The sequence below is a fragment of the Xiphophorus maculatus genome, chromosome 4 (assembly GCF_002775205.1).
Source record: "Xiphophorus maculatus strain JP 163 A chromosome 4, X_maculatus-5.0-male, whole genome shotgun sequence".
Lineage (NCBI taxonomy): Eukaryota > Metazoa > Chordata > Actinopteri > Cyprinodontiformes > Poeciliidae > Xiphophorus > Xiphophorus maculatus.
In genome coordinates this window covers 35,076,922-35,293,739 of record NC_036446.1, presented here as the reverse complement: position 1 = coordinate 35,293,739, position 216,818 = coordinate 35,076,922, and the positions used below count along the sequence as shown (strand labels likewise).

The 216,818-nt window shown below is 40.6% G+C and overlaps 4 protein-coding genes and 1 long non-coding RNA gene across 11 annotated transcripts in view; all 5 read left to right on the top strand.

Moving 5' to 3' along the window:
- Positions 1–648: 648 nt before the first annotated feature.
- Positions 649–47,061, top strand: efl1 (elongation factor like GTPase 1). 2 transcript variants are annotated; one of them, XM_023332442.1, is made up of 23 exons: positions 649–726; positions 1,047–1,146; positions 3,476–3,543; positions 3,636–3,720; positions 8,846–8,979; positions 9,060–9,197; positions 9,277–9,491; positions 11,213–11,336; positions 11,576–11,655; positions 13,457–13,593; positions 13,720–13,842; positions 23,125–23,224; positions 27,250–27,368; positions 27,995–28,149; positions 30,014–30,149; positions 30,921–31,052; positions 31,516–31,663; positions 35,102–35,231; positions 35,434–35,560; positions 36,202–36,406; positions 36,555–37,051; positions 39,238–39,422; positions 43,885–47,061. In XM_023332442.1, the coding sequence occupies exons 2-23, from the start codon at positions 1,056–1,058 to the stop codon at positions 44,071–44,073; spliced, it is 3,318 nt and encodes a 1,105-aa protein (XP_023188210.1). In that variant the 5' UTR covers positions 649–726; positions 1,047–1,055; the 3' UTR covers positions 44,074–47,061. The 2 variants fall into 2 exon arrangements, with proteins under 2 accessions (XP_023188210.1, XP_023188211.1); XM_023332443.1 differs by lacking the exon at positions 649–726 and adding an exon at positions 768–964.
- Positions 47,062–73,748: 26,687 nt separating this feature from the next.
- On the top strand, positions 73,749–156,400 carry tmc3 (transmembrane channel like 3). Of its 6 annotated transcripts, XM_023332877.1 has the most exons (23): positions 73,751–73,977; positions 74,368–74,514; positions 76,541–76,616; positions 80,546–80,627; positions 80,827–80,933; positions 84,760–84,858; positions 85,178–85,320; positions 85,426–85,573; positions 85,704–85,747; positions 87,031–87,178; positions 87,513–87,622; positions 92,566–92,644; positions 101,933–102,169; positions 117,336–117,464; positions 125,411–125,478; positions 125,747–125,875; positions 133,217–133,327; positions 136,345–136,470; positions 136,716–136,794; positions 139,794–139,836; positions 139,938–140,211; positions 155,182–155,933; positions 156,037–156,400. In XM_023332877.1, exons 1-23 carry the CDS (start codon positions 73,856–73,858, stop codon positions 156,111–156,113), a joined length of 3,330 nt encoding a protein of 1,109 aa, XP_023188645.1. In that variant the 5' UTR covers positions 73,751–73,855; the 3' UTR covers positions 156,114–156,400. The 6 variants fall into 6 exon arrangements, with proteins under 6 accessions (XP_023188646.1, XP_023188645.1, XP_023188643.1 ...); XM_023332878.1 differs by lacking the exons at positions 155,182–155,933; positions 156,037–156,400 and adding an exon at positions 151,915–152,013 and having other exon boundaries at positions 73,749–73,977; XM_023332875.1 differs by having other exon boundaries at positions 133,301–133,327; positions 155,182–156,400.
- A 6,163-nt stretch (positions 156,401–162,563) lies between these two features.
- On the top strand, positions 162,564–163,700 carry LOC111608456. Its single transcript, XR_002752677.1, has 3 exons — positions 162,564–162,592; positions 162,959–163,112; positions 163,191–163,700. It is a non-coding gene; the product is annotated as an uncharacterized LOC111608456 (long non-coding RNA).
- Positions 163,701–174,730: 11,030 nt separating this feature from the next.
- Positions 174,731–192,259, top strand: stard5 (StAR related lipid transfer domain containing 5). The gene is made up of 6 exons (XM_005813606.2): positions 174,731–175,035; positions 184,145–184,194; positions 185,141–185,273; positions 186,321–186,438; positions 186,751–186,844; positions 187,806–192,259. The coding sequence occupies exons 1-6, from the start codon at positions 174,946–174,948 to the stop codon at positions 187,954–187,956; spliced, it is 636 nt and encodes a 211-aa protein (XP_005813663.1). The 5' UTR covers positions 174,731–174,945; the 3' UTR covers positions 187,957–192,259.
- Positions 192,260–212,617: 20,358 nt separating this feature from the next.
- The window catches only part of il16 (interleukin 16), a 15,659-nt gene continuing 11,458 nt past the window's right edge, over positions 212,618–216,818 (top strand). The window contains exons 1-3 of the mRNA XM_023332932.1: positions 212,618–212,636; positions 212,712–212,790; positions 215,792–216,818. The exon at positions 215,792–216,818 is cut by the window's right edge and continues 66 nt beyond it. Of these exons, the coding sequence (XP_023188700.1) occupies positions 215,958–216,818 (861 nt within the window). The 5' untranslated portion in view covers positions 212,618–212,636; positions 212,712–212,790; positions 215,792–215,957. The remainder of the gene's footprint in view (positions 212,637–212,711; positions 212,791–215,791) is intronic.

Here is a 216,818-nt window from a genome sequence, read left to right as displayed (position 1 = left end):
TTTATAGCCTCTATCAATTCTACACAAAAGCTATATCAAAGAAACTTATGATTTTGTTGAAAAAATTTAATTAATTTCTCTACCTCAGGTCTCTATTTTATTTACAATTGACATCAACAGTTTGTACACTAATATTGATATAGATGAAGGAATTATATCATCCATTCCATCTCATTTCCACTATTAACTCCTGATGTAGAAGCCATGTTGCTACAGTCAATGTACAGTTTATGCGATCCACCAAAATCAAATCCTTCCGCCTTCGTTTGTTTGATACGTTCACTCGATTCTCCTTCCGCTCCTCGAGCTTCCACCTCTGGCTTGTGCCTAAAAATGCACCCTTTCTAGTTTTTCGTTGTATTTATAAATAAAGATCTTGTCTAATAAAACAAAAAAAGGTCCTTCCCCGCCCCTTACTGCTTGCTGCAGCGAGGTGTAACTTCTCGTATTCGCCAATGCATTCCAGGCAGATTGTTCGTTCTTGACTCTGTGTTTTTGTATTATTCCTGAAACTGAATAAATCTGACAATATGTCAATATGTTTTACACAAACTAATAAATTCGGCAACAACGTATTGCAGCAGCTTTATTTAGCTACACTGTATTTTGATCAGGCAATACGTTAACCACCTTGACGTTTAGCACCATGGAAACATCGACTTCAGGCATACATTTTCACCAGTCAATCTAAAATCCAGTGGATCACGAACACCGCATGCTTCTTCCGTGAGTTTCTAATGTTTTTATAGTGTCTCTCTTACTATTGTTTAAGCGAATCTAGTACCCCAGGAGACGATGACCGTTTCACGTGAGAACTTCAAATTTAAATTATTTAGATTTGTTATTTCTTTCTATAAGAAGTTTGCAATATGCTAAACCAGTGTTAGCAAGTCCCAGACCAGTCGTCTTCACATCTGCAGTCATTCATTGCACTAACAGGGCCTGAGCAGGAGCAACACTCTAGGTGTTAACTGTTCTATTCACCTAAAGGAGATCTGACTCAATCTGTTAGTGCTGCTCAGTGACAACCGTTGTGCTTTATCCAGGAGATCGCGATGGGAGTCACCGGCCTGGATAAGATCAAAACCCTGCAGCGAAACCCGGCTAACATCAGAAATCTGTGCATCCTGGCACATGTTGATCACGGTAAGTTCACAGCATGTTTTCTAGACTGCGCTGTCACTGAGAATGATCCTAACTTTACATTTCACTTAGGGGTTCGAGATGACAGATAGTAGTTGGTTTTCCACAGCAGTAACAGTATCAGCGGTTTTGAAAAGAATGTTGGTAGATTGTCACACAATACTTGGATAAATGAAATCGATCCTCCATCTCATTGAATACAATGTTCACATAAACAGCATGAAGATGGGCCGAGCTTCACTCTGAACAGAATAATAGGTTAAATTTATAATAATATTTTTGAGTCACCATTATGTTAAATCCTTACCTGACATTAAAATCCCAACATTTAATTTCTAGATGCAGTGTACTGATTGACTAACAATTAAGTAATTGATTTTCTAGCATTTATTTCATGACAAACACTTTAAAAAGCTAGAGTTTTTCTTTTTGAAGACAAGCTTTCTATTTAGTTGAATTCTGTTCTATTACTATTAAATCCCTGAGGCACCCACAGAAGAGGAACCCTAGTTGTTAATGATAAATAAAATATGGAAATTAATACAACAGTGAAACAAAAACAACAATAGAACAGGGAAAACATGGATCAACAGTTCAAATTAAAAATACTGGTGATCTATAATGGTCAACTTAGAATAGAAACAGCAGAATTGCTACAGAGAGAAAATTCTGCTGTAACAGCAGCATCAACACATGAAGGTTGACACAAAATATATTGAAACAAGATTAACAATAACAACAATACTTGTAATAACACACTGTACAAGATTATGACATTAAGAAAATATACTCATGATCCAAGGGATGTGCAAATTTGTTGGCTTTTTTGTGACATGTTTGGGACATGCAGAGAGCTATGATTACAAGTTATTATGATGGTCACTAATAATCAAGGAAAGCTGACCTGATAAATAAATTTTGTAAAATAGTTTTATAAATGTATAGTTTATTTTTACTAGCCCCCTTATGAAATCTTAAGTTCTTTTCAAAAGATTTCTGAAGCGCTATTAAACAGATCAATGATTTTTCAATACAGCTTTTTTGAATATGCTAGCTTTTATTTTGGATGCTTACATTAAGCATCCAAACAACTAAATTCTCCCTCAAAACTCTCAGGATGAAAACAGATAAGAGCTAACCTTTTTATTTAGCAAAACCACCATTGTGAAATCATATTCTTTCACTTTGTAATGCTCACAGCTTGTCATCAATCAATCAAGGTAAAACTAAGGGTTGTACTATACACAGTATAAACTCATCATTAAGGGTTTGAGCTGTCACTAGAGAAAGCATCATGTCAAAAACAAAACAATTAAGTTTAGAAAGAAAACTAAGGTGAACATTATTGACTGGCCTAAACAAAGTCCTTACGTGAATCCCATTAAAAATTTGTAGGGTACATGAAGACCAGAATTCATCCAAGAAGACTGGAGGAACTTGAAAGATTGACCAAAGAAAAATGAGCTGGGATTCCTCAGCTAGAGAAAGCGTCATGTCAGGGCTTCTCAGTGCTCACTACCCAACATGTTTTAAGTGTTTCCTGCTGCTCCTTGTCGAGGTTCATTCAGAGACTTGATTTTTGTTACTGGTACAAATATACAATTCTTTCAGAGCATCCAAGATGTTTGAAGTCCAGAGTGAAATTTCCAGTCAGTGATAGTTTGCTGGTTCAATCCCCACTCCACGTGCCTCGGTCATTGAGCCCTTGGGCAAGACACTTCACCCACCTTGCCTGCTGGTGGCAGTCAGAGGGCCATAGAGATGCTGATTTTATTTTCCAGTAGATCTTGGTACAGACCCACTCTGCCAAAGGTAGCATATGCTGCTTCAATGATCATAGTGCGCAAGCTAGCCTGACATAAATTCCAGAATGTATGGAATATTGTCCAGAGGAAAATCAGACACCCGACCCAACAAGGCAGTTGAACTGGAGGCAGTTAGTAAAGCAACCAGAACACATCAGTAGAGCATGGAGCAGATCGCCTCCTTGCCATGCTTCATTGATGCAGCAAATCAATCAAAAGGAGCCCCAACCAAGCATTCAGTTCAAAGAAATGAGCATATTTTTCAGAATGCTGACATGTTTGTTTAAAATTTGTTTTATTGATCTTATGCAATATTGAAATTTTCAAAATGATATCAAATAAAAGCTTGAAATATTTCACTCTGTAATAAATCTACCGTATATATTACAAGCTGTACTTTCTGAAATTAGTCAGTCATCTAGAATTTTTTTACAGATATTCTAATTTATTTTTGCTGTACCTGTACAGCTTACATTGGTTAACAAACTGAATTGAAAAACTATAAAATCCTTTGTTTATCTTGTCAGGTAAAACCACTCTGGCTGACTGTCTGGTGGCGAATAATGGGATCATATCAAGTCGACTGGCTGGGAAGGTAAGCTGGAGCAGTAGGAACCTGCTCCATTACATCAGTAATTGTTGCTTTCAGTGCCACTGAGCTCTGTGGTTTTTGTGCTGGATTTTCAGCTGAGATATCTGGACAGTAGGGAGGATGAACAGGTTAGAGGAATCACCATGAAGTCCAGCGCCATCTCTCTGCACTACAGCACAGGTACTGCAGCACTTCACAGCACAATTTCCTCAGTGGTGAAGTGTTTGCCTTAAATGCCTTAGTAAGTCCCACCTGAGTAATTTGAGGATACTCTGTGTTTTCTTATGAATTACTTTGTCTATTTTAGTGAGTTACCCGCACTGTCTATGTATGTTTTACCCTTTTTATTGCTTTTACAAATCAGTCATGACCAACATTTGTTTTTGACAAAAACATTACAAAAATCCATTTAATGTGGAACTGATTTTAACCAAATCATACCAATTAAATAAAATATGTAACTTAAAATAAATGATTGCATTGATTCATCATTATTCCTTGACTACCATTACAGCATGAAGACTGAAGAACACTCTAACCAATCTGAGAAAAGGTTATTGAAAAGTATAAGTCAGGAGATGGATGCAAAAAAAATCTCTAAGGCCCTGAACATCCCCTGGAGTTCAGTTAACTTCATCATCAAGACATGGAAGTAATGTGATCCATATATCTGCCTAGGTCTGACCGTCAACACTGGTGTTGGTCAAGTTACTTGTAAATAGTAATTAGTTACTAATTACTGATTACTTCCCCAAGTAATCTAGCTTACTGATTACTTATTTTTAAAATTATTTACTTTGCTAATTATTTTACTTTGTTACTTTTGTTTTGCAATTGTAATTCCATGCTTGTTACCTGAAAAAAGGAATTGAATTGCAGTAATGCGTTACTGCCCATCACTGGCTCTCACAACCTGAATGACTATAAAGAAGGAGACTAGTCAGAAAAGACACCAGGTCACCATGACAACACTGAATGAGTTACAAGCTTCCACAGCTGAAATGGAGAGACTCTGCAGTGTTGTTCAGGTTCTTCACCAGTTGAAGCTTTATGGGAGCGAGGCAATGAGAAAAAACTCAGATCTGGACTCAACTAGAGCTTACCAAAAGGCACGAGGAAAGAGACTGTATGGTCAAGAGGAAGAAAGATCTGTGGTCCTTTTGGGCATCAGGCCAAGATGCCACAAACAATGCAAATCATCTAAAACAGTGGTCCCCAACCTTTTTAGTCGCGCGGACCATGGGGTGGGGGGGTACGCGTCGTAAGTATCGAGTCGGGGGTGCGGGGGGGTTAGGGCTAACCCCCTCGTTTTTTGCGGGGGTTACATTCCAAAAAGAACCCGCAATAGGCGAAATCCGCGAAGTAGGAACCTTTATTTTTTTACAATTATTATACAATGAAATATTCCATAATACATTGAAACCAAAGAACAAAACCTTTTTACAGGCCCAAACAATTGATTAACAAATAAAAAGTACTGTATGAACAATTTTTTTGTTTTACAAATAACTACTGTACTGTAAAATAATAGTTTTAATATGAACTGAAGGCGGATTCCCGTGCCCGAATTGTGGAGATCAGCGCGGCCCCACCGCGACCTGAGTTATTGGATTAGAACGGGAGAAAATAAAAAATGATTATGAAAAAAAACAAAGTACAGTAGCACAAATAGTGACTCACGTGTATTTCACTGCTCTTCTGACTGAGCCGCTGCAGCCTGACTCCGCTCTGTAGCGGTTTTTTGTTTTCTTCTAAAGTTCCCGGTGCTGGTGTGTTTTTTCGAGAGAAGAACATTGTTATCGGTAGCTGTTGTCACTCTTTTTTCTTCTGAGCAAAAAAGATTCTTTTAAACCGACATGCCACCATCGATTATGTTAAATTTGGCAAGCTGTTTTATGTATGTGTACATATTATATCGCAACGTTGTTGACACACAGGTAGAGAAGAAGCAGAGAGACTGTTTAGCCAATAAGAATGCAGAACACAATGCACGATGCAAATCCGCGAAGCAGTGAGACCGTGAAAGGTGAACCGCGAAATAGCGAGGGTTCACTCTACTCCGATGTTGTTTTGCTACTCATTCTGCTGCAAGTTGGCTCAATTTTGACGCGCAAGATGTAACCGGTAAAATCTGGTTTAGGATTTTCTAAATAAAAGATCTGGAAGTAGTTCATTATTTCTTGCGCGGCCCAGTACCAATTGGCCCGGTGGTTGGTGACCACTGATCTAAAACACACCATCCCCGTTATGAAACATGGTGGTGGGAGCATCATGCTGTGTGGATGCCTCTTCGCAGCAGGTCCTGGAAGGCTTTTAAAGGTAGGAGGTCAAATGAAAGCAGCGAAATCCTGGAGGACAGTTTGTTTCTATCTGCCCGAGAACTACAGTTTCAGAGACGATGACTCAAAGTATCCAGCTAAGACTGCACACAGATGGCTGAAGACAACAAGGTGGAGGCTGTGGAGTGACCCAGTCAAAGTCCACACCTGTTTGCAGGAGATCTTCCCCTCCCCAAACCTAACAGAGGAAGAGCAGTTAGCAGAAAGAATGGAGGAAAAGTGCAGCGTCTGTCCAGATGAGCCTGACTGAGGCTTGCTGGGATGGCAGCTAGAGGAGCGGATACTAGATACTGACTGGAATTAAATTCAATTCAAAAATCAAATCCTTTATTTTTCCTAAGGGAAGTTAACCAGGGCTATAACTCATGTCATCCAGGTATCTTCAAAGTGTCATTGTAGATTTTGATGCTGTGGACAAGAAAGATGTCCAGTAGCAGTCAGTCAAAGAGATGTTGAAGTCAGGGATATGGTCTTTGATCATCATGATTGTCTGAACTTCCTCCTCTGTCTCTGCTTCCATGAAGCTCTTTTTCCATTTTTCTGGGATTTGGGGTCAAATTTCAGGTTTTATATAAGGTTTTGAGATGCTAATCAGCTGCTCCAGATTTGTTGTGGTGGAACGGGAGGTTCGTTGGTACTTTCATGTCAATACGGATCAGTCTCTTTGAGGAATGTTTCAATCAATCAATCAGCTTTTATTGTCAATTCCTCTTACATGTCCAGACATACAAGGGAATCGAAATGACGTTTCTCACTATCCCACAGTGATACAAGACAGGGCGTTACTAACATTGAGTAACAATAAAAGACACAGTCTAACTAAAATTATCCTAAGTAATTAATAAATAGATGTACAATAACTAGACATATAGCGTAAAAAGTTTTACAACTGAGAATGTATATGTATATATATAAGTATATAGAGATGTACAGATAAAAAAGTGGTTGCAGTTGTGCAAGGTTCTGGGTTTCTTCTTCTTCATCTTCTTGGCCGCTTTGATGCTGAGGGGAGGGATGTCAGCATCCTCACAGCCTGGTGGATGAAACTGTTGGAGAGTCTGGTGGTGCGGGAGCAGAGGCTTCTATATCTTTTCCCGGAGGGCAGGACACTGAACAGTTTGTGGGCAGGATGATTTACATCTCCCACAATCGTGACCGCTTTCTGGGTGAGTCGGGTGGTGTACAGGTCTTGCAGGGCGGGGAGTGGGGCACCAATGATCTTGGAGGCTGTTTTCACAATGTGCTGCAGGGCTTTTCTGTTCTGTTCTGTGCAGCTTTCGCCCCACACTGTGATGCAGCTAGTCAGGGTGCTTTGTATGGTGCCTCTGTAGAAAGTGCTCAAGATGGGTGGTGAAGCACTTGCCTTCTTGAGCTTGCGCAGGAAGTAGAGGCGTTGTTGGGCCTTCTTCACAAGTGATGTGGTGTTGGTGGTCCAGGAGAGGTCTTCACAGATGTGCACCCCAAGGAATTTTGTGCTGCCTACTCTCTCTACTGCAGCGCCATCTATGGTCAGTGGTGGGTGTTCGATACGGCCCTTCCTGAAGTCCATAACAATCTCCTTGGTTTTGCTGACATTTAGCAAGAGGTTGTTGTTGCTGCACCACTTGGTCAAAAGATGGACCTCCTCCCTGTAGTGGGTTTCATTGCCCTTGGTGATAAGGCCCACAAGAGTTGTGTCGTCTGCAAACTTCACTATATGGTTGGAGGTGTGGGTTGTTGTGCAGTCATGTGTCAGCAGGGTGAAGAGCAGAAGACTGAGCACACAGCCCTGGGGGGCGCCTGTGTTCAGGGTAATACTGCTCGAGGTTAAGTTGCCAACCCGTACTGCTTGAGGCCTCTGAGTGAGGAAATCTAGCAGCCAGTTGCAGAGGAAGGTGCTAATCCCCAACTTGTCCAGTTTGCAGATAAGTTGTTGTGGTATTATGGTATTGAATGCTGAACTGAAGTCAATGAACAGCATTCTCACATAAGAGTCCTTTTTGTCCAGGTGGGTGAGGGCAGTGTGGAGGGCAGAGCAGATTGCATCCTCTGTGGATCGTTTTGCTCTGTATGCAAACTGAAAAGGGTCCAGGGTAATGGAAAGGTTGCACTTGACGTGGGCCATGACTAGCCGTTCAAAGCACTTCATGATAATGGATGTCAGTGCCACTGGACGGTAGTCATTGAAGCAGGATGGAGAGGATTTCTTTGGCACTGGTATAATGGTTGCGGTTTTGAAAAGTGATGGAACAATGGCTTGTTCCAGGTAGATGTTAAAGACATTGGTGAAGACATCTTTTAGCTCCTCTGCACAGTCTTTCAACACACGACCTGGGATGTTGTCTGGTCCCGCTGCTTTCCGGGGGTTGATTCTGGCCAGTGTCCTCTTCACCATGTCGGCTGAGAGGCGAAGGATCTGGTCATGAGGGGGGGGGGTTCTTCTCTGGGCATGTGTTGTTTTGTGCTTCAAAGCGTGCGAAGAAGCTGTTCAGATTGTTCAGCAGTACCTTCCAGTTAAATGTCAGATTCCAGTACCTTGTTGAATCTAGGCCACGAATAATTAAGGCAGTTCTGAAAGCAAAAGGGAGTCCAACCAGGTACTAGCAAGGTGTACCTAATAAAGTGGCCGGTGAGTGTATGTTGGAAGTTCAAAGGTCATACTTTAAAGAATTTATAGCAACTTTAATGGAGATGATAAAGAGATCCAGAACTTTTTACTTCACTGACCAAACAAAAATAGCTGAAAGGTGTTAATGTCACACACCAAATAAAGACTGTTTCATGTTTGTTTTCAAAATCTAGCCTTGACAATATTCTGACATTCTTTTAGAATAAAATGAACAATAAATGTTCACCACACATTTACTGCTCTTTCGGTGTCATCAGTTGTGGCAAGCAGCACCAATGTGTCATGTTTAATCATTTTCTGATGAACATGGACAATATTTAAAGTTTCTAAATGGGTTTGGTATTCCATGTGTACCCAGGCAACCAGGAGTACCTTCTAAATCTGATCGACTCTCCTGGTCATGTCGACTTCTCCTCTGAGGTTTCCACAGCGGTGCGGCTGTGTGATGGAGCCATTGTGGTTGTAGATGCTGTTGAGGGTGTGTGCCCACAGGTAAACCTGTTCACACTCTTCGTGCACTAAACATTCCTGACTGAAGAGAATATTGCAGTTACAACATGTGTTGTGTTTAGACCCAGGTTGTCCTCCGACAGGCCTGGCTTGAGAACATCAGGCCTGTTCTGGTCATTAATAAGATGGACAGGCTCATTATGGAGCTGAAGCTCACCGCTCTGGAAGCATACACGCACCTGCAGAAGATCCTGGAGCAGGTCAGAAGCTTAACTCTTTAAGACCAGCTTTGTTCATTCTGTGGATGAAGACTATGTATTATCATCTTGTTCTCTGTAGGTCAATGCTGTCACAGGGACTCTGTTCACGTCTAAAGTGCTCGAAGAGCGAGCGGAAAAGGTGAAGGAGGAGGTGAACAGGGACAAGGACCCAAGTGGAGATCAGGTTTATGACTGGAGTGCTGGACTGGAGGATGCTGACGACTCTCACCTCTACTTTTCTCCTGACCAAGGAAATGTGGTGTTTGCCAGCGCCATAGATGGATGGGGTTTCAGGTCAGGTCATTCTGAGGAATAAAAATATTCAGTTCATATTGTTTCACTCAGTGTCCTGGGTACCCTGGTTAGAGATTTGCAAAGATCCTGCAAATAAATATATATTTTATTGTAGCATAATTTTTTACCAAAATTCTTTATTTTCATGAAATTACATATAGCACAAGTATTTATCCAACACGGGCTGCACAGTGGCGCAGTTGGTAGCACTGTTGCCTTGCAGCAAGAAGGTCCTGGGTTCGATTCCCGGCCGGGGTCTTTCTGCATGGAGTTTGCATGTTCTCCCTGTGCATGCGTGGGTTCTCTCCGGGTACTCCGGCTTCCTCCCACAGTCCAAAAACATGACTGTCAGGTCAATTGGTTTCTCTAAATTCTCCCTAGGTGTGAGTGTGTGTGTGCATGGTTGTTTGTCCTGTATGTCTCTGTGTTGCCCTGCGACAGACTGGCGACCTGTCCAGGGTGAACCCCGCCTCTCGCCTGGAACGTAGCTGGAGATGGGCACCAGCAACCCTCCCGACCCCATTAGGGACAAGGGTGAACAGAAAATGGATGGATGGATGGATTTATCCAACACTTCTTAACAGCTAGAACTGGGAGGCAGAGTTCTCCTTGCATATAGTATCTGTAGATCACATGAAGCAGGAGAGTCAAACTTATTCAGGGTCTCACCCAGAAAACTGGCTCAGCCCGGTGGTAGGGCAGAAATCCAGCCATTTTTTTTTACTTACATTTTTTTTAAAGCTGACAGTAAATTTTTAAAATATAATTAAATAATCATGTTATTGGAAGGGGGGCAAGTAAAGCCTTGTGGCCAAACAAGCTTATAATACACTGGGGGAAACCCTGATCAATTTCAATTTGGGTAACATCTAGTTAATGCGTTCCCAACGTTTTCTTCTGAGCCCCCCTATGGATTACAATGAAAATCCCCCCAAAAAAGACAAAAAAATCAACTGGGCACACACAGCATTCAACCAGACATAAACCTATACACATATTTTGTTTTCAAACTCCTCTGAAGTTTATTTCACGCTTCAGGTTGCAACAAAACACATAACAAATCATCTTTGCAGTGAAACGCTTTTGTGTAACTGTTTTTTTTAGTTCTATACTGTAGAAGAGTATTATTTGCTGTCAGTGCTATTTCAAACATATTTCTTTTTTTTATTTGTAACAATATTCAACTTTGCTATCATCAATACATTTAAAAAAAGCCTCTGTGCAAAATGGGGTTAAAACATGAACAGCTCCCTGAGAGGTTTTTTTTTTTTTTCTTAATTCCTGCAATGGCGCGCCCCACACTTTGGGAACCACTGAGTTAATGATTGTCCTCAAGGACAGTTATACAATGTATTGATAAAACTTGTTAGCAAAATTACAGTCACATAACTTTCTGCATTTGATGAGTATTTATGAAACTTAAGGAAACATGTAAAGTTTCTCTGTCTTGATGACCAACAGGCCACAGTTCCAGCAGATCCTAATCTCGGATCAGGATCCGAGATTAGGACTCTGTTGTGCTGACTAACTCTTAATGTTTGACATGTTTAAGGAAATGTAAAAAATCCAAAGTGCTGCTGGAATGTTCTATATGAAAATCTTGTTCTAGTTTAATGGTCAAACATTGTTTCACTTTATTCTTTCTTTATCTTAATGAAATAAGGTAAAATGTTGATCAGATATCAGTAATCTTGATGATGTCTATTGTTTGTGTTTTGCAGCATTCAGCATTTTGCCCACATATACAGTCAGAAGATGGGGATCAGGACTGAGGTGCTGCTGAAAACCTTGTGGGGAGACTTCTATCTCAACACAAAAATTCAGAGAATCATGAAAGGCGCTCAGGTAATGTAAATTCTTCAGTATTGTTTTTTATGTTCTTGTTACACTGTTAATGCGTTTTATTGTCAACATGGTTTTAAAATGAGTCAGAACGTACCTGGATAATGAGCATTAGAAAATTCCAACTGGAAGTCCTATTGATAAGTCAATGTTGTCCTAGATCCTCAGTGAAGCTCTGCAATCTTTCCTCTAGTCAGTCAGACCTATCCTCCAGTCAGACTTGCTCTCGTGTTTTTCTGCAGACCAAAGGAAAGAAGCCGCTGTTTGTGCAACTTGTGCTGGATAACATTTGGAGTTTGTATGATGCAGTCATTACTAGAAGGTGAGTTAAATGTCAGATTCCAGCTGTTAGTAATGACACCATAGGAATTTTACCCAAAGAAATACAGTTAGGAAAATAAGTATTTGAACAACCTATGACTTTTCAAGTTCTCCCACTTCAAAATCATGGAGGGGTCAGAAATTCTCATCTTTGGTGCATGCCCACTGTGAGAGACATGAACTAAAAAAATCCTGAAATCATAATGTGTGATTTTTTAATAATTTATTTGTGTTACTGCTGCAAATAAGCATTTGAACACCTGCCAATCAGCAAAATTCTGGCCCTCAAAGACCTGTTAGTCCTCCTCTAAAAGATTCACCTCCACTCCACTTATTAACTAGAAGCACCGGTTTGAGGTTGTAACTGAATAAAGACTCCTGTCCACCCCACACAATCAGTAAGACTCCAACTACTAAACATGGGTAAGACCAAAGAGCTGTTGAAAGTCACCAGAGACTAAATTGTAGAGCTTCACAAGGCTGGAAAGGGTTAGAGGGCAATTGCCAAACAGCTTGGTGAAAAAAGATCAACTGTTGGAGCAATTATTAGAAAATGGAAGAAGATAAACAAAAACATATCAATGAACCTAAGAAAGGAGAGGATGACCGGGGCCATTTATAGCAAGATTTTGGGGAACAACCTCTTTCCCTCATTTAGAGCATTGAAGATGGGTCGTGGCTGAATCTTCCAACATGACAATGACCTGAAGCTCACAGCCAGCATACCCAAGGAGTGGCTCCATAAGAAGCTTATCAAGGTTCTGGAGTGGCCTAGTCCATCTCCAGACCTACACCCTATAGAAAATCTTTGGAGGAGCTCAAACTCCGTGTTTCTCAGCGACAGGACAGAAACCTGGCTGATCTAGAAAATATCTGTGTGGAGGAATGAGCCAATATCCCTGTTGCAGTGTGTGCAAACCTGGTGAAAAACTACAGGAAACAATCGACCTCTGTAATTGCAAACAAAGACTACTATACCAAATATTAACATTGATTTTCACAGGTGTTCAAATACTTATTTGAAGCAGTAACACACAAATAAATTATTTTTAAAATTATACATTGTGATTTTCAGATTTTTTTAGGGGAGGCCATGTACCTAAAATGAAAATTTTAGACCCCTCCATGATTTCTAAGTGGGAAAATTTGCAAAGTCACAGTCTGTTCAAATACTTATTTTCCTCACTGTAGGAAAATACAATGAGGTCAGGTCTGTTTTAGAAAGCATGAGGCCAGAGACATGTCCACAGTGGACATGATCGTTCCCCCCCTTTGCAGAAGTGTAATTCAGGTAAAGCGAACCTCCAACCTTATTAGTCAACATTAAGGCAAAGAAGATGAGAAAAAATATTTTGAATGAGTCATACATCTGGCTTCAAAGTTCTTGTACTTGCGTATTGAGGTTTAAATGGCCAGGCTCTTGATTGTCTTTGTCAGCTTTTAACTAAATTCTGAGATGCTCGCAGCCTTCGTCCCCAAACTCTGAATCTCTTGGTTGTTCCACGTGTACTGCTGAGAACTAAAGGGGGCAGGGCTTTTCAGTCAGTTTGCCCCAAGCTGTGGTACTTACACACTAGGTCCATGAAGTTATTTGCGGGTAACCACAGACAAGTTGATGATAAAGCCCAAGGGTTTGAGGAGCACTAAATTGCTTTATTCCTATACTTTGGGACAGATTGCCATTTTTAATCTACCTGTTTTATTGAAATAGAAGAGTAGTCAAATAGGACAGCTGAACCTTTTTGCCTCCAACGCTCCTGGATGGTATCATGTGAAAATGTCTGTTATGTTTGTGTGAGCAGAGACAAGCAGAAAGTGGAAAAGGTGATGACCTCACTTGGGATAAAGGTGATGACAAGGGACCTGCGTCACTCTGACCCAAAAGTTCTCCTCTTTGCTATCTGTAACCAATGGTTACCAGTTTCCAAGGCTGTCCTCTGTATCCTCCTCTTTTGATCTCTGATCCTACCTCAACTGTTCCCTATTTATGTTAGTCTGCCTCATTGGAGCATTTCCAAAGTTGGCTGAACATTTTGATTTCAGTTTGCTTTAACAAAGACTCCAGCAATGGTGTGTGAGAAGCTTCCCAGTCCTTTAGAGATGACAGCAGAGAAAGTGGAGAAGCTGATGAGTGTTGGAACCCGTCGATTTGATTCACTGCCTGAAAGGACGCAAGAACTGAAGACAGGTGAACCCACGCACGCACACCCCCCCCCCGCCCCCCCCCCCCCCCCCCCCACACACACACAATTTAAAGTAGTGAAGCTTCTGCATTATATTCATCTCATACTATAATGGCCTTCTGATATTTTTTGTGTGTGAAAATTTAATAGAAAAAGAATACAAGAATTTATTTTTTTTTACATTAAAAATGGCAAGGTTACATTTATTAATAAGTGGTCTCTAGAATGAATACAGCATATTAAAACAGCATTTACAGATAACCTGGCTTTTATAGAGAAAAAAATGCTTTTAAAGACATGAGAAGAGGTGGGATTAATAGGAACATTACTTAAAGCAATACCATTCAAGAAAAGTAAAAAAGTAGTCATCCAAAAATTAGGCCGGGTATTATGTTCCTTCCACTTCTAACTCGAACATTTAGAAATCCTTTTGTAACTAATGCTATCAGATTGTTTTGCAACAATATGTTTGCAAAGCTTCTTTGCTTTAACCCATCATGAGATGTTCCTTTTGTGACACCTTGATAACAACTAAGTCCTTTACACATCATCAGTTTTGACTGAACTAGTTGAAATTCATGTACACTGTCAAAGGCCAGAATGATTTTCTGATGACCTATAGATTTCAGCTGCTGTATTGACCAGGGTTTCTGCGTGGTAGTGAAAGGTAATAAAAGGTAGTAAATTAAATTAGCTCAAATTAAGGCCAGCAAAAGGTAGTAAAGGGTAACAAATAGAATTTGACTTGGTAGTAAATTGTTAAAAAAAATAATTTCATGACCCCTTCAATATATTTAGAATTTCACATTGATGCTGACTTTTTGTTTTAAGTTCATTTACCTATAAAATCTGTATTAAAAATTATAACTAGAAAATTTCGGAAGAAATTTAGCCGGGGCCTGCCAAGGCGCGCCCGTCGGGCTTGGGCCCGGCGTCGTCACGCCACAAATCGGCGTCGACGCCAAAGAACGCCGCAACGTAATCAGTGGCACGCGGAGAACCGCAAGAACATTAAGCGAGGCGGACGTGCACCATTCGGTACGATTTAAAATGTTGTCAAGGCTTTTATTTTGGAAGTTTTGTTAAACTTCATTTCAAAGGGCCAAACTAATCCCATGCGTAATAGTCCTTGGGTTAAAATAGTTATATAATGCTCAAAACACAAGTAGCTGATGTAAAAATATTCAATGCTTTTATTTTGAAATTTTCAGTATGCTTCATTACGTCATGTAAAAATATTCAAGGCTTTTATTTTGAAATTTTCAGTATGCTTCATTATAAAGTTCTGAACTAATACCATGTGTAACAGTGCTTTGGATGAAAAAGTCAAATAAAGCCAAAAAGAGCAATTACATCATGTAAAAATATTCAAGGCTTTTATTTTGAAATTTTCAGTATGCTTCATTTTAAAGTTCTGAACTAATACCACGTGTAAGAGTGCTTTGGATGAAAAAGCCAAATAAAGCCAAAAAGAGCAATTACGTCATGTAAAAATATTCAAGGCTTTTATTTTGAAATTTTCAGTATGCTTCATTTCAAAGGGCCAAACTAATACCATGTGTAACAGTGCTTTGGATGAAAAAGTCAAATAAAGCCAAAAAGAGCAATTACATGATGTAAAAATATTCAAGGCTTTTATTTTGAAATTATTATTATGCTCCATTTTAAAGTTCCAAACTAATCCCATGTGTAACAGTGCTTTGGATGAAAAAGTCAAATAAAGCCAAAAAGAGCAATTACGTCATGTAAAAATATTCAGGGCTTTTATTTTGAAATTTTCAGTATGCTTAATTTTAAAGTTTAAAACTAATCCCATGTGTAACAGTTACTGAGTTAAATCAGTTATATACAGCCCATAGCAGCGGGTAGTTCTAAAGGCCAGTTCTCAGTCCTGATCTGTTTCAACTGAGGATAGATAGAACTACAGCGATGCGTATTTGTAGTCCAAATCAGCAGCCAATAGCCTCTTGAGTTCCGTTGCTATGGTAAATAATGGTCTCAGCAGGTGTGAGCTGTGAGCTCTGAGCTCTCAAACACACTTTGTGTGTTTGAGCAAACACGTTTTACTGAAAAAAAGCATTGGAAACAAATCCTTCTTGTTCGGGAACCGTAATACATATTCGAAAAGCGTTTCGAGCGTATGAGAGGGCAATGTGTCTTCTGCGATAGTCCCGAGATTCATATCTGTACCTCACTCAGAGCATTTACAGTGATGAGAGAAAGAAATGTTGTGCCCAGATCTGAAATTCTATTCAAATACATGGGAGAGAGCCTCAGACAGCCTCAGAAAATCCTGTCGCATGACTTTGCTCTGAAGCACCGTGACAGAAAACCGTACGGTCTAGATAAATTTCGAAAACATTTTACCGGAGCAGACAGGCGTATCAATGTCAGGACCGATTTTGATACTAATCGTGCGATATTTGTGGGCGTGATGGCGATTTCAAAAATGATTTGGGCTAAAAAAGTTGTCTTCATCTCTCACTCTAAGCAGCCAGAGACGCACTCTAACTTTAGGAAAAATGAGAAACTTTGGGTCGCTTAGAGGCAAATTGTGGACAAACCGTAACTGGTATCGACGAGCCGTCTTCACTTTCGAAGAGATCACAGACGTATCTACAAAATGAAATTTGAATGGCATTTCTAGGTGAATTTGTGACGACACAGCAAATCCTCAAAAATAGGGTATTTCTAGGATTTTTCCCATTGACTTATAATGGGGTTTTTTTTGTAGTTTTTTGCGAATTATGTCGCCACGTTAAGCCCAAATCCCACCAAAAATAATAGCTCCAATTTCTGCACGTTTTGATACCTCATTTGTAGGTGTGCACCCAGCGGTACGAGCCGCATTAACGGTTACGGAAGAAAAATAAAGAATAATACTTAAAGAGACGGAAGAAAAATAAAGAATAATACTTAAAGAGACGCTTCTCTCCGACAATAGTAATAGGTTCCTGCCATTGCTTTGCATGGCAGGCCCCAACTACTCCCAGGACCTGATCTGACGTTGATAGACTCGATTGGTTCGGCTGTCCGATCTGCTGTGCGCATGCGTAGTGTTGGAAGCGCTTAACGTGTTGGGACTAGCGAGTCATTTTGCGCCTCACCATGAGAAAATGTAAGTTTTCATGACTTTGGCTCGATAACCAGGTGACAGAGAAGCGCTTTGTAAAATATGCAGGAAAAATATATAAACATGACCTTGTGACTGTGATCAAATCAACCTGAGCGGAGCATCTACCATTCATTAGCTGCGGATTCCTGCGCAAGGGAGCAGATCCCCATTTCGTTTTTTGATGCGACACGAAGAGATGCAACTTCAAGCTCAGCTATAAGCACAAGTACTACCGTCACAAGTCAACAGTAAGCATCATCACCAGCAACGCGATTGGTAGCGCTGACAGGCAGCAGACCTTACTGACACTATTAACCTCAGAGCTGTGCTTCTCTGGCGCCTGAAGACCGCTGCTACTAACATAAGTTAAATAACATCACCAGCTGCAACACAAACAGATGGCAGAGAGAACATGGGCAAAAATAAAAATTCTACTGCAATTTTAGGAAAAGCAGTAAAACCTTTACCCGTACAGCATTCATCAGCTGATAACATACAAGGATTAGAACTTGGAGCCCAGAAAAACTACCTTAGCAACTACTTTTTAGACTCCTATACAAACCAGAAAAGGAATTAGACAAGAGGATACTTACTTATACTTATCTACCAACCCTGAATAGGAGTATCTAGTTTATTTACTTTGGATCAACATTATTAGCTTTTTCTTCTTTTGTTCTTTCCTTTAGTATGTTATTGTGTTTGTATTTCCTTCTAATTCCTGTAAAGCACTTCCTGTATTGCCTTGTTGCTGAAAACGTGGTACATAAATAAAAATTACCTTATCTTATTGTTTACAAGCAGAAATTTCACAAATGTGCTGATGAGAAAAGCTGATTTGTTTACTTGCCATCCGTAGCCACGTTGCCACGGTAGAACTATCCGGTTAACATAATGAAACCTAGAGATGTAGATGTTGTTAATTCAGCGCTATGCGCAATAAAATAACGCAGAAAAACCGTTAAAGAACAACTCAAAACCACTTTTTTCTCGCTTTCTGTGTCAGCTATGCTACACGTAGACTCGTTGCCATAGCAACTGACAGCAGTGAAACTTTACCTATCTGGATTCCACACCAACAGTGTTAAGTTTTTAACACAGCAGTTTTTCATAGTAAACATATTTCTAAAGGTGCTATTGACAAGACCTTTTCACCCAATGTTGGTAACCCTATTCTATATATGAACCTAAGTAATCCATATATAGGAAGAAACCAAAGCAAAATGTGTGTAATATTGTGAAATGACATGGAAAAAGTATTGAACACACACAGAAAGGGAGGTGCAAAAAGGCATGGAACGTTAATCAGGGTTTATACAGAAATTCCAGAGTTGAATTTAGTACCTTTTACTACCTCTACAATATTTTTACTAAGATGCCTTAGCGGCGCCCAAAATGGCTGCGGCTGCATGGGCTCTCGACAACTTGCCAGTATTTGAGCAAAATACGCCGCCTAAAACGCTACAAACTTTGCATCCACTCAGTAAGTTAGCATATGATCGCCAGCGTCTGCTGGAATTACGATCATCAAGTGATTTCGGACTCATAAATACGACTACTCTGGAGTGTTTACGTGATCTCGGAGTGCTACGGAGGCAAGACCCAGCGGCCCACGGCGCAGCGGACTCGCCTAGCAGCACTAGCCGGAGGAGGAGAAAGCGAAGGCGGTGCAACCGGCAGCGGAAGCGCGGCTGTCGAAGTGGACTAACAGCTAAGCTAAACGCTAACCCCCACAGATCGCCGCTTCCGTCCATCTTCCTCTCCAACGTCCGCTTTCTGGACAACAAAATAGACCATCTGCAACTAGAACTGTCTTCAAAGAGAGAGCTGAGGAACTGCTGCGCTCTCATTCTGACGGAGACATGGCTCAACTCGACCATACCGGATAACATTGTTAGTCTGGGGGGGCTCGCTACATTCCGCGCAGACAGGAGCAGCGCTCTCAGCGGTAAAACCCGAGGAGGGGGGCTGTGTATTTACATCAATAACAACTGGTGTAAAAATGCCATGACTGTCGCCAGTTACTGCTCCCCGGACATCGAGCTTCTGACTGTTAACTGCAGACCATTCTACCTGCCCAGGGAGTTTACTGTGGTTAGCATCACTGCTGTGTATGTGCCCCCCAGTGCTAACACTAAAGAGGCTATGAGTGTTCTCTACCGGACCATCAGTGATTTGCAATCCTCACACACAGAGGGCGTTTTCATCATTGCTGGGGATTTTAACCAGGCCAACATGAAGACTGTTCTCCCTCACTTCAACCAATATGTGGATTTTCCAACCAGGGGAGTGAATACTCTAGACTTGGCCTACACCAACATCAAAGAAGCATTCAGAGCAGCCCCCAGTCCCCACCTTGGCTCTTCAGACCACCTATCTGTTATGCTAATTCCTGCATACAAGCCCCTGCTGATCAGAACAAAACCTACAGTGAAGCAGGTGAGAAAGTGGACTGAGGGGCCATGGAGGCACTTCAGGACTGTTTTGAGTGCTCTGACTGGGAGATGTTCAAGGCAGCAGCCACTTACAACGACCAGATCAACATCGATGAGTATGCCATGACTGTGTCAGCCTACATCAACAAGTGCACAGAGGACGTCAGCATCACTAAGAACATTATCACCGGGGCCAACCAAAAACCCTGGATGACTAAGGAGGTGCGTGAAATGCTAAAAGCACGGAACTCAGCCTTCAAGTCTGGCGACAAGGAGGCACTGAGGACAGCGAGAGCCAACTTGAATCGTGCTATCAGGTTAGCAAAGCGAACCCACAGTCGAAAAATACAGGAGTTCTTCCACGACACCAGCAACACCAGAAGTATGTGGCAAGGCATAAAGGCGATCACAGACTACAATCCATCCTCCCCCCCAGTGGGTGAAATTGATGCTGACTTTCTAAATGGACTCAATAACTTCTTTGGGAGGTTCGAGGCACTGAACAGTACTCCGGCAAAGAAAACTGTTCCCCACCAGGAAGAGGAGGCACTCTGCCTGGACACAGCCGATGTGTTGAAGACTTTGAAAAGAGTCAACCCACGGAAGGCCCCAGGCCCCGACAACATACCTGGGCGGGTGTTCAGGGAATACGCAGGTCAGCTGGCTGGTGTCCTAACAGACATTTTTAACACCTCACTGGACCAAGCCACAGTGCCAGCCTGTCTCAAAACTGCCTCCATCATTCCAGTGCCAAAGAAACCTCAAGTCACCTCTTTCAACGATTACCGGCCTGTGGCACTGACTCCCATCATGATGAAGTGCTTTGAAAGGCTGGTAAAAGAACACATCGTCTCCAGACTCCCCTCCACATTCGACCCATTCCAGTTTGCCTACCGCCGAAACCGCTCCACTGAGGACGCTATCTCCTCCGCCCTACACCTGAGCCTGGCTCACCTGGAGGAGAAGAACACTCGTGCGGATGTTGTTCCTGGACTTCAGCTCAGCGTTCAACACAATCATCCCACAGCATCTGGCAGAAAAACTGGGACACCTGGGCTTCAGCACCCCCCTGCGCAACTGGCTGCTAGACTTCCTCACCGACAGACCTCAGTCAGTCCGGATCGGACAACACACCTCCGATGTCATCACCCTCAGCACAGGCTCCCCTCAGGGCTGCGTCCTGAGCCCTCTGCTGTTCACTCTGATGACACACGACTGTGTCACCAGGTTCGCCACCAACCACATCGTGAAGTTCGCGGACGACACAACGGTGGTGGGCCTCATCAGAGACGACAACGACCTGGACTACAGAGAGGAGGTGGAGCAGCTGGTGGACTGGTGCAGAGACAACAGCCTGATCCTGAACGTTGACAAGACGAAGGAGATGATCGTCGACTTCAGGAAGAACCGGCCCAGCCACGCTCCACTGCTCATCGACAGCTCGGCTGTGGAGGTGGTCAGCAGCACCAAATTCCTGGGGGTGCACATCACTAACGACCTCACCTGGACTGTGAACACCACGTCTCTGGTCAAGAGGGCACAGAAACGTTTGTATTTCCTGCGGAGGATGAGAAGAGCACACCTGCCCCCGCCCATCCTCAAGAGGTTCTACAGAAGCACCATAGAGAGCATTCTGACCAGCTGCCTCTCTCTGTGGTGTGGAGGCTGCAGCGCCTCCGACTGGAAGAACGTGAGGAGAGTGGTGCGGACAGCAGAGAGGATCATCGGGGCCCCCCTTCCCTCCATTCAGGACATTTCATCCCAGCGCTGCGTGTCCCGAGGCCGAAACATCATCAGTGACCCCTCACACCCCCACCATGGACTGTTCTCCCTGCTGCCCTCTGGAAAGAGGTTCCGCAGCATCCGGTGCAGGTCCACCAGGTTCCGAAACAGCTTTTTCCCACTTGCCATCAGACTGCTCAACTCTTAACTGGACTGCACTCAAAAACTGGTCTCCACTTTATACCTTGCACATGTACAGAGCTAAATAACTTATATTTTACTGTCATTCCTGCACTTTATATTTTATATTTAGATTTATATTCATATTTTATACTATATTTTATTTTATTCTGGAGTAACCTCACAACATTGGAAGCTCAAAACATTGTCCTGAGCCGTATGCAACGAAATTTCGTTCTGTATACAACCTGTGCATGCAAAATGACAATAAAGTCAGTCTAAGTCTAAGAACACAAAATCAAGCAGCAAGCTCTTTTGGGGGAGTGGTGAATTTATCGGCCAGTTGATTTATCAGCACAGATTTTCTTTATTTTGGGAGATCTGTGATTGGCCGAAACTTGCATGTGAAGCCAATCTTATCTACCTCAGCAAAGGTCTGAAAGTCAGCCACTGTCCTCTTCTGCTCTGCTGTGAGAGAGGTCTGACTGATGCCAAATTGAGACTGGCCCACCAGGTCATGTCTGCATGGTTGCAGTTAACAATAGTCACCCCACTGTTGCCAAAACCAATTTTCAGTGACATTTCAGACCAAAAATGTTATAGAGCAAAATCGGAATCGGCGGGTCAGGGTTCCTAACGATTGATAATCAGCAATTGGCCAGAAAACTGCGATCGGCTGATGGCTGATCCAGAACGCTGCTGCTCGTGTTCTCACTAAAACCAGGAAGATAGAGCACATAACACCAGTTTTAAAGTCCCTCCACTGGCTCCCTGTAGCTCAAAGAATATACTTTAAAATACTGTTGTTAGTTTATAAATCACTGAACGGCTTAGCACCACAATACATTAAAGATCTGCTGTTGTTGTATCAACCTTCCAGACCTCTCAGGTCTTCTGGTTCTGGTCTGCTCTGCATCCCCAGAACCAGAACAAAACGAGGAGAAGCAGCTTTCAGCATCTATTCACCACAAATTTGGAACAAACTTCCAGAAAACTGTAAAACAGCTGAAACACTGACTTCTTTTAAATCTCATCTGAAAACCCACTTGTTTAGAATTGTATTTGAAATGTAATCAATTACAAATTTATTGATGGAACTTGACTTAATGATTGATTCTATATTGCATTGTGATTCTGTGTTTGATATGATGTAAAGCACTTTGAAATGTCTTGCTGCTGAAATGTGCTATACAAATAAAATTTGATTGATTGATTGATTGATTGATTGGTGTAACAATGCCACCCTGGTCTCCAGTCATTGCTCTGTGGACATTGAGTTCATGATTGTGAGATGCAGATCTTTCTACCTATCCCAGGAATTCACCACCGTTATCATTTTTGCTGTCTACATCCCACCCAGTACTAACACTAAGCAAGCACTGAGTATTCTTCACCATGCCATCACTGACAGACAATCCATATACCCAGAGGGTGTTTTTATTGTTACTGGAGATTGTAACCAGGCTAACATAAAGACTAACATGAAGACAGTGGACTACCTGAGTCCACTGTCTTCATGTTAGACAGTGAACTCCACTCAACAGTGGAGTGTTGAGTCCCACTGGGATTCAACACTCCACTGCCGGATTTTGTCACTGACAAAACTCGGTCGGTTCTGTATGGGTAATAACACAATATTATTTATTTATTATTTTTTCACATATTTTTCATCTCATACCACACTGTCACGGCATGGTTACAGTTTCAACAAATATGTAAAAAAAACATTTACATATTGTTAAAGCTATAAACTGCAGCTTTAACAATGTTAACAGTGACCTTCTTTCTGCCTGTAGAGATTTTGGATGTAATGTTTTCCCATTTGGGTTGTTTTTCAGCTTTCCTCCAGTGTTCCAGTGAGATAAATGCCCCAGTCATCATTTTTGTGTCCAAAATGTTTGCTGTGGACACCAAAGCTTTGCCTCAGAAGAGACAGAGGTAAATGTGATCAATAACCTGGGTAGTGTTGATGTACAGTACAGACCAAAAGTTTGGACACAACTGTGTGTCCAAACTTTTGGTCTGTACTGTATGTCATCCAGCTCTGCCCATAAAAAAACGTGTAACTGTTAGTATTTAATATGGTATTTGGTTGGGTGAGGTTTTATTGACGCGACAATATACATTTATAGATTGAAAGGAAGCTTAGGTAGGGGTGTGACAGTCATTGTAGAGTCAGGGTGTAAAATAGAAATCAAATCCATAAAATTCTGGAACAAACAGAGTCTGAGTGTTCAGTCCTGCGTCCTGAGCAGGACAAGTTGAAAGTAATTTCTAGCAGAATCAGACTCAGAAGTAAGGAGGGGGTTTTTTTGTTGTTAGTTTATTTTTTTTCACTATTCTCAGTCATTCTGTGATTTGCTCACCCTGAGCCTTATGTATCAAAATCTTAGCTGACACATATTTGTTTTTTATGGAACAATGTCTAGAACAAAGCTTGTGTTTGGCTGATCTCCTTCCTGAGCAGCAGATCTCTGCAGCTCCTCCAGAGTTACCACCGGCCTCTTGGCGGCTTCTCTGGTTAATGTTGACCTTACCTAGTCTGGCCTGTCAGCTAAGCTAGTGGTTCCCAAAGATTTTCTGGGCCCCCCCTATAGATTACAATAAAATCCCCCCAAAAGAGAAAAACAAAATCAACTGGGCACACGCATCGTTCAATCATACATAAACCTATACACACATTTTGTTTTCAAACTCCTCTGAAGTTTATTTCACACTTCAGATTGCAACGAAACAAACTACAAACCATCTTTACAGTGAAACACTTTTGTGTAACTTTTTTTTTTTTTTCATCCATACCGCTTGCAGTGCCCTCCCTGCAATGGGACTGTGCTGCCCCTAGTGGGTGTGCCCCACACTTTGGGAACCACTGAGCTAAGGCAAGGTAAACTGTAGTTATATAGCCAGTGATTCTTGAGAAGAGGGACAAAACAGGTCCTATGGATAAACCACAAAATTTGAATAAAATATACACAAAATATATATGTCTTCAAATATCTGACTAAACTAACTGGGGCCATGTGAGCACAACAATATATGTTTTCATGGTGTTTGCTGAATATTTTTTATTTTAACCTATGTAGTAGGTGGATGGTGTCTGTAGAAGCCCTTGTCCAGGAGCAGAACTCAAAACATTGTAATAGTTTAAAACAATTAAAGGAATACTAAAATAATATATTATGACAATAAAGTACAAATATTAAGATAAATAATTCTAAAGTATCAATAAATTGAATTAAAAATTATTTTTATATATTTTCCAACTACATTGAAATTTGTCCCAAGTTTTTGTCAACACCGTCAGACATAAAGAGAATGTAAAAAAAATCAGGCGTTATTGGGCGGCATCAGAACTTCTGAGGACCCCATGACCTCTTCCTTTCTCTTCCTTAGCTTCCTTAGTTAGCTTATGTTATTCTTTAGGGTTTTCTTCTGTTTTATTCCTAAGTTGCTCGTCACAACCATAATGTGTCAACACAGTAAATGACAATTTACAAAACTTTGATGAAATTTCGTGAACTAAATGCTCAATTTTAGTGTACTGTAAAGATTTCATGGACCTGATGAGTTACAATATGGCCTCCTTCAGAATAACAAAATATAAATTGAGGTATTTTGGCATTTTGTCAACTCTATCAGATGTCAACACTATGAGAATTTCTAACTGACTGTGTGACTCTTTCAATGATAGTGTTGTCAAATCGCACTTGTGTGCAGTTAAATCATTTTAATGTATTTTACATAAATGACATTGCTTCACATGTATCAAGTATTTCATCTTACTCACTAGTTTGTCACCATCTTCAGTTCTGCGTCAACTCCGTCATGCATTGTCAACTCTGTCAGATGGACTTTATGTTGTTTTTTTGTTTTATTTCTTTTGTTTCTTGAGAAGTATTTGTCTGTAAAACTGAGTAAAAATATCACTAATAGGATCATTAAAAAATAATTTTATATTTATTTTTGTCAGATGGTGATGACAAAGTTCTGGGTCAGGTCCATTAAAAATTTTATTTTCAAATAAAATGTTGCAACTGGGAGCCTGCACCTTAGCATCTTTACATTTCCAAAACATTATTTGTCATATTTGTATACATAAGCGTGAGGAATATTTAAAAAATAATTAAAAAATCAAGAATCACTGACAGCACATTTTCAGCAATAAGGCAATTCAAAGTGCTTGAGCTGCCAGTTGTATTTACTTACTCTTGGGTTTTTGTATTTGCAGCAGAATTTGGAGTTGAAGCTTGGGTTTTAAATGCAAGCTTGTGTTTAAATACGGTGTTGTGGGGTATAAGTTGTTGTTTTATTTGCTTTGAGATTTATGCGTTTGTATTTTGAAATGCAACATTTAAATTTAGCCCATCATACTCTCTTTATCTGGAGGTGCACTAGGGTACAGTACCAGAGTACTAACCCTAACCCTAACCCTGGCTTGGAGCAAAGTTCAGAATAAAAGAAGAGAAAAGCTGACAAACTTGCTGAAAGTGCAGGAAGTCAGAGCAAGACAAGTTTTTCCTCTGTTTATTTTACAGCAGTTATCTGTAAAAACCTGGAAGAGATTTTGAGTTTATACAGCTGAGATACACTTCCTGTCTAGGTTACATTTGTACATGATGTTATTGTTTACATACTCTAGCATTACATTCAGACTTTGTGACACATCCGACATAAGAAGCCACATCCGACATAAGAAGCCAGAAATGAAAAATTTAAAAAAAGTGGTTGTTTGATTTTCTGTTTTAAAACACAATTTAACAATGAAATTGAGCTGTTTCTTTTTTGTGATTGAAAACCAATGCTGGATGAAGTGACTTTCTAGGAATGTGAAAAAATTAGTCAGTTTTTTTGTTGCCTGAATCATTTTATGTTTCTGATATTCAATCTATGTTAAATTCTCCTCATCTGATTTTGACTACAGAAACATTTGTTTTTAATGAATATTTTCTACCTTAATATAAAAATCTAATAACCACTTGTTTTTATCTTTAATCTCTGGATTCTTGTCACAAGATCATTCACAGACCAGAAAACTGTGACGTGGCAGATGGCAGCAAACAAGTCCAGCAATCGTTCCAAATCTTTCTTTAAATAGAAAATATGAAAAAACAAACACAGCAACAAAGACAATAAAAATGTTGCAATTTATAAAGAAAACTACAATCTGAGATCTGAAATGTGAATTTGAGTTAATAGAATTTTTCCATATTTTTATTTTTTTAAGAAAAAGTTCTGTTTTATTATATTTTAATATATGTTGACTAGTTAGGGCATTGAATAATTCTAACTATATACTAAATATTTTTTATTTTATTATATTTTGCTACCGTATTCTATCGGATTTTTGACATATTGGTACAATAATCCCATGTTTCTGAACACTCAAGTAGCATGTCACTTTAATTAAAATCTGCTGGGTTTCATTTGATAGAAAACTTGTGAAATTACTCTAAATAATAAACTGAACTTGATGCTTTGTTTAATAATTAGGATCAACTGGAATATATTTATGATTGGATTGACTTTTTTGACATTTGTTGCCCTATTTAAATAAATGAAACTGGAATTGAAATTAATGTGAGTGCTCCACCTGTACTCACTCCACCTCAATATTTAGGGGTGGAGTCATCAGCATGACTCCACCCCTAAATATTCAAAGATCAGTGGTGCTTGTTGTGTGTCTAAACATTTGGCATCTCTGAACAGATGCCTGTTACTGAGTAGAAACATTCTAAGTGGCCATTCTCCCCTGTGCTAAAATACTTTTTTAGTGTATTTACAGTGTAGATTTCCAAGGAATGAGATGAAATAATTTAACACTCAGTTAACTGTGAAGCCGTATACTCGATAGTCATAGTACTATTTTAGAAATGCAGTGTGAAGAGACATTCTTATATCTAATATATTGGATTTATCACTCGCTGTTAGGCTCCTGTATTTACTCTTCACCTATTTGTTTTCAGGCCTTTAAACCAGGAGGAGATTACTCAGCGTAGGGAAGTGGCAAGACAAAGGCATGCTGAGAAACTGGCTGCAGAGAGCCTTGAGAGGGCCACCCGGTCATGTAGTGCTCCAGGAGAAGGTCGGTTGGCACAGTTATAACTGGGGAGGCATAACATGATTTTTTTTTTGCTCCATTTTTTGCCCGATTCCCAGTCGGGAAAAATCTGAATTAGTCTGCAATAGTTGTGGTCAGTCTTCAGGACAATTCAGCCTAAATATCTGTCTATGTGACAGAGGATGAAGAAATGGTTGGGTTATGTGAGCTGATAACTAGCTGACAACCAATGAAAACAAGGCCGGGATAAGCACATGAGTGAACTGATTTTATTTTATTTTTTTTACTTTTAACAGAAATTAAAAACAACTGTGCAACTCAGGCAGAAGCTAAATAATAGGTTGTTCAGGTTTAAGATTATACGATATGTTGTAAATATCAGTGAAAAATAAAGAAAAGCATTGAACATAAAAGTAGAAATATTCTTTAACTAAAAGTTTTAGTAATTCATAACAGGAAGTTATTAATCACATCTTAATGTGAAGCATTGGTCTTCCTGAAGAAAATATTTTCCCAGTCTATCATAAATTGGACATGTTTTATTGTGCAATCCAGTCCAAACAGTCTAATGTTTTATTAAGCAAAAATATTAATATTTTTAGAATAAAATATATAATATATATATTGTGTGATTTTTTATTTTCTGTCAGCTACTATGACACGTCTGCCTCTAAAACCAGAGGAGGAAGAGGAGCAGAAGGAGGTCTTCATAGCATTCGCAAGAATCTACAGTGGGACAGTCAAGAAAGGTCAAAGGGTTTTTGTTCTGGGACCAAAGTATGATCCTGCTCAGGGCCTGAGTCTGGTAAACTTTACACTCCCTGTTTTACATCTCCATTATTTGTCTAAAGTATGTAGAGCAATAAAAAAATATGGTAAAACGATTTGATGTAAGGGATATGTGAGTTGTGTGGTTTTTCATGCTGTCAGGTCTTTACCCCACATAGAACTGTGTAGAACTGTACAGAACTGCTGCTGTTGGCAGCTTCATAAGCTGTCATGTATTTTAATGTTGTTAGGTGATCTGAAAGGATATGCATCACTTCAGTATGCTCTGCTGTTCATATATGCTTCTCAGAAATGTACTCAGGGGCTTAACCGGTTAAAAACAGTTTTGGAAGTAGTTCTAAGGCATGTGTACTTGGGCAAAAAGACATGCTGCAGTCTATTTTGAGCCAACAGAGCAAAGATCAAGCATTTAGTAGAGATGTAATGGAGATTTGCTTACAGATGGCTCTCTGGGTGTGGAAAACCAAACTGTCTCTTCCTGGTGTTTTAAAACAGCCAGTTTGGGACCAGCTCTACGCCTAGTTTTAGCTTTTTGCTGGAACCACTGTGGTAAGGTTGACATTTGTAATACCTCAGTGTAAATTGATACTGAACTTCTGAAATGCCGGTAAAGATAGTTTTCTGTAGTTGACAGAAATTTTCATCCAAGGCGACGTAGTGTGCTTTCACACCAGCCGTGTTTAGTCTGCTTTACTCAAACTCTAGTTAATTTGCCCAGAAAGCCCGGTTCACTTGGGGAAATGTGAATGCACAATCAAACTGTGATGCGGATAAAACAACAGTGGCATACTCTGGTTTGCCACTTTCACGCTAGTCCATTTTTCTTTACATTTTGTGAAGGTTATGTTATGGAAGTTTCATTTAACAAAGAATGAGAGTCTGTTTCAATAATAAGAGAAAGATTCATCTGTGTCTTTAAGTGTCTTTATTCGAAGGCAAAAGCGTTCAAAGACCCGTCTCACTGAACGCAGTCAGGAGAAGAGCCCTTAACGACACTCATTACATGGTTATATAGCCAGAGCAGAAAAAAGCCCCAGCCAAAGTCTGATCTTATCTCTATTGCCAAATGGACCACAGATACAATCTTTACCCCCTCCTCATGAACTGTCCCTCACCTCTTTGGAGGGGACGGTTTTATGGCAAGAAAGAGAGCCAATAAGGATTTCAGGAGAAACTTCTAATTCCTCTTTGTCAGTTACTCATGAGTGCAGGGTAAAACAGGGGTACTAACTACATTCCACACACGTCAGGTTTTTAAGACAACTGCCAGGTCAGGCGTTCAGCATTTACATCAAAGAGGAAATAAGGTTAAAAATGAATTTTTCTATTACAATTCCTTCCCCACCACAGGCGAGGTGGGGACAGGTTTGATACAGTGCAGTGTGAAAGTGAACCACACCAGCTAAAAATGTAACACATGTTGCAACTTTGGTCTCCATTTGCACCAAGGGATGGGGACCAAGAAACAAGGATCATTTCAAATCTGAAAATAAGCTACAAGGAAATACAACTACTTGAAAATGACACAAATAGCATCGGATTAGTTCTGAAACTAAATGATGCAAATACCATGAGATGGTATCCAAAATGAGAAAAGCTGATTTCACTCAGGTGCATTTGTGTTTAATTATACCCCATCGCTTCTTCTTGATTATACTTTATTATTATTATTATTATACTTTATTATTATTATTATTATTATTATTAGCCATGTTCTCAACCTTTTCTAAGCCAAAATGGAGGTAGATGCCTTCTATGCTGCTGGATTTTACCTGGATTTTATTCCTGCTCATTAACAGATTTTCCTTTTCAGTCATGACAAAAAAACAAACACTGTGCCATTTTTTCTAACATGTTATATTCTTATTTTTTCATTATAGCTGCCAGAAGGATCCAGTACATCTGACTGTATTCCGGAAGTACCTCATCTGTCCTGTTGTACCGTGGAAAACCTTTACCTGCTTATGGGCCGAGAGCTGGAAGAGTTGGAGGAAATCCCTGCTGGAAATGTTATGGGTAGATTTATGTACCTTTTTATCAGGACTGCACTATATTTGGAAAAACTTCAGACCTCTTCACATTTACTTGGGCCTTCTTGTGCTAAACCAGCGCTAGATTTTCCTATTTCCACCCGAGAAACACCATTTGTTGCACCAAGAAAAAAAAAGGAATCCCATCTCAGCACCAACTTCTTCTGTTGATACAGTTTGTGAGGGGGGGGCTTTTATTCTCTCTGTCTTGCTCTCCATATTTTTAACAAAATGTAAGAAGTGGTACAATTCATCTATCCATCCATTTTCTAACACCCTAGTGGGGTCGGGAGGGGTCGCTGGTGCCTATCTCCAGCAAACGTTTCGGGCGAGAGGCGGGGTCACCCTGGACAGGTCGCCAGTTTGGCAGTTCAAGTAAAATCTATTGCTAATACAGATTTTCCTTAAAGTCTGAGCAATTTTCACAAATGTTTTCTATTGGGATACAACCACCTATTGATTCTTCATGGATTTGTTTTCTGTTCCATTCTGAAGATGCTTCTCCATCTCCTGAGGCAGCGCCAGAAGCTGAGCTCTTTTCTCTATAAAAGACTTGTTGCCCACAGGGGCTGAGTATTTGTTTGGTATCTTCCTGTAGCTCCTTCAAGGTTTTAGACAGAAATGACAGCTGAAAATGTTAGGGTTAGGGTGTGGCTGCTATCATCCAATTTAAAATAAACACTTGATTTTTCTGCTTTTTCTTCCTAACCTTTCTGTTTATTGCAGCATTTGCCCATCTTCTGTCATCTTTTTTCAGGCATTGGAGGTTTGGAGGACTGTGTCTTAAAGACAGCTACCCTGTCAGCGTCCCTTGCTTGTTCCCCCTTCACCCCACTCAACTTTGAAGCTGCACCCATTGTACGGGTTGCTGTAGAGCCAAAACATCCAAGTAGGTTTCACCAGACATTTAGTTCGTCATTTACCTTTTAAGGAGACAATATCTGCTGGTTTCCACCCATTCCACATTTCCTGTTGACTTCACCTGTGGTGTGGTGCGGTTGTTGTCCTTTTGCTTAACAACTATTGGAGTGAGATTAGGGGTGGAGGGTTATGATATCCAGCTTGTCATACTCACTTGAAAATTGCTCTAGAAACTGTAAGTGCCCTCTCTGATAAAAACTAACTTCATTGACTGAAAATCCTTGATGTTCTTCATTTGATGTCATTAAACTTGAACCTGCAGGAAGCTTAACACCAGGCCTGAATGAAGCCTTACTTTTTTAAGTGGCTGATTTAGCTTTGGAATCATCAACGGTTTAACTGAGTTAAATTATTAAACCAGAAGAAATGAACTCCGGCTGCATTGACTGCAATGGCAATAAAAATGAACGTTTTCCACATGTATGCTGTAGGTGAGATGCCAAAGCTGGTTTCTGGGATGCGTTTGTTGAACCAGGCAGATCCATGTGTTGAAGTTCTGATACAGGAAACAGGAGAGCATGTTCTGGTCACTGCTGGAGAAGTTCACCTGCAGCGCTGTCTAGATGACCTCAGAGAGAGGTGAGCGTGTTTTATCACATCTTTTTCCCTCCACTTTTTCTGTTAATAATAATATTATGTTTATTGTTCATTTCATTTAAAAGTGCCAATGAGGACACTCAACGTCGCTGTACAGTAAAAAACAATATAAAACAAAAGGAACAATTGGAATAGAAGTGCAATAAAAAAAGAACTAAGAAGAAATAAGATAACGTGTGTTTTCAGACCAGATTTAAACAATGACAGGAGGTGATGTTTCGTAGATCGAGGAGCTGTGAATTCCAATTTTGGGGAGCAGAGCGACTAATGCTGCATATCAGACCAAACCCAATTTGGGTCTTAGGATCATCTGGGTTACATTCAAAGTCTATGTGGCGTAATGCTGGACACTGAGCATCAACCAATCAGAGAGACTCTGTTACGCGATGCAGTGGTGTGTAGTTGGTGTCCTGCCAGGAGATTCAGGATTAGCAGCATGAGTGGAAATCCCAGGGATTCAGGGGTCTGGACCCCCAAATTTTGGAAAGGTCTAGTAATTAAATTACTAATTAAAAGTTTTTTGAACAACTAAGGAAAACAAATCATTAACCTAATAGCATAATTGATTAAGTCCTATTATGCTATTAGGCTAATAGACTAATATTAAACATTTAAACAGATTTAGGTTTTTTTGTTGTTTTTTTACAGAATTGGTTTGAGGATAAACCTAGTCTTTTATCCTCATTAAAGAGGATAAATCATAAAAGAAACCTTTGTAGTTAAACAATGTAAATATGAAAAGGCAAAAAAAAGAATTTCATGGCCATGCTCCTGATTATCTTTGTCAGCTTTTAACTAAATATTCTGCTGCTCATGGTCTTTGTTCTCAAACTCCGAATCTCCTTGTTGTTCCACGAACACTGTTAAAAATAATCCAACAGCTTTACTCAACTCATTGTTAGCTTGAGGGATAAACTGTGCAAAGTTCTTTGCCTTTTGCTGGTTTGCTGCCGTGATTCTAACACACACCTGTGCAGCTCCACACAGCAGCAGCATATCTCTGTTCCACAATTGTAAAACCGGCGTGAGCGTCTTAGCGCTTATGTTACTTTTCAAGACAGCTCAGAAAAACACATTATTGCCATTGGTATCATGTATGATACCTAAGTTTGTGTGGTCTCTGTTTTTACACCATGACCAGTACTTACCCAAACAACCTCTTGTATATACAGTAATTTGAGACTTGTATTCTGCCATCTACTGGATTATCATTGCACTGCAGGCAGAAAAACAGCTTTTCTTTTTGTTTCTTTTCAAAATGTCTTCTTGGTCATAAGCATTTTCCAGGAAAGTCTTTGCCAATTTCAGACAACTTACAGTAAAAATAATAAATGCATTGTTATTCACTTTTTTTAAATTAATGTTTTATGTTTTTAAATAATGCACAATTAATTAGAAATGTTTTGGTTATATTACATTTAAATTGTGTTAAAATTTGTGTATCATATTTGGTACTGCAGGTATTTAAGGTGCTTTATAACTGAACAGTAATGTAATATTTTTATAAAGTAAAAAATATCAAACTCAAACCATCATTCTTCTCCATACCTGCGTCCTGCCATGTCCGTCCTCACCACTTCAAACCCCAACTCATGACAATTATGAGTTTTAGCGTATCACAAACAGCAATTATTTAGCTAATAGGAAAATTACAACATATTTAGGCTAACATGTTAAACTACTCTTGGTTCCCTAGAAATGACTAATGTCCCAGCAAGGTCTAGAGAAACTTATCCATGCATTTATCTTTAGTCCTCAAATGTCTGCCTTAAAAATCAATCCTCCAGCTACAGCTCATCCAGAACACTTCTGCTGGCATTCTCACTAAAAGCAGAACGATAGAGTGAATCACCCCAGGTCTAAAGTTCCTCCACAATCTCCTTACAGCTCAGAGAATAGACTTTAAAATACTGATGTTAGTTTATAAATCACTGAACAGTTTAGCACCAAAATACATAGAAAATACAGTAGATCTGTTGCATCAAGATTCCAGACCTCCCAGGTCTTCTGGTTCTGGTTCTTCTCTGCATTCCTAGCAGAACCACAACCAAACATGGAGAAGCAGCATTCAGCTTCTATGGAAAGAAACTTCTGGAAAACAATAGAACCGCTGATACACTGTGTTCCTCCACATCAAGGCTAAAACCCAGAGCTGCCTTTGATTAAAACAGTCCAGATTGCAACTGTTATTGTTGCACAGGTACCCCCTTGCTTCTCCTGAGAGAGTTAATAATTAATCCAGCTATTTACCCACCTCAAGTTTAGTTTCCTGAACTAGTATAAACAGAGTATAAACCACAGCAGAATTCATAGAGAATCTTTTTAGCTGGATAATAGAGGAGAGTTAACGACCTTCATCTGAACATCACACCTCTCTTCATTCCATAGGCTGATTAACTAGAAGGAGGGTTAGGGTTAGGAGGAGGTGGATTTGACCTTTAACCTCCTGGCTAGCACTGTTGCCATACTTATTTCATTGGCTGTCTGCTTGAGCAGATTATCTCAGATCCACCTTTGCCTTGCAGACATTATGTCTGGTGTCTGTGTTCTTTTCACAGGGCTGCTCAAAGGTCACCCCATCCTTTACCCCTCTCACTCTTCTTCTCTCAGCAGTCTGAATTCCTCCTTTGGGTCGTCCATCTGTTTCCTGATCAATACACTCTCCTCCTTGGTTCCCCTTTTCCCCTAACCTTTCCCCTGCTGTCTACCTCCAACACAACATCAGTGATCTTTGATTGCAGTTATATGTTATTTCTCATTATAGATACATCTAACATGATTACTACTTTGATTATTAGACTAATCAAAGTATTGCTGTAATTATCCAGAAGTAATGCTGCTTCTTAGTCCGTTTAAACTGTAGGGCAGTCACAATGATATTTTTTAATACATTTTTTAATTCACACAATCTTTTGTTATTTTAAGATATTAATTTTTAAGTACTCTTTAAGTTCTCTCTTTTAGCTCCCCTTTACTTGACACAACTTTTAATTACTTTGCTTTATTTTGCCACTGCAGTGTAAGGTTTTATTTGTTTATTGTACTATATTTTAATGCACTTGTTGTTGAAATGTGCTAAACTAATAAACTTCACTTAAGTTGACTGTTTTGATCTGCTCTGTGTGAAAAAGTACTGCTCAAGTACTGGCCTATTTTGATTGCCTAAAGAAGTTCAATCAAAGTCACAAGCATTTTCTTTTTTTTAGCTTTACCAAAACAGATTTGACAGTGTAGAACTACTGCTTAATATCAAATAATATACATACATTGCAGATTGACTGGAAAGAGTAAGTTGTGCATTTTGTTGAAGGTTACACTGGATATTTTGTGTTAATTGTAGAAAGTTTTGAATAGATTTTATAATACAGGAGTCAGTATTGCACTAATTACTTCTTCACTTTGTCTAATTTGTCTCTGAAGGTTTGCCAAGATAGAGATTAGTGTGTCTAAGCCCATAATTCCATTCAGAGAAACTGTGGTGAGACCTCCAAAGGTGGATATGGTGAATGAGGAACTTGGCAAGCAACAAAAAGTTGCTGTCATTCATCAGGTGAGTCAGCCATGAAAACATTGATGTTTTTCAGAATGAAGACAGAGTCACTATCTTTTACAGATATTCAAAGAAACTTTGAAGAAATTTATACGAGGAGTAAATGAGTCTTTTTCTTTGATTCAGTCATAAATTACTGAAAGCTTTTGACTCATTATGAGCAGCGGAAATAACCACCGGCTTACAGTTGGCTGTGTTTTAGGTGAAAGAAGAACTCTCTCAGGGTCGTTCATCTGACTGCCAGCATGTGGATCCTGATGGTCTTGTTACCCTCACCACTCCTAACAGACTTGCTACTGTCTGTGTACGGGCCATCCCATTACCACAAGGTATCACACAAACACACACTAACTTAATCCAAGTGTGGCTTGAATTCCTTTAAATGAATAAAGTGGTATTTCAATCTGGAGAGACTCAGACGGAAAAAACAGCGATTAAAAAGGTTTATTGACATGCATGAATTTAAAGTTCTTTGGCGCTCGGGCCCCGGCTGAGGACATTGAGCTGTGAATTGCGATCAGCTCGGATGAGCATTCCCGATGTAGGTTAGGAATGTCATCCCCCGGGACCCGACACTGGTGGTGGAGGTCGGTGAAGGATGGGAACCTGAAGAGTGGAGGTGGAGAAGGGGTGGAGTAGGGTTGAGCGCAGCTGGAAAGCGGAAGATGCCATGGATGGAGGTCCTTATCAACTGGGCCTTGGTTGGTGATTGGACGTGACGTGGCTTGGTCCAGCGTTGATAGGTCGGCGGTGATGAGCGGGACGCGCCGATTGGATGATGCGGGTGGGGCTAAAGAGTCTTCCAGTTTGAATTTGCGCCTAGGCTTCATTTGATGTTTGAGGTTAAAAACACAAAGGAACTTGAACAGTGATGCACTGTATGTGTCAGTGAGTTTGAAGTTTGAATGTATTTTTACTGGCTACTAACTTGTTGATGACTTCAGCTCAGCTGTCTTGTCTTTCTGGACAGAGGTGACTGTTCTCTTGGAGAGAAACTCTGAGGTAATTCGGACTCTGGAGCTGATGAACTCATCCCTCAGGGAGGGGAGAGCCATGGACATAAATCTCAGGACCCTGGAGGCTATTGCAGAACTGAAAGACCATCTTCAGAGCTTGCTGCAGGGAAGAAAGTGGCGGAACGCTGTGGAACGGATCTGGGCTTTTGGGCCTCGGAGGTCAGTCTTGGTGGCGTTCCTGATCAGATTTAACCATTTCCAAACAGTCTCAGCTTTTATGAATGATGGTGCAAATTCATGCAGCATTTTTCTGTTAATATTACTTCATGGGGTTGGTAATTTGGTTGGTTTTTGTGTTTGTTTTCAGGTATGGTCCCAACATTCTTCTGAACAGCATTAAAGACTACAGCCGACCATCAGTGTGGCAGTGTCTTGAGTGGAGACACAGTAATGATCAAGTTAGAGCTCCAGCTTCTCCACTCCGAGACTTTGATAACAGTATCATCAGTGGTTTCCAACTTGTAACCCTGTCTGGTCCCATGTGTGAAGAACCCCTGATGGGAGTTTGCTTCTCGGTTGAGAGGTGGGATGTCGAGTCTGTAGCTTTTTCACAAAATCCAGACACCTTGAAAGAGGACTCTGTTTCCCCTGAAGCATTGCAAGATGTCAATTCACATGGAAACAGTGAAGATGTGATAGCAGAGCGAAAGATGGATGCTTCTTCTGTGGACTGCTATGGGCCAGTATCTGGCCAGCTGATCGCAGCCATGAAGGAGGCATGCCGGCATGCCTTCCAGGCTCAGCCCCAGAGACTGATGGCAGCCATGTACACTTGTGAGATCATGGCAACTGCTGAGGTGCTGGGTAAGGGTGTATTTTTCTTTCTTTTTTTTTTTTCTCTTCTCTCCAGGTTTTTTTTTTGTGGGCTCTAGTGTCCCTTATATGAAAGTAGGCTGACAGGAAAGGGGGAAGGACAGGGGGGAAGACATGCAGCAAATGTCGCCGGGTCCGGAAATCGAACCTGCAACGGCCGCGTAAAGGACTCAAGGCCTCCAAGCGTGGGTCGCACTATCCCCTACGCCACCACAGCACGCCCCGTGTATTTTTCTTAATACATCATTGCATAAATAGTTCGTAGCTTTTAAGAAATGTTTCATCATTTAGGCCAATCTGAAAAAAGCTTTGTTTCCTTATTTCTTTATTTATTGCTTAGGGCCTCCTCGTCTGGTCAGCCTCCTGCTATGATTAACAAGCAAAAGCAGCTTCTGTGGTTGATCTAATTGTTTAGAGATTAAATGAGGCGTCAAACACTTTTTCTACCACAAAATTAATGTTTATATTTAAATTTTTTATATGAAGTCAACTCTGAGAATATTTCTACGGTGGCCGACAGGTGCAAATGCGCAGCAAAAGAGAAAACATGCAAACAAAAAAGAAGACACCCCCGAATGAAATGCAGCAAATAAAAAGAGAGACGCAAACACCCCCGAATGAAATGCAGCAAATAAAAAGTGAGAAGCAAACACCCCCGAATGAAATGCAGCAAATAAAAAGTGTTGAAAACGGAAGTGCTCCAGACCACTAGGGGGAGTCAAAGAAAATAGTATTCATTTCTATGGGACCAGATGCAAGATTCAGAGAAAGAAATTTGAAAGAAAGTAAAGGTATCTCTGAATCTTGCATCTGGAAAGTGTGATTATTGTGAGAAGTCTGAAACAATAGAGCATGTTATTTTAGAGTGTTGTAAGTATGAAGAAGAGAGAAGATGCATGCTGAGAGAGTGTGTAGGTATTAAAGAAAGGTTTAATTTAATAGAATTTTTGAGGAGAGATTTCGGGAGTAGACATATTCAAATAATTATTCGGTATCTTAAAAAAACAAAGCTATTTCATAGGATATGAGTAGAGCAAGTTGGGTGTGAGTGTGTAAAGAATATCAAAGAGGGGTATATAAAGCTATAAGCAAGTTGGATAATATAAGCAGGTGTGTATGTGTGGGGGTATGTTTAATCAGGAGTTAATGGAGGGAAAAGGTAGAAAGTGAAAGTTTATAGACCATCTCGAACCACACTCCATACTGGTAAGTGGCGGTAATGCTACTGTAAGTTTGTTGCCAACCGCCAATAAATACCAAGAAGAAGAAGAAGAAGAAGAATCTTGCATCTGGTCCCATAGAAATGAATACTATTTTCTTTGACTCCCCCTAGTGGTCTGGAGCACTTCCGTTTTCAACACTTTTTATTTGCTGCATTTCATTCGGGGGTGTTTGCGTCTCTTTTTATTTGCTGCATTTCATTCGGGGGTGTTTGCGTCTCTCTTTTTATTTGCTGCATTTCATTCGGGGGTGTTTGCGTCTCTCTTTTTATTTGCTGCATTTCATTCGGGGGTGTTTGCGTCTCTCTTTTTATTTGCTGCATTTCATTCGGGGGTGTTTGCGTCTCTCTTTTTATTTGCTGCATTTCATTCGGGGGTGTTTGCGTCTCTCTTTTTATTTGCTGCATTTCATTCGGGGGTGTCTTCTTTTTTGTTTGCATGTTTTCTCTTTTGCTGCGCATTTGCACCTGTCGGCCACCGTATATTTCTGTTAATCTTACAAGCATTAAAAAGGCTCTTTTTGAAACCAGAAAACTCTCCATGAGTGCTTTTTATTTTGAGTGCATCAAAAACCTTCTCCTGAGAAACTACTCTGGCATTCATGTTTTTTGGATGCAAAAGTAGCCATGGCAACATGTGTACAGCGACAAAGAATAAACTAACTAATAAATCTAATTCTTAAACCTATTTGGTTTGAGTTTCCTTTGATTAACACCAACTGGAACCTTATAAAGTCTCGTCTGTTTTATACCCTGTCATCGCTTTTCCTACTTCACTGCAGTGAAGCAATGTTTTTTGCTGGTTTCCTGTTTTATTTTCCTGTTAATCATGTAGAGCACTTTAAATTGCCTTGTTGCTGAAAATGTTACGTAAATAAAATTGCCATGCTGTTTTTTTTTTTTTGGATGATCTCAGCAGTTGCTACCCTAACTTTGCTTGTTGTTTGTCCTTCATAAGGCCGGGTTTATGGTGTACTTGGAAAGCGAGAAGGTCGAGTCCTCCATGAAGAGATGAAAGAAGGGACAGATATGTTTATCATCACAGCTGTTCTTCCTGTGGCTGAGAGCTTCGGATTTGCTGATGAGATCCGCAAGAGGACAAGTGGACTGGCCAGTCCACAGCTGGTTTTCAGCCACTGGGAGGTGAACTCTTTAGCCATTCTTTTATAAAAAGCCAGAATTTGTTTATCCTCTGCTATAAAAGTCATGTGATCATTATTTGATCATTTTTATACAGTACCATCAGAACGTATTCATATCTCTTTTTCCCCACACTTTTTGCCAAGTCAAAATTATTTTAAAACTCATTTCATTAATTTTCTCAAAAAAAGTTCAACACAAGCTAGCTGAGAGTATCAAAGTAAAAGCACGGTTTTAGAAATTTTGTAAATTTAGACAAGCATTTGTTCTGAGAGTCAAAATAGAACGTAGGTGTTGACTTCCAACTCATATTGATGTTGTTTTGCACATTTGTGGGAGTCCTTCTATAAAAAGTTTAGTTGATTGAATGTGATTTGAAATGGAACACCCTTGTTTATTCAAGGTGTCACAGCTGACTGTGTTTATTAGAGAAGAAACCAGAATATTGTCACCTTTCTAAAATAATGGTCCAGGTCATTTATTGACAAAGTGGTTTTGGAAGGCGACGATATCAAGTCAGCGCAATGACTTGTATGCTTCCTGTACCAGATTGAATGCAAGATACAAAAACAATTTGTTCAATCTGAACATCCTAAATATGGTGAACTCTTCATTCTTTGAAAATGGAAGGAGTTTAGAATTATTAGAATCCCCACTTTACCTGGCCACCAAACAAATCTATGGTGCCTAGAAAAGTGTTCATCCCCTCAGATGTTTTAACTTTTTATTGCTTTCACCTATCATAATCAACAGACTGGTTTTTCTGACAAAAAATTACAGAAACTTGAAATATCAAAAAAAATATGTAAGTAGTACTTACATAGAATTGGCTGCAGAGCAGGTATGTTTATCTCAGACATTCCCTTAACTTCCACATGTTTCTAAAATCTTCTTGTAAGGGTTAGTGGATCATGCTATGGGATAATTAGAATTGAAGCTTTAAGCAAAAACACTGAAGACTGATGTGTTTTGTATTCATCTGGCATCTGTATAATACTGGTGCTAACAGGACTGTGCAGGTTTTACTTATATAAAACAGGAGCCAGACAGAGTGTGAACATGTTATGTATGGTTTAGCTTTGTTTAGCTGATTCTCATCAATACATTGCTGGATAAAGGCTGTTTCTCTGTTATGAGGGTTTCCCCCAGAAAACTTGCTAAGCCCAGTAGTCGGGGTGCTGAGGCGGTTTATCATGTTTTTGTATTAAAAGATGTTAAGTAGACAGGAAATGTAAAAATATTAGTTGGTAATTATATGTTAAGGGAAAAAACCACAAGTGAAATGCTATCTAAACCCACAATGAGTCTTAAAAACAACAAATGAAAAAATACAAACAAAATTAATATCAATTATTTGAACTTCTGTTTAATCCAAATTAAGTCAGCAGCTCCATAAGGCCCCCAGATGTCCCATAAATGCTAATATTTTAAGACAGATATATAAATGTAACATTTGTTTATTGAGATTATCAATGCTGCTAAATTTGATTTAATGGTTTCAGCATACATATATTAAAATATTTTAAATGGTTTAACATTGAAATGTAAGATTTTACGGAGCTGGCAAGTTTACTTTGTAAAAGTTCAAAGACCAATCTTCATAGTTAAATTGTTTTGTTACCATAGCAACAATCTGATGCTGTGAGTTTAATCTTTGAGTTTGATTTGTTTGTTCACAAATACAGATTAATAAACTACAATTATAACTTATTGCTTTTTAGGTTGACCAATTAAACTAGTCCTCCTCTCCCAGATTAAATCTAACACAGAAGTTGTTAGAGGTGCTGATGTTTTTAGCAACAAAAGGGGCCCCCAAGTCAAATTCTGCTCCAGGCCTCATGCAGCCTTGGAATGGCCCTGCATGGTGAGTTAAATCTGCTGCACTGTCCGTAGAGATTTGATTCAATGCTGCTAATGTGGCTTCAGTAGCTCTTCCATTTCATGTCTGTTGAGTTTTTAATAAGCGCCATAGAAACTGTTTTGGTTGGTCCGAGCTTTTAGGGACGAGTTTTTCAGATCTCCGCGGATTAACTCTGGCTGACTAAGTGGACAAAGCATTTGATTTTTCATGTAACCAGGAAAATAATAATAGAATTAATAATAAAATAATATAAAACCAGCGTGAAGCATGGCTACGAGACGAGTGCAAAAGCTCCTCACCGGGCTGAACCTGCATGATGAGTGGTTAGTAAAGGTAAAGGTAATTTTATTTATGTAGCACATTTTCAGAAACAAGGCAATACAAAGTGCTTCACATGAATTAAAAACATGAATTAAAAGGAAATACAAATAAAACAACAAACCAAAGGAAAGAGCAAAAGAAGAAAAAGAATCTAATGTTGATCTTAAGTATGTAAACTAGATACTCCTGTCCAGGGTTGGGAGATAAATATAAGTAAGTATTCTCTAGATTTTCTAAGTGTGCTCTAAATTTGTCAAAATAATGAGTACTTCACAGTTTCTAAGTAATAATAAAAACTAAATGTTCCTCTTCTTTAAGATGTTTTTCTGCATTCTAAGTTTGTTCTAATTCCTTTTCTGGGTTAAAAGTGAGTACTCCACAGTTTCTAACAAAATAAAATAAAAAAGGCAAATGGCAACATTCAGACAAAACAAAGGTCAAAACAAAGACATGAGTGAAGGCAGTGACATCAGAGGGCCATGAAACCACGTTGCTCAGCCTCCCGGCAGAAGTCTGATGAAGATGTTATCGAAAAATGTCCTTGGGAGTTCTCAGCTCCACAGCTGCATGAAGTCCACAGCAGGGTAAGGTGAGAAGAAGCGTTATGTTTACATATATTCAAGGAGATTAGAAATATGAAGCCCTTCCAAGGCAACATGGGGAAAGCCAATTCAGATACAGAATGTCTTAGGTCAGGTATCTAAATCAATCTTCCCTAAAGTCTCTCCGATACATCTCAGTTCCCAATTATCCACATTAGTTTGGTCGTTCCACTGAGCCGAAACTGGAAACTTCTCCAGGATCGATTCCATCAATCTTCTCCAAGATTCCACCGAAAACTCCGCAGCTCATCTGGGCTGTGAGTCTCAGCAAGACTCGCATCCAACTTGCATCTCTGTCCACACCAACAGTCTGAGTGTTTGCTAGTTCGGCCAAGTCCATCACAAATTTATCGATAAGCCACGTAACCGCAAGCTCCAAACAGCAGAAATCCTGTTGTCATGAATAAATCCAGGGTGAATCCAGCCAGGTGTGGCCCCGGAGGAAAAGAGGACTCTCTTGTGCCCAGTCTTCTCGTTGAGAAAATCTGATCAATTGCATTGAGAAACCAGTTGACCAGATCCATAATTTGTAAATTCAGAGGATGTACAAAGAAAGGCTCCAAAAATATAGAAAAAGACAAAAAACAGAGCAAGCAGGGCAGGGAGGGAGCAGAGGAAAAAAGCGTCTGTCTTCACCGAGAGCAAAAGAGCGCTGGTTCATTAACCACTAACACACCAGCCAACCTGGAACAGACATTAACTTTACAGGGAGGACAGAGTCAGGCACTGGGCAGTGTTTTGATATATAAACGCTCTACATAATTCTTTGTTCACAAATATAAATCATTCTCACCACTCCCTCAACCTGCACCTCTGAAAGCGTGACTACAAGTTACTCCTGCGGTTCATGTAGAGCTGTGCAACCAGAGCTAACGCGGTTTGTTTTAAACTCTTACCTTCATGTGGAGTTCGCCAAAGAAAAATAATTCCATACAGGGGTTTGATGTACATATCCACACAGGTCAGCCTGTGTCCAGTTTGAGTGAAAGGAGAAGCACACGATCTGCACTGAGGGAAACTTCAGAGATCAAGCAGGGCAGCACGCAAGGCAAAGTGGAAAGGCAACGCGCAGAGGCGCCAGCTGTGTGATTTTTCTGCTCTCCCGGCTTTAAATGCATAAACTATAAACTTATCTTTTAGGAATAAATTTGGTCCATCGGTCAGAGCAACAGAGATGCTTTCAATACGGATTTATTGTAAAAAATATATATATATATTTTTTTTTGTATTAATTTTTCTAAAAACAAAAACAAGCAACGGTTGGCCTGGCGGGTGGCTAGTAAAGCATGGCGGGCATATAGGTTTATACTACACTGGGGGAATCCCTGACACAGTTTGAACCCATTTAAAAGGAACCAGTTGGTAGCAACTACAATTTCTAAAAAACTTCCTTGTCTGCTGATGTTTACCTTACATGTTTCAAAAGTCCTCTAAACAAATAAATGATCAAAGGTATGCATAAAATTATCCTGTTGCTTTTTTATTCAAAATAAATTTTATGGGCAAAAGTAAAATTTAGGAATTTATGTACAGTAATAAATACATATTCCATAAATGAGGGTTGTTTTGCAGTTGTCAGAATTTTTTTTTCTTTTGCATAAACACACTCAACTGCATCCCCATTTGAGGTTATACTGTTTATGAACACATGGTGACTCTACCTGTTATGTTTGTAAACCAGGTGATCAGCAGTGACCCATACTGGGTTCCTACCACAGAAGAAGAATACCTGCATTTTGGAGAGAAGGCGGACTCTGTGAACCAGGCCCTGAAATACATGAACGCTGTCCGTCGACGGAAAGGTCTTTTTGTGGAGGAGAAGATCGTTGAGCATGCAGAGAAACAGAGGACACTTGGCAAGAACAAGTAGAGGAGACATCTGTCCATCCTATCAGAGAGAAATGTCAACATTATCTCTCCGATAATGTTGAGATCTTTCAAGTCAATTCAGCAACATTTTGTGTTGGACTATACTATACCATCAGTCTGTAATGTCATCAAGCAGTTGTCCTTGAAGCTCTATTATTGTATGGCAGCAACAGCAAACTTCCTCAAGTTTCTAATTCAATGAGATTAAATGACAAAATATTAGGAATAAAGTCTGTAGAGAAAGAAAACAGTGCTTTGTTCACTTTAAAGGTAAACAAATGTAAATGCCAAAAGTTGGTATTAGTTTCAATAATCAATCAATCAATTTTATTTGTATAGCACATTTCAGCAACAAGGCATTTCAAAGTGCTTTACATCATAAAAACACAAGAACACAGTCATGTAGCAAAGAATCAACAATTAAAACATTACATTAAGTCAAGTACCACTGTTAAATTTGTAGTTGATTATGTTTCAAATATTATATATGTATTATATATAATATCAAATAATATCTACATCATTACAACTTAAGGGCGAGGAGGAAGAAGAGTAGATTTGATTAAATATTTCTGCTGTGTTTTCTGTGAAAAGAAAGTTTTGTGATAGTAGCTGTTTGTCCAAGTGGGTTAATGGATAAAGAACTTTCAAAATGAGAAACTGCCCTTGTACAGCTTTATCAATACATTTTTATATATATTAGAGCCAGGCAAGGGGAAGAGAGTGAGCCCTCTGTATATGAGCATGATTGACATCACAAAAAGTGTTATTTTTGTGACGTCAATCATAATTGATTGCTTATATTTAGCGCTGGGAGAAGGCAGAGAAGCTCCTTTTTTTTTTTTTTTTTACAGGTTATATTTCTCTTACTGTTACGACAATGACAGTTTCAACAAATATGTAGAAAAAAGTTGTAAATTAAATTTAGACCTCTTATAAAGCTCTTATTTTCATAAAAATAAGAGGTTTCTGTAAAGAGTGCAAGGGTCAACTGTACATTACATGTGAAAAGGAAGCAGACATGCAGTTCGGTGTGTGATGGAAAACATGGATGAATCCCTGCACACAAGGTTTTCAAAGAGACCATTTTCTGGAAGACTGCATGCAGAAGTTAAAAAAGAACTTTGTGAAGGTAGACTGCAGCCACATGTGTGGAGAGCATCACAGACAGAAAAACTGATGGACACTGGAGACCCTGAGCCAAGTCATCTACCAAATTTAGCAACTATACGTAAAGCCAAACAAGAACAACATGAATCTGAAATGGCTCATAAAAACCCAGTATTGTCACTACAGGCAATAAAATGTAGTTATCCTCACAGTGGAAGTATTAGTGACATTGGATTAGACAGATTCTTCTGTCACTAGTGGAGTCCTACCCAAATGATGATGTACCAGACAAACACCCTATGGTTGCTCTTGATGCAACTGCCTCAGTTGTAAAAATAACAACTTGTCAGGCCGAACGGCTTGTCTGGACATATATTCCTGTATCAAGGAGCTTTAACAGGAAGCGACAACTCCCACATCTCTGTGGTTCAAATGCTGTCAGAGAGACATGATGTCCAGGCAATCACAAGATGGCTGTCAGAATGGATTCGCACTGGAGCACCAGTCCCAAAAGAGGCAATTTCAGATTTTTCTTTAGCTATACTTGGTACATTAGTTAAGGATTTTACACATTTTTCTGATTTGAAGAGCTATGTAAATGAGTGCTTCGGTGTTCTGCTTCAAAACAAATGCAGCAAACTGCCCCCATGCTTCATCTGAGTGGATGTGGCACACCTGATCAAAAGGATTTCCCAGTGGGATTGTTTGAGGAAACAACCTCATTGGGTGAAAGACTTCTATGTACGTTCAATGGCACAGCTGGTCAAGTCGCAATCTTTAGAGGAAGCAAAGGTCCTAATACGCAGCATTGCCGCTGTAGCATTAAGGTAATGACACTCATGGTAACCCCATCATGTCAGAAGTGTGCAAATCAAACCTTAAAAGCAAAATTGCAGATGACAGTGTCCATTCCCAGTGTTGTGGTGCAACCCCCCACCCCCACCCCCCCTCTTTCTCTACTCTCTCACTCTCTACTTCCTCTCCTGAGAGGGCAGATGTGCTAACCAGCTCTCCATCTAACGGGTTAATTGAGTTTCCTAAATCTGCTGGGATTTACCCTGTCACAGAGCGCGAGAACTTGTCTGGATTGACACAGACCTTGGACAATTCTGTGCCACAACTGTGGAGCAAAGTGTCCCCAACCCTAAGTAGTTTTCCCTCAGTGAATTTCCGTCAGAGATTCACACTGAAAGCCATCATAGCATTTCAGGAGGGTCCAACGCCTGAAACAATTGGGCATTATGTGGCGTTTTGTAAGAGGTCCCCGGGCACCTGGGAAATGTACGATGACCTCAGAAAAAAGTAACGACACCCTCTGAAAAGACCAGCATATGCCCTCAGGCTGTGCTCTACATAAAAGAATAATGGTCAGCTTTCCTGACAGAAAGCAGTTTTTTGTTTTGAGTCAGCTGTTATTTGAGTTAATGTATTATATTTGAGAAGCTAAGAAAGTTCAATGTATTTTTTTGTTCAAAAGACACTTCCCTTCATTGTTCTGGTAGTTTCGTATTTTGGTAACCAGCATATTAACATTTTTGTCCAATTGAATACATAGTTTATTTTAAAAATTGTTCAATTCAAGTTTATGTTTAGCAATCTTTCACATTACATAAATAAGACATATGTTGCTCTGAACATAATACTAAGATGACAGGGAGTTATGTTGGTTGATAAAGGTCTTTCAACATGGATAACACCAAAAATAACATTTCATGGACCAGAAGGGCAACTTTGAGCGCTTGGTGACAAAAAATAAAGGTTGAATGTAATGTTTTTTTAAACAAATTAATATTTTATTGTAAAATGTTGTTGAATATTCTGTGCTATTAATTGTAAAGCCAGATAATCAAGATAAATAAAAGTCATTTGTCAATTGTGATCATGAGTTAGTCATAACGGAATAAGTGAAGTTTTTCTGCTTTATGTTTTCAGTCATATGTTCAAAGCAAAATTCCTCCTGGTTGCATCTGCAGAGAAATCTGCATTAATTCAGTTGGATCTGTCTGATCCAAACTGATCCCAATCAAACCATTTGAGCTCTGCTAGCTTTTTATCCTCTTCCTGAGTTCCACTCTCCTTCTTCCAGCTCCATTTGTTAAATCCACAGGATGAGTTGAGTTCAATTCTTCATAGTGGTGGAGCTGCGTCCGCATTGGTTGTGCAGTTAATTAGACTGCACATATTACGGTCTAATTAACTTCTGCACCTTTATTTATTTCCTCAAGATAAACTGCCAGCTCCTCTGTTTAGACTACAAATGGATTAGCTTAATTGCATTCTCTTTAGTTTTCTCTGGTCTAGAATGGAGACTTGAATTAAAGGAGCCATTTCAACCAAAGGTTTGAAAGGTTTATGAAGAAAGATCTGTCCCTCTTTTCTTGAACAAAGTTTTAGATTTTTGTTATTTCTGTTTCCAAAAGGTTCCTTGTTGTCTTTGTTATGTTTACAATAAGACATATATATTATTTGTGATGTATTTCAAATTTTCAGGGTGAATTTAAATCTTTTTACAGGTCTTCTCTTTACCTGAAAGACTCTTTTCAACTTAAGCCTTCTTCTAGGAGGAGTCATTTGAATCTAAATCTAGCTGGGCAATAAGAGACAGGGAGTTAACTCCATATATTTTCTACTAGATGCTGGTGGCACTAAAGAATCATTAGAGAGCTTTATTTAGCTAGCAGTTTGCTCTGCACACATTTCAGTCATGGGTAGATGAAATTTACTGCCACCATTAAGTGTTAAAAGCCTTACAGATCAATGAGCTGTGCTAAATGAGATACCCTTATAAAAATGTCATTGCTATATGTTATTTATTGTTTTATCACCATGTGGATGAAAAATAATTAATTAATTGAAAGGTGTCATACTGATTGAGTGTTTCCTGGAAGGTAGGTTTTTTATTTCCTACATGCACATTTACTGTAATTTGTAATGGACTAAAGCAACTCAGATTTACATCTTTTTCTTGATGGATGAACCAAATAATTATGTTTCTCTGACATGTACTTTTGTAACCATGCTTATCATGAGAAGATTTCTTTGCTTTCTTTATCTAATTGAAACAAATTTTCAGAGTTTACTTGCAAAGTTTAGAACAAAACAAAGCAAATCTGAACACTTCAGATTCCATGCAGAAGCACTTTGTGAAAATATGTATGCAGTGCTTTGGAAATATCTTTGCATTGAAGTGTGACAAGCTCAAAGGTGTTTACAGTAAAATAGGAATTGGTCCAATTTTACTGGAAATGCCACATCAAGAGAATGTAATTAGTGCTCAGCTTCTCAGACACTACAATGAATCATTTTAAAGTTGATTTTATTTGTGAAAAGATCTAATTTGAGCTTTGCTGTGAGCTTTTGTGAGTTTCTAAAATAGATTATGAGTCATAACAGCCAATAGAAATAAGATTAGATCTGTTGCTAACATTTTTATATTGGATTTGGACAACAAACACAGTCAAAGATAATAAAGACCATCCAAAGAAATTTGCTTTAATCTGACTAACCACCAAAACCAAAAATATATTGAAAAACACAAAACAATAATAAATTGATATAAATGAAGGATTTTTCCCATAGAATAGTTTTAGCTGACTATGGTTGTAATGGGCTATTGCTCTTGGAAAGAAATCACTTTCCTCCAACAGTTCTTGCTATATAACTTGTAAAGGCACTAACTGGAATGTGTGATATAAATGCTACATTTATTTTATCATGTGGGGAATGAGCAAAAGAAGAATAGTGCATTCATCACCACATACTTATAATAGAAGATCTATTATATGTTGCTGTGAGAGCCGACATCCCTCCACTGTATAGGTATAGGAAGAATGGAGAACGCTGAGGGCAGTGAACCTCAGGATAATTGTGAATAATTGTGAAACAAATTGAACTCCATAGCAGAGGTCTCATTTTCTCTGAAATTAATATTGTTATGCTGTGCTATGGACTGAAAAACATTTTTGATTTCAACACAAAGGGAAAGAATTGGTAGTGTGGTTTAATATAGTATTCTGATCATAATTAGTATTGTTTTGCTTTTTTCAGTTCAAAGATGGCACAGAAAAACATAAAGAAAGACGTCAGAAACAAAAAAGACAGGATCTGCTAGAAGCGGCCAAAGGTAATGGATTGTTGACCAACTGGGTCAGAACAAGTACCGCAGGTAAGAACGAAAAAATAAAGGTTCTTACCATCATCAACATACAGTTTTTGGTAGTGAACATATATTTAATATTACAAGGCAGCTGTTTAGGTTTTATTATATTAAGATATACCAAATCCAGGTGTAGAATAACAGGAACAGAAAATATTTCGTTGTAACTCCAAAAATAATGGTTGAAGAAAGTCAGGACCCAGACTATCAAATATTTCTATTGTGCCAATTTAACAGATGGACAATAACAATGTATTTTGATGTAGCTTTATGATCTGTATGAGAGGAAAAACTGAGGGTGACAAATCAGCAATGAAGACAAATGAGATTAAAGTTTCTATATAACGATTAAAGTGCATCTTTAGTAATCCAACACTAACAATGCTTAATGTAAATGAGTGTCATGATATGTGGTAGAGGTGATGAGGCAGAACGCAGCGGACCCAGGTTGAAATGAATGATGGTGGTTTAATAATGAAAATAAGGACAAACAATCCAAAGTCCAGGCAGAACAGATGAGTGGAAAGGCTAAGGCTCAACACTGGTAGCAACTGGCAAACTAACAGACATCTAGCAACAGACTAGAAGGGACAGCTAAACAGCAAGACAGATAAAACAGACTGGTACGACAGAATGGACAAGGACCCGACAAAGACACAGAAACACAGGTGGCACTAAAAACACAGAGAGAAATCAGGGTACGAGACACAGCTGGGAACAATCATGGGGGAGACAGGACAACACAGAAACCTAAAATAAACACCCAGAAAAACTCAAATCCTTACAATCAGCTCATAAAATATAATCAGGATTTAATAAGAAATAAATTCTATCTATTGCGGTCAGTTGTTCTATTTATTTTGCTGGTTTTTGTAAAAGAATAAAAACTAGCCTCCCTAAAACACATGCAATAGAGAAATAACTAAAGGAATGAGGTAACTAAACAGTGTGTTTCCCCTGTTGTTTCCTCTTTTTTTTTTTTTTTTATCAAATTCTTCCTGCAACAAAATATTTTAGCTCTGAGTATTGTGTCACTTGTGACATTATTGACCCAAATACACTTAAACCACTCAGGGTTTCTATTTTTCACTGGAACGTAAATCCAGAGAAGTCATGTGAAACAAACCATTTGGCAGATTTATTTTATAGAGCATATACTGTATAAATTTGATGGAAAATTCATAATGCTTCTTGACTGCAGCTACAAAGCAGCCGCTACCTATTTTGCTTCAGTCCAATCGGCAGTGCTCCCAAAGGAAGACTGTGGATGTCAGCTTCTGCATTAGTGCAGGACCGTTTCCGCTGCATATTAATCTATATTTGGTGTTTGAACTACTAGAACAGGTAGTAAAAAGCATTTTTAGAGGAAAGCTCAAGTATTTCTACACAGCCAGCTGTAGTACCAAACCTGCTCTGGTACCAGGGATCCACTGAACCTCATTACCCAGTTTTCCTTTTTGTTTTTTAAGGTGTTTAGGGCACCCTTAAAAAAAACTGAGCCATTTGACACCTCCAGCTGTGTTTTTCATTTTAGTGGAAGGGTCAGAAGAATTAAATCATTTTAGAACCAGATACAGATGAGGTCACTTTTATTTCCTGATTGAAGAGGGTGTGCTTTCTTTTTGCTTTAGCTAAACTCCGCCAGGTTTCTTTACCAAAAAGTAGTCTGACAATGCTAGGAGAGCAGAGTCAGAGCTGAAGCTTGTTTGGATACTTTTTTTTATTGCAGCTTTCATCTGAGCCGACTTCTTTCATCAAAATGAGATGAGGAGAAAATCACACAAAAGGAAACTTTGGGAAACAGGAAATAAAGTTAGTGTGGATGATGGTGTGGAAATACTGCAGGGAGTGGCCACTGGTGCAAAAACTGGTGGGATGGTTTATAATGCTAATGTGTTGAACTGCAGAGTTTACAGTTAATGAAGCCATGGCTGTGTAAACAGGGTTGTCCAATCTGTATTTGGCTGATGGGTTTGGCCAATGTTGTTGTTTAAGTTGTGCAGTGTCAAATAAACTTGCAGTCTGATGGTTGAGCAGTGTAGGAAATTCTGGATGTGCAGTAAAACCTGGAACCTCGGACACTTGGAAAAGTTTGTAACTTTTCATCTGGGCCGGATTTTAGCAGGGGCTTACCGGGGCTGCAGCCCGGGGCCCCGGCATTTCGGGGGCCCCGAAGGATGTTTTATATTTTTGTGAATGGATAGTGTCAGAATTTAATCAATGACTACGATGATTTTGACAGCACCGATGAAAAATGTTCCAATTTGTTCTGACAAACGTCCATCTTGAATGCTTGCTTGTTATTGGTCCACTTTTGACGCATCTTACGCATTGGGGAGGAGGAGCGTCAAGGGAATATTATTTTACAATGGCGGACAACAGAAAATATGACAGCAGAGCGCAGAAAAGAAGGAAGAGAAAAGAAAAAGAGCATCGCGCCAAAGAGGCGACAAACAAAATGCCTAAACTGACAGGCTTTTTTAAACCTGTTAGCGGAGATGGAGCAGAAACATCATTATCCCCCGCTCCTCAAACCCTTAGCTATGCTAACACCGGCACTAAGATCCCGCCAGAACCTTTAACTGTGACTGAGTCGGTGGCTGGACTGGCGTCTGTGGAGTCAGAGTCGGTGGAAGCGGGATCTTCTTCCGCAGATGGAAAGACGACTGTGGATCCGTACAGTACCGATCCGGCGCATTGGGGGGAAATTGACGAGTCCGTGCGAGCTTACTGGGCTGAGCGAGGACCGGAGAGCTGTCAAAATATGAATGTTGGCTTTCAAGCATCAGAACGGGTGTACAAGCATCAAAAGCATCACTTCTCCAAATCTCACTTTAAACGCAAGATGTTAAATGGTGAGTACATCGAAAGACCGTGGCTGCTCTACTCTCCATCCACCGGAGCTGCATTTTGTTTTGCATGCCGCATTTTCAGCAATGCTAATACTCAGTCAAACTTTGAAACTGGTTTCAGTGACTGGAAGCACGCAACTGAACGCATGAGAGAGCACGAAAACAGCGAACATCATAGAAAGGCAATGCTGACTTATGTTTCACTTGCAGCAGCCAGCGGGAGGATAGACACAGAACTGCAGAAACAATTTGAATCTGAGTGTTCATATTGGACTGAAGTGTTGAGAAGAGTTGTGTCTGTTGTCAAGTTTTTAGCAGAGAGGGGACTGGCTCTTAGAGGAGATAGTGACAAATTTGGAAGAACTGATAATGGCAGGCTCAAAGTTTCAAACTTTTCAGGGTTGAGTATTGTTGTCTTATTTGGTTTGCGTTTGAGTAAATGTAGGTCGTGTTTGTGGTTCGAGTTCCTACAAAGAAGTTGAATGCAAAAGTGTCATTAATAAATGGAAATCTGTATTTTGTTCTTCATATTTTTCAAGATGTTCTCTGTAAAAACCTTGGTCTAGAAGATGAAAATTGTTCACTTGCACCCACTTCTGCTTTTATTGAGAACCAGGGGCTGTAAAAAATCCTTCAGAGGGCAGCACTTTGGACTTACCTGGGTCAGGATATTTTCTGAAAACTACAGTATGCCTGATCTCTTTTTTCCAGAAGATATTGTTTATATCCATGTTCTGTCTGACTGGCAGAGAAGCACTTTTTTGACATTTATTTCCTCCACTATTTACCAAGAACTTTAAAACCAAAGAAAAAGTTTGAGTTTTGATATATTCCACTTGTACTTATATGGACTTGTAAATGCTGGGGATATTTGTATAAATATTGTTTTACTTGCTTTGCTTTGTAAAAGTATATTTGAGCATTGCACTTTCTTGCACTCAATCTGTTTTATAGTTTGTGTTGAATTCCAGGCAACAATAACTATTCAGTGATTTTATTTTGTGATGCAAGCATCATATTCTAGTTTCAACCCCAACATGTGGTTTAGTCTTTCTAGAAAAGAGTTCAGAGTTGTTTGTAGTTTGTGACAACTGGCTTATTAAAGTTGTAAGTTGTCAAAACTTACTGTTCGGTCATTTTCTGCTCATCCTCTAAAACAAAACAAACACATACAAACAAAAAAATAAAATATATATATATATATATATATATATATATAAAATTTTTTTGACTCCAGCCCAGGGGCCCCCATCCTCCTAAATCCGGCCCTGCTTTTCATGATGGTGTCAGATGGTTGGTGAAGATGGTTGGTCCGAGAATTTGAACAAATCACTGACCTTATCATTTTTCATTAGGAAGCAAGCATAGCAGTCCTGTGGGTCGTTCCATCGGTGGCTACTCCCTCTTACCACTATTTCTTTTCTCTCAAGGCCAGTAAATTTGTCAGTTTTTGGATAAAAACTTTATTAAATATAGTTTTCCATTCAAATTGGTGGAAATAAAACAACATCCTTGAGGATTTAGAAGCAAATGAGCGCCACACAAGTAAATGCTATTTACTGTTGATGTTGTAACAAGACAGTAAAACAAACTCTGCAGTAAATGACCAGTGTTTTGGTCCAGACTAATCCCTGGGCCTTAATTCAGTAGAGAACTTGTGGGATAACATCCAATCTGCAGTTTCTGAGGTAAACCTTAGCAATGCAGTCATTTTTAACAGTCTAATCATCCTGGCCTGGGACACCCGTCATAGGTACCAGTTTGGGTGAGTAAATCTAAAGTCACAATAATTAATTCACAAGAAAAACTTTACAGTCTATACAATAGAAGTTCCATGTTTGTAAGAAAACTGCTAATTTTTTTAACGGTTTAATATTTTTTTGTCTCACTTAGGGCAGAAAAAAACAAACTGGATCATTTTTTCTTTATATTCTGCTGTGAAGCAGGATGTGGAGCATTCCCAGTGCATGTGAGGGTATGGAAATAAATCTATTCTAAGGGTCTTGAGCTTTACTTTAGAGTTTGAACAGAATTGAACATTAAGAATGTCACCAGTGAAAATATCTCATAACTTTTATCACTGGAAATTTCCCCCATCTAACACCCTAAATGCCTCTTTATGCTGTGAACAAGTGATCCCCAGATGAGGCAAATGTTACCTAAAGCGATTTTTTCCAATTGTGTTTTCTTTTTTCAGGAGCTGAAAGCATTGTAATGCACAAAAAAAGCTATGATTCACGCATCATCATTAATGTCCTGTTCCATCCTTATTTTTATTTATTTTTTTCTATTTGTTTTTTACCCAACCCATGAGGGGTCTTTTTGTGGGCTCTAGTGTCCCTTTTTCAAAGTAGGCTGACAGGAAAGGGGGAAGACATGCGGTAAACGCTGTCGGGTCTGGGAGTCGAACTCGCGACAGCTGCGTCGAGGCCACGTTGCCTCTGAATGTGGGTCGCGCTAACCCCTCCGCCACTACGGCATACCCTCCATCCTTATTTTAATATTTCTACGGTAAGGAAACTGTCATTTTGAAGTTGTTTCAAATTAATGTATTTTTGTACATCAGCTCGGAAAAAATGAAGCTATTTCTCAGTGGTCCAATTCCATCACCTCAATGGGGAGACGAAAAACACTCCAGGCTGGACATGATAAACAAATTGCTGTTTAAAACCTGCTCTGCCAGCTCAGTGACCTTCATCGATAACCTCTGGATCTATTGGCAGCACTTTCACCTTTTTGGAAGAGGCGGACGCAATCTTAATAAACATGGGATAAAGCTACTCACTGCAAACCTTTTTCATTTTATCAACAAAGACAACAATGTGATCATCGCTTCAGAAGAACAGGCTCAAGGATGTCTGACTAGGATGGAACCCTCCACGTTTCAGGAAAAAACTTTTCCAAAACAAACTGACATAACATCGACTGGAGACAGAGTGACTGGTTCCCCTCCTCCTTCCCCTCCCTCTCTGCTCCTTCACTCATTCACTGTATTCACAAGATATACATGAAGAAATGTCAGATGGAATGAATCAACAGGTTCTGTCATGGAGCAGGGGTTTTTGGTTTTCTTTGTGGGTTTTCTTTTTCTCATTTTTGTTACTCATCATTCAACCACCAGATGGAGTCAGACCCACCACCTCTCCAGAGATCGGTGCATTACTTGCACACCGGTGTTTCATCACCTCATCAGGCCGAGAGTACAAGAGGAGCGGGCTGCCAGCACTTCGACGCCAGAGTGTAGCCAGCAATGGTATTCTGAGCCCCCTAGAGCTAGGCTCTGTGTTTTCGCAAGAGTATTTCTCTGAGTGAATCCTCTCGTGTTTTTTCCCGGTCTTCAGGTGTTCCCTTTCGAGATGCCTTGGATTTTCCAGTGACGATCAAGTCTGGTTCCCCTATTGGACTCTCTCCCTCGTGACGCCGTGGACCGTACCCACTGGTTGCCCGAGCTCCGTCTTCTACTTCCCCGTTGGATTACACGTCTTCCCTGGTTTCCTCCGGCTGGTTGCCGAACCGCTCCTCTGTCTCCGGTCTGCCCAAACTTACCTGCCCGCCCTCTGCCACACCTCCACGGACTACTCCCTCCGGACTGAGTTTTCTCATCCCCCCAGGAAGATCGATCCACTGTTTCTGTTGTCACTCCTATTTCCCACCGTCTGTGAACTCATGCTTTTGCCCCGCTGTCTCTCATAGAGTTTTGGCTGCTCCAAGAGACTTTTCCCCTTCCGACCCGGACCAACAACTGCAGTTATTTTGTATATTTATATATATTAATAAACCTTCTTTCACTGATTCCGTTTCTCCACTGTAGTGTTCTGCATGTGGGCAAGACAAATAGCACCCATCATGACTGGTTCGCCTTGGCATGTCTCTCCTTAGCAAATTCCAACTACTTAATTATAAAACCCTACAGGAAATAATAAGTCAACTAAGCTCCAGTTCCTGCTGTCTGGATGTCCTACCCACACATTTCTTTAAGAAAGTCCTGCCTGTTATTGCTTCTGATCTGATCCAAATCGTAAACTCATCGCTCTCATCAGCTGTTTTCCCCCAGGCTTTGAAAACAGCAGTAATCAAACCACTTATAAAAAAGAACAATCTGGACAAATCACTAATGCACAATTACAGGCCGATCTCCAACCTCCCATTCATCAGCAAAGTTATTGAAAAAGCTGTTTGACCAGCTAAATATCTTCCTAATAATAACCAACTGCTTTGACTCCTTCCAGTCTGGTTTCTGATCTCACCACAGCACAGAGACTGGCCTAGTCAAAGTGTTCAATGATATCCACATAAATACGGACTGTGGGAGAACCACAGTGCTGGTTCTGTTGGACCTCAGTGCAGCTTTTGACACTGTTGACCATGACATATTACTGAATCGACTGGAGAGTTGGGTCAGACTCTCCGGTCCAGTGCTTAACTGGTTTGAATCCTACATAAAGAACAGGGATTTCTTTGTTTCAATTGAAAACGTCTCATCAAAGAGGTCAAAGGTCACATGTGGTGTACCCCAAGTCTCAATCCTAGGTGTAGCATATTTGAAAATAACTGAATTGTTATTCAATATAAAATGGCTTTTAACCAAGTAGACAGGCTAGGTTTTCTTCCCTTTTTCAGAAGAGTAGGTGCGACTCAAAAAAGGAGCAGGTAGGCTAGAGTTTTGCAGCTGCGAGTATTTTGTATTTGCATTGTGAATATTATATTTACATATTTACAACCACACATTGGGATATGAAACATAGGCATGAATGAAAGAAAAGAGAAAAAAAAAACAAACGACAAAAAAAAAACTAATTAATTAATCGGTCCCAAAGTTAAAGTTCATCTCACACCCCCCTTTAGTCCATCCACCCCGAATGGGGATCAATCAGGCTCACCAACAAGGCGAGTATCCGGAGCTTGATTCACGTCTTGGGTAAATGAAAGTCCAATCAAAGAAGGAGCAGAGTCCTTTGTAGGATTCTCCTACCGGCTGGGTAGGGGAAGTAAACAGTCCTTAATCACCAACAGGTGAATTCTTTCCTTGGCTCTAGGCCTGGTCTCATAGCTCGCCATCCATCTGGCCTGAACAACAAAACAGGACCACTTCCTCAATATAATTATATTTTCTAATATTCTTAGTGTATATGTAACCGGATCCCTTCTGCGTTGTGCTGGTTATCAGATGTTAGTCAGGCCGTGACTCTGTTTGGCTTTCAAAGATTTATTCTGACGAAAATATCCAACAGAAAAACAATAGTTACAAGCTGCCCGCTCCAAGTCCTCTCCCGCAGGACAACATGACAAAAGGGGGGGGATCATGTCTCACATTAAATAAAATAAACCTTTTCTATACAACATACCTGACGAAAATATCCAACAGAAAAACAATAGTTACAAGCTGCCCGCTCCAAGTCCTACACAAACAAAAATACATAACAGAAATCAACTTAATAAATCTACAAATAAACTGGAAGTATTTAGATAGAAAGTAAATAGGACACACCTCTCCCGCAGGACAACATGACAAAAGGGGAGGGCCTAAGGGACGCAAACATTTTAAAGACAAAACCATAGAAGAAGAAATAAAAAGGAGGGGCTACTGTTCTTAAAGTAACACATTCAAAACAATGACAGCTTTTCGGTCAGGTAGAGAGCAATACAAACAACAACAAAAAAAGACATTTTGTGTAATTATAACAACAACCAGGTTACATTCACCCCCCTAGAATTACACAAAATAAAAAAACAGTGATAAAGACACTTAGTAGCAGTACAATTTTATTTTATTATTTTTGCAACAATGTAACACATCAGCCAAACAGCTACCCTACAATAGGGTCAGGAGACTAGAGATCGCTCGACGCCCAGCAAAATCTCACAGTATTCCATGGACAACAAGAGGTGCCTTTTACACCCCCCCATACAGAGTAAACACATAAATGGTACTGAAGCTTATGCAAACCAAGACAAATACAATCCTAGCCAATGGCAGGAATCACATGAGAATTTGGAAACTCACACGTCAATAACAGTTTGAACATTATCCTTATCATAAAGCGCCTCAATGACGGCCATGGACTCTATCAGGCGACAGACTGGTTTAATTACCCTCCCAAAGCGTGAAGTTAGGCGGCGAACAACATCCTCACCCACCCTGTCTGGAGGATGAACAGAGCCAGCAGCATCAGGAAGATGAGGTAAGGAACCAGCAGTCGCCAGTACCCCTGTTTCCATAGAGGAGTTTTCAGAGTCATGAGGCAGGTCACTATTTCCAACTGATGGAGCCAAGGACACATCCTGAACCCATGAAGCAGTACGGTCATCCCCATCACTGCAGGACAGGGAGTCGGGTAGGGAAGGCTCAGCAGGAACAGCACTAGGAGCCTCACTAAATCTTCCTGTTCCATGTGAATCAGGAACCGGGGGGACTCGAACCACACTATCAACCTGGCGGTTCACATTCCCATCCAAGGTCATCCCCACAGGTAAAAAGTTCACGTCAAGAAGGAGGTTGCGATGCACCACACGCTCATTGCCGTGACAATCTCTAACACGATAAATATGGAGAGCAGGTTTGGAGGCAACCACCGTGTACATCACAGGCTCCCATTTATCAGAAAGCTTTCGCTTTCCTCTGGCTCCCTTGTTTGCCACCAGGACCTGATCTCCAACTGACAGAGGGTGACCCTTGACTCTCTTGTTGTACTGGTCACATTGATGTTTCTGCTCTGCACTGGTGTTCTTCTCAGCCATTAGCATGGCAGAACGTAAATCTTCAACCAGTGATTTGACATAAGTGTGGTAGTCACAAATAGCATCATCATGAAGAACGTTCCGAAAAACAAGGTCAACAGGCAGCCTGGGAATCCTCCCAAACATCAGATAGAACGGTGCAAAGCCTGTGGTCTCATGAACCGTGCAGTTGTAGGCAAAAGTCAGAGACTGGATCATCTGAGGCCATTTATGCTTCGAACGTGGAGGAAGAGATCTCAACATGTTGCCCAGGGTGCGATTGAATCTCTCTGCAGTCCCATTACCCATTGGGTGGTAGGGTGAGGTGTGCGATTTATTGACACCACTCAACTCTAAAAGCTCAGCCAGCAGCTCACTCTCAAAATTTGCACCCTGATCTGAGTGAATGCGCTGTGGGAAGCCATAAACACAGAAAAACCCATCCCATAACTTTTTTGCAACTCGTTTAGCAGTTTGATCCTGACACGGGAAAGCATGTGCTAACTTTGTGAAGTGATCAGTGATCACCAGAACATCCACAGACTTGTTGTTACTGTCCTCAGCTGACCAGAAATCAATACACACCAGCTCCATCGGAGCACTGGTTCTGATGTTCTCCAGAGGGGCTCTCACAGCAGGCTGTGGGGTTTTACTGAGGACACATCTGGGACATTTTCTCACGTAATCTCGCACATCTCTTTCCATGTCATGCCAAAAGAAACGATGACGAGCCAAGGAGAATGTTCGTGGTTGGCCCTGATGACCTGCATTATCATGGACACCAGTCAGAACCACAGACTTCAAAGCATCAGGGACCACAAACTGGAAGCGCTTACCTTTTGTCAGAGGGTCTTTTATGACACGGTAAAGAACGCCATTCAGCAATGTTAGTTTATCCCACTGCTTCAGAATTTTTAGAGCCAGTTGATTTTCACCTTCGGCACAGGTCATGGACGTGTCAGCTGTAATGGAGGAAGAGCTGTCCACTGATTGAAGCTGACAGGTCAAACGGAAAACATCCTGCACAGCATGATCAGGGACCTCACAGACATGCTCCAAAAGTTCCTGACAAGGTTCTGACAGAAGGCGATCAGCCAAAGGCTTCACAAAAGGAACTCTGCTCAGAGCATCTGCCACCACATTCTGTCTCCCTGGAACATACCTGATCTCAAAGGTGTATGGAGCAAGCTTAGAGACCCAGCGCTGTTCACAGGCATCCAGTTTGGGCTTGGTCAGGATATATGTGAGAGGATTATTATCCGTCCACACAGTAAACCTGTGACCCTTCAGCCAGTGGCTGAACTTATCACATACAGCCCACTTTAAGGCTAGGAACTCGAGCCTGTGTGCAGGATAGTTGGCCTGGCTGCGGCTGAGAGTCTTGCTGGCAAAAGCAACAGGTCTAGCAATCTCTCCATCAGCTGGGACCTGCGACAAAACAGCACCGAGCCCATCCAATGAAGCATCGGTTGAGAGAATAAATGGCTTCTCAAAATCAGGATGTGCCAGCACCACACAGTTGAGAAGTGCAGTTTTAAGGTCTCCAAACGCTTTCTCACAAGCTGGAGTCCAGTCCTGGGGAGTCAGAACACGAAAGGTTCCAGCTTTCCCATGTCCTGCGCTCTTTACTTTACGTTTCTGACCTGCGGTGAGGGCATAAAGAGGCTTTGCGATGCGGGAACAAGCTGGAATAAAGTGCTGATAGAATAGCACCATGCCCAAGAATGACCTCACCTTCTTCTGGCACGGAGTACAGCCATCCTCCTTCATGAGGTCTTTTCTTTCAAACCCTGAGATGACCCTTACCTTCTCCTGATCAACAGAAACACCACCAGCTTCCACAACATGGCCCAAGAACCTCACAGACCTCCTGAGAAAGTGACACTTTTTCTGGGCCAGCTTCAAGTTGTTTGCTCTCAGGCGACAGAAAACAACCTCCAGCCTCCTTAACGACTCCTCCTCAGACGGTGCAAATACCAACAGGTCATCTAGATAGCAGAGGAGGCTGGAAAAGTTCAAGTCACCAAAAATGTTAAGCATCATCCTCATGAAGGAAGCTGGGCTGTTGCATAACCCTTGTGGGAGACGGTTGTACTCATAAAGTCCAAGCGGCGTGGTAAAAGCAGTGTAATGTTTGTCGGACTCATGGAGAGGGATGTTGTAGAAACCAGAGGTCAAGTCCATGGTGCTGAACAGCGCATTCCCACCAAGAGCAGCAAGGCAGTCAGACTGATGGGGCAATGGATGGGCATCCTTAACGGTCTTAGCATTAAGCCAGCGGAAGTCAGTGCATATCCTCATGTCCCCAGACTTTTTCCACACCATAACAAGCGGGGAGGCATATTCACTAATAGACTTCCTTATGATACCCGTCATCTCCATCTCAGACAAGACCTCCCTCAACTGCTGATAATGTGCTGGTGGTATGCGTCGATAAGGTAAGCGAAATGGCTGGTCATCAGTCAAGTGAATGCGATGAACAAAATCCCTAGCCTCACCACAATCCAGTTTTCCCCTGGAGAACACATCCTGGTAAGAAACCACGAGTTCAGCCAGCCTTCTTTTAGACTCATCTGACACCTCACAGCTCTCTATGTCAATGTCATGCAGACCACAGTCTCTCAGCATCTGCACTGGATCAGCACTGTGATGTGATGAACCTGTTGAAACAGCTGAATGGTTGCAGTACAGTTCCGATCTCCCCTGACTGAACGCAAAGTCCTCCACAGCAACACATGGAAAGACATCAGCGATTTTAGCATTGCGGCGCAGTATCAGAGGTTTTTCTGTTGGGTTGAGGACCTTCATAGGGACCCAACGATCCCCCCACATGGGTGTGACTACACGACCCACCAAAATGTTTTTTGGAGTGGAACGAGCAGATGACGGCTCGACAACCACAGTGCCTCCCAGTGACAGTGGTGCAGTGGATGGGAGCTTACCCCAAACCACATACTCCTGACGAGGAAGGAGGGTAACAGCCTGTCTGAGCCTAACTGTTCCAATCTTGTCAGGTGAAGTAGAGTTTGACCACCGAGAAACACAACTCAGAAGCTGCAAAAACTCCTCACACTCTGGGTTTGCAGTGTTAGATGTAATGAGTTCCCAGTACCTCGAATCAGTTTTCATTCTTTGAATAAGGGGCCGGAGCACATTGCTACCAATGATGAATTCATCATGTTGGCCAGGTATCAAAAATGTCGGTACTGTAAATCTGAAGCCATAGATCTCAATGTCCAACTCATAGATGTATCGAGGCTGCGTGAGAAGGCCACCACACCCAACGAGCACCACATTCTCTGGGACTGCAAGAGGGATCAAATCAACACCCGCGGCTCTTAGTTTGCTCTCTGCCTCCACGCTCAATGTGCACGACATACTCCCAGAGTCCAACATACCCCTCAGTGTAGTCCGGTCACTAACTGAAACTGAGGCATAAAACAAATCACTAGCCCTCTGGACTCTCTGTGACCCCAAGAAAATCACTTCACTGTTCTCAGGTGAAGTATTGCAACACTCAGTATAAACAGAGCGTGCATCCAGTGTAGTCGTGAGGGTATTATCCACTCTGCCCATGCTTCCCCTCTCATCACACGGGCTCTCTAGTTTAAATTAGGATACTGGGAGGACAGCTGCGGTGTGTGATGAGCAGGCTGAGGACAATCCCTTTTAATGTGTCCTGAGCCGAAGCAGTTGAGACACAGTCTGAACAATCTGCAGTGTGAGTGTGTGGTATGCTCCTCCGAGCAACAAACCCTGCATGGTGCATGCTGAGGACGTTTAGAACCACGTGTGTAACTCCTCACATGTTGACCACTCTGTTTTGTAGCAAGAGAAGCTGCACACAGAGACAGAACCTTATCGAACATCTTTGTCATCTGAGGAGGCGGGTCAACTCCTGAACTGGAGGAAAAAGGTGGCTGGGGTGGACCTGTATTCTGAAAGGATGTAGATTGTGGAGCAACATGCTGCTGTGGCTGCTGATTCAAGGGCCCTGAAGCTGAGGAACGATCACATGCTAAAGCAGCTTGGGGAAAACGGACAGCAAATGGTGTAGCATCAGCTGACAACGCAGCACTAGGCGTTTGAGCACCAAGCTGAGGAAGACAAGAGAGAACAGGGCCTGCAGACGAACCAAGAGTCCTATTTGTAGTGACCATCGGCTTCCTAAGACTTGCAACACGGTTATCAAGGCGGCTCTGGACCTCAGCAGTAGTCCACTCCTCCACAGGTTTCAGCTGGAAGGAAAGAGCTAGACCAGGATCAGGACAATGGTTGATGAACATTGTAACAACTTCAGCTCCTGGATCCTCCACCTGCTTCCCCCTCCTACGCAAACACTCATCAGCCGCTTCAATAGACTTGTTCAGTCGAATCCAGTAGTCCATGGCTGTCTCTCCATCAGCAGGCAGGATGTTATAGAAGTCTCTCATCGGCAAACTGGAGAAGATCAGCTCACCAAAGTTGCGTTTCAAAATATCAAAAACAGTAGAAACCAACTTGTCACTACATGACTGAGGCTGGCAACGAAGCGACACCTGAACCACATCTCTGGCTTTCCCAATAAGTCTGGATGTGATGATCTCACACATTTCTACAGGGTCCACACATCTCATCCTTGACAGATAGCATCTCATCAAACCCTCCCATTCCTGGATGGAGAAGGTGTCAGAGTGGTCACCTTTGAAATATGGAGGTGCTCTAATATCAGACTGAACAACAAACCTCATTTGTGACTGATCGGTCAGGTCGCTGGGTTGGCTGTCAGCAACCTGAGACTGTGACTGACTTTGTGGGTTTAGTCCATTGAGATTCGTCGTAATGGCGTCCCCAATCTGCTTAGCCAGATCAGCAATCACCCCACTGAGAGCCTCAGTAGAAACAAGTTGGGTAGGGTCAGACCTTGCTTTGCCAATGGGTGTAGAAGCAGCAGCAGGGACAGGTGGGGGGTTAATCCCAAGCTGATCAACAGAAAATTCATATGGACTAAAAGGCATAGGTCTACCCCTTCCAAATGACATGTAATGTTGGCCCCTCCCCAAACTAAAAGTGACCTTCCGGTCCACTTCATCACCTTTAAAAGGTACCTCAGTGTCAGACATTTCATCAAACAATAGCAGACAAAAACTATGGAAAATAACAGTGGATCAAAAAGAAGCGATGTCAAAAATAAAATGCAGATACCCAAACAGTGTAAAAACAAATCAGCCACACAAGAACTCATATGCAACAGTCAGCAAAAGAAACAAAAAACAACCAGCCTTATCTACAGGTAAAGGGTAATAAACAGACTGGTTTCATGTCTTTACATTTTGTTTATTATTATTATTATTTGTTGATTGTACTGTTTTAAGATTGGTTTTATTGTCCCAAAACACACAAAAAAACTTTTATAAAATTAAAAAAAACTTTTTCAATTATTCTTCACTTATTTCCCCTCTCCACTTGTATAAAACGAGGTGCACAAAAAAAGGAGACCAACATAAACAGTTACTTCGTTGCTAGGATACAGCGCGCCAACGCCTGCCAGTCAAAACGCAGGGCAAAGGCGGAGCAAGACGTCAAAGGCGGGAAAGGGACAACGTAGCAGCAGCTGCAGCAGTGGAGATTCGACGTTACAGCGGGTCAAACGGCACCAAGTGTAACCGGATCCCTTCTGCGTTGTGCTGGTTATCAGATGTTAGTCAGGCCGTGACTCTGTTTGGCTTTCAAAGATTTATTCTGACGAAAATATCCAACAGAAAAACAATAGTTACAAGCTGCCCGCTCCAAGTCCTCTCCCGCAGGACAACATGACAAAAGGGGGGGGATCATGTCTCACATTAAATAAAATAAACCTTTTCTATACAACATACCTGACGAAAATATCCAACAGAAAAACAATAGTTACAAGCTGCCCGCTCCAAGTCCTACACAAACAAAAATACATAACAGAAATCAACTTAATAAATCTACAAATAAACTGGAAGTATTTAGATAGAAAGTAAATAGGACACACCTCTCCCGCAGGACAACATGACAAAAGGGGAGGGCCTAAGGGACGCAAACATTTTAAAGACAAAACCATAGAAGAAGAAATAAAAAGGAGGGGCTACTGTTCTTAAAGTAACACATTCAAAACAATGACAGCTTTTCGGTCAGGTAGAGAGCAATACAAACAACAACAAAAAAAGACATTTTGTGTAATTATAACAACAACCAGGTTACATATACACGGTTCAATAAATAATTCTATCATATTCAATCAATTGCAATAAATCTAAAATTCAATATAAATTACATTCATGAAACATTCAATAAATATACACCATATTATCAATTAACATGAAATGTAAAATACTAATACAAACCAGTGCTCAATAAATACTTCAATTACCCGTTTTGGTTATCAAAAGCAATGTTCAATCAGTTTTTAGTGGCTACACAATAGCAGTGATTACAAGCCAACGCTAAGTCATTCATAACAACACTCACCAGTTCCGCAGTTTTGTGTCATACTATCAGATCTTTTCCATCTCCCTTTCCGGCTCACAATAATGGGCTCCTACAGTTCAGTACATTAAGTGAGCATCGTACATATTTACAGACATTAAATGATACTACGCTTTAACTGACCTGCCAGCTCTGCTCCTTCCGACGCGATCTAACCTTCATGCCTTTCGCTCCAGCTAATATACCGAGCCAATAAACTGCGACGGTACACGTGACCCCAATACTTAGCCACGATTGGCTAAATAATCTCGCGAGAATCACTCCTAAGGTTATTAAAACATCGCGAGATTAAGGCTAAAAGGCAGAAGTAGAAAATCAGAGGACATGAAGGTTTAAAATGACACTTAGGTTACATAGGACCCCTTTTATTCAATATTTATATGCTCCCACTAGCTCAACAGACAGACTCAGGAAGTCATTTGTACCAAGAGCCATACTACTGTACAATGTCTCACTGAAGGGCAGGGGAGAAGTGGACTTCTCTGCTTAGGCCATCGACAGAGCAGACTTCACCTCCACACTCTTTAGCACTTAGGATTTTAGTGTTTTTTAGTATTTTTAGCTCTTCGTAATGTTGATCTGGTAATTGTGTTTATGTAGTAATCTAGTGTTTTTGTAATATATTGTGTGAACTGTATGTTGTGTGTAATGTCTTAAGCAGCTGGGACTTTGAATTTCCCCTTGGGGATTAATAAAGTATTCATCATCCTCATCATCATCAGGTTATAATAGGAAATAAGATTAGGTACCATAACTATGCGGATGGCACATAGCTCTACATTATGATGTCATCAGGTGACTCTTCTAGACCACTTGTGTAATGATATGCAGCACCAGTAGGTGGTGATGCAAGAAGATTAAAGAGAAGTGGACACGAAGAAGCCAGAGACCGGAGCGGGTAGAAACTTGAGGGTATAATGACTGATGCTGTTAGTTAATAAACCAGATAACTTTAAAAGACTTGGCTTCCTTTATGTACTGCAGTACAAACATTACATGGTACCAAGAGTTGGGACCTTTGCATAGGTTTGTTGTTTTCGTAGACATCAGTTGTTAGGAACGCTACGCAACTATGGATGCAATGAAGCCGCCGGAGCCGTTAAAGCTAACAGGGAACGTTGATGCTAACTGGAGAGCATTCAAGCAACGGTTCCAGCTCTACGTGTCTGCAGTGGGACTGGACTCCAAGCCGGATGAAAGGAAGATCGCTATGCTGCTCACAATTGCTGTCCCGGAAGCGCTGGAAGTTTACAACACCTTCACGTTTGAGACCGAGGAGGAAAACAAGTTGGATGTGGTCCTGCAGAAGTTTGACGGACACTGCCTGTCGGAAAAAAACCCGAAACATTTGAACGGTACGTGTTTCGATCTCGAGTGCAGCAGCAAGATGAGTCGTTTGATAGCTACCTGACAGTGTTAAAAATAAAAGCTGCATCATGTAACTTTGGTGTGCTGAGGGACTCACTGATTCGCGATCAGGTAGTGTTTGGTACTAAGGATATAAAGACAAGAGAAAAACTTTTGAGAGAAAGTGATCTCACTGGAAACAGCAGTCAAAATTTGTCAAGCCAGTGAGATGGCAGGAGAACATGCGAAGACATTCGCCGAAAGAGAGCAAGGCGCGGCAGCGGCCAGTCAGCTATGCGAGGCAGTGGACGCGGTCTCTATCAGAGAGAAGCGCACAGCTAAGTTCAAGAATAGGAACAAGAATGATGGCATGTTCAGCTGCAACAGATGTGGAAGTGATCATAAACCGAGGCAATGTCCAGCTTTTGGAAAAGCATGCTCAAAATGCAGAGGCTTACATCATTTTGCCAGACTGTGTATGTCCAACGATAAAAAAGTACATACTGTTCAGGATGACAATGACACTGGTGACCAAAGTGATGGTAGTGGTTCACTTTTTATCAGTATGGTAAACAAGGAAGATGGAAAGGGTCCATCAACAAAGAATACTGATGGACATCAAGCTAGGTACGCAGACAAAAGAAATAAATGGGTGGCACCACTTGTGGTAAATGGGACACTGATTTCATTTCATTTCAGCTTGATACTGGGGCAAAGGCGAATATTATAAATGTTAATGATCTTAGAGAGCTTAAAGAGAAACCTAAGATAAGAAAAAATACAGTTGCACTCAGGGCATATAACCAGCAAAGCATAGAAACAGAGGGTGTATGCAGACTTAAAGTGAAAATAAAGGGTAATGTGCACAATATAATGTTTGTGGTCGTTCCTAAGCGACAGTCACTCCTGGGAGACAAGGCCTGTGAGGATCTGGGTTTGGTCAGGAGAATATATCAGCTCAACAAAGACACTGTAGACATGACTGAACAAGGTGCAGGGGTATATAATTTGTAGATAGCTTCCCAGGCATCTTCAAAGGACAGGGCACCCTGCCATTCACATACAAAATACAACTTAAGAGTGACGCTAAGCCCGTTGTGCATGCCCCAAGGAGAGTGCCAGTTGCACTGCACGCCAGCCTGAAAAAAGAGCTGGACAGGATCACACAACTGGGGGTCATTGAGCGAGTCGAACAACCCACAGACTGGGTAAATTCAATCACCTGTGTCAAAAAGCCAAACGGAAAGTTACGAGTTTGCTTAGACCCCAAAGATCTAAATGAAAATATTAAGAGAGAACATTATCAGATTCCTAAGAGAGAGGAGATCACCAGCGAGATGGCAGGCGCTCAGTATTTTAGCAAACTAGTTGCCTCGCAGAGTTTTTGGCAAATAAAGTTAGATGCTGAAAGCAGCAAACTATGCACCTTTAACACCCCGTTTGGAAGGTACTGTTTTCTCAGGCTGCCATTTGGCATTAAATCAGCACCTGAGATTTTTCAAAAGGCTTGTTGAGCGAATAACAGAGGGTCTGGTAGGCACAAGAGTCTACATTGATGACATAGTGGTGTGGGGAAAAACACGACAGGAACATGATGAAAGACTTGCTAGGCTTTTACAGAGGATCCGGGAGAGCGGGCTGAAGCTTAATAAAGAGAAGTGCCAGTTTGGGGTCAGGGAGGTTGTCTTCTTGGGCGACAAGATATCAGGAGAGGGTATGGAGCCTCTGTACTCAAAAGTGCAAGCCATCCAGGAGATGCCACACCCCACAGATAGGTGTATTGAGAGCTCTAGGGATGATCAATTTCTTGAGCAAATTCATTCCAAATCTGTCATCCAAAACAACATGCATGAGAGAATTGCTAAAAAAAGAAACCGTGTTTGAGTGGACAGAGAAACATAACAAAGAGTGGAAAATGCTAAAGCAAGCGACATCTACAGAGCCAGTCCTTACCTTCTTCAATCCTGCAAGAAAGACAAAAATCTCAACAGATGCCTCAAAGGAGGGCTTAGGTGCCGTATTACTGCAATCAGTTGGTGACACCTGGCAACCTGTGGCCTATGCCTCTAGAACAATGACGGACACTGAGCAACGATATGTTCAGATAGAGAAAGAGACTCTGGGGCTGGTTTATGGGTGTGAAAAGTTTCACTGCTACGTATATGGATTACCTACCTTCACTATGGAGACAGATCACAAACCGCTGATTTCAATAAAAAAAAATATCCTCGAATCCAACGACTCATGATGAAGTTGCAAAGATATGATTTTGAGCTCATTTACACGCCAGGAAAATACATACATAGGAAAATAGTTGTGGCTGACACACTGTCCAGGGCCTCCTTACCTGACACTGATGCCAAAGTTTCGTCCAGTGGTGCAGATGTTACAGTACATGTGGACACAGTGATGTCAGGTCTGCCAGTGTCTGATGTCATGCTGCAAAAGATAATACAGGAAACAGGAAAAGACACCACTCTGAAAAGAGTGATGGACAACCTAAAAAATGGCTGGAAGAAGGGCAGCTGTCCACAATATTATCCAGTCAGAGCTGACCTGATTGTGGTAAAGGGCCTGGTGCTCCGACACAATAGAATGGTGATCCCACAGTCAATGAGACAAGACATGCTGTGCCGCATTCATGAGGGACACCTCAGGGTTGAGAAATGTAGGAGAAGAGCCAGAGAGGCAGTGTACTGGCCGGGGATCAATAATGAAATAGATAATATGATATCCACATGTGCCACGTGCCTTAAACTCACTATAAACAGACCAAAGAGCCCATGCTGGTCACTGATGAACCCACAGGACCCTGGCAAAAAGTGGGAACTGACTTATGCCACCTGAATGGTAAAGACTATCTTGTGATAATAGATTATCACTCTAACTATCCAGAAATAGCCCAGCTTTCTAACACATCAGCTGCTGGAGTAATTACTCATATGAAAAGTGTTTTCTCCAGGCATGGGATTCCCTTATTTGTCATTAGTGACAATGGACCACAGTACAACTGCAGAGAATTCAGGAAGTTTTCACAGGACTATGGGTTTCAACACATCACCTCCAGTCCACTGCATCCACAAGAGAACGGGAAAGCTGAAAAGGGTGTCCAGGTCATTAAGAGACTGTTAAAGAAGTCAAGTGACAGTGGATCTGACCCTTACCTTGCATTGCTGAGCTACCGCACTGCACCACTGGCATGCAGGTTCTCCCCAGCTGAGCTCCTCATGGGTCGCAAGCTGCGTACAACGCTGCCACACCTATCACTAAAGACTAACACAAAACAGCTGACGGGAAAGCAAACAGCGCTCAAACAGAAACAAAAAGAGAACTATGATAAAACAGCCAGGAGGCTGAGCGCTCTGGCAGAAAATGATACAGTGAGGATCGAGGCACGTGGGAGTGAAAGGCCACAGTCCTCAAGGAAGTGAGCCCCAGGTCATACGAGATGCAGACGGATGATGGACAAGTACTCAGGAGAAACCGGAGGAGTTTACTCAAGACTCAGGAAGAAGACTCACAGAAACAGGGTCAGGACGAGAGCGATGCAGGCCAGAGAGACGACTGATCCACACGGTGTGGGTAAGGATGCTTTACCAAACAACACTAGTTCAACACATGTCTTAAGAAGGTCAACTAGGACACGACGGCCACCAGAGACACGACGGCCACCAGAGAGACTGATTGAACAAGGTTAAGGAAGTGGAAACAGTGTTAGACTGTTCAGGGTGGAGTTCTGTTATTATGAAGTTCTGATATTAAGAACTTCATAATATCAGGTCTGTCACCATACAGAGTCACCACTGTATGGTGACTCTGTTGTTACTGGTGACTCTGTTAGTGAAAGCAGTTGACACGTTAACAAACAAGCTTGAAACGGGGATGTAAAGATATGCAGCACCAGTGGGTGGTGATGCAAGAAGATTAAAGAGAAGTGGACACGAAGAAGCCAGAGACCGGAGCGGGTAGAAACCTGAGGGTATAATGACTGATGCTGTTAGTTAATGAACCAGATAACTTTAAAAGACTTGGCTTCCTTTATGTACTGCAGTACAAACATTACAACTTGGGTCTTCTGGTTCTGCTCTGCATCCAGAACCAGAACCAAACGAGGAGAAGCAGCATTCAGCTTCTATGCACCACAAATCTGGAACAAACTTCCAGAAAACTGAAAAACAGCTGAAACACTGAGTTCCCTTAAATCTCGACCGAAAACCCACCTGTTTAGAGTTGTATTTGAAACATAATCAACTACAAATTTAACGGTGGTACTTGACTTAATGTAATGTTTTAATTGTTGATTCTTTGTTACATGACTTTGTGTTTTTGTGTTTTTATGATATAAAGCACTTTGAAAGCCCTTGTTGCTGAAATGTGCTATACAAATAAAATTTGATTGATTGATTATAGATTTTTTTCTGTAACACTTGCTAGGGTGATACGTTTCAGTAAGTGTTCCTCATTTGTATATGTATTTTTTAAGAGTATATTACAGGTAGTTAACAGGCCTAAGTGAGACTACTCAAATTTAACTTTTAGCTTTCCACAGTTAGAGTGAAAGACAACTACTAATATCACTTCCTTTCCATAATTTGGCCTCACATCATTGTGAATGCTACTTATGTTCAGTCTTTTTCTTGCTGTTGAATCAACACTGATCTTTCCGCTGCTTCATGCGTTCTCCAAAATAGTAAAGGTTGGTTAAATTAAATTTCAAATTCTTAAAGATTTTTTTTGTAACACTTGCTAGTGTGATACATTTCAGTAAATGTTCCTCATGTGTAAATGGATTTCTTAAGAATGTGTTACAGGCAGCAAACAGGTGTTTACTGCCTGTAACACATTCTGTTACAGGTGTTTAACTTTCATCTTTCCCCCACAACAAAACATAATTAAATGAATAATTTTTCTTTTTACTGCACAACCATGTTCCAAGAGTTGCTCACAACATGGGAAATTGTTTTTTTTTACCTTTAAAATTATCTACAACTTTTGTCTCAGATTTATGTGCTGTATGTTTCTTGGCCTTAATGATGCTTTCTTTCCATCCATTGTCTTACACACTTGAGTGTGTTCACTAACAAAATATAGTACACCTGTAGTTGTTGAATTTTCCATTACTAAAGCTTATAAATGATCAATGTGAACCATCAGTCTGTATTGAAATAGTTAATACAATTCATATTATTTATTTAGATTTGATGTTTTGATGTGTGCACTTGGCTTTCTATCGATTTATTGACTGATGGCCTGTGTACATATCAAACTGAATGGCCATTCAGGTTTTCTATAGGTTTTTTTTCTTTTGATGTTTGTTGCACAAATTCAAATATGTGCTACATATCAACCAACAAATAATCAGTGAATTTGTGTTTTTTCCTAAATAGCCCCTCTCTTACTTACATCTTCTGACAACTAGCCCAACTTATAACAACATTGACTAAGCTTGCTATTGGTACACTTTACCTTAAAAAAGATAAAACATACTCACTACACAACCATGCTCCAAGAGTTACTCACAACATGACGAATTGTTTTGTTACCTTTAACATTCCTTGGTCCTAATGTTGCTGTCTGTTCACTAATACTGAACAAAGTTCCCTTAGAATACTAACTAATAAAGTTAGTAGATTTATTCCACAGACAGTACACCTCTTGTAATTGATAAGCTTATAAATGATCAACGTGAAGCATCAGTATGCATTAAAAGTCAAATCAGTCAGATTAAGTAAAATAGTATGATACTCAAAGTAATCAAAATGATATTTCTCTGAAAGTTAATCTCTCCTTTTCAGGGAGCCTAGACTGTATGAAAGGAATGATTGAAATATGCTATGAAAATATTTAATTTGCAGAATCCCGATAATAAAACTTCCATAGTGATGATTTCCTGAAATTAAAAGTTCGATGGGTCAGTGCGATGAGTAATGACAGGTAAGCCTTTATCATCCAGGGCAGAAACCAGAACCAGAGCTGGAAAAGGAACAGTGTATATCTGGAACTCATTAACCAAATTGTCATCAATATGTTTTTGTTCACATCCTGAATCTATTAAAACAAAAGTCTGAAAACCAGTTTATCATATTGAAATAATTAGTCAGACATAGAGTTAGAGAATTATATTGCACTTCCACCTAAGTTGCAAAAGCAATCTTCAAACTTAACTTGGAATTTTTCTCTAAACACCCATGACTTGACTTCAAACTCAGGTTCCTTTATCTCATGTGCTCAGAAGTTAAAGGAAGTCGGTATATAAGCTACAGACTACAGCTATGAAACAGTGCAGTTGATTATCAGCCAGCAAAACTCATAGCAATCATATGTAGCCTAATAATTACGACCATACAGAAGCTTCTCTATCTGAACACCGCAGTAAATCTCCTTTAATTGCCCCCTGGGGATTAAGAAGGGTTTTTGAATTTAATTTAATTACTTTGGTAGTTTCAAATCAAAAATAATAAATAAGCAAAAGTTATGTTTAATAGGTATAATATTCTCTCTCAAACAGTCCTTGTGCCTCAGTTCCTGTTTTGTAATTTATAGCGTATGTTTATGTTGTACTATGTGGCAGGGCCAAGGCACAAACAGCTATTTAAGAATTATCTAATAGAGAAAGACGTCGATCAGCAGCAGTCCACAGAGTCTGTTTAAAGAGACAGTTAAACAAGAGACATCTGTCTATCTACGTTCCAGCCCCATCATCCATCTGTTGATCAGCTTTAATTAAAAGGAGTGAGTGGAGATTCAACACAAGATAATTTTTTCAAAAAAATATGCAAATTAATTGAGCTTCATGCATAGACATATAATAGCTAAACCACAGTTACCCAAGCTGTCATTCTGTTAATACCTGGTGCATGCGTGTGTGTGTGTGTGTGTGTGTGTGTGAAGAAGAGTGTAGTGCTGTCCCTTTAAGTGGTCTCTGCAGGCTGTGATTGGACTGATGACCGTGTGCATGGGTCCATACTGCTGTGCTGTTGCTCCAAAGCAGCAGGTAGCGCCAGCTCAGACCTTTGAGGGGAGACATAGAAGAGAGGTGGCATTTGTCCACACACTGATTTATACACATTGATCATCAACACACAATTATTCACACAAACCTTGTTAGAATGAGTTCAGCATCTGAACCTGTGGTTGGAAGCAGTAGATCCTTGCTTGCTGCCAAAAGACATAGGACTGTACGGAAGAACTCAAGAAGGATTTATTCTGCTTACCGAGACCACCAGCAGGGGTGAGTTGCTCTTATAATTGAATCTGTTCCTTTTTATTGTTACGTATTCTAAGGGGACTTTGTTCTGTATTTAGATGACTCTGCTCTATATCTTTCTTTGCCTTAACAGACTGTAGCCTGTCTCTTCAAATTAATATTATAAACTGACAGAATAATAATAAAACTCCAGAGTTTTTCTCTTTATTGGGCTGCCAACAAACCCATTCAGAAAAATTCTGTATTGTTCCACCTTCTAATTATTGTATTCAAATGTAGCTATAACCAGCTGTGTCATAAATGATAAGTATTTATATTAACAGTGTTTATATGTAAGCCAACGATGTTGCCATCATATTGCTTTTTTTTATGAATTTGCTTGGCAGTCATCTTCATTGTGCCCATAACCTGCAGCTCATCGGATGAAGAAGGTGGAGATGATAAGGAAGTGGACAGCAATGACCCTGAAGAAATGTTCCAGAACATTCAGTACCAAAAAGAGATCATCGCCAACATTCGCTCCAGACCCTGGCCAATGAGACGCAAGCTCAAAGTTTTAAAGTATCCTTTGTTTAGATGCTGGTTTTATGTTTGCAACATTTATTCTTTCTTCTAGTCTTTTTCTTTCTGCAGCAAAAAGTGCCACACAAGAAGGTCTTCTCTCTGACTTTTCTCATTTGTTTTAAAACTAAAAAAAAGAAAATATCTGTCAGAGAACATAAACTTGAATAACCAAATCTTGTTCCTAATCTACAAAAATCTCATTTAGTATTTTAACTGCTCAACATTTTCCTTTATAACTACTGTATTTATTTTGTTAATATAGCCGTTTTTATCTCTTAACCACTTTAGCCAAAGCAGTCAATTTTACCAAAATAACAATATTTTGACATTTTAATATGGTCAGTGTAATAAAATGCATTGTCAGGTACATTTAAAACAAATAAACTGGAGTGTATTTTAGTTTCTGTATCCATGGGATTTAGATAAAACCATGCACAATATCAGATATCCAAGGAATACAAAAATATCTTAAATGTTTAACGAAAGCTTTTAGGATCTGTAGAACAAGCTCTTCCAAATAGTGCTTGAATAGATAGAGAGCGTCTAAAATAAGATGTGCTGAGTATGTGCCATGGCTAACAGGTTTTATATGGGCAGTTTGTTATTACTGCAGAGGTTTTATTACCTTCATCAGGGATGGGTTGCAAGTCTGCGCTTTTCCACTGAGGCTGAATGACTGTGATTATTTCTACTGCAGCTGCAGCCATAGCCTGTACTTCACATCTTATATTGTTTTATTCTAAATTACTACAAAATCAGTCTTACATTAACAGTTTAGTCTAATTCCATGTATTTTTCTTTTACTGTAATTTAAAACTGTTTACTGAACTTTGATCAAACAATGGTTTCAAAAGGATGCACATAGGAAAACATCTGGCTTGACTCACATATGAGCTTAAGTGACATCCCATTCCTAATCCATATTGTTCAATATGACGTTGGTCCATCCTTTGCAGCTAGAACAAATGAAGTTTTTCTGGGAAGCCTGTCCACAAGGTTTAGGAATGTGTCTATGGGTGGACAAGAAGACCTGACTCTCAGTCTCTGCTCTGATTTGTCCCAAAGCTATTCTATCAGGTTGAGGTCAGGACTGTGTGAAGGCCAGTCAAGTTCATCCACACCAGACTCTCCCGTCCATGTTTTCATGGACCTTGCTTTGTGCTCTGGTGCACAGTCATGTTGACGTCCCAAGGGACGTCCCATTTTTCACAAATGTTTGTAAAAACAGTCTGCATGCCTAGGTGCTTAACTTTATACACTGTTATGAAGTTATAGTGGTCGTGGAAGTGATTGGAACACCTGATTCCGATCACAAAGGTGCAAATACAAGTTTTTGATCAGATGGCCATTTATTTATTTATTTATGTGCTGTAGCAAGCCAAACATATTAAAGAATAGACTTATTAAACCTGATTAGAATCTGTAGTTTGTCATTTGTGACAGAATATGTGTTCGCACCTGCTAAACTGGGTGGACCTGTTTATCTTACCATGTCATTAGTGCTATTTGCTTAGTTACTTAGATGCTAAATGAGAAGGTAGGGTTAGGGTTCTGGTAATCTGGAGATCTGGAGAAAAAATGTGTTTTCGCTGTGGTCATCAGAGAGGAAACAATAGTTTGGAAAAATCACTCCAGTTTTGGTTGTGCAGGAAATGCCTCCAAATAAGCTGCTGAATATTTATTTTTCACTGCAATATGTCGTTCTTCATATTGTCTTCAAGTTGTACTTTGGGAGGTTTTTTTACTTTCTCCACTGTCTTTTTTTACTTGTTGAGATCATAAGTTATTTCTACAGAATCAGGTTTCAACAGGGAAAGTCCACATATTCACGCTTTGGCTGAGCATAGTTGAACTTCACAATATGTCACTGTGATTGTGTTAACAGCTGTGACTGTAGCAACCCAAGAAGTCATTGACAATTGTGTCTTTACTTAGAGGTTTCTTTAGATCTAGTGCAACACAGACAACCACAAGAAGTGCCCACTTAAATAAACATCTTTCACTTATCTGTTTGCTTTTTTAGGCAGGCTCGAGAGATTGTCCTAAAGTATGAAGGCCAGCTGACGAGAACAAGAGGTTATCAGACCGCCGGAGCTGATGTACTTTCAATTCACACTGGTTAACTTTCTAACATGAGATCACAATTTCAAATGAGTGAAGCATAAGATACAATTTGTAGTTCTATTTACCTCTTTATGAATTTTAATATTTAATGTTTATGTAGTCTCAATTAGGGGGGGGGGGGGGGGGGGGGGGGTGTATGAAACAGGAGCACAAGATTGTCCAGCAATGGGGGAGATGAGAATTTAAAGACATATTATAAATGTGTTGCAAAAAACTTTTGGCAATATTTTCGCATGGTTTCCACATATTTGTATTATTTTGTGGCAGATATATATATATATATATATATATATATATATATATATATATATATATATACTTTTTTTGGTTCTCCCCTCCAGGGGGTCTTTTGTGGGCTCTAGTGTCCCTTATATGAAAGTAGGCTGACAGGAAAGGAGGGGGAAAGACATGTGGCAAATATTGCCAGGCCCGGGAATCAAACCGGATACGGCAACGTCGAGGACTCAAGGCCTCCAAACGTGGGTCGCGCTATCCCCTACGCCACCACAGCACGCCCCCGTGTCAGATATATTTTAAGAAAGGATTCTTTGAAGCCAAAATTTGTCAGGAGGGTGACAGCACATGATTTCAGATAACAGTTTAAATTCTATTTAAGGCTTCTGTGTAGCTTTCATCTCTCTGCAGCAAGGATTGTGCGACCTAAAAGTACTCATTGTTCAATTTTAGTATTTTACCTATCAGAACTACATTATTCAATAAAACAAGAGTCTTTCTCCGAGAAAATTGTAAAACACACGAAAGCATAGCTGAAAATGCACAAAATAACTAATATAAAAATATAAGCTTGGCATTTTTCCAGCTTGGTGTTTCTGTTTTCGTATTGCAGTACTGTTTTCCTTAAATTCTAAACTTTCATGGGGAAGTTCTGACAATGTGACTGAAACAGAAGTTGGAAGGAGTGCAGGGACTCTTGAATACAGATAGACTGAACATGGCGGGCAGCTGTGCGTTAGATGCGTAGCTTTACAGACAAACCGGAAAACAAATTTCATATCATCTCTCATCTAATGGGTGGCGTTACATACCTGGTAGATGTTTCTATGTGTGACAAACGAAGGTGCCAAATCCCATCGCTATTATTGCTGAACACAAAGCTATAAATGTCTGGGCAAGGAGAGAGTTCATCTATTAAACTGACTGTAGATGAATACATGAACCAAAAGCTGGAGTGAAGACAGCTTTTTATAAGCGTATTTGTGAGCCTGCCTTTTTATTATTAAATTGAATAGAATTTCAGATTTTTCTATAACTTTTTTTTCAGGTTTACTTAGAAAGTGAGCTATTATTGTTACAAGTCAATTTTCTAAACTAGAGAAAAGTTATTAGGACAACTCAAATGTGAACAATTGCACTGATGTTGATATGCAATAGTAATGCTGCTATTATGTTAGATTTACTGATGTTTTTTATCTGATTACTCGATTAATCATAAGAATAATCGATAGACTACTCGATTACTAAAATATTTGTTTATGACAGCCCTAGATAGGATCACGTTTTCCATCTGCTGGATCTGCAACCTGAATCTCTGAAGACACAAGTGGCGCTTTCATCGACTTAATATATTTATATAATATATAAATATATTACCCCTTACCCTAACCCTATATATCATGATATATTGCTGTGCTTTTTGTGTAATTTGTGTTCTCCATAAAACACACTGACTACAATGTCCCCTGTGGTAAATTTGGTTTAGAACCAGCCTCTAAAGAAAACAGTAAAGACCATTCTAGATTTTTTTAACCAGCTATAAGGGCCAGACTTGTATCATCAGCACCTTTATTCAGATGGTAATTTGCAATGCAAAATATTATGCTTAGTAATTTTTTGCAATGGGCAATGCAGCACTTAATTTAGAATTAATTTTATATTTATGAATGAAATTGTGCTCAGTATTGGCTTTATTTATTTCAGGAGTATTTTGTAGTTCAGTACAAAATAGTGTATATGAGCAAAAATATTTGGATAAATAATGGGTTAGTCTAATCCTGGTCCTTAGCCCTGTTAATTACTCTTGTTGCTCTTTTTAGAAGTTTGAAGTTTGATTAGTGACTGTTGTGTTGTTTTGTAATTAATTTCCCAAACCTCTCTGAGGTAAAACTAAGGAACAGTACAGAATGTTAGGGTTAGGCTGGTCCTGTGTCTGTGAGTAGAAAGGTGTTTGGTACTGAAACTATGATAGACTCACTTCAAGAACTGTGAACTGAAATAGTAAAACCTCGACTCACAATGCCTACTTCTCCATAGATGGACAAACATTCTTGTTTAAAGAAAAAAGGCCAACAGCCACATAACATTCAGATAAAAATAATGGTAATGCAATTTCTAAGTATGATTTTCAAATAAGTTAATGACTAGTTGTTACTAGTCATTAACCTGAACTTGTACGTAGATAATAAACTGGTTTTAGGTTTATTAATCTTATGAATTTAGTAAAATGTTCTTCAAATGACTGGAAATGCATAGTTTTGAGTAGATTTTATTTTAATTTCCACACTAGGACTGCTTGTGTCTCATTAATGTTAGCAGATGTTGGCAGGTATGATGTAAACTAAACTATCGGTCCTCTGATTTGACTCTTTATAGGTACATGTTTAAGTAAAATGAAGATTGCTGAACTACTGACAACATGTATCTGAAATTCCCAGCAAAAACTTAGTATTTAGTTTCTGAAAATGAGAAATTGTCAAAATAACAAAAAAAAGATGCAGTGCTTTCAGACCTTGAATAATGCAAAGAAAACAAGTTTATATTCATTTAGAAACAACAAAACTAATGTTTTAACTCAGGAAGAGTTCAGACATCAATATTTGGTGTTTTCAATGGGGTTCAGTGCAGTGGGCTTTTCATTTTTTACAGACCTGTATGTAGTTAACAGTTTTAGTTGGACAAAATTATTTAGATTTCTTATGTGAATGTGTGTAAATAAGCAGTGACGTTTAGAAAACTTCACCAATGAATATCTTCTCTTGGGTCTTAGCCCTGCTGGGGGCTAAGCACCCTAAAGGTCAGCGTAACACAAAAAGAAGGCAACTTAAACAGTTGGTGTCAGTACCAAAAATATAGTTTAATTTACAGTTCAAGTAAAATGTCACTCACAGTAGACAACAAGCACAGGGAAGCTTTAAACTTCAGGGTCTCCAAGGCCAAAACAACAAAGATAACATCCCACTCTTAATTGTAAAATAGAAACACTTTCTAGAAGAGAACTGAAAAAGAAAGTACAATACCTGAACTCCCTGACTAACCAAAAAACAGGAGAAAACAGTTAAACAAAATGGCAGAGAACCCCTACCAGCTTCCACTGTGAATCAAAACAAAACTTTAGTTATACACTTGATGCTTCACAAGAATGCTCACAGCAAAACCATCCAAAGTCTCCACAAACAATCAGCTCACTGACAAGATCACATCAGATCAAGGCCCAAGGAAAAAGGGATCTGACATCTCCGGTTGAAGCTCTCTATGGGGTGGCTGACGAGCTCCAACACATTGCACCTGTGGCAGCCAGGTAAAGCTGAAACACAAAGAAAGAGCCCCTAGAAGTCAGTGACTGTAACAATGGTGAAGAGAAAACTGAGTCAAAAAGCGAAGCTCTCAATTTACCGGTCAGTCTACGTTCCCACCCTCACCCTATGGTCATGAACTTTGGGTCATGACCGAACGAACAAGATCACAGATACAAGCAGCCAAAATGAGTTTTCTCTGAAGGATGTCTGGACTCTCCCTTAGAGACAGGTTTAGGGGTTAGGGATAAAATATGATAAACTACAAAGGATGAACTGAAGAAAATTTAGGACTTTAGAACAAGATCTTTTCTTCTGCATTGTGCCAATGCCACTGTTCTGACTGTGCTTTTTTAAACTTTTCTCCTCTGTAGCTGCTGAAAAAACTTTACCGTGTGCTTTACAACATTGTTGTTACATTCATTCCGTGGGAAGTGAGGATCAAAAAAATTGAAAGTAAGTAATGTTTTTTTGCAGAGTCAAAGTGATGCTGCTATAAGTGTGTTGCCTTTTCTTCCCTTCTTTCTGTACGTTTTGTTTTAAAAGGGCACATTTATTTATAATCTAAGTGTTTGTTGCTGTCAGGGGAAAAAATAAATTACAATCTATGAAATGTTTTCAATAAAATTTTAGTAGCATTTTTATTTTTCTTCAGGTCACTTTGGATCAGGCGTGGCCTCCTATTTTATCTTTCTTCGCTGGTTGTTTGGGATAAACATCGTCCTCACCATCATGACAGGATCTTTTGTGGTCCTACCAGAGGTCAGTGTCCATAGTAATTCACATTTACATATACCGCACAAAACTTTAGCAAAGGCAAAAATAATTATGGTGTGTTCACACCGAACGTGTTACACATGTCAATAACGGGAGCATGTGTGCACTTTAAAGTTAGACGCATGACATTTTGCTCTAGACAGACATCAGGTGCATCAAAATCGCTCTAGGTGGGCGCTGAGAGGAGACTCCTTGGCATTCGTGTCCCTCAAACTCTTCCACCGTCTCATACATAAATAAATACAAAGTTTATTTCATCTTACTCAACATTTTTGCTGGGCAGATTTGGACAGATCAAATGCAGGAAAATATTTTCAAAAGTAAAAGTTATAACTTAATCGACGCCAAAGGCGACCTTGAAGATGGAAACAGCCAGGTTTAAATATTCTGTGCTCCAAATTAACAGATCAGTAACACTTGTAAAGAAGAGGAGCTCAAGGACAGACACTAGAAACACCTGCAACCCACTTGATAAGACCCAGGGCGGTAACATCCTCTTCCAAGCGAGGTCCTTTCAATTCCTGTTTCTATAGTGATAACGTTATTGGTCGTAGGTCATAGGACAAGAGTAAACAGCAACATTTAGTTTATCCTCCATAGTTTTTTTTTCTAAGATCACATCAGAACATTCACCAGTATGCCACATAGCTGAGTCTCTCTGATTGGTTGATGGTCCGCGTCCAGCAGCGAAAGTTGTGATTTTCCAACTCCAACTCAAAACGCTTCAAATTGCGCAGCGCTGGATGCGCAAATAGCGCCGTGACGCGCCCTCGACATGCCTCTTCATAGACTTTGAATTTAACCAGACATGCCTGACACCTTTGGTTTGAACGCACCTGTTACATCCCACATAACCCCCCTCCAAAACCCCCCAGTCTAGGGTTTTGGAGGGGGGCTGTAACGATAGATGAACCAGGAAAAATTAAGAGACAAAAACCAGGAGGGTAAAATTAAAGGGTTTATTCTTTAATGGGGATCCAGAGAAATCTCAAAGATGAAAATGAGAACCTACAAGAAAAGGAAAGGGAGAATAACAATGAAAACCAGGGTTTCTAGTAGACAAAATCCTCAGTCACAGCACCACAAAGCTGCAGCACACATGCTGCCCAATTGGCCAAGAGGCCCTGAAAGTCAGTTTCCCAGCTAGTCTTATACTCTGCTCATCAAGAGGCAGAGTGAAACCAGCTGGGCCTGCTTAACCCGCCGGAGCTCAGCAGCAACCTGAACTGGGGTGAAATCCGACATGCAGCCACCACTGCATGTAACAGCACCATTAAGAAAATATATTCCACCAAGACCAGCGAGAAAACATATTTTGTTTCAGTTGTTTAACTTGAGGGAAAAAAAGCAAAACATTTTTTGTAAAACTTTTGTTTTAAAACAAATTCTGATGACATAAAGTATCACTCTTATGAAATATGCTGAAAGCTAGTTCTGATGTTGATCGTGTTGTCATGTTGTAGGAGTTTGTCCAAGATTATAATTTAAATTTATATGAATGAAAGGCATTTGTTTAACTTAGTACTCTCAGCCAGTTTATGTTTATTAGGTCACTTAATGCTAAAGCGGTTTTTATTGCATTAAGAAATGTCAATCAATCACTGAATCAACCAATTTTATTTATAAAGCAGCTTAAAGTGCACAATAAAATCAATAAACAATCAATAAAACAAACCCACAAAAACAAACAATGAGTCTTGAGCTGCTCTTAAAGACAGCAACATTTTCTGCAGCCCTCAGCTTCTCTGGCAGACCGTTCCACAAACGGGTTCAATAATACTGGAAAGAAGCTTCACCATTCTGACACTTGAAACTGTTAGTCGTTTGGTGCCAGAAGACCTCAGGGTCCACAGAGGTTCATAAGGTAATAGCAGCTCTGCAAGGTAAGATGGTACATCTTACCTGCAAGATGAGATGGTACATTTCATGTAAAAGAATCTTAAATTTCAGTAAAAGAATCTTAAAAATCAAGCCTGAGGAATACTGGGAGCCACTGCAGTGATTTTAAAACAGGTGTGATGTGAGCCTGCTTTCTGGTCTTGATTGGCACTCCAGCAGCAGAGTTTTGAAACAGCTGAAGGCTGTGCAGAGTTTTTTTAGGGAAACTAGAAAGCAGTGCATTGCAATAGTCTATATGGCTGGAAATAAAAGCATCAGAGTGTCAGTGTTAGAGAGAGAGAGAGAATAGGGCGAACTCTGGCTATATATTTTAGATGATAAAATTCTGTTTTCACTATTTGTTTAATATGTGGAATAAAACTGAGCTCAGAGTCAAGAAGAACACCCAGTCTTCTGACTTGTTTTGAAGGTTTAAAAGACGCAGGTTGTATTTTTTAAATTATAAATTCTTTCTGATCCTGTGGTCCAATGATTAAAACTTCTGTTTTGTCCTGGTTGAACTGGAGAAATTTCTGTGCCATTCAGGTCTTTATATCTGAAATGCAATTAAAAACTGCAGTGATTGGCTGGGGGTCATCACATGATAGCGAGACGTATAACTCAGTGTCATCAGATTCCTGATGACTACACCAAGCGGCAACATGTACAAATTAAAAAGTAGGGGACCAAAAATAGAGCCTTGGGGGACACCACAGTTAATATCATGGATCTGTGAGGAACATGTATCCATTCTGCTCCTCATAGAAGTTCTATTTGTGAGATAAGAGCTGAACCACTGAAGAACAGGACCAGAAAGGCCAACCAGATGTTCAAGTTTATTTAAAAGAATTTGGTGATCCACTGTATCATTAGAGCTAATGAAAAAAAAACTAATACATTTTCACCTAGCATTATGTAACATATTAATTCCATCCAAAATCTGTGTAGCCCTTATTGTGACTCTAAGGACAAACAAAGAATACGTTAGGAGTGATTAATTTATAGTTCTGCCCTTAAATGTTACTGAGCACAGAAATAAATTAGCTCCCTTTAGCCTCTCATTAACCAACAAAACACTGTCCAAAATGATCACAGTTGATTTATGAGATGTTTGGTTGTGACTCACAGTGGAGGAGTAATCATAATTAGTAACTTTGAGGCTGAAAATTGGATTTCAGTTTCTTCTCACAACTTTACCTACCAATCTGTAAATGCTTTTTTGTCTGTGAATAGGTGATGTGATTTTCAATGTCAAAATACTTTGAGTTTTAATTTAAAAAAAAAAAACTATTTAAAAGTAGACTTTTCTGTTCCACTTTATTGTAAGGTATTAAAATTTATTACCACTGTTCAAAATGTAGAGATAATTCAATTTCTTTTGTTTTGTTTTTTCCCCTCTGTAAACAATAATTTGTCTTTTTATAGGGATAGCTGAGAACTTATCCCTGGGGAATATGTTCAAACTGCATAGACCAAAAGAGGAGGAAACATGATGCTGGATTTATTGTTGTTAGTGACATGCAGACACAAGCAATTTCCACTGACATTACTTATTCTGTCATCCTCCCAGTGTAATCTTATTGTTCTGTTTATCTATTTGTAGCACCAAGGTTTTAATAACCTTGTTATTCTCCACATTTTCTACTTTTGTGATTAAAATCATGGACCATCGAACACTAAAGAGGTTCTGTCAATTCTATATTTTTGTTTTTTTAATGCTGTAGATTATGTGACCAGATATGGAATGCTATATCTATGTGGCTCAGCTAAACTTGACAATATGATGGGGTTTTTGGCAACAAATATGTCCTTTCTAGTGTATCTGTAAATGTTGAAGGTTTGCTGTGTTTCTTTGAGTCTCCATCTGTCAGATTTTCCTTGATGCAAGTGCAATAAAATTGATCTTTTTTGTATTAATCTTATCCTGTTCCAGCTGTTGGCTGGAGCTCCATTTGGAACAACAAGAAGTAAAACTATCCCCAAAGAGCATCTTGCTTCAGCCCAAGACTTGGACACCATCTGGTCTCTTGGGGCAAGTCTCTCATTCGTCTTACTGTTTGGTCAATAATACACTATGTATAGACACAATATATCTTCACTTAAACATAAATTTACTGCCTCCTGTTTTTCCAAGGTCAGTTTAATCAATTTCTTCTACCATAAGTCACTAAGTTATGGTATGATTAGTTATGGTATTCTTTCTACATCATTCTTTTCCTTGTACAGTTATATTTAATTTAACATGCAACATACTGTTTATTAGCTGTAATTCTCATCCCTTTTATTAGAATCATCCTCAATATATTATTGTGATATATAAAAACCTGTATTTTGTGTATGATTCACCCCAGGGTTACCTGCAGTACTCTGTTTTATTCTATGGTTATTATGGCAGCGTGAGGAAGATTGGCAGTGCTGGCTACCGGCTGCCACTTGCATACTTCCTTGTTGGGATGGCTGTTTTTGCCTACAGTTTCATCATCCTGTTACGCAAGTAATGTTTGTGCTATTTACTACCTATCTAAAGGTTCTGATTATGTATTTTCAGCTCCAGTCTCTATACTCTGTAAAAGAAATTTACATTTAATGTTTCCACCAGAATGGCAAAGAACTCTCGTCTGAGTCTGGCCAGTGCTTCTGATGAAAACTTCACGTTCTGTTGGAGAGTTTTCTGTGCCTGGGATTACCTGATTGGTAACCCGGAAGCTGCAGAGTGCAAAGGGGCTGCAATCGTTAACAACATCAGGGTCAGTTATACACTTACACAAATCTCTTGCAAACAAACTAACCTGGATTAAACTCAATTAATCTGAGAATTTAAGTCAAAACAAATCTTGAGAATTTTACAAGTGGGTTGAATCATGTTGTTTTGAACAGGAAGCAATTGTTGAAGAACAAGAAAAGAAGAAGGATACAAGCCTGTAAGTGTTTTTGTGTATGCCTGTGTATGACTTTTTGGTTTTTGGCACTAACAAAGACTCCTCTAGTTAAACAAGAGAAATAAGCATGAGCATGTTCCAATTTTAACAGTGTTTCTGAATCAGATTCATAGTGCCTATTATATCTGAGTGGATTCTTGGTTATGTTGGCTTTCAAGAAAAGATAAAAATGTCCTTGAGAAAGAAACAAATATTCTCAGTCCCCTTCAGATTATGAAAGTGAAAATAAAAATCTTTTGGTGTATTTAGACTGGTTGCCATGAACCTTCCATGTTTATTTCAGTCACTCTGTTGCAGTTCCTTTAAGGGCTTAAACAAAGCTTAAATTGGGTTCATTAGGTCCAGTTAAAAATAACCACTCCATTACTGTCACTGCAGCCTTTGTTACAAAAAGACAAGAAAAATCATTAAATCACAGCGATTTTAGATCTCCCCTGTTGTATTCGGCAGTCCCAACTGGTGGGCCAGTAAAACTTTTATTCACATTTTTATGTTTATTTATTTGAATGTAATTAATTTACAGAGAAGTACATTTATGTGTGTCTTGATTTAAGAAGATGGCTTGGCCAGGATTTTTCCAGGATTGGCATTCAAACAAGGGTTTAGATAACTTTTGCTTGAATATGAGAAACTTAAATGGAAGTGCCTGCAGAGAGGCAATCAGGGGTGTTGAAGTCTCCCTGCCCGGTTACTCTTCTGAGCTCTTATTTTCTCTGGTTCTTCCCTGTATTGCCTGCTGCCATTTTCATTTGATTTACGGTTTTCATTCTGCTCTGGCTCCTTGTGATTTTTTTGTGCGTTTTTGTGATCATCATCTTTCATTAAATATTTTTTAAAATCTACTCCATGCCTCTGCTGTTCTGCAGTTGAGTCCACAATCAACCTACAACATATCATGACAAAAATATTCTAAACTATTGTTTTCTCATGAATACTATACTACTATTTGTTTTATTTTCAAATAAAATTGAGCAAAAATTATTTGGTTCTAAAATTGTTTCCATTGCATTGTAATTTTTTATCTTTATAAAGATGTCTATTTTATTTCCTGCCATAACTATAGAAACAGTAAATTCTAAATCTGCCAGGGGTTTTTAGGCTTAGCTGTACTTAATTGTACGTTGTAATCGCAACATAGACCAGAAAACATCTAGCACTGAGGGCTCACTGATAAAATGTACTCAATGTAAAGCTTTTTTCTTTTCTTTCCTTTATAAATTTTTGAGTTCCACTAAATTCATTTGACCAATTGTTTTTTTCTTCAGGGCAGTTCTCATCAGTCTGCGTATTTTAGCCAATATCCTGGTTTTGCTGTCACTAGCTGGGAGCATCTACATCATCTATTTTGTTGTAGACCGATCCCAGAAACTGGAGCAGGAAAAGCCAGAGCTGACGTTGTGGGAGAAGAATGAGGTACAGAAGCAAGATATATATCATAATTATTGGTTTCATTTGATTACACAACATCCAATAGAGGTAGGGGCCGATGGAAAACAGCCCGCAGAGAGAGGATTGTTTTTTTTTTCTGAGTTTTAGTCAACCTACTTGCTGATCTAACTGGGTGATTCTACAACTCTTTAGCAAACTGTAGTCAGCCAGTCAGTAACACTTCTTAAAATTTTCAAGTTTCTCACTTTCTGTTGATGTTGTTTTTTATTGTTTTGTTGGGTCTGGTTTAGTTTATTTTGTGACAGAGACATATCTTTTTTCTTTTTTTCAAATTGCTGTCTTATTTGTGTCCCTTCAGGTGAGTGTGGTGGTCTCGCTCATCACTATGATTGCCCCTTCTGCTTTTGAGCTGGTTGCACAGCTGGAGATGTATCACCCAAGAACCTCCCTGAGATTCCAGCTGGCCAGGTAATAATTTAATTGACCATTATCTGCATTATGTATCCTTAGTTGTGGATTCTGATAAAATCTCTTTAATAATTTCATTTTCCTACTTACACAACATTAAGCATAGCAGGGTTCAATATTTTCACTATGGACTTGTAAATTAGAAAGAGAGGGAATAAAGTCTGCTTCTTTTAATTTTTATTTTTACCAAAGTCAAGCTGTTTTTTTAATTAATCCAGCTTAAACAGTGTGTGTATTTCCCATTCACACTATTTTGAGATCAAGATTTTCTAATCTTGGTATTGCCAATTAGTTTTTAACCATTATTCTACCTTAGTTTCACCCAGCTGTTCTGTATTTGTTTACTGTACTCAACTGATTTCCATGTCACCATCACATCACAACATTATTTAAGCTCCTTGGTTTCATATATTCACTGGATTCTTGTGTTAAACTGTAGTTGTTGCCCAGGTTCCTGCTTATGTTCCATGTGTTCTGTAAGTTTATCAGTTTTTATCATTGACCATGTCAGCCCCAGAGTATGGAAGGGCAGTACAAACCAGCTTTGTGAAATTCTGCAGCACCCATTGAACTTTAACATGCCCCAGAGGTAATTTTCAGTGTTGTGGTAGACAGCCTGTGCTGTTGCACTGCCTAAGAAAGCTTATCCCTCAGTCCCCAGAAACTCTGGCATGCCACATCCCACCTAGCATTGATCGTTCAGAGAGCAACCCCTGAACGTTGCCAAGAATGTTCAGCTGACATCACATGAAACACCATTAAACATTCAGTGGTCATTGCCTGCAGATGTTCAACCAATGTTCACTGAACAATTGCAGACAACATTTGCTATTTAAAGGTGTGTAATATTGATGTCCAGCAAGCATTGTCTGCAAACGTTCATTAAATGTTTACAGACAACATAGACAACCCAAACATTAATATGACCTATAATAATGACATTAAAGACAACCAAGGGAAAAGAAATGATATAAAAGTCACTTTATTACCTAACCCTAACCCTTAGTCTAGTATGTAATTACATACTAGATGTTATCAGTGAAGCATTCATTGGCAAGAGTATGCAACGAGATTAATGACATGCAAAATAAAAATATAATAAATATCCAGTGCTTAGAAAAATATGATTATGATTAAAGGTGTAGAATTCCCAAAACCAAGTAAGAGCAGCACTACAATATATTTTGAAGAAATATTACTAAAGTAATAAAAATCCCTCCAAAGAATTACTTTGATCATGCAACACTCCCATGGGCCCACCACCCGTGAGAGGGGCCAAAGGGGTCGGGTGCGTTGTGTGATGGGTGGCGGCCAAGGGAGGGGACCCTGGCGGTCCGATCCTCGGTTGCAGAAGCTGGCTCTTGGGACGTGGAATGTCACCTATCTGGTGGGGAAGGAGCCGGAGCTAGTGTGTGAGGTCGACAGGTTCCGGCTAGAAATAGTCGATCTCACCTCGACGCATGGCTCTGGTTCTGGAACCAGTCTCCTTGAGAGGGGCTGGACATACTTCCACTCTGGAGTTGCCCAAGGTGAGAGGCGTCGGGCAGGAGTGGGCATACTTGTTGCTCCCCATCTCAGCGCCTGCACGTTGGGGTTTACCCCGGTGAACAAGAGGGTAGCCTCCCTCCGCCTACGGGTGGGGGGACGGGTCCTGACTGTCGTTTGTGCTTACGGGCCGAACGACAGTTCAGATTACCCACCCTTTTAGGAGTCCTGAGAGGGGGTACTGGAGAGTGCTCCTCTTGGGGACTCCCTTGTTCTGCTGGGGGACTTCAACGCTCACGTGGGCAATGACAGTGAGACCTGGAGGGGCGTGGTTGGGAGGAACGGCCCCCCTGATCTGAACTTGAGCGGTGTTCTGTTGTTGGACTTCTGTGCTCGTCATGGTTTGTCCATAACAAACACCATGTTCAAGCATAAGGGTGTCCATATATGCACTTGGCACCAGGACACCCTAGGCCGCAGTTCGATGATCGACTTTGTCATCGTTTCATCGGATCTGCGGCCGTATGTCTTGAACACTCGGGTGAAGAGAATCTGGTGGTGAGTTGGCTCCGGTGGTGGGGGAGGAAGCCGGTCAGACCTGGCAGGCCCAAATGTGTAGTGAGGGTCTGCTGGGAAGGTCTGGCGGAATCCCCTGTGAGACGGAGCTTTAACTCCCATCTCCCTCAAACACGTCCCCGGGGGAGGTGGAGGACATGGAGTCTGAGTGGACCATGTTCCGTGCCTCCATCGTCGAGGCGGCCGATCGGAGCTGTGGCCGCAAGGTTGTCAGTGCCTGTCGCAGCGGCAACCCTTGAATCCGTTGGTGGACACCTTCGGTGAGGGATGCCATCAGGCTGAAGAAGGAGTCCTGTTGGGCCTTTTTGGCCTGTGGGACTCCGGAAGCAGCTGATGGATACCGGCGGGCGAAGCGGCATGCGGCTCAGGTGGTTGCTGAGGCAAAAACTTGGGCGTGGGAGGAGTTTGGAGAGGCCATGGAGAAAGACTTCCATACGGCTTCGAGGCGATTCTGGTCCACCATCCGGAGTCTCGGGGGGGGGGGGAAGCAGTACAGCACCACCACTGTTTATAGTGGGGATGGTGTGCTGCTGACCTCTACTCAGGACATTATGGGCCGGTGGGCAGGGCAGAGTACTTCGAAGACCTCCTCAATCCTACCAACATGCCTTCCATTGGGGAAGCTGAGCCTGGGGACTCTGGGTTGGGCTCTCCAATCTCTGGGGACGAGGTTGCCGAGGTGGTTAAAAAGCTCCTCGGTGGCAGGGCCCTGGGGGTGGATGAGATCCACCCGGAGTTCCTTAAGGCTCTGGATGTTGTAGGGTTGTGTTGGCTGACGTGACTCTGCAATATCGCATGGACATCGGGGGCAGACTGGGGTGGTGGTCCCCCTGTTCAAAAAGGGGGACCGGAGGGTGTGCTCCAATTATAGAGGGGTCACACTCTTAAGCCTCCCTGGCAAGGTCTATTCAGGGGTCCTGGAGAGGAGGGTCTGTCGGATAGTAGAACCTCAGATTCAGGAAGAGCAGTGTGGTTTTCGTCCTGGTCGTGGAACACTGGACCAGCTCTATACCCTCGGCAGGGTCCTGGAGGGTGCATGGGAGTTTGCCCAACCGGTCTACATGTGTTTTGTGGACTTGGAGAAGGCGTTCGACCGTGTCCCTCGGGGAGCCCTGTGGAGGGTTCTCCGGGAGTATGGGGTACTGGGCCCTTTGATACGGGCTGTCAGGTCCCTGTATGACCAGAGTCAGAGCCTGGTCCGAATTGCCGGCAGTAAGTCGGGCTCGTTTCCGGTGAGAGTTGGACTCCGCCAGGGCTGCCCTTTGTCACTGATTCGGTTCATCACTTTCATGGACAGAATTTCTAGGCGCAACCAAGGTGTTGAGGGGATCCGATTTGGTGGCCTTAGGATCTCATCTCTGCTTTTTGCAGACGATGTGGTCCTTCTGGCTTCATCAGGTCCGTGATCTGCAGCTCTCGCTGGAGCGGTTCGCAACCGAGTGTGAAGCGGCCGGGATGAGGATCAGTGCCTCCAAATCCGAGGCCATAGTCTTGAGCCGGAAAAGGGTAGAGTGCCTTCTCAGGGTCGGGGGAGGGGGGTCCTGCCCCAAGTGGAGGAGTTCAAGTATCTCGGGATCTTGTTCAAGAATGGGGGAAGAAAGGAGCGGGAGATCGACAGGCGGATTGGTGCAGCGTCTGCCATCAAGCGGGCGCTGTACCAGTCCGTCGTGGTGAAGAGAGAGCTGAGCCAAAAAGCGAAGCTCTCGATTTACCGGTCGATCTACTGTACGTTCCCACCTTCATCTATGGTCATGAGCTTTGGGTCATGACCGAAAGAACGAGATCGCGGATATAAGCGGCCGAAATGGGTTTTCTCCGTAGGGTGTCTGGGCTCTCCCTTAGAGATAGGGTGAGAAGCTCAGTCATCCGAGAGGGACTCAGAGTAGAGCCGCTGCTCCTTCACATCGAGAGGAGCCAGTTGAGGTGGCTTGGGCATCTGGTCAGGATGCCTCCTGAACACCTCCCTGGTGAGGTGTTCCGGGCACGTCCCACCGGGAGGAGGCCCCGGGGAAGACCCAGGACATGCTGGAGGGACTATGTCTCTCGGCTGGCCTGGGAACGCTTCAGGATTCCCCCGGAAGAGCTGGAAGAAGTGGCCGGGCAGAGGGAAGTCTGGGCCTCCCTTCTGAAGCTGCTACCCCCGCGACCCGACCCCGGATAAGCAGAAGAAGATGGATGGATGGATGGATGGATGGATGGATGGATGGATGGATGGATGGATGGATGGATGGTTGGAATTACTCTGACCATGCAACACATTTTTCCTCCCTACTTGTCACATATGGACACTTGGTCAGGTTCCCTCTGAGTCGCAGGTTGAGGAAACGGGTATAGATTATAGAATTACTTTATTCATCCCAGCAGGGAAATTATTTTGCAGTTACAGCAGCATAGAGACAAGACACACAACATCCACCACTGAGTAGCAATGTAGACATTTCTCCTCTACTCGCCAGTAGTAGACAGGGTGTTTTCATTGAATGTTAAAAAATTTGCAGAAATGAAGATAAAATTACGGCATATATTCAAAGATTTGGAGGATCTTTTAAAGCTGAAGTAAAATAAACATCATTGTTAAGCATACAAATACATTGACTGTGAACGGATTGAAGCACTTTTGATGCTTTTCAAAAAAATTCGAAGACTCATGCTTTTCGTTCCTAGGTCATCAGTTTCCAATGTGTAGAGAGCTCTACAACATTCAATGAAAGCACCCTGCATGTCCATTACTGACAAGAAGGGGGTACCTGTTGCCTCAACATATGACTCAGGGAACCTGGGCAAGCGTCCATATATGACAAGTAGGGAGAAAGAATGTGTTGGACCGTAAAGTACACACATGATATACGAGGTTTTATAGATTGTGTGCTTTGTGTTTACAGAGTCCTTGTTCTATATCTGGGAAACCTCTACAGCCTCATTATTGCCCTCTTGGATAAAGTCAACAGTATGAGCTCTGCTGTAAGTATTGAGATTCTATGTACCATATTATTGGGGAATTTTTCTACCATATGTCAAGAACATACATTTTCAGTTTGAAAGCAGAATGCCATCTTTGTTCTCAAAAACTGTAACATTTGCACTCAAAACTTATGCTCTCTTTCAAATAATCTCTGTGCTCTATCACATCTTTGTGTTCATACTCAGATTTTCTCCTTGCATGAACAACTTCTCTCTGTATGGATTAAATCTCTGCTTGCAGACCTCTCTGCTCGCTTGTGAATTCTTTTCTACTCTTGTGGTCTAAAGAATACAGTTGCCTGCCAACCATCCCAGCCAATGCATAGTTCCCATAGGTCTGAACCAGAAGGTATCCACGTCATCTTAGTAGGCAAATGAATGCACAATGCATAGCGGACCCATGGCTTTGAAACCATGAAAAAGAAAATATGTGGACACTCTTGACCAATGTACAGGAGAAAGATACATGAACATAAAGAAAATATGTCTGACGATGTGGACAAAGTGCCTCTGATCTCATACTACTAGACAGATAGATAGATAGAAACTTTATTAATCCCTTTGAAACACAAAATGGGAAACACAAAATGGCGCCGGTTTGGCTGGCTGCCTGCAGCTGCAGCTCCCGTCGTATGTGTGTTAATCTGTGTATATTTGCTGTAACCGATTAAGGATCCGTGCTTCTTTAAGCACGGATCCTTAATCGGTTACAGCATGGGTTCTATGGGTTCTTAAACCCATAGATCATCAGTTAAACTCCCACAAGGGCTGGATGTGGTTCGGTCGGTTCTGTCGCTGTTCTTTACGGAGTAGAGGCATGATTGTTACGGAGAACCTCGCCGAATGGAGCAGGGGCATTGTTTACACGCGTGAACAGCTGATTGCGCTGTGTAAGCCTCTGCTGCAGCCCAGAGACAGGCCGGTGGTCCCAATGGAGCTATGGAGGAGACGACGGGGCTGCAGGGCTGGAGCTAAACGGAGGGGTAAGAGGAGACGGCACAAACCGGCGATTATTGTGGGGAATGTGAGGTCTTTGGGGAATAAGACAGATGAAATCACGGCGCTGGTTAGGACCCAGAAGGATTACAGGGAGTACAGTATCTTCTGCTTCATGGAAACCTGGCTACACTCGCTTATTCCAGACTGCAGCATGAAGGTTCCTGGATTTTCCCTGGTGCGGGGGGATAGGGACCTTTCCAAGAGTCGGAAGAAGAAGGGCGGCGGGATTGCACTTTATGTGAGTGAGAGGTGGTGTAATCCCGGTCATATTAACGTGAAGGAACAGATTTGTAGCCCGGACATTGAACTTCTGGCTGTGGGAATGCGGCCGTATTATTTACCGAGGGAGTTTACATCCGCCATTTTGATCGCTGTTTACATTCCCCCATCAGCTGATGCAGCGGTGGCCTGTGACGTCATCAGCGCTACTACAGCCAAAATACAGACTAAAAACCCGGACGCCTTCATGGTCATCACAGGTGACTTTAACCATGCCTCATTGGACAAAACTCTAAACAACTTCCAGCAGTATGTTGACTGTTCCACCAGGGAAAACAAAATGCTGGATCTCCTGTATGCTAATGCCAAAGATGAATACAGTGCCACAGCCCTGCCCCCCCTTGGCAGGTCGGACCACATCTTGGTAAGGATGACTCCCAAGTATGTCCCCTTAGTGAGCAGGCAGCCTGTGCGCATCAGGACGGTGAGGAGGTGGACACAGGAGGCAGCTGAGGCACTGCAGGACTGCTTTGGGTCGACAGACTGGGATGTGCTCTGTGGGCCTCATGGGGAGGACATCGACAACATGTCTGACTGCATCACAGAATACATCAGATTCTGTGAGGACACTGTCATGCCAGCCCGGACCGTGCGCTGCTTCTCCAACAATAAACCCTGGATTACCAGTGACCTGAAGGCACTTTTAAACAAAAAGAAGATGGCTTTCAGGTCTGGAGATAAGGAGGAGCAGAGGAGAGTCCAACGTGAACTCAGAGAGACACTGAGGACATGCAAGGACAACTACAGTAGGAAGCTTGAGTCCAAACTCGAGCAGAACAGTGTGAGGGATGTGTGGAAAGGAATGAAGAACATCGCTGGAATGAAGGGGAAGGACACACAGATATCTGGGGGCCGGGATAGAGCAAACCAGTTCAACCAGTTTTTCAACAGGTTCAGCTCACCTCCTGCTACTCCCATACCACCACCATCCCACCACACATCCACACTGCCCCAAGTCATTCAATCCACCTACCGGCATTCTCCAGCACACCACCTCTCCTTCAGCCTCTGCTACTGGGTGAGAAGCTGCGGAGGATGGGTGTCAACGACTCAGTGATCTCCTGGGTTACTGACTACTAGACAGGCAGGCCACAGTTTGTCCATCTAGGCAGTGTCCTTCTCTGATGTGGTGGTCAGTGACGTAGGAGCTGGGAACTGTGCTTTCTCCCTTTCTCTTCACCTTGTACACCACTGATTTCAAGTACAACTCTGAATCATGTCACCTACAGAAGTTTTCTGATGACTCAGCGGTTGTCGGGTGTATAGGGGATGGAGGGGAGGGGGAGTACAGGACACTGGTGGACGACTTTGTGGAGTGGTCTGAGCAGAATCACCTGAGGAAGATACCTTCACGGCCACTAAAGATCAAAGGGGAAGTGGTGGAGGAGGTGGAGGATTAAAAATACCTGGGAGTTGTAATCGGCAACAGACTGGACTGGGCATCTAACACTGACGCTGTGTGCAGGAAGGGGATGAGCAGACTATTTTTTAAGGAAGCTGAGATCCTTCAATGTGTGCAGCAAGATGCTGGAGACCTTCTATCACAGTGTTGTTGCCGATGCCATCTTCTTTGCTGCTGTGTGTTGGGGAAGCAGCATCAGAGCCAGCGACTCTAATAGACTGGACAAAATCATCAGGAAAGCTGGCTCTGTACTGGGACTAAGGCTGGAGTCCTTGGAAACTGTGGTGGAGAGGAGGACACTGAAGAACGTCCTGTCTATTATGGACAATAAACAGCACCCTCTCCACAACATAGTGGACAGACAGCGGAGCACCTTCTCACATAGGCTGCTCCAGCTCCACTGTCGTAGGGACAGATACAGGAAATCCTTCCTGCCACATGCCATCTCACTGTACAATAAAAGCTAAATCATTGTTCTGCACTAATCAGTCCAATTTCGCACAACTGCACTGTGGCACACTTGCTGTACATATATTTACATATACATTCTGTTCTGCATTTTGAATCCCTGCAAGGACTACTCTAAGCTGCTTTTTATATTGACAGCATGTCATATTTTATTCTTATTTTATCTTGTCTACATTGCTACTCAGTGGTGGATGTTGTGTGTCTTGTCTCTATGCTGCTGTAAATGCGAAATAATTTCCCTGCTGGGATGAATAAAGTAATTCTATTCTATTCTATTCTATTCTATTCTATTCTATTCTATTCTATTCTATTCTATGTATATCTAAGAGTGCTGCATGGGAGACAAACATGACAAATTCCTGGAGGGAAAATCCCAAATACTTAAAAGCATTAGCGTTTGCATCAGCAGCCACTTTACTGTGCATGTTTCCTGCAGAAAGCAGGCAAGAACACATTTTTCTAACTATTTAATCCCACGCTGTCCTTCAATACAGGATCAGTTAGACTAAATGAATTGTGTGCAGTAAGAATGCTTGAACATGGTGTTCGTTATGGACAATCCATGACGAGCACAGAAGTCCAACAACAGAACACCGCTCGAGTTCAGATCGGGGGGGCCGTTCCTCCCAACCACGCCCCTCCAGGTCTCACTGTCATTGCCCACCTGAGCGTTGAAGTCCCCCAGCAGAACAAGGGAGTCCCGAGGAGGAGCACTCTCCAGTACCCCCTCTAAGGACTCCAAAAAGGGTGGGTAATCTGAACTGTCGTTCGGCCCATATTATTTACAATTATTTACAATCTGGCTAATAAAATGATTTATTAGCAGGTGGCCAGTGAGCTGAGCTCTTTGCCCAATGCAACTCCAGCACACAGATTTGTGGTGTCTGCAGATACCAGAGGCTTTAGTTTTAGCATAGCATCTCTATACCATACACTACCTTCGGTTTATTCTTCTGCACTTTTGATTTCAGCCCAGAATGCAGATACATCTTCATTTTCCCAATAACTGTGACCAAAATAGGAGGAAATGATTGTTATTCAATTTGTCCTTTGCACGCTAAATATAAATTCCTTTCTTTTTTCTGTTTTTTAATGAAACTTACATTTTATGAAAACCCCATTCTGGTGCCCTTATTGCTCACCATGGTGTCCATTGTGTCTGTCTTTCTTTGAGGGACTTGCATGTCTCATTGAGAGTTAATGATCTTACCATTAACAAATGTTGCTAGTAAGTGATGTCCAGCCACTGAAGTTTGGGCCATTTTCTCTTCTCATTTATCCACTTACCTACATGTAATGTGTGTGGGTCATTAATGGATCACTATTATGAGGGTGGTAGCATAACTTATTTTATCATGCTATGACCAACAGTTGCACATCATGCTAGCTACAGTGGATATAAAACGTCTACACACCCCTGTTCAAATGCCAGGTTTTTGTGATGTAAAAAAATGAGAGCAAGACAAATATTTTCACAACTTTTTCCACCTTTAATGTGACCTGTAACCTGTACAATGCAATTGAGAAACAAAGAAATCTTTCAGGGAGGTGAAGTAAAAACAAACAACTGAGATAATGTGGTTGCATGAGTGTGCACACCCTTTTAGAACTGGGGGTGTGGCTGTGTTCAGATTTAACCAATTACATTCAAACTCATGTAAAATTGAAGTCAGCACACACCTGTCACCAATTAACAGGTTATCATAGGTATACAATAATCTGATAATCTTTAATTATCAGAGGCAATTAAAGTGCCTTTGATAAAGTTCAACTGTTCTAGTAGGCTTGTCCTGACATTTTTGTAGTCACATTGTCCAGTACAAACCATGATCCACAAAGAGCTGCCACAGCATCAGAGGGATCTCATTATTCAAAGATATCAGTCAGGTGAAGGCTACAAAACAATTTCCAATTCATTAAATATACAATGGAACACTGAAGACTGTCATCATCAAGTGGAGAAAACATGGCACAACAGTAACATTACCAAGAACAGGACGTCCGTAGAAAATTGATGAGAAAACAAGAGGAAAACTGATCAGGGAGGCTGCCGACAGCAACACTGAAGGAGCTGCAAGAATTTCTGGCAATTACTGGCTGTGCAGTACGTGTGACAACTATCTCCTGTCTTCTTCATATGTCTGGGCTATAGAGTAGGCAAAGAAACACATCAAAGCCCGGCTTAATTTGGCAAAAACACATCTGAAATATCCCAAATACATGTGGGAAAATGTGTTATGGTCTGATGAAACCAAGGTTGAACTTTTTGGACATATTTCCAAAAGGTATATTTGGTGCAAAAACAACACCGCTCATCACCAAAAGAACACCATACCTACAGTGAAGCATGGTGGTGGCAGCATCATGCTTTGGGACTGTTTTTCTTCAGCTGGAACTGGGGCCTTAGTCAGCGGGGACGGAATTATGAACAGTTCCAAATATCAGCCGGTGTTGGCACAAAACCTTCGGCCTTCCATTAGAAAGCTGAAGACAAAGAGGAACTTCATCTTTCAAGATGACAATGACCCAAAGCACACATCTAAATCAACAAAAGAATGGCTTCACCAGAATAAGATTAAGGCTTTGGAATGGCCCAGCCAGAGTCCAGACCTGAATCCCATCGAACATCTGTGGGGTGATCTGAAGAGGGCTGTGTACAGGAGATCCCCTTTCTATCTATTGGATTTGAAGTGGTTTTCCAAAGAAGAGTGGGCAAATATTGCCACATCAACATGCGCCACGCTGATAGACTGCTACCCAAAAAGACTGAATGCTGTAATAAAAGCCAAAGGTGCTGCAACAAAGTATTAATTTAAGGTTGTGCATGTGATAATTGAATGAATTATGTTTATGTCCACTAGGTGGCGATCATGAGTTTATGTGAATGCATAAATGTAAAGAATAGGACGACAGAAGCAGAGAGTCTTTTGTGACACACCTGTGAGAAACCTGTGTGAGCAGACCGTGAAAAAATACTTTAATAAAAGTCCATCCATCCATCCATCTTCTTCCGCTTATCCGGGGTCGGGTCGCGGGGGTAGCAGCTTCTGAAGGGAGGCCCAGACTTCCCTCTCCCCGGCCACTTCTTCCAGCTCTTCCGGGGGAATCCCGAGGCGTTCCCAGGCCAGCCGAGAGACATAGTCCCTCCAGCGTGTCCTGGGTCTTCCCCGGGGCCTCCTCCCGGTGGGACGTGCCCGGAATATCTCACCAGGGAGGCGTCCAGGAGGCATCCTGACCAGATGCCCGAGCCACCTCAAATGGTTCCTCTCGATGAATGAAAACCTTGGACTTGGTGTTCCCTCGCCTGGACGCGGGTCACCGGGGCCCCACTCTGGAGCCTGGCCTGGAAGGGGGGCACGATGGCAAGCGCCTGGTGGCCGGGCTTTTACCCATGGAGCCCGGCAAGGCTCAGCCCTAAGAGGAAACATGGGCCCCCCTCCCATGGCCCCACCACCTGTGAGAGGGGCCAAAGGTTATCGGGTGCATTGTGTGATGGATGGCGGCCAAAGGAGGGGACCTGGCGGTCCGATCCTCGGTTGCAGAAGCTGGCTGTTTAATAAAAGTATTTTTATTAAGTACTTTTTAATAAAGTATTAAAAAGCAATCAGTCATTGTATGACCAGGCATGTTGGTCATTACCAAATGACCAACATGAGCAATACAACATGCCTGGTCATTATCAAACATGAATATAACAGTGCATATTTATGCAACCAGGTTATTTTACATTTTCTGTTTTGTATTTCTCCCCTTTAAAGGTTTCTGTTTGTTTTTCTATTGCATTGTACAGGTTACAGGTCACATTAAAGATGGAAAAAGTTGTGAAAATATTTGTCTTGCTGTCATTTTGTTACATCACAAAAACCTGGCATTTGAGCAGGGGTGTGTAGACTTTTTATATAATTTATATATAGTGTTAAAAAAGCAAAAGGTTAGGGTTAGTTAATTGCCCTTTATGGAAGTTTCATGAACCAGAAAAAGGTTTCACAAATCCCAAACATGGTTATAAATATTCTGCTATTAGTTGAAAATAATGACAGACTGGCGACCTGTCCAGGTGACCCCACATCTCACACGGAATGTTAGCTGGAGATAGGCACCAGCACCTCCTGACCCCACTAGGGACAAGGGTGTTAGAAAATGGATAGATGGATAGTTGAGAATAATCCAGTGCAGGTTTAGAGTGTCTAGGTGTTGTAGTTTTGCAGCTGGAGTAGTTCCCGGTACCCCATACTCCCGGAGAACCTTCTCCAAATTTCTATGAACAAAACAAGCAAAAAGAAACATTGTGGAGGGCCCCCTGCTGGTCAGGGGCCCTTGGAATTGTCATAACCCCCCCCCCATACGGCGCCCCTGCCTATCACTCTATCTGAGCTTTTTAATTTAACAACTTTCTTCTGGCAATATTTCGTCTTTATTCTGCTATTATTACTTGGTTTTTGTATTATTATTGTATTTGAAAATAAAAATATCTTGGCCTGGCCATAAAACTCTGTCATACTTGCTTTACTGACCTCTGCTGCAGTTTTTTTCTTTTCACTGTCAAACTCCATCTCTCCTCTATGACGGTAGATAAATTTCAAAACTTATATCCTTCACTCCGTTTTTTTCCTCTGCTCCCTTTACAACACGGCTGTGTAGCTTCTTCTACTGGCTTAACCAGGCAGCCTGTTGATTAGTTTGAACCCTGCTGCCACCTAGTGACCGGAAGCTTGTTTATCTGTTAAGCATGAATAAAGACAATTATAAAGTGGCAGAATTATAAGGGGGGGCTCGAGAATTATAAAGTCTTCTCGAGCCCCCCCGACACTTTGCCACGCGGCCCCACTGCAGGGGGGTCGGGAGGGGCGCCCCACTTTTTGAGAAGTACTGCCCTAAGGGGACATGGCTGATCTAATCAGAAACTAAGGAATACAGAATAATGACTAAACTAGAATCTATAATCAAATTCCAAAACAACCCAAAATCCTAAACAACCTAAAGCTGTTTGCAAAATGACTGATCCATTTGTGACTCTTGTGCTTGTGAAACTTAACTGCATCCTTTGATACTGTTGATCACAGCAACCTTTTATCATGGTTAGAACACTGGGTTAGCATTATAGCAGCAACGCTTACTTGAGTGAGACACTTTTATGCTAATGTTCGTTAAAAAAAACAACAAAAAAACACCTCAGCACCTGTGTGAGATACGGCAGGGTTTGATTTTGAGGCCACTGGTATTCACTGACTGTCAGATTTATCTGCACTTAGTAGTTTAATAGTTTTAGCTCTATCAATCCTCTTTTGAAATATCATGGCCTAGATTGCATCAAACATTTTTAGTTTTAATGATGAAAAATATGCTTTAGTTGCTTCTTTTAGATGAAGCCACTAAAGATTCTATTTAGTAGCTTTTTACTTTTCTTTAACATCAGTATAGACCTGGATTAGCACTTCTGTGTGTATATTGTGTGTATGCTTTTTCTTCTCAAACCTCCTGTTGTTTGTGGCAGACAACCGGTCACACTAAGCCTGGTCCTAGCTATGTTTGCTGCCCTTTCTTGTAGTGGGGAGTTTTTATTTCCAGTCGTTACATGCATGTTCAGTATTCTCATGCATTCTGTTGGATTTCCTCTAGATTGACTGATTTCTTTCTATTTCAGTAACAAAGTAAATCTGATTGCATTACTCGATAATTAGGATCAAATGACTATAATCTGTATGATCAGACTGAATTTACCTTTTTGTAAAGTGCTTTGAAACTACATTTGTTTTGAATTGGTGCTACACAAATAAACTAAACTGAAGCAACTATGCATAAGAAAATATACCGATAACAGGGAAACTCTGCATGGCCTGTTGAGTTTATTTAGTACAGCTTTGATTGCGGCTGTAGAAAATTCTACATCACAAAATGGTTCTAAGCATACACTCCCCCAACCCCTCAGAAAGAGAAAGAAAATATTTTTAAAAGATGTTGCATTTCCATATTCTGTAGTTTATAATATCATGTGGATGAAAAATTGTTAGTTTGTTTAAAACAAAATTGGTTTGCAATTGTGCAAAAGTGTTCGCCCTGGACAGCATCCATGCAGGAACTCTGCTACACAAAAACAATCATTTCATTTTTGTTCTGACTATATAATATTTCTCTTTCAGCCTCATGTGAGTTCAAGTAACTGGACTAACACCAGCTCCACCATATCCAGTCTCTCTGCCCAAGTATCAAGGATCTCTGTGTCTGAGCATCACAACAGTACCATGGCAACCATCAGCACAGCAATCAACTTCATCCACAACAGGAGCAGCTTGATTACTGCATCCAACCAGACAATTCCTTTTGAGAAAAATGCACGATCTCAACAGGACCAGTGCTGGGAGACCTATGTTGGACAGGTTTCACAAACATACAAATACACACACACACTTATGGATGTTTCTGATACACCTATAAAGTTGTACAAGAAAAATCTGCATTCAACAGCAACAAAACTGTTACGCTTGGCCCACTGGGAATTAACTTTTGTTTTAAAAACCCAATTTGATGGGGCACTGGAAAAGACTGTTGTTTGTTTTTGCTGGCTGTGCACAAAGGAGATGGCCTATCAGCAAAGCTATTCAAACCTAAGATAGTATCCAAACGCTAAACATGTTGCAGAAGCACAGACATCCTCAGTGCTAATGTCAGCATCCACAGTTGTAAAGAATTTCCAAAAGTGATCAGGGAACAAGCTAAACAGATTTAAAAACAAAAATATTTGTTGTTGAGCTCATCTCAGTTAAAAAAATTAGGAGCAAAGGGGGGTTTTGAATTGAAAATGCTGCCTATTTTGCTATATAGTTTTTGATTAAAATGGGATTGAGAATATTTAATTACAGACCCTGTAATTAACGCAATCAAAAATTGTGTGTTAGTACTGTCAACATTAACATATTAATGCATGTGATTCATCTGAAAATGTTAATGCATTACATAATGATTAATCAAACTACCTATTTTGGTGTAAAAGCCACTCTCCCACAGAGAATTAGCTAGTTAACTGAACCAGGTTATGACATCGACAAAAGGGGAGCGACCAAAGACAGAAAAGATGAACAAGTTCACATGCAAGTTCTATCAGAAATGAATAGAGAGGGACATTTCTAAAACTTTTAAAACAAAATTTATTCCTTTAAATCTTCCTGAATATAAAAACCTAGAAAAATGAGAATCTTCAGAAAGGTTTGGTTTGAGATAATGAAACTTTTCTTAAACATTTCTTGAAAATGTGCATAAATGATAAATGTCGTGTTTTGATGTGGGCAATATGGACAGTTTCCCAGGGCAGCATCAGGAAGAGGTGGGGCACCCAAGAATTAGAAAATAAAATCTATCTTATCTGTCAGTTGTCCCCTGAACAAATTTGCTACTACTTGTATGCATGTATAGTGGAGTAAGTGTCCCTTAGTTGCTCTTGAGTACCGGCAGATTACATTACCTGTTTAATTGCTTGTAGATTAATTGGTTTGAGTGCAACAGAAGGAGGGGCTGGCCCAGAGCACAATTACTGCAAGAACCACAACTAAATGGATATTAATATTTCACAAAATCTTTACAATTATTTTACAAAAAATTGGAATTGGGTCATTTCAAGCTGCAGTGTGAATACAGCCTTAGGCCCTATTTACATGACAATGATCCAACAAAAATTGAATTTCTGTTAACACATTTACATGAATACATTCTAATAACAATCTACAATCTTTGTTTACACAGTAATGGTACGCATCAAAAAGGTGTAATGCCCTGGCAACGCCACTAGTTGGTGCTAGGTTCTTTGATTTGGAGGTGTTATGTTTTTTCGTAGTTAACATTTTTAACTGAATAAACATCACCACATATAATAAACATATATAAAAATGACCTTTACATATAGTAATAAACATTTCCACATATCACCTCCGATGTCCACCGGATTCTCAATTGCGCATGTCAACTGTTTGGGGTTCTTACATCACCACGCTTTCTGATTGGCTACCTGTCACATTCAACAGGTTGTGTTCTTGCTCCCAGTCAGGGAAAACCCCACAGGCTGCAATGATCGGGCCAAGACAATGTTGAATATACCCGATTTTAGATCGGGCATATTCAACACACCACCACATAACACATCACACACTGCAGGACGTTGTAAGAAAATTGGGAGGGGGGCCTTAGTGGGAACATCATGTTTGTTACTATGCAATAGTCAGCCCCGCCCACTCCTCTGGGCTGACTACTGACCAGTTCTCTGTCTAACAGGTCCGGAAAACCTCTAAGACCTGGGTCTTACCATAAAGGAGGTCAATGAGAGATAATATATTTAAACTGGTGGCGAGAGAGGCTCGTCTAGCTCTAACTACCTTTGATCCAGAAGTTACGACCCTCTACAGTTAAGTAACAGTCAACTGAGTAGCCCTCACAGCTGCGTAGCCCCAATAACCACTTCTGTTAATGGTAGCCCTCCCTCTAAAATAACCTGCCCTTTAAATGGCTAGATTAGATTTAGTGACTTAGATTCAAGTCCCAGGGTCGTTATTTTTATACTGACTAAAGGAAAGTCCGAAGCCACCACATTACTAGAATCATGTACACTAATGTTACTTTAATTGGAGAAACTAAAATACTCGATGACTCAATTAATTTCAATGTCCACCAACCTCTACAGAATTTTAAAAATATATATTTATTAAGCAAGCTTTAGCAGGGATAAATGACATACAGAGTAATTATTAGAGATTACAGTACTAATTTAGAATAATAGAATCAACTTAAACCAAACATTTTATCCTAATTCCTTCCCCTGACCTGTGTCACTAATAAACTGAGTGAGGCTTTTGGGGAGCAGTTCAACTCATACCCAGATGACAGTTGATCTCGGCAACAGAAGTCTTCAATTCCTTGGTCAGAGTCTTTGCTCCTTGTGTGGCAAAATCCTCTTTAGAATAGAAGCAAAGTAGAACGGGTCATTATCCTTTGAACGCCCAATTCTTTATCCCTCCAAGGATCTTTGTCTTTCCTCCAAGTCTGTTGCGGTGAGTTTAAGATTGTTGGGTTGAGGCAGAGTCGGCGGTAGAATCAGGAGCCAGGGCTGGGGGCTGAAGGATCTTGTCCCTTTCTAGCGGCGTGAAGTTTCAACTTCCCCGTAGCTCCAAAGTGCTGTCGTCTGCTGATCTTTTCTTTGCGTCCTCCTGTTGACTCGTCTTCAGCGCCGCGGACTAAGAACAGTTTGTTCCTCTTTCTGCCGTCTTTTATATTATCTCAGCCCATGGTTGTGTATGGGGAGATGGTGTACGTGACTTCTTGAACGTTCGATGAGTCTATGGAAAGTCCCAACCTTCCCCAACCGTCAGCCCTTGCATAACTTACAGCGTTAAACATCATGTGAACTTCCTCTTTTTGCTAGCATTTGGCGTCTTTCGCAATTCGTACTCCCTTGCTCCCCCGCTCTACTCAGCCTGCCTATTGCGACATCCTGAGAACAGGACCTGACCCATCACTTTAATTCCATCTTTTTAAATCATCACATGTCTGTTAATTCATTATAAATCATTAACACAATCATCTTATCATTTACATTCATCATAACTTTGAGTATGATTTTAAACCAACACAGTTCTGTAGCCCATTATTAATTATCAAGCATGATTGCTAATCAACACATTGTAATCCATTATTAAGTATAAACCCCAATCATGTTTTTATAATCATTACAGATCAAGATACAAAAATACATTTCAGAAATTCATTCAGTGTTTATATGTGCACATACAGTACATATATATCTATTTTTAATTATACTTAAATCAAACTACAAGATTACTTATTTCTCTCAGGCCTTTATGCTCTGTTTTCTGCGTGTACCTGGAAAGATCTCACAAAGTTTTCACGACAATCAACATGCTGAAGCATTATCTGATGGTTTCCCCACACCCTCCTGGGCTGCAGCAAAATTGCCAAGTCTTCACCAGTCCGCAGGTCAAAACGTTGGGGACCACTACTTTAGGCTGAAGACAGTGGGAAATAAAGGCATGACTTTTTTGTCAATTTCTATCTGTTCTCGGCTCCCACATTCTGAGCTGGGTCCACTTGCTCAGCCTTTCCCTCCCATTTCAAACTCTTCTAATTAACTAAAAGTTAGAGTTAAATATGAATGAGATGTTTGCTACCTTACAAAAAAGCTTAAGTCTATGAATCAGTGTAGCAGTTTTGCTAATAAGGTAGCTTATCATGATTCAAAGTAAAGAAATAACAAACCGCAGTCTGATTTTTATTGTAGATGAGTGACATGTTCGGATTTAATCTTCTGACCCACATGCAGAAATCAACAAGTTCAATTAGGTATAGGTTTTATTTCCTTCAAACAACCAGCAACAATTTACAGGTTTCCTTGATGTATCAGGGAGTGGCAGTGTCATGCGATCCGTGGCGTCTGGAATGAGAGTTGGGTTATTGGTGGCCTGTAATGGACGCTTTAGGGTGAAAAAGAAAAAACTATGGAGCATTGCAACAAGAGACCCCCACATTTACCTATCTCTCCTGAACAGGGCTCAGGAGTGGGTGGCGAGACCTCTTTGAAACGTACAGAGATGGGGGAACTTTGTGCTGTACTGGCTGAGGCACTGGCTTGAAAAGGAGGCGGAACTGCGACAGGAGGCGGACCTGTGGAAGGGGAACCTGCAGAAACAAGTTTTTGGTGAAGATCTTTGAGAATCTCAGAAAATTGCTCTAATCGTTGGTTTATATTTATTTGTTGCTCATATAAAGATTTAAGCATAGAGTCATGATGGACGAGTATAGCATGATCTTGATTGGGGTCCAGAGGTGGTTCTGCTGGGTCAGGCTGGCTGGATGATTCTGACATGTTCGGATTTAATCTTCTGACCCACATGCAGAAATAAACAAGTTCAATTAGGTATAGGTTTTATTTCCTTCAAACAACAAGCAACAATTTACAGGTTTCCTTGATGTATCAGGGAGTGGCAGTGTCATGCGATCCGTGGCATCTGGAATGAGAGTTGGGTTATTGGTGGCCTGTAATGAGTTGATCAGATGCAGTGTAAAAAAGGCTTACTTTTGAATGGACTTGGTGAAGCGTGGAAGAAAGGTGCCCAGGGGTCCTGTGTGGAGATGAGGGGGAATGGTGGAGCAGGCAGGCAGGTAGGTACTTGCTGGGGAGTTTCACAGGAGGAGAAAACGGTTGAACTGATTCTTCTAGAGAGATCCAGTGACAAAAACCTAAACGAAGCAAAAACAAGAACTATGAACTTCAGGTAGGTTCTCAAAAGACTGATCAAAAGCTAAAAATAGCCGACAACAAGAGGTGGCCAGAGTGACTACCAGTAGACGTTAATCATCCAGCGCTGAGTGAAGGCTCTGCTGCTCCTTTATCCCCAGCACTCTGATGAGGCTGATGAGCTCCATCTGTGAAGGCTGCCCAGGCTCTCCACCAAGATCCTCACTGGAAGAGATGCGTTACTCGCACTTGCGCACACAGGAACCCTGACACTACCCCCCATTAAAGACCGCCCCCTGGCGGTCGGGATGAAGATGACCCACGAGAAGCCTCAAAATCTTTAATGAGGTCAGGGTCCAGGATGAAGTTAGGGGCCGTTCCTCAGATCCATAACCCCGCCCATCCACTAAGTACTGGAACCCCCTTCCCCGACGACGAATAGCCAGAATCTTTGTAACGTCATACGCAGGGTGACCATCAATATCCCGGGCGGGTCTGGAAGGAGGGCAAAAAGGACTGGAACGGACTGGTTTAAGTAGAGAGACATGAAATACAGGGTGGATCCTCAACCCATCAGGAAGCTTGAGGCATACGGCTGAAGGACTGAGAACAGAGGTTATTTCAAAGGGACCAATAAAGCGATGGGATAGTTTACAATTGGATGATTTGAGATTGATGTCTCGAGTGGCAAGCCAAACCTCTTGTCCAGGTGAGTATGAAGGTGCAGGGGTTCTCTTACGATCAGCCCATCTGCGGTTCCCCTCAGCTGTCCGGTTGAGAGCAGCATGGGTTTGTGTCCAGATGTCTGCAATGGCAGAGGTGATGGTGGACAGAGGTGACGGATGTTTGTTGTTCATCAGACGGGAACAGAGGCGGCTGATAACCAAGAGAAGACTCAAAAGGTGATAGGCCAGTAGCTGTTGATGTGTGACTGTTGTGGGCGTACTCCACCCAAGGTAAGTGTACCCTCCAGGATGAAGGGTGTGATGAACAAAGACAACGAAGGGTAGCCTCAAGCTCCTGGTTCAGACGCTCAGTCTGACCATTAGTTTGAGGATGAAACCCTGAACTGAGGGTTACCTTAGCTCCAAGAGCGGTGCCGAACTCCTTCCAGACTCTAGAAACAAACTGTGGACCTCTCTCTGACAGGATCTCGGTGGGGATACCATGCAGACAAAACACATGTTTGGTTAGAAGATGAGCAGTCTGCATGGCGGTGGGAAGTTTACGTAAGGGAACAAGATGGCAAGCCTTAGAGAAGCGGTCAATGACAGTTAAAATGGTGGTGAAGCCCTTTGAAGGTGGCAGTCCAGTAACAAAGTCTAGAGATATACTGTATGTGTCCAAGGACGTTTGGGAACTGGAAGAGGTGGAAGTAACCCACTGGGGGGTTGATTGCGGGTCTTATTGCGAGCACAAATGGGGCAGGCGGGCACATAGTCTTTGACATCTTTATACAAAGATGGCCACCAAAAGTTTCGTCTAACCAGAGAGACTGTTCTGTTAATGCCAGGATGACATGAAAATCTTGCTGTGTGGGCCCAATGAATGAGACGAGCTCTAACAGATGAAGGGACGTAGAGACGGTTGGATGGTCTATTAACAGGACCAGATTCAGTCTGTTGAGCTGCCAGTACCTGGTACCTAATCTCCCAAGAAAGGGCTCCGACAACACATGATGGTGGAATGATGGTGGCAGCAGGTGTATCATGATCGGGGGAAAACTGTCTCTAAAGCGCATCTGGTTTGGTGTTTTTGGACCCTGGCCGGTAAGAAATTGTAAAGTTGAACCTGGAGAAAAAGAGGGACCAGCGAGACTGTCAGGAATTTAATCTCTTGGCCTGTTGAAGGTAGGCTAGATTTTTATGATATGTCCAGACAACAATGGGATGCTCAGCCCCCTCTAACCAGTGACGCCATTCATCAAAAGCCATTTTTATGGCCAGAAGTTCTCTATCACCTACATCATAGTTTCTCTCTGCAGATGAGAGACGACGGGAGAAAAACGCACAGGGGTGCAGTTTGTTATCAATGGAAGAATTCTGTGACAAAACTGCCCCTACCCCTGAATCAGAGGCATCCACTTCAATAATAAACTGTTTTAATGGATCTGGTTGCATGAGGATAGGTGCAGTAGAAAACCTTGTCTTTAATTCTAAAAAACTTTGTTCAGCTTCAGGTGACCAACTGAAACTAGCTTTGGTGGATGTGAGGTTGGTGAGGGGAAGAACAGTTTGGCTATAGTTCTTAATGAAATGGCGGTAGAAATTTGCAAACCCCAGAAACTGTTGAAGTTGCTTGCGAGACGTGGGAGTTGGCCAGTCCAAGACTGCTTGAACCTTTGCTAGATCTGTCTTCACCTGCCCGCTCCCCAACACAAAGCCAAGAAATGTAACTGATGAGGCATGGAACTCGCATTTTTTTGCCTTGACGAACAGCTGATTCTCCAAAAGACGCTGAAGAACCAGGCGGACATGTCTCTTGTGTTCCTCTAGAGATATTGAAAAAATGAGAATGTCGTCAAGATAAATAAAGACAAACTGATTAAGATAGTCCCTAAGGACATCATTGACTAGTGACTAGAACACGGCTGGTGCATTCATGAGGCCAAAAGGCATAACCAAATACTCAAAATGGCCGAGTGGTGTCCTAAATGCCATTTTCCACTCGTCCCCCTCTCGCATTCTGATCAAGGTATATGCATTACGGAGATCAAGTTTGGTGAATATAGTGGCTCCCTGAACGAGTTCAAAAGCAGAGGCAAGTAATGGCAGTGGATATTCTTTACAGTGATCTGGTTTAAGGCCCGGTAGTCGATGCATGGTCTGAGTGTTCCATCCTTCTTACCAACAAAGAAAAACCCGGCTCCCAAAGGTGAAAAGTTGATGAACGAATTATGCCAGCTGCCAGGGACTCACTGATGTATTTCGCCATACTCTCCCTCTCCGGTTTGGATATACTGTACAAACGACTGGTGGGTAGTGGTGCTCCTGGAAAAAGGTCAATAGCACAATCATATGGACGGTGAGGAGGAAGAGAGAGAGCTCGTGACTTACTGAAAACCATGTGAAGGTCATGGTATTCAGATGGTACACTGGCCAAGTCAGCTGGAGAAAGTTCATTTGCAGGATGAGAGACCACTGGGGGAAGAGCAGAGTGAAGACATGATGATAAACAGTATGTACTCCAGGACTCTACCCGACTGCTCTTCCAATCTAGGTGTGGATTATGGAGAATGAGCCACGGGTAGCCTAGAACCACTGGAGACTGAGGTGAAGGAAATACAAAAAAAGTTATTCTGTCACGATGATTTCCTGAAACTAAAATTTCAATGGGAATAGTGCGATGAGTAATGACAGGTAAGGCTTTGCCATCCAGTGCAGAGACCAAGACTGGGGCTAGAAGAGGAACAGTGGGTATTTGGAGTTGATTAATCAGGTTGTCATCAATGAGATTTTGTTCACATCCTGAATCAATTAAAACAAATGTCTGAAAGGAACGGTTACTTGCAATCAAGGAACAAGGTAGAGTTAGACGGGAAGTTTTCTTTGAGTTGCCCACCACTCCTCCCGTCGCTAATGATGGGCTTTGTCTTTTGACAGGTTCTGACAGTTAGCGATGTAATGTCCTGCTTGACCACAGTAAAGGCAGGCTCTAGATCTCATGCGACGCTGTCATTCTTCGGGGGTGAGTCTGGTTCTTCCTATTTGCATAGGCTCCTCTGGGCTCTGTTCTGCAGGGGTGGTATTGGATTCGACCTTGTTTGGGTAAAAACTCAGTTCTTTCTTGGATCAGGTTCTGTCTCTGATCCTATCGTCGATCCTAATAGCTAAAGTAATGAGATCTTCCAATGACCCTGGTTCATCTCGGTAAGCCAGTTCATCTTTTATGTTCTTATTCAAAGCTTGTAGAAAAGCTCCTTTCAATGCCTCTGTATTCCAACCAGAGGAGGCGGCCAGGGTTCTAAAGTCAATGGCAAAATCTGCTACTGCTTGACGACCCTGCCTTAAATTCCACAGCTTGCAGGTAATATCTGACTGTGATTCAGTGTACCCAAATGTCTGTTTAAAAGCGGACACAAACGAATCATAAGTGCCCTGAAAAAGGACTTGCTGTCCTAGTTTGGCCTCCGCCCATTTCAGCGCTTTTCCCCTTAAAGAGCAAATGACGTAAGACAGGGGTGTCAAACTCCAGTCCTCAAGGGCCAGTGTCCTGCAACTTTTAGATGTGCCTCTGCTGCACCACACCTGAATAGAATAATTAGGTCATTAGCAAGGCTCTGGAGAACTGATCTACACAAGGAGGAGGAAATGTAGCTATTTCATTCCAGTGTTTTGTACCTGTGGCACATCTAAAAACTGTAGGACTGCGGCCCTCGAGGACTGGAGTTTGACACCTGTGACGAAAGAGATCTTAGCTGCATCTGTTTGGACGCTTTAGGGTGAAAAAGAAAAAACTATGGAGCATTGCAACAAGAGACCCCCACATTTACCTATCTCTCCTGAACAGGGCTCAGGAGTGGGTGGCGAGACCTCTTTGAAACGTACAGAGATGGGGGAACTTTGTGCTGTACTGGCTGAGGCACTGGCTTGAAAAGGAGGCGGAACTGCGACAGGAGGCGGACCTGTGGAAGGGGAACCTGCAGAAACAAGTTTTTGGTGAAGATCTTTGAGAATCTCAGAAAATTGCTCTAATCGTTGGTTTATATTTATTTGTTGCTCATATAAAGATTTAAGCATAGAGTCATGATGGACGAGTATAGCATGATCTTGATTGGGGTCCAGAGGTGGTTCTGCTGGGTCAGGCTGGCTGGATGATTCTGACATGTTCGGATTTAATCTTCTGACCCACATGCAGAAATAAACAAGTTCAATTAGGTATAGGTTTTATTTCCTTCAAACAACAAGCAACAATTTACAGGTTTCCTTGATGTATCAGGGAGTGGCAGTGTCATGCGATCCGTGGCATCTGGAATGAGAGTTGGGTTATTGGTGGCCTGTAATGAGTTGATCAGATGCAGTGTAAAAAAGGCTTACTTTTGAATGGACTTGGTGAAGCGTGGAAGAAAGGTGCCCAGGGGTCCTGTGTGGAGATGAGGGGGAATGGTGGAGCAGGCAGGCAGGTAGGTACTTGCTGGGGAGTTTCACAGGAGGAGAAAACGGTTGAACTGATTCTTCTAGAGAGATCCAGTGACAAAAACCTAAACGAAGCAAAAACAAGAACTATGAACTTCAGGTAGGTTCTCAAAAGACTGATCAAAAGCTAAAAATAGCCGACAACAAGAGGTGGCCAGAGTGACTACCAGTAGACGTTAATCATCCAGCGCTGAGTGAAGGCTCTGCTGCTCCTTTATCCCCAGCACTCTGATGAGGCTGATGAGCTCCACCTATGAAGGCTGCCCAGGCTCTCCACCAAGATCCTCGCTGGAAGAGATGCGTTACTCGCACTCACGCACACAGGAACCCTGACAATGAGTTTCTTATTATTGAGCAGCTAAAGTAAATAAAATGTTTACATGTTTTTTGCTGTAAGTATTAACTTACTGGAGGGTTGTTATTTGTGCTGCAGTGCCACAGCTAACAGCCAGCTCCTCACTTCAGCGGCTCTACCAGCCTGTGCTGCTCCTCCTACACTTTGGACTGAACCATTGTTCTATCAATGGTAGGGGGGGACCTAAAGATTAATTCTTATTTTTTCTGAGATGACAAATAAATGTCGTTTTTTGCTTCTTTTGCCTTTTCATATTGATATTATCCATCTACCCATCCATTCATTTTCTTCTGCTTATCCGGGGTCGGGTCGCAGGAGTAGCAGCTTCAGAAGGGAAGCCCAGACTTCCCTCTCCCCAGCCACTTGTTCCAGCTCCTCTGGGGGAATCCCAAGGCATTCCAAGGCCAGCCGAGAGACATAGTCCCTCCAGCATGTCCTGGGGCCTCCTCCCAGTGGGACGTGCCCAGAACATCTCGCCAGGGAAGAGTCCAGGAGGCACCCTGACCAGATGCCTGAGCCACCTCAACTGGCTCTTCTTGATGTGAAGGAGCAGCAGCTCTACTTTGAGTCTCTCCCAGATGACTGAGCTTCTCACCCTATGTGTAAGAAAGAGCCCACACACCCTATGGAGAAAACCCATTTCGGACGCTTGTATCCGTGATCTCGTTCTTTCGGTCATCACCCAAAGCTCATGACCATAGATGAGGGTGGGAACGTCGATTGACTGGTAAATCGAGAGCTTCGCTTTTTGGCTCAGCTCTCTCTTCACCACGACGGACCGGTACAGCACCCGCTTCACAGCAGACGCCGCACCAATCTGCCTGTTGATCTCCCGCTCGCTTTTTCCCTCATTCGTGAATAAGATCCCAAGATACTTGAACTCCTCCACTTGGGGCAGGATACCCGCCCCCTCTCCTCCCGGCCCGGAGAAGGCATTCTACCCTTTTTTGGCTCAAGACCATGGCCTCAGATTTGGAGGCACTGATCCTCATCCCAGCCGCTTCACACTCGGCTGCAAACCGCTCCAGCGAGAGCTGCAGATCACGACCTGATGAAGCCAATAGGACCACATCATCCGCAAAAAGCAGAGATGAGATCCTAAGGCCACCAAAACAGATCCCCTCAACACCTTGACTGTGCCTACAAATTCTGTCCATGAAAGTGATTAACAGAATCGGTGACAAAGGGCAGCCCTGGCGGAGTCCAATTCTCACCGGGAATGAGCCCGATTTAATGCCGGCAATGCGGACCAGACTCTGACACCGGTCATACAGGGACCTGACAGCCCATATCAAAGGGCCCAGTACCCCATTCTCTCGGAGAACCCCCCACAGGGCTCCCGGAGGGACACGGTCGAATGCCTTCTCCAAGTCCACAAAACACATGTAGACTGGTTGGGCGAACTCCCACACACCCTCCAGGCCCCTGCTGAGAGTGTAGAGCTGGTCTAGTGTTCCACGACCAGGACAAAAACCACATTGCTCTTCCTGAATCCGAGATTCGATTATCCAATGGACCCTCCTCTCCAGGACCCCTAAAAAGACCTTGCCAGGGAGGCTTAAGAGTGTGACTCCCCTATAATTGGAGTACACCCTAGGCGACCTCGTCTCCAGAGATTGGAGAGCCCAACCCAGAGTCCCCAAGCTCAGCTTCCTCAATGGAGGGCATGTTGGTGGGATTGAGGAGGTCTTCGAAGTACTCTGCCCACCGGCCCACAACATCCCGAGTTGAGGTCAGCAGCACACCATCCCCACTATAAACAGTGTTGGTGCTGTACTGCTTCCCCCTCCTGAAATGCCGGATGGTGGACCAGAATTGCCTTGAAGCCGTGCGGAAGTCTTTCCAAATGCCAAACTTCTCCCACACCCAAGTTTTTGCCTCAGCAAACACTCAAGCCGCGTGCCGCTTCGCCCGCCGGTACCCATCAGCTCCTTCTGGAGTCCCATAGGCCAAAAAGACCTGATAGGACTCCTTTTTCAGCCTGACAGGATCCCTCACCGAAGGTGCCCACCAACGGGTTTGGAGATTGCCATCGCAACAGGCACCAACAACCTTGCGGCCGCAACGCCAATAAGCCGCCTCGACAATGGAGGCACGGAACATGGTCCACTCAGACTCAATGTCCCCCGCCTCCCCTGGAACATGTCCAAAGTTCTGCTGGAGATGGGAGTTAAAGCTCCGTCTCACAGGGAATTCTGCCAGACTTTCCCAGCAGACCCTCACAACACGTTTGGGCCTGCCAGGTCTGACCAGCATCCTCCCCCACCACTGGAGTCAACTCACCACCAGGTAGTGGTCAGTTGACAGCTCCGCACCTCTCTTCACCCGAGTGTCCAAGACATATGGCCGCAGATCTGATGAAACAATGATGATCATTGAACTGCGGCCTAGGTTGTCCTGGTGCCAAATGCACGTATGGACACCCTTATGCCTGAACATGGTGGTCATTATGGACAATCTGTGACGAGCACAGGAGTACAGCAACAGAACACCACTCGGGGGGGGCATTCCTTCCAACCACTCCCCTCCAGTTCTCACTGTCATTGCTCATGTGAGAGTTGACCAAGGGAGTCCCCAGGAGGGGCACTTTCCAGTACTACCTCTAAGGACTCCAAGAAGGGTGGGTAATCTGAACTGTTGTTCATCCCATAAACACAAACAACAGTCAGGACCCGTCCCCCCACCCGTAGGTGGAGAGAGGCTACCCTCTCGTTCACCAGGGTAAACCCCAACGTACAAGTTAAAAATCATACTAATGCAACAGACTGAATGTTCTGTTCTTTGTGCAAAATATTTGATTGTTTTTTGGTGTTGAATCCTAAAACATAAAGTAGCAATGTTGTCAGTTGCTATGGAAATGAGTCTGCATGTAGCTTGACCTTGTTCTATCAGTGCTACCTCGTCAGATTTTCCTACCGTAGCACGGATAGATAGCTAAGTCTATCTGTCAGTACTATGTGTCCAAAACTGCTACCATCATATTTACAGACAGAAAACTATAGCGGGTTGTGTTAATGTTAAATATATTGGATAACATTATTTGAGTGACGGTACATAAGTGGAAACTTAGGAGTTATGCTTAGCTTAGCATTGGAACAATTTATATACATGAGAAAACCACAACAAGATGACTTCCTTTATCTGAATATCCTACCTGTTTAAAATGAAAAGCTATAGATATATGTACTAATCCTTTTACTAGAATATCCTACCTGTTAAAAATATTTTAAATACAAAGGTGTTTGTAAGAATAAAACAGTATCAGACAGGGGAAACGCGTTTTTATTGGAATTAAATTAAACAGAAAAATATAGGGACAAAATAGCCCAAAAAACAATAAATTTTGTCCTGATTAACTGGACAGATTTACGGGTAGCACAGGTAAACAGAAAACCAGAACAAGGGATGAGAAAGAAGTGGTTTCGAGTTGTACTTTGGTTTTCCCTTTGCTGTGCAACACAAAATTAATAATTTTGTGAATTAATAAATTCATAATTAATAATACCTATATTTCCAAGTTTCATTGAGTTAATGTGGCTGTGGATGATGTAAAAGAATATTTTTTTGACCTCCAGTGTTGTATGAATGTGTGAAATTGTATGTATGGATGGTTGGATGTAATGAGGCAGCAGCTCAAATGGTGGTTTGATGAAAATACTTAAAAACCAAAATAAACCCAAAGACATCCAAGCAGGCTACATGAGGGGAACACAGGAAGGCACCAAGGATAGACCAGAGTGAACATGAAGATCTGGCGAGTTGTGGGAGAAAATGAGAGGTTGAAATACTGGGGAAGGTTGAGAGCAATAGACAAAGGCCAGAGCTGACGAGACTAATTGATTACAGCGGAGAGAATTTGGAGCAGGAGTCAGGCTGAGGAGCGGGGATAAGGTAGGAGGATACACAGTGGAATACAAAAGAGTCAGGGAGAAAACAACAAATCTGGAAATAACTCTAACACTAAAGAAACACTAAGACTAAAGAAAACATGATAAACTAGAAAGAGAAAAAGACATGAGGGGAAACTGTAACAGAAACAAGGCTGATCTAATAAGGAGAACTTAGGAACACAGAAACTAGAATAACCAGAAGGACTAAACAAAGAAATAAACCTAATTAGCGTAACAAGATAAAATAACTACAAAACACTACTATAGAATAGAATAGAATTCAACTTTATTGTCATTGCACTGTCACAAGTACAAGCACCGAGATGTAGTTTGCATCTATCCAGAAGTGCTCTACGAGTTATAAATATTTATTTACAGGTGTACAAGACTATGTATGTATGGACTATAAGGGGTTATAGCAAAGAGATATAGATATTGTGTATAAATATAAATATAGGAGCTATCTGCACAGATTATACAGAATATACAAGAATGTTAGGGAATGGATTATATATGTATATAAAAGGGGGCTAAAATAAAGAAACACAAGAAGGAGAAAGATCTAACAAAATTAGAAACAACAAATAACAAAGAAGAGTAAAACAAAACATGAATTTAAAACATAATTGATAACTAAAAAGAGCAACAGCAAAAACCCAGAAATACACAAAACTAACCACAAAAACCCAGTCTTGACAGTATAAATATGTATATGTGTGCATAACAATTCAGTTCTTTCAACTGGAAAGATGGCTTGCTTACCAGCAAGCCATCTCCAAATAATTAATTTGAATGAAGTATTCAAATTAATTATTCTCTTAATAAATCCAACACGAAAAATGTAAATGCCCAATTTTTAATCTAGAATTTTTAATGTATAAAATTCAGCAGTAAAATAACAATATCTACATGTTCATCTGTTTTCAGGAGATGTTGAAGCTTTCTATTATTGACATGATCTTCACAGTGGCCAGCATCTTGCTCATTGACTTTATCAGGGGTCTGGTGGTTCGGTATCTGAGTGACTGCTGCTGCTGGGACTTAGAAAGCAAGTTTGTAAGTTGTTTTAAAGTACTTTCTAAGTATTTCAAGCTCTCACACACAGACCACTCTTGCATACGCAATTATTCTCTTGCACACAAACAGACGCACATACCCCATCAGAAGGCAGGCCAGTTAATGGGGTACCTACAACATTGGGCTGTCTGTAGTGTGTCATGCATTTGGTACCTGGGTCTTTACAGGGGGTTTACCCATTTAATCCACCATTATGATCTTACAATTGTACAAGCCACTGACTAAAACTATGCAAAAAACGCAACATAAAGAGGCCTGGTATTACTGAGGTCCTGTTCAGCCCTGACATTAACATCAGTATCGAGTGATCTTGAAGACAGAAATGTAAATGTGTTCTGAGTGGATACATGATCCAGATTTCACTTTGTGCTGTATACAAATAAACACAGAGGGAGAGACTACTAGAAAACTTTCTTAGAGGGTTTCTTTAGATATTTCTTTGTACACATATCCACCATTATACAGCAGCAGGAAGCTTATGAAGTGTGCAGACATAGGGATTGAGTGGTAGCTGTTTATTCATCTATTAGCCTATTAATAAGCAATTGTAAGGGGGAATTTGTGTATTGAAAGTGAATACTTTTATTGAAGCAAGAAACCAAATTAAGACCATTCCAAACCTCTTCAAATGTGGCCCTAACTGTGCCACGTATTGGAAAATTAAGTACATAATCCTCAAGTTGTTTTATATTCCTTAATAGCCAAAATCTTCCTCTCTTTACGCATGAAGACTAAAATGGCCATCATAGAGCTGATTTCTTCATGTCAGCTCCATCAATAAGTCCTGTTCTGTCACTGGCCATGGAGGCCAAGGTTGCGAGTCACCGCTGTGCTGTTTTGACATTTGCTTTCAAGTATGTTCTTGACATATGTCAAGAATTTTCATATACGTATTCATATATGGATACATTCACTCACTGGCTACTTTATTAGATTCACCTTGCTAGTACCGGGTTGGATCCTCTTTTGCCTTCAGAACTGCTTTAATCCTTCATGGCCTAGATTCAACAAGAAACTGGAAACATTCCTCAGAGAGTCTGGTCCATAATGACATAATGGCAAATGGCATAATGCAGTGGCTGTAGATTTGTACGCTGCATATCCATGATACAAATCTCTCGTTCCATCACATCCCAAAGGTTCTCTATCGGATAGAGATCTGGTGACTGTGGATGCCATTTGAGTTCGGGAAACTCACTGTTCAAGAAACCAGTCTGAGATGATTCCCGCTTTATGACATGGCACGTTATCCTGCTGGAAGTAACCATCAGCAGATGGTTACACTGTGGTCATTGGGATGGACATGGTCAGCAACAATACTCACAATTGGGTACTAATGGACCCAAAGTCTGCCAGGAAAATATCCCCTACTCCATTGCACCACCGCCACCACCCTGAACCATTGATACACGGCACTATGAATCCATGCTTTCATGTTGTTGACGCCAAATTCTGACCCTACCATCTAAATGTCACAGCAGAAATCAAGACTGATCAGATTATGCAATGTTTCTCCAATCTTCTATTGTCCAATTTTGGTGAGCCTGTCCAAATTGTAGCCTCAGTTTCCTGTTCTCAGCTGACAGGAGTGGCACCCCATGTGGTCTTCTGCTGCTGCAGCCCATCCACCTCAAGGTTTGTTATGTTGTGCATTCAGAGATGCTCTTCTACATAGCTCAATTGTAACAAGTGGTTATTTGAGTTGTTGTTGTTCTTCTATCAGCTTGAACCAGTCTTGCCATTCTCCTCTGACCTCTGGCATCAACAAGGCATTTGTGCCCACAGAACTGCCGCTCACTGGATTTTTTTTTTTCGGACCATTCTCTGTAAACCCTAGAAATGGTTGTGGGTGAACATCCCAGTAGATCAGCAATTTTTGAAATATTCAGACCAACCCGTCTGGCACCAACTACCATGCCACGTTCAAAGTCACTTAAATTCCCTTTCTTCCCTGTTCTGAACTGCAGCAGACCGTCTTGGCCATGTCCACATGACTATTGAGTTGCTTCCATGTGATTGGCTGATTTGACATTTACGTTAATGAGCATTTGGACAGGTGTACCTACTATAGTGATCGGTGAGTGTATATGTATATGTATGTACATACATATATGTAAATATGCATAGACATTTACATATATGCATGTATATGTAAATATACATGTACATACATATGTATACATGCATATTTATATGTATATGCATGTATACATATAAATATGCATACATGTCTGCGTGTATATATTCACATATGCATACTGTTGACATTATGAATGTTTTTGTGGTCTCATTTGTTTATTTTTGTTTAATTATTGGTTTATTCTACGTCACATTACGTGACCTGTCTAATTTAACACACCTGTGTAAAATAAAAGTTGTGTGTCCTTCAAACGAAGGAGGAACAACATGAAGCGAAACTGTGTCTCATGTGCGTCACATGTAACGCTGTACCAAGAAGTGAACCTGCTAACAGGTTACAGGCCCAGAATGTGTGAACAGTTTGGACATCAATTAAACAGGTGAATGTCACAATGGACAGTGAGCGCCTGTTGTTTAAGTCAATAAGGAAGATGTACAGAAAAGAAAAGGACATGGCACATAGCTGCTGGTTAAGACGATGGAGATGAAGATGAGAAGAATTGTGAATTATGGGAAATAACGTTGTTAGGACATCTTGTATTACAAGGGCTGAAGGATTCAATTTTAACCAGCCCTACTGATGAGAATGAAGAAGACGACGCAAATAAAAATGCAGAAGCTAATGCAGAGTTTTTGGATTTTTGGATGACAAGAGTTATCACTTATCATGCATGATGCGGCAGACGATGGGCATGCGGGAATTGGAATCCTGCTGACACATTACAGCGGTAAAGGGAAGCCAAGGGGGATCAACCTGTATACTGAGCTGACCTCACTGCAGAAATCGACCAGTGACTTGGTGAATGAGTATATTAACAGAGCTGATCATAATCACTACTTTAAGAAGTGCAGGTGAGGATTTGAACGATGGATTTCTGATCGCCATCTCATCTTCACTAAAAAGTGAAGATGGTGATAAGCTGACTTTTACAGAGTTTCAGACTAAACTCAGTGTCATGCTTTTGGGAATTTGTTTAACCCACATGCAGAAACACCATCAGGAGATCAGAACAGTTCTTTAGCTTCATTTACAACAAGTTACAACAGAGTGATAATGCAGGTGTCCACGACCTAAACAAAACCCACACTGGGAGGCTGGCTCAGAACACTGGGGACAAAAGAGAGACGCGAGTCCAGCGGGGTGCTGAGGCAGGATTGTGCGAGTGGCACTTACTCATGCAGGCAGGGCGATCCGCCAGGGAGGGGTGAGAGTTGGGTCAATAGGAGGGTTGCCGAGGTGAGAAGGTCCCAGTGGCACCCGACGGGTGGTGAGATGCGCTGATCTCAGTCAGTTTGTCCCGATGGAGGTGGAAGAGGGAAAGGGGCAGAGCAGGCTCAGGCAGAGCTGTGGTGGAGCAGGGACCAGCTGGGGCAAGACCGCTGTGGGGAGTCGCTTGGAACCAGAGGGAGGAAACCACGATCTGGGTGGAATCCCGAGTAGAAGCATACCTAGTAGGGCAGAACACAAACGCAGGTGAGCTCTAAACTCATAAGATTCAGATGAAGATCTGAGATCTGAGTGGCTGGAGTTACCACATAGGCAAACATTCTGGCGTCGGAGGACCTTTTTGTATGCTCCACCTAATGAAGGAAGATGAATCGCAGGTGTGCGGGAGAACCTCAGAGAGGCTCCGCTCCCATCCTGCTCCCTGAGGACATCTAGTGAGGGAAGGAAGGGACTTACGGGTGGCGACAGAGATTCAAAACACTCAGAAGTTATGAAGACATTGAAAATATGTTTGCGACTGTATTTGAAGACAATGCGAGGAAAGCACAAGGCACAAAATTCACACCTAGTATGAATAATCCTGGAGCGGAAAGTTCTGAGATGGTGTGATTTAAATGCTTGATGAAAGGCCCCACAAGCAGAACCTGCCAGCGGCAGCAGTGGCGCAGTCATTGTAAGAATAACAATCACAGCAACAGACCGAAAAAACAGCGGGACAATGCACTGTTGTCCCGCTGTGCATTGCGGGACAATGCACAGCGGGACATGGGTCAACCCAGTAGTCGACCCATTCGAAAGGAAGTCAGTGTTTCAGCTGTTTTACAGTTCTCTGAAAGTTTGTTCCAAATTTGGTGTATAGATGCTGAATGCTGTTTCTCCTTGTTTGGTTCTGGTTCTGGGGATGCAGAGCAGACCAGAACCAGAAGACCTGAGAGGTCTGGAAGGTTGATACAACAACAGCAGATCTTTAATGTATTGTGATGCTAAGCCGTTCAGTGATTTGTAAACTAACAACAGTATTTTAAAGTCTATTCTTTGAGCTACAGGGAGCCAGTATAGGGACTTTAAAACTGGTGTTATGTGCTCTATCTTCCTGGTTTTAGTGAGAACGCAAGCAGCAGCATTCTGGATCAGCTGCAGCTGTTTGATTGATTTGTGGGACAGACTTGTGAAGACGCTGTTGCAATAATCAGTATGACTGAAGATAAACGCATGGATGAGTTTCTCTAGATCTGGATGAGACATTAGTCCTTTAATCCTGGAAATGTTCTTCAGGTGATAGAAGGCCGACTTTATAACTGTCTTTATGTGGCTCTGGAGGTTCAGGTCAGAGTCCATCACTACTCCCAGGTTTCGGGCCTGATCGCTGGTTTTCAGTTGTAATAACTGAAACTGTGCATTGACTCTAGATTGTTCCTCTTTAGGTCCAAAAATAATAACTTCAGTTTTGTTTCTGTTTAGCTGGAGAAAGTTTTGGCACATCCACACATTTATCTGTTCTAAGCATCTGTTCAGTGATTGGATGGGTTCTGAGTCACCTGGTGACATCGTAATGTAGAGCTGTGTGTCATCTGCATAGTTATGGTAGCTAATCTTATTTCCTGTTATAACCTGAGCTAGTGGGAGCATATAAATATTGAATAAAAGGGGTCCTAGGATTGGACCTTGGGGTACCCCACATGTGACCTTTGACCTCTTTGATGAGAAGTTTCCAATTGAAACAAAGAAATCCCTGTTCTTTATGTAGGATTCAAACCAGTTAAGCACTGGACCGGAGAGTCCGATCCAACTCTCCAGTCGATTCAGTAATATGTCATGGCCAACAGAACCAGCACTGTGGTTCTCCCACAGTCCGTATTTATCACCGACAATTATTAAACAATCATAATCAATACATATGAGAGATAGAAGCTCATTCAAGTCAGTAAAGAAATTTTCCACATATGTTGGAGTTTTGTATAGAGTTACAGTCAAAGTTCGTTTGTGGCCTTTAACCTCAATTCCAAGATACTCAAAAGAGGTGAAGTGACCCAAAGAAATTTTACTACTATTTATGGTATTGTTAAATATTGAAGCCACGCCTCCTCCTTTTTTATGTTTTCTATTCTGACTGAAGAAATTGTAGTTAGGAGGCGCTGATTCAATTAGTACGATTGGTTCATTATTGTCATTCAACCATGTTTCTGTCAGAAACATAACATCGATATTATACTCAGTGTTGAAATCATTAATTAATAAGCTTTAGCACAGAGAGATCTGGTATTTAATAAAGCTAGTTTAAGTGACTTGGAGGCCAAACGTTCTTCAGTCTGAGGTTCCTTTAGGCAGGGGAACAGTCTGAGGTTTGAATTAGGTCTGCTGTATTTTATATTTCTGTTTCTTGTAAATTTTCTTGTAGTTATCCGGACAGGTAATGTCCTGTTTTGCAGTGTCGGGGGGCCAGACACATTCTGGAGTAAGACGGGTGTAAAGATAAACTCTGGACCCCGGCCTCAGACCTCAGAAGTGATGGATCCTCTGGGAAGTTAGAGTCAGGTGGCTTAAATTAAGTGAGGTCTGCTACGTGACCGCTAAGGAGAGACGTGCCGAAGCAAACCTGTTGATTCATTCCATCTGTAAATTTAAGAAACTCTGGTCCAGAAGACATTTCAACATAAGTATTTTGTGAATCCTGTGAATGAGTGGGTGAGCAGAGAGGGAGGGGGGAAGGAGGAAGGGAACCGGTCGCTCTGTCTGCAGTCGATGTATCAGCTTGTTTTGGAACGGTTTGCTCCTGATAAGCGGAGGGTTCCATCCTAATCAGACATCCTTGAGCCTGTTCTTCTGAAGCGTTGATCACATTGTTGTCCTTGTTGATAAAATGAAAAAGGTTTGCAGTGAGTAGCTTTATCCCATGTTTATTAAGATTGTGTCCGCCACTTCCAAAAAGGTGAAAGCACTGCCAATAGATCCAGAGGTTATCGATGAAGGTCACTGAGTTGGCAGAGCAGGTTTTAATCAGCCATTTGTTTATCATGTCCAGCCTGGAGTGTTTTTCATCTCCCCATTGAAGTGATGGAATTGGACCACTGAGAAATAACTTCATTTTTAATTTTTCCATAGTGTTCAGAAGAATATTAAAGTCCTTTTTCAGAATCTCAGATTTCTGCTTTGCCAGATCGTTGGCTCCAACATGCAGAACTAAAGACTCAATATCTGGCTGATCAGTGGTTAGAGAGAGAACTTTACGAGTTAAATCAGATACAGTGTCACCAGGAAAAGAAACCACTCTCGTTTTCTTGGGATTGCAAATGTGACTGATTCCATTTACTGCCTCATCTCCAACAATAAACACTTTTGGGATACCTTTCGTTTTCCTGGTAGCTGTTTTGTCCTTTGGAGCTTTGGGGGGTGGATGTGTTGGTCTTGCCTCATTGTTGATGTTTGAAGGCGAGGTTTCACTCAGAGGCTCAGACTGGAGTGCAGAAAATCTGTTTTTCAGTGGGATTCCCACGGAGTCAGAATGGTCTGGTCGCTTTGTCCTTGGGAGCGGGGTCAGTGGAGCCGTTTTGGTTGCAGCTACTTGTTTGTTTTTCTTTGGTGGAGCAGGTGTTGAAGTTGAAGGTGGATTTCGACTCAGAGCCGGCCATGCTGATTCATCCTCTCTGTTAATCGTCTCATCGGATCTGCAGTGTGAGACTTTTGCTTCAGCTTGGCACCCAGAGCGCTCCAGGGTGGGCTGCTTGATGCGGGGCTATTGCCTCTCCGTTGATTTGAGGAAGAGTTGTCTCATTTCCACAGGTAGCGTTGATCTCAAAGTTCACCTCCAGCTGTTTAATCTTCATTTCTATAGACTGAAGTCGTTGTATAATACTGCTAATGTCCTTGGGGTCAGCCGGAGGCATTTTACCCTGGTTCAACTTGGAGATGAAGAAAAGTAAGGTAAAAATAAAAGTAAGAAAATCCCCCAGTCCTTAAGTTTGAAGTAATCCAGTTATGATGTCGATAATGTAAATATAACTAAAAAACTTTAAAAATAACTAGAAATAACTAAAAATAACTTTAAAAATAGTAAAGATGAGAGAGAGCAGGATAAGCTGTTCCTCCTTCAGCTGCCACAGAGCAAGCAAAACACCAGATCGGAGCCTCCCTAGTTTGTACGGATCCGTGTGGTGTGTCTATTCAAGATGAAGTCCACACCTGACTTTTTGCCCCTGTCTTGATGATGCCAATATGCTTGTGAAGATAACTAATGGGTTTTAGCTAAAGTGTATTTCTCCGATGACTTAATGACTGTTTCTATTTCTGTCAATGAAAATTGGGTGTATAATAAACTAAGCCTTTCAGCCTGAACCAGATTTGAAAAATCACTCCAGGCATATTCATGGACTCCAGACTTAAAATGAGCTATAACAGAAAACACTGATAAAAGGACTGCAACTGATGGATTTGCTTCATCTAACTTCTTCCCAAACTGTAGTGAAGTGTTGATTTCCCAGCCTAAAAAATCAGCCAGTTTTAAATGTTTACAGAAACACATGTAATACCAATAAAATAAACTTTTGATATGTTTTTGCAGCCTGAATATGGAGAATTTAAAATAGCTGAAAATGTCCTACACTTGATCTACAACCAAGGAATGATCTGGTAAGTCTGAACGATTATTTGTAGCCCTAGTAAAACGAATCTGATATAGAACTAATAGAGTGTCTGTTGTGACTGTGACCCTGTTATAAAGAATATGACCCCCTAAAAACCTCATTTCACCCAATTGCCTGGCCTGGATATATATTTTTGGCCAATTTCAGGAGATATAAACTCATAACTACACAGATAATGAAGTGAAACCATGGCCCTCTAAGCGTAATGCCTGTTTTATAATGCTGTGTGTGTTTGTGCGTGTGTCTTTCTTCAGGATGGGAGCCTTTTTCTCTCCATGCCTCCCTGCCTTTAATGTGTTGAAACTGATTGGTCTCATGTATCTAAGGAGCTGGGCTGTCCTCACTTGTAATGTTCCTCATCAGCAGGTTTTCCGGGCTTCCAGGTCAGAACCTCTGCAAATCTCACGTCACATTCCCCCCTCCATTCATACATATTTTATGTGGACAATCTCCTTATCAAAAATAAGTATCTGCAAATGTCCAAGATACACTGAATGCAAACTACATTCTATGTAAACCTTTCAAAATAGCAACTGTCTGCGCAATTTTATGGTCCATTTAGCTCTTATGTTACATCCAGAAATTTCCATTGGTTGTTCATTTGAAAAAAAAAGATTTTGGAGCACACTGCTTTAAAGCAGTGGCCCTCAACATCCGGGCCACGGACGTTACTGGTCCGTGGACCAATTGGTACCGAGCTGCACAAGAAATAATTAAATATTTCCGTTTTACGTATTACTTGAGTCTGGAGGAGCTTATATTTTGAAAATCCTTTAACCGGATTTTCTAGGTTACGTCTTGCGCGCCAACATTGAGTCTACAAGCAGCAAAATGAGTAAGAAACAGATCAGATTCTTTGGAAAGTTTCTTTGCGCGGGGAAAAGGCCCAGAGAAGAGACAGGAGAATGGATTTATCCTGGCAGGTGATTCCCACATTCCAAGCTCTCCATGATATGCTGACCAGCCTGTTAATGAGGCAATGAAGCTTCAAACTGCTTCACCACTAGAGACCAAGCACCCCGTGCATAAGCAACACTTCAGGTGTCATTGTCTCTCATCACTCCCAGATGGAACCGTCTTGTTGCAGAGAAACAAGCTCAGGGCTCCCATTAGTCGTCATCGTGAGTTAAAATTTTCACGAAAGTAAAATGTTTGTTTTTGTGGCACATCTGTGTCTTATTTTGAAGGGATATGTAAATGTTACCATAGCAACCAGAGTCAGAGAGTGTGAGGGCAGTGGTCGAGACGAGAGGAGAGGAATAGAGATTGTGAGTTTTAGGTCTGATTCCTGCCTTTATTGAACCAGACCCCGTCGGCCGATTTTGTGACCACACACGACACGAGCCGATAAAAGTCCAACAGGTTCGGTCGGTTCGTGTGTCCAGCCACACGGCAGGAGCAACACACCACACACTAACCGATTCCACTCACGAACATTCCGATTCCAGAAGAAAATCCAGTAAAACCCCCAACATACATCCGTGAATTCAGAATAATCAAACATGGATGACGATGTAGAAGCAGTAGTGATAGTTTGTGGCTCATTTTAAGCGATACAAGACATAACAAAAAGAAAAGGCGTTTGATAAAAGACGGCGGGAGCAGCCGCTCTATTTGCTGCACTATGCACTAAACCAGACTCTTTTTTGCACCAGGTCAGCTGCTTGGGATTCCCTTCTGTTATTACATCACTGTACTTTCTGATTGGCTACCTGTCACATTCAACAAGTTGTGTTCTCGCTCCCCATCAGGGAAACCCACATGCTGCGATAAAAGGGCCAAGACAGTCAAACATGTTGAATATGTCCGATTTTAGATGGGAGCGGTCCGACGTTCCACGTAACACACCACACAGACAGGATGATCGTACGATTATCACAAGCGATAATCTTAGAACTCAGAACTTTCTAATATTGTAATTTGGGGAAAATCAGGACAAAAAAATCACAAATTATGTCATTTGACCTCCTCCCCACCCATCTCCCCGGGCCGCAGTAAAATTGCCAAGCCTTGACCGGTCCACGGTGATAAAAAGGTTGGGGACCACTGCTTTAAAGGGTGAATATTGTGTATTTTTTAGGCACTTAGTACAATCAATAACCGTCTAGGTTATCAATCAATCAATAAATCAAGTTGAAGGTGCTTTACATAATAAAAAACAGAAAGTTACAAAGTTATAAAGAAAGCACTACATAGTCAACAATTGAACAAATATTAAATTTTGATGAGCTCCATCACCAAAATCAAACACATCAAATATATTGATCAAGGTTTAATTTATTATGACTCAAATACAACTCTAAACAGGTGGGTTTTTAGTCAAGATTTAAGGGAACTCAGTGTTTCAGCTGTTTTTAGGTTTTCTGGAAGTTTGCTCCAGATTTGTGGTGCATAGATGCTGTATGCTGCTTCTCCTCGTTTGGTTCTGGTTCTGGATGCAGAGCCGAACCAGAACCAGAAGACCTGAGAGGTCTGGAAGGTTGATACAACAACAGATCTTTAATGTATTGTGGTGCTAAGCCGTTCAGTGATTTAGAAACTATCAACAGGATTTTAAAGTCTATTCTCTGAGGCAGCCAGTGGAGGGACTTTAGAACTGGTGTTATGTGCTCTAACTTCCTGGTTTTAGTGAGAACGCCAGCAGCAGCGCTATGTAACAGCTGCAGCCGTCTGATTTTTTTAGGTAGACCTGTGAAGACGCTGTTGTGATCAATAAGACTAAAGATAAACACATAGATGAGTTTTTCTAGATCTCACTGAGACATTAGTCTGTAATCCTGGAAATGTTCTTCAGGTAATAGAAGGCCATCTTTGTAACTGTCTTAATGTGGCTCTAAAGGTTCAGGTCTGAGTCCATCACTACTACCAGGTTTCAACTTAATTGACCTATAATTTCTTCTAAAATTTTAGAATTAAGTAGTTGAAATTGGGTCATTTTTCCTGTATTTGTTATGTTTGGGTACAGCATTGGTACTGGCTTTAGAGTGGATGTGCAGATTAAACTTCTGATTTTTTTAAATTTCTCTTCAAAAAAGCTGGCAAATTGGTCGCAGGTGGCATTAGATTGAAATTCAGGTGGTAACGTCATAGGAGGATTTGTGAGACTGTCAACTGTTGCAATTAAAGCTCAAGCTTGGTTAATGTTTTTACTTATGATCTCTACAAAAAATGTTTCTCTTGCATGTTTTAGTGTTGAGTGATAGCTATGCAGTCTATCTTTGTAGATTTTATAATAAATGTGAAGTTGAGTTTTACGCCATTTACTTTTGGCTCTATGGCAGAGTTGTCTTGCAGATCTAACTGTGCATTTCTCCACTCAGACTTGATCCTACCAGACACAGCCTTCACTTTAATGGGAGTAATGGACCTTACCAAGCTAAGCTCACAACCGACCCACGTGACCGAAAGTCTCACAAACAAAGCCTCGCAGCGCGTTGTTTCTATGTAAACATGACTCGATTAGTGCATCATTTCTACCGGATTTTCACAATATATCAGCTACTACAATGGACAGAGGAACTAACAAGTTCATGTCATCATCTGGGAGGAAGTTACTGGTTTCTCAGTCACAAGCTGGTTGCAAACCTGAGGCCAGCAGGTCAGTCAGTTATGGTAGATCTGAAATTTGGTTTGATGACATCAATATGAGAAGCTACAGACTGATAGGAGGAACCAAAGAGCTCTGTAAAGGTAAAGGCAAATCTTCTGAAGTTGGGATATAATTAATTTAATTTCACAGAATTACCGCGGTAGAAGCCATTTGTTTGTTAAAATTTTATGAAATGTATTTGTTCTATTTGATGTTTGTTGTGAATGAGGTATACTCACAAACGAACGAGGTAATTAGTCCAATGTTTAGAAACTACAGTGGCTGTAATGCGCCACAGCAAAGGTAAACAAAGGTAAAATAATCCGAACAGGTGATCAACTCAAAACCACTTGTATCTTTTTACTCTCTCTCTTTGTAGTTTAAGCACACCTATTACCGTGGCAACCGCCTGCTCCCCGCAAGACGAGCAAAGATTACGTTAAAAACATAACATTCAGTCCGTTACGATATCAAGTTTCCAGGCTTGATATTTATTTCTCGATTATTAATCAGCGCTTCCCTGAACACAGCAATGGTTGATTGACTAGCTGTACTTGGTGCTAGAGTGGCTAACACGAGTAACAGTTTAATCCAAAGCATTTCTGCTAAAATAAAATCTTTACTGTATGTCAGATACAGTACACATTGGATATTGATCTGTTTAGCTAACATAAGACTGTGTAGCAGACAGGCTTCAAGGTGTAGAAGTTGTATCAGTTCTGCCTTTATGCTGTACTTAGCTAACGGGAAGCGTGTGTTTGTGAGACGGCCACGCACGTTGTAGCCGCTACTACGTAGAATGGGCATCAGCCAATGAAAAGCGGCCCCTGTGGTAAGGTCCATGGAATCAATGATATCTGAAATTTTAGAATGAAAGCTATATACCAACTTATCTACATCATTACAACTTAAGGGCGAGGAAGAAGAGTAGATTTGATTAAATGTTTTTGCTGAGTTTTCTGTGAAAGAACGTTTTGTGATAGTAGCTTTTTGGCTAATGGTATTTTCAAAGATAACAAGAAGTGATGTGACGGGACGACATCAGTTCTAGAGACATTGGAAATATTCACAGCCTTACTGATAACCATGTCCAGTGTGTGTCCTTGACACTGCTGGACATAATAACACACTGCCTGGTTATTATGTTGAATTAGACCAAAATTATCAAGAATATCATAACATGGCTATTTTGCCCCTCTGTCTTGAGGGTTGTCAATATGAATGTTGAAGTAACCGTCAATTATTAAACAATCATAATCAATAGATATGAGAGATAAAAGTTTATTAAAATCAGCAAAGAAGTTTTGTACATATGTTGAAGTTTTGTATAAAGTTAGCATCAAAGTTTGTTTATGGCCTTTTACCTCAATACCCAGATATTCAAAAGAGGTGAAATGACCCAAAGAGATTTTGTTACAATTTATGACATTCTTGAATATAGAATCCAAAAAACAAACCCAAAACTGAAGACTTGAGGAGATCATAGAGAAACAGGAAATTAATAGCAGAGTAAACAAAAACAGAGTGACAAGATGGACTGACCTGAAATAGAGGAGCTTAAATACTAGAGAGTTGTGAGTGTGACAGAAGACCTGGGCTGATGAGTTAATTAATTACAGTTGAGAGTAGTTAGAGCAGAAACTAGACTGAGGAGTTGAGAGAGAAAGTAGCACAGGACGCCAGGAAGATGCACAGGGGAATACAAGAGAAGGAGGGGAAGAGAACACAAGGGAGCTGGAAATCATTCTTACACTAAGTTACACTAAGACCAAAAGAAAACATGATGAACTACAGAGACAAAGACAGGAGGGGAAACTGAAATAACCAAACAGAAACAAGGCTGATCTAAAAAAAAATGATACAAATTAAGGAACACAAAGCTAGAATAACTAGAATGACTAAACAAAGAAATAACCTAACTAGAATCACTAAAGAAAGGTTGCCACATAGACTCAGGCATATATGAACAACAGAACCTAGGGTAATGAAATAACTAATCATTAAACATAACTAAATGTGATCGAGAGTATTTCGTCACCCCACCCTGCTGTGGAACAGGGCCACTAAGAAAAATCTTTTGTTTTAGTTTTCCAACAGGGTCCAGAAGAATGGTAAAGTCTTTTTTCAGACTCTCTGATTGTTGTTTTTGCCAGATCATTAGCTCCCACATCCACAACTAGAGTTTCAATAGTTGACTAATCTGTGGTTAGAGAGAATATTTTTCTGTCATATCACATACAGTAGATTTGGGAAAGGACATGACTCTGGTTCTCTTGGCACTGCAGAAATGGTTGATTCCACATACTGTCTCATCTCTAACATTAAGCACTTTGGCATATTTGAGTTTTTCTTAGTGTTTGCTTTGGGGGGTGAATGTGCTTCATACCTGTGGTTGATGTCTTAAGTTGAGGTTTCCCTCACAGGTTCTTGTTGAAGTGTAGCAAATCTGTTTTTCAGTGGGATTCCCACAGAGTCGGGGTGTGTTCTTGCTCGGGCTGGTCGTTTTGTCCTGCGAAACAGGGCCAGTGGAATAGTTTCTCCTCATTTGTTGTCCAGCAGGTGCAGCAGGTGCTGACATTGGATGTGGGTTTTGGCTCAAAGCTGCCATGTTGATTTGTCCAAGCGAGGGGTTATCGGCGTTGGTTTTTTCGTCAGATCCACAATCTGTTCCGGTTTAGCTCCCAGGACATTCCAGGGCGGGGCTGCGTGGTGCAGGGCATGCAGCCTCTTCATTGTTTGTGGGAATAGTTGTTTTGTTGCAACAAAGATTGTTTAATGCAATATTCACTTCCAGTAGCAGAATCTGCTTTTCTATTGTCTCAAATTTATGTGAGGTTTCAAGCTGATTTTTGTCTAGAGCCTCAAAATTGTCAATGTAAAAGTAGTTGCAAAAATTAAAATGTAAGAGTAGTTATAAAAAATTATAAAGAGGTGACATTATAAAAGCTATAAAATTATAAAAACTGGATATGGAATATCTTTAGCAGTCAATGCTGTCAGTAAGGATGAAAGAGCGGGAGAAGTTGTTTCTCCTTCAGCCTTCAGTTCCTAGCTCCTAATTTATGATTAAACTGATGCATTAAATTCAGCAAAGACTTTTCTTTTTCTCAGAAGTTAACTTGAACTACACTTGGTGGGTTTTGCTCCTCTGTCTTCCAATTGATGCAACACCATGAGATCTTAATACAAACACAGCTGAAAGATCAATACCGTTTTTTTCTGATTTTATCTTTACCCATTAATAGATATTTCAAATGTTGCAGAAACCAAATTACATACTTTTTCCACATTGTGAAGTGCTTATACTTTCTGTGTTTGTCACGTTGTGTGGGTGGAGATGGTGAGGCAGGACGCTTAGACCCAGGTAGAAGTAAAGTGATGGTTTAATGATGAGTAAGTCCGAATTACTCTACAAACAGTCAAACAACCAGGCAGCATGGCAGAACAGAATCCAGGGTTCAGCACTGGTAGCAACTGGCGAAACGAATGGACGACTGACAAACAGCTAGACAGCATAGACAACAACAGACGACTGGCTTGACACATGACAAGGACCCGACAGAGACACAGGTGACGCTAAATACACAGAGGGTAATCACAGAAACGAGACACACCTGGGAACAATCAAAGGGAGGACAGGACAACACGGAGACTCAGAAACAGGAAACTCAATATTAATACACAGAAAAACTCAAACCATGACAGTGTTATCCATACAGGTAGCCTTTAGTACAGTAAAATATTTAAGTTTTTATTAAACTATTTGTATTTGTTTTGGTTGACATAATGAGTCACTGACAACTTTCGTCATAGTACCAGCAGGAATTTAAAACTACTTTCACCCCTGCGGCTAAGACCCTCCTCTCTGATATTTTTTCAGATGGCAATAGTAGGACTGGGAGGAGGTGGATAAATTGACGTTTTCACAGATTAGCTGTCTCATATTCCACTGTCAATATATAGAGACACTCTTAAATATGTAAAAAAGATCGCTTTAAACCCCACATTCACAGTCTGCTTTGTTCTTGCCGGTGACCTATTTAAGCCAACCCTCTTCAACATAATGTTTGCTTATAAAAGGTTTTATGAAATTTTTCTCAATTTGCTCTTTGCTAACTGTATTTTGCTTTTTCAGATCAAATAATTTCTACTTGGCTATGCTACTTTTCATGCTGTTCCTGTGTATGCTCCCCACCATCTTTGCCATTGTGCGATATAGACCATCGGAACACTGTGGACCATTCAGGTAAAATCAGAAGGCACATGTGCATCTGTTTATACAAACCGTACAAACAGATGTTATTTGCTGTTAAAGAATATTATTGTCAAGGTCTAATTTTTAGTTTATTTTTTCCATTGAAAAACTCTTCATTTTGAGAATACCACACAGCATTGCTGTGATCAAAAGCTGTGAACGGTTGTGGAAGATGGCCGCTCTTACTGAGCCATGTTCTGCTGAAGGTTTCTTCCTGTTAGAGTTGCAGTATGTAAGTTTTATTGAAAAAAAAAATTAGTTTTTTTACACATTTCTTAAAACTGTCACCATGTCGTGACTGTATGGTATGAGCACAATAATCTGTGAAAAATATCAACACCATCCAGCCTCTGCTACTGGGTGAGAAGCTGCAGAGGATGGGTGTCAATGACTCAGTGGTCTCCTGGGTTACTGACTACTTGACAGGCAGGCCACAGTTTGTCCATCTGGGCAGTGTCCTGTCTGATGTGGTGGTCAGTGACGTAGGAGCTCCACAGGGAACTGTGCTTTCTCCCTTTCTCTTCACCCTGTACACCACTGATTTCCAGTACAACTCTGAGTCATGTCACCTACAGAAGTTTTCTGATGACTCAGCGGTTGTCGGGTGTATAGGGGATGGAGGGGAGGGGGAGTACAGGACACTGGTGGACGGCTTTGTGGAGTGGTCTGAGCAGAATCACCTGAGGCTCAACATTAGTAAGACCAGAGAGATGGTGATTGACTTCAGAAGGAAGAAGATACCTTCACGGCCACTAAAGGTGGCAGGTTTGACATCTATTAAAGACAAGTTGAACAACACAGAAAAGACAAGAGAGTTAGATTCTTTTGTACTCGCGAGGAGAACGGACAGAGATGTGTTTACAGTTACAAATCTCCGACCGCTCTGAAACACATTTGTCCGCTCCTCTCTTTTTATTATCTTCAGAGTCCCTATCACAGAGAGCACTGCAACTCTAAGGGGTGGGGTCAAAGCATTTTAGTTGCAGTGCTAAATGACAATCACTAACTAAACACATGTTATCTTGCATTAGAACACAGAGTAAAAACAGAACAGGTCGTATATCTTCAAGGCGACGATTCGTCAGCTATCTAACAGCTCAAAGGAAGAAGAAGTCCTGGTGAGCAATGAACCCCGTGAGCACGGTTATCACTGCTTCTCTTCAGGGAGGCCCTCTTGTGAAGACGGAGATAAAGTAGATCAAAACATACAGAAACAGTCTTTATGTTTAGAGAAAAGAAAACAATCATGGAACATCAAATATGAAACACTATTGTTATAAAGGAAACAACAAATATATGATAATATATACATTTCACCTAACAAAAGGTCAAAGGGGAAGTGGTGGAGGAGGTGAAGGATTACAAATACCTGGGAGTTGTAATCGGCAACAGACTGGACTGGGCATCTAACACTGACGCTGTGTGCAAGAAGGGGATGAGCAGACTCTATTTTTTAAGGAAGCTGAGATCCTTCAATGTGTGCAGCAAGATGTTGGAGACCTTCTATCACAGTGTTGTTGCCGGCGCCATCTTCTTTGCTGCTGTGTGTTGGGGAAGCAGCATCAGAGCCAGCGACTCTAATAGACTAGACAAAATCATCAGGAAAGCTGACTCTGTACTGGGACTAAGGCTGGAGTCCCTGGAAACTGTGGTGGAGAGGAGGACACTGAAGAAGGTTCTGTCTATTATGGACAATAAACAGCACCCTCTCCACCACATAGTGGACAGACAGCGGAGCACCTTCTCACATAGGCTGCTCCAGCTCCACTGTCGTAGGGACAGATACAGGAAATCCTTCCTGCCACATGCCATCTCACTGTACAATAAAAGCTAAATCATTGTTCTGCACTAATCAGTCCAATTTTGCACAACTGCACTGTGGCACACTTGCTGTACATATATTTACATGTACATATCTGCATTTTTTTAATCTTGCAAGGACTGCTCTTAAGTTGCTTCTTATATTAACAGCATTTTATATTTTTACAATTCATAGCATTTTATATTTTATTTTATCTACTACTACTCAGTGGTAGTTGTTATTGTGTCTTGTCTCTAGGCTGTAACTGCGAAGTAATTTCCCTGCTGGGATGAATAAGGTATCCTAATAAAGTATTCTATTCTATTCTATTCTATTCTATTCTATTCTATTCTACTCTATTCTATTCTATTCTATTCTATTCTATTCTATTCTATTCTATAAGCTCCTCCGCCCTCTGCCTGAGCTACTATTGGGACCTAGAGAAATGCATTGATTCTGGTAAAAACAACCAATCAGAACCTAGAGAAATGCCTTAGCACTGCCACTCAGTCTTGTGTATGTGCTGCTCAATTTGGTAATTGCATGGAAACAACTTACTGTTCCAGAAGAACTGTTTATCCACGTCATCAGTGGCAATATTAAGCAGATGATTCATGATGGGCTCTACTATTGAGGGGAAGGATATGTAGCACATACACAGGCCTGATTGGCAGCGTTAAGACCTTCCTCTTGGCTTTGATTGGTTGTTTCTGACTGAGCTGTGTATTTCTGTGGTCAGTACTGGGATCACTGGGAGAAGGCAGAGGAACTTGATTTTTTTCCATAGATTATCTGTCTCATACCATACTGTCATGACAAAGTGATAGTTTTATTAAATATGTAAAAAAAATCTCTATTTTTTCTAGATGTTACATACTGCAGCTTTGAAGAGGAGCTTTCCCTCTCTATGCTAGGGAAAGCTAGCATAGAACCCTCATGCTCTGTATGAGGGTTTGCTGTAAAGTCAGCAACACAACACTAGCGGTTTTCTGATTTTCCAGGAGGAGGAAATGTTGCTAGTCAATGACTAGATTCAATCGGTTTTCTTTGATAGAAACTTGTTGTGAATTTGTGCCATATAAATAAATCTGAATTGAATGTAACAGTTGTAAAAGATATAATTGACTTGACATCTTTCAGTCTTGCATGTTTTATAATTCCTCTGAAAGAGCTAATTTGGGTAAAAGTGCTGAAATGTGTGTTTCAGTGGCCAGGAGAAGATTTATGACATCATCTCAGATACAGTGGCATCAGACTTCCCACTTTGGTTCAGTAAAGTGATGAGTTATGTCACCAGCCCTGTTGTGGTGCTGCCAGCAGTGCTACTGCTATTGTAAGATGCCTCACACACTAACATGACATTAAACAGATCATGTCTCATATATGTCACACACGCCCACCCCTGCCTGCATGTTTATTCATACCAGTGAAAGCCTTCACTTCTGTGTGTGTGTGTGTGTGTGTGTGTGTGTGTGTGCGTGTGTGTGTGTGTGTCTTTATACATGTAAATATATACATCACTTGCTGCAACATTCTTTTTTCTAAAACATATTTGTATTTTTACCATTTGTGTTTCAGTATGCTGATATATTATCTTCAAGCAATTGCCAGATCCCTAAAATTTACTAACAACCAACTGAGGATTCAGCTCCAGACTGTAAGTTTTAAAATAGTCACCATGACAGTTTGCAAAAAAGTGTTTTCTGCCTTGTATTAATTTTGCAAATTAACAGTGAAAAACAGAATGTTTGGTAACACTTTATTTGATGGGGTGTGCATAAGACTGACATGACACTGTCATGAACATGGAGTCTTTATAAATGTTGTCATGAAGTGTCATTCAGTAAATGTGTGTGTCTGACACCATGGATGAGAAAACCAAGAGAGAGGATGTGTTGAAAGACATGCAAAACTTGTTGATCAATGTGTTCTCTTTTATCATCTCAATAAATAAAATAAAAATTCATAGCTATATATATATATATAAATGCATAAATAAATTAGCTGAAAAAGAATAATCTCAGGGTCGGGGAGAACATCAGCTTAATTTTGATCTCCTGCACCAAGTGGAGCGGGAGATCAACTGGTGGATCGGGGCAACGTCTGCAGTGTAGCGGGTGCTGTACCGGTCTGTTGTGGTGTAGAGAGAGCTGAGTCAAAAAGCAAAGCTTTTGATTTACTGGTAGATCTAAGTTCCTATCCTCATCTCCATAGATGAGTTTTGAGTCATGTCCAAAAGAACGAGGTCACAGAGACAAGCGGCCGAAATAAATTTTTCCTGTAAGGTGTCTGGGCTCTCCCTTAGAGATAGGGTGAGAAGCTTAGATATCCAGGAGGGACTCAAAGTAGAGCCGCTGCTCCTTCACATCAAGAGGAGCCAGTTGAGGTGGCTCGGGCTTCTGGTCAGGATGCCTCCTGGACACTTCCCTGGTGAGGTGTTCCCGGCATGTCCTACCTTGCCTGGGAACACCTTGGGATTTCCTGGATGGATGGATGGATGGATGGATAGATGACTGCACATACACACTCACATGCGTAATACAGATAGCACAATAGAATTCAGACAGTAATGTTAGCTATGTTGGTTAGCTAGATTCAACAAACATGCTCTTTCTACCCCCCACACATACATAATGGATGTTGATGTTGTTCCAACATTGCTGTTGTAAAATTGCTGCTGTCATTTTGTTTTAAAAATGTTCTACAAATCATCACAAATGTTCTAGAAATTGTTCTAAAAATGCTTAAAAATTTGAAAAATGAAATATTTCAAATATGAAATAATTCTTGTGTCAAATAAAACACAGCAAAAAGTATTTTACAAAACATTATTCTGAATCAAAATGACAAAAGTAGCATGAAAACAGTGATTCTAATACGGGTGCAAAAAGACCCACTCTTGGAAGACTGTATAGTCAATAACTCATGCATCAGAGGGGAAAACGCAAAAGAAAGTAAATACATTTCTTGACAAAAACACATATGAAGAAAAGGAAAAACATACAGGCATTTCTTGATCGAAAACATGTGTAAGGAAAAACAAAATAACATATATTTCTGCTTTTAATTTTTAGTTATGTCAGTCTTGGTCCTCCATGATTTTCACCATATTGTTCCTACATTCATAAATGTCTGTATTCCAGCCTAAATATTTAATTAGTTTAACTGAATATTTAGCTTTCAAATTAAATGCGCTAACTTAGTTAGGAAAATAAATGTTTAATTTGCAGCTAAATATTTAGTTCCCAACTAAATGTTAAGTCTGAGCTAAATATTTAGTCTACAATGATCCACCCATCCATTTTCTAACACCCTTGTCCCTAGAGGGGTCAGGAGGTGCTGGTGTCTATCTCCAGCTAACGTTCCGGGCGAGAGGTGAGGTCACCCTGGGCAGGTCGCCAGTCTGTCACAGGGCAACACAGAAACAGACAGGACACACAACCATACACACACAAAATAAATATTTAGTTGCAAATATTTTGTTTGCTAACTAAATATTTAGCTCCAAATTAAACATTTTTCAAACTAAATAGTTAGCTCAGATCTATCTATTTAGCTTAATAACTAAATATTTAGCAAACAAACATATTTAGGTTGAAATCTGTATTAGTCAAAGAGTAGCGCCAAATAAATTACAATAGGCCTTTGAAGTGCTGTTGTTGCTTGGGTCTAAAAAAGAAGATATATTTATGGAAACTGGCACTACACTTAAATGCTGATGGTTCACCATTAAAAAACACTTCTGATTAGGTAAAACTGTGTACTTAAGTTTTTGTATAAGGGACATTGTTTTTTATAAGAAAATAATTTGAATGCAGTCCTGCTGTGCACACAAACAAGCACATATCAAGAGCCCCTGCAGTTTGCTTATTGCTGTGGAGTTGGAGTTGAAGACGTCATCATACACCTGCTTCAACAAACCTACTGTCATCTGGACAAAGCAACTTTTACACGTGTCTCTACTTCAACACACCTGAGTCAAATAATGAGATAATTAGCAGGACTTTGGAGAACTTGACTGCACTTAGGAGGCGATTCAGCTGTTTGATTGAAGTGTGTTGGACCAGGGAGACGTCTAAGAGCTGCAGGACAGCGGCCCTTGAGGACCAGGATTGCCAGGATCTATGGCTAACTCACAAACATAAAATCAAGACCAACCCTGACCATCTTCATAAGTCTGTCTTGCAAAACAGTGTCTTCAGTCAGAGACTTCTTCGTACTCACTGTAATACAGACTGCTACAAGAGATCTTTCCTGCCAACAGTAATGACTACCTACAACAAGGGTGCTCAAGGCCAGTCCTTGAGAGCTACCGTCCTGCAACTTTTACTTTACTCCAACAGATTTGTTTGATTCAGGTGTGTTGGAAGGGAAACATCTGAAAGTTGCAGGATGGTAGCGCTTGAGGACTGGACTTCAGCACCCCTGATCTACAAAAACTCTTTGAAGAATTTGGATTAATATGAGTTACAATATTTTTTTCCCCTTTGGGATCAATAAAGTACTTTTGAATTAGAATTTTTAATCTCTTCTTAATCAGTCCTTGAAAAAAGACATGTAGCCAGTGCAGTGTATTGTTCTTAAGACAAAAATAACAATTGATGTTGAATTTCTTTTTTTCTTTGTTTGAATTTTTCCCCCTCCCATCTTTTTTAGGAGCGGACAGAAGACAAGAAAAAAGTATTTCAGATGGCTGCAGGTATTTTATTTATTTATTTTATTCTTTGTTTTTTTGAGTTGTGTGGGGTTTGTTCTGATAAAACTAGTGTTGTGATTGTGTTTCCACTGCTACTATTACAGCAAGGCTGCAAGTCCCAGAGGCCTCAGCTGACAAAAACCCAGATCAGCAGGAAAGTGACATCCCAAGCCAGGAAGCTTCCATACACACCTCATCTCCCCAGCAAAATGGCAGCATTACAAACGTTCAGTCTCCTATTAATCGTAGTAACAGCATCCGTACCATCACCCAATCAGCTTCTGGAGCTGACCTGAATGAAGGATGTGTGTCTGGATCTGTCAGAAGTCCAGCTGTGATCGTACTACCCAAACACCAGGTGGAACACTTACCGAACAGGTATTACACACTTCATGATAGTTTTGCTAGAATTTTCAACAAATTAGAACAAAGTCTATAAATGTCTTGTAAAAGTATTCATACCTCTATTTTACAAGTTACAGTAAAAACACAAATTTGAATGGATTTTATGTTAATGATCCACACAAAGCAGTGCAAAAATAGAAGCAAAATAATTTTCTAAGGTTCTTATGGATTAAAATTTTGAAAACTGTGACATGCAATTATAATCCTAAAGCTCAAGAGGTATAGATACTTTTGCAAAGAATTCAGAAATTAATTTCATTTGCTTTTGAAGAAGTGCTACAAAGAATGACAATTATTTGTTACCAAAACTTTTGAATGTTTTTATTTAGGAAAAGGGAGATTTCTATCAGTTGAATTCACTTCAAAATTACTGTCATCATGTTAAGAATATGTCAACTACCCTAAAATAAATTCAGTTTTTAGTGCAATACCATAATCTCACATAGAAAAAAGTAAAAATGTCCAGGCTTTATTGTTAATTTAAAAAAACACCCAAAAGAATTAACTGTTACACAAATTGACAAAGCCACACCCAAACTGGCTAATTTCACAGCCAGAGACCAGCTTGGAACATTCTCTTCATATAACTTAAGAATTTATGTAATTAAGCAGAATGTAAGACTCCCACTGTGCTATTTTTTAAAATTCCTACTAAGGTTTACAGTACAAACACCATTACAATATTTCATCTCAGGATGCTGCAGACAGATGTCCTAGAATTATTACCACTAGATTATTTTAAAGGAATCCAGGACTAGTTGAACAAGTTGGATTAAATATACTGTATATTTCCTATTACCTAAAACATTGCTGTTTGTGATATACCAAAACTCATGATTACCTCAAAAATGTGTATCTTTAGTTATATTTTTCACCCATGGAGGTCGCCATTTTTTCACCAGTGGGTTGATGACGTCATCAGGTCCATTCTCTACTGGAGTCTACAGTGTAAACGCAGGAAGGCTAACTTTACCCCAGTAGTTGTTTATCATATTGTGTTTTACTGGTGTAATTTTAGATAAAGCCACACTGTGTTGTTTAAAAAAAAGAAAGAAGAAAAGAAATGAGGTGAATTTGGAAAATTCCCCTCATGAAAGAAAGAAGGGCCCAGTGCCAGAGCCGGAATGGAACACAATTTCCGAAGGACCTTATCTGTGCCCGCGACATTTCTCCACAACACTTTCAGTCATTTACATAATTCTAATCCTATTTAAGAAGCTGAAGGCAGTAACAGCAAAACACCAGCTCCTACGGCCAAGTCTGTCCTCTTCCTCTGTTTGGTCCTCCTCATCTTCATCACCTCTTGTGATTTCTGCATTCCAATCAATTTCAAAGAGCTCTGGTTCAAATTGAAAAGGTATGATAATATGGAGTGAAAATAGTCTCCAAACACCTGTGGGTGGGTGTTACGGTCCGACCAGTAAGGCACAAGGACAAAGGCATATATAAAAAAATTGTTTCTGTTTATTTTTAAAAAAAATCTTAACAAAAGGCTTTCAACAACAAATCTAAAAAATTCCGCAAAATGGGCCCCAAAAAAATCAACTAAGGCACGCCTAACTCAGGATAACAAAGCAAAAATCGACCCCACACAAAGAACACACAGGCTAGTGTACACAAACGAGGAGGGATGGAAAAGGAGACAAACGATGCATAAACATACACAACTGTAAAAACAAAACAACCTACAACCAAACATATTTTAGCAGTTGTGCTGTTAGTAGAGAGGCAGATTCTTTAACATCAAGTCCCCTGCTTCCAGCAGGTTTGGTCCACTTCCTGGTTTGCCTTTCAACCAGTCCTCTCCCAAAGCCAGTCCTTTAAACTGAGCAAAACAAAATAGTTAATGATCCAAATAAAACATAAGGTGTTTACTAAATGTGTGTAACCACAATAGTAAACAACATAATGCAATAACCACCACAAAGAGTGAAATTCTAAATATATTGTATGAAAAACATTTAAATAAATACTATATAATATATCTTGTTGAAAAACAGAATATTTCAGTACTACTTTATAATACTCCAAAAGTGTTTATAGCTGTACAACTTTCACTCAGCTGCATCACATTTACTTGCATACAATACAGCATGTGGAAACATTACCTGTGTCTTTATGCTAAAACCATTTTGGTGACCATTTGTTGAAAGTAAATTACAAACATTTACCCATAGTTTGACCACTGCTATATGGCAGAAAGAAAGTTTGATGTCACAAATATAATAGAGGCATCATTCCATTTATACTGCAGAAAGATGACAAAAGTGTTTCCTGAATTAACTTTAATATTCACCTCACTGCACACAAAGGACAGATGAAATTTGTAAAAGCACCCTAATCTGTTGAATCTTTAACAAAATAGAATCAAAGATTAACATGAGTTGTTTCACAGCTACCTAAAGTTAACAGATAAAATGTCTTAAAACTTACATGGATGTTCAAATATTTACTAGAAGCAATTACCAAAAGAAAACGCCATAATGCTGTGAATTCAAAGAAGACCAAGGCCAGACTGATTAATACATAATGCATAATACAGATTAAGGATAAACCATAATGTCTACCAACACATTAATTAGTGTTGTTGTTAGGAAGGCAGGTTCCTTGGTCCGGTGGACGGCTCAGTTTGAAGCTGGAGGTTTTGGTGTGGAACCTCCCTGCTGCAGATTGTCTGAAGATGCAAGGAAAAGTACAAATAGACAGTGTTAGAAAATGTATGTTGATTTTCCTGTACAACTGATGCACTGACAAACCTGAATTTGACCAAACATTACTGAACCTGAAAATTGCTTGTATCTTCACAATGTAAATGTAGAATTTTTTTCTTTTTATGTTGACAGATTCCGACTGGTATTTAGAAAAAAAATTCCATGACTTTTCCATGACCTTCAGTATAATTTTCCATGATCCACATACAACAGGTTTATCGAGAAAAGTATATAACTGACAGACTAACCCCACCAAGTTGAACTATGGCAAACATGTAAAAGTGTAAAGCAGGGAGATGGGGAGAAAACATAAATGACACAAATGTGAAAATGAAGCCCACACAGAAAGGTATGAATTGAAAAGTGCCAATATATTGACTGAGGAATCATATGACAATAATTTTATAATCAATAACATGTTAGCAGTAATGCAAACACAAGATTGCACATGTATATAGAACTAACTGCTTCTACAAAAGTTCAGAACAGACAGGCACACACACTGCAACACCACTGGAGGTTTACTTGATGATTAAATAAATATATGTTAATAAAATAGAATAATAGGTACTGCAGTGTACGCAGAGCATTACAAAAACAAAGAATCTCTTTGTTTTTGTTCTCACTGAGAACCAGCTCTTTACTATTATTCATATTTTTACTACACTACCTGGCCAAAAAAAAAGTCGCCACCTGGATTTAACTAAGCAAATAGGTACAAGCCTCCTATTGGATAAGTACTGCATAGGCGATTATCTTTCAGCTGGCAACAAGTTATTTAACCGCAGCTGATGCAATGAGTAACTCCTCATTTCTTAAACAACCATGGCAAAAGACACATCCTGTGGTCGTGGAAAAGACGTTAGTCTGTTTAAGAAGGGTCAAATCATTGGCATGCATCAAGCAGAGAAAACATCTAAGGAGATTGCAGAAACTACTAGAATTGGGTTAAGAACTGTCGAACGCATCATTAAAAACTGGAAGAATGGTGGGGAACCATCGTCTTCCAGGAAGAAATGTGGTCGGAAAAAAATCCTGAATGATCGTGATCGGCGATTACTTAAACGTTTGGTCAAATCAAATCGAAGAAAAACAACAGCAGAACTCAGGAGTATGTTTAATTGTGAACGCAAAAGAATTTCCACACGCACAATGCGAAGGGAACTCAAGGGGTTGGGATTGAACAGCTGTGTAGCCGTAAGAAAACCTCTAATCAGTAAGGCTAACCAGAAAAAAAGGCTTCAGTTTGCTAGGGAGCATAAAGATTGGACTCTGGAGGAATGGAAGAGGGTCATGTGGTCTGATGAGTCCAGATTTACCCTGTTCCAGAGTGATGGGCGCATCAGGGTAAGAAGAGAGGCAGGTGAAGTGATGCACCCTAGTGCCTACTGTACAAGCCTGTGGGGGCAGTGCTATGATCTGGGGTTGCTGCAGTTGGTCAGGTCTAGGTTCAGCAACATTGTGTGCCCAAAGAATGAGGTCAGCTGACTACCTGAATATACTGAATGACCAGGTTATTCCATCAATGGATTTTGTCTTCCCAAATGGAACGGGCATATTCCAAGATGACAATGCCAGGATTCATCGGGCTCACATTGTGAAAGAGTGGTTCAGGGAGCATGAGACATCTTTTTCACACATGGATTGGCCACCACAGAGTCCAGACCTTAACCCCATTGAGAATCTTTGGGATGTGCTGGAGAAGGCTTTGCGCAGTGGTCAGACTCTCCCATCATCAATACAAGATCTTGGTGAAAAATTAATGCAACACTGGATGGAAATAAATCTTGTGACACTGCAGAAGCTTATTGGAACAATGCCACAGCGAATGCGGGCTGTAATCAAAGCTAAAGGCGGTCAAACAAAATATTAGAGAGTGTGACTATTTTTTGGTGGCGACTTTTTTTTTTTGGCCAGGCAGTGTATTATTCATAGTAAAGAGCCGTTCAGAAAAATCGTCTCGTTCTTGAATGTCGCATCACCATATTTCAGACTTTGGTCACAGTATTGTCGTACGTGTGACACAGGACCCGACTTATGAGGGCGTTTGCATTTATTCTAACAGTATGTAAATGTATCAACAGAGAATAACACTTAAAAGTTCAAGAAGTACTTTCATTTGGAGTTTAAAAAAGTGAGCTGTGGAGTGCCGTCAGTCTCCAACTTCCTTTTCCGGGTTGTATTCGGATTTCTGCAGTCATGAAACAACGATTCTGTATTTATATGAAACCGATGGGATCTACCTTGTTTGGTAAGTTAATGGTTTCCATATTTACTTGTATCATTTTCTGACCAAGCATGTGCTTAGAGCATAAAAAGCCACATAACTTGTTACGAACACTTTTTGTGGGTGTATCATGCACCGAACTTTGCCGTCCTTCATGTCAACCATGTGGCGCTTTTATCTCATGACTTCTCAACTTTGATTATAAGTTTGATGCAGCCAGAAATATTTTTCTGAGTGAAATGTCCTGCTCATTTTTTTCTTAGTGTTGTAGTTTCCTGAACGACAGTGTCAACATAATTGGTAAGCAGGTAATTAGGAGAGTTTGCGTACGGACTGCTTTGTTCATAGACTGAGGGCCATAGAGAAAACAAAACAACATGGCGTCAGTCCACATGTCTACCAAAAGTCAGGCGGAGTGGAGCTGCTGGCCAGCAAGTAAAAATGATAGGAAGGGACTGAGTGCGAATTGGCTTTTTCTATTATCTTGTACAGAGCATTAAATGGTAACATTTATGTTTGAGTTGGACATTGTCCCTTTTAAAAAGCCAAGTTAGAGAAAATAAATGCATTAATACTTTATACTGCCAAATGTGCAAAGCTTACTGACATTTTCTAACACAGCAATGAGACGAGGCAGCTGGTAATGGGAGTTGCATTTAATTTTCCTTTGGGATCAATGAAGTACAGTATATTTAAATTGAATTATTTTTAGATCCATAGGAGGAATCTAACTAACAGCAGGATCTACGGGATCAGTAATTACTGAAATGCACTACTTTCTGAAAACTAGTTAATGGTTTCTTGTGAGTGAACAAAAAATCTTTAATGTTCAGTCTGAACCAGCATGTTGATGACCCATCCATCCATTTATTTTCTTCCGCTTTATACGGGGTCGGGTCGCGGGGGTAGCAGCTTCAGAAGGGAGGCCCAGACTTCTCTCTCCCCCGTCACTTGTTCCAGCTCTTCCGGAGGAATCCCAAGGCGTTCCCAGGCCAGGCGAGAGACATAGTCCCTCCAGTGTGTCCTGATCTTCCCAGGGGCCTCCTCCCGGTGGGACGTGCCCGGAACACCTCACCAGGGAGGCGTTCAGGAGGCATCAGGCGTCATCAAATTAAGAGTCTCAAACCAAAAACTGGAATCAGGAACTGTTCAGAAGTAAATTGTATGCATAATACGTTGAAAACGTTATTAGCCTTTCTCTTCACATTATTCTTTCCTTCTATCAGGTGCAGTACTGTGTAAATATTGACTTTTAAATTCTTTGTCTTACTTTTTTAGCTGGGTCTCTGAGGGACCTGATCTGCTGTCTGAAACATTTTATCCCAAATCCTCTCAAACCACCAAGGTGAGCAGTAGAGTGAACAGGGTGGAGAGACAAGTCTTTCTACTCACCAGCACTTTGTGACTGAAATATGTAGTAAGTATAAGCTCATGTACCTTTGGTTTGTTGTAGTTTTATTATCTTGTGTATGTGTCAACGTTCATAAGATCAATTCTGGTGTAAATATTTCTTTTAAAATCATATTTTGGAGAGGTTGGTTTTTAAATGCTGACTTTGCCTTGATTATTATTGTGAATGTCTTCTGGAAAGCCATTGTATTAAAATTGATACTGTGCTGTTTTACTTTGTTGAAATGAAGGCTTCATTACTTTCTTTTTGGTACATGTGTATGAATAAATGGGAATTTTTTAAATCATATTTTGTCTCGGGGTATTCATTAATTTTACAGTACCACTTAAAGCACTTTTCCAAGTGTTTTAAGTGGTTGGTTGTCATAGATTTTTGTTACAAGATTGTATTAGAATCCCTAGGAAATGGAAGACAACTGTTCCACATGAAAACTTTGCATTCCAATGAAATTGCTGCTATATTAGCATTTCCACAGATCTACCTGAACCATATATAGCATTTTATTTTGACCTACTCCGAATGTCCACTGAAAGTTGTCAGCAAATGTCCGCTGAACGTCTGTGTTTCATTTTTAGTCCGAAAAAAGTCGTCACGAACGTCGTCGAATTTCATTTTGACGTCTGGACATTCAGTGAATGTCGTCTGAACAATCAATGCTAGCTGGGCAGGTTTTTCATGACCGGTACGGACCCTGTTAAATGTCTATGTTTAAATGTTTTGCTGTGAAGGTTATTTTTGCAATGGTGCTTACATAAATGCATAAAATATTTATTTTTTAATTATACATTTATTAGTCGTTAATTATGTCAAAGTATCAATTGAAAAAGAAATTTACTGTCCTGTGAAAATCTAATTGAACTGAATATATTTTACCATCTACATTAGTCAACTTGAAATGAAGACAGACAAGAACTCCAGGTTTGTCTTGGGTTAGGCACGATGAGGTGCCTAACCCATCTTTTTTGCAGATGAGGTGTATATTTGTTCAAGGGCCAATGAAAAGGGGTCTTTGTGGATTTCATAGAGAACTAGACACAAATACAGTTTAATCTGAAGATTCTGGAGGCTATGTGAACATTAGTCTAAATCTTCATTTATGTTAAAAAGTCAACGTAAATAAGGAAGTACCTTTCAGTTTGTTGTGGTGAATATTTTCTAGCAGTTGCAGGTGATGTTCCTGGCAGGTCCATGTCTACCTTCAATACTGCTGAAGCAACAAATTATGGTTTCAGTGATGGTGACCAACATCCAGATATGTTACCTGATCAAGGGTAGTGTACATTTGGAAATATCTGATTGAAGATTAATATGTAAATTAACTGCAGTTAAGTAGCTGTTTTCCAGTCTTATCTGATGCATGCGCCCTATTTACCCAAACACAAAGTAAATTATATACACATCAGAGGTCCCGCTAGACTTTCTTGTTATCCGTCATTTTGACAGACAGCATTAAAAAAATGGTCATGTTCTATTTTTACCTGTCAAATTATAACCATATTAACATTGGCTATTTAGCCACATTTTTATGCGGTTTTGTTAATATTCACCTAGTTGAACCGTGAATCCAGATCCTGTCGCACATAAAGCAGATAAAGGCATCTAACTTTTTCTCCATAGAGACAAAAACCACTGACTGTGGCCCCAATAAGTTATAGTAAATGAAATTAAACAACTCTACTTAAATTAAAAGCACTTCCTGCTGGGCTCTGAACACACAGCCTCACAAATTCCTCCTGGTTGCATCTGCAGAGAAATCTGCGTTAATTTAATTCAGTTGGATCTGTCTGATCCAAACTGATCCAAATCAAACCATTTGAGCTCTGCTAGCTTTTTATCCTCTTTAGTTTCCAGCTCCATTTGTTAAATCCACAGGATGAGTTGAGTTCAATTCTTCGTAGTGGTGGAGCTGCGTCCGCATTGGTTGTGCAGTTAATTAGACTGCACATATTACGGTCTAATTAACTTCTGCACCTTTATTTATTTCCTCAAGATAAACTGCCAGCTCCTCTGGTTAGAGTACAAATGGATTAGCTCAACATTGCATTCTCTTTAGTTTTCTCTGGTCTAGAATGGAGACTTGAATTAAAGGAGCCATTTCAACCAAAGGTTTGAAATGTGCTTCCTAACCATCCTCAACATGCTGTCAGCTCCTGGTCAGAAAGCCTCATTTAGTTCACTGTCAATGAGATGAAATTCAGAAAGGATTTTTCTTATTGATTGATTTTAGTTGCCTCTGCGATGAGCGTAAAAACTATAATGTCTGCGCATGTGCACCATTCAAGGGTGTGAATTATAACCTGTCAAATGATGGATGGTTTTAAATTTTGTATATTTTCGTATATTTTTTTATACGACCGGAATATTTTCTGTCAAATACGGAAAATATTCCGTTAACGCAACCTCCGATACAGAGATGTATATCGATAGCAATATCAACAGGACAGAGGTTGTCATAGCCTTACATGGGTACTGATAGGTTTATTTTGTCCTAACCTGCAAAGAATCAGCCAGAGACAGGGATTAGTTTTCTTTTCTTTTCTGCAGAACAGGAGAATTGAGAGCAGACGCGACGAATCGCTGTCAAATACTGTCTGGAATCAATTCTGCCAGATCTTTCTTTGCATTTCTCTTTACTGTATAGAAAAAGCAGGTTGGGCTTCTTCACACAGTCACACAGAGAATTGACCAACCGTCTTTACATTCTGGAACCTCCTGTGGACATGCCCTTACAAGGGCATGTGACTGACCACAACTAATCAATTACATATGGAACTAATAACACATGAATGTTTTAACGTTTTTAGCTTCCAGGCAAACATCCTAAACAAAGTTAATAATATACTACAAAAGAAAGAGAAGTTAAGTAAATATAAAAAGAATAATAATATGAGAGTAATAATATAAAAGAATAATATGAAAACATAACTTGTAAAATAAACTCATAAGTAAATGAACAGGAGGATAATTTTTCTAACAGGTACATTGCAGAAATACTTAAGTTAGAAAATAGTATCTCTGAACACTAGGACGTTGGGGTAGACTGCCCTCAGTTTGCAGCAACATAGGGATTATTCTGCCCTCAACAGTTGCTGTTCCTATCAGTCCTATAATAAACATACTGAAAAGTTTTAGTAGACGGCTTGGAACTCCACCATCTATAACATGTGAGTCTTTACACTTAAAAAGTTCCAGTGCACTTTCAAATTCCAATTTACTCCTTTTCTCTCCCCTTTTGTTCTCGTTTCTTTTTTTACTATATCGAATTACCTTTATAAAGAAATAAAACAAAATTATAATGTGCAATAACATTTTGTCTCGTCCTTGTAAACTTTGAAGTAGAATAAAGTTAATAAATTTCTGAACTCTATAGGTTTCACACCTAAATACTTGAACTAAACATGTGAAGTAGAGAACTTTGAATAACAAAGTGTCTCTATATCTCAGAGGAATTCTGACTACTCTTCAGGATGTAACCTGTGAACCTTCAAGTGGAGTAGAACGCTCCACTTCTGGGCACAACTGCCTCTGAACAGGGCTTCTGGCCGTGGAGTCAGAACTGTCCTCAGGTGGAAAGCTACTGGTCAGTTCCACTGGGGAATCAGGTGACTGCAGTTGATCTGGTCGATCGGTGGGCTGTGGGACGGCTTGCAGGTGTCTCTGATTCCGTCGTAGCATAGTTCCATTCTCTGTTTCCACCGTGTAAGAGCATGGCTCCTTGTATTTGGCAATAATCTTAGCTGGGGTTTTCCAACCTTTTTCACCGTCCAGTTTTATCCTGACTTTCTGTCCTGGTTGTAGTGTGGGAAGTGGTTGTGCAGAATGATGGCAGTCATGGAAGAACCGATACGCTGACTTTGTCTGATTGTCTTTTTGCCGAACCTTTTGTCTGTCCACCGGAGCAGCTTGCAACTTGCTCTCCATCATCTGAAGTGTAGTTCTAATCTCTCTTCCAGTCATAAGTAGTGCAGGGCTCACGCCTATAGCAGTACTAGGGGTTGCTCTGTTGCACATCAAGGCCAAATGGGGGTCAGGCTGCTTCAAGATGTTCTTAACAGCCTGAACTGCTTATTCAGCAGCACTGTTTCCCTGAGGGTAATGGGGACTAGAGGTTATGTCCACAAATCCATACTCTCTGGTGAAGTCCTGGAACTCGGTAGATGTGAACTGAGTGACATTATCACTGACCAGATCCAGTGGAATTCGCCACCTCACGAACATGCCCTTGAGTCGACTAGTGACATCACGACTGAAATAATTTGGCTGTCTTCTATATCTAGTGTCTCTGGAGTAATATTCAGTTGCGATGAGATAATTCTATCTCTCAAACTCTCACAGGTCTGCAGCAATATGCTGCCCGGGGCCCTCTGGTAGGGTAGAAGTCAGGAGAGGTTCATGCTTCTGGGTTGGTTTATTTTCTATGCAGAATTTACATGATGACAGTGTCTATTTAATCTCAGCACTGATGCTCCGCCACCACACAGGCATCCTAGCACGTGCCCGGCCCCTGTTAGTCCCTGGTGTCCTTTATGTACTGTAGATCTGATAGCACCTCAACCCTGTGCGCAGTCAGTCAGTCCTGATATAACACCAATCCATCCGTTTCTGAGAGATGTGCTCTTGCAGAATAAGAACAATGAAGAGATGGGTTCATCACCGTTTTGGGCAGCCATCCATTCCTGATGAAACTTGCAATCTCCTGCAGTTCATGATTGTGCTGAGTAACCACACAGATCATAGAGAGTCTTTGGGATGAGACAGGTGCATTTGCTACAATCGACTCAACATGTGCTTTTACCACATGATCTGTGGTCTCACCACTCCCGTGTCTCTGCGGCCTCCTGGATAGTGTCGGCCACCACCAACTGCTTGCCTGGGATGTGTTCTGCAGCAATACCTTAAAAGGCACATCAGGGGTCTCTGGCACCGTGGAGGGGCTTTGTCCAGATCATAAGTATTTATGAGCAGCACAAGTGGTTTGTGGTCTGTTTGCAGAAGGAAACTGTTCATTCCCTGAATGTAGAGTGCAAATCGCGCACACTGCCACACACCTGCCACACACCTGCCACACACTCTTTCTTGATTTGAGAGTATCGCCTCTCGGCATCAGACATCTTGCGGGAGCAGAATGCCACTGGCTTTAAGCCGTCCTCATGTTCTTGTAATAGAGCTGCCCCTAAGCCACAGCTGCTTGCATCTGCGCTGATGACAGTTTTCCAATTTGCATCATAATATGCGAGAGCTGGGGCTGACACGAGCATAGCTTTAGCAGTGATGAACACCTGTTCTTGTGTGTCATCCCATATCCACTTGTTCTCTCTTCTCAACAGGCTGGTGATTGGATGTAGCTTGGTGGAGAGGCCTGGCAAAAATCTCCCCACATAATTAGTCAGACCCAGTACCTGACGGAGCTCCTCCACATTTGTGGGACACTGCATTTGCGTGATGGCTTCTACCTTGGTCAGGTCTGGTTTCATGCCCTCTGCACTGATGATGTGACTGAAGTACCGCGTTTCTGATTTGCTGAAATAACACTCTGCTTTGTTCAGCTTCAAGCCACTGTTCTTGATGGTCTTCAGAACTGCATTCAGGTGGTTGTCATGTTCCTCCTTAGTTTGTTCATAAGCGAGAATGTTATCCATGACTACGACAACACCTTCATGGTCCTTTAGCAGTGTGGATAACTGTCTTTGAAAAATTTCTGGAGCTGACTTGATTCCAAATAGCAGTTGTCTGAAGCAGAATCTACCGATGAGGGTTATAAATGTTGTCAGTCTTCTGCTCTTTGCATCCAGAGGGATCTGCCAAAATCCATATGAGGCGTCTAAGGTGGAAAACACCTTAGCCCCCGCCAGCTTTGGAGTGATGTCTTCCATAGTTGGTAAGATGTAGTGCTCTTGTTTTACTGATTTGTTTAGGTGTTTCAAATCCATACGTACTCTTACTTGATCTCTGTTTTACTTTTCGACAGGAACCATCGGGGCGCACCAATCAGTGGGCTCTGATGCCCAACTCTAGCATACGTTTCAGTTCTGTTTCAACCTTTGACCATTCCGCCACCCAGTGGTCATTTTTATTAACCACATAATCTCATCTGTCCCGCTCATAAAATGCACAATATGCCTATAAACAATTTTGGAGTATTATAAAGAAGTATTAAAATATTCTGTTTTTCAACTAAATAACATCTTTGCCACTTTGGTACAAGCACAGTGACAAACATTCAGCGACTGAGAACACTGGATGCTGAGCAAAAATCATATGACCCAGCTTTCCACCAGAATTTAAACGCACCACCTGCGCACAAGTAAGAGGCTGTTGGAAGCATGGAAATTAATCCGGTTAAGAATCCTTGTGCATTCGTAACCGGATCTGTGCATAAATGCCGTTTTGTCTGTGTGTATCACTCGACTCGTGCGTGCTTTCTCAACATTTGTAGGAAAAGGAGAAGGTTTGAATTCGGAATTACCAGATTTGTGAGGTTGTAGTTAAAAAAATTGTGTGTAGAAATTTAATGTTTGTAGAAATTGTATTTGTGTATGTGTACTTTTATTTTGTATTTATAATTTCTTATTTGTGTATGCATTTCACCACATATTTAAAAGTACCCGGTTTACAAATCATGTTTCACAGATACAACTATCCAAAGTTACACACAAAGATGCTTACACGGACTACAAATACAGTATTACACACTGTGAAGGTGTTTGGACACTATTTTCACTCCATATAATTACTTTACTCATCACTGTTTTGGCTGGAGGGAGTCAGGCAGTTGAACCTTTTGATGCCATCTACCCATAATGCATTGCAGAGTGAACATCTGTCATGTGACAATATTTTATTAAAATTTATAAAACTAAATCTACAGTATTATTATACTTTTTTTTACATGTAAAATAAATATTTCCCAAATAAGGTCTATTGCTCCACCTAATTGTGGATTCTTTAAAACATTCTGGCTGCAGGGTTTCCCCCCGTGTACAGAAGCTTGCCCTACACCACCAGGCTAATTGTCGTTTGTTTATTTTATACAGGTTATTTTAAGACCCATCTATAATCATATTTTTACTCATTAGCTTCAACCCAGATGAGATTTAATTTGACTAAACTTTATTGGTATTGATTTTATGTATTTTACTGCGTTTTTGTGTTGAGCTTTTAATTCAGGTTGTGTGCTTAGCTTTGTTATGTTATCTCCCATGTACAGCACTTTGTTTCACCTCTTTATGAATAAAGTTGATTATTTTACACAACAGTAACAAAGATAGCAAAGATGGGCTGTGGTCAGTTTGTAGTGGACACACTGAACTTGGGATGGAGCATGTTCCACCTTTCACTTAATTCTATTTGGAAGGTGTTTTTGCACAACAGGTTTTTGTCTTCCCTTTATGCCAACAGTCTTTCCAGAGAATACTGCACCATCGTGCGTCATGAACCTCGAGGGGTGTATTCACACCAGCCCTGTTTAGTCCACTGTAATCAGACTCTAATTTGTTTGTCTAGAAAGTCAGATTCGTTTGGGGAGTGAGAATACAAATTTGAATTCCAAAATAGACTAAAGAAGCAAACTGAACCGCCTACCAACTTAGGTCTGAATCCAGCTGTAGTGAACTCTGAAGTGGTCGGAAGGCAGTGAGAATGCAAGCGGATCGGAGGTCAGTTGCCATGGCAACAGGTCTGCAATCTGTCACAGACAGCAAGGAAACGCAGAATGTAGATGTTTAAAGCTGTTTCTCAGATTGTTTTCCCTTTGATGTGGAGCACTGCAGCTGCTATAATTTTTAAAACTTTAATAAATGACAAAAACTGGACTAATTGCCTATATAATAATATACATATTTTACATATATCAAAACTTGAGAAATTTTCTCAGCTTTATGCCAAGTTCATAGAAATCTGGTAAAAAATAAGGACACTGCGATCATTTTTGACAGGTTCTTGCTCATTCCACATTGGAGCAGTTTGGTTTTGTGGACAGACTCACCGCATCAGTAATTTGCGCCTGCTGGCGTGTTGCTAGCTTTAGCAGCTAATAGGTGATGTCCAAACTATTAATGTATATGAATGGAGAAATCCTACAAACGCTAAAATCTGACACTGCTCCATTTTTGTTTACGTTTTGTGAAGAAGGAAATTGCTCTGGTCTTCTTCAGAGGTTTTGTGTCAATTCCTTCAGTAATTCTTGGTGCAGTGCCCCCACAGGTGATGGGAGGAACAGGTTTTTTAGTTAGTTTGGGTCGTCTGACACAGTGCAGTGTGAATGTGAACCACAGCAGCTAAAAATTTTACAAATGTTGCAATTTTGGTCAACAAAACTAAACTCAACCGGGCTATCAGGTTTGAAAACACCCTAAAGACTTACTATATATATATATACTGTATGCTGACAGTAGTTATGCTTTCAGAGGTTTGCATTGAGTGTATAGTGAGACTGATGACAGTGCATATATCTTTGTGAACCAAGTTAAATATTACACACATTCTGGCATGCAGTTGGCTCATTGTCTGCTCTTGCAACTTGGGAAAGTGTAAATAAATAGAACATGATTACTGCACAAGCTGATTAATGTTGTTTCTCCCTCTTTCCCCCATAGCAGACCTCAACATTTCATTGGTGGCCGAAGTGGTTCCTGCAGATCCAAGTCTTGTCACCACATGGCATATAATCCGCCATCTGACCTTTCTAATGCAATCCACACTGACCCCTTGTACAGGAAAACCATTCGTTCTCTACACCCTGTTGAGGCTGCTGGAATCATTGCTGCACAAAATTATGGGGGGCGCTGTGGTCCTACTACCCGCTATGTGATTGTTAATGAGCACAGGCCCCGTAAGAAGCTACTGTGCTCAACCACACGAATCCCAAGGCACTATCTCATGGAGGAGCCCAGAGAGATCCTAGAGCTATACCAGCGCAACATAAAACACTACACACCTCGCACCATTCACCAACAACATCCCCCCCGCTCCCACACATCACAGCAGCTCAGGAAAGAGGAGGAAGAAACTGGAAAAGACAGGAAAAGGACTTCTCTAGGCAAAAGCCTTCGGCCTTGTTCCTTGCCTGACCACCACCAACAAGCGCACTTCTATATTGGTGAAAGGTTAGATAGTTTTAGAGAAAGTCAGAGAGCAAGGTATGAGATGCAAGAAGATGATGAAGAGGAAGCTGGTAAAGAAGGAATTGACTGGGGAGATTTCAATTTACCGTCTCCATCTCAAACCAGTGTAAAAGAAAAAGAATCTTCTCACACACAAAGGCAACCTGTCCATTCTCCAAGGAGACAATATCAGTCCCCCACCAGAACCAGACACATGGGGTCTCAATTAAAGCCCAAGTTAAGGGGTCAGCTTGAAACTCATTTGACTGAATCTGACTCGGCCTCCATAGCATCCAGCAGTGACCAACAAAACAGCAGCACTGATCAATATATTCATGTCATCCACAGCAAAGAGCGCCATCTTGGATCTGATGTCAGGCAAGAAAAGATGTCCAAAAAGAAACCCAAGACAAACTTTGATCTAAACTACACAGAATCAAATGACTTGATCTGTTCCAATGTGTAACACTTTTTTTTGTCAAATTTAAATTTTGTTTGTTAATTATTATGTATATCCTACTTGTTAAACTGCAACTACAAATAGTAAAAAAATAATAATTCTCCATTGGTTGCTATAAACATGTATGTGCATAAAAGATCTGTAACATACAATTACATGGGTTATTACAACAATGTGAAGTAACAGGTTTTGTTTGAGCTTGCTCTAAAAATATTAAGTTCTGTTAAATAAAATCGGTGTCTTCTTTGGTGAGTGTATTTCAGATTTTTTGATTTCTGCTATTTTTTCAAAGCTTTCAGGGATTTTGAGTTTTTTATGTATCAATTTAAAGTGAATAAAATATTTGCTCCATTTTAGTGGGGGAAAGTTTCTAAAATGCATTACCATACATTAAGCAAACTAAGGCAGCTCCAGATGAAAGCGGACTACTACTTCTGAAATGGCTATGCGCTTCCTAATAGTTACTGTCTTCTGGTTGGCAACAAATTATTTAACTCACTCAGATTATTCCTGCAGTATAAGAGTTTGGTCTGGTTAAGGAGAAGATAGTAAAGGAGAGGATGGAGAACAAAAAGATTTCTAGTTTTAAGGTATGATTTTCATTATTTTTACATGGTCAGAGCATATTAATACACTGAAAAGAAAATGTTCTACCTTTTCCATTCAAAAGTTGTTTAGTTTAAATGACTTTATCAATATGTACATTTGTTATGAGTGTGAAAATAAGGTTATAAGTTTAGGCTACATGTAATTGTAGGGTTAGTAACTAGCTAATCATAATTGCAAAAAGCTTACTCATTTTACCTGAGTAAAATGAGTAAGCTCATTTTACTCATGAGATTAGCTATGAAGTTCGTAGCTAAGAAGCTACGGACTTCTTAGCTTCTTATCTGGAAGCTAAGAAGTCCATAGACAGGACCGAATCGACAAAAAATTGCTGATCTTGGGCGGTTGGCATAAAACTGGTTTGTGACTGGACTGCTATGGTGTTTGAGGTTGAGGATGATGGAGATGATGAGATGGATTTAAGCGACTGGCCTCCAGTGCATAGTAGTAGACCAGTGTTTCTCAACCTTTTTTTGTCTATTGATTTATAGATTAATAGTTTTGCTGTACAGAAATGACAAATAATAAAGCTGGTTCTTAATCAAATCCTAATGAGTCAAATTGAAAGTATCATGGTGTCACTTAACAGCATCATGACATTAACACTGGCATGAAAAATAATATTGAAGAAATAAATACATAAAATAAAATCTAATTAAAAACATAGATAAGTGATAAGTTCCTTACTGTTATGGTCAGTAAAATACATTTCTACTAGATGTGTTCTCAACATACCCATGGCACTTCAACAATATTAGCTTTTATCTGAAAATAGTATCTGTCTGTTCTTGCCATATCCCCTGCCCTGTTTTAATTATTGCTCAGAATAATTATTGGGTTCATATGGGTTCATTCCTCTGTATTTACTTTAGTTTCTTCAACTTGCATTTTGTTCTTCCTGCATTTTCATTTAGTTTCCTTTGATTAGTATTATCCTTTCTTCACTCATCATGCCATTCACCTGCTACTCCGCTTCATCATCTTGAGTTTCACCTGATCTGTCTTCATATAAGTTCTTGATTTTTCACTGTTCAGCGTGAATCCGGTGCTTATTCACATCTAGTTTGTTGCTCCGTTTTACGTCCGATTCTCCTGTTTGAGTTTTGCGTAACGTGCGCCTCGTTTTTTTTTCTTTTTTTTTTTAACTAAGGGAATCTCATCTGTCCGACTCGTGTATCATTCAAATCCAAATCACTTCTTTGTTCTGTCACAATTATCGATTTATTCCATTTTGATTATCATGCTCCAAACTTTGCAAGGACTGACCACCCCGATCACCCGCTTCCTCATACACACAAAGCAGCAGGCCAGTAACCTTCCCTTTCATACTTGATGACATCACGCCCACATCGACACGCTCGCCACCCAAGTGTCAAAGTCGTGTGCTCCTGTCATATCAATTACTTATTTCATTCATATGGCTCTTACAGAGCCTCAGCAAAAACGTGTTTATGATTATTAACTCTGGTGTATGGGCAGGCTGCATAAACAGCAATTCAGGATCAAGCGTTGAGACTGCTGTGGAGCTTTGAAGACATCTCCATCTTTGGCAGTGCAGGTGGAAATGGGGGAAATTCCTTTATATTCATGACAAAATCAAATTATGCTGAATTATTGGGTAAGTATGCAAGGACATAAGAAGGAGAATAATCCAGCACTAAGAATCCTGAGACCTTGTTGGGATAGTGGAAAAGCTGGGCAGCAGATAAATCCTCTAGGGAAATGGGGATACAGGGAAAGAGGTACTGTGCTGCTGTGCCTTTTTCAACTACACATTTTTGGTTGTTTCCATATATGAATGTAGACCTAGAGGTCCATAAAGAAATATAGCTTAATAAAGATAATAACTGGGTAGGTTTTGTAAATGATAGAATTAAAACTATATATAAATCCTTTACAATCCTTTACAGATGGTTCAAAAGATTTAGTTTTGGGAAAAACAGGATTTGCTTTCCTGAATTAGATATATTTATGAAACAAAGAACATCTGACCATTTAGCTGTATATACAATGGAAATGTTAGCAATACTGATGGCATTACAGTGGATAGAGCAAAATAAGATTGAAAAAGTTCTTATATGTTCAGATTCATTATCATCACTAATGTCTATTTTAAATGTCTCATCTGAAAGTCGTATGGAGTTGGTATATGAAATTTATGAAGTTATATTTAGAATGACACAAGCTCAAATAAAGATTAGGTTTATGTTGATACTTGCTCATAAAGTTATAGAAGGGAATATATGGCAGATCATTTAGTAGTGACAAGATTGAGGCTCGGACATACAGTATTAAATAACACTACATTTGATAGGAAAACATCCAACAGGTAGTTGTGAGTGTTTGTCACTCCACACACTGATGGCTCTTATTTAGGAATTTTGTACAATATTTGTACAGTACGTTTGGGCTTGTTTTACATAATTCCATCCCCGAGTCTGTATGTTGCAGGAGGGGACCACTGTCCTCCTCAAAATCTGGATCCAGGAACACATCCGGGAACGTGTCATTTGAGTCAGGCAGGCACTTTTCTGTGACCTGTAGCTGCAGGAGCCGCTTCTCCCCAGCTGTCATATGCTCTTTCTTCCGTTCCAGGAAGTGCCGTACTAGTCTGGCGACTGGATCCCAAGCAGCGAGCTAACCTCTTGGACGTTAAAAAAGTCCGGTCCAGCCACCTGCACTAGTCGCCGCAGGGTCACCATCCCAGACCTGGACAATGCCTGAGAAAGGCCCGGTACGGTGCTGTCATGGACGTCCAGTCTTGCTCCACACATTAACGGTTCTTCTAAAAGCCAATGCAGAGAATTATGCGTTTTTGATCTGTGCAGTTTAAGAAAAAGCACAGGATATAAAAACACCCTGATAAAACTGAGGCAACCCTTTTAACTTTAAAAGGCTAAAATCAGTTAAAAACAGAGCAGCATCCAACCCCAGAAAGTTTAAACGTTTGAGAATGCAGATGGCCACATCCCTCCACACAGGGGATCCCGTCAGGTACTTCTGAAGGAACTGTAAATGAAATGTAGCTGTTCTACTGGCCAGGTGGACAAGGCACTGGCCCCCCTCTTCTCTTGGTAAAAACAGGAAAGACTGTGGCACCCAATGTAGACCGTTCCAGAAAACGTTTACCATCTCTGATTGTATTTTTACAAGTAAACCAGATCTTGCTGATCTTTTATAAAAACAACATCATCAGCATAGGCAGATAAAACCATATTGTTCTTAAAACCAGGTAAAACCAGGCCATAAACACTCAAGCATATTTTCTGAAGGAGGGGTTCCAGGAAAAGTGCGTAGAGTATCCGAGAGCGCGCAGCCTTGTCAAACGCCTCTACACACCCTAAAAGGAGCACACAGGCTACCGTTGATCTTCAGCACACTCTCAATGTCACTGTATATTGGCTGGATATTGGCAATAAGACCCTCGCTGAACCCAAACCCTCTCATGGTTTTTCCAGAGGAAGCCGTGTTCAACGCGGTCAAGTGCCTTTTCTTGATCTAAAATCAAGCCAGTTTGTAGACCCAATGAACTGGAGACCTCCAAAACGTCTTGAATTAGGTAGCTGTAATCTACCATGGACTTGCTGGGGCTCCTCCGCTGTCCTAGCCTCACCAGGTGGGTCCCCCACCTGCTCAGCAGTTGTGGGCCGCTGCTTCGCTGAACTCGGCGGGGCCATCCCGGCCCTGTCGGGACACATTTTTATAATGTGGCCCTCCTGACCACAACCAAAACACTTCATGTTAGAAGATGTAGCAAACAGGATGTAATCAAAATCATCTATTCTCACATGAAAACGCAAGTAAAGTTCCTCATCTCGATGATTTAATATCATAAACAATTGTCTCCTGCGAGAGACAACGTGTTTTAATAAAGGTGATTTACACTCAGATGGAACTTTTTTAATTGGTGACACCACCTTACTGTGCCGAGACAGTTCTTTAATCAAAAATCACCACTGATGAAAGGAAGCACATTTGATAGAGTTACCTTTGTTGCAGGTAAAGTCAGCGGCGAAACCTGTAGAAACAGAGCATTCACGGAAACGCCCACTTCCACCAACTGTTGAGCTTGTGTCAGCGTGGAGAAAGCCCCACCACCGACCACCATGGCGTCCTAAGACGCCGGCCTGACGGCCACACCTGAACCAAAAGAAAAACCTTAAAACGTGACAAAACTAACAAAAAAATCACAACTAACCAAGTAACATAAACACCCAGTGAAAAAAAGTAAGAAAAAAAACAAAGATAGAAAATATACAATCACTCGCTCTTCCACACACACCCTTCTCTCACACGAAGAAGAAGAACTGGGGCACTTGTGGCCATAGTACTGTTTGCTGCAGCAAACAGAATAGTGATGCGTCGGTCGCTAACGATCCGGCTCTAAGAGCCGGCTCTTTGAAGTGAACGATTGGAATCGGCTCCACAATGGGAGCCGTTTTAGGATCCTATTTGGGAGCCGGGTTTTTTTCTGCAAGTGCCAGAGCCGATAGTTTTTCCCCACATCGTTTTTTTTTTGTCCTGTGGTGCCTCGCTGTCTCTCCCCCCTTCTCCCTCTCCTTGCGCGTTTTGCTCTTCTGCCAGTGCTACAGCGGAGAGTTTTTTTTCCCTTGGTCCACTGCCCTCATGTCAAGCGTGTGCTCCACACATCTGACCAATCACACATAGTTTCAATTAATAATGTGGCGGGAAAACACTGAAAAAAAAGTTTATCTCCACTTTTTTTGTGGAAACGGCAAGCAATTGGCCAAGCTGTATAGCGTTCGTCGGCAGGTGTTTATGTACAGACACTCACTCAGCGGTCAAGAAGCACAGAAAGAAGGGGAGTCAGTGTGAGAACTGAATAGGTGAAAATAAATGAGTGACAGAAAACGGAGCAAGATTTGGACTCATTTTAATGCTACATCAAGCTCCAGGGCAGAGTGCAGACTGTGCAAAGTCAGCATTTCCTATCGTGCAGGCTCGACAAACAACCTGCACAGCCACATGCGGACATCACACGCATCGGTATTCCTATAGCATTATTATGCAGCATTTTTACTCATCATAAGTGCTTAACAATGTCAATAATGAAACAAAATATTATAAAATTAGGTTTAAGCTATTAATTAATTAATAATGTCAAAAATATATATGGGGAGCCGTTTGGGAGCCGAAAGAGCCGGCTCTCCACAGTAAGAAGAGCCATTAGAGCCGCATCTCGAAAAGGAGCCGAAAATCCCATCACTAAAACAGAAAGGAGAAGGACCTCGCTGCAGCAAACAGAAAGGGGCGGGGGACGGACCTTTCCGTCAGTCCCATACCTTATTTGGAAATGGGACTATTGCATTCCGGAAATGAAGGGGGCGCTATTTTCATAATCACTAGTATAAATACCTTAAGACGCGGAGTTAAGAGGAAAGGAAGAAGAAAGAAAGAAGTTTGAGAGGTTCTTCCACTGGTGTTCGGCACACGATCAACAATGCAAACCTCACAAAGTCAACAAAAGGTATTTTTACCTTCTTAAATTTTTTCACATAGTAAATCAATACGCTTTTCTAGATTAGGTTGAAAATACAATTAACAGCTGTAAACTAGTGAAATTCGTAATTCATACAGGGGAAGGCTAATTTTAGCATGTAGCATAGCTAGTTATTATCCCGCTGGGCACCATTAGATAAAAATAGAAAAGTAGATAACATGTATAATTGAGAAATGTATTTTATGCTGAAACTGTTTTTTATTTTCATTATACAGATCCACGTATCTATTTGCAACATGAACATAAATATTGCTGTCCCCTTTGCTCATACAAGCTACAGAACCATTTAGCACAAACTGCTATGGTTCAACATATCGGTATGTATAACTACACTTGAAAAATATAAAACATTTTTCACACACTTATCAGTTTTCTAGTGTTTTTATTTTATTTTTAAAGGTTAATCTTTTTTTAAATATGTTTTGTACACCAATGTTAATTTTCTGGAAAGTCTAATATATTTTATAAACTAACAGCTGCCATTATATTTGGGTGTAGTACCCAGATGTGATACTCTAATGACGAGTAGCACTACTTCAATATATTTTTAGTAAGTAACTGCAATAAACTACACAAGTAAGAGTAACAAAGTATTTGGTGAAATGGCTAATATTAAGTACTGTTTTACTGATCATAATGTGCAATGTGATTTTTTATTTTGTTTGGTTTTTTGCTATTTTCAGATGCCTTTAAATGTTCTTGAAGCTGTTCTCCAGGAGGTGATACCAGCACAGGGAGACTCAGCCTACCTCACCTTGGCATTGACCTGCAAGTGCTTTGAAGCCGTTGAGTCTGACCCAGTTTTCAGGAAGAAGACTCACTTTGCTTGGCTGGATGGTAAGGATCTTTGACTTTTTTCACCTAAAACATGTGAAATTAGATTTCAACTACATGAAATCGATTTTTCATTAACAGGTGAGATCAACTGGGGCAAATTTTCAAAAACATTCAAGGCAGAAAACCGGATTCCTTTTGCGGTTGTAACGTGTTTTTCCTGCAACCGGTAATATAAAGACTGTGGGCTTCACTGGCAATGGAAGACGAGGAGAGTACCCTGGTTACTACTGTGATGGCCGACCTGGACACTGCACTGGCTGTCAATACTGAATGCAAGGAGAATATTAGTTGCTTTCCACAGTCTTTCACACATTTCAGTTGTCACACATTGTTCGTTTTTTTTTGTGACAAGCCATTTTAAATCATTTCTGCTAAAGAATATTTGCCTTTTGACTTGTGCAGTCATCCTTTTTAATAATGTGTTCTTTCAATATTATTTACATTTTTGAATGTTCCTTTTGTTGTAGCTCAGTTGATTTACATTATTTAGTTTTCATAGAAATGGTGCCGTTTCCACACAAAGTTACATTGTGGCTGTAATTTGTTGGAGAGAGTAGAACCAATAAAGTAGTTGTAAATATATTGTAACAGCGTTGTTTAACAATAGGATAACCTTGTTTTAAAAATTTTAAATGCAAGCAAAGCTAATAACTTGCAATATTTTATATGTGTAAATACAATGTTTCCTATATTTTTTGAACAATGACTGGAATCAATAACAAATTTTTTTACAAACCTGACATACAGCTAAGTTGTTTATGTTTTAACAGTCAGGATCAACTTGGGGTTTTTTTGTAATAAAGCAAGCACATACAGAAACATATTGTTCAGATACAAACAAGATTAAACGAGCAGAGCGAAGGTGTAGTCGGGGTGGAGGTGATGGAAGCTCAGATGAGGAGCAGTTGCACACATCAAGCCGGACTTTATGAAGGGTGGAGGAGATGAGCCCGGCGCCGTTAGGTTGGGATGGAGACACCTGATCAGGTGATTGGCTGAGCAGGTGAGATAAAGACAGTTATAGTTAGAATTTACACACTGGTTTAATTTATGTAACCAGTGACTTTATTCAAAAAGGTTTTCATATAGAAAAAAGATCATTCTCTCTGGCAGTTACCAGCGCACTGCCGGGGTCCGAGCCCCAAAGATTATTTCTTGTCAAATAAACTTTCTACAACCTACTTTCTGTGTGAGTCTTTCCAGGTTGAAGCTACATTTAAAGTTTTAATTAATCTCCTTGGGTTTTGCAACAATTGGATATTTAAGGGCTTTATTTTATGAATCGATTGCAATTGATAGAATTGATATGGAATTTATAAAAATGGAATAGTGGGACACCAATCAGTTTACCGGTTGAACTGGAGTCCTTATAGCAAAAGTTTCCAATGAGACATTATGGTAAACAATGATAATAGCTGAGCCAGGTCACCTGCAACCAAAAATATTCTAGTTGTCGGAATGGCACTTGTTAGAAGTTCAGAAGTCCTTTGGTTTGTTTGTAAATTATATTCACAATGTGAATAATAAGAAAAATATTTGGCAAATAAACAACAAAAGTGCACTGCGAATGGACGTACAAAGTTGGCCAAAATTGTTGACTAAATGTTTTACCGACCAAACCTCTTTTCCATCTAGTTCTTATCTAATAAGCCAGAGGCTATTATATTTTAGATTGTAACTTATTTATTTTAAGAGTACCATTCACAACATCAAAATATACTGCTCAAAAAAATAAAGGGAACACTTAGACAACACAATATAACTCCAAGTACATCAAACTTCTGTGAAATCAAACTGTCCACTTAGGAAGCAACACTGATTGACAATCAATTTCACCTGCTGTTGTGCAAATGGAACTTTGTACAGAACAAAGTATTCAATGAGAATATTTCTTTCATTCAGATCTAGGATGTGTTATTTGAGTGTTCCCTTTATTTTTTTGAGCAGTGTATATTATTTGAACTTCATTTGTTTATATCTGTTTTTTTAAGCTGCGATGGACAGGCGATATATCCAGGGTCAGCAGCCCTCATGACCCGACTATAGGGATCAATCATGATAATTAATGGATGGATAAATGTGCTCTTAATGTAATGTACATTTGTCTCCAAAATATTGATTTGATTCATGTTTTATTACTTTTGTTTGAGATAGATAGGGTGTAAGGATAGATAAATAAATCTCCATAATGTTTCCTTATTGTTGCTTGTTCTAGATTGTTTGTTACTAATATAATTTTAAATAAAGGTTTAATAAAGATTTGGAAATAAAAAAGTGACTTACCACGTGACAGACATACCACGTGACATATCACGTTTTGTAGCCATTTCTTTACTATTTAATTTGTATTTTTAATGTTGAAAGTGTACTTGGGTGTTTTAAAAGGCGTTATCAAATAAAATACGTTATTATTAGTATTATTATTATAACACGATCGGTACAGGAAATGGTGTCACTAGCGCCCCCTTAATTTCCGGAATGAAATAGTCCCATTTCCATATAAGGTATGAGACTGACAGTGGTCCGTCCCCCCCCATTTCCATATAAGGTATGAGACTGACAGTTGTCCGTCCCCGCCCCATTCTGTTTGCTGCAGCGAGGTGTACTTGGCAGCGAGGGTTAGGGTAGAAAGGGGCAAGGCAGTCTCATACCTTATTTGGAAATGGGACCATTGCATTCCGGAAGTGAAGGGGGCGCTATTTGCTACATTATCCGTTTCTCACGTTTTTTAAATTTTTTAAATCTGGGATATATCTTCGTCTTTATGAAGGAGTTTCACTCTCAGCATGCATTTAAACTTCTCTTTTTTTATTTACTTCAGTGCAGCTCACAGTTCTTAAGTTCTGTAGCTTTCTGTGTACTTCTAAATCTGCTCCTTAGTTGCATCTTTTCGGACCTGCTACTGCCTCTAGTGGCGGGGGGTGGTGACACAACTATTATAATTACATCACTAAACGAGAATACCACAAAGTCTTTATTATTTACTATTAATTCCGGTATTACTGGCACCGTAAAAGATAAATTATCTAATAAAACACCATATTTTTCATTTTCTTCAGGATGTAGAGCTAATTAAATGAAATAAACAAGACCTTTATACATTATAAATAATATTCATATATCAATTATAGGAGGAATAAAAGAAATAAGGAGATATAAAAAGCAACATGATTAACTATAATAAAAATACCATTTACAATGTATACATAAGAAACTTAATTGAGCAAAAGTCAGAAACAAACAAATGAATTAGGTTCACAGAAGAATAACTAATCTGGTTGTTAAAAAGTTAAGGCTGTTAAAAAGTTCACATTTCTGTCTTTACGGTGCCATATGTTATTCCATTGGTAGAGTCTTATATATAGGAAAAAATAAGATGAAACTATTTAGTCTATCAAGGTGGAAATTTTCCTTCTTCTCAGAAACGATAAAATAAAACTTACTCATAGAATCACAACATCAACAATTTGTGTGTAGAGTAAAACACTTAGCATGCTATAGGTAAATGTTATTAGGTTTGGTTAAAAATAATTATTGCACTGTCAGTGAATGGCTTCTAATCAATGTTCTTAGGTACCAGAGGTGTGGAAAAGGCTGTATAACAAACTGCCATGCTGAGCCTTTAAGGGGCGGGGCTTAGAGCAGCTGCAGCATGCAGACGAAGAAAGAGAAAAAAAAGAGTAGAGTGGAAAGGGAGTATAGCTTATGTTCGCAATTTGTTTATTTAACTTGCTGTTTGCCGTTTATTGTTACTCCTCGATGTGTGTGCGTGGAAATACAAGTAAGTGATGTTGTATATTAATAATGTTGTTTATTTAGCAGAGTATTTTAGTTTTACCCTTAATTAATAGCATGCTCTGTTCACGTGCACACTCGAGAGTTATACACGGTGGATTTTGTTTGTGTCGTATATATATGTAGAAATGTGCAGTTATTCAGTATGTGTGATGCTACTTCAGTCAGTTTATTCGGACACTGACGCTGTATTGTTTAATTGCAGGAACCACACACAATTATTTAAATAAACCGCAAGTACGAGTTGAATCACCTGGAGTACGGACTCTGCGTTCTTTGGAGTTCTGACCGACTCACCACAGTGTTCTGCATAGTCACACCAGCAAAAGCAACCTCTAGTTTTCAATGGTCCTTCGAGCCGGATAGCAGACTACTGTTTAAAAGATGCAGAATTCAGAGTCAAAGGCATTGGACACTCGACCCAAACGACGAATGTCAGTTCCTTCCTACCTGTCAGATTATGACCTAAGTGGCCTGGGAGCTCAGAGTAGATCTCGGACAGCAGCTGCAGGGGAACCATCAGATGAGCAAAGCGGACTAGAGCGTCCAACTGCCAGATCTCCATCACCACCCATTAGCCAGAGCTTCGACATGATGGATTTGAGGGATGATATGGAGCAAGAACGAGAGCTTTGTCAATCTATGGAGCAAGTCACCGGGGAGCAGCAGACCAGCCAAGTTCCAGAGTTTAGTGCTGCTCTCGAAGAGATGCGCCAAGAAAACGCTGAGCTTCGTAAACAGTTTCAGAGCCTGATGGTTGCTTTACAGTCCCAGCCAGCCTCCCATCAGCCTCTGTTCCCACCTCCTCCACCTCAAAGTGTGTACAGCGGTGGTTATGGACCTTACCAACCCCCTACCAATTCTCCAGCATACCAGCAGCTACAATATCCAACATTCAGCTCCCGAAGAAACCTGCCATTAGATTTCACTAATCCTAGAGTTTCCCAAACATCTGGTGGTCTGCCTCATAGCCTATATTACGCAGACACACCACAGCAGAGCGCACCTTCCTATTCACATAGAGATTCTTTATTTGTCCAAGTTCCCAGCTTTAATGAGCCACAGAGAGAGACCACATACAGGGGGCCGAAGCCCACTATCCCCAGATTTACATCACCAGATCCCAGAGAGTTTGCACGCATGAAGATTGCCTTAGAGAATCTATTACCAGGCGATGCTACCGAAAGATACAAATACCAGATCCTCACTGATCATCTCCAGTGTGAAGAAGCTTCACTTGTAGCAGACTCCTACTGCAACTCAAGGCAACCTTACACTGATACAATGTTGGCTCTCACGAAGATGTATGGACAGCCCCACAAGCTTGCAGTGCAACGGATTGCAGAGTTAATGGATGGTCCAAATATACGCTGTGGTGATGTGAAGAGCTTTCGTCTGTTTGCCCTCAACGTGCGGTCACTAGTAGGCATGTTGGAACAACTGGGGCAGAGAGGTCAAATCGAGTTAGTCTGTGGCTCTCATGTTTCAAGACTCTTAAGTAAACTTCCCTATGACCTCAATGCCAGCTTTAAGAGATTTATCCATCCCCTGAGAGTAGCCATTCCCACCCTCATTGACTTTGCTGATTGGCTAGAATATGAACTGGAAGTTCAGGAAGACAGCATGAAGCCCCCGAGGAGAGAGGAGTCGTTTAACAAGAAGCCTGATACCAAGCGCACTTCCAAACTCTCAAGTAAGACTGCTACTATCCTCCTGGGTACTGAGAAGGTATCTGGATCAAATAGTGTAGCAGCACCACCTACACCTGGATATGTTGTCAACAAGTCAAAGGGAATAGAGAAGGTTACGGCTTACTGTCCCTATTGTGACAACGACAAGCACTTCCTGAACAACTGTTCTAACTTTAAGACCTTGAGCAAAGAACAGAAGGTGACATGGATTAAAACGAATAATAAGTGTTGGCGTTGTGGACGTAATCACCAAGCGGCAAAGTGTACACTTAAAGCTCCCTGCAAAACCTGTGGTAGGAGACATCTGCTAGTGCTGCATGAGGTGAATGAGAGAGCAGAGGAGGAACCAACATCAGTTTCACCTTCAGCAGAAAATTGCCTTATTAACACTGCCAATAAAGTCATGTATGTTGACCGACCAGTTTACGACTGCAAGGTGCTACTGAAGATCAGTAAGGTAGTCCTGAGAAATGGTGACAAGTCCCTTGAGACGTATGCCGTCTTAGACGATGGCTCTGAGCGGACAATCCTGCTTCAGCCTGCTGCCAAACAGTTGGGCCTTAAAGGAAGCAAAGAGGTGTTAGCTCTTCGTACAGTCAGACAAGAAGTGGAGAAGCTCCACGGGGCGGCTGTGTCTTTCACAATTTCCCCAGCAGCCAACCCTGACAAAGTGTACAGCATCCAGAATGCCTTTACAGCCGAGCAACTGAGTTTAGCAGAGCATTCCCATCCAGTTGTCTCACTCCAGGAGAAGTACAAACATTTGTCAGGTTTGCCTCTTCCTCCTTTAAACAGAGTCCGCCCCATGTTGCTGATTGGCGCCGATTACACGCACCTCATAACACCTGTGGAGCCAGTCAGACTGGGATCACCTGGTGGGCCAGCAGCAGTGAAGACTCTCCTCGGTTGGACACTACAGGGACCAGCACAAGCCATGGAATCCATCACGAATGTGAGTCACTGTCTCTTCACGTCTACATCATCACCCACAGAGCTGTTCTCCTGTGTAGAGAAGTTATGGCAGATGGATGTGCTCCCTTACCGCAGTGAGAAGTTAGCAGTTAGGTCACGACAAGATCACGAAGCAGTCGGGCTCCTGCAAAAACAGACGGTGAGAGTCAATGTCAGTGGTGTTGAGCGTTATGCCACACCCCTTCTTCGAATCAAGAACATGCCTCTACTGAACTCCACACCAGAAGCAGTGTTGCCTCTCCTGAGAAGCACAGAGAAGCGCCTAGCCAAGTCGCCAGAACAAGCTGCTGCTTATCAGATGGAGATTGAGAAGCTTGTAGAATCTGGATATGTAGTGAAGTTGGTGGACCATCAGTCTGACACCATTGGTGAAGCTTGGTATATACCCCATCACATGGTTCAACATAATGGGAAGAACCGGGTGGTGTACAACTGTTCATTCCAACATCAAGGTTACAACCTAAATCAACTCCTCTTACCAGGTCCCACTCTCGGCCCTGCCTTGCTAGCGGTGCTCCTACGTTTCAGGGAACATGCTGTGGACTTCAGCAGCGATATTCGTGGCATGTTCCACCAAGTGAGGCTCCTACCGGCAGATCGACCCCTGCTTCGGTTTCTGTGGCGGGACATGAACCGAGACAAGCCCCCTGATGTCTACGAGTGGCAAGTACTTCCATTTGGAACTACTTGCAGCCCTTGTTGCGCAACGTTCGCGTTGCAGAAACACGTCATAGACCACAGCCAACCAGAAGAAGATGTTCGTGTTGCCATTAACAAGTCCTTCTACGTGGACAACTGCTTACAGAGTCTCACATGTCCAATAGCCGCCAAGACACTCATTAACAAACTGCGCCACCTTCTGGCCGATGGGGGATTCGAGTTGAGGCAGTGGGCCAGTAATAATCCAGATGTTATCTGCCATTTTCCTCCAGACCTCAGGTCATCCAGTTGTGAGCTGTGGCTCAGTCAAGGTCAGTCCGACATCCAAGAGCCAGCCCTTGGGCTACATTGGAACTGTAAGTCTGACACCCTCACTTACAAACACAGACGAATCGATTGCTCAGTGGCTACTATGAGGAACATCTATAGAGTTTTAGCTAGCCAGTATGATCCTCTTGGCTACATAGTGCCTTATACCACCCGAGCCAAAGTTATTGTACGCCACCTGTGGGAGAAGCAGAGGGATTGGGATGACCCACAACTCCCTGAGGAGTTGCTGCAGAAGTGGCATGCATGGGAAGCAGAGCTGGAACAGTTGCACAAGATCACACTGCCTAGGTGCTACACCAGTCACAGATTAGACCAGCCCAACTGTATGAGAGATATCCATGTATTCTGTGATGCCTCTGAACAGGCATATGGATCAGTGGCTTATCTCAGAACAGAGAGTCCAGAAGGAGAAGTCGAGGTTGCCTTCCTTGCAGCTCGATCTCGTGTTGCTCCAAAGAAGCAGCAATCTGTTCCTCGGTTAGAGTTGTGTGCCGCTCTAACAGGTGCTCAGCTCTGCAAAGTCGTCAGCTCTGAGTTAACTCTTCCCATACGCAGCTGTACCTTGTGGTCTGACTCAGCCACAGTCCTAACCTGGTTGGGTTCAGACTCCTGCAGATACAAGGTTTTTGTGGGCACTCGTGTGGCAGAAATACAAGATATGACGGAAGCTTCCACGTGGAGATATGTGCCCTCAAGAGACAACCCAGCAGATGATATTACTCGTGGCCTCACTATCCAAGACATCTGCAAAGGCAGTAGATGGACCGATGGACCTGAATTCCTGAAACTAGCTCCAGGTTACTGGCCTGACCTATCACCTCCACCTCAGAGTAATCCTGAAGGTGAGCTGAAACGACAAGCTGTTTGTCTAACTGTGTCCAGCTCCAGTGTTCCAGATCCACGCCAGTACCAAACTTGGGACAGCTACTTGGAGGCCATCGTACATCACCTTCACGGGGCGGCTGACCTCAACCACCCTATCACTGCTGATTCCTATGCTGCTGCTGAGATGGAAGCTCTACAACGAGCCCAAAGGGAATCATTCTTGGAGGAAATCACCCTGTTAATGGCCGGTAAACCTATTGCCAAATCTAGTTGTCTTCTTTTACTTGCACCTGAGTTTGATGAGAAAACAGGGCTCATCAGAGTAGGAGGCCGTCTACGCCGGAATCCTGACCTGGCTGTAGATGAAGTTCACCCTATTGTTCTGGACCCCAGACACGCTCTGACCCAACTCATCATACAAGATTATGATAGGAAGCTTCAACATCCTGGGCCAGAAAGGGTGTTCGCTGAGATCAGAAGGAGATATTGGGTGCTACGTGGACGTGAAGCAGTACGCCGCCATCAGAGATCCTGCGCTGAGTGCAAGAGGTGGAAAGGTCAACCTAACCCACCCCGGATGGCGGATCTCCCTCCAGCCAGACTGCGTCTATTCAAGCCGGCATTTTATTCCACGGGGGTGGATTGTTTTGGGCCATACACCATCAAAATCCGACGCAGTCATGAGAAAAGGTGGGGAATACTGTTTAAATGTCTAACTACAAGAGCAGTGCACCTTGATTTGATCCCGAGTATGGACACAGATGCTTTCTTAATGGCTCTGAGACGCTTTGTAGCCAGGCGTGGGAAACCCAAGGAGATCCTCTGTGACCAGGGGACAAACTTCAGAGGAGGAAAACGTGAGCTGCAGGAAGCATTTCAAGCTCTTCACCCTGACCTCAAAGAGCAGCTAGCCTGCCAGCAAATCAAGTTCATTTTCAATCCTCCTGGTTCCCCACACTTTGGAGGTTGCTGGGAGCGTGAAATTCGCTCGCTAAAATCTGCTCTTCAAGTCATCATTGGAGCCCAAATCGTCACTGAAGAGGTGCTGCACACCGTTCTGATTGAAATCGAGGGGATGCTTAATTCCAAACCCCTAGGTTACATCTCATCCGAAGTAGCAGATCCTGACCCAGTGACCCCTAACTATCTCCTCATGGGACGGCGGGATGCTTCGCTGCCGCAAGTCATCTACGACAGCCCGGAGATTCTTGGGCGGAGAAGATGGAGGCACAGCCAGATTCTAGCCGACCATTTCTGGCAGAACTTTCTGAAGTACTACCTGCCAGGACTCCAAGCCCGCCAGAAGTGGCAGACTGACTCAGCAAATCTACAAGTAGGAGATGTGGTCATGATCGTGGACCACCAGCTTCCGCGAGCCCTCTGGCCTGTGGGTAAAGTCTCTCAAGTTTTTCCTGGACCAGACACCCGGATCAGATCTGCTGAAGTGACTGTAAAGGGACGAACCTACATTCGACCCGTGGCAAGGCTTGTCAGCCTACCTGCCCTGCCTAATGATGATTAATCACCTCCTTTTATTTAGCCTTTTTCTTGATATTCGTATTCACAGGTGAATACGGGGGCGGCTGTGGAAAAGGCTGTATAACAAACTGCCATGCTGAGCCTTTAAGGGGCGGGGCTTAGAGCAGCTGCAGCATGCAGACGAAGAAAGAGAAAAAAAAGAGTAGAGTGGAAAGGGAGTATAGCTTATGTTCGCAATTTGTTTATTTAACTTGCTGTTTGCCGTTTATTGTTACTCCTCGATGTGTGTGCGTGGAAATACAAGTAAGTGATGTTGTATATTAATAATGTTGTTTATTTAGCAGAGTATTTTAGTTTTACCCTTAATTAATAGCATGCTCTGTTCACGTGCACACTCGAGAGTTATACACGGTGGATTTTGTTTGTGTCGTATATATATGTAGAAATGTGCAGTTATTCAGTATGTGTGATGCTACTTCAGTCAGTTTATTCGGACACTGACGCTGTATTGTTTAATTGCAGGAACCACACACAATTATTTAAATAAACCGCAAGTACGAGTTGAATCACCTGGAGTACGGACTCTGCGTTCTTTGGAGTTCTGACCGACTCACCACAGTGTTCTGCATAGTCACACCAGCAAAAGCAACCTCTAGTTTTCAAGAGGGAAACAGTAACGCCTTGATGAGCACAGAGGGTCAAACTGACAAAAAAGGGATTGGATGCTCTCTGCTATAATATTCCTTGCAATTTTCCATGTTCTTTCAGCAAACAGTTGAGATAGTTAATTTTGGTTTCACCATAATTTACCTTCCATTCAAGGAATTCTGTTTATCTGCAGCTCATCTGACCAAACCAACGGAGAAGATGAAAATTTAAAACACTCAACATTGTCTTGTGCACAACCTCTAGTTGGCTAACCAAAGATTACTAGGTTTTTTAAAAGATCGAGTCTCTGAGAACATTTCTTAAAAATATAGCCAGAGCTTTCAGCAAAGTTGAGCTGAATACTTCTCTCCATAGGCCTTGGATGCTGTTGCACGAAGCTGAAGTTGGTTTCCGATTCCAGCTTTTGATTCGGAAATGGCTAAAGGGCGATTCCACCTAATTTTTTATAACCTACTTGATCTACTCTAATTAAAAAGTAACAACACCTAAACACTTCAAACAAATCCCAATCATGGCTATACATAGTGTGCTATTAGTGGAAACTAATCTAGTCCCGGCTTGAAGTGTCTGGGTGATGTGGTTCTTGAATTAGAGCAGTTCTATTATCTAGATGCAAAACATTGGTAAAAAAAAATGTACCAAACTTTATCGAAGTTTCACAAATCACAAACATGGATTTACATATTCTGCTATAAGAGCAGAATAATCCAGTCCAGGTTTAAAGTTTCTAGGTTTGAAGAGTCTAGGTGTTATAGTTTTGGAAGTAGAGCAGTTCTAGTGTGACCTAGATCAAAACAAGGACCAAAATTGCCCTTTCTGGAAGTTTCACAAATCAGAAAAAAATTTCACAAATCCCAAACATAGTTTTTAATATTCTGCTATAAGAGCAGAATAATCCAGTCCAGGTTTAAAGTTTCTAGGTGTTGTAGTTTTAGAACTGGAGCAGTTCTGGTGTGACCAAGATCCAAATAAAGTGATGAAATCAACCTTTATTGACATTTCACAAGTCAGAGAAAGGTTTAACAAATTACAAACACGGTTTTACATATTCTGTTATTAGAGCAGAATAATCTAGTCCAGGTTTGAAGAGTTTATGTGTTGTAATTTTTTAACTAGAGTAGATTAAAGATGCGGAAGGTAGTGAAAAATTAGGCGGAGTCGCCCTTTAAGCCGGAATCGGAAACTAACTTCAGCTTCGTTGCTGTTGCTACCTTTCATTCATTTGGGATAATGTTAGCTTGGTGGTAGCTGTTAGCGTAAGCAGAACCCGGCTTTTCTTTACACAGTTCAGCGTTGACATGACTCCGATAGATTTCCTTCTTCCAAACTAAGAAGAGACAGCTTTGCGTCGACAACTGAGCTGCGTGTAAAGCCTTTGTGTCCAGGATAAGCTCGGTTTGCCGACAACGGTCATGGATTATGAACACAAAGCTAAAGCGGTAGCAGACTGCTTGCTGAGCTACAGGAGGGATGAATCTGGGTGGAAGGTCTGCAGAAAATCGGTAAAGTCTTGCTGTCATATGTATAATATTTGTGTCTGACGAATCCTATTCCATCTCAGAGTAGCTTCCAGATGTCATCCTCAAGAACAAGTAAGAAATTAAATGCTCACCCCAGACTAACTTTAAAACTTTCGAATAATCAAGCATTAAGTCGACCTTTTCAGTTAAATATTAGTTGTTTTGAGTTTGCTTTTTATTGTTATGAAAAGTAACAATGAAGCCGTAATGAATACGGCTGTCATCATTATCCATTTCATGTACTTTCAGTCAGTTTGTTTGTGTGGGTCACAAGTCCTTCAAACGACTTGCGGTTATGTCCTGGTCAATGATGTCGGACCACTTTTTTCAGTAACGAGTAATCTAACGCGTTGCTATTTCAAATCAAGTAGTCAGACTACAGTTACTTATGCAAATCACTTTGCGTTACTATTTTCTTTTGGAATTGAATTGTATTTACTCTCTGGGTCTTGACGAGTGATCGCCGTTTCTGAGACAGTTATCAGCAGCGACAGAAATGTAAACAATGGAGGGAAGAGGGAGATGCGCATTTTGTTGGTATAAAAACAGGAACTATTTTGAGTTTCTGTTGCCATATTTCATTATTATAAGCGGCTCGGGCTTGTTTTTTGTTTTTTTTAAGTTGCTTGCAAATTTAAGGAGTCGCGGGCTGCGCTTTTGGGCTCGTTTTTGAAAGTGAAGTTGCTCCTTTGGGCTTGGAAATAAACAGAGATTCATAATGTGATCTTGGGGGTATAGTTTCTGTTATGTGTGGAGAACCTTAAATCCTCTTTTTACCAGATCACACAGATACGGTTGTAAGAATTATCAGAGGCAGTTGCAAATTAAATACAGTTTATTGATTTCATAAGTTCCTTTGGACAGAGATAGTTTATTTTATTATACAAAATTGACCACATTAAAAGCAAAAGTCTATGCTGGCCCTGGAAACCTCAAGCTAAGAGACAATTAAATAGCAGACTGTTTGGGGGAGGAATAATAATAAAGAAAACACAAATACACCCAAATGCACCCAAGTGTTCCCCAACAAAAACACAGTCACACAAAAAGCCCTGGTGATACAGCAAAGGAAAGAAAAACTCCCCTTCCACTAGTCTCCTCAATCTGAATAAAATAGCTTGGGAACCAGAGACAGCATAGGTCCTTTTTATTGTTTAAAACAAGCCAAAAGGCTATAGACAATAAAAACTCCCCTTCCTTCAACAAAACTAGCAAAAAAGAAAATACTTTTAATCAATAATAACTAACCCCAAAAAAGGAAAGAAATTCTAAACTAAAACTGAAACTGAAACAGTAGCAGGCCAACCTACACATAAAAGACATCAAATTAGACAAGCACCTTAAGTAGTCAGATAATTATGAGAAACTGCCTTTACCTTCTTCAAAGCAAAACCAGTCAATGGTGCTCTGTACGTCACTCGCTCTAGAAATATATCTCCTCTGAAGGAATCATCAGCCTGGGATCTGATCTACCTACTTTTAAATGCAACTGCTGATTACCTGTCTGGCTAATGAACCAGCTGCGCTCTGTCACAGCGTCTTCCATATATGGGCAAAAGGAAGAATGCGCAACACTATACTTCCGGGACAAAATGCCCCGGCTACAATAATAAACCCCCAGAATGTATCAGATATCCAGGTAGTTTTAGTCAGGCCTTCCAGGTCCCGCTATGTCTTTGTTAATGTCAAGTTAATATATTACCTGTGAATTACGTCGAGCTTCGCGTTGCGCTCCAGAAAATTGCAAACATTGAGACCAATATGAACAGCGCATATTAGTTCATATTAGTTAAAGGTTGTCCTTGTGGGCTTTCAAAAAGCTTGACGCATTGGCAAACCCACGAGCAGTGGCGCAAAAAGTGGGTATGCACTGTATGCAACACATAGGGGCGCTGCAGCAGAGAGGGCGCAAAAACGATGTGGGGAATTTTTTTAGTCAGCATTTTATGACTTAAGCCTGTTTCCGCCACTCTGTTAAAAATATAGATATATATATATCATTATAATGAGATAGTATCTCAAGATAATGGCATACTATCTCATTATAATGAGTAACTATCTCATATCATTATATAATGAGATCTAATGATATATTCATTATAATGAGATAGTAACTGGTAAATTCCTTTATTTTAAGTTTATTAAATGAGTGCACTATACACAAAGGGAAGCTTTTTTAAGCACTTGTGATTTATTTTTGGGGATGTCAATATAATATATATTATATTGTTCTCTGTTGGCAGAATACAAAATAAATACTTTCTGAATAAAGTGTAGAGTCTGTTTATGATTTGCTGTTGCACTGTAAATAAATTGATTGGCCATAATACTGAAAAACATATATATGTCAAGAGTAATGACAACATTTGTACTCTTATCAAATTAATACCAACTGCAAACAATAGCATATTAGTAGGAAAACTGTCACAAATGGTTATCTGTTAGTAATAACATGATTAAAACATTGCTTGAACAAATAAGGCTAATAAAATGAAGAATCTGCAAATGTTGGTACTACAGTATTTAGTACTGTTTTGAACAAGAGGCTAGTATTTTATATTAATAAATTCTTATTTATTAAATACATAGAAAGTAATAGATTGACCTTGACCACAACATTGAAGGAAACTAAAATGGATTAGTCTTTTTAAGTAAATGATGGAAACGAATTGTAACTCATTCATGCATTTTAGTTTTACAATCACATAATGTTTACACAGGACATATAGACATAATATCTGACTTCTTATATGTTTTGTGGACCTGGGTGATTTAGAGAAACTATTCCCCCAGCCCATCACTGATCATTTGACGGAGTCTTTCATAAAGATTAGTAACTTCATACACATCATCTGTCATTACCAGTCTGTGCTCAGTTATGAGTTCAGTGTATAATTGAAATACATCGACATCACAGGGAAAGTCCTCTATAAATGATGCTACAGGTTTAGATTTATGGTCTGTGTTACAATGCAACCATTTCTAATGGCCTCTGAATGTCTGGAGGGCCCTGAATGGCCCCTACCAGCAGCTACTGAGTTTTCTTTGCCTTGATATTCCAGTCTTCTAATTCTAGGTCTCAGAGTTGCTAATATCAAACTATTATATAGAGTTAACCCCTTTGAGGTTTTTGATCTATAAATCACTCTGCAGCCAAGTTATTCTAGAGGTTAAATAGATATTATTAGGGCTTAATTAGTAAAAATGGCAGCAAATTAGCTTATTTCATAACTTTATAACCAGAGACCTTCTCTCCTCTGGTCTGTTTAACAGCTACAGTCTCAGATCAACTCAGCCCTCCAGGACTGTCAGCAGCAGAAACAGCAACTTTATACCTTTTGGGGAAAATATAGACTACATTTGCTTTGTATTTCCCTGCATGATGGCAATGATATAGTAGGATGCAATTAGATTCTTGATTAATATGGGCTGTTGCTATGTTGCTGTACAGAGTTTTTGTTCAATGTGCCCCTTTTTTAAATTTGAGCCCCCGTCCCTCCAAAGGTCTCTGCACGGCCCTGCTATAAATGTCTGATAAACACACCTATCACACACATCTCAACAATAAGTGTTATAATAATGACCAAAACAAAACACGGGAAATATTAAGATAAGCAAAATTGTCGTTGCGGGACCTAAATAGGACCCCTTCCCCTCTAATCCCCAGGAACTGACGCTGTTGTCACGGTTGCCTAGAAACCGACACTATGCAGCCGCAATGAGCCACTATCAACCCGCGTCTTTTTAAATTCTCCACCGGATACTACACCGTCCTTAAAGTAAAACCTCTGGCAAAAATACAGACGGTAGTGGGAAGACACAGGCTAAACAATTACAGTGAAGTTTAATAGGAGCATTAAAAAAACGTGTGGCGATATTCAGTGGATTGTTTAATATCAGACAGAATGAATGGATCAGGAGAGGAACCGCAGACCCGTCAGAACCTAAAGAACCAGACATCAGTTTCTTCATCCCTCAATCATTTCCTGAGACCAAAAAATAATATAAATGGCAATTTAAAGAACAAATCATACAAATAGATTTATAAATAAATTAATAAATATTCTGAAGAGAACATTAAGAACGTTTGTTAGGACAGGAAAAATGTTATCTTTTATAATTACAGTTTTTTTGTGGTCAATATTATTATTAATGTGGGTGGCCAGTTTGGATCAGGCTTCCTATCAAGCTAGAAGAATGATAGGAAACATGCTAACAAAAACCCTCAGACTTGCAGCCCACAGGCGGTTCTAGACAGGATAACTGAAGTGGCTCTTTGGCTCAAATATATTAAATGATAAAATATTGCCATGTTATTTGTTTAATTGTTTTTTAATTGGCAGCAATTTATTCACATATATGTACATTTATCATTGATACTCTAATTAAAGATGAGTTGTACAAGTTTATGTCATTGGGCGGGGTGAGGTGGGGAGGAGGGGGGTGATGACATGTTCACATACACCTCAAAAAGTATGTAGTTGTGCCCTTGCCCACGAGTTGTACCTTGTACAAATTGTTGTGGAAGAGCACACATTCACATATCAAAGGTTGGACAGTGGAACACTCTTACCCTAGTAATACTGTCTCTGTGGAAAAGTCTGTTTTTGACAACCTTTACTACGTCTGTTTTTGCAGCTGATGACAGCCTATTTAAATATGCTGGTCTCTGTCAAATGATAAGATTTATGAGAATCACACCAATGAAGATGTCAAATTTTCTCTAAGGTACTACTATGCTGTTCTTGATTTAATACAGCACAATGGGTTGAACAAAATAGAGCGTGAGGGTACAAGCACCGTCATTTTTCTAAATGTTGTGTTAGTTAATGAAGTAAATGAAAAAAACATTGTACCTTCCTTTAAATTTAAAACAGTATGCCTCTATGAAACATAGAGATTGTTTTTTTTTTTAATATACAGAGTGTTTTTTCCTCTTTTATGAAGCAAAGAAAATTTATACTCGAAATGAATATCCAATACTATATTGATGGTTGTGTTAAAATACAGAAAAAGTTTTTCTGCTTCTTTTAACTGCTTACACAGACATGCTGCAGCTTACATAACCATATTTATGTGTGACTGTCGGCAGCCATATCTAGACAGACTGAAACTGATTAGACAACCCTTTAGGGAGGGTACAGATTACAGAGAAGAATAAAAAGCAAAAGTCGCACTACAATCTTTGCCTCACTTGGTTCTCTCCATAAGGTGAGCTCAGTGTGGCCCGGCGCTGGACGGTGAATGTAACTCTGCCATGTCATTTATGACATGTATGGCTTGTAAAATTTTATCATTTCTCGGCATTAAAGCCTGTTTTTATATAACCAAATCTCATTATTTCTAAAGGTAATTTACACTGCGAGGTTCTGGTAGGGTCCTGAAACTAGTAAACAGACCTGGTGGAGCACAGAGACAAAAATGAATGAACTCCAACATGCTCCACCTGTGTACCATGACTCGTTTTCACTAGTCATTAACCTGAACTTGTACCTAGATAATAAACTGGTTTTAGGTTTATTAATCTTATGAATTTAGTAAAATGTTCTTCAAATGCCTGGAAATGCATAGTTTTGAGTAGATTTTATTTTAATTTCCACACTAGGACTGCTTGTGTCTCATTAATGTTAGCAGATGTTGGCAGGTATGATGTAATCTTGAGATTCTGTTTCAAACTGAGTTTATACACCTCTGGAAAAAATTAAGTTTCACTGATTTTACTCATTATAGACATGTTTGAGTAAAATGAGACATGTTGAATTACTGACAACATGTCTCAATTTTATTTGTGAATGTATGTAAAGATAGATTTAGAAAACTGCACCAACGAATATCTTCTCACGGGTCGTAGCTGTCCTGGGGGCTTAAGGACTTTAAGGTCACATCCTAGCATCGTCCCTGCCTACTGATAATAATTACATTTTTAAGCATCAGTATCCGGTAATATAAAAAAAAAAAACAACTAAAAAGTCGTGTCTTAACAATTACCATAACTACAACAATTAACTGAGCAGCCTAATCCAAATTAAATTAGGCCTTTTTTTTGGCATTTATGTTCTATTATTGATTGAGTGCAATCCCCGGGTGTGGTAATGGCTACATGAGCCCAGTTTAATTTACCAGGACCAGTGATGGCATAGTTACTTTGAAAAAGTAACATTAATTTTATTACTCATTACCTCTTGAAAAAGTAACTTAGTTAGATTACTGACTACTTGATTTGGAAAGTAGATAAGTTACATTAAAAGTAACTTTTTCAGTTACTTTCAGCAGCTGCTAACAACAACGCTCCACCACCTGTGAATATTACATTGAGCTTTGCCAAAACTTAATTGTAAACCAAAACAGTTTCTATGGCGCTTATTAAAAACTCAACAGACATGAAATGGAAGAGCTACTGAAGCCACATTAGCAGCATTGAATCAAATCTCTACGGACAGTGCAGCAGATTTAACTCACCATGCAGGGCCATTCCAAGGCTGCATGAGGCCTGGAGCAGAATTTGACTTGGGGGCCCCTTTTGTTGCTAAAAACATCAGCACCTCTAACAACTTCTGTGTTAGATTTAATCTGGGAGAGGAGGACTAGTTTAATTGGTCAACCTAAAAAGCAATAAGTTATAATTGTAGTTTATTAATCTGTATTTGTGAACAAACAAATCAAACTCAAAGATTAAACTCACAGCATCAGATTGTTGCTATGGTAACAAAACAATTTAACTATGAAGATTGGTCTTTGAACTTTTACAAAGTAAACTTGCCAGCTCCATAAAATCTTACATTTCAATGTTAAACCATTTAAAATATTTTAATATATGTATGCTGAAACCATTAAATCAAATTTAGCAGCATTGATAATCTCAATAAACAAATGTTACATTTATATATCTCTGTTAAAATATTAGCATTTATGGGGCATCTGGGGGCCTTATGGAGCTGCTGACTTAATTTGGATTAAACAGAAGTTCAAATAATTGATATTAATTTTAATTGTATTTTTTGATTTGTTGTTTGTAAGAATAGTTGTGGGTTTAAATATTGTTTACTGGCAATATAATTACCCAGTAATATTTTTACATCTCCTGTCTACTCAACAATCTTTTAATACAAAAACATGATAGACCACTGGTGGACCGCCCATGATAGACCGTCCTGACCACCGGGCTTAGCAAGTTTTCTGGGGAAAACCCTGGATACTTTTTCCTTTTAAATCCTCAACACAGAAGTCTTCTATTTTCTAAAACGATGGAGTGTCTACTATCCATTTCAATTGGTTTAGTTTAGTTTTTAAATTGTAAATATTAAGTATTTTGTGGGTATTAGATACTCTTTACATAACTGATTGAAAGTGCACATGTAGATCTTTAACTTTCTGAATGCTTTTGACTTTGCAGATTTTATATTCTCCACCTTTTTTACCTGGAGTAAACCTTTCATTACCAGAGAAGGGGGTAAATTGTAAAAGCTCTGGAGGGTCACCCACATGTTTGCCTAGTTATATGTTATAAATGTATTCAAGTCATATCCTTTTATTTCATTTACAAATCAACCCTAATCAACAAAATGTAGACTTTTTTCACAAAAAATAATACATCTATTCTAACTGAACTTAGATTTCAAACAGTTTCTATATAGACCCCACAGATTGCATCAATTAATTGATTTACAGCATCCTAGACAAGTGTGGAGCAATAGCAAAAAATTGCTAGCATTGTGTTGTTGATTTTACAGCAATCCCTCATATGCATGTAGCGACAGTGGAGAGGAAAAAAACCCCAGCAGAACCAGAACCTAGCTCAGTACAAGTGGCTGTCTGCCATGACCGACGGGGGGTTTGTGAAGACAGAGTAGAATGCACAAAAAGAAACAGATGAACTGAGGTAGGATTATTTTTGATGTTTGTGAAAGTGAAATGTTAATAGCAGAAGAGCTATATAGCAGCATTATCTCAGCCAATGCCCCTGTCCAGGGAGGTACCACACCCAATCAAAATACCAGACTAGATGTAGCTTCTACGGAAAAAAAGTAACTGAGAGAAAACTAAAAGCCAACATTTGATAACCTCAAATAATGCAAATTGGAGAGGAGTATAAGAAAGTGAGAAAAAGTGGTCAGTTTGTCCTCCAGTAACCTCAGCCTATGGCAGCATAACTACAGAAATAGGTCAAGATAACCTAAGAGTCTAAATAAAAGCTTTATGAAAAAAAGTTTTAACCCTAGTCTGAAAAGTAGACAGGATGTCTGCCTCACTGACTAAAACTGGGAGCTGCTTCCACATGAAAGGAGCCTGAAAACTAAAAGATCTTTCAGAAATTCTAGAAATCAACGGTAAACCTGTAGTCTGAGAGTGAAGTGCTCTGTTAGGAGCATGTGGAATAATCAGACCTCTGATGTATGATGGAACTTTATTATTAAGAGCTTTATATGTGAGAAGGAAAATCTTAAATTCTGTTCTGGATTTAACAAGGAGCTTGTTTAACAAGGGAACAAGGGATTTAACAAGGGAAGCTAAACTAAGAGAAGTATGATGTCTCTATTTAATCTTAAAATTTAAAGTGAGCTAGATCAACAGAGGACCATCCAAATGCTAACAGTGTCACAACGAGTGACATGAATATCACCTGAGTGCAGTGAGAGTGACGCGTGTATCTGGAAGGTCCATTAACTAGTTCATAAGTATTCCTTTCTATCATTATAGTGTGATGACTAACAAACACTCTAACTAACTAGTAAAAAGGTTTTTGAAGTCAGGGATACAAAAACAATATCCTGAGATCCTGAACATCTCTTGGAGTTCAGTTAAATTCATCAAGAGATGGAAAGAATGTGGCATGTGTAAATCTGCCCATCAGGCCGTCCACACACTGTGTGATGTTCCAGAAGAAGTCTAGTGAGAGGACACCACAAGAGAAAGTCTTGCTTTGAGAAATGTGAGCTGTTTGGCTATTAATTCCCAATAATTAGGTGATGTCCAACTTATTGATTTTGCGTAGAAATCATTAACTTTATTATATTGACCTTAAATACCTATTGATAGTAAAACCTTTTACTTAGAATTTATTCCCAGTGTATGTATTTTTTTCCTTCTCTAGAATGATGTGGTTGTTTCTTGGCGTCCCTCGTCTGAGTTCCCTGGGAATGTGTAAGCACTCTTTATTTTTTATTTTTAGAGTCCTTGATCAGGTTTCTGAAACATGTTACTATAGGCAATATTTGGCATGCTTCTTGTAATAAAAATGAGTTATTTATTGTGATATAACATTCTCGAATATTTTCATGTGAGTTCAATTTATTGCTTGACCATCACGTGTTTACTTGAACAAACCTTAGAATCAGAGTTTGTGGTTAAGTCAATATGGGTATCTATCTATCTATCTGTCTGTCTGTCTGTCTGTCTGTCTGTCTGTCTGTCTGTCTATAGGTTCAGCATAGCTATGAACCTCAGAAATGCATTGAGGTTCATAGCTGGTGAGGCACTCACTTAATCATAATCACATTAATAAATATAGACCCCCTGCATGTTGTTGTATACATACGAAAATTTCGCGCATGCGCGCAACGCTGGAGCGCAAAAATACTACTTTTTTACATATCATCCATAGCTGCGCTGCCGCGGTAGAATAATTCCATTAACTCAATGAAACTTGTAAATGTAGGTATTAATTAATGCTGTGCTCCACAGCAAAGGGAAAAACCGTTGAAGTACAACTGAAAACCACTTCTTCCTCTCTCTCTGTGTCGCCAAGCTATACGCAGACTCGTTGCCATAACAACTGACAGCGCCACTTAAATGTTTCATACTGAACAGACTGAATGTCCTGTTCTTTGTATGAGAAATATTTTAGTGTTTTTTGGTGTTGAATCCTAAAACATAAAATATGTGTCTGCATATACAGTATATATAAGTAAATGACTAGTAAAAGTAAGTATATTAAAAGTATACGTACGCATGATTGCATACATGCAAGTAAGCAAGCTGTGTTTTTCTCTTTACATATGGACTGTAATATACTGCTGTCCTATCACTTTTTCATGTTTAGTAGCCTTTTCCTCTGACTGTGTTGCTATTCAACTGATTGACTTGGCAGTTACAAGGGAGAGGGCATTGTCAGCGGCACCCCTGAGAACGTATGGGAATGTCTCAAACCAGTTCCCAATGGGCTCCGAGTCAAGTGGGACAGCAACGTCAAAAGGTTTGAGCTTCTTGAACAGATCAAGGAGGTTTGTATTCTTTCTGACTCGATCTCTGTACTTTTAATAGTCATTTGACTTTTAGAGAAGCATGTGTTTATAACATTCTTTTCATTTTAAACAAAAGCCAATCCAATTCAATTTATTTACGTAGCAACAATTTACAACAAATATGGCACTTTACAAAAGAAATAATTTCAATTTAATCATACACACTAACTTCTGCTAGTTAACAAACTGTACAGTAAACTCAATTACTCAAGTTTCTGTGTAGACCCAGCAAATTGCATTGAGTCATTCACTTCCAGCATCTGCTCCTCCTAGGGAAGTGTGAAGCGACAGCAAACTATAGGTAACATTGTGTTGTTGACTTTACAGTAATCCTTTATACTGAGCCTGCATGTAGCGACAGTGGAGAGGAAAATCTCACTTAACGACAATTAAATGATTGCTTAGTCAGTTTGATTCAGTTTTATTTATATAGCACCAATTAACAACAGATGTCATCTGGAGGCACTTTACAAAAAAATATTTCAATTCAATCACACATACATTCCAGTTGATCCTAGTTATCAAGCAGCACAGTATGCTCAATAAATTATTCAAAGTAAATTCAAACGTTTCTATCCAAGGAAACCCAGAAGAGTCATTGACTTGCAGCATTCACTCCTCATGGACAAGAGCGTAGTGTTGAATTGTGACGTTGAATTTACATCAATCCCATGTACTAAAGTATCCCATCGTGTAGCGACAGTGGAGTGGAGAAACTCCTGTTTAACAGGAAGAAGTCGTCAGCAGAACCTGGCTTTATACAAGCAGCAATCTGCCACAACAGACTGGGGGTTTGAAAAGACATACCAGAATGCACAGGAAGAAACAGATGCACTGATGTAGCAACAGTTAGACTGTATTTGAATAACTTTGACTATTTATCCAATCTATTTAAACCAAAGCACATAATGGCAACAACAAATCAACATATCTGCCATTTCCTGTCTTAACGAAAGTAACTTAAGTACATTGATCTTGTTCTACTCTGTTTGTGAGTCCATTTCTTTGTCTTCCACCTTTGTGCAGGACATTTCCATCTGCCGGACAGTCACACCCTCAGCCGCTATGGGTATCATAGCCCCACGTGACTTTGTAGATGTTATTTTAGTTAAGCAATATGAAGATGGCAGCATTTCATCTAATGGTGCGTAATTTAATGTCTTCTTGGTCTTTTAGGGTTTTATTTTTCATTTGAAATTAGTTAAATTTTTGTATATGGTGTATATTGTATATTGATTTTTTTGTATCTTTTCACAACGTACTCAACTCTTGCTTAGATGATGGCAGTTCATGTGATGGTGGCCATTTGTGTGTGTGTGTGTGTGTTGGCAAGATTTTGCAAGAACAAGCAAATTGTGTTAAGTGTAGAGGTAGTGATGTATAACATTGGTCATAAAGCCATATAATTGTGTCAGTTTGACGTGGATTTTAATCCTTTTTATTTAACATTCAACAGCGACCAATGTGATTCATCCTAGTTGTCCTCCCCACCCTGGCTATGTAAGAGGATTCAACCATGCCTGTGGCTGCATTTGTATCCCCGTCTCAGGGTGAGATTACCGATAAGGACACACACAAATAGGGCTGGGCGATGTATTGAGTATACGCGATGTATCGCAATATTTTCAATTTACGATGATTAAAATGGCTATATTTACGATAATTAATGGCAACTATCGAGTGTAAATTGTTGTTCAAATAATAAACTTTCGCCGTCAAATGCACTGCAAGTATGGTTTATCCGACACCCTATAAATGCATCACTAGTCCCTTCAGGCAGACTTGTTGTCATTGCCATAGCAACTGACAACGGAACTTTATGTTGTTGTTTGGTGCTGAATCAAGATTCAGCTCTCAAACATTACCCCCACATAGAACAGAACATTCAGTTTGTTACAGTTTTATGCTTTTAGACTTGATGTGTATTTTGCGATTATTAATAAGTGATCCCTGTGGTCGATTAGCCACCGCTGCTATTAGCCAAACTAACACAGCTGTGGTTGATTAGATAATTTAAACACTCCTTTACTGATGATGTGTCAGTTTGTGTAGGTCGCCTTTTTTATTTTTAAGCTGAACCAAAATACACCTTATTCCACAGCACATCTACAGTATATGTTAGGTTTGTCAAAGTCAAGCATAACTGACCTACTCTGCTGTGCTATTTTTTTCGTAATTAAAATGTATTTCTCACCTTGTTATCTAATCTTAGTGTAGACATTACATAGCAAAACACTGCATCCCTTTTTATATGAGCTTACACTTAAGTCTAGCAGGGAAATGGGTGCAGGAACTTACATGGGTGACATCATGCTGCAAGGAGTCTAGTTTAAAATAACATTGGAGCTTATTTAAGAATATTGTGATACATATCGTGTATCATGATATAGCAAAACAATATCAGGATATTAGATTTCCCTCATATCCCCCAGCCCTACACACACATATGTGTAGCTTATTTTATTTTTTTACTTGTTCAATTTCTCTTTCTTTGTGTGAAATAATTTTCAGGGAGCCCAGCAAAACTCAAGTGTCCAGTTTCTTCCAGACAGACCTGAGTGGCCTCCTTCCGCGCTCTGTGGTTGACTCATTTTTCCCATCCAGCATGACCGAGTTCTACAGCAACCTGGCCAAAGCTGTAAAATCTCTTAAAGACATTTGAGGCAAAGAGCAACCAGGGTTTTCCCCAGTGTATTATAAGCCCGTTGGGCTGCCCGGCTTTACTTGCTCCCCCCCACCAGGCCAACCACTGATGTTTTTCTTATAAAAAAAATAATTGCTTTTATTTAATTTTTTTTATACCCCGCATAAAGCAAAAATAGTAAAGATGCTTTGCTTAGCTCAACAAAGTATCTTTGTTGGTCTGAGCTTTTCACCAAAAGAACAGAATCATTCCTGAAAGGGATTTATGCATTGAACAGGGCATGAAGCTGCCAATGCGCACCAATCACACCACTGGCGCCTGTTGGCCGCCTACTGTGCTACTGCAGCTCAATCTATCAAGTTTACCTCGTCGCGGATTGCGAGTATTGAGTATTTCACTCACACTAGATGTTTTGGCATTTGTTCTTTTCGAGAAGCTTAACCTGCATTTAAATCAACCCACTGTGAGGAATCATGTTTCTTTGGAGAATACTTCAGTAAGGTAGGAATCAAGTTTGAAAGTCACTTCACTGCTTGCTCTGTTTGCGCTAGCTCAATTTGCAACATAAATATAACCTATAGTTGCATTTTCAAATGTGGGTGCAGTGGAATGAGAATGATATATCTTTGTGAACAAAGAATTACAGTATGTGTGGCGTTTCCATCTCACACATGCTGGCCCAGCGTTGGGCCACAAACATAATTATTATCTGCTCTGATAAAGTTTATATGTGTTCCTCGGTGAGGCAGTGCGTTAGTGGGATAGTGGTAAAGGTAGAGGAGCTGTTGCACTTTCCTCATAGTCATGCAGCATGCTGGTCTTTTTGTTTTATGCAACCGCACAATGCACCAAACTGCGCCATATCAAATGCTGTTTCAGTCAGGCAGAGTTGCTGTGCGGAGATCGGAAAAACTCGTCCCATAATGTCCGGACTAGCAAAACAAACAGTCTCTGTGTCACTTATTATAAACTCACAGACACAAAATAGAACAGCTTTGTCTCTACTAGAGCGACATAAATTAAATCTCCCCGTTTGACCCTCTGTATCCAGCAGAGAGATGCGGCGTGCAGTGGATTTAGCTCATCATGCAAGGTAGGTGCAAGTTGTGCATCAGCACCTCTAACGGCACTGCAGTTTAAATTTAGTAAAATCTGGGAGAGGACATGGTTTAACTGGCCAAGTTTAAAAGCAGTCAGTGATAACTGTAATTTGCTGAGAAAGTTTTGTGATCAACAGAGCTCAAACTCAAAGATTAAACTCATAGAATGAGATTGTAGCTATGGTAACAAAACAATCTATCTATGAAGATTGTTCTTTGCACTTCTACAAAGTAAACTTACCAGCTCATTAAAATCTCAGTTAAATGTAAAGCAATTTAAGTTTCATATTAGTTTATCTGTGCTGAAAGCATTAAATTTAACAGCATTGTCATTCTCAACAAACAAATGTAAAAAAAATTATATCTGTATTTTGTGTTAAAATGTTAACATTTATGGCCCTCCTGGAGGTCTTGGGGGCCTTGAGCAGCTGCTGAGTTCATTTGGGTCGGTTCTAAATATGATCAGGATTTATTTGGGATTTAACGGGTATGCACAAAATGCAAATTTTTTTATATAGTATTTTTTGTTTTTAAAATTATAGTTGTGTGTTTAGGTATTGTCGACAATGTCTTCCAATAACATACATAATTTACTCAGTAATACTTTACATTTCTTGTCAACTTAATATCTTTTGATACAAAAACATGGTGGGCCACTGGTGGACCGCCTCGGGGCCCCGACCACCGGGCTTTTCTGAGGGAAACCCTGAGTAACCAAGTGTCCGGCCTATTCACTATGCCATGTATTCTATTTAAAAAAAACAACTAATATTGAAGCTTTAGGAAAGTTAGAAAATGCCAAATATCTAACACTGGTTAATTCAGTACATGTTGGTTAATTTATAAACTCTAACAGAAGGAATCCTGTAAATGATTAACAGTCAACAGAATGAGGAAAAGGGTCATGTATATCAGAAGTTCTCAAATTTTACTTGATATATTCTCAAGTTTATTTTACCTTTTTGAAAGATTAAAGATGAATTTGAAATTTTATTTTTTTTAAAATACAGCAGGTCAAATAAGTATTGAGCATATCATTTTTTTATACTAAACATATTTCTAAAGGTGCTATTAACATGAAATTTTTACCATGTGTTGGTAACAACCCACGTAATCCATACATGGAAAGAAACCAAAGAAATAGTTTTAGAAATTAAGTTATGTAAAAAGTACTGAACATGCTGCAGTATGTAACTTTTATAAAAGCAATTTTTTAATTTACATTTTTATTTGATAAATGGTCACTAGAATAGAATATACTTTATTGATGGCCAATGTAAAATTTCTTATTTGTTCACAAGCTACTCCATCCAAAGTGTTAACTATTAGTATTAGTACAGCCAATATTATATGTGTGTCTTATATTGTAAGTACATTAAATATGACCTTATTGCAATATAAAAACAGGCATGTACATGGAAATACTATAATCTATAAATAAATCCATAAACGAGTCTATAGAAAACTTAAATTTAAAGACACTCAGCGTTGGACATTGTAAATGTCAGGAGCTGCAGTGTGAAGTGGTTGAGGCAGACGCCGAGAGAAATTATGATTTTAATGAAGAAAAATGTACAAATAATCTAAAATACCAGGCAGCACAGGGTGAGCGGAATGGCTAGGCTCACCGCTGGTAGCAACTGGCAAATCCCAAACTAGACACGACAGGACGAGACAGAATGGACAAGGACCCGACAAAGACACAGAAATACTGGTGGCATTAAAAACACAGAGAGTAATCAGGGAACGAGACACAGCTGGGAACAATCATGGGGTAGACAGGACAACACAGAAACCTAAAATACAGTTTTTTTCCCTGTGTCATTTACATTATTGCACAATAATTAATTTCTGAACTGATTTGTTTTGATTTCTTTCTATGTATGACTTTCTTGGGTTGTTAGCAACACTTGATGAAAATTTCATGTCAATAGCACCTTTAGAAATATGTTTACATGTTTAAATATGTTGACTAATACTTATTTTACCCACTGCAAATGCAGTGATATATAAACCCAGAGTACTTTGTGTAGCTAAATTATGCAACACAAAATGCCTTGACCTTCTTTATCATATCTCTGTGTATGCAGATCTAATGAACCTTTTGCCCTATTACTATTATCTGTGGTGCCTTGTGATCAGTTCCTTTTTTAGACAAAATAAGTTTTTCTTCATTTTAACATTTGGCTTTATTATTGAGGTAAATGAATCCCCTATACTGTGAGGTATCTTCTATAGATCTGTGGACTGTTTAATTGTCCATAGCTCAGAGTTTTATTTGTAAGACTTTGCTTTATCAATGCTCTTCCACTCAGAGATAATATTTATGTCTTGTAAAGACATTTTAAGGATATTTTTCCATTTATTCAAGTTTAAGGTACCATATATGCTGGTAGCATTCCTCTTATTCTTTTTTTATCCAATATACTAGAATGTAGATCAACTGCAATGCTGTTGTGCTTTAAATATATATATATTGTTAATTATAATTCTTTTATTGTAAATTTAGCGTTGTGTATTGAATTAACTGTACAACCATTTTTCTGAATCAGGCATGTTTGATAGTTGAGAACCACTGACCCCTTCCCCCATACCCCCCGCCTGTTGCTGGTGAGAGGTGAACTCATACACAAAGACTGAAGGGGTATAAAGTGTATTATTTTAATAATTTTTGAGTGATATTAGAATTATGGGAGATAAATAAATGCTGTAAATGTTTAAAATGTTTTATTAAAGTTAATTGTCCAATGTTAACATTTCACTTGGACCATTTGCACTGTGGCTGACTATTTTAATCGTTCAGTGTTGTAATTACATTTCAGTTGCAGTTGAGTATGTGTTTATAGTGTTAATTTATGCATGGCCAGATATTTTTCTGTAATATTTGCAAAGAGACAGTTTGTTAGTTTTGATTTTACATACAACATGGATCAAAACACCTGAGGATTTTTGATAATCAACAGAACATGTCATATAAATGTATGGAAACCAACCACAGATGTATTTGAATTATTTGGTCTTGCATTGCCTTATGTCTACAAACCAATTAGATGTGTTTTTTATTCTGTTCTTTCCCCTTCTAGTACTGGCATCCAGTTAACACGCTTTGTAACCCTTAACCACATAATCTCAAATCATTTTTTGTCTGAATATAGCATTTTAAGGTGTGAAGAAAAGCTCACTTCACACATTGGTTTCATTAAAAACATCTGGCTGAGGCAGTGATGTTGCTGTGAATGATGCTGTAATCTTGTGCTAATGCATGTAACTGAGGTAAGAAGCTCATCTCCATTGATGTATAGAGAGCTTCAAGAGTGGAGTTTGATGTGAATTCAGATTTCACTGCACTAGATTAGACTGAGGCCTAGAATCTTTTTAAAACAACGTGACGGAGATATTTGTTTCTATAAAATAATTTCATCCACCCGATTGGTTTAAGAAAAATGTTCATCCACACAGACCTGCTGAATTACACCACTTTTTAAATATGCCAAACCTATAACCCCCACCCAATAATGAAATCCAAGAAATAAAAAATATTTCAATCAAGGGAACAAATTCCATTTCATTATTGGGGGGACCATAAACAGGGACATTTCTTAAGAGCAATTTTTTTTTTGGGGGGGCAGGGGGGTCAGCAAAGTTACAATAAAATGTAAAGTAAAATGTGGTATACAATTTTTTTATTGTGTTCAAGCTGCAGGACCAAAAATGACTGGTAAATATCAATGCATATCAAATGTGTTTTTTTTTCTCAGTGAACAACCTGTTGAGACCCAAAGAAGTCAAACTAAGATTCAAATGTTATTTAGATATCAGTTTGGTTCAGAGTCACAGATCTTGTCTCTGCTACGCCTTTAGAAAAACTTAAGGCTCTGACTAAAGACAAGTTTTAATGAGTAACTCCACTTTAATAAAATTACTCATAAATGTTGACTTATTGCAGTGGCTCTTAATACAAGTTATGTGAAATTTAAATTATAATTGAAGTTGCTTTAAACCTTTTTATGGGGGGAGGAGGGAAAGGTTCCATGTCCTGGATGGTTGAGAAGACTCATATAGACCTTATTTGGGAAATGTTTATTTTAGATGTAAAAGCAATACAGTAATAATACTGTAGGTTATTTAGTTTTTATAAATTTTAATAAAATATTTTGACAGGAATGATGCAATGTTTTTCACGTTGCAATGCATTCAGGGTATAACGTGTAATGGTAAAAGTGCCTGGCTCCTCCAGCCTAAACAGTGATGAGTAACGTTATTAAGCCTTTTCAAATTGAACCGGAGCACTTTGAAATCGATCAGAACGTAGAAATCAGAAGAGGTGATGATGAGGAGGAGGAGGGCCAAACTGAGGAAGAGGACAGAGTTAGCCGTAGGAGCTTTTATTTGCTGCTGCTGCCTTCAGCTTTTCAAACGAAACAATCAGTGACCCTTAACTCTGGTCGGACTGTGTCACCGAACCAACACTTTGTTTGGTGTTGGTAGTGGTTTCACATTCAGTACCGGTGTTCTAGCTTCATTAGCATTTCCAGTAATAATAGCTCCATTAGCGCTGCTCGTCTTTGACGTTTCTCCCACAGTCTGTAGCGCTGTGTAGAGTCTGGTGTGGTGGTAACAGCCACCCACACACGCACACATACCACACACACACCTACCAATATATGTATGTATATGTATATATATATGTGTGTGTGTGTGTGTGTGTGTGTGGTAACAGCCATGCACGCACGCACCCCCACACACATACATATATATATATACAGTATATATGTATGTACTGTATATACACACGCTTTGAGGTGAAGCCAACAGAGGCAGCCACACTACACCAAGCAACCCACAACACCACACCCCTCGTTGTAGAGGAGCACGAGGTGAGGCGCACACTGCAGGCTGTCAATCCAAGGAAGGCTGCTGGACCTGATGGCGTCCCTGGACGTGTCCTGAAAGATTGCGCTGATCAGCTGGCTGGAGTCTTCACCAGGATCTTCAACCAGTCCCTAGCCCTGTCTACAGTCCCATCCTGCCTGAAATCTTCCACCATAGTCCCCATACCCAAGAAACCTCACATCTCCTGCCTCAACGACTATCGGCCAGTGGCACTAACCCCTGTGGTGACGAAGTGTTTTGAAAAACTGGTCCTGGGTCACATCACAGCACTTCTCCCTCCTGGCTTTGACCACCACCAGTTTGCCTACAGAGCCAACAGATCCACAGAGGACGCTGTGATCACGGCCCTCCATGCTGCTCTGTCACATCTGGAGCAGCAGGGGAGCTATGTGCGGATGCTCTTTGTAGACTACAGCTCTGCTTTTAATACCATCCTCCCTCACAGACTGGTGGACAAATTGGGGGACCTGGGCCTCCCTCACTCCACCTGCATGTGGATTCTGAGCTTACTGACCAACCGACAGCAGAGAGTTAGGGTGAGAAAACATACATCCACTGCCCTCAGCCTCAGTACTGGCTCTCCACAGGGCTGTGTGCTGAGCCCCCTGCTCTATTGTCTGTACACATATGACTGCACCTCTGCCCACCACAGCAACACCATCATCACGTTTGCTGATCACACCAAGGTGGTGGGGCTCATCTCAGGAGGCGACGAGTCCGCCTACAGGGGAGAGGTGGAGCGGCTGTTGCAGTGGTGCAGGGAGAACAATCTGCTCCTCAACAACTCAGACAAAAGAACTCATAATAGATTACAGGAGGAATAAAACGGACATTACACCACTAACCATTGGGGGAAAATGTGTGGAGAGGGTAGCTGATTTCCGTTTCCTGGGGGTCCACATTGAGCAGGGCCTCACATGGAACATGAACACCTTGGAGCTGATAAAAAAGGCCCAGCAAAGACTGTACTTCCTGAGGGTTCTCAGGAGGAACAACATCAAGGAGAAGCTGATGGTGTCCTTCTACAAGTGCTCCATAGAGAGCATACTGACATCACAAAGGACACTTCTCACCCTGGACATTCTCTGTTCACACTGCTGCCTTCAGGCAGAAGATACAGAGCAATCAGAACAAGAACCAATCGTCTCAGAGACAGTTTCTACCCGATAGCAATAACAAAACTAAATGCAATCAAAAACAACCATTAATCATCATAAATGATGTATGTGAGAATGTGGCTGTTCTTATTTAGTGGTTTTTGGGTTTTTTTGTTTATTTGTTTTTTGCCAGTTGTTTGTTGATTCTTGCGTTGTGTGTGAATTGAGAGACAGTTATTTTTTGTTTTTGGGCATGTGCACCGACTGATGGCACCTTTTGAATTTCGTTGTCCTTGTGACAATGACAATAAAGATTTATCTTATCTTATATCTTATATACTGTATATATATATATATATATATATATATATATCTTATATACTGTATATATATATATATATATATATATATAAAGGACCTACAGAGGATCTAGAGCAGAGGTGGGCAACTCCAGGCCTAGAGAGCCGGTCTACTGCAACTTTTAGATGTGTCTCTAATTCAACGCACCTGAGTCAAACAATGAGGTCATTAGCAGGACTCTGGAGAACTTGACTGCACTTAGGAGGTGATTCAGCTGTTTGATTCAAGTGTGTTGGACCAGGGAGATATCTAAGAGTTGCAGGACATCGGCCCTCGAGGACCAGCTTTGCCCACCCCTGATCTAGAGTCAATGCACAGCTTCAGTTATTATAGCTGGAAACCAGCAATCAGGCCCAAAGACAATTACAAAGTCGGCCTTCTATCACCTGAAGAACATTTCCAGGATTAGAGGACTAATATCTCAGTGAGATCTAGAAAACTCATCTGTAAGAGCCATATGACTGAAATAAGCAATTACTGATGTGGCAGGAGCACACGGCTTTGACACTTGGGTGGTGGGTGTGTCGAGGTGGGCGTGACTGTCACTAAGGTATGAATGGGAGCCATACTGGCGCTGGTTTTTTATGTATGAGGAAGCGGGTGCACCGGTGGTGGTTGTAATTTCTGTTGACCGTGTTGTAATGTCGCTTATTGTTGGCACCATTGTATGGTTTAGCCTGGTCAGTATGTGTCAGTCCTTGTAAAGTCTGAAGTATGACAGTCAAGTGGAATAAATTGATGATTGCAACAACCTGAAGTGACTTGGAGTGTATTGAAGCACACGTCGGACAGTTTGAAATTGAAAAACCCAGTGCGGCCCTCTACAACACCGTTAGTTTGCCGCACATTTATCATTTATGTGTTTAAATTTACTCATATTGATCACTACAACAGCGTTTTCACAGGTCTACCTAAAAAAATCAAACAGCTGCAGCTGCTCCAGAATGCTGCTGCTGGCGTTCTCACTAAAACCAGGAAGATAGAGCACATAACACCAGTTCTAACGTCCCTCCACTGGCTCCCTGTAGCTCAGAGAATAGACTTTAAAATCCTGTTGATAGTTTCTAAATCACTGAACGGCTCAGCACCACAATACATTAAAGATCTGTTGTTGTATCAACCTTCCAGACTGGTTCTGTTCTGCATCCAGAACCAGAACCAAAAGAGGAAAAGCAGCATTCACCACAAATCTGGAACAAACTTCCAGAAAACTGTAAAACAGCTGAAACACTGAGTTCCCTTAAATCTTGACTAAACCCCACCTATTTAGAGTTGTATTTGAAACATAATCAATTATAAATTTAACGGTGGTACTTGACTTACTGGACTACTCAAATACAAGAATACAGTCAAACTACTAGAACCCAGTCGTATTAGCAAAATAAATATTAAATATTTGCCGAATAAAGATGCAATATTGCTGGAAGAAAGTTGTTAAATTAAAAAGCTCTGATAGAGTGATATGTAACATGACCTGCTCAGCAAGTCTGGTTCTTTCTGTTAAATAAAAAGTTGTAAAAGCAATCGTTTCAAAAACCTTGGGCTGAAAATTTGCTTCTGATGTGCTAAAACATTACCAACATTTAGTTTTTATCTCTTCACATCTGACAAGCCGAGATATAAGCAATATGCTGCAATATTTGCCACAATAAATGTCAAAAATTATATACCTTGTGGAAAAACTAGAAGAAGCTGACAAGTAACCAATGCTTATAGTTGTAAAAGGTTTTACTATATTAAGTCTTAAAATGCAAATCCCAGAGAATCATTTGCACTTTTTCTTTTTCAAAATGGGTAGTCTTGATTAAATTTTAGTGATTCACTCAATAAACTGATTTTGGAAATTATGTTGAGACTTAGAACAATAAAACAGCGGTTTTGATAAGGTCATACAATGCTGGAGCCAGTGGTTTGTACAGATAAATTATTAAATATGAACAGATCCACAATAGTATTTAAATTATATACATAGGGGAAGGGGTCAGAAAATAATTGAGAAACACTGACTTAATGTAATGTTTTGATGACTTTGTTGCATGACTTTGTGTTTTTGTGTTTGTTGTGATGTAAAGCACTTTGAAATGCGCTATACAAATAAAATTTGATTGATTGACTGTTAGCATCTCAAAGAGGTCCAGCTCTGCCTGTCTCAGCACTTAGCTCCTTAAGGTAACGGTCACCTGTTAGAGCCTTCTAGTGTTCTGGAGGAAGGTCCAGGATCTAGATTAGGTTGTGTTCCAATCCGGCTCTCGCACTGCACTCTGCTTTCTATCATGTGGGAAATTATCCAGATCCGCTTCAATTTTTATTTTGATATTTTTCAATTACAGCCAATAGTGACAGTGTGGGATTTTCTAAAATTACACCAGACAAACGCAATATGATAAATAACTACTGGGGTAAAGTTAGCCTTCTTGTGTTTACACTGTAGACTCCAGTAGAGAATGGACCAAAACATATCACCCCATCAGTGAAACAATGGCGACCTCCAAGGGTAGAAAATATAACGAAAGATGTACATTTTTCAAAGTAATTATGAGCAACAGCAATTTCTTGGGTAATAGAAAAATTGCAACATGTTCAACTAGTCTTGGATCCTTTTAAAGATTTAACAGATTAGGGTGCTTTTACAAATTTAATCTGTCCTTTGTGTGCAGTGAGGTGAACATTAAAGTTAATTCAGGAAACACTTTTGTCATCTTTCTACAGTATAAATGGAATGATGCCTCCATTATATTTGTGACATCAAACTTTCTTTCTGCCATATAGCAGTGGTCAAACTATGGGTAAATGTTTGTAATTTACTTTCAACAAATGGTCACCAAAATGGTTTTAGCATAAAGACACAGGTAATGTTTCCACATGCTGTATTGTATGCAAGTGTTGACAGCCAATATGGCCCCGCACTCTGTCCTTGGTACAAGGGAGAGCAAACAACTCAAAAACCCAAACGGCAAAGCGATCAGGCGCAAGGTATTTTATTACCAAAAAAATAATAAAAGTCACGAATAGTGGCACAATAAAACCGCCCTCTTGTCCTCAATAAAATCCAGGGCTCAGTAATTGTCTAAAGGTCACCAATCCGAGGCCACAGGCTGGGCTCCGCTTCTTAGGTTGCTTCTGGTGGAGGTAATCCGTCTGCAGCGCACTCCGTTGCCAATCCCCAGCTGCCGGGACGATGCTCCAGCACCGCTCCACTCTTCGGCGTGCAACGCCCCTCTTCCGCCCGATCCAGCTAAAAGAAAGAGCAGGAAAGCGCCAGCATCCCCGCACCAAAACTCCGCCGGAAGACGTACTTCCTGCTAATGGCTACTCTCTTGATCAAAATAGAGCGCTACTTACAGGCGCGGGCAGAGGCTCTCCTCTGCCCTAATCCTCTGTACTGGGCCGTTTATCTAGCTCCCGGTCTTCTGCGCCTGACGTGCAGATTCCGTCTTCCCCTCGCTCCGCAGCGTGTCGGTTTCTGTAGCCTACAGAAACAGGTTGTTTGTTCCTCTCCCCTCCTTCCATCCAGGCTCCTTTTATTTTGGCTTTAATCAGCCTCTGCTGACACCTGTATCGGCGGCCAATTAGTGCGCTCCGCCTCCCTAGACAAGCACCTTCAGTCTAGTGCGTTTGGATTGTTAACGGGAAAAAAAGAAAAACAAACCCCAAGCATGCAAAGCACAACAAAAATAAAAACACAATCATATTTTCCCCTATACAACACAAGTAAATGTGATACAGCTGAGTGAAAGTTGTTCCTGCAGGGCTTCAACTCCAGTTCAGGAGGGTCAGTGTTCTCCAACTTTTAGATGTCTCTGCTTTAACACATCTGAGTCAAATCATGAGGTCATTATCAGGACCTCAAGCAGCCATTTGATTCAGGTGGGTTGGACTAGGAACATATGTAAATGTTGCAGGACACCAGACATCGACGCCTGGATTTTAGGACCCCTGTTGTAGAGGGTCTGTGTGTTCCTGCAGCTGCTCCATCAGATCAGAGGGTTGGTGAGATCTGAAAGGTTCTGATCCTCCAGTAAGTAAAATAACATGTGACCCCAATCCATCAGTCAGCCGCTCTATCCTGTGGAGAAGTAAATATAAGGTAATTCATACACATAGAAATTCAATAAATTACAATTGAAAGAGAATTTATTTTACTTTATATTCACTAGGTGAATATAAGAAAGTAAAAGGCATATCAAAATATTTTACACACTACACAAATACTGTATTATTCATAGTAAAGAACCATTCAGAAAAATCGTCTCGTTCTTGAATGTCGCATCACCATATTTCAGACTTTGGTCACAGTATTGTCGTACGTGTGACACAGGACCCGACTTATGAGGGCGTTTGCATTTATTCTAACAGTATGTAAATGTATCAACAGAGAATAACACTTAAAAGTTCAAGAAGTACTTCATCATATCTTTCCTGCCGCACTCAGTTCGTTCGGATCAAAACCTTTTCTTCCCAGCCTTCCTCTGTTACATCAGGAGTTCCCCAGGGCTCTGTCTTAGGGCCCCTTCTTTTTATTATTTATCTCCTTCCCCTGGGTAATATTTTTTGTAAATATAACATTGATTTTCACTGTTATGCGGATGACACCCAGCTTTATGTTTCCAGTAAGCCCGCCTCCAACCTTCCACCATCCTCGCTTACTGACTGTTTGACTGAAATTAAATCCTGGTTCTCCTCTAATCTACTTAAGCTTAATAGTGATAAAACGGAGGTCCTTCTCATTGGTACTAAATCTAATCTGGCCAAAATCAAAAACTTTAGTCTTGAAATTGATAACTGTTCTGTTTCCCCTCCCCTCAGGTAAAGAGTCTGGGTGTTATTCTTGACAGCACCCTTTCTTTCAGTCTCATATTAACAATATTACCCGCTCAGCTTATTTTCATCTACGCAACATCAACCGTCTTCACCCCTCCCTTACTTCCCATTCCGCTGCCATTCTTGTTCACTGTCTTGTGACATCACGCCTGGACTATTGCAACTCCCTTCTGTTTGGTCTCACCCAGAAATCTCTTCATAAGCTTCAACTGGTCCAGAACTCAGCTGCCCGTATCATTACTAAAACCCCATCCATGCACCACATCACTCCTATCTTGCAAAGACTTCATTGGCTGCCTACCAAGTTCCGCATAGAATACAAAATTCTTCTGTATACTTTTAAGGCTCTTTACAATCTTTCCCCACTATATCTTTCCAATCTTATTCATATTGCCACTCCCTCTCGTTCCCTCAGATCATCCTCCTCCATCCATTTGTCTGTCCCCTCTGTCCGTCTTACTACCATGGGGAGCAGAGCTTTCAGTCGCTCTGCTCCCCAACTCTGGAACTCATTACAACCTCACCTTAGAAACGTAGTCATTCCCTAAATTTAAAACCGAACTTAAAACACACCTTTTTAGATCTGCCTTTTCAATATGACACAATTGGTTTGCTTGATTTTTTTATATAGATTTTTTTTTACACAGATTTATATATAGATTCCATATAGATACATTGTTGTGTATTTATTCTATCTATTTTTAATTGCTACATTTTATTGTTTCTGTTACTTTTCGCTCTTTGTACGGTGTCCTTGAGTGCCAGAAAGGCGCCTTTGAAATAAAATGTATTATTATTATTATTATTTGGAGTTTAAAAAAGTGAGCTGTGGAGTGCCGTCAGTCCCCAACTTCCTTTTCCGGGTTGTATTCGGATTTCTGCAGTCATGAAACAACGATTCTGTATTTATATGAAACCGATGGGATCTACCTTGTTTGGTAAGTTAATGGTTTCCATATTTACTTGTATCATTTTCTGACCAAGCATGTGCTTAGAGCATAAAAAGCCACATAACTTGTTACGAACACTTTTTGTGGGTGTATCATGCACCGAACTTTGCCGTCCTTCATGTCAACCATGTGGCGCTTTTATCTCATGACTTCTCAACTTTGATTATAAGTTTGATGCAGCCAGAAATATTTTTCTGAGTGAAATGTCCTGCTCATTTTTTTCTTAGTGTTGTAGTTTCCTGAACGACAGTGTCAACATAATTGGTAAGCAGGTAATTAGGAGAGTTTGCGTACGGACTGCTTTGTTCATAGAGTGAGGGCCATAGAGAAAACAAAACAACATGGCGTCAGTCCACATGTCTACCAAAAGTCAGGCGGAGTGGAGCTGCTGGCCAGCAAGTAAAAATGATAGGAAGGGACTGAATGCGAATTGGCTTTTTCTATTATCTTGTACAGAGCATTAAATGGTAACATTTATGTTTGAGTTGGACATTGTCCCTTTTAAAAAGCCAAGTTAGAGAAAATAAATGCATTAATACTTTATACTGCCAAATCCCAGGGGCTTCCTCCCGGTGGGACGTGCCCGGAACACCTCACCAGGGAGGCGTTCAGGAGGCATCAGGCGTCATCAAATTAGGAGTCTCAAACCAAAAACTGGAATCAGGAACTGTTCAGAAATAAATTGTATGCATAATACTTTGAAAACGTTATTAGCCTTTCTCTTCACATTATCAGGTGCAGTACTGTGTAAATATTGACTTTTAAATTCTTTGTCTTACTTTTTTAGCTGGGTCTCTGAGGGACCTGATCTGCTGTCTGAAACATTTTATCCCAAATCCTCTCAAACCACCAAGGTGAGCAGTAGAGTGAACAGGGTGGAGAGAAAAGTCTTTCTACTCACCAGCACTTTGTGACTGAAATATGTAGTAAGTATAAGCTCATGTACCTTTGGTTTGTTGTAGTTTTATTACCTTGTGTATGTGTCAACGTTCATAAGATCAGTTCTGGTGTAAATATTTCTTTTAAAATCATATTTTGAAGGAGAGGTTGGTTTTTAAATGCTGACTTTGCCTTGATTATTATTGTGAATGTCTTCTGGAAAGCCATTGTATTAAAATTGATACTGTGCTGTTTTACTTTGTTCAAAGGAAGGCTTCATTACTTAGACTTAGACTTAGACTGACTTTATTGTCATTTTGCATGCACAGGTTGTATACAGAACGAAATTTCGTTGCATACGGCTCAGGACAATGTTTTGAGCTTCCAATGTTGTGAGGTTACTCCAGAGTAAAATAAAATACAGTATAAAATATGAATATAAATCTAAATATAAAATATAAAGTGCAGGACTGACAGTAAAATAGAAGTTATTTAGCTCTGTATATGTGCAAGTGGAGACCAGATTTTGAGTGCAGTCCAGTTAAGAGTTCAGTAGTCTGATGGCAAGTGGGGAAAAAGCTGTTTTGGAACCTGGTGGACCTGCACCGGATGCTGCGGAAGCTCTTTCCAGAGGGCAGCAGGGAGAACAGTCCATGGTGGGGATGTGAGGGGTCACTGATGATGTTTCGGCCTCGGGACACGCAGCCTCCTCACGTTCTTCCAGTCGGAGGCGCTGCAGCCTCCACACCACACAGAGAGGCAGCTGGTCAGAATGCTCTCTATGGTGCTTCTGTAGAACGTCTTGAGGATGGGCGGGGGCAGGTGTGCTCTTCTCATCCTCCGCAGGAAATACAAACGTTTCTGTGCCCTCTTGACCAGAGACGTGGTGTTCACAGTCCAGGTCAGGTCGTTAGTGATGTGCACCCCCAGGAATTTGGTGCTGCTGACCACCTCCACAGCCGAGCTGTTGATGAGCAGTGGAGCGTGGCTGGGCCGGTTCTTCCTGAAGTCGACGATCATCTCCTCCGTCTTGTCAACGTTCAGGATCAGGCTGTTGTCTCTGCACCAGTCCACCAGCTGCTCCACCTCCTCTCTGTAGTCCAGGTCGTTGTCGTCTCTGATGAGGCCCACCACCGTTGTGTCGTCCGCGAACTTCACGATGTGGTTGGTGGCGAACCTGGGGATGCAGTCGTGTGTCATCAGAGTGAACAGCAGAGGGCTCAGGACGCAGCCCTGAGGGGAGCCTGTGCTGAGGGTGATGACATCGGAGGTGTGTTGTCCGATCCGGACTGACTGAGGTCTGTCGGTGAGGAAGTCTAGCAGCCAGTTGCGCAGGGGGGTGCTGAAGCCCAGGTGTCCCAGTTTTCCTGCCAGATGCTGTGGGATGATTGTGTTGAACGCTTACTTTCTTTTTGGTACATATGTATGAATAAATGGGAATTTTTTAAATCATATTGTGTCTCGGGGTAAGTCTTTAATGTTAATATTGTAAAATGAATGAATTTTACAGTATTCATTAATTTTACAGTACCACTTAAAGCACTTTTCCAAGTGTTTTAAGTGGTTGGTTGTCATAGATTTTTGTTACAAGATTGTATTAGGATCCTTAGGAAATGGAAGACAACTGTTCCACATGAAAACTTTGACCACATATTTACAAGTACCCGGAGTTACGCACAAATTTTTGTTTTACAGTTTACAAATGTTTCACAGATACAACTCAGGCCTCGCGGCATTAGGGGGCATTGCCCGCCCACACAGTCAGCCGTGCTAGTCAGCAATAGGGGCTTCCGCACTTCCCATATCTGTGTCCTGTAATTTTCTTTGTTGTTAACACTTCATAACCTCTTCTTCCGAGCCGCCTTTAAACACAAAATGAGCAGTAAGACGTTCGCGCTGTGATTACACTTGTGCTGGAGCGAAGGAGACCTATTGCTGCTGAGCAGAGCTGTGCAGATGTGTTAGAATCATGGCAGCAAACCAGCAAGACGCAAAGAACTTTGCAGTTTTTTCCCCCCAAACTAACCGACTGAAATGAGTAATGCTGTTGAATGTAGGTAATGTTAGCTAAAGGATGACTAGCTAATACCAATATATCATGTTAAGCCTGTTAACAAGTACAAGCTGCTGATGTTAAAGTGGGTAGTACAGGTTACATTCACTTGAGTAATGTTTTGGGGAAAAAGGGTAATTATATGAATACATTTACTGCGCTGTACTGTTGTTGTTTACTTCAGTAATATTATTGCTACATAGATTGATTTTGCATTTAAAGAATAAACTTCAGCGATTGGAAACATTAGATTCTTAGATTTTTGCAGCATATGAGCTAATACTTATTAAAACTTGAACATAATTACTCAACATTTTATTCATGTCACTGTTCACATCGTTATTGTTCATTTTGTATTAATAAACATGTGGTCAGAGTAAACCTCGTTTACTGTGCCCCCCCCCCATCAAAATAAGCCAATGCCCCCCATCTGGCTGCCAAAGTTACACACAAAGAAGCTTACCTGAAGTACAAATCAAGATATTTTGAGACTATTTTCTCTCCATAGAAGTTGCTTATGAGCAACAATGTTTCTAATGTTGCTTATGAGCAACTTCTATGGAGTTGCTTATAAGCAACTCATAAAGTTACATAAAAACCTCAGAAGAAGATATGTCTTCTTCTGAGGTTTTTATGTAATTTCCTTCAGTATTGTTTAGTACAGTGACAGGCAAAGGGGTAGATCGTTTTTTTTCTTAGGATTTGGATAGTTTGACAGATGTGTGGGCCTAGTGCAAGCAGAACAATCGACTCATGGTCCTTTATCAAAGACAAAAGAGAAATCCTAGCCTGGCCTACCTGTCAATAGAGCTTTGGAACCAACGTCACTGCATTTGTCTTGCACAGTCACTCGGCGCTATCTTTAAAGGCCACAGACCAAAACAAACTTTATTCTGCTGTTTTTATTGTGTTACCGACCGCAGAGAAGTTGTTTTCAAGTTGGATATTGAATATTGGAGTTCCACAGAGCAAGCGGCGTTTAGCTCAAGGTTGATCCGATTTATGAACACTAATTCTGGGCATCTGTACTCTAGCGCTCCCTCTTTAAGCGCTTGGAGGTTCACTTGGGACCGTCAATTTCCAACCAAACACTCCTGTAAATAAATGTCTTCAGTTGTGACCAACTGACACAAAAAAGTGGTAATTCATGCAACACACTATCCCAGGGGTGGGCAACTCCAGGCCTCGAGGGCCGGTCTCCTGCAACATTTAGATGCATCTCTACTTCAACACACCTGAGTCAAATAATGAGGTCAGTAGCAGGACTCTGGAGAACTTGACTGCACTTAGGAGGTGATTGAGTTATTGGATTCAAGTGTGTTGGACCAGGGAGACATCTAAGATTTGCAGGACACCGGCCCTCGAGGACCAGGATTGCCCACCCCTGCACTATCCTCTGTTAACATTTTAAGTCATATTCAATATTTTAAATAACTTTAATATTAAATCATGTTTTCTTCAGTAGTTTCCAAGTCGTGTGCCCCATTGACTGAAAATCAGTGTGAAATTATTCGACTAGACTGGATAGATGAGGCACACATTTTTATTCCATTCTGACCCTTTTAAAAAAATTTTTAACAAATTTTATATTTAAAAAATACATTTTTTTAAATATAAAATTTGTGAAAATATTGTTAAAAATATATATTTTTTAAATGTTCATAAAATGTATTACCTCAGATGATTATCACATTTGTTACCTGTAATGTTCAATTACATAAAATTCTAGGACAGGATCTATTTCATTACATGTTCACTTCTTACCTGAAATATGTTAAATACAACAAATATTTCCTTAAAGTGTTATCTATTTCATAACTTTTACTTGTCTCCTTTATTGTTCACTCTGAATTGTTTCATTACACATTACATGTTTAAAGATGGGCTCTTTCATCTGGTTTGTTTGTTTACATTAAATGTTTACATCAGACAAAATGCTGATTCTATAATTGTTTACTTTAATCACATAAAATTTTTATTTAAAAATACAATATTTCATTACATATATGTTTATTACCTGAAATATTTTTAAAATCAATTTTTTACTTAAAATGTGATTCATTTCATCACCTGTTGTTATGTTCTGCTATTGCATGAAAAGGACAGAAGGGGGAGCTCTGAGAATGATGTGACAAAATACGCTGTATGTGGTAGAGAAGGAGAAGGAGAACGAACGAGAGTAAAGAGAGAACAAAACCTGAACTACGTCTAATGGTGCTGATTTTCCACTATTTCAATATAGCAACAACACAACATTGGCGACGTGGATGTCTATTTCTGTGCCTTTACCTGCTCCATTCATGCTATGCCCAGGGGAACCAGCGATACCATTTCCAACATGGCTAAAAATGTTCGACAACTACATGTTGGTGATAGCTGCATCAGGTGATGGTTGGCCTGATGCCAGAAAGCGCGCGGTTCTACTTCATGCCCTGGGTACTGAGGGCCAAAGGCTTTTCTACACCCTGCCGAATACCGGAGACACGTTTGCTGCTGCTATTGCTGCCCTAAAAGAACATTTTGTGCCGAAGGTGAACGTCATTGCTGAACGTCACAAGTTTCGACAACGAGCACAGAGGCCGGATGAGACGGTAAACCAATTCTTAGCTTCTTGGGAGTTGGCTGCTACATGTGATTTTGGGAACATGGAGGAACAAATGCTACGTGATCAACTGATAGAGCGTGTTGCTAATAAGAGACAGATTATTACTTGGAGCGGACTTAACGCTTGCTAAAGCTACTACATTGGCGTTGCAAATTGAAAGTGGATTAAGAGATGCTAACGTCCTTTCTGATGCTACTGCTGCTAGCGCTTCCGCTCCAGTGAGGGCCGTACAAAAGCAACCAAAGCCAAGCCGCCGCTGGGACACGAAGAAGAAGCCGCGGGATCCTGCTTCTGTCACAGCTCAAGCTGCTGGTAACCGTTCCTGCTTCCACTGTGGATCTTTCAACCACCTTGCTAACAAACCTTCATGCCCTGCTGCTAAAATGACATGCAATAAGTGTGGTAAAGTGGGACATTTTTCACGAGTGTGCCATTCGACTCAAAAGGAGGTACGTGAAGTTGTCATTAATGAGCCCACAGTTCTTTACATGAACAATGCAGTGCAAGACAAGATCCTCTGCACAGTTCAAGTGACTGTTAATGGACAATGCAAAGACATTGAGCTGATTGTGGATACAGGCTCATCGGTGTCTATTATACCAGAGGACATTTACAGCACCTACTTTTCAGAATGTGTGCTAACTGAACCTACATTTGCTCTCGTTACCTATGCAAAAGAGAAAATTTCTGTAAAAGGGTGCTTAAAAGCTACCATTTCTCATGATAGTCATTCTACTGCAGGTACTCTTGTTGTTGTTGAGTCAGGTGCTGCTCTTCTTGGCTTAGATTTGTTTCAGGCATTACAAATGAAACTTGAAGGACGAAAAGTTGTTACTTCTAGTACTCCTCCTACACCTACAGTTCAAACTGTAGGTTATGTTTATGGCCCCTGAAGATGGCGCTCATATTACTAGTCTAGAGCAGTGACGTCATGTTCCAAAGCTCTATTCCACTCAGTTCTAATCTCACTTCATCTCTCCATCTGGACTTTCTCCTATTGAGCTAGATTTCTCCGGTACGGAAATCGTAATGTTTTTCTCTGCATTATTTTAGAACTGTATTCTACCGCTAAGCTACCTTTCTGAATATTTGTTTTGACTTTACTCAGTTTTATTGTTCCTGCTGCATGCTGCCATTTTCTACTGTCACTACCTGCTGGTCAAGGAGGAGTGAATGCTGCAAGTCGGTTAAAGTCGATGTAATCTGCTGGGTTTCCTTAGAAATAAACTTTTTTAACAACTTTGAAGAATTAACTGAGCTTACTATACCATTTGATAACAAGGATCAAATCTTGCTACACTGAATATAAAAAAATGAGAGAAAATAGAAAACTAAAAGTGGAAAACAGGAAAAATAATGCTGAGAAGGAGGAGTTCAGTTCTCATGTGGTCCAGATGCAACTGAAATCTCCCTTTATTGAAATTTCACAAATCACAAACTTGGTTTTAAATATTCTGCTATTAAAGTAGAATAATTTAGTCCAGGTCTGAAGAGTCAGGGTGTTCTGGTTTTTGAAAAACACTTAAGCTGGTGATCTGATCCACTTTAGAATGTAACTCATAAAGTTTCATTTTATCTTGAGGTGTTAAATCAATTGTGCTACAACAAACATGTAATTCTTTAATTAAAGTACTCTCACTCTTGTTTTGTTTATTCAGTATTGTACTAAATTTAATGCTAATTTCTCTCATTCTGAATTTAATAAATCCCCACTTACTAATTATCCTATAATTGAATCATCCTCTTTTGTCTCATTTATCAGTTATTTGCCTTTGATGCAGTAATCTTCATTTTCTAAGAATTTTGCATTCAATTTCCAAAATCGTTTTTGGTATGTTTGACTTTAGAAGGCTCTAATGTTAAATCTATGAAGCAGTGGTCTGACAGTGGGACTTTCATATTAGCATTTTGGTTGTGTGACTGAGAATGAATGTCAATGTTAATCAAGCAGTAGTCTAACCTGGATTTACTTGTTCCATTTGGTTTATGAGAAACTTTTAATGGTTGGATTTAATTATCTCCAGATATTATGTCATTTATTACTAGCCATACTAGCTTCTCCTTAAGTCCTCTCAGCCAGAGACACCATCGGATCTTCTATCTCTCTTGTTCCATTAATATTTCCTTTCTCATTATTTTCTTTCAGTAAAAGTCCATGAGGTACCTCCAATTTAACCACCTTCTGTTTGCATTCATTAAGCTCCTCAATATTGAGTTGCACAGCCTTTGCTACATTAGCCATCATAATGCTAACCTGATGGCTTTGCTCTCGGATATCCTCTAGTTACCAGTTACTTTTGTCTGCAGACTAAATATCACGTCAAGAATAGTATTGTTAGATACTTGTTGTCATCTGTGTTGTGTTTTGTTGGTTTGGTTTTCCTTAGCAGTCAGCTGTTTGCTTGGAGTTGAGGGAGCCGAATCATCATCACAGTCGCGCTTCATTAGCGTGGTTATTTGGGATTCTGCATAATCATGCTACTTTGGCCTCTACAGTTGTTGTTTTACCAACAACAACAATAAAGATAGAACCCTAAATAACCTACTAAGCAGTTGCTTAGTAGGTTATTTAGGGTTCTATCTTTATTTTCTATGTTTCTATGTTTTTCACCAAAAACAAGTTGATTTGGGGGTAAGTTTTACTTTAATTGTGCCACGAAGCAGAAAGCTGACATTGTTTCTCCCTGCATCAGTACATGCAGGGACGCATGTACTGATGCAGAACTGGCGCAGAAAAGCCGGTGGATTCTATGGAATCTATGGCTACTACAATCAACAGACACCAGACAGGCACATCCACTAGAAGGAAACAAATGCACTCAGTATAACACTTACATTCAATTGGCTGAAAGGTTGCCAGGCTATTGTTCCAAGCGCTAGCAACAAATTATTCGGAGCACAGAGGTTTGCAAGTAGAGATTTGATCCCAGCAGAGACAAGTTTTGAGCACCAGAAGATGTCTGAGAAAGCACAGTGAATATTTGAATAGAGCAGAAGTTTTGAGTATAAGATTTCAAGTTTTGAAAAGAAACCTGAGGGAGGGCGGGGAAAAGCAGAAACTGCTTCAACCTTTGCAGGTCGGGGAACCGGCCCTTGAGAAGACATTTTGTGTCCCAGGAACTCAACTTCAGGCAGTCCAAACTGACATTTAGCTGGGTTCACCATCAGGCCATGTTCACTGAGTCTAAGAAACAGCTGACGAAAGTGCATCATGTGTTCTTCCGCAGAGGGACTAGCCACCAAGATGTCGTCCAAATAGATGAACAAAAATGGCATACCCTGCAGGACTGAATCCATAAGCCACTCTAAAGTCTGTGCTGCGCCTTTAAGACCAAAGGACATCTGTAAAAAATCATAAAGACCAAAAGATAACTGCAATTTTGGGTAAATCTAAAGTATGCACTGGGACCTGATGGTAACCTCTCACTAAGTCCACCTTAGAGAAAACATTTGCTCCAGCCAGGCGGGCAGAAAAGTCCTGAATGTGAGGAATTGGGTACCCGTCATTACTGGTCCCGTTGTTAAGGTGTTGAAAATCCCCACAGGGTTGCCAACTCCCGTCTGCTTTGGGAACCATGTGCAACAGAGATGCCCATGGACTTTTGGAGCACCGTACAATGCCAAGACGCTCCATGTTTGCAAACTCCTATCGCTAACTTTGCGGTGTCTAGGCGGCGCGCTCGCGCAAAAACCAGTGGACCGACCATAGGTATACAATGTTCCACTCCATGCTTTGCCACGTAGAAGAAAATGTGGGAACCGTTAAAGATGGGAACTCTGCTAACAGACGCTGATGCTCATCACCTGTGGCAAGCATGTTGGCGAGGGGTCAATGGCCGGAACCGCCAAGTTTACAGAGGTATGTATCAAAAGATACAGCATCTATTAAGCAGCTACTAGCAACATGTACTAATAACCTAAAAGCACACAAAAAATCTGCACCCAAAATAGGTAAAGACACAAGCTATTACAAAGTCCCACTGAAACTGATGTCTGTTGAAACACACAGTCACCAACTCGATCCAAAACTGTGAATCAGAGTGCCGTTAGCCGCGTCCAGCGGCGGTCCATTACTTTCGCACAAAACGTCTGCTGCCAAAACTGGCACGATGCTCCGCTGTGCACCCGAGTCCATCAGGAAACGCCATCCAGAGACCTCATCCATGATGAAAAGCAGCTTGTCCGAGGTGCCGGCACACACAGCTGCTAGCAAGCGCCAGCTCTGTCGTTTCCCTGACGCACGAACGAATATGGATTAATGCAGCGCTTCACCTTCACTCTGAACTGACGATGGTAGAAGCAGAGAATGTCGTCGTTCCATCACTCCATCACCACATCCACGGCATCAACAGGCTCCGACTCTCCTTGAGTCACACCGGGTAGAAATACTAGAGCCTGGAAGCCAACAAAATCCGGTCCACTTCTTCAGCCATGGAGCGATAATCCTTTGCCCGGATCAGCGGGGAGCTGGCCAGCAGGTGCAAACAGGTGGAGGAAGCTGGAGCAGAAACCGATGTGTAAAACGGAAGGAAACATCTCCTGAGCCAAGTAATGCCAACATGTTCTCCATCAGCTCGGGGGGCTTGCGATCCCCCAAGTCATTCAGAGTGTTATGTTCTGTGTTTTTCTGTGTATTTATCTCGAGTTTCTGTCTCTGAGTCTCTCTGTTGTCCTCTCTTACCCCTTTGATTGCTCCCTGGTGTGTATTGTTTCCTTGATTACTCCCTGTGTATTTAACCCCACCTGTGTCCCTTGTTCCTCGTCAGGTCCTTGTCTGAGTTGGTGTCTTGTCGCTGTCATATGTGTGCTTCAGTCCTTCGTCTATGTCAGGGGTGTCAAAGTCCAGTCCTCAAGGGCCGCTGTCCTGCAACTTTTAGATGTGCCTCTGCTGCACCACACCTGAATAGAATAATTAGGTCATTAACAAGGCTCTGGAGAACTGATCTACACAAGGAGGAGGTAATTAAGCCATTTCATTCCAGTGTTTTCTACCTGTGGCACATCTAAAAACTGCAGGACACCGGCCCTTGAGGACTGGACTTCGACACCTGTGGTCTATGTTCCAGTTGCTACCTGTGTTGAGCCCTGGCTTCCACTCAGCAGTGCTGCCTGGCGTTTTGGACTGTTTGTTTTGGATCATTCATCATTAAAATCATTTATTTATTACACCCTGGGTCTACAGCGTTCTGCCTCACCACCTCCACATCGCTTTTCCTGACACAGAGAGAGCAAGCGATCAGCCTGCTCCGCGTCTGACAGTTGGTAGAGCCGAATCAGATTCTCCTTGAGCGGCTGTACTTGTTAGCGGTTGGTGGGTTCCTCAGCAGACCCATCAGATGGTGGGTGGAAATGAAGTCCAAAGCAGCAACTACATGGAAGTACTTGGTCTCATCTATGGTTATCCCACTGAGATGGAACTGGGCTTCCACATGCTGGTACCATGGTTCTGGATCGTGCTGCCAGAACTCTGGAAGCTTGATAAGGGCAGTGAAAACAGAATCAGCGGTTGGAGCAGCAGCCGCCTGGCAAGAAACTGGGTCCAAAACCACAGCTGGCAGAGAAACGGCAGCAGCATCTGGTGAGTTCTCTTTAAAAAAACATGTTCAGATGTTCGGGGTCATCAATGTGGAAGTCAGCAGAAAAAGACAAAAATATAATTTGAGTCTAGTTTTATTCTCAATTTCTTACAATCCAAACCAAAAATAGAATAAAGTACAACCGTTGGTGTCTTCTCACCTCACCTTCTCCCCTTCACAATAAAAGTATACATTTGGGTGTGAAATATATACATTGTATACGCCACACACAAGTATTAAAATTTTTGAGAACAAATGACATGAAATCCTGCTTTCAGCCTGAAAATGTGTGCTCTCTAATTATGGCAGAAAAATTCCCCCGTAGTCTGGACTGACTGAACACATTTAAGTAACAGTGCTGCTGGTAAGTGTCTTGAACTAATGTTCTTTTTCTCTGTGGTTGCTGGGTGTTGTGACACACTTCCTGTTTGTGTGACAGGAAGCACAGTTTGAAATACTTGCAGAAGATTTTACCTTTTCAGATTCTGCAAAGTGCCTGAAGAACGATCAACACACAGGTAAGACACAACTACTACCTCTCTGTATGCAGGACTGCCTGGGCTGCTTGCTAACTGTTTAACAATTTGATAAAAGTGAATTTGGTGGTGTGATCTGCAGTATCTTGTAGGAAAGTGACACCGACTGAATTTCCTGTTTGAGTTGGGGGTTTTGTTGCAGTCGTCATTTGTCTTAATGTTTCCCATGGCTGATATACTCGAAATGATTCATTTTCGCAGTAGCCATGCTGACTCACATATAGAAAGATTAAATTGTATTCTCTAAAAAAAACCAGATATCAGTAAAAGATTTCACAAAGTATTTTAATTCAAATTTAGTCCAATTTATTCCAAAATGGCGCATTTTCATACACTCGGTCTCATGCACAGAAACAGGAGACTCAACTGCTGGAATTCTTTAATGGTACCGTACTTACTCAGGTAGCTGTTCCAAAATATAAGGTCTGAAATCTGCAAGGCAAAAAACAATGTCCAAAAATATGTTATCAAGTACTGTACCCTAGTAGGGGAAATGATCTACATAAAGAGAAGGCTGGCTGACAGCAGGTCTCACATCCATCCTGGACTGGCAAGGGTTGCTTTGGAGCCTTTTGCTGGAGTCCTAATTCAGAGTGGGGTCCAGAATATTGATAGTAAAACTAAAAATCTTTCCTCTCGTCATCATCATGCTCCCTGTGGTGCTGAGACAGGCAGATAGAACTGCAAAATGGATGGCAGAGGACGACCTAAGGGAGAGGGAATGTGTGGTGACATTAAGGAGTTCTTCGAAATAGGAGGGAGTGAGGTTATGGATAGACTACATTTATATAATCCAGAAGATAAAAAAATAACTGCCCAAAATAGGAAATAAGTTTATGGAAATGAGACACAGCAAAAGTATCTGGCAGCAAAAAGTTGCATCAAGCAGAAATCTGGAGACAAAACAGTAGTGGTTAGATGTTATATAATGCCTATAAATAAAGTCAGCTGGTCACAATTTTTTATGTCAAAAGACATTAAAATTGTGAACTTTAGCTGACGTTGCGACATCTACAAGGCATTACATGCCTGCTGATGCACACAGACTCATGCGCATACAGAATGGAAGAGGAGAAACGGCTAGCTGGTGATCGATCGCCTGTGAGATTAATATTACATAAAATATTTAAAGCACTTTTTTTGGACACTCAAGGCGATGTGAAGTAGTAGCTACTTCATAAAGGTCAACTATAGCACAACAAAATAGGACACCCACCACAGTGAAGTTAGGGCAGCACATACCAAACTGGCAATCTGCTGCTCAACAGCAACCAAACTCCATCTTGGGTGTTAGAGATGGTGGATTGATCCAAAATATTGAAATATTCATACCAAGTCAATGTCAGATCGATACTAATGGGATAAGATTGATAGTTCAGTTTCTTGAAATTTTATTTTATTTTTGTATCGAGTAGAGCCAAGTACCTCTACTACTGACACACAACAGTATTCCAGTCACCTCTGTTAGTAACACAGATATGGGTTATATATGGATTCAACAAGTATGTGACAACACTTAGCATAAGCAGTTACACCTGAAGAACATTTCCAGGATTATAGGACTAATGTCTCAGCCAGATCTAGAAAAACTCATCTATGTGTTTATCTTTACTCATATTGATCACTACAACAGCATTTTCACAGGTCTACCTAAAAAAAATCGGACAGCTGCAGCTGCTCCAGAATGCTGCTGCTGGCGTTCTCACTAAAACCAGGAAGTTAGAGCACATAACACCAGTTTTAAAGTCCCTCCACTGGCTCCCTGTAGCTCAGAGAATAGACTTTAAAATCCTGTTGATAGTTTCTAAATCACTGAACGGCTTAGCACCACAATACATTAAAGATCTGTTGTTGTATCAACCTTCCAGACCTCTCAGGTCTTCTGGTTCTGGTTCTGCTCTGCATCCAGAACCAGAACCAAACGAGGAGAACAGCATTCGCCACAAATTTGGAACAAACTTCCAGAAAACTGTAAAACAGCTGAAACACTTGAGTTCCCTTAAATCTTGACTAAAAACCCACCTGTTTAGAATTGTATTTGAAACATAATCAGTTACACATTTAATGATGGAACTTGACTTAATGTAATGTTTTAATTGTTGATTCTATGCATGACTTTGTGTTTTTATAATGTAAAGCACTTTGAAATGCCTTGTTGCTGAAATGTGCTATACAAATAAAATTTGATTGATTGATTGATAAGCAGTTTATTTGGAATGGTGAGTTGTTTCTCTGCCATTGGCACGTTGAGCAGTGGATACACAAGCTTGACTGAGAGCGCTATCACTATTGTCACAATGACAAATTTTGCTGGATGATAAATTGTTTCAGAAGTTATTCCAATAAATGATAATATTTTTGTTTTGAGACCATTTTCAAATAATATAGTGGTAATGACATAATGTAAGAATCCATTCTCGGAGATTAATAAGCTTTAAATTCCAATGAACATTTAACACTGGAACTGGTTGACATTTTAAATATTAAAAGTACATAAGCAACAGAAACAACAAATAAAATGAATTATTAAGTTTCTGTAAACAAAACTTTTCTTTTAAAAATGGTCTAGTTGGGACTGGAAACTCTTTCTACCAGTTTTTGGTAGAAAGACAGAGAGAGAGTAAAAATAAAAACAATAAATTATGCAAATTGACAGATTATCTGTCTCATGTCACAACATAGTGACAGTTTATGCAAATATGCAAAAAATATAAATTTATAAAAATTACATACTGCAGTTTTAAGCATGTCAATCCACTTTCAAATCCTGTAAATAGATGGTAAAAGAAACACTGGTTCTAAACACACAGAAGCAGCAGGCAGAGAATTCCAGAGACACCATGTCAGATACAAGAAAGTTACAAAAATACATTTTGTATTGTGGTTAAAGTAACATTTATTACTTTCATGAATTGCTTTGATGAACTTTTAGTTTCTTGTTGTCTTGTGTTTACAACTATTTATCTTGTATGCCTCGTTTTAGGTCACAGAGAAGAGATCTTTAGAGACAGGCTTTCAATAACCAACATATAAAGATCAGTGGGTCCACCTTTCCAAGAGTCCTCCAAACGATCTGCCTGTTAGCTAAAAAAATAACAGCACACCAAAGAAGATAGATTGTTAAAATACACAGCATCCATATCGCTACCATGAAAGAAGAGGAGAACATTCTGGAGCTCAGCGATGCAGCCCCTGAACCATCATCCATTGTGACTTTTGAAAACACAGCTCAAAAAGCTTCAGGATCAAAAATAGCTCCTCCAGTGGCACCCAAACCTGCTTGGTTTAACCCGAGTCTGAGGAAAATACAAGAAAATCCAGATCAGAGGAAGCAAGTCAGTAATTCAAAGGAGATACCTGAGGCAGGTGTTACCAGAAGCTTTGGAGGCAGGTCTACCTCAGGTACTGTTAGCATGTCATTCAAACAAAAGATTCGCTCTTTTGAGACATTTTCTACTGCAGAAGCTCAGGAAAAAAGAGCCAGCAGAAGATCCACTCCCCATTCCAACTTGCTTGCTTTGTTAAAACAGGAGTCTGAAAGTGCCTGTTGTTCCCCAGACAGACATGATGGCAAGAGCAAACAGGGCATCCCAACAGAAATGCAGTCAGATCAGTCAACATCTGTTGTGAATGAGAACATCTCTGTTCCACCTTCTGTCATCACATCAGCTATGGACCAAGATTATTGTCAACCTAAAGTCAAGATGTCTGAAGATCAGCTTTCTTGCTATGAGATAGGTATTAATAACCTACCTTCTGACACCATCTGCTTAGAAACTGACTCTGTAATAGATGATGCTACTTCAGCCTCTGTTCATGCTGGTTGTAAACTCCAACCATCCACAGAGGAATCTGAGTCAGAGACAGTGGATATCAGCAGGTCCAGTGTCTTACCCTCTGCTTCTTCAGTGAGAATGAATCAAAAGGAAGAAGAGAAACATTTAGAGGAGAACTCTGGAAATGATTGTGAAGAGCGACTTAGAACAGCTCAGAACACTTTCCACACAACA

What these genes read in the sequence shown, in the direction of transcription:
- efl1 (XM_023332442.1), top strand. Translation starts at nt 1,056, where the DNA reads ATGGGAGTCACCGGCCTGGATAAGATCAAAACCCTGCAGCGAAACCCG. An exon ending in CAAGTCGACTGGCTGGGAAG is followed by an intron (nt 3,544 to 3,635) that starts GTAAGCTGGAGC and finishes CTGGATTTTCAG; the next exon opens with CTGAGATATCTGGACAGTAG. An exon ending in CTGCTCAGGGCCTGAGTCTG is followed by an intron (nt 28,150 to 30,013) that starts GTAAACTTTACA and finishes TTTTCATTATAG; the next exon opens with CTGCCAGAAGGATCCAGTAC.
- tmc3 (XM_014474346.2), top strand. Translation starts at nt 73,856, where the DNA reads ATGAGTTCAGCATCTGAACCTGTGGTTGGAAGCAGTAGATCCTTGCTT. An exon ending in TACAACCAAGGAATGATCTG is followed by an intron (nt 125,479 to 125,746) that starts GTAAGTCTGAAC and finishes GTCTTTCTTCAG; the next exon opens with GATGGGAGCCTTTTTCTCTC. An exon ending in TGAGGATTCAGCTCCAGACT is followed by an intron (nt 136,795 to 139,793) that starts GTAAGTTTTAAA and finishes CATCTTTTTTAG; the next exon opens with GAGCGGACAGAAGACAAGAA.
- stard5 (XM_005813606.2), top strand. Translation starts at nt 174,946, where the DNA reads ATGGATTATGAACACAAAGCTAAAGCGGTAGCAGACTGCTTGCTGAGC. An exon ending in TGGCAGCATTTCATCTAATG is followed by an intron (nt 186,439 to 186,750) that starts GTGCGTAATTTA and finishes AACATTCAACAG; the next exon opens with CGACCAATGTGATTCATCCT. An exon ending in ATTTGTATCCCCGTCTCAGG is followed by an intron (nt 186,845 to 187,805) that starts GTGAGATTACCG and finishes AATAATTTTCAG; the next exon opens with GGAGCCCAGCAAAACTCAAG.